Source organism: Oncorhynchus mykiss, chromosome 27 (genome assembly GCF_013265735.2).
Source record: "Oncorhynchus mykiss isolate Arlee chromosome 27, USDA_OmykA_1.1, whole genome shotgun sequence".
Taxonomy (NCBI): domain Eukaryota; kingdom Metazoa; phylum Chordata; class Actinopteri; order Salmoniformes; family Salmonidae; genus Oncorhynchus; species Oncorhynchus mykiss.
The window spans coordinates 10,267,501-10,485,000 of record NC_048591.1 but is presented as its reverse complement, the minus strand read 5'-3'; the positions used below and the strand labels follow the sequence as shown (position 1 = coordinate 10,485,000).

At 44.7% G+C, this 217,500-nt stretch overlaps 12 protein-coding genes across 22 annotated transcripts in view; 3 read left to right on the top strand and 9 right to left on the bottom strand.

The window, feature by feature from the left end:
* The first annotated feature begins 22,858 nt into the window (after nt 1-22,858).
* LOC110507531 (XIAP-associated factor 1) lies at nt 22,859-25,478 on the top strand. 2 transcript variants are annotated; one of them, XM_036964739.1, is made up of 7 exons: nt 22,859-23,028; nt 23,435-23,570; nt 23,687-23,743; nt 23,919-24,132; nt 24,294-24,364; nt 24,627-24,730; nt 24,893-25,478. In XM_036964739.1, exons 1-6 carry the CDS (start codon nt 22,985-22,987, stop codon nt 24,708-24,710), a joined length of 606 nt encoding a protein of 201 aa, XP_036820634.1. In that variant the 5' UTR covers nt 22,859-22,984; the 3' UTR covers nt 24,711-24,730; nt 24,893-25,478. The 2 variants fall into 2 exon arrangements, with proteins under 2 accessions (XP_036820634.1, XP_021443247.1); XM_021587572.2 differs by having other exon boundaries at nt 24,539-24,730.
* A 107-nt stretch (nt 25,479-25,585) lies between these two features.
* LOC110507532 (F-box only protein 39-like) lies at nt 25,586-27,326 on the top strand. The gene has a single exon (XM_036964738.1). It carries the CDS (start codon nt 25,697-25,699, stop codon nt 26,972-26,974), a length of 1,278 nt encoding a protein of 425 aa, XP_036820633.1. The 5' UTR covers nt 25,586-25,696; the 3' UTR covers nt 26,975-27,326.
* A 1,299-nt stretch (nt 27,327-28,625) lies between these two features.
* LOC110507527 (tektin-1) lies at nt 28,626-33,075 on the bottom strand. The gene is made up of 8 exons (XM_021587570.2): nt 32,976-33,075; nt 32,466-32,678; nt 32,120-32,285; nt 31,072-31,200; nt 30,845-30,991; nt 30,136-30,361; nt 29,349-29,545; nt 28,626-28,959 (listed from the first exon to the last, which is right to left on the bottom strand). Exons 2-8 carry the CDS (start codon nt 32,653-32,655, stop codon nt 28,800-28,802), a joined length of 1,215 nt encoding a protein of 404 aa, XP_021443245.2. The 5' UTR covers nt 32,656-32,678; nt 32,976-33,075; the 3' UTR covers nt 28,626-28,799.
* Nucleotides 33,076-33,145: 70 nt separating this feature from the next.
* On the top strand, nt 33,146-35,316 carry LOC110507526 (centrosomal protein of 55 kDa-like). The gene has a single exon (XM_036964736.1). The coding sequence runs from the start codon at nt 33,208-33,210 to the stop codon at nt 34,609-34,611; it is 1,404 nt and encodes a 467-aa protein (XP_036820631.1). The 5' UTR covers nt 33,146-33,207; the 3' UTR covers nt 34,612-35,316.
* A 70-nt stretch (nt 35,317-35,386) lies between these two features.
* On the bottom strand, nt 35,387-47,852 carry LOC110507525 (inositol polyphosphate 5-phosphatase K). 2 transcript variants are annotated; one of them, XM_021587569.2, is made up of 13 exons: nt 47,692-47,852; nt 47,263-47,368; nt 44,934-45,038; nt 44,625-44,733; nt 44,216-44,332; nt 43,884-44,059; nt 43,584-43,695; nt 43,146-43,255; nt 39,585-39,822; nt 37,617-37,754; nt 37,435-37,518; nt 37,254-37,358; nt 35,387-37,063 (listed from the first exon to the last, which is right to left on the bottom strand). In XM_021587569.2, exons 2-13 carry the CDS (start codon nt 47,355-47,357, stop codon nt 36,983-36,985), a joined length of 1,470 nt encoding a protein of 489 aa, XP_021443244.2. In that variant the 5' UTR covers nt 47,358-47,368; nt 47,692-47,852; the 3' UTR covers nt 35,387-36,982. The 2 variants fall into 2 exon arrangements, with proteins under 2 accessions (XP_021443244.2, XP_036820630.1); XM_036964735.1 differs by lacking the exons at nt 47,263-47,368; nt 47,692-47,852 and adding an exon at nt 45,814-47,230.
* Nucleotides 47,853-49,480: 1,628 nt separating this feature from the next.
* Nucleotides 49,481-64,103, bottom strand: LOC110507528 (phosphatidylinositol transfer protein alpha isoform). The gene is made up of 12 exons (XM_021587571.2): nt 63,937-64,103; nt 62,624-62,654; nt 59,496-59,641; nt 58,216-58,307; nt 56,718-56,725; nt 55,269-55,343; nt 54,674-54,757; nt 52,820-52,897; nt 52,124-52,234; nt 51,650-51,772; nt 51,423-51,481; nt 49,481-50,177 (listed from the first exon to the last, which is right to left on the bottom strand). Exons 1-11 carry the CDS (start codon nt 63,951-63,953, stop codon nt 51,434-51,436), a joined length of 813 nt encoding a protein of 270 aa, XP_021443246.1. The 5' UTR covers nt 63,954-64,103; the 3' UTR covers nt 49,481-50,177; nt 51,423-51,433.
* A 3,586-nt stretch (nt 64,104-67,689) lies between these two features.
* LOC110507524 (large neutral amino acids transporter small subunit 4) lies at nt 67,690-93,761 on the bottom strand. 2 transcript variants are annotated; one of them, XM_021587566.2, is made up of 15 exons: nt 93,596-93,761; nt 91,374-91,590; nt 84,426-84,666; nt 84,018-84,073; nt 83,833-83,909; nt 77,102-77,194; nt 76,770-76,903; nt 75,975-76,177; nt 73,921-74,064; nt 73,630-73,647; nt 73,279-73,405; nt 72,960-73,092; nt 72,475-72,548; nt 72,267-72,390; nt 67,690-72,001 (listed from the first exon to the last, which is right to left on the bottom strand). In XM_021587566.2, exons 2-15 carry the CDS (start codon nt 91,531-91,533, stop codon nt 71,840-71,842), a joined length of 1,746 nt encoding a protein of 581 aa, XP_021443241.1. In that variant the 5' UTR covers nt 91,534-91,590; nt 93,596-93,761; the 3' UTR covers nt 67,690-71,839. The 2 variants fall into 2 exon arrangements, with proteins under 2 accessions (XP_021443241.1, XP_021443242.1); XM_021587567.2 differs by lacking the exon at nt 73,630-73,647 and having other exon boundaries at nt 93,596-93,759.
* Nucleotides 93,762-94,049: 288 nt separating this feature from the next.
* LOC110507523 (NLR family CARD domain-containing protein 3) lies at nt 94,050-100,194 on the bottom strand. The gene is made up of 8 exons (XM_021587565.2): nt 99,511-100,194; nt 96,915-99,114; nt 96,307-96,747; nt 96,082-96,168; nt 95,810-95,893; nt 95,627-95,710; nt 95,280-95,363; nt 94,050-95,029 (listed from the first exon to the last, which is right to left on the bottom strand). Exons 2-8 carry the CDS (start codon nt 98,873-98,875, stop codon nt 94,936-94,938), a joined length of 2,835 nt encoding a protein of 944 aa, XP_021443240.2. The 5' UTR covers nt 98,876-99,114; nt 99,511-100,194; the 3' UTR covers nt 94,050-94,935.
* Nucleotides 100,195-100,327: 133 nt separating this feature from the next.
* On the bottom strand, nt 100,328-179,176 carry LOC110507521 (unconventional myosin-Ic). 5 transcript variants are annotated; one of them, XM_036964721.1, is made up of 32 exons: nt 178,664-179,176; nt 135,701-135,856; nt 135,327-135,442; nt 128,152-128,350; nt 126,963-127,043; nt 126,501-126,680; nt 125,652-125,750; nt 122,881-122,994; nt 122,560-122,631; nt 122,308-122,427; nt 121,761-121,834; nt 121,466-121,571; nt 120,571-120,651; nt 119,713-119,804; nt 117,939-118,033; nt 117,671-117,717; nt 117,372-117,452; nt 115,211-115,316; nt 112,435-112,552; nt 112,016-112,129; nt 111,603-111,679; nt 111,395-111,463; nt 110,970-111,054; nt 110,140-110,299; nt 109,417-109,500; nt 109,167-109,260; nt 108,998-109,053; nt 104,176-104,311; nt 103,901-103,971; nt 103,566-103,663; nt 103,138-103,237; nt 100,328-102,761 (listed from the first exon to the last, which is right to left on the bottom strand). In XM_036964721.1, exons 1-32 carry the CDS (start codon nt 178,754-178,756, stop codon nt 102,735-102,737), a joined length of 3,201 nt encoding a protein of 1,066 aa, XP_036820616.1. In that variant the 5' UTR covers nt 178,757-179,176; the 3' UTR covers nt 100,328-102,734. The 5 variants fall into 5 exon arrangements, with proteins under 5 accessions (XP_036820616.1, XP_036820615.1, XP_036820619.1 ...); XM_036964720.1 differs by having other exon boundaries at nt 103,080-103,237; nt 178,664-179,175; XM_036964724.1 differs by lacking the exon at nt 178,664-179,176 and adding an exon at nt 174,687-175,175 and having other exon boundaries at nt 103,080-103,237.
* Nucleotides 179,177-185,145: 5,969 nt separating this feature from the next.
* On the bottom strand, nt 185,146-191,022 carry LOC100136196 (14-3-3E1 protein). 4 transcript variants are annotated; one of them, XM_021586894.2, is made up of 7 exons: nt 190,707-191,022; nt 189,211-189,410; nt 188,841-188,947; nt 188,107-188,313; nt 187,841-187,977; nt 187,326-187,373; nt 185,146-186,187 (listed from the first exon to the last, which is right to left on the bottom strand). In XM_021586894.2, the coding sequence occupies exons 1-6, from the start codon at nt 190,768-190,770 to the stop codon at nt 187,366-187,368; spliced, it is 723 nt and encodes a 240-aa protein (XP_021442569.1). In that variant the 5' UTR covers nt 190,771-191,022; the 3' UTR covers nt 185,146-186,187; nt 187,326-187,365.
* Nucleotides 191,023-191,281: 259 nt separating this feature from the next.
* Nucleotides 191,282-197,808, bottom strand: LOC110507520 (adapter molecule crk). Its single transcript, XM_021587563.2, has 3 exons — nt 197,261-197,808; nt 196,318-196,886; nt 191,282-194,245 (listed from the first exon to the last, which is right to left on the bottom strand). Exons 1-3 carry the CDS (start codon nt 197,478-197,480, stop codon nt 194,108-194,110), a joined length of 927 nt encoding a protein of 308 aa, XP_021443238.1. The 5' UTR covers nt 197,481-197,808; the 3' UTR covers nt 191,282-194,107.
* Nucleotides 197,809-202,786: 4,978 nt separating this feature from the next.
* Nucleotides 202,787-217,500, bottom strand: part of LOC110507067 (leucine-rich repeat-containing protein 75A-like) — a 30,326-nt gene continuing 15,612 nt past the window's right edge. Inside the window, exons 3-4 of the mRNA XM_036964737.1 lie at nt 216,653-216,765; nt 202,787-207,321 (exon numbers count right to left, since the gene is read on the bottom strand). Coding sequence (XP_036820632.1) covers nt 206,493-207,321; nt 216,653-216,765 — 942 coding nt within the window. The 3' untranslated portion in view covers nt 202,787-206,492. The remainder of the gene's footprint in view (nt 207,322-216,652; nt 216,766-217,500) is intronic.

Below are 217,500 nucleotides of genomic sequence, written 5' to 3'. Positions count from 1 at the left end.
GGGTGGGTAGTCTTTGTTCTTTTTTCTTTGTTGTATTTCTGTGTTCGGCCTGGTATGGTTCTCAATCAGTGGCAGCTGGTGATCGTTGTCTCTGATTGAGAATCATACTTAGGTAGCCTGTTTTTCCCATTTTAGTTGTGGGTGATTGTTTTTTTGTGTGTCTTCACCAGACAGGACTGTTTCGTTGTCGTTTCGTTCTTTCACTTTGTTGTTTTGTTATTCAGTGTTCAGTTGATTTATTAAATATTGACATGGACACATACCACGCTGCGAATTGGTCCGATCTGGTCTACTCCTCGTCAGAGGAGGACGAATTACGTTACACAACTAGTCTTCATGGTGCCGCTTGCTTGGTGGTGCCCCTTGCTTAGTGGTGTTGCAGACTCTGGGGCCTTTCAGAACAGGTGCATATATACTTGGATCATGTGACAGATAATGTGACACTTAGATTGCACACAGGTGGACTTTATTTAACTAATTATGTGACTTCTGAAGGTAATTGGTTGCAATAGATGTTATTTAGGGGCTTCATAGTAAAGGGAATGAAAACACAGTTCAAGTCAGAAGTTTACATACACTTACGTTGAAGTCATTAAAACTTGTTTTTCAACCACTCCACAAATTTCTTGTTAACAAACTATAGTTTTGGCAAGTCGGTTAGGACATCTACTTTGTGCGTGACACAAGTAATTTTTCCAACAATTGTTTACAGACAGATTATTTCACTTATAATTCACTGTATCACAATTCCAGTGGGTCAGAAGTTTACATACACTAAGTTGACTGTGCCTTTAAACAGCTTGGAAAATTCCAGAAAATTATGTCATGGCTTTATAAGCTTCTGATAGGCTAATTGACATCCTTTGAGTCAATTGGAGGTGTACCTGTGGATGTATTTCAAGGCCTACCTTCAAACTCAGTGCCTCGTTGCTTGACATAATGGGAAAACCAAAAGAAATCAGCCCAGACCTCAGAAAAAATTGTAGACCTCCACATGTCTGGTTCATCCTTGGGAGAATTTTCCAAACCCCTGAAGGTACCACGTTCATCTGTACAAACCATCGTACGCAAGTATAAACACCATGGGACAACGCAGCCGTCACACCGCTCAGGAAGGAGACGCGTTCTGTCTCCTAGAGATGAACGTACTTTGGTGTGAAAAGTGCAAATCAATCCCAGAACAACAGCAAAGGACCTTGTGAAAATGCTGGAGGAAACAGGTACAAAAGTATCTATATCCACAGTAAAACGAGTTCTATATCGACATAACCTGAAAGGCCACTCAGCAAGGAAGAAGCCACTGCTCCAAAACCGCCAGAAAAAAGCCAGACTACGGTTTGCAACTGCACATGGGGACAAAGATTGGACTTTTTGGAGAAATGTCCTCTGGTCTGATGAAACAAAAATAGAACTGTTTGGCCATAATGACCATCGTTATGTTTGGAGGAAAGAGGGGGAGGCTTGCAAGCCAAAGAACACCATCCCAACCGTGAAGCACGCGGGTGGCAGCATCATGTTGTGGGGGGTGCCTTGCTGCAGGAGGGACTGGTGCACTTCACAAAATAGATGGCATCATGAGGCAGGAAAACTATGTGGATATATTGAAGCAACATCTCAAGACATCAGCTTGGTCGCAAATGGGTCTTCCAAATGGACAATGACCCCAAGCATACTTCCAAAGTTGTGGCAAAATAGCTCAAGGTCAGCAAAGTCAAGGTATTGGAGTGGCCATCACAAAGCCCTGACCTCAATCCTATAGAAAATGTTTGGGCAGAACTGTAAAAGCGTGTGCGAGCAAGGAGGCCTACAAATCTGACTCGGTTACACCAGCTCTGTCAGGAGTAATGGGACAAAATTCACCCAACTTATTGTGGGAAGCTTGTGGAAGGCTACCCGAGTTTGACCCAAGTTAAACATTTTAGAGGCAATGCTACCAAATACTAATTGAGTGTAAACTTCTGACCCACTGGGAATGTGATGAAAGAAATAAAAGCTGAAATAAATCATTCTCTCTGCTATTATTCTGACATTTCACTTTCTTAAAATAAAGTGGTGATCCTAACTGACCTAAGACAGGGAATTTTTTATAGGATTAATGTCAGGAACTGTGAAAAACTGAGTTTAAATGTATTTGGCTAAGGTGTATGTAAACCTCTGACTTCAACTGTATGCATGCACCACTTTTCCGTATTTTTTTATTTTTTTAATAATCTTTTGAAACAAGCTATTTCTTCAATTTCACTTCACCAATTTGGACTATTTTGTGTATGTCCATTACATGAAATCCAAATAAAAATCTATTTAAATTGCAGATTGTAATGCAACAAAATAGGAAAAACGCCAAAGGGGATGAATACTTTTGCAAGGCACTGTACATATTAAAGAAGGAGAATGGCTTTATATAAAGCCTTGTCCCACATCTGTTTGTGCTACCTTGTCAACTCAAAGACCATAGGAGTTGGCAAGGCAGCACAGACAGATCTGAGACCAGGCTTGGCTGTAAAGGCCAACATCATGTTTCAAAGATTCATCTGCTGTCATTTATAGAAACATGATGACTGCTCAGAAACAGCCAGCACTTTACCAAACATCTAAATGAATCTGTGGAGCGTAGTCCGTATCTACGTCAGTGAAGGCTGGTGGGATGAGCTATAGGAGGACGGGCTATTTTCTAAAGGCTGAAATGGAATGGAGGGAACAGTATCAAACACATCAAACATATGGAAACCACATGTTTGACTCCTATCCATTAATTCCAATCCAGCCATTACAATGAGCCCATCCTCCTATAGCTCCTGCCACCATCCTCCACTGATCTACATATCACCTCCCGTAGCTGGAGGCCGGCTGGCAGAGATCTGAGAGGCAGCAGTGCACCTGAGAAGATCCCATTATAGTTCTATTTCCAGCTGTCACCAAGAGGATGGCGAGAAATAAACCAAGACGTTGCAGAACATGACAATGGGAGATGTGCATCTATCACACACATCCTCTCTTTAGCTGCACGACTGGGTGTATATATTAGACAGGGGTAGCTCAATCTGTTCCATCTTGCACTTGATGTACCAGAATGTGGCTCGTGTTGTTCATTTCCATTTCCAGAGATGAAGCTGTGCAAATTGAACCGTCAATCAGCCACTTCATTCATAAGGGCTGGCTTTCAGAAGCTTGTGCGTGTGTCTTGGTGAACACACTCCCTCAGAAGCTTCCATTGACACAGAGGGAATAATCATACACACTGATGAACACACACACACACACATCTGCATAATGTAACATCCGCAAAATGCCTTTACCCACACACTCACAAAAACACACACTCACAAAAACACACACACACCCACATAGAAGTAAATACCTCTGCACGGGCAGCGCCTGAGATATGACTGGCAGCTAAGCAGAACCACATTCTATCTCTCTCTCTCTCACACAGCAGCCAGGCTGCAGCTGGCAGTGCTCTCACACTTACAAACACACAGCAACAGTTTAACACGGTCTCTCACACTCAGTCATGCCACCTCCCACTGTCTTCTTGTCACAGCAGTCAGAGAAAACAAAACAGGAATAGAGCGCATATGACATGACCTCTATAGTACTGTCCTCCTCAAGGTTCAAGCCTACCTTGACTCGCCCACGGATCCCTTGCATGCTGTAGAGAACATGTCTTAGCGAGTGGCTGGTCCAACATTAGCGAGTGGAATGGCAGAGCATGAGAGGACAGGGGAGATTGACCGGGTGTGTGAGTGAGAGAGAGAGAGAGAGAGAGAGAGAGAGAGAGAGAGAGTGTGAGAGAGAGAGAGAGAGAGAGAGAGAGAGAGAGAGTGGGAGTGAGAGAGAGAGAGAGAGAGAGAGAGAGAGAGAGAGAGAGAGAGAGAGAGCAAATAGGAGGAGGGTGTAGTAAGAAAGTGGATTTGGGTAATTGAGAAGATGAGCGAGAGAGAGAGACACACACACACACAAGAGGAGCGTGTGTGTCAGAATGCAGGATGCGTGGGAAGATGTTGTTGCCATGGTGAGGGATACGCCTAAGCTCTTCGCTGGTTGGGTGATGACCTAGAGGAGAGGAGAAAGGACGGGTTAAAGTCAATAGCGTGACACTGTTTTGAGGTCTTCAGTACCTTCACCTTAGTCACAGGTCAGTGCAGACACTCACACACCTCCAGCATTGATGTCAGCATTGTTGTCAGCGACACCAACAACAACAAAAGACACACACTGTTATATCCACACCCTTCCACATACACACGCAAGCACATACACAGACACACACATCCAGGAACAAATATATACGCAGGTACATGTGCATACGTGCACTCAGGCACGTTTGGCGCACACACAAACGGGGGAACCAATGAAAATCAGCTATTTCAACAAAGCTGCCTCCTGCCTGCCTTAGTCTGCCCAAAGAGCAGACCAGCCACAGCAGTGTCCCATCAATACTCTAAGCAGCGTTCACACATATCAGCCACTCTAAACTATTTGCTATTGATTTTCCCTGTGGCGTTCTAAGAGCTCTCTGGCAATAACAGAGCATGAACCCTGATAAGGTGTGTGTGTGTGTGTGTGTGTGTGTGTGTGTGTGTGTGTGTGTGTGTGTGTGTGTGTGTGTGTGTGTGTGTGTGTGTGTGTGTGTGTGTGTGTGTGTGTGCGCGTGTGCGCGTGTGTGCGTGGGTGCGTGTGTGTGCGTGTGCGTGTGTGCGTGTGCGTGTGCGTGTGTGCGTGGGTGTGTTACACAGTGAGCGGAGAAAAGCCTACGGGACATGCTCAAATCAAATCTTCTCCCCAAACACACGTCTCACACCCACACAGTCAGTCCACTTGTCTGTTTGTTTAATGCTGTGTTGTTTCGGTTGATCTTCTTTCCTCTCTAATCTCCGGGCAGTTTAGTGTTGGGGAGAGCCTTTGTGAGTTCTAATTGGTGCGGGTTCTGGGGTTGCCTTGGAAACCTTTTTTGAGAGGGTTCTCTGGAGGTCCACCAAAGGTTTGGTTATTGTATAACACAACGCCCGAACAAAAGCAAGCAACACAAACATCATGTACGACATTACACTCAAGGTTTCAAAGTGGAGAGACATTTAAATGAAGCAAGCTTTGAAACGGACAATAGAGAGCAGCACTGCGTTGTCACAGCCATGATGATGTAACTAATGGCCTGTAGTGTACAATGTTTTTGGTTCATCATTGGTTTGGAATGAAACACGAGTCTTATCCATCCCAATGAGAGATACTATGGTCAGTACAACAACCTCAACTACGTGACTGGCTGGAGCTGATTTGAAATATCTACAATTCAAATGATATGACTGGACTAATGATTTCTTGTTGAAAACTTTCCAAAATGCTGAAGCATTATGCCTATTATGCATATGCCATTGTCTATCAGCAATGAAGGGCGAAACGATATACAGTATGTCACAGCTGCATATAGGCTATATCATAAATGTAAGTACAAGTCAAATTAGATTCATCAAGGTTGAACTCGGTGCTTTTAAGGTTATGTCAATTATGGTAGAATCATACAAGAGCTCCTGTGTGCAAAGTCCTGTTCTTTAACCTTTACTAAGGGTCATGTTTTATTAGTGAAGATGAGAGGGAGATCAGAGGTGGCTGTAAGACAGGAATACTGCTGTCTATAAAACAGGCACATTGAATTGGAAAGCGGGTAGAGGACATGAATTCACCAGAAATTATGATCACTCATCTTGAAGAGACAATCCATCCCCTCCCGGATAAAGATCCCTGCTGCCTTCATTTGTTTTGTGTGTTGTTTTTTTTTTTTTGTTTTTTTGAAAGCAATAGCGCCCCATGTGTGCACTGCCGCTAATACCGTATACCTCAGTTTGGTACAGGAACGGTATGAAGGTATGAAAATATGGATACCGTCCTACCCTAGAGTAGAGCCCTACCGTTTCTCTGTAAATCTGAGAGTAGAGTAGAGTAGAGCCCCACCCTTTCTCTGTGACTGTGAGAGTAGAGTAGAGTAGAGGCCTACCCTTTCTCTGTGACTGTGAGGGTAGAGTAGAGTAGAGGCCTACCCTTTCTCTGTGACTGTGAGGGTAGAGTAGAGTAGAGGCCTAACCTTTCTCTGTGACTGTGAGGTTAGAGTAGAGACTAACCCTTTCTCTGTGACTGTGAGGGTAGAGTAGAGCCCTACCCTTTCTCTGTGACTGTGAGGGTAGAGTAGAGTAGAGACTTACCCTTTCTCTGTGACTGTGAGGGTAGAGTAGAGTAGAGGCCTAACCTTTCACTGTGAGGGTAGAGCAGAGTAGAGGCCTACCCTTTCTCTGTGACTGTGAGGGTAGAGCCCTACACTGTGCCCTACACTTTGTCACGCCCTGACCTTAGATATCTCTGATTTTCTATATATTTTGGTTAGGTCAGGGTTTGACTAGGGTGTGTACTCTAGTTTTTGTATGTCTAGGGTTTTTGTATGTCTAGGGGTTTTTGTATTTCTATGTTGGCCTGATATGGTTCCCAATCAGAGACAGCTGTTCATCGTTGTCTCTGATTGGGGATCATATTTAGGCACCCATTTCCCCTTTGTGTTTCGTGGGATCTTGACTATGTTTAGTTGCCTGTCTGCACTAAGTTGTATAGCTTCACGGTTCGTTTGTTGGTTTTGTTGTTTTTGTTAAGTGTTTCATTCATTAAAAGAGAATATACGCATACCACGCTGCGCCTTGATCCGATCCTTACAACGAACGTGACACCCTTTCTCTGTGACTGTGAGGTTAGAGTAGAGTAGAGCCCTACCCTTTCTCTGTGACTGTGAGGGTAGAGTAGAGACTTACCTTTTCTCTGCGACAGTGGGGGTAGAGTAGAGTAGAGCCCTACCCTTTCTCTGTGACTGTGAGGGTAGATAAGAGCCATACCCTTTCTCTGTGACTGTGAGGGTAGAGTAGAGCCCTACCCTTTCTCTGTGACTGTAAGGGTGGAGTAGAGCCCTATCCTTTCTCTGTGACTGTAAGGGTAGAGTAGAGGCCTACCCTTTCTCTGTGACTGTGAGGGTAGAGTAGAGACTTACCCTTTCTCTGTGACTGTGAGGGTAGAGTAGAGCCCTATCCTTTCTCTGTGACTGTAAGGGTAGAGTAGAGGCCTACCCTTTCTCTGTGACTGTGAGGTTAGAGTAGAGACTAACCCTTTCTCTGTGACTGTGAGGGTAGAGTAGAGTAGAGACTTACCCTTTCTCTGTGACTGTGAGGGTAGAGTAGAGCCCTACCCTTTCTCTGTGACTGTGAGGGTAGAGTAGAGTAGAGCCCTAACCTTTCTCTGTGACTGTGAGGGTAGAGTAGAGTAGAGCCATAACCTTTCTCTGTGACTGTGAGGGTAGATAAGAGCCATACCCTTTCTCTGTGACTGTGAGGGTAGAGTAGAGCCCTATCCTTTATCTGTGACTGTAAGGGTAGAGTAGAGGCCTACCCTTTCTCTGTGACTGTGAGGGTAGAGTAGAGTAGAGCCCTACCCTTTCTCTGTGACTGTGAGGGTAGAGTAGAGTAGAGCCCTACCCTTTCTCTGTGACTGTGAGGGTAGAGTAGAGCTCTAGCCAGTATCCTGATCGCTGACTTCAGCCAACAGTTGATTACTGAGGCTGAAGTAGGAAATGAACCAGCCAGCCACACATTACTTCACCTATGGCGTCTGTCTAAAATGTCAAATGTAAAAAATATCAAATGTAAACGTCTGAAGAATATAAATAAGAAAACTAATAGCATAATCAGTATTACCCTGGGCTGAAACATGACACACTCAACTGCATCCCAAATGGCACCCTATTCCCTATTTAGTCCACTACTGTTGACCAGGACACAGAGGGCTCCGGTCTGAAGTAGTGTACTTTAAAGGGAATAGGTTTCCATTTGGGACGCAGCCCCCCTCTCTATTTCTGTTGGGAGATATTCTGAGACGTACTGTCAGTTCACAGGCTTTCCATCTCACTGACATGTGCACCTCTCTGTCTGGGGTCAATCCCCCTAATGACATAACCACGTTTACTAGACAGGCAAATGGGGGCATGGACATCAATACTGTCATAGTGTCATACATCAATAGAATACTGAACAGCTCTCTCTCTCTCTCACACACACCAATGCACGCGCGCACACACACACACACAACAGGCACACACACATCCGCATTCACACACGCAGGTCCACACGTGTGTACACACTCAAAGGTCTCGAACAGTGAAAATCATGTTTTTCATCAAATTGGATGATATCCCAGAATTCCATCCCTAAGCCCCCTACACTGAGTCTGAGTACTGCCAGCATAAAGAAACGTTGTCCACAAAAGGTGTTGCGGTGTGTGTATAGTATTTGTAATTTACCCTGAAAATCAGATTTTGCCATTCCAGTGTGTGGGTTGTTGTCTTACAGTTGATATCGCTTGTGTCATTGGAGCTAATCACTTTCCATTCTCATTTTGTTTTTATCATCAAGCAGTAATGATAGACATCTACTCTGTCTGCAGACATCTACTCTGTCTGCACAGCTTCCCAGGCAACCACCACAGCAGGAATGCTGTGATAAACAAATCTGCTTTCCTAAAGACAGACCCAACATACTGTAAGTCATAGTTATTCATTTCAAATCTGCATCAACTGAGCATTTAAGGCACACAAACTTATCCAAATAAAGACATAGAAAAGTTGGACCAAAAAAAGCGCACAACCAAATACTGCATATTTCAAATTGAATGCTACAAAAATATCAGAGAACACATTGTAGAATGAGTAGATCGCTACATCAATGAATTGATAGCATCCTAATGAAATAAAAGGAAATTCAATTCACTACCCACTTAAACATTTCCCTTTTCAGAAACACTACAGGCTGCATAGAAAGGCTTCTAGATCTCCTCTTCAACGAAGTCACCCTTGATCCAGGGCTGTATGTGGGGAACCTGTGTGAGCCGTCCATCCCAGGACCCCTGTCTGCCCAGTGTGAGAGGCCTGACAAGGAGGAGGCCATAGCTGGATTTGTCTCCCGCTTCAGTCTTTGGGGATGACCAAAGTGGTTGACTGAAGCCTGCTTGATTGAAGCAGGGTACATGGGTCCCCCCTCTTCTCCCGCTTCCCTCCTTATCAATCTCTGTAGTTGGTTGACTTTCCTAAAGCCTAACGCCTCAATCACATTGAGGATCATCTGGATATGTGTGCAACAAAAGTTCAACATTCACCTTCTTCTACCATTTCTGTCAAGCCGTCTATGCAGGCAGTTTTGCACATGCGTTAGATAAATCCAACGTATGCACCACACCGAACGCATTGCAATTGACTCTGCAACGCAGCGCTGCAAGGCAAACGCAGCCATTTCCATTAGAAATGAATGGACTTCTGGTGTGTCAAAACGCAATGACGCTGTCAGCGTGATCAAGGCGCAACATGCAACAATTTCTAAGATTTTACTGAGTTACAGTTCATATGAGGAAATCAGTCAATTCAAATAAATTAATTAGGCCCTAATCTATGGATTTCACATGACTGGGAATTCAGATATGCATCTGCTGGTCACAGATACCTTTAAAAAAAAAAGTAGGGGCGTGGATCAGAAAACTAGTCAGTATCTGGTGTGACCATTTGCCTCTTACAGCGCGACACATCGCCTTCACATAAAGTTGATCAGACTGTTGATTGTGGTCTGTAGAATGTTGTCACACTCCTCTTCAATGGCTGTGCCAAGTTGCTGAATATTGGCGGGAACTGCAACACGCTGTCGAATACGTCAATCCAGAGCATCCCAAACATGCTCAATGGGTGACATGTCTGGTGAGTATGCAGGCCATGGAGGAACTGGGACAGCTTCCAGGAATTGTGTATAGATTCTTTCGGAATGGGGCCATGCATTATCATGCTGAAACATGAGGCGATGGCAGCGGAATAATGGCACGACAATGGGCCTCAGGATCTCGTCATGATATCTCTGTGCATACAAATTGCCGATGATAAAATGCAATTGTGTCCGTTGTTCGTAGCTTAAGCCTGCCCATACCATAACCCCACCATGGGGCACTCTGTTCACAACGTTGACATCAGCAAATCGCCCACACGACGCCATACACTTGGTCTGCGGTTGTGAGGCCGGTTGGACGTACTGCCAATTTCTCTAAAATTCTAAATTCATGGAGTCAGCATGCCAATTGTACGCTCCCTCAAAACTTGAGACATATGTGGCATTGTGTTATGTGACAAAACTGCACATTTTAGAGTGGCCTTTGTGTGATGAGTGGCACCTGTATAAAGATTGTGCTGTTTAATCAGCTTCTTGATATGCCACACCTGTCAGGTGGATGGGATTATCTTGGCAAAGGAGAAATGCTCACCAACAGGGATGTAAACACATTTCTTCACAAAGTTTGAGGGAAATAAGCTTTTTGTGCTTATGGAACATTTCTAGGATCTTTTATTTCAGCTTATTTCAACACTTTACATGTTGCATTTATATTTTGGTTCAGTGTAGTTGTGGTTCATTGTGTATTGCTGCTGTTGGTCTGATATCCAACACATGATCGTCTCTGTTGACCATGAGAGCCTTTTGCAGAGAAAATGTGGTCCATTGTTTACCTTGTCATCAATGGCATGTGGCCCACTGTTTACCTTTTTACCTGGCAATGACCACAGGTTTCAAAGAGCTGTCAGTCAAGGCGAGCTTGTTATGTTTAATAAATAAACACTTAATAAACACTGAAATCCGAACTGGTTCTCTAGCAAATTAGTAAGAATGTCTCACCCTGTCACGTTCTGACCTCTATTTCCGTTGTTTTGTATTTATTTAGTATGGTCAGGGCGTGAGTTGGGTGGGCAGTCTATGTTTGTTTTTCTATGTTTTGGGGCAGTTCTATGTTTTCGGCCTAGTATGGTTCTCAATCAGAGGCAGGTGTCATTAGTTGTCTCTGATTGAGAATCATACTTAGGTAGCCTGGGTTGCACTGTTTGTTTGTGGGTGATTGTCTATGTTAGTGGCTTGTTTCAGCACAGGTCTCATTTTGTAGCTTCACGGTCGAATTTGGTTTATTGTTTTTGTTACTCTCTTGTATAGTGTTCAGTCTTTCGTTATTAAAGATTTACCATGGACACTTACCACGCCGCATATTGGTCCTCTGATCCTTTTCGCCTCTCCTCTTCAGACGAAGAGGAGGACGACCGTGACACACCCTATGTTCAAGAAAGGCCTTTTCCCCTTTATTCAGATTATAACCTCTCACTTTCAGTTATTTGAACAGGAAATCATCTCCCAAATATCGATATTTTTAAAAAAAGCCATAGAAAGTTGGTTGTAATTTCAATTTAATCCACCAGAAAAGACCAAACAAATAATACAACAAATATTATGGTTAAACTCAAATATACAAATTGATTAAAAAAACATGATTAAAAAAAAAGTATAATCTTCGTAAATTATATCATAAATACCACTGGTGGAGTTATGCCACACGTGCAGCTAACAAAAACATATGGAAATGTCTGCTCTACCCAAAATTGCAACCAACTAATTGCAGCATTACTGCAAAAATGAAAGAGGAAAGTGGAAGGGAGAAAAGTAAGGAACTTGTCTGTCGGCCCTGCATTAAAGACCATAATTGGTTAAAGAAAATTGTGATCGATAAAAAGGTATACCAGTTTCATTTAAGGACCATAAACATTGACAGCTGTGCCATATAGATCGCAAAACAGTTGGGAAGAGATTTTTGACGTACCGATTCCATGGCACATGGTTTATGAACTGATACGCAAAACGACGACAGATTCAAAACTTCAAATTTTTCATTTTAAATTATTATACATAATTCTTGCAACCAACAGAATGTTATTTATATGGCGGTTACTACCTTCCCAGCTCTGCAGATTTTGCTGCGAAGATGCAGAATCATTAGATCATTTGTTTTGGTACTGTCCATGTAGATTGTTTTTGGTCACATGTCCAGGAATGGCTGAAGAATTGCAATATTTACCTGGAGCTAACCCTGCAGATAGCACGAATGGAGACGGTGGAAATGCCGCAGCAACGAAGGGTCCAGGACGTCTTCCACCAGCACCCAGCATCTCTCCTCCGGACGTACCCCTCCCACTCCACGAGGTACTGAAGGCCCCTTACCCGATGCCTCGATTCCAGGATAGCTCGAACAGCATACGCCGGGGCCCCCTCGATGTCCAGAGGGGGTGGAAGAACCTCCCGCACCTCAGCTTCCTGGAGTGGGCCAGCCACCACCGGCCTGTGGAGAGACACATGGAACGAGGGGTTAATACGATAATCTGGGGGAAGCTGTAACCTGTAACATACCTTGTTCAGTCTCCTCAGGACTTTAAATGGCCCCACAAACCGCGGACCCAGCTTCCGGCAGGGAAGGCGGAAGGGCAGGATTCAGGTCGAGAGCCAGACCCGTACCCCCGGTGCGAACACCAGAGCCTCGCTGCGGTGGCGGTCAGCGCCCTCTTTTTGCCGCCTCGCGGCCCGTTGTAGGTGCACATGGACGGCGTCCCAGGTCTCCTCCTCCTTCTCTTGAACCATTCGTCCACTGCAGGAGCTTCGATCTGGCTCTGATGCCACGGTGCCAGAACCGGCTGATACCCCAGTACGTACTGGAAAGGAGAGAGGTTAGTGGAGGAGTGGCGGAGTGAGTTTTGGGCCATCTCTGCCCAGAGGATGAACGCCGCCCATTCCCCGGCCGGTCCTGGCAATATGACCACAGAAACCTACCCACATCCTGGTTGACTCTCTCCACCTGCTCGTTACTCTCGGGGTGAAAACCTGAGGTGAGGCTGACCGGGACCCCCAGACGCTCCATGAACGCTCTCCAGACCCTGGACGTGAACTGGGGACCATGATCAGAGACTATGTCCTCAGGCACCCCGTAGTGCCGGAAGACATGAGTGAACAGGGCGTCCGCAGTCTGTAGGAGAGGGTGAAAGCAAAACGGGTAAAGAACATAGACCACCTTGCCTGGCAAGGGTTTAGTCTCCTCGCCGCCCGGATGTACTCCAGATTGCGGTGGTCAGTCCAGATGAGAAAAGGGTGTTTAGCCCCCTCAAGCCAATGTCTCCACACCTTCAGAGCCTTGACAACAGCCAACAGCTCCTGACCCTGTGGGGGACCCACATCATAGTTTCGCTCCGCCGGGCTGAGCTTCTTCGAAAAGAAGGCACAGGGGCGAAGCTTTGGTTGCGTGCCCGAGTGCTGAGAGAGCAAGGCTTCGATCCCAGCCTCGGATGCGTCCATCTCAACTATGAACGCCAAAGAGGGATCCGGATGAGCCAGCACGTGAGCCGAGGTAAACAGAGCCTTCAGGTGACCAAAAGACCTGTCCGCCTCAGCCGACCACTGCAGCCGCACCGGTCCTCACTTCAGCAGTGAGGTAATGGGAGCTGGTACCTGACCAAACTCTCGGATAAAGCGCCGGTAGTAGTTGGCAAACCCCAGAAACCGCTGCACTTCCTTTACCGTGGTGGGAGTCGGTCAATTATGCATGGCTGAAATGCGGTCACTGTCCATCTCTACCCCTGAAGTGGAAATGCGGTACTCTAAGAAGGAGATGGACTGTTGGAAGAACATACATTTCTCAGCCTTGACATACAGGTCATGCTCCAATAGTCGACCAAGCACCTTGCACACCAGGGACACATGCTCGGCGCGTTTAGCGGAGTATATCAGAATGTCATCAATATACACCACTACACCCTGCTCGTGCAGGTCCCGGAAAATCTCGTCAACAAAGGCCTGGAAGACTGATGGAGCATTCATCAACCTGTACGGCATGACGAGGTACTCTTAGTGCCCTGAGGTGATACTAAATGCCGTCTTCCACTCGTCCCCCACCCGGATACGCACCAGGTTGTAAGCGCTCCTGAGATCCAACTTTGTGAAGAAGCGCGTCCCGTGCATTGACTCGATCGCACTGGCGATGAGAGACAGCGGATAGCTACACCTCACAGTGATCTGATTTATCTCTCGATAGTCAATACACGGGTGCAGACCCCCATCCTTCTTCTTCACAAAAAATAAACTCGAGGAGGCAGGTGAAGTGGAGGGCCGAATGGAAACATATGTTGTAGGTGGAAAGACAGGCCCAACACCACCAGTGCAGTCACTGGCCTGGCCCTCCGGTCCGTGGGAACATATCTAACTGGACATCTGCAGTGAACACTCTTACATCCAAAGCAAGGGGATCAAGCACATCAGAACAGCCTACTACTACGCCCAGGCCAACTGGGGAGGGGGGGGGGGGGGTTCAATCAAACCCTGGAAAATGTACTGAGGGATCACCTAGCTCAGGGTTGCACCTTCACTGCGTCCTTGTCGCAAACTCTGCTGCACTACAGAGCTGCTCACCACTCCACCACCAGAGTCTCTCCTGCCAAGCTGATGTTAGGACGTGAACTAGAGCTGCCCCTACACACTCCGTCTCTATTGGCAACCCGACAGCCTCGACAGTCAAAGCAGCAGTGCAAAGCTAACAGAGTAAAAGTCAGGAGCGCTACAACCAAAGAAAGAGAGCATGGCTTCCAGCTGGACCTCCAGAGTGGCGCGAAGGTCTAAGGCACTGCATCGCAGTGCTACCTGCGTCACTACAGATCCTGGTTCAATCCGAGGCTGTGTCGCAGCCAGCCACGACCAGGCGACCAATGACGCGGCACACAATTGGCCCAGCGTCGTCCGGGTTAGAGCAGGGTTTGGCTAGCCGGGTTGTCCTTGTCTGCTCTGGAGACTCCTGTGCAGGGCCGGGCACAATGCACGCTGACATGGTCGCCCGGAGTACAGTGTTTTCTCCGACACATTGGTGTGGCTGGCTTCCGGGTTAAGCAAGCCTTGTGTCAAGAAGCAGTGCGGCTTGGCAGGGTCATGTTTCGGAGGACGCACCGCTCTCGACCTTTGCCTCTCCCGAGTCCATACGGGAGTTGCAGCAATGAGACAACACTGTAACTACCAATTGGATATCACAAAATTGGGGAGAAAAAGGGGTAAAACCATCAGCTGGGCCCAGCAACATTTCAACTGGTTGACGGCTCTCGCTGGCATGCCAGCCGAATGAGGAAGGTGCCACCTCCTGCATGTCCTCACTCTGCCATTGATGCCCCCTTGAGTGGTTCACTGCTGGTTTCACACACTCCCTTGGCCTCAACTGAAAGGGGAAAGGGGGATAGAGAGCTGCCTTAATTGACATCCACATCTCTGGCGCTGGGGAACAGTGGGCCAACTGCCTTGCTCAGGAGCAGAACGACGTTGTCAGCTCTGGGATTCGAACCAGCAACCTTTCGGTTACTGGCCCAACTCTCTCTCCCCTCTTTCCCCTGGTCCCAATGGGATTTGACTTGCGCTCCCGAGGGAGTAGGATGGGACGGCGGACCTGTCCATGCGGCTGGAAAACATGCTGACCTCCCGCGGACGTGCGGATTGGGATCTGTCAGTTCCATCACCCAGCACCTCGCTCCGACGCCCATGGAGCTGGGAGGTGCTGCACTTAGGGCGACCGGAGGAGGGGCCATTCCCTGCACCATCTGTGGCCGCAGAGGGCACCCTGCTGGTTGGTGCTGGAGGGGTCCCTCAGGGAGTCGAGGCAGCAGGCAGGGCACTGTCGTGTCACCCCAGGTGAGTCGGCACCAGGCTCACCCATAGCCCCCTGTTGCTCACATGTATGTGTTTGTTTCATTTCCTGAGTTTCCCCCGCATTCCCAGCATAAGGCACTAGTAGATTCAGGCGCGGCTGGGAATTTTATTGATTGTTCATTTGCTCATAGTTTAGGGATCCTTGTTCCTGTGGATATGCCTTTCCCTGTGCACTCCCTAGATAGTCGACCATTAGGGTCAGGGCTCCACTTGACATGGTTACGCAGGAGGGTCATGAGGAGAGAATCAGTCTCTTCCCTATTGATTCTCCTGTGTTTCCCGTGGTGCTGGGCTTATCCTGGTTGGCCTTTCATGACCCCACTATTTCCTGGCAACAGAGGGCTCTCAAGGGGTGGTCACGAGAGTGCTCAGGGAGGTGTGTAAGGGGTTTCCATCGGTGCGTCTACGGTGGAAAGTCCAGACCATGTCTCCACCGTACACATCCCCTCAGAATATGCCGATTTGGCTCTCGCCTTCTGTAAGAAGAGGGCGACTAAATTACTACCTCATTGACGGGGAGATTGTGCGATACATCTCCTGGTAGACGCAGCACTTCCCAGGAGTCACGTGTATCCTCTGTCCCAGGAGGAGACAGGTGAAGTGGTCAGCAGTTCTTTGAGAGAATGGACAACCTGTGCATCGTTGGGTGTCCAGGCCCAGTACACCTCCTTCTTCAACAGCCGACGCAGAGGGGAGGTGATGGCCGAGTACTGGGGCAGGAAGCGCACTGATAATCAGTTAGTGTGTAGGGCCTGGCTATCCCTAAAAAGGGCCATGCATGCACAGTAAAACAACACAGCCTCACATTTCAAATTACACCTGGTAAGTAGAAAAGTAGTTAATTTCCATGTAATTGTGTTGTCATGTGTTGCTGCCTTGCTATGTTGTTGTCTTAGGTCTCTCTGTATGTAGTGTTGTGTTGTCTCTCTTGTCTTGATGTGTGTTTTGTCCTATATATATATATATATGTGTGTGGGGTACAGAGATGACAACACTATTATTGCACACAGAGTGAGTGTATTTCATTAGATGTGATTTATGTCCCTAATTATGTTTTTCGAGCATGCACTGATTGCATCTTTTATTTCATTTACCCACCTTGGCAGAGTACTGTTATAAAAAATAATAATAATAATAATTTAAAAAATATTGATATATATTTTTTATTATTATTATATATATATTTTTTAATAACGGCCCCATATCCTCATTAGGCCGTCATTGTAAAGAATTTGTTCTTAACTGACTTGCCTAGTTAAATAAAATAAATACAAATAAAGTGATGATGTCGACTAGCACCGCAATGGCACCCATAAATTAGGTTATTACCGTAATTGAGTCGCAACACGGTCACCAATGACGGGTTATTATAGACCATTTGGTGGCGCTCCTCTCACAGCTGCGGAGGAATGGAGAGAGGGAGGCATTGAGTCGATGCTTTCGGTTTCTATTTGTCATGAACAGACAAGTGAAACTCCGAGCTTGTTCACAACCTGTCTTTCTTATAGCTTTGTGAAATAAGCGACATTAAGCGACATTAACGGGTCCAAATTGCGCAAAAAGCTTCAAAATAAAAATCCTCCGTTTACTTGAACACAATATCACAAAGTTGAGTTAGTAGACTAACATTTTGCCTGTTTAGAGATGCTTTCTGTTTTTCTGTTCCTACCCTCCACTTTTCATGCTATTTAGGAGGTATTGAGGCTAATTGTTGAGTTATAGTGGTTATGTGTAAATAGGTACTCTGCCAAGGTGGGTAAATGAAATAAAAGATGCAATCAGTGCATGTTCAAAAACGTAATTAGGGACATAAATCACATCTAATGAAATACACATTAAGTTATAGGACTCACTCTGTGTGCAATAATAGTGTTCTCTGTCATCTCTGTACCCCACACTTATCTGCAAAGTCCCTCAGTCAAGCAGGGCATTTCATACACCGATTCAATCACAAAGACTAGGGAGGTTTCCCAATGTTTCGCAAAGAAGGGCACCTATTGGTCATTTAAAATGTAAAAATGCAGACATTGAATATTCCTTTGAACATGGTGAAGTTATTAATTACATTTTGGATGGTGTATCAATACACCCAGTCACTACAAGATACAGGAATCCTTCCTAACTCAGTTGCCAGATTGGAAGGAAAACGCTCAGGGATTTCACCATGAGGCCAATCGTGAAAAAAACAGTTACAGAGTTTAATGGCTGTTATAGGAGAAAATTCAGGATGGATCAACAACATTGTAGTTACTCCACAACACTAGCCTAATTGGCAGCGTGAAAAGAAGGAAGCCTGTACAGAATAAAATATATTTCAAAACATGCTTCCTGTTTTCAACAAGGCACTAAAGTAATACTGCAAAAAATGTGGCAAAGCAATTCACTTTTTGTCCTGAATCCAACATGTTATGTTTGGGGCAAATCCAATGCAACACTACTGAGTAACTACCACTCTCCATATTTTAAAGCGTAGTCCTTGCTGCATCATGTTATGAGTAAGCTTGTAATCGTTAAGGACCGGGGAGTTTTTCAGGATAAAGAAGAAACGGAATGGAGCTAAGCACAGGCAAAATCCTAGAGGAAAACCTGGTTCAGCCTGCTATCACTAGACACTGGGATATTAATTCACCTTTCAGCAGGACAATAACCTAAAACACAAGGCAAAATCTACACTGCAATTGCTTACCAAGAAGACAGTGAATGTTCCTGAGTGGCAGAGTTACAGTTTTGACTTAAATCTGTTGGAAAATCTATGGCAAGACCTGAAAATGGTCATCCAGCAATGATCAACAACCAATTCGACAGAGCTTGAATCGTTTTTAAAAGAATAATGGGCAAGTCTTGCACAATCCAGGTGTGGAGAGCTCTTAGAGACTTACCCAGTAAGACTGACAGCTGTAATTGCTGCCAAAGGTGCTTCTATAAAGTATTGACTCAGGGGGTTTCATTTTATTTTATTTTATTACAAATGTTATATTTTTTATTCCACTTTGACATCGCAGAGTATTTTGTTCAGATCGTTGACAAAAAAAGGCCAGATTCATTTTAATCCCACTTTCTAACACAACAAAACGCGGAGAAAGTCAACGGGTGTGAATACATTCTGAAAGTACTTCTTTCTGTCCCTAACACTAAAACCAAGACAGCAATCATATTTAAACAAAACAGATTTCTAAACCAAATAAAAACGCGTAAATTGTATCTGAAGACTAACTGAAATTTAAACTGAATTCCAAATAAAAATGGTCAAAATAATAGACATAAAAACAAATACAAAAACACAAAACTGTAATAACGGACGGGCCTTGAGAGGACAGACGGTGTAAGGAGTGGTGAATGTTGAAACAGCCTGTTCCAGTATGTTTGTGAGTGGTGAATGTTGAAACAGCCTGTTCCAGTATGTTTGTGAGTGGTGAATGTTGAAACAGCCTGTTCCAGTATGTTTGTGAGTGGTGAATGTTGAAACAGCCTGTTCCAGTATGTTTGTGAGTGGTGAATGTTGAAACAGCCTGTTCCAGTATGTTTGTGAGCGGTGAATGTTGAAACAGCCTGTTCCAGTATGTTTGTGAGTGGTGAATGTTGAAACAGCCTGTTCCAGTATGTTTGTGAGTGGTGAATGTTGAAACAGCCTGTTCCAGTATGTTTGTGAGTGGTGAATGTTGAAACAGCCTGTTCCAGTATGTTTGTGAGCGGTGAATGTTGAAACAGCCTGTTCCAGTATGTTTGTGAGTGGTGAATGTTGAAACAGCGTGTTCCAGTATGTTTGTGAACGGTGAATGTTGAAACAGCATGTTCCAGTATGTTTGTGAGCAGTGGATGTCAGTGAACATAGTATCTCTGTGTTGTGAATGTGTGTTTCTCACCATGCAGACGATGGGCTCCAGCAGCTTGTCGCTCGTCACGTCCATCCAGGTCAATTCTAGGGACGGCAAGCACGGGGTCAGAAGGTAATCCACCGTCAACTGACTGTTGGTACAGGATGGCCCTCGCACCTATAGTACCATCACAAGCAACAACAAAAAACGATCATAAATCTCCTCAAAAGTAGAGATAAAGAAACACCCAAAGTGTGGTATGCAAGAGTCGACTGCAATAGACTTACTATATCATGTGTATAAATGACCTTTTTGAAGTGTGTGGCTGACTGCACTTTCCTGACAGGCTGCATGAGGGCATTTCGTACAATGATGCTAATGTCGGCCCCAGAGTAGCCTTCTGTCTCCTTGGCGAGAGTACGCAGGTCTGCGTCACTCAGGCTGGGGGGTGGTGTTGCCCAGGTGCAGCCGGAACATCTGGGACCTGGCGGGCTCCTCTGGGAGAGAGATGTGCAGTAGATACGTTTCTCAAACCTGACGGTGACACAATGCACCGATGAGAATGGTTGATAATTATTTTATTATTATTTTTTTTTTTGCTTGAACAGTACAACACAAAACATTTCCCATTTAATAGCAATTGTTCTACAAGCATTTCAAGAAAAATGTAGCAGTTAGTCCTGACAAACTTAAAATCTAACGGTCTGGTTAGTTTTATGAAGGTGAATGACAAACCACACACAAACACACACACCCTACCTGCACACAGGTAGCTCCGCCCCTCACGGGAGACTTCCTTATGAGGAGGGCGAAGGAGCAGCTTTCACTGCTCTGGTAGCAGACACTGAACACATCTAGAGAAAGAGGAAGGGGTTAACCCTCAACACTTCTCAGCCCAAAATGCTGCAGCACATAATTATCTGTAGTATGTATTATCCTGTTACTTTTCTTTAGCAAAGATAAAGGCTAACCTACCTTTGGCCAGTTTATCAAACTCCTTCATGGGAAGCCTGGTCTCGGTCTCGATCTTTTGACAGCACCATCAGGACCTTACAGCATGCCAGACCACTAAGGACAGACTCTCCTGCCTGAGAGAGAGAGGAGGAGGGCGAGAGAGACAGACAGAGTGACTGAAGAGAAGCTGAGAGAGAGAAGGGAGAGTGAGGAAGAGATGGGGGAGTGTGAGAGAGAGAGAGAGAGAGCGAGAGAGAGAGAGAGAAATCAATAATTTAGGCTCTTGAATTGCATCACTGTTAGATGTGCAGTATTTTTGTATGAGGATAAAGCACCTAAACACAGGATTTTGAGTGAGCGTGTTGTTTATCATTCCGACCATCTCCCAGAAGTAGAGAGCCATCTCGCTGAGGTTCTGCAGCACAGCCCAGACAAACTGGGAGTCCCAGGGAAAGAGACAGCGCTGCCTCCTGTACAGACACTCCCCTAGAAACAACTTATTCACCTGGGAGGGAGGGAAAGAGGGGGAAGAGGGAGAGAGAGAGATGGATAGACAGAGCACAGGAGGTTGGTGGCACCTTAATTGGGGAGGACGGGCTCGTGGTAATGGCTGGAGCGGAATCAGCGGAATGGTATCAAAGACGTCAAACACCTGGTTTCCAGGTGCTTGATGCCATTCCATTTGCAAGTTCTAGTCATTATTATGAGCCGTTCTCCCCTCAGCAGCCTCCTGTGAGGAGTTTGGTTAGTTTGGTTAGCATAGCCGTCACAGTTACATTCTATGGCCAGTAATGCAGTGGTCTCACCGTAGCAGCATTGGTAATTATATTATATTATAACTCTATTGGTGGAGTTTACTCTCACTGGACTTTGTCATTGATAACAGATGCGTTTGTAATGTACAACAGTGCTGTGAGGGGACACTCCTACAAACACTGGTTGTGTCCTATTCCCTATATAGTATATAGTGTTTTATAACTGGTTAGTGCGTGTGGTGTTTGTTGCCTTCATGACAACATGTCATGTGGGTGTCATTGAAAAAGTACGTGTCCCACAATACAAAACATGACCTTATCTGTTGTAACAGTGACATGTCTGGACAAGACTATAAACTTGAAAGATAATTCAACCATGTCTGTTTGATTGAGCTGTTGTGTTGTGTAATTTGTCATCCTCCGTATCTCCAACAAAGAGGTCAATTCCTCCAGCAGCTTTAGAATAGAATTGAATAAATATAATAATATACTCTATCCTATGATCATCGTTCGTCTCCAACAAAGAGGTCGATTCCTCCAGCAGCTATGATCTTCTCCAAGAAGGAATCACACTCCTCTATGAGGTTGGCAGCGTAATCATCCAGAATATGGGTGGATCCAGATTTGATGTCAATGTGCTTAAAGAAATTATTCCAGATGAAGAAATGGTAGCTCTCTGGGTGATTCCTAGGAATACCTGCATAGTTTGTTGAGAATGTACATTTTTGCCAGCGGGGATGGTAGATTTTGGCCGTAGATCTCCATGGTATTAACCTGGATGTTATTAGGAGAGGTTCAGCGGATACTAAAGTAACAGCTTGTATAGTTTAAATGGTACACTAGAAATTAGATGTGAAGACCTTTAATGGAAAAAAAATGTTGCTATCAAGTGACAGTGGATTTCTGCTGAAAAATGTTTCTTATGAGATCAATCTCTTTGGCATTAACCTGGATGTTATTAGGAGAAGTTCTGAGGATACTAAAACACCCCCTTTGTAATGGTGACAAAGGGCTTTATTACAGAGAAACACTCCTCTGTTTCATCAGCTGTCTTGGTGGCTGGTCTCAGACAATTCTGCAGGTAAAGTAGCAGGATGTGGAGGTTCTGGGCTGGTGTGGTTACACGTGGTCTGCGGATGTGAGGCCGGTTGGACATACTGCCAAATTCTCTAAAATGACATTTAGACTTACACTTAGGCTTATGGTAGAGAAATGAACATTCAATTCTCTGGCAACAGCTCTGGTGGACATTCCTGCAGTCAGCATGTCAATTGCACGCACCTTCAAAACTTGAGACATCTGTGGCATTGTGTTGTGTGACAAAACTTCACATTTTAGAGTGGCCATTTATTGTCCCCGGCACAAGGTGAACCTGTGTAATGATAATGCAGTTTTTAATCAGCTTCTTGATATGCCACACTTGTCAGGTGGATGGATTATCTTGGCAAATGAGAAATGCTAACTAACAGGGATCTGAACAAATTTGTGCACAAAATTAGAGTAATAAGCTTTTCGTGATCTTTCCAGGGATCTTTTATTTCAGCTCATGAAAGATGGGACCAACACTTAACATGTTGAAAAAAATCTAGTTTCTATTTTCAATTTACGTAACTTTAAACAATATTTGCTGTGTGATTTTAAATCTGAAAAACGTAATGTAACAGCCAAGTAAAATTTCTCCAGGTTGACTTTTATTTAGTAAATTAGCCCTATGATCACACCTCAATGTCGCTAGTTTCACAATGCTATGTTCTAAGTCTCCTGAGACGGGTTGCACCAGTTGAGCGTAAAACAATTGGTTTTAAATGCATGGTCGGGCGTAGCTACTGGTTTTGGAATCAGAATTTACACCTTTTACGCGATGGCAGACAAGGAAGAGGACACAACCCGTGTCTGTGACCAGTGGTGAGATAATTAAAACATTTTAATATGTAAAACGTTCAAAAGAAAGCATCAAAGTAACAGTGGATATTCTTCAGCATGAATTGGTAGAATATATGCGTTAGTTTGTTGAGAGAGACCGTTCACTTCATAATAAGATACATTGTCAATAATATTCACTGGGCTGCCACAATTTCAGCTTTACAAGAGGCATTTCTGTCAATACATGGAATCCTAGTCTAGAATCTTTGAAAGGGAATGTGCAAGTTGTCGAAAATATAAATAATCAAGTAAAGTACAGATACCCCAAAAAACGACTTAAGTACTACTTTCAAGTATTTTTACTTAAGTTCTTTAAACCCCTGCCCACTCAGGTCAGTGGTCTTGTCGTGCCTCTAACACTTCTCCTGTGCTCGTGTTCAACTGTCAGTCACAAGGAGGTGGCTGTGTCCAACTTTGCCTTGCACGAGTCCCACTGCCAGCGGTTCCTGTGCCTGTGTCCAGACTGTGATGAGCCGGTTCCCAGACAGCTATTGGAGCAGCATCATCAGGACCAGCACACCCAGGTAAACCACTCTGCTGTAATGAAACCAGGATCACTTCCAAATACTTGAGTCGATGTTGAGAGATAAAGGGCCCAATTGTATACGTCCGATATATTGTCGTTTCGTCACTCTCACAGGTGAAATGCACCAAGTGCAACAAAAAGGTGGAGCGTTGCCAGCTACTGGACCATGAGGTGAGACTGCTCCACGGTCACCTGCATTGCCACACACACACACACATCATGACGATGCCGTTTCAGTGAATGGATTGGAATGAGTTCCTCTGCATGATCATCATAATCAAGCTGTAATTGATACAGGTGTATAATAACGATTGTTATAAAGAATGAATCACCCCCCCCCTCTCAGTCGGACGAGTGTAAGGCAAGGCTGCAGTGCTGTGAGTTCTGCCAGCTGGAGCTGCCGCTGTCGGCCATGGCGGAGCACAGCGTGGCGTGTGGCAGTCGCACCGAGCGCTGCTCCGACTGCGGACGCTACGTCACTCTGAGGGACCAGCCGGAGCATGCCCAGATCTGCCCTGACCTCTATGTTCCCGATAACCCCTCCCCACCATCCTCCAACGGTGAGGCTACCCCCACACTTCAGTTTAAGTTGATTTGCCATATGTAATATTCAACCCATTGGAAAATGGAAATCGTAATCACTATCCAGTCAGATGAGTTTGATATGATGGTGTTCCATGTTATGTTATATTCAAACTAATGTGGTGTTTTCTGGATGCAGGCAGGCGAACAGCAGTGGTTTGCAGGAGCTGTATGAGGTCTTTCCCATTGGAGGAGATGGCAGAACATCAGGTATGTTCTTATTCAACAGCATGAACCCAAGTTATCATCATCAGATCATTCCTCCTTGTTTTACCACCTATATTAAGCCTACTTCTGGGACAAACAAGTAATCTCAATGCAGATTCTCCATGGAAAGAGCTTTGTGTTTAAATGACTTGTTCAAATCTCTTCCCCAACTGCTAGCTGTGGTGTGTCCACACATCAGAGGAGGCTGAACAGGAACAGCCCAGTCCTCGTTTGACCAATTCTATGAAGTCTGCATTGTTCTCAGCCCAAGGCAGGAGGCAAGAGGGGAGAGAGGGGGATATTGACCAGATCAGCACCTGTCCCCACTGTCACCTGGCTCTCCCCGTAGTCACACTACGATGGCATGAGGTACAGCGCTGTCCCAAAAACACAGTAGCCTTCTGGGATTGGGGCAATTCCATTTCAATTCAGTCTCCAACCCTGGAATTGACCCAAACCCTGGTCCCCTTTTTAATCATTTGGAGTGATGAAAAAGAGACAAACTAACTGGGTCTTTTGTTTCTCTTTCAGATTAAATGTCAAATCCATGTCAACTTGAAATGAGAAACATGCTCAGAACTTGTGAAGGAACACTCCATGGTGAATTGGTGTAGTGGTTGACAAATTATTAATAACACAATGGACAAGGTTAGTCGTGATTTATTTGAGCAAATCGCAAGTTATTTTTTGCCCGAAAATGTGTATTTCAGAGGCAGTTGAGTTATTTCTGGTGACTGGACGGGTTGGGGGTAACGGTAAGAGATTAGGACTTATTAAATTAGTCAGGATTCTTCTCTACAAGAGGATAAGAGTCCTATTCTATGATTGTTGTATAATACATTGTTTACAACTGAAATGCAGTATGTTCTGAAAATGGGAATGTTTTCTCCGTCATTGAACTCATCAAAAGTTTTACATTTTAATATTTGTTTACTAATGTACATAACTGATTTACAATCAAATGTTTTGCTGTACACACACTTAAGGATATTATATTTTTTGTTAATAATGGATCCAAATACTGTGAGCCGTCCGGTTTTATCTTCTCCTATTGTGATGTCACAAGGTGTCTCTTTGGTTTCATGGTGACAACAATAAAAGCTGTGAAGGTTCCAGAGCTTCAGTTTTGGTGTCTCGTCATTTCCAGGTGACAACTGGGACACATTGATGGCCACCCAACGGACACGTGTCAATGTGTCCTCTGCTTCTCTGTAGTCCAAGTGAACCCCAGAGTCACATAGAATACATTTCAGACTACAGGGAGAACTATTTATTTACATTTGGTGGATGAATACTGAGAGACGTGAGTGGTTGGGCAAAACTTCTTCCTTGTAAATGAATTACCCAGAGGATCCAGAGGAACAGCTCTCGGAGGATGAAAACGAAGAAGAAGAGGAGAGGGAGGATGAAGGAATAGAGATAATGGATGAGGAGGAGGAGGAGGAAGAAGGCGAGGTGGAGGAAAATGAGGAGCCTAAACTGGGCTGGGCTAACCTCCCGGACGTGTGTCTGCGGCAGGTGTTCTGGTGGCTGCGTGACCGTGACCGTGTCAAGGCGGCCCTGGTGTGTCTCCACTGGCACCACGTCATGCGCTCGCCCTCTCTCTGGAGGGTTCGAACCTTCAACTTCTCCGGCCGCATCTCCAGGACCCGCCGCTCGGAGCTGGAGACGGCTGTGTGTTACGCCAAGACCTACGGCGCTTACCTGGAGGATCTGGAGATCCGCTTCTCCCACCCCCTCAACTCTCTGGTGTCCCGGCGCTTCCAGCAGACGCTGAGGACCTTCCTCGCCGCGCTGCGTAAAACCAGAGGCGGACTACGCCGCCTAACTGTCAACCACATGGAGCTGGACCGCGCCGCCTGGTGCCGCAGCGTACGCAAGGCGCTGGTGCGCAGCCTCACCTTCTACCTGCGCCGCGAGAGCTCCCGCCTGGGCTACTTGAGCCTGCGAGGGGCCCGCCTCAACCTGCCCCAGGGCCTGGAGGTGCTGGAGGCCGTGGCTGCATCTCAGCAGCACATCCACCTGGGCCGCCGGCCCGGCATCACCCACCTCAACCTGGAGGACTTCTTCTCACAGCCGCTGGCCGTCTTCATCAGCCCCGCCTTCCCCCAGGTCATGAACCGCTTCCAGGGCCTCTGCACCCTGACCCTCAACTACAGCTGCCTGTCGGACGAGCTTCTGGCGGCCCTGTCCGCGGCGTGTAGGAGCCTGGACGGGGGAGGCTCCCTGCAGACGTTCACCATACGATGCCATATCCACGAGCCCCACATCCAGGTGGTCTGGGGGGATGCCTGGTCCCATCTGGCTCAGCGTTGTCCCGACCTCCGTGTGCATATCACAGTGGAGCGAATCCTCGACATGGACAAGCTGGGGAGGATTCTGCTCAGAGAGATCCCGCTGCGCTCGCTCAGTCTCACCAGTTGCTACTTCAGTGAACAGGACTGGAGTGTCAAGCCTGCCCTTACCAACCTAGTGCCCTACTACAGGAGCTGTTTACAGGTGACGATTGGTTTCTCTACCCGGCAATACACAGTAGCAGTCAGCTATGGAGCGATGATGGCACCATTTAGGCTACTGGTTGGTGTGGCGAATAAGTTAGCACAGTATGTGTAGTGTATCAAGTGTTTTTTCATGTACCTACATTGTCTTTTTATATCCATGCAGTTCAGACAGACTAAGCCTAGTCCTGGACTAAGGGAATCTCCACTGAGAATGTGTTTTAGTTCTGGACTAAGAGAATGTGTTTTAGTCCATCTCCATTGAGAATGTGTTTTAGTCCTGGACTAAGGGAATCTCATTTGAGAATGTGTTTTAGTCCTGGACTAAGAGAATCTCCATTGAGAATGTGTTTTAGTCCTGGACTAAGAGAATCTCCATTGAGAATGTGTTTTAGTCCTGGACTAAGGGAATCTCCAGTGAGAATGCGTTTTAGTCCTGGACTAAGAGAATCTCCATTGAGAATGTGTTTTAGTCCTGACTAAGATAATCTCCATTGAGAATGTGTTTTAGTCCTGGACTAAGAGAATCTCCATTGAGAATGTGTTTTAGTCCTGGACTAAGATAATCTCCATTGAGAATGTGTTTTAGTCCGGGACTAAGAGAATCTCCATTGAGAATGTGTTTTAGTCCAGGACAAGGCTTAATCTATGTCAGGGAAACCATCCCCAAGGACTGCATTCAATCGGTATTGCAGAAGTATCGTGGAAAATTTACATTTTAAAGCTAATGTTGCCGCGTTTTTGGAGACTGCGTTCGGTGGCGCTCATACTTTAACAAGAAACATGACTCCATTCTTGAAGTGTCGTGAATCTCTCTCCACCCCATTCCGTGGGTTAGAAACTGACCCTGGACCTGAACAACAGCCACGAGTCTGTGGACGAGGAGCTGCTGGAGGTGGTGCTGCTGTGCAGCCAGCTGGTCTACATGAAGGTCTGGGCATTCCTGGACATCAGCTTCCTGGACCGGCTGCTGCAGAAACGCCTGGAAAAGAAGATCATCCTAAGGACCATCAAGGTGAGCCAGAGCTCTGGGAGCTAAGCCAAGGCCATTTAGGCCTACCGACCTGCGTACCAATCTGTGTCCTGGCATTGAAGCGATTTACTGACACAAGCTCCACACACTAGCCTGCTGTGTTCTCCTGCCCAGTGAACAGGGATATTGCAGGCATTTTAAAGTGTGTTTGGGTCATAAATGAAACAGCCTTCAGCTGGGCAGTCATCTTTGTCAGTTCTTAAAGGGGCAGGTCCCATTTTCCTTCCTTTACTACTGATGACACTTAATGTGCTGTACCTTGCTATAGCAACGTGCATTACTGTATTATGTGAGCAATATACTGTCTGGTTTATAAGCTGCTTGTGTTTGTGTCCCAGGTGCGGATCTACATCAACAAATATGATACTCAGGACGAGGATGAGCAGCTGGAGGAGGTGTACTCTCGCTACAGACAACTCATCAACTCAGAGCTCCACTACTTTGCCATCTCCTACCCCATGCTCTGACTCCTGCCTGACAGACACGTGGGCCCATAAAGACAGCATTTTTTTGTTATATTAGCACCAGTTAAAGGAAGAGGAGGAAGGAACTACAATTTGATGCACAATCATGATGGGTCTGGCAAATACACACACTCTCTTACACACACACACACACACACACCGCCATCGCTGTAAATAAACACACACTCCACAACTCTGATCCTGCTTTTCTTCAAACCCAAATATTGTATTAAAATTGATGCAAACAATACAAGCACTCCAACTTTCCATCACAATGTATACCTCATATTTTATTTATCAGTCAAATGTAAAATGCTGGCCTGGGTATGTCAGCATAATCTAAAGAGCCCCGCTGTGGCCATGGTCTAGGCTTGTCCCAGATCTGTTGATGCAAGACAGCACAAAGAGATCAGGGACCAGGCTTGTCATGGTGGGAGTGGTATTCAGAAGCTGTGGATGGAGATGGGCTGGCGGAGCTGGGTGCAGATGACCTCGTCGATGTAGAGGGAGTGGGACTTGACCTGGATCTCCTCTTCCAGGATCAGCTGGGAGCGGGTCAGGGCCAGCAGCTCCATCTCCGACTGGGCCTGGGCCTCTCGCAGTCTGGCGGGGGTCACAGGGTTGACACAGGACAATGGGAGACTACTACAACTCATGGCAAATAGGCAAAACATTCAATATGTCATTCACATAATACGCTCGGAACAGTCTCTTAACCAGAGATGCTGTATCTACTAAACAAAAAGACTTGAAATGAAAGCTGTGATATCCTGTTTGTGTAACAAAACCATGAGTGTAGAGAATCACTGATCACTGGGTTGTGTCAGGATAACTAATCTTATACTTCGTACAGAGCTAAAACATGACTGTAAAGTATTACAAAATAGCTTGACTTGTAGTTGAAGTGAAAATAGTGGCCAGAAATCCTAGATAGGTTAGAAGAGATCAGTAGGAAGAGTTACAGTAGACAGGAAAGTGGAGTGCATCGTCACCTCTTGATGTGTGCAGTGAGCTCCTGGACCTCGGAGAGCAGGCGGACCTGGGCCGGGTCATGGCAGAGCTCGATGCTGGGTCTCTGGCTGCGAGCGGACAGCCGTGTCTGGGCCACCTTCAGGGGACCTGCTTTGTCGTCGATGGCCACGCGCAGGGCCTCCAGGTTGCACTCCTGGCTGGCCACCTCTGACAGAACCTTTTAAGGGGGAAAGGAGGGAAATCATTCCAGAAACGAATCATAGGGGGAATCATTCCAGTAACTAATCATAGAGGGAATCATTCCAGTAACTAATCATAGGGGGAATCATTCCAGTAACTAATCATAGGGGGAATCATTCTAGTAACTAATCATAGGGGGAATCATTCCAGTAACTAATCATAGGGGGAATCATTCCAGTAACTAATCATAGGGGGAATCATTCTAGTAACTAATCATAGGGGGAATCATTCCAGTAACTAATCATAGGGGGAATCATTCTAGTAACTAATCATAGGGGGAATCATTCCAGTAACTAATCCCAGGATGACATGTAACTGAGTGGTTAAGAGCGTTTGGCCAGTAACTGAAAGGACGCAGGTTCAAAACCTTGAGCTGACTAGGTTTAAAAATCTGCCGACGTGCCCTTGAGCAAGACGTGTAACCCTAATTGCGCCTGTACGTTGTTCAGGATAAGACCGTCTGCTAAATGACTGTAATTTAAAATGTGTGGGAATTGCTTCAGTAACTAATCATAGGGGGGGGGGGGGTTAAGCATATAAAGTACGTTTTTTCACATTCCTGCTTACCTTTACCAAGTGGTCCTCTAGTTGTCCTTTGGCTGCCTTGGTCTCCTGGACCTGCAGCCGGAGGGCAGTGCCCATAGCGTTGTGCTGCCTGCGCATGTCAGCAGCCGTCTGCTCCAGAAGGCTGTCCACCAGAGCCCTCAGCGACAGGGAGTTGTTCTTCTCGCGCTCTGCTTTGAGGATGTTGATGTTGGAGAAGGTCTCCCACTCCTCTGGTGTCACAGTGGCACTAGGATTGGAGGGATTAAATGTTGAATGTTTTTTGTTCAGCGTGTCATGAAAGGACGGCAGGTTAACCCGGCTGTACCTCAACCGGCCGTGATTGGGAGTCCCATAGGGAGGCGCACAATTGGCCCAGCGTCGTTAGGGTTTGGCCGGTGTAGGCCGTCATTGTAAATATGAATTTGTTCTTAACCGACTTGCCTAGTTAAATAAAGGTAAAATAAAAAATAAAAACCGGTAGAAAAGGTTTAGATAAGTAGGGTGGTTAGAGGAGGTATTACACTGACCTCTGCTGGCTGAAGGGAATAATGCTTCTAATGGACCTACTGTATGCAGAATGCCCCAACTATCCATTCTATTTCTATCTGTAGAATTAGGACTTTTGCTGCAGGTGAGACTGCATTCCTGGTGAAGATTAAGGGATGATCTTTTGTTTCATTGTATTTCCTACTGCCCCACATTGCACAAACACAAAGTGTCAGCGTTTTACCCTGGTGCTGCGAGCAATGTCTGACTTGTTGCGTTGTCAATATTCGGGGAGGCGCTTGTGAGGATGGAGCAGAAACCATCAATCTGCTCTGCTTGGAACTTGTCCCGTAGGTCCTTCTCGAGGTAGTACTTTGCAGAGCGGTTCAGTCTGGAGCCAGAACAGAAAAAGAAGGAGATAATGAGACTTGATCGTGTGTGTGTGATGAACCACTTCCTCCCCTCACGCACCTGATCTGTTCATTGGTCTGCTCCAAGGTGCGGTTCAGCAGGGATGCCACTCCCTCGATCACCTCCCTCTCCTTCATCAGTTCCCGCTCCACGTCGTCATGTACCAGGTCAATGGAAACACGCCTCTGCCTGAAACACACATGGAGACAGATGGTTACTTAAGGCAAAAATCAAAAGTAGGGTATAACGCGAATGTCTAGGGAAAGGGGGATACCTAGTCAGTTGTACAACTGAATGCATTGAACTGAAATGTGTCTTCCGCATATAACCCAACCCCTCTGAATTAGAGAGGTGCGGGGGGCAGCCATAATCAACATCCACGTCATCGGCGCCCGGGGAACAGTGGGTTAACTGCCTTGCTCAGGGGCAAAAAGACAGGTTTTTACCTTGTCAGCTCAGGGATTCGATCCAGCAACCTTTCGGTTACTGTCCCAACACTCCTACCCACCAAGCTACCGAAGGTTTGTGAATTCAAATCTCATCATGGATAACTTTGGCACTTTCGCTAATAATCAACTTTTCAACTACTTACAACTTTTTAGCTACTTTGCAACTACTTAGCATGTTTGCTAACCCTTTTAGCGAACCCTTTCCCTAACCAATCTCCTAAACTTAACCCCAACCCCTAACCTAAACCTAAAGTTAGCCACCTAGCCAGAATTTGTAACATATCATACATTTTTTTTTAAATGTAACACTGTACGTTTAGCAAATTCATTACATTTTGTACATTTTACAAATTGGTAACATATAATGAATTGTAATTCGTAACATATCAAACAAAATGGGTGATGCACATCCACAAATGAATACATACCATATGAAACGTAACATATCATACTAAATGGAATCCCTAGAATTTACATACAGCATAATACGAAATGCTCTGATACCAGGTTGCACGGCGACTGAAGGATCTCCTTCTTATTTATCTGTTGGTCTTAGTCTGGTGACTCTAGGTCCCTGTTGGAACATTGAGCAGACTCCTTCCCACCTATTTGTGTATCACTGCATTTTCCAACTGACTGATTGGGAGTTTACTCCTCACCGTTCAGTCAGGCACTGCAGGGCAACTCTGAGGGGCTCGGCACAGCTCTCCAAGGCTCTCTCCACCCGGCTTTTATAGGATATCAGCACCTCAATCTCCTGGACAACCTCCTCCAACTTCTTGTCCAGCTCTGTCCTCCAGAACTTGATGTCATGGATTCTCTGCTCTGAACACAGAGATAGGATGGTTAGAATGGTGTGTGGTTGGGTATTATCAGAGGTTGTCATGTAATGTATGTGTCATTACAAAGTGGAACAGACAAACCATTCGTTTGCAGGGATGGATCAACCACTACTTTGACAGAAACAGATTATGTTATCACCTCTTCTAATTGATGTCATCTTACCCAGTCTCTTGTTGGCATCCTGTTGCATGCGTTTGGCTGCCATGCCACTCTCCTCTATCAGCCTCTTACTCTCAGCCGTGAGTCGCTCAGAGCGTGAACGCTCAGCCTCCGCATTCCCATAATGTATTTGGTTTGCAAGCCTCCATTCTGGTGGCAGGAACTTGGGCGGAGGGTCCATCAACCTAGACATTTCTCCACTGCAATTATTTCAGTCTGGAAGGGGGAAACAATAATCTTTCCTTTCAATAAAGAAACAACATCACAAATGTCACTCAATAAGGCAGATTAATAAGTCAGATCATGTTTTACCAAAACTAGTAATTAGCCTGGCAAATTACCAACTAAATAGCAATTAGCTACAGTAGCTAACTAGGATGGGCATTTATTTTATTTGACTCGCTAGCTAGCTAGCAAGTTGTCATATAAACTTGAGCAAACTAGCTAACAAACATGGCTTGCAAAATGTCAGTAAAATATAATTAGCGAGCTGAATCTCTCTTCTTACCATACCTTTACTGTGCGGTGTGAAAAAAGTTGCAACAATGTTGCCCGTCTTGTCCGCAATGAATTAACGCAAGGACAGGTTGTAAACAAACGGTTGCCAGGTCAACGCAGTACGTCGTAATCTGGGCGGAGCTATCAACCGCGGGAAATGTAAAAGGCCAGCGGAGGGATCAGATTTGGATTCTAACAACATCTGTGTGATGCCATTTGCTAGCTACCGTTAGCTAGCTTAGCAACGATGTCATCCAGCAACAAAAACAAGGACAACTTCGTCGACAAGACAGGTGGAAGGCTGTGTTGCTCCAAAAATTATATGGAGATCAGTAAACTCAGAAAGGAGAATGCATATCTCAGGAAGTCATTGGATGAGCTGTCTCCTCAGAAAGGAGAACAATCAGATTCTGGAAATAACAAGCTTTTATTAGAGAAAATCCTGTCACTGGAGACTCTACGGGAGAAGAACGCTCAGCAGCTGCTGGCCAGAGACCAGGAAATCTGCTCTCTTTGGCAGCAGGCCCATGCGGCAGAAGGTGAGACAGTGGCCGGTCTGCAGGCCCAGATAGACCACTATGTCAGGGAGGCCGACCAGAGAAAAAAACTCTTCCAGTCACTCCAAGCCGAGACAGAGGACGTTAAGAACAAGCTGGTGTCCGTGTCTGCTAAGTGCCAGGAGCTGGATAGTAGACCTGGCGCTAAGCAGCAGAGCTGCCCATCAGATGGACAGGTGCTCACCACCAGTACTGCAATGAGCCACGACCACCTCACAGATGCCCTGGAAAAGAACCAGCAGTGGCTGGCCTACGACCAGCAGAGAGAGGCGTATGTGAAGGTGGTGTTGGCCCGGGTGTTTGGGCTGGAACAGCAGCTGAACCAGGCCAAGCAGGCCCTCGCACAGCAACATAAAGACGCCCACTCAGAAGAGAGGTCAGTGCAGATACAGAAGCACTATGAGAAATTGTTACTGACGACCAAGAGGGAGCTGGAAACTCAGAGAGAGCAGGTCAACACAGCCCAGAGACAACTGTCTGAGCTGCAGTGTAGGTATGAGGAGAAGCAGAGAGAGGTGGGAGAGGTGAGGCAGCAGTTCCAGGCAGAGAGGCTGAGTATCTGGCAGAGTGTCCAGAAGGAGAAGCGTCGCTCTGGGGACAGAGAGGGCCATCTGTGGGATGACATGGAAGAGCTCCAGGCTAGACTAGAGGAAAAGGAGACCAGGTCTGCTGAGCTCCTAGTACAGGTGAATCTACTGCAGAAATCCCTACTGAGCCTGCATGAGGAGCAGAAACGCGTCACAATTCTGGAACAGCAGATCCAGGTGTCTGCCAAAGACCTGGAGGATGAGAAGCGAGACTGTCAGTATTTACAACAACAGCTCCACAAGGTGTTGAAGGAGTTACGCAAGGCAAAGGACCACGTTGCCAAACTCGAGTCAGAGAAGGGGCAGAGGGAGTTGTCCCGCCTGTACGAGGCCAGCGCTCACTGGAGACCCCCAGCACCCCTGAAGCGCTCCAAAGAGAGCGTCACCTCCCACTCTCAGGTCCCCAAGCTGCTAGACGAGAGCTTCTTAGAGTGCCCCAGCTGCCGAGCCCAGTACCCCACCAGGCACCACCGAGAGCTGCTGGCCCACCTCGAGCACTGTCTGTAAACACTGTCTGGGCTGTACAGGGCTGGAAGCATAGAAGTAGGCCTAGATCTATCCAATCGATTTAGAATCTAGTCTTATTTTTATGGCTGGGAGTACCCGCCCCAATAAGGAAGTCTGGAATAGGCTCGGGGGGACATTTTCCCATTCTAAAACGCACTAAACTTCCCTTTTCAAAATGTTATAGCTGGTGCAAACGCCAGCTGCAATGCCATGGTTACTTTGTGCACTGCGTCTGTGTGTTGAGCAGAGTCAAATGTAATTCCTCCATGTATACTTTAATGTAGCTTGGTCCTGGATTGCTACTGGATCAGATTGGCGATCAAACTGGAAATAGCGCTTACTGTATACTGTAAGGAACGCTGCTTCAAGCCAATGAGTGTATTTTATAAAGCCCTTTATAACTGTTAAACTTGTTTACTCACTCAACCTTTGAATTTTTTGGACATGTTTGTCTCTCTTTGACTAAAGTGTAAATCAGTTTCCTGGTTTAAAATACTTTAGATCATTTTGATGTTCAGAGACTGTTGGGCATTGTTGTTCCTAATGTCCATTATTATTATCCTTCTATAAATCTTCTAAATACCCGTTAATAAAAAAAAAAAAAAGCTTTCTTGTTCTAGAAATGTATAGTTCTTGTTTCCAACTAAGATGATAGTTTGTAAATGAAGCAAAATCCTATTACAATAAAATAAAAAGAGGTTACATTGTATCAAAGAAGGTCTAGAAATGACTGACTGTATTTCTCTTCGAGACTCGTGATAAATGACAGGCCTCATCATCATTTAGATGTTTTACTTCATTTAAGCCTTAAATGGGTTACAGTATAACATTTGTATTCATTCATTTACCACATTTGTTACTGAGAAAATAGAGCACTCCTGATTTTCAATATACTGAACAATCTTTACAAGTAAATGTACAAGCGTTTAAAGACATTAATAAAATACATTTGAACAGACCTCGCTTATGCTGAAATTGGTCGCAGAAAAGTACAAGTTGTACAGATGAAATGTTGATGTGTACAGTACAAACAAGACGAGACCTGCATGTTTTAAGAATAAGAACACTGATTATTCATACATTTCAAATGCAGCAATAAATAATCAAATAGGAATGACATAGTTTTGTACCAAAGTATCCGGGGAACAGTTATCTACAGGTTGTTAACATTGAGGCACTTGTTGAATCCACTTTTTCTTAAATAACTTTTCATCCCCAATCACACTGCCTAGAACCAAAATTACTTTAATAATATGCATAAACCAGTAACCTTTACGCACATCTATAAAAAGGGCATATGGTCATGAATATGAACAAGATCAAATTGTGCAATATACATTGAACACCATAAACCATTGGACAGTGACCATTGTTTTGTATTTTTGGTTCTGTACTCTAGCACTTTGAGTTTGAAAGGATACCATGACAACGAGGCTGAAGTGCAGACTGTCAGCTTTAATTTGAGGGTATTTTCATACATATCGGATGAACCGTTTAGAAATTATAGAAGCTTTAATACATAGTCCCCCCCATTTTCAGGCATCAAAAACATTGGACAGTTTAACATAATGTAGAATAAAGTAATCATTAATATATGGTCGCATATCCTTTGCATGCATTAAAGCTGACAGTCTGCACTTCACCCTCATTGTATCCTTTCAAACTCAAAGTGCTAGAGTACAGAACCAAAATAACAAAAAAATGGTCACTGTCCAATGAATTATGGCGCTCACTGTATTTCTCAAACATCTCCTCTATTAAAAACTGCATTGAAATGGAATAGCATAGCACAAAGAGTTTTTGTTAACAGACGACTAAGTTTGCAAGGGGAAAATAAAAATATATGAAGCATTATTTTAAAAATAATTATGAGATAATCATGCATTTATGATATCATTAGATGATTGGTCAAATGTTCAAAACAGCCACGACTTTGATGTCAATGTTCAACTTTTGTACAAGCTACCTGGAACATCAGACAATGTCCAATGTGTTCTGTATGAATCCAAAGAGACAAACACCAACAACAACAAAAAAATACACTGAACAAAACTAAGACTGAACCTTTCTTAAAGCGACACTGCCAATATCTCTCTGCGGCTGATTTTAAAAAGTGGGATCAACATCTGAACAGAACAGAAATAAACACACAGGTTACTGTTGCCACCACAACTGGCAGTGGCGAACAAGACAGCTAAACAGTACGATTCATTAAATTCAAAGTGCACTAGCCTATCATTTCTAAGTAACATTCCATGACTCCAGCAGCACCGCAGCTTGCAGACAGGCAACCAAAGGTCAAAAGGGCAGGTGTGTAACAGCATAGACGGACAGACAGTGTTCGAGGGCATGTCTGGTCCACTCACAGGTCCTAACTGGCTGTGGCCTTGTCAAGGCCGTTGATGTTCTCCGGCGCGAGACCTTCCTCAACGGCCACTTTGGACTCTTGTACCTAAAACCAGACGGAGAAATTTATAAATCCAAACTTCAAAATGGAGAATCTCCAAGCTTTTTAGTCCAGGACATGGCTGAACCTGTATCCTGAAAACTGTCCCAAAATGTATGTGAATGTATAAGAGCATGTATGTATATTATCCATGTCTGGACTGTCCCTTGGTGGCTTACAGTAAACCTGCACTTACCTTAAAGGGTGAGCTAATGCCCACAATGCATTGGAGCGTACTGCAGTAGTAACAGAGCACACACTCCCCTCCCAGCACCGGAATCTCATCCTTGCTCACATAGACCTGGATAAACACAGAAACATAGTCAAGCATCACCGTGTCATAAAACACAAGAGACGCGTGCGCGCAGTCATATTACCTGGGTGAGCTCGTCATTAAACGAGACCTCATCATCCTTCACCCAGGTGTAGGTAATGTAGTCCGAAACACTCCTGAATCCCACCTGTAAACACACAAACACACACCTGTAAAAACTACATGGATGACGATACAGTACGACTACGGTTGAAAAGAACATCGGAGGGTTAGGTCGACACTGACCTTGTAGAGGCCGATCCAGTCCCAGGCGCTCGAAGGGAAGGGCTGGAGGGGGCTGTAGATCACCATGGCGTCAAAGTCGGCGCTCCATTCACCCTCGGCACACACGCGCACCAACGGCGTCTCGTACATCTTCCTCAACTACAGTGTGGGGATAGACAGGAGGGAACGGCAGAACAAACAGAGGGAAGAGGTGGTCAGGATTGGCTAGAGGGTGAAGGAGCATAAAGCAGTATACAGTAGGGTAAAAATGTATTTAGTCAGCCACCAATTGTGCAAGTTCTCCCACTTAAAAACATGAGGCCTGTAATTTTCATCATAGGTACACTTCAACTATGATAGACAAAATGAGAAAAAAAATCCAGAAAATCACATTGTAGGATTTTTTATGAATTAATTAGCAAATTATGGTGGAAAATAAGTATTTGGTCAATAACAAAAGTTTCTCAATATTTTGTTATATGCACCCTTTGTTGGCAATGACAGAGGTCAAATGTTTTCTGTAAGTCTTCACAAGGTTTTCACACACCGTTGCTGGTATTTTGGCCCATGCATATCTCCTCTAGAGCTGTGATGTTTTGGGGCTGTTGCTGGGCAACACGAACTTTCAACTCCCTCCAAAGATTTTCTATGGGGTTGAGATCTGGAGACTGGTTAGGCCACCCCAGGACCTTGAAATGCTTCTTACGAAGCCACTCCTTTGTTGCCTGGGCAGTGTGTTTGGGATCATTGTCATGCTGAAAGACCCAGCCACGTTTCATCTTCAATGCCCTTGCTGATGGAAGGAGGTTTTCACTCAAAATCTCACGATACATGGCCCCATTCATTCTTTCCTTTACACGGATCAGTCGTCCTGGTCCCTTTGCAGACAAACAGCCCCAAAGCATGATGTTTCCACCCCCATGCTTCACAGTAGGTATGGTGTTCTTTTGATGCAACTCAGCATTCTTTGTCCTCCAAACACGACGAGTTGAGTTTTTACCAAAAAGTTATATTTTGGTTTCATCTGACCATATGACATTCTCCCAATCTTCTTCTGGATCATCCAATTGCTCTCTAGCAAACTTCAGATGGGCCTGGACATGTGCTGGCTTAAGCACGTCTGGCACTGCAGGATTTGAGTCCCTGGCGGCATAGTGTGTTACTGATGGTAGGCTTTGTTACTTTGGTCCCAGCTCTCTGCAGGTCATTCACTAGGTCCCCCCGTGTGGTTCTGGAATTTGTGGTTTCCATTTCCTAATAATTGCTCCCACAGTTGATTTCTTCAAACCAAGCTGCTTACCTATTGCAGATTCAGTCTTCCCAGCCTGGTGCAGGTCTACAATTTTGTTTCTGGTGTCCTTTGACAGCTCTTTGGTCTTGGCCATAGTGGAGTTTGGAGTGTGACTGTTTGAGGTTGTGGACAGGTGTATTTTATACTGATAACAAATTCAAACAGGTGCCATTAATACAGGTAACGAGTGGAGGACAGAGGAGCCTCTTAAAGAAGATGTTACAGGTCTGTGAGAGCCAGAAATCTTCCTTGTTTGTAGGTGACCAAATGCTTATTTTCCACCATAATTTGCAAATAAATTCATAAAAAATCCTACAATGTGATTTTCTGGAATTTTTTTCTCATTTTGTATGTCATAGTTGAAGTGTACCAATGATGAAAATTACAGGCCTCTCATCTTTTTAAGTGGGAGAACTTGCACAATTGGTGGCTGACTAGATACTTTTTTGCCCCACTGTATTTGCATCATACCGTTTCACTATCAAGAGTCATATTGGAAAAGCAGTCCAGGGCCCTTATTCAAAAAGCACCTCAGAGTAGGAGTGCTGACCTTGGGTCAGTAAGTGTTGCCTCTTAGATCATAATGAACAACATTATATGGACAGGAAGGAACTGGTTTTAGATCAGCACTGCTACTCTTAAGACTCTGTTCATACGGTCTCAGATGTGGGAATGGGAAATGCCGCTGCCTCAGTCACCTCCAAGGTAAAGATGCCGATCACAGGCTTGTGGTCGCTGACGCCGTACTCCATGTTGCTGGTGTACGAATCCTGCTTGAGTTTCAGAGGGAACTCTTCCTCCTCCTCCTGCTGCTTGGTGTTCTTCTCATCCAGACCAGAGTCCCTGTCCTCGTCCTTCTCCTCCTCTGGGGGTGACTCTTTAGGCTTCACCCTCCACAGGATCCGGTCTGTCCAAGCCGGCTTACGCATCTTACCACTGGGCAGACAGACAGACGGGCGGACGAGAGAAGAGACAGGGATTTAGTGAGAGAATTTGTAAAGCGAGAAAGAGAATGATTGTCAGAATTGGAGAGATGTAGAGAAACAGGAAAACGGACAAGCGAAGAGATTTAGTGAGAGACGATCAAGGAGGCAGATGTAGAGAAACAGGAAAACGGACAAGCGAAGAGATTTAGTGAGAGACGATCAAGGAGGCAGATGTAGAGAAACAGGAAAACGGACAAGCGAAGAGATTTAGTGAGAGACGATCAAGGAGGCAGATGTAGAGAAACAGGAAAACGGACAAGCGAAGAGATTTAGTGAGAGACGATCAAGGAGGCAGATGTAGAGAAACAGGAAAACGGACAAGCGAAGAGATTTAGTGAGAGACGATCAAGGAGGCAGATGTAGAGAAACAGAAAGTAAAATCAGTAGATCACTTAGAATGCATGCCCAATACATTTATTAATTCTAGTAGTATGCTAGTGTGGACATTGGAACAAAGCCTGTGTATGAGAGAATGACATGAGAGTGTTAAGAGATGGAGAGAGTATGACAAGTAATCTCATAAGGTAGCCGGATTTCTGTAGCGTTTTACCCATCTCAGTGTCACTTCAGTCTGCTCGACATGATGGATCAGATTCCACAGTGCTTTGTATCCTTTCACATCCCCTCATTAGTCGTCTCTCACGGCTGTATTAGTTCGCCACCCCGTCTCACTGGGTGACTCATGCAGTGAGTGCCCTCTCAGTTGTACTGATTCGTGCACAGTGGTGGAGGCTGTATGTAATGACGCTGACACACAAACACGCGCGTACGCCCCCACCCCCCACACAAACACGTGCGCACACATGAATGCATACAGCGACAGTGCATTCGGGAAAGTATTCAGACCCTTATCACTTTTTACAAATGTTCTTATGTTACAGCCTTATTCTAAATAAGATGAAATCATTTTATCATCAATAACAAGAGACATTTTTGCAAATGTATTACAAATAAAAAAGAGAAAAGTCTTATTTACATAAGTATTCAGACCCTTTGCTATGAGACTCGAAATTGAGCTCAGGTGCATCCTGTTTCCATTGATCATCCTTGAGATGTATCTACAACTTGATTACCTGTGGTAAATTCAATTGATTGGACATGATTTGGAAAGGCACACACCTGTCTACATAAGGTCTCACAGTTGACAGTGCATGTCAGAGCAAAAACCAAGCTATGAGGTCGAAGGAATTTCCCGTAGAGCTCCGAGACAGGATTGTGTCGAAGCACAGATCTGGGGAAAGGTACCAAAACATGTCTGCTGCATTGAAAGTCCCCAAGAACACAGCAGCCTCCATCATTCTTAAATGGACGACGTTTGGAACCACCAATACTCTTCCTAGAGCTGGCCGCTTGGCCAATCTGAGCAATCGGGGGAGAAGGGCCTTGTTCAGGGAAGTGACCAAGAACCCGATGGTCACTCTTGACACAGCTCCAGAGTTCCTCTGTGGAGATGGGAGAACCTTCCAGAAGGAAAACCATCTCTGCAGCACTCCACCAATCAGGCCTTTATGGCAGAGTGGCCAGACGGAAGCCACTCCTCAGTAAAAGCCACATGACAGACTGCTTGGAGTTTGCCAAAAGGCACCTAAGGACTCTCAGACCATGAGAAACAAGATTCTCTGGCCTGAATGCCAAGCGTGACGTCTGGAGGAAACCAGACACTACTCATCACCTGGCTAATATCATCCCTACGGTGAAGCATGGTGGCGGCAGCAGCATCATGCTGTGGGGATGTTTTTCAGCTGCAGGGACTGGGAGACTCGTCAGGGTCGAAGGAAAGATGAACGGAACAAAGTACAGAGAGATCTTTGATGAAAACCTGCTCCAAAGCACTCAGGACCTCAGACTGCAGCGAAGGTTCACCTTCCAACAGGACAATGACCCTAAGCACACAGCCAAGACAACGCATGAGTGGCTTTGAGACAAGTCTTTGAATGTCCTTGAGTGGCTCAGCCAGAGCCCGGACTTGAACCCAATCTAACATCTCTGGAGAGACATGAAAATAGCTGTGCAGCGATGCTCCACATCCAACCTGACAGAGATTGAGAGGATCTGCAGAGAAGACCGGGAGAAACGCCCCAAATACAGGTGTGCCAAGCTTATAGCGTCATACCCAAGAAGACTCAAGGCTGTAATCGCTGCCAAAGGTGCTTTAACACAGTACTGAGTAATGTGTCTGAATACTTATGTAAAATGTGATATTTCCATGATTTATTTATTTTTTTATACATTTGCAACAAATTCTAAAAAACTGTTTTTGCTTTGTCATTATGGGGTATTGTCTGTAGATTGAGGAGAGAAAAAAACAACAACATTTAACCAATTATAGAGTGAGGCTGTAACGTAACAAAATGTGGAAAAAGTGAATGCTTTCTGAACACACTGTATACAGTGATTCGTTAGAAGTCCATAGTGACAAATCCAAGCAGCAGGACAGGAGGTTGTGCTGTATATAGCTAGTAACCATGCTTGTTAGAACCTGACAGCTGCTTACGCCCACACAGAGGCAATGGTACAGTCGGCTAGCAAAGCTTCTCTCTCTCTCTCTCTCTCAGAAAGAGATGGTATTGTGGGGGTTAAATTAATTATCCTTAACAAATCCAGAATACTATGTCCACTGAGCATGGCAGCCATGGCACTGATACGTATCAATGGGATTTTCAAGCGGCTTCATATGAAGATAACAGCGACTGATATACCGCAGGTACTGTTAGAGGAAACTGTGTTAGCTGCAGACAACTATAGTATATATATATATATATATATATATATATATATATATATATATATATATATATATATATATATATATATATATATATATATATATATATATATATATATATATATATATATCTATCACATAGCATTCACATCAGCAGAAAAAACACAACAACAACAAACAAGACAGCAAGGTCTGCTGTCCTGTAGGCACCATTCTCTGGTGGGAGAGAGAGGCATTTAGACTTCCCATAGCATAAATCTATCCATCACCGTCTTACAACAGTTCTAGTGGGCTTATTGTGCAGGAGCAGAATACTGCTGAAGGAGGATTCGGGTGGTATTAAGAGAGGGGTGTTGTGAGCAGCTTACTGAACACCAAACCATGCCTGGCGGGACCCGTGAAATCAAAAGAGAGCAGAGGGTTTGAATAATAGTGTGTTGTGAGGAGAGCGGGGAGTCAGCTCAGTAAGAGCAGGCGGAAAAGACGACGCAAAGGAGGGAAATCTGAAAGAAAACAACGGTGAATCCTTTATAGGGGCGAAGAGTTACCTGCTGTCATAGCGGTCAGAGAACCTGTCGAATTTGTACGTCGGTTGAAAGTCCAGAGGTCCCTCGTCAAACTCCTGCAGGACAGCCTCCTTCTTCTTCATCATGGTCAGCTGATGCAACAACACAGAATGACAAGACAAGCATCACATTTGACATCCTCAGGCGATACGACGGCAGCATCCCAAATTGCATCCCATTCCCATAAGAGCGCACTTCTTTCGGATCAGAGCCCTAAGGGCCCTGGTCAAAAGTAGTGCACGTATAAAGTGAACAAACAGGGTGCCGCCTGGGACACATCCTATGTCTTACATGCAGGAAAACAAAGACAACAGCACATGTGTTAAATGAAAAGCCACTGTCCGTTTTCTACTCCAGTCAAATGTAGGTATAGTATTCTCCAAGACAGAGCAAAACAAATGCATCTCCCATGAGTCTGACCTGGTCTTTGCTCCACAGCAAGTTCAACTTATGGCTCGTGATGCAGTTGCGCAAAAAATGCATGCCGTGATCTTGGATGCGGAAGTTCAAATCCCCAAACCAAAAGACCAGCCTGAGAGAGAGAGAGAGAAAGAGTGAGAGGCCACTGTGAACGTTCAACACAGAGAGAGCACAGTAGTACTTAAAATCCTATCACAAGCAGATGCCAGGCTCTTCCACTTATAAAACACTGAGGCAGCAACAGTGTGAATAGAGAAAAATGCCCACTCAATTGACAACGTGCGTTTAATGTATACCGACTTGTGGTCGAGGACGTGGGGGGCCTTTTTGGGGCCGAAGGTCTGCGTGTCCAGGATGTACTCGAACTCGTCGACGCGCTGCGAGGCGTACTGCATGTGTGCCGCCAGGTGACAGTTGAGGAAGCAGAGCATGTGGCCGTAGAAAGACAGGCGGATGGACACACCACCTTTATTCCCCTGTTGGGCGCAAGGTCAATCGATCAAACGTACGAATAACACCCTTCTTCTGCGAGGCTCACACACATAATGCCTTATAAGTGCATTTATAATGCCTTGTAACACTCGCTATAAGGTGCCATAACAAGTAATAACATCCACTGAGCCTGACCTTACCCAGTAGCCGAAGATGCCTGTGCGCGTGTAGGTGTCGTGGATGTCTCTAATGAATGGAACGTGGGCCAGTTTGGAGAAGAACAGCAGCAGGAGGCCCTGCATTCGGATGGAGGACACCTGCAAGCACAACAAGACTGTCATCTAAACCTGGGCAATTCAGGGTCTTTATGTAACCGGGAAAAAGACTAATGGCAGACTCAAAGGGTGGAAGTGGAGAGACACATAATATGCTAATTATATCGCTTTGAAAGACAAAGAGGTGAAAATAAACTGAGGACAAATTATGTTGAGAGCACATTTGTCTGTTGATTCAGACTAAGGCTGGTGGCATAAAACTAGTTCAAACCGGTCTATGGTGCTGGAGTGGTATTGTTAAGTGTTATGAAGCCATATTGTCCTACTGTTGTACCTTCAGGTAGCCTCGTGGTGCCAGGCTGGACATGAAGAGATGGCTCCAGGAGTCCTCAACGACCATGTCTATGATGAACCTGTGAGGAGCAGCGTACACCTCCTGGAGACTACGAGACACACACACAGTTTATAACTATTGTTGCCAGTAACATTAATATCATGCAAATAAACCTACTGATGCATTTTCTCCATGCCACTGAATAAACCTGGTCGACTTTACACAGGAAAAAACAGATTTTCCTGTCATGCCATTGTACTGTCTGTCTCAATCAATATCCAATCAGCATGCCGTAGCTCCGTAACTCACCCAATCACGTAGAGGTCTGGGGTCTTTGGGGAGTTCAGGTGAAGCAAGGAGCTGATGTCATCTGGAGGATCAGCTGTAGCGACATTCCACGTGACCATGTGAAGCCTGGAGGGAGTGAGAGAGAGAGAAAGAAAGAAAGAAAGGAGTGAGAGAGTAAAGAGGGGGCGATGGAAAGCAAGAGAGAGGTAGAGAGGGAGTGAGAGAGAGAGAGAGAACAGCAGATCATGATTCACTTGCACAGCAGTTTTCTCTGAAAATCATTAGCGCAAAAGACTGACAAATTGGACTGCAACTTTCAGAAGCTTATTTAGTTACACAACAACATCATGTTTAGCCAGTCTTGAATGGACCGTGGTGGTTGATAAAGCCTAGTCACATCTCTCTAACCATAGTCTACATCAATTCAAAAAGAACACTTCTCAACAAAGAACAAAGCCCATCCATTTCCATGTCCTCAGCACAGAACTAAACAGAACACAGACGTACGATCTCTATGGTCCTAACATCATTAGCCGTTCTGTTAACAAAAGGACATTTAGGGTTATCAAACCAAAAGATAAGCATGCCAAAGATTACGATCCAGAACGGAAGAGACGGCACACACTGCCTGCTCTGAGCTCAAGAGGGTGATCAACCAAAGGTCCAAGGCCTAAAATCAAGACATGAAAAATGTTTCTAACTTCTCTATCAACGAAGACCCTCTGTATTCAGATAAAAGACAGACAACATTGGAATAAAATGGAGAAATCATTGCTGGGCATTTTAGTCAAGAAGATTTAAAACAACTCTGATGTTAAACAAACAGAGAAAGAGGAAGTCAAGTCGAAATAAGGCCAAAGAGTCAGAAAAGAGGAACTCTGCAAAGCCTATAAATGTCCACCTGAAGTTGTCTTTCTTGGTCCGGTTGGCCCTTTTACCACAGACGAGGAAGGCGTTGTCCAAGCTGCGTACCACCTGCTCTTGGAGCTGGGGCGAGGGGTCCAGGTCGTCCACGCAGGTCATGAGCTGGGCGAGGCGCTGGCGCAGCAGCAAGCGGCTGCCCGAGGACTGGGTGGCAGAGCTGGCTATGCTGTCCGAGCGGACGCGCCCTATGGGCGAACCGAACACCCGGCGGATCTCATCCATTGTGGGTGAGCTTCTGGAAGGAACCTCGGTGTCGGGAAGAAAGGAGGAAAATATGGAGGTGGTCACAGATGCAATGATGAGTTCAGAAAGGCAGGTGGTTCTCCCTTGTTCACAAGGGGAATGTTTCACTGGAGATCAATAGTTTTTCCTTTAAATGGAGATTTGGATACTTGAATATTTGTAGAGATCCTAGGCAGTGTCTTCTACAGTGGTCCAACTGCAGATTTATGTCCTTGACAATTCTTTCTTGTTCCAAGATCCATCAATGGGAGACCCTCATCATTGCACTTTCCCGTGGCATCCTGTGTGAGTCTGAATTTGATATGAAAGACCATACAGAACTCCTGATGTCGCAAAAGCACAGAAATGGCTACAGTATAACAGGTTGAAGAAGAATAGGATAGACCAGTTAAGACAGATCTGACGACTAATGTATACTTTTGGAGGAGCAATGATGCCTTTCATAAAATCCAGCCTCTGGAAGTGAATAAGGGACCTGAGAATATTTGTGGAGGGTCTGAAGTAGACTGAGAAGGATTACGGGTTAAGCAGGATCAAGAAGGGGCCACGTGAGACCCACTATGTGAAAACGACCCCTTAATGCTAGAAAATGCAACTTAGTCTGTAATCATTTGCTAAACACCAGTCCACAATGAGGAAACTTCTAGCAAGGCTTAGAAGAGAAACACAAAGTGCCAGTGGTGGTAGTAGACCTTGGGCCCAAATCATCTGCTTAACTGAACTTTCCTTCGATTTGGAAAGAGTGGCATGGATTATTTCTCTAATATGTGTGGGAATGCAATGCATTGGGAAACCTAATCAGAACAATACTCCCAATATTATGCTCTCAGCTTTGTATTGGGTGCTGGCACTGGTAGACAATGTGAAGTTGCACTGTGTTCTGTCTGGGGGAATACAGACCTAATAAGGAAATAGTATGCCTGTGTGCATGCATTCCAATTACATTTCTGAATAGCCTGCAAAGATATGATGTAGCCAACAATCCAACCATGTGCAGTTCTTTGTCAGTTCAAATGCTATGCTGCCTGCACCACCACCACCGCATTGCTGAAAAGGATACTGGGTGGGTAGTGTCCATTGACCGTAAACAAATGAAATGTGCAGTGTCTCCTTATGGGCAAAACATCTTCGCTAATAAAAGTTGTTAGCTAGAGCTCCTATGACCACAAGGAGACATTCAAACCTGAAAGTGTCCTCGTTGCAAGAGTTCTTCTCCATGCTGACTGAGTTCTTGACTTGTGACTGGGTGTCTTCTCTGGTACCGTCATCATTCTCCATAATCTCACCAGCTGCAAAATCATGGAATCATGATAACGGTACAAACACTAATTTAAACGCATGATATGAACACACAGCAATATGTTGTTTGAATTTTTCTTCTTCTAAGTATTGAATGTCAAGACAGGAATGTTAGGAATGTTTTTACACATTAGATGAGAAGTTAGCTATGCCAGTAGGTAGCTAGCAATTAGCTTCGTTCCTTTAAATTAGCTAGCTAACGTTAGCTAGCTATTTGATCTGTGTTAATGATTACCACAGATTAAAATATAGTACAGATAATACTAAATAGTACAATATAGTACACATAATAAATGTACAATGTTCTTACTACCTGGCAATGCCTGTTGTTTTGTTGTAGCCTACTCTATTTCTGATTACAGAAATTCTCCACGAAAAATTACAATTTGGGTGTGAGATTACCCAAAACACTTTGTTTACGTTTTGCACATGCGCTTCCTCAAAGAAGATCGCCAAGTGACCGCGCTTCTTCTTCTACGGTATTACGGCAGTCCACAAACAAGCATTAGAGAAGAATGCCGCCACCTACTGTATGGTCGGTAAACTATATAAAAACAACATCAATTATAGGCCGGTGAAAAAACCAACATCTTATAAAATAAAAACCTCCCAATCTTCATTTACATTCATATTCGAGTCACATCCCTACACAGGCTCAGGGGCCTGTGAGGGCGTAACATCCTTTGACAGGATTTCATGCAAAGCCTCTGCTGTAGGCTCACCGAATTCCAATAAACATTCTGCTGCACTCACAATAATTCAAATTGTCTCTGATTTCATCTTTGTTTGTGCTGTGTAGTTTATGACCATTGCAATAAATGCTATCAAGCAAGCTTCTTCTATTCTATGGACACACAGGAAATCTGAATAAGACCAGTTCCTGTGACTCTCACCAATGCCACCTCGCCCTATGCATCCCACCATACTCCTCGTGACTTCAAACGGATCCCCCAGGTAACACTGATCCAAAACTCCTACTATAAACAAATCTTGGGATATCTTTGTTTCCATCACAACTTTACTTATTTTGTTTCCTTTCTTTTTCATGACTCTAGCCCACTCCTTATCACTCAAATTTACCTGACCCGCCATCAGTTTTGAACAGAGCATCCATTTCCGTCATCTTCCCTACAATACATATCCTCAATGAGGGAAGATAAGTGAGGTCAGGTCAGTGGGACCATTCTAGCCAATGAGGGCACAACAGGCACAATAAAGTTGTTTTTCTCAAAGTTTTTCACTGTCTTTTTACTGTTTTTTTTATTTCTTTACATAACTATTGTTCACCTAATACCTATTTTTTACTTAAAAATTGCACTGTTGGTTAGGGCCTGTAAGTAAGCATTTCACTGTTGTATTCGGCGCAATTGACAAATAAACGAGATTTGATTTGAATGCCACCTGCAACCACTTATCTCAGTCAATTTTAACAGCCTAAACGTTGAAACTTCTATTCGTTCAAATAAGTCTCACGTAATTCAACACTTTCTCATAGACCTCCATACAAAAAAAAGAGATTAACTCAGATTTAGGGCGGAGTAAATCCTCTGGCTTCGCCTCTTCCTCAACTCGGTCAGTGCTCTCATTGCTCTCTGTCACAAGTTACTTTAAAAGAAATCACTCCACTCTCCATCTTTCAATTAAAAAAACCTACAATTTTGAATGTTATCAACATAGGTATATTTTCCCCCTTTCAACCTTCTATAGTTGTACTTGACTTACACAGGATGACAGGATCGAGCCTTCTCATCCGGCAGCCTGCTTCTGTTCAGTCAGTCTAACTGAGGTCTAAACTAGTGTCTCTGCTTCTGTTCAGTCAGTCTAACTGTGGTCTAAATTAATGTCTGTAGATCTACATAAACCTTGTGGGAAAATAAATGGGATTAAAATGTGTTAGTTAGGAAACTGCTGATGTGAGTTCCATTTTGAAAAACCATAGGAACAATGGGTTAAGAGATTCACTTATCTTGATCTTTTAAACAATTTCTGTGCAATATGGTGAAATTCTTTGACTTAAAGGATGTGAAGAAAAATCAAGCATGTCATAAAAATGGGAACACCGCTCTTGCACAATTGAAATGAATACAATCACAGAATGCAAAGAGTATAAATATATTGTTTTTAATATTGAATAATATAGGTCGTATAGAACAACTACATGTCACTCCATACATTAAAGCACAAAAGTGTTACACAATCCAACAGAGAAAATGACCTGTAATAAATACAGAAAAATACAGTACAGGATATGTTTTTTTGAAACTCAGATCTCTATTCAAGAAGAGACCAGGTACATTGTTCCATATTCCTTGCCCCAAAAGTCCCTAAGCCCAAAGCCATAACACTACAACAGGATTTCAGCCTGCTGATGCAGGTTGTCCGGTTGGCCTCGGGCAAGAAACATTTACTGTAACCAAGAGGGGAATACAGAGACAAGAGACAACGTGTTTTGAAAGACAGGAGGAGAAACCAACAAATTCATCTTTGTCCACAAAACACATGGAGGACTTAAGACAATAGAAAATACTATCAATACAACTCTAAAACAAAATTCCCATAAAAATAAAATAATAATTGACAAATGACCTAATTAGTTAGGAATGGGATGGCCCTCTGGGGCTGCTGGGGCCTGTGGACCTCTGGGCTGCTGGGGGCCTCTCCATGATTTGCCTGGACAGTATAGGAGGACCTTAGAGGACTGGGACAGAGATGAAGAGAGCCTTGGGTCAAGTCTGCATACAGCCATATAATTCCCAAGGACTGGGGCAGGGCAGAGATGCTGGTGTCTCAGTAACAGATCTGAAAAAGTGGAAGGAGAGAAAGATTTGTCAGACTTGATTATAGTCTTCTATCAAATGCAAATTCTGTAAGATGGACACATCTTGTTTCCTTGCACACAATAAGAGGACATATTGCTTGAGGGTATAGAGCAGGGATTGACTAGATTCAGGCGCGGGCCAATTTTTTTCTTGAGCGGGTGGTCAGGGGGCAGAAAGAAAAAAGAACTGTGCCACAAGCCTGCCAAGAGGCGCAAGCGGTCTAAGGCACTGCAGTGCTTGAGGCATCACAACAGATCCGGGTTTGATCCCGGGCTGTGTCGCAGCCAGCCAGGACCGGGAGACCCATGAGGCAACGCACAATTGGCCTAGCGTCGTCCGGGTAAGGTGAGGGTTTGGCCAGCCGGGATTTCCTTTTCCCATGGCACTCTAGCTACTCCTGTGGCGGGCCGGGCGCATGCACGCTGAGTTGTACTCCGTTTCCTCCGACACATTTGTGCGGCCGGCTTCCGGGTTAAGCAAGCAGTATTTCAAGAAGCAGTGCTGCTTGGCAGGGTCGTGTTTCGGAGGATGCATGGCTCTCGACCTTTGCCTCTTCAGAGTACATATGGGAGTTACAGTGATGGGACAGGACTGTAAACTACCAATTGGATATAATGAAACTGGGGAGAAAAAAGGGGTAAAAAGTAACAACAAAAAAAACAACTGCACCGCAAGAAACCCGAAAAAAATATTTTTGACTAAAATAATAATTTCAAACATTGCATACATTTGTATGCAACCACAGAAAGTATCTCTATTACGCGTGGGAACACTTTGGAACACATTTCCAAAATCAAAATCGCTTGGAGCTGATTTGCTGTTGTTTTTACAGTCTTATGTAGAACAATAAAATAAAACATGATAAAACATTTGAAAACGTTTTTTCTAGCTCAGAAAACTTGGGGGGGGGGGGGGGGGCAAATAAAATCAAAAGAGGGCCACATTTGGGGAACCCTGATATAGAGTATGAGTAGAGTAGAGTATGAGATGGGAGCGACTACACTGTGACACTGATAACACGGTAGCTGAGTCATGTGGGGTAAGGTGCAGGCTCCTCGTTTCATGGGTCTTGTTCATTAGGTACCAAACGGAAGAAAATAAACTTATACAGGGAGGGACGACATGGACTTGTCCAATAAGAAACGCTCATTATTGTTTCCGGATGCAAATCGCTTTAAAGCGACCGTGAACACGGCTACTGACGAGCAGACAGAGCGGTACTCACGGGTCACAGCCTCAGTCCTCTGAAGCAGAACTCCCTTTGACTGGATCCTTCACCCTCATCTGAAAGACACACACACAAAGACACACACGTCAATAAGTAGGATATCTAGGACAACAACAAAGCATTTAGCAAATTTCCGTAAGCTAATGACAAAACCGATAAGACAGTAGTCCATCTCATTCGGAGTTAATTAATGCCAAAGACCAAACAAATGTACAGTACATTACCTCATCCAGCTCTTTTTGGGTCTCCTCTTCGATACGTCGAATGTCCTCCATTGTCAGTCCAATCCATTTATCAATCAAACAGAACAGTTGTCTGTGGAACTTTGTAAACAATCGCTTCTCTTGCTGGAAATCAAAGAGGGGAATATTTTTTTTTTTAAGAATTACAAGAAACAAATACTATTAATATCAGCATTTATGATGTGCAACTTGGAGTAACATTTCTATGGCAAATCACTGTCTGGCCACTAGAGGACAGAAAACACTTTGTCTTTACTGTAAACTAGACTTTAGTCACACCCCTAGAGACCGCACAGCTTCGGATATATTATTTCTCAGCCAAACGCGTTTACTAGTTTCTTCTTCACGGTTTCAGAGTCATTTTTCTTTGCATGTACAGTGGGTGATATGAAGGCCCCATAACAGAATATGATGCAAACACTGGAATAATTGACAAGTCTCTTTCTCTTACTGCACCTTCTGAATGAAGTTCTCAATTTTGTTCTGGACCCCCCACCATTTGAAGTTGACTGTGACTAACTTATAGGCGCACATGTGAGGAGAGTTTGTGTTGCTGGGAAGCTCTTTCTGCAGAGGTAAAGACAAAGTTATTACACCCTCAGGCAGAGGCAGAATAGTTCATGACACACATACCGATGGAGCTTCAGAACCAGAATGGAAACAGCCAGAGCCATACAGTATAGTAAGAGGGCCACGGCCAGATTTTAGAACAGGCCATGTTGGCCGCCTTTATTTACGAAATTTGGGTGATATAACAATACAAGAGCACCTCCGACAATTCCCTATGAAATTACCCGTTGTAAACAAACAAAACAGATCAGTGAATTTTACTGATGTTTTTACCGATTAGCATTGGGGAAATGTGTATCCAAGTTGGTACTGTGTTGTGGTGTCAACAAATTGTATATCTGCTTTCACTGTACATCTTCATAGGTTTGGAAAACTATCAGAAATAAACAGCACAATGCGGAAGCATCAATTAACACTTAGCAGCTACTTTGGAGGTGAAATTGTCTCTATCGGAATGTTCAGACAAACACAGCACTGGCCCAACTCTCTAAATATACTGTATGACTCTTGATACAGCTCCTTGTGAAATTAGCTGATGTGAAAAATATGACAAGAATGTTGCAATATTGGTTTGGGTAGTACCTTCCAGTTAGGCCCCAGGGGGCCCCTGCCTGTTTTCTCTGATTTGAATATGGCAGGATCTTCTTCTGGTTTATAGTCCTGTGTGGAGCAGAGTGAGCAAATGCGTAAGATGCAAAGATGACAGTGTTTTATTTCATTCTGTTCAGGTAACTGGGTCATATTCATTAGGGCACACCGTTGCAAAACGTAGTAGAACATTTTGTAAATAAAAACAAATGTTAAGAATTACTACAACAACAAAAATTGTGGCAAAGTTCAAACTTGCCACAAAATGTTGCCAGAAGTTTGCAAATGTTTGCCACTAGTGCTGAATCAGCGGGAAACATTTGTCAACAATAATATTTATTGCCAATAGTGGCAAACAGTTCGCCAGAGGTTTTTTCTGGCAAACATTTCGCTCAAGATTGTATTTGAATCTGTGGCAAACCCATAAACATGAAGAGAAAACCTGTGGCAACAATATTTATTGTTGCCATTTCTGTTAAACATTGAGTTCCAAGACGAGAAACCGTTGATGACGACCAGAAACATTTGTTGAAACATTTGTTGAAAAATGGATACCAAGCTATCTAGCTACCTACCAAAGTTGTCTGGTGAGTGTCTTATTACTTGCTAATAAACTCTTAAATAGTTTAAGCTAATTGATGCCTGGTAAGCAATGTCATGTTTTATGGGATAAAGTGAAACATTTTGTTGCTAGCTAGCTAGATCAGATTCAATCTGTCAGCGTCACTGACTGGCTAGCTAGCGATGATAGCGTTCATATTTTTCACAATTGATGTGATAGCTAGCTAGCTAGCTAACTTTTTACGTGAATACGTTTCTGTCTCTTAGCTAATACCAATAATATGCATGTCAATATGCTAGTTTCACTGTTCAATAGCATGTTAGCTACCACAACAGCTAAGGTAGCAACACGAGCTGACTTGACATCAAAGCAAAACTTCACTTTTAGAGATGGATTACTTTAATCTGCTTGAAAATCTATGGCAAGACCTGACAATGGTTGTCTAGCAATGATAAACAACCAAATTTGGCAGAGCTTGAAGAATTTTGAAAATAATAAAACGATTGGAAAATGTTGCACAATCCAGGTGTGGAAAGCTCTTTGAGATTTACCCAGAAAGACACAGCTGTAATCGCAGCCAAATGTGATTCTAACATGTATTGACTCAGGGGGTTGAATACTTTTCTAATCAAGATATACAACATTTTACAAATGTTAGAATTATTTTTCCACTTTGACATTACAGAGTATTTTGTGTAGATCGTTGACAAAAATCAATTTTAATCCCACTTTGTAACAAAATGTGGAAAAAGTCAAGCCGTGTGAATACTGTCTGAAGGCACTGTAGTGCATTTAGTATGTTTAGTTCTCTGTGAGAAGCAAGTTCATTTTAATGTGTATGTGATTTGGTTTATGTAGATACAACATTTCAATGTTGTGAATACACAAAGTAATCAAAAACCTAATCTAATTTGCATATTCATAATCAGTTTGAAGCAATTTTGCGGGCAAATAGTAGAAAGTTCACCACAAGTTTCCCGGAATTGTTTGCCAGAAGTTCACAAGTTGCCTCAAAATTTGTCGCAACAGTTGGCCACAAAACTAATTTCATTTGAAAATATGAGCTGTCCGCAAATTTGCCAGAAGCCTGCTTTCTCGGTAAGGGAATTTCTATTGGACTAGTTCAGGTAGTCCCTCCCTGTTTCAGTCCCTTTTTTCCCCCTCAATTTACTGCCTTGAGTACAACCCTGATCCGTCTGGGTTTAGAAAAGTAAGAGAGTTTAAAGCATGCTTATTACTAATAATAAGTTGCTAGTACATTCTCACGGATCCATCACTGCTCTCACCTTGGCATCCACTTGGGTTTTGTCAGCGATGTCAATGTAGACTACTTCAGTCTTCTTCCATTGCTCTGGGTCTAGTCCGTGTACCTATGCAGGGAATTATTTATAGTAAGTTACCAACTTCAAGAGCGAAGAATGCCTCTCTAGTAGTCACTACATAGACCAGGTATAACATGCAGGGTTGTGGACCAATTTAAATCCACTCGTTTCAGGAAATGAACTGAAATTGCAATTCTAAATCCAATTTCAAAGGGAAATTGAATTGAAATAGAATTGACCCCAACCCCGATAACAGAGCACTTTGATACATTGTGTAAATGTTGATTCAGTGTCATACCCAACAAAGCAGGTCTGAGAACAGCAACAACAAAGATGCACAAGAGAAGGGTTTCTGTGTCCTTTCACAAAGTGAGTGGATGGACACAGATGACGTCAGTGGAATTAAATGTGTCTGACATGACGTCAATGGAAGAGTCGGACAGATACAGTAAAAGGGGAAATGGTCGAATTAAAGGACGAATTAACTGAATTAGATGTGCTGGAGGTCCATGGCTGACATGGTACGCATTCAGACTCATGACATTAGCTGCTCACTCACATTGTCCTGATCCCCCATGTCGGGCTTGTGCCACGTCTCAATTTTAATCAGAAAATTGTCCTTCATGTATTCATTCTGTGGGAGGAAGGAGGAGCAATACATAAGAACAAGATCAGTCTCAAGTGAGCAACGCATACTGGGTTCAAACACGATTTGAAATCATGTCAAATACTTGATCTGTGCTCGATTGAGCACGCCCGGCTTAATCAATCAATAGAATAGTCCCTAACCTGTAAACCCCACCCATCTGGTAATCTATGTAGGCTAAAGCAAACGTTCAAATGATTTGAAAGATTTCAAACCCAGGTCTCAAACAGAGTCTGTAATATATGGACTGTTAGTGATTACAACTTAAGGGATACATTAGATAAGAGCAGTGGTACAAGTAACAACAGCTGAAAGAGTCACATAAGCACACACAACAGTGGTGGGAAAAGTACCCAATTGTCATACTTGAGTAAAAGTAAAGATACCTTAATAGTAAATGACTCCAATAAAAGTGAGTCACTCACTAAAATACTACTTGAGTAAAAGTCTAAAAGTACTTGGTTTTAAATATACTTAAGTATCAAAAGTAAATGTAATCGCTAAAACATACTTAATAATCAAAGGTGAAAGTATAAATCAAATTCCTTATATTAAGCCAACCAGGCAGCAACATTTCCTTTTTTTCTTTCTTTTTATTGGACTGGACCATTTTCCTGTCCTGCTAAGCATTCCAAATGTAACGAATCACCACCCTCCTAACCTAGAAGTTAGTTACACAGATGACAACCAAATTCACTTTGACTGAAGGACATTAGCTTCTTTAAATGTTTTCCTGTGCTGCTGGCATCACCGAATTACTGAATTAACATGACAAAATGACCTTTATGTTTTGTGTCATGGAAGATGTATGGAGTAAAAAGTACATTATTTTCTTTAGGAATGTAGTGAAGTAAAAGATGTCAAAAATATAAATAGTAAAGTACAGACACCCCCAAAAAACGACTTAAGTAGTACTTAAAAGTATTTTTACTTAAGTACTTAACACCACTGACACACACGGACGCTGGCGAAACCAGTGTCAGTCTTTCTTTTCGTTAATGATTTAATTAGGCAAGTCAGTTCAGAACAAATTCTTATTTACAATGATGGCCTACACCGCCCAAACCTGGACAACGCTGGGCCAATTGTGCGCCGCCCTATGGGACTCCCAATTACGGTTGTGATACAGCCTGGATTCGAACCGGTGTGTCTGTAGTAACGCCTCAAGCACTGAGATGCAGTGCCTTAGACCGCTGCGTCACTCGGGAGCCCCAAGTGTTAAGTCAGCCCCATCCGCTTCTCTTCTTTCCTTTTGACAGGCAAGGTTACCAGCTCCTCTTTCACCATGTTTACAGCTGAATAGTGTGCAAGTAAACAGCAACATACTGTATGTGTAAATGTATAGAAGAAAACAGTACTCACTGTAATAACTGCAATAGGGGAAGGGATGGACATGAGGAGACAGAGAGTAAACAATGTTTAGGGGAACAGATGCTTTCAAAATAATATCTCAATGGTTGCACATTTGCTTGAAACTCCCTGCCAACCAAACTGATAAGACGTATGTATGTATGCATGTATGTATGTATGTATGTATGTATGTATGTATGTATGTATGTATACACACACATATATATAGACAGACAGACATAGACAAACAGGACAACAGTTGTCCTGTTGGAAGGTGAGCCTTTGCCCCAGTCTGTGGTCCTAAGCACTTTGGAGCAGGTTTTCACCAAAGATCTCTCTGTACTTTGCTCCGTTCATCTTTTCCTCCATCCTTACTAGTCTCCCAGTCCCTGCCGCTGAAAACATTCCCACAGCATGATGCTGCCACCAAGCTTTACCGTAGGGATGGTGCCAGGTTTCCTCTAGATGTGACGCTTGGCATTCAGGCCAAAAAGTTCAATCTTGGTTTCATCAGACCAGAGAATCTTGTATCTCATGGTCTCGGGGTCCTTTAGGTACCTTTTGGCAAACTCCCAAGTGAGCTGTCATGTGGCTTTTACTGAGGAGTGGCTTCTGTCTGGCCACTCTTCCATAAAGGCCTGATTGGTGGAGTGCTGCAGAGATGGTTGTCCTTCTGGAAGGTACTCCCATCTCCACAGAGGAACTCTGCAGCTGTGTCAAGAGTGACCATCGGGTTCTTGGTCACTTCCCTGACCAAGGCCCTTCTCCCCTAATTGCTCAGTTTGTCCGGGCGGCCAGCTCTAGGAAGAGTCTTGATGTTTCCAAACATCTTCCATTTAAGAAGGCCACTGTGTTCTTGGGGACCTTCAAACGCTGCAGAATTTGTTTTGGTACCCTTCCCCAGATCTGTGCTTCGACACAATCCTCTCTCGGCCCTCCACGGACAATTCCTTCGACCTCATAGCTTGGTTTTTGCTCTGACATGCACTGTCAACTGTGAGACCTTATATAGACAGGCGTGTGCCTTTCCAAATCATGTCTAATCAATTGAATTTATCACAGGTGGATTCCAATCAAGTTGTAGAAACATCTCAAGGATGATCAATGGAAACAGGATGCACTTGAGCTCAATTTCAGGTCTCATAGCAAAAGGTCTGAATACTTATGTAAATAAGGGGGAGGGTTATGCATATATAAAAACCTGTTTTTGTTTTATGATTATAGGGTACTGTGTGTGAGTTGATGAGGAAAAAAATAAAATTTAATCAATTAAAGAATAAGGCTGTAACGTAACAAAATGTGGAAAAAGTCAAAGGGTCTGAATACTTTCCGAAGGCACTGTACACTATTAATACCCTGGCTATGAATGTCTGGCTATAGGTTCAGACATTACAAAGATTCCAATAGCATGTCCTCACAGTGCTGGCTGCTAGCATGTATGGCCGAGTTAATTATTCAACATCTTCTATCTCTACAGAAGGAGTAGGTAAACAAAGGGCAGGGGACTTACCCGTCCGACAGTAGGGGTAAGCATTCCAGGCCTTCTCGTGGATGTTAAGAGCAGTTGATGGTGCCAGAATGCGCACATAGTTTGGCACTTTACTGCAGAGAGAAAGGAAGATATTATTATGGGGTCGATCCATATGAATTCAATCACTTTTTGACCACATCCATCGCACCCAAATGAACACACCTATTTGAACAAAACTCTCCACATGCTTGCCCATGGTAGAAGTGGTGAGAAAGTGATTTTTTTGGCCCTAAATGCAAAAACATTCAGGAGATAGACGTGCTCAAAGTTCACCCTATTTGTATAGCCCACCCTACCATGAGGGATCTGTATCTTCAACACTACCGGTGAACAGTGGGTTAACTGCCATGTTCAGGGGCAGAATGACAGCTTTTTACCTTGTCAGCTCGGGGATTCGATCCAGCAACCTTTCGGTTACTGGCCCAACGCTCTAACCACTAGGCTCCATCCACCTGACAGGTGTGGCATATCAAGAAGCTGACTAAACAGCATGATCATTACACAGGTGCACCTTGTGCTGGGGACAATAAAAGGACACTTTCAAATGTGAAGTTGTGTCACACAACACAATGCCACAGGTGTCAAGTTGAGGGATCATGCAATTGGCACGCTGACTGCAGGAATGTCCGCCAGAGCTGTTGCCAGAGAATTAAATATTAATTTCTCTACCATAAGCTACCTCCAACATCGTTTTAGAGAATTTGGCAGTACGTCCAACAGGCCACACAACCGCAGACCATATGTAAACACAGCAGCCCAGGACCTCCCACATCCGGCTTCTTCACCTGTGGGATCGTCTGATGGGGTGGGGGTGGGGGAAACTCATTCTGATTGGCTGGGCCTGGTTCCGCAGTGGGAGCCCATGGCTGCACCAATGCCCAGGCATGTGAAATCCATAGATTAGGGCCTAATGAATTCATTTAAATTGACAAATTTCCTTATATGAACTATAACTCAGTAATATATTTGAAATTGTTGCATGTTGCATTTATATTTTTGTTCAGTATAATTTGAAAGCTTAAAAAAAAAAATGTAATGATGATTTTTATGTACTGTATAAAGGGGCAATCTGCAATTGAAATAAAATGACCACCACACCAATTTTTCAGAAACTGAGGGATGGAGCTGGAGAAATGTAACCACTCAAATTCATAGTTTTAACCATGTGGGTGGTGTGGGTGGGTGGTTGCGAGTAGGTGGGTAGATGGATGGATGAATGGGTGGGTGGGTAGATGGATGAATGGGTGGACCAATCGTACCTGTGCAGGTGATATATCTTGTGGGTGTACTGGCCCTTCTCTCCGTCCTTCTCATAGGGTTCATTCTTCAGCACCTCCACCCCTTCTCCTCCACCCGTCTCATTCTTACTGGTCTCAGCCACAGAGTACAGCTGACCCACTTGGTACTGTGGAGAGGAAGACAGAGGAGTGAGCTACAGTTACACAGACTAAATCATCCCCATTGTTCACACGTTGCATTAACAGACAGCTGCAACCACTTCAGTGGGCACAAATGTGAGGGAAATTCATTCAGGAACAAGGGGGATTGTATTAACTCAGTTCCCCACATTCACATCCCTGACCATTCACGTCTCAGAGCACCTGGACAGGGACAGTTTTCTGTTTCCACCGCCGGACGTTCCTTGAGCATTTAGCCCAGACAGACACCGACTTCAGCATAACAGTTTAACAGCATAACAGGACTATCAGCAAACATAAGGAACATCCTGTAATAGCCTTCAGATGACAGTCTCTCTGCCAACAACTCCCACATTGGCTGCTCGCCAGTGATGTGAGGATGTTGAGCTCTGTCGAAGACATTTGGCAGGTTGATTACAGTCTCCAACTCTGCTGTCCCAGCCTAGGCAGCACACCCCATCCATCCACCAGCACAGGCCTTGAGTCACTCAGCAGCAGTCGATGACGTGGAACGAGACCATTGGCTGCTGTGTGCAGCGTGACTACAATAACGTTGTGCTGGAACGTGGCCACTGTGTGTCAGGGAGCTAGTGACTCACAGGGAACTGGTGACTCACTTGCTACACATGAACACTACTCAGCAACCAACAGCAAATTGAAAATTAAAATCACAGACTAGCCTTCCAATTACAGGGCATTAGTGCGCCCGTGGTGGGGTTTTAAGTGCAGTGTGTATGGTTGGTAGTTCGTACCGGGCTGATTTGATGAGATGCTTTCAACAGGTGAAACAGCTCTGTTTGGAAGAAGAGGCGGGTATGAAATCACATCCTCTACCAAATAGAGTTATTTTGGTGGCTCCATCTCATGCGCAAGTGGGTGGTTAGGAATGTGACAACACGTGTAAAACCAGTGTTTCATCTATTGTCCCCCTAAGTGTGTGTGACTCATCTGGCCATCTTCCTCTGGCTGGCCAAGGAAGTTTTAAAGGTACGGCCTATTTTATACAGAGAAATTGGCATAGTATGCAATTTAACCAATCACAGCCCCCCTTTTACTTGTATCATTGCACATCCTGCAAATCATCAGCTGAGTCCAACCATTTTGAATCCATTTTTATAAGTAAAAGTAGCAGAGACCCCACTCTGCAACTTTGATATGCATCTAGAGTATATTGTGTTCAACAATATATTTAAACATTTGCCAAATCCATAAAGGTTTATTTTCAATAATGATGTTTAGATTCTTCAATATACCTACTTAATATTCCTACATTTATGTAAGAAATCTGTTATTTAAATCAAAATACTATTCATATTACAAAGCAAGCAGTAAAGCTTTATATGACACCACCTTTGGTTTTGTAGCACCTACAGATGAAACATTATGGAGTATTAAAGGAGGCCTGGGTATGGCCAAAATATCACAAATATTCCAACTTCAATGAATTATGCATAAAGATACAATTGTCAAATATATTTCAACAATCCTTCCTCCAAAAGGACCCTTCTATGGATACAATTGTGAAAATCCCCAAAACATGGCATTCTGAACTAAATTTCATGATGAATGTATGTAAGGTCATGAATGGAATATAGAGTTATGATCCTTGATACGTGATATTAATTGGGGAATTAATTAGCACGTTTTCTGTAGAACATTGGTCTTTTAGAAACTACAACTCCCTATTAGGTCGCACAGTTCGGGCATGATCTGATTTATCTCAAGAGAAACTGCAGCGCTATGTGCGCATTGAGCTCACAGACAAAAAAAAGTGAACGAAATGGAATTCAAATAATTGAACCGTCGTCAGTCAATTTGTTGTTTAAAAACCAAAAAAAAGAAACATTTCGGTTAATCGAAAGATTAATATTCCTTGCTGTCATACCTGCTTACAGGGGTAAGGAAATCAAAGTAATTTTGTAATTTGGGTGAACTATCCCTTTAACAAGTTCTTCAAACGTTTTCCACCTAATAGCAGGAACAGCACCATCTAGTGGTCAGACCTGGTAATACCAGGATGTAGGATGGGCCATAAACCTAACAACTTAAATGACACATTTCTCTGAACAGGGGGGGAAAAAACATCAACAAATTCACTGAGAATACATTACATAGGACGAAGAAACAATACTCAGAGCTGCAGCTCCATACTACTTGTCAGACATTGAGAACTGATACTGGGATGGGATTGGTGTGGGGTCTGTTAACCATTTCTCTGGATTCCTCATGGTTTGCTCATTGTTAGAAAAAAGTTTGGTCCAAATCGGATGTCAGGTACTATATTTATTGAATATTATATGAATTAAATTGGCCCATTTGGGTGCAATAAATTAGCTTAATTTCTCAGAGATTATACTATATTTCAACAAAATAATGGTTGCAGGACTGCTAATCCTATCCGTTTCGAATTACAGAAATGATTTCAGAACAAATCGGAGATGGTGGGTGTTCTGGCTTGCTGAAATGACATGGAACGACCCACAACTAATGACTTCAACTGCAAAGCTTCAGTCAGAATACGGTGCTCTGTTATAATTAACATGGCTAATAGTTTCTGACAATGTCTGACCTGAATGTGTGTGGCTGGCTAACCACTGCAACCAATATGCTGCCAATGTAAGCATAATGGAAACCATGCCAACTGCCCGCACACACACGCCCCATACACACACACACATGCCCCCCACACACACATCATCATAAAAAGGCATGTACAAACAGGAACTTCAAGGATAGAGGAACATACTGCAGATAAACTGCCCTGATTCCTCAAGAGCATAGGCATGCTAGATAATGGGTTAGCCCCAGGAATGTTCCACTGGTGTATACGGCACATTTATAGGGCTAGCTAATGGTTGAGCTCAATTTGACGGTCGCATCAGAAAACGAGAATGTAGCTTAACCAGCTCGATTTGTGACATGAAGCAAGAGTTTAAGACACAAAGAAATGACACTCAGTCAGTACTTACTTCTTCCACAGATATGGGGAGGACGACTCGACTAGAAGAGAGAGAGAGAGAGCGCAACATCACAACACATTTAAACACCAACTACACCTGCAGCTCATGACTAATGTCATTGCTCATTTAACTTATCACTTGATTTATTAGTTCGACTGACAATTCTCTGACATTAACTTCTAATACTAAGCTAATCAAAACAAGTTTAGCCTAATAGAGCTGGGACGATAAACCAAAAATGAATCGATACCGACCATACTGGATCACTTATCGCAGGCATTTTGCTGATATCAATCATTACAATAAGTAGGCTGTACTAGAGAAATGTGAAGTTTGAAATAAAATAAGTTTGCTAATATGGGTGACTGTTAATGGGACAAGAGATGGTTACAACCATCAAACTAGTAGCGGTAGTTTAAATGATCATAAAATGTGGTGCACATGAATGTTCTATTTTTCATTATTGCCTCAAGACAGGCAATTTGTCGCGTTATGGCTTTTTGACCATATTGGCCAGCTCTACCTACCAACTATAAACATTGCAACATGCTACTGACGCTAGCTGTAATATTGTCATGGAGGAAATTGAAGCCAGGTGTAGATCTCTACTGTCAGAAAACAATTAGGTTTGTCCCGATCCTCTGTCCGTATACAATAGGCAATAACCACCACTTGTTCCCAGTCTAAGCAGCCCTGAATATTTCATTATAACATATATGGGTGTAATGGGAGCCCAGACAGGCACCATACTAATTATACGGTATTGATACAGGCAGGTTTGGGGCATCAGGATGACACGTTGATATGGCAGTTGTTGACTCTAGTAACCAATGAGTTAGATGACATGGCATGCAAGTGTATACTTGGCATACGAGTGTATAAAGGCACACCCTTCTATGTGTTTTAGTAGGCCTGATGATGCATGGGAGGATTATAATTCAAGTTATAGTTACAATGTTAAAGTGGCACTTTGTAAATTAAGCTCATTGACAATACATTTCCAATTTGGCCAATGTGTTAATGAATATTTTACTTGATGAATTCATTCAATGAGTATGTCCATACAGGGAGGACACAGGCAACAAGCAGTCAATAGCCCTCTCCATTGACAAACTTGACAGCTTGCACGTGTTTTTCGGATTCCCAAATAGTAAGTAGGCAATAGTAGACTAACAGAGGAAAACACTATAAACGAATAGAGCAGGATAACTGTCACGCAAGGAATTTTGCCAATGTTTGCCTGTGTATGACAGCGCATCCATCGTTCTCCTGCGCAACACGTTTTGACTAAACAGCATATATTTTCAATTTTTTTTACTTACAATTCTTTAATGAGCATTTTTGCAGTGTTGTCCGTGGATATGCAGCATTCAGATTCCTAGTTTACTGGTAAAAACTCCAAATCGGCCCCTGTATGTTTGACCCGCTGCGCCCCACGGTCTCCGCGGTTTTGCGCTCCTATTTTTCTTTAATTCACTTCCTGACAGACGCCGAAAGGGGCGCGGCGTCCTGGTGGCGACCACACCTCCAGTCAGTAACCCAGTAACCACCCTTATGCTAAACAAAACATACAAACTTGATACAGGCACACTATTTATTGTCCATTGTTTGCGCTGATCACACACACATTCTTATTTCTAATGACAGAGGTGAGATTATATTTTCTTATGCCTGGATTGTACCACATGCCACATAGAGGCATGCACTGTAGATAGCCTACTTATGGAAAACTTTCGGCTCTTCACCTGAAATCTACCTAGGTCCAATGTTGTTGTTTTTTAAAAGTAAAGTACATTGGTTTGTAAGTTGTTTCACCTGTCACAGTGGTTCAGTTTCACTGAGACCAAATGTTATTCCAGTTCTCCTGGTTTCACTCTTCATTCAGGTTTATTGGCTGTGACAGTTGGTGGAGGGTGAACCCAGTAACACCCTGTGTTTTCTTGTGTTGGTCTGTTGGAACAGGTTAGTAGCAACCCCAGCAAGTCAAACTAGTGGCTCAGCCTTCAATAAGCCCGAGCAAGACTAGAGCAACACAAAGAATCCATCCATTCCAGACCTACCTTAATCCACTATCAAGGTCAGGTCAGGAGCAACATGAAACTGTGGATGCTACTATTGTCAACCACCTATGCTAACGTCATCTCACTGTAAGTCAGAGGAGGCTGGTGGGGGGAGCTATAGGAGGACGGGCTCATTGTAATGTCTGGAATGGAATTAAACACCTCAAACATATGGAAACCACATTTGACTCCATTCCATTTATCCCTTTTCAACAATTCCAATGAGCCTGTCTTCCTATAGCTCCTCCCACCAGTCTTCACTGCTCTACTTGTGTTAAACACTCCCATTACCGTAATGATTTTAGGTGAGAGTTGAAAACATGCATTGTTACAGAATTATGCTTTTCACGTGAAGGTTAATGTTTACTTGAATTACCCCACAGCAATTAATCCCCAGTGATCAAGCAATTTTCAAAACTGCCTAACTGTTTTTTTGTTCTTTTTTTAGGTATCACTTCAAGTGTCCTGCACCAGAAACATCCAGTTCTCACTCCAACTCTCTTAGTAGGTGTGTTAACGACACCCAAGACTAAATCGTTTGAATTGGGCGTCTGAGATTGGGTGTCGTATTAAACTGTAATATCCTGTCCTCTGGTGGAGACTCGAGACTCAGCAGCATTACTTTATAATGAAACACCTCCTTTATCAGTAAAAGCCCTTTTTCTTTTGGGAAATTTGCCAGCCCTTACAGACATGATTAATGTAATCATGTCAGCCCTTACAGACATGATTAATGTAATCATGTCAGCCCTTACAGACATGATTAATGTAATCATGTCAGCCCTTACAGACATGATTCATGTAATCATGTCAGCCCTTACAGACATGATTAATGTAATGTTGCCAGCCCTTACAGACATGATTAATGTAATGTTGCCAGCCATTACAGACATGATTAATGTAATGTTGCCAGCCATTACAGACATGATTAATGTAATCATGTCAGCCCTTACAGACATGATTAATGTAATCATGTCAGCCCTTACAGACATGATTAATGTAATCATGTCAGCCCTTACAGACATGATTAATGTAATGTTGCCAGCCCTTACAGACATGATTAATGTAATGTTGCCAGCCCTTACAGACATGATTAATGTAATGTTGCCAGCCCTTACAGACATGATTAATGTAATCATGTCAGCCCTTACAGACATGATTAATGTAATGTTGCCAGCCCTTACAGACATGATTAATGTAATGTTGCCAGCCCTTACAGACATGATTAATGTAATGTTGCCAGCCCTTACAGACATGATTAATGTAATGTTGCCAGCCCTTACAGACATGATTAATGTAATCATGTCAGCCCTTACAGACATGATTAATGTAATGTTGCCAGCCCTTACAGACATGATTAATGTAATGTTGCCAGCCCTTACAGACATGAATAATGTAATCATGTCAGCCCTTACAGACATGATTAATGTAATGTTGCCAGCCCTTACAGACATGATTAATGTAATCATGTCAGCCCTTACAGACATGATTAATGTAATCATGTCAGCCCTTACAGACATGATTAATGTAATGTTGCCAGCCCTTACAGACATGATTAATGTAATGTTGCCAGCCCTTACAGACATGATTAATGTAATGTTGCCAGCCCTTACAGACATGATTAATGTAATGTTGCCAGCCCTTACAGACATGATTAATGTAATGTTGCCAGCCCTTACAGACATGATTAATGTAATGTTGCCAGCCCTTACAGACATGATTAATGTAATCATGTAATCCCTTACAGACATGATTCATGTAATGTTGCCAGCCCTTACAGACATGATTAATGTAATGTTGTCAGCCATTACAGACATGATTCATGTAATGTTGCCAGCCCTTACAGACATGATTAATGTAATGTTGCCAGCCATTACAGACATGATTAATGTAATGTTGCCAGCCATTACAGACATGATTAATGTAATGTTGCCAGCCCTTACTGACATGATTAATGTAACTCATCCTAGAATCACAAACTTTTACAGATGCACATTCGAGAGCATCCTGTCGGGCTGTATCACCGCCTGGTACGGCAACTGCTCCGCCCACAACTGCGAGGCTCTCCAGAGGGTGGTGCGGTCTGCACAACGCATCACCGGGAGAAAACTACCTGCCCTCCAGGACACCTACAGCACCCGATGTCACAGGAAGGCCAAAAAGATCAAAGACAACAACCACCCGAGCCATTGCCTGTTCACCCCGCTATCATCCAGAAGGCGAGGTCAGTACAGGTGCATCAAAGCAGGGACCGAGAGAGTGAAAAACAGCTTCTATCTCAAGGCCATCAGACTGTTAAACAGCCATCACTAACATAGAGTGGCTGCTGCCAACATACAGACTCAAATATCTTGCCACTTTAATAAATGTAATAAATGTATTTCATAAAGGTATCACTAGTCACTTTAAATAACAGCACTTTGATCATGTCTACATATCCTACATTACTCATCTCATATGTATATACTGTATTCTACACCATCTACTGCATCTTGCCTATGCCACAAGGCCATCGCTCATCCATATGTACATATTCTTATTCATCCCTTTACATCTGTGTGTATAAGGTAGTCATTGTGAATTTGTTCGATTACTTGTTAGATATTGCTGCACTGTCGGGAACTAGAAGCACAAGCATTTCGCTGCACTCGCATTAACATCTGCTAACCATGTGTATTTGACCAATAACATTTGATGTGATGATTTGATTTGATCCTGACCACAAAAAAATGTGGCTAAAATGAAATCCACAATAGCCTAACCCTGAGAAGTGGGATTTCCCCCTAGGATGGTTGGATTTAGGAGAGGTGGCATCTGCAGGCTTCCTCCACTTAAAGCAGACCATCTGTTTTCTTCTGTCCATTATATTGCACACAGCTGTAACGTGGGATATGTCATTCATAATATAGGTTATTTAACACATTTTGCATTAATAGTGATTGACAATCCACCACACTTTGAGGAAACGTGCAAAAACGTCAAACAAGGTCAAATAAATACAAAGTGGACACTTTATTTTTTACAAATTAATCTGTTTCTGTTTATTTTTTTCATATATTGATTCTTTTCTCATTTAGACAATGACTCAAAATGTCAATAACAATGGCTATAATGTGATAGAAGACAACAAAAAATGAGATCCAATATACAGCATATAGACATTAAATACGTATTGAAACAAACACCCAAAAGGAGAATGTAAAACAACAAAATAAACATTTGAGTAAAAAAAAACAAGGTACAAGTCAGGGAAAAGCATTGGTGTTTCAGCTGAAGCTCCCGTTCAATGTCTAAAAGTGACACACAAACCATTAAAACCTTCTAGACTGCTCGTCTTTCGTCGTCAGAGAATAGAACAGCCAATCAATCACACTTTACATCCAAGGGAAGGGGATAGTAGTAAAAGTATGTCACATCTAGAAAGAACTACGGTGATGGCATTCTGAGTAGAATGGACAGTTTTAAGGTATGGCAGTGTAAAAAGTGCTGATTCTCCCATACTGAGGGAATGAAGATCATCCCAACCCCACATTCATTGTGCTGGAGTACAGTATAGCATCATTATCAGAATCCACCTGCAATCTCTAGTCATATGTTCAAGACACAAGAAGCAGTCTATCCAGGGCTATACATGAATTCTCCACCAGTCTTTCCTCCTTTCGCAAAATAAATTCATGTAAACGACAAGTAGAGTGATGTTCAATGTAAGGATGTTGAGGACGCCTAGACCCGTTTCTCTATCAGTGTGTGTGTGTGTGTGTGTGTGTGTGTGTGTGTGTGTGTGTAGATCCTTGAAACCAAGAGACCCAAACAGACAGGCCCACAGAGCAGTCAGTAGCAAGGAGCCATTCTACATTGCGGGACAGGGACCTACTGGATGGTGCATACAAGAGGAGAGACTAAGACCACTAAGTAACTTTGACAGAATATAAAAATAACAATTTCTTGCAGTTCCAATGTCATTTCTCGATGATTTTTTTTTTAAACGACTGGGAATACATTCTATGCTAACATGCAGAACTAGCAAGTGGTGCACGGTCTATGTTATATTTCAGTGCAGGCCATTCAGAATAATAGCATTGAGATCCTGGTAAGAGGACTAAGGTGCATATGTGCCATTCAGTTCTCACTTATTTCATTGACGAAGCTTTTGGGGATTCTAGCATTGTCTCTCAGTTCCATCGCCAGTATGTGAAGGATCTCTTGGGTGGGTGGTTTGTGTTTGGGTGAGACTGCAGTGGAGAAACAGGTCTGTCAGTGCAACAGTTCAGGACAGTGGTTTTGAACATGGATGGATCAACGTGACGGGTCATGATGAGAGAGAGGCGGGGGCACCAACCTGCCGTACCCACATCTCAAATCATCTACACATAGAGAGGCAATCTGCTGGTTACATGGCTGTCTTTGGAAGTGCTTCTGTGAGTGACTGAGGAAAAGCAGGTGACCCGTCCAGTCTAAACACTGCGTCTGCGGACGTAGAGCTACGTCAACCCAGTTGTCGCGCTCTCTCTCCGGTGTCTGTTAGCCGCAACAGATCATTCAAGAACATAAAGTCCTATCATGACCTGCCTGCCACGCCCACCTGGGTCCCACGATCACACCGTTCACAACAGCTGCAAGAATGTGGATTTAGAAACAGATATCATATTCAAGCGTCTCTCTGTCTCCCTATCTGATTCGAAAAGTGAATCATGGTTCAAGTTGGAATTCAATAATTCAAGTAATTTGTCGCTACAAAGTGAGGCTTTGTAGGTGAGACCCATAGCTGGATTGATAGATAGATTAACTAGTCTATGTTCCTGTCATTGATAAGCACCTTTTGTAATAAACATTGCATTATATCAATCCACATTCTTGCATTGTGTGTGTGTGTGTGGTTGGACAACAGTGTTTGTTCATAGGGTTATGTGTTGCCGGGAAAAGTAGAGGATTGCTCAGCAACTCAGAGAAGTACTTATTGCTACAGCAAATCAGAATTGAAATGCATCAATGTAATTCAGGTAGTGTAGAACAGTGCCAGGTATAAGCCCATAGCAACCGCAGTTCACCTTAAACCACACATCTCCTCTCTATCTAAAACCGTATCTCGTCAAACCATTTGTTCTAAATCACATTTGTCTTGAAACAGAACAAAAGTTTGAAGGGTATGTCAGTATCATATTGCAGGTAAAATACAGTCGATAAAACTATTACTTTTTGAAAAACAGATCTCCTGACACAAAACAAAATCTGTTCATCGCCAATGAAAAGAATACGCACAAAGTCAATAAGAAGTTCATTCTGCACTACAAAGAGGACTGCCAACACAAGACCAGTCAGTGTATCCGGTGAGAGGGATATAGGCCCATGCATTGGAGCTTGATAACCAAGCCTACACTCTTAGAAAACAAATTATTATCATTCTAGAACCTAAAAGGGTTATTCGACTGTCCAAAAGGGTTCTACCTGGAACCAAAAAGGGTTCTCTTATGGGGACAGCCGAAGAAGCCTTTTGGAACCCTTTTTTCTAAGAGTGTAGCTGCACCCTATGTTGTTGTGGCATATTATAACTGGTAAGAGGTTTGTTTCAACCTGTGCCATGCTTTTCCCTAGAAGTAAAACGCTGGCCTGCATACTGCACACTGGAAACCCATTGGCCGAATCACTTACTCACAATGGGCTGAAAGCACAGCTATCGACTCAGGCTTTAATCTAGAGTGCTGATGTTACAACAAAAACAGGCCTTTGCTTTCTTGTCTCCCTAGAGCTGTTGGAACAGTCTTAAAACGACAGCTTCTCTGTGGCTTTAACCCTCCTCTGTTGTCGTCAACAACAAAACTAGAAGGCTGAGTCACAAGGTTTGGTCTTTGAGACACTGGAAGGAACACTCACTAGATGAGAAGATTACGTCGACTAGCTTCTGAAGGTTGCATGAGGCTCCATTCTTACCCATTCATTTACAATGATGACTATCCCCAACATTACGGCAACGTTACAGAACCTAATGGGAACGTTATGGCGGTATGAACTCTTAGCACCATTTAGAGTACTGAAACGTCTATACAACCTGTTTCGCTTATACTTCTAGTTCAAACCACTAGCGGCGATAGAGAGGCATTGACGTGTAACAACCACGGAGAAAAATACCGACCTATCGCCAATAACGCTCCCATAACGCTCTAATAACGCTCCAATAACGTCCTAATCATAAAACCAGTTCTCAGGGTGTGAAGTGGAGGACCTCCAGTGCAGTATGAGACTAACTTGGATCAGAATTAGAAAGTGAGGCGATGGCATCATTGAAAACACATGTAAAAACACTGGTGGTGGGATATTGTAATAGTGAGGAGGACATCCTCTTATCTGGTTCAAGTCACAACATTCAGCACTGGAGGTCTTTGACATGGCGTCGAACGCTTGCGGTTCTTTTTGCTGGGCGACACGGAGAACCAGTGCCCTCCTTTTTGCACTGGCAGGCAGGCAAGAGTGAGCATGGCATCGTTGACAAAATTGAAATAAAAAACAACAACAACAGAGCACTGAAACAAAGAGGAGCCTGGAAGGGAGGAGAACGCCGTGAAGATCCTCCTCCCTCGTCTCTCCTTTCTCCTCAGCTTACAGACCAGCGCTTGTCCTTTCCCATTCCAGTTGTGAGAAGATGAACCATGTCCGTTTAGTGGCGTGTCCCTGGAAAATGAACCGTGCGTGTGTGTGTGTGTGTGTTGAAGAGGTTTCACAACACGTGTGTTGTTGCGTTTCTTTCACAGTGTACATCGTCGATGATGTGTTGGGGAGTGTAAAAGTGTGTGTGTGCGTGTGTGTTTATCATAGTAGTTCTCTGAAATTTGTGATCATATACTGTATGTGTGTGTGTGTGTGTGTGTGTGTCATGTGTATATGTGTTCGTATGTGTGTCTGTGTCTGAGGGGGGAATGTAAGGGACTTGAAGTGTGTGTGTGTGTGTGTGTGTGTGTGTGTGTGTGTGTGTGTGTGTGTGTGTGTGAGAGAGAGAGAGAGTATCGTCTGAGTGCAAGTGCAGACGGTTAGAGGGACCGGAGTTGGTGGGTGAGGTTGCGATTCATCATACAGTTCAGTCACACCTGTGACCTCTCCCCTCCTCACTATCTCCGTTGCTCCTTCTCTTTGTTGAAAAAAATAATAAATCTCCGTCCGTCAGTCTGTCTCTCTAGACAAAGGCCTCGGGCGTGCTGCCGTTGTTGATCTGGACGTAGATCTTGGGGTCCTCCTCGCGCTCCTGCTTCTGGCGTTGGAGCTGGCGGCTGTAGCAGAGCAGGTAGAGAGGCAGGCAGAAGCCCAGCACCGTCAGCCCCAGCAGGCCCACGTTGACCTGCACACAACCACACACAGGAAGTGACATCATCAGTCAGAAGAAAGGAGCGAACGGCTCTGCTGTTTTCACATTGGACAGCAGTGTGTGCTATGACATGTACTCTGGGCAGATTACTTTAGAACAAGGTGGCTTGTATACAGTAGCCTTTGCGGCATTATGCTCATAGCACATGAGTGTACTTGGGTCTTCTGCATTAGTGAGCAATAGGTGTCCTGTAGTTTGTGTAAGCTCTGGGAAGGGTGAAAGGTCGTTGCTCTCTTACCCATAGGGGGTCTCCCTTCAGGGGGCCCATCATGGCCATGAAGAGGGGCTGCTGCAGCAGGGCAAACAGGGCGCTGATGAGGGACTGCATGCCTGTCAGACTGCCAAACTGAGACGACGGGTACCTAAGGAGGACAACCAGCATGAGGCACTTGTGTGGAGGGGACTGTGCGCACGCACACACACACACACACTCCGGAGACACTTACACAGCAGCATACAACCCTCCAACCGCAGAGTGGATGAATCCTCTCACAATGGTGTGCAGAATAAACGATAGAATCTGAGGGCAGAGAAGAAAGGAGAAAGAGAAATAGTTCAACATGATGTGTTCTAGAATCTACAGGCCCAGGGCATACATGGTGCCCTGTTCCTCCATCCTAAAATGGAGTCCATGTTTAATAAATAATGGCTGGACAGAGATGTTCCCAGAACTGTGTTGGAAATAACTTGCATAACTTGTAATGACACTTCTGTCCGCCAGGGGACACTGTTGCATTAAATAACGGCTCAGCTGCAACAAGATGTGAGTCACTCGCCCTCTTTCTTTCTCTGCACCAAGATCACTCCCTATGGGTCTCGGTGGGCTTTACCAAAACACTGGGATGCACGCAGTGAAATGTGCGCTTCTCCACCGCCACTACAGGAAAAAGAGAGAGAGAGACGGAGGAGAGGAAACAGAGGGACGAGTTACCTGGAGAGGGAGGCTGGGGACGAGGCAGGTGACCCCGAAGCCTATCAGTAGCAGGTTGGTGAAGATGAAGGCCCGGGTGGCGTTGGTAATCTTCTGGATCTGTCTGTCCCGACGCTTGGGCTGGGTGAGATCTCTATCAGAGGGGACATCACATGTTACACACAGACTTATACAGGTTATACAGATGACAGTCTTGTGGATACGGTCTTGTGGATGCTAGGGGAGTATGTGGGAGGCAGGGGAATGCTCTTTTGGAGTGTGTGTGCCTGAGTGAGCGTGTGCGTGCGAGCGTGGGCGCGTTCGAGCGTGCGAAACTCACCTTGTGCCCGGCTTCACGTTCTCATCCTCACACTCTTTGAGCTTCCAGTCCATAATGTACCCGATCACCGGAGCGGTCATCAGACACAGCAGCTGCAGCACTCCGAAAATGGAGGTGTACACACTCACTGTGAACGGCAGGAGAGACAGAGAAGTGTTATTCCCCAGGACTATTGCCTCCAAAGCTTACACGCCGTCAAAATAGCATGGTGTTTACAGCAAAATGGACAGGGTTGCAGATTAGGTTATGATTCATGGGGTAGGCCAGAGTCTTGAGTCAAAGTGAATCTGTGTCAGAGGCAGAGAGGGGAATAGATGGGCTGTGCTCATCTAATCTAGCCTGAAGTCTTACCTACTTCCATCTTCTCCTCTGCAGACGCAGTAAGAAGTCAGTGTGACAGGAAGAGGAAGAGAGACAGACCAAGAAGAATTAGCCGAAGCAATTCAGAGATAGAAATAAGGGCAATGTGAAACAACTCCAGGGTGGGCGAGATTACAAAGGAGGTTACAAGAATGACAAAAGAGCAGTTAGGTGACAAGTCGTGAGGTAAACTACTATACCAACACTACAAAGGACCGATATCTTTTCATGTCCGTGTTCCAGGCACATTTTCAAGACGCACACGCTCGCGCACACACGCACCTGTGCTGAAGTCTCTGTCGGACAGCGACTCCAGGATGTTGTTCATGGCTCCCATGTAGAAGATGAGTCTCAGCTGGGTGACACACATGGTGATCAGGCTGAGCATGAAGATAGGACTCAGGATACTCTTCATGAAGGACTGGGCTGTGGACACACAGGAGGAGAGACAGATCAACAACAGCAACAGAACACGGAGGGGGACACACAGGACTGTAACGTTTAGCATCAGATTGGAGTGAGGTTTCACTGTGTGTACTGTACAGGATGGGCCTTCTTTTCATTTCCTCCACATGCTGTGACGGAAAACTACCAGGGCAAGCTGCTTCACCTCAGAATCAACATGGAGGTAGGGAAATAGGGAAGCTCGGAGTCTAAATAGTCCACGGGTCCCTGGGGTGGCAAGGTAACATGTGGGGGCCCGCGCTGTAAGCAAAGGGGCCCGGGGCCATGGTCCGTTAATCATCTACTGACTCTCACAGCTGTAAAAGCTGCGGCAGGGCAGTGGAAAAGTCTTAATGGTCACGCCACAGATGTGTCCAGCGTTTATTGCCCAGTGCTGCAGGTATCTCCTATGCTCTGGAGACGGGACCATAGGTGACATACCGGCTGGACAAGGGGCTTTAGAGGCTGGTACATGAGAGCAGGTGGTTCTAAGTCTGTCTCCGCCTATAACACTGGGTCTCCCCTGTGTCCTGGACCCATAACATGTGCTATTCACAATGTGTTTCAGAGTAGGATGTGGGATCAGTTTGGACAGTGGGATCAGTTTGGACAGACAGACAGACAGACAGACAGACAGACAGGGAGGGAGGGAGGGAGGGAGGGAGGGAGGGAGAGAGGGAGAGCGACAGAGAGGGAGAGAGACAGTGAGAGAGGGAGAGAAAGGGAGAGGAGCCCCTTGAAAACCTCCTGATACGTGGAACTTGTCCAGCAGGGTTACAGAACCGCTGGCATCCATCCTGTGTGTATAATGACCCCCCCCCCCCCCCCCCCCAGAACCCTTACTGACTGCTACCTGCCCTCTGGCCCGCCCCACCACCGCCACTTGAGCAGCACTTCTTGGAATGCGGTCCGAATCGATTGCACGGTCCGTTTGGTACCAAAGAGAGCCTGCAGAGAACCACAGGGCGCCCCGCTGGGAGTTTGTGACCCGAGGGCCGAGCCCGAGGGGGAGAGGGGGCACAACAGGGTGTGGAGGGGGCACGTGGCTGATTTGAGGGTGTTTTGGAGGTTTGTGGCTAATTGCACTGTACAAATCTGGGTTAAGGCAAAGTTCACAGCCAGCTGCACGTTTGCAGGATTTAATTTGGGAGAGGGAGGATGGCCTTGGTGACCTCAGAGCCAATGACAGCTCTCCCTCAGACAAGCCGGCAGCTGGGACCTAAACACTGGCTGGTGGGTGAGCCCACTCTGAAACATCAACATTGCACCGTTGTAGTTAGAGCCCGTATTTACAAAGAGTTATAGAGTATGGAATAGAATCCATCATAGAGGGACAGTCAACCATATTCTAGATCTGGGCCTGTGTCTAGGATCAATTTAGCCTATTATATCAAAAAAAATATGATTATATGAAAAAGTGGGGGATCTGACCCTAGATCAGTACAAGCTACAGGCCCAGATCTAGCATATGGTCGACTGTTTACCTCTGTTTACCCATAAAGCAGGGCTACAATGATCCATTGTATTGTATCTATTGTTCTCCTATCTAAATTCGACACCATGGCTGGAGCAGGGTGTTGTGTTGGACAGTTTTTGTGGGTCTTTTGACATCAGACAGGTTTCTGGCAGACATGTCCTTTGTTGTGTCCAAATGATGTGTAACAATGAAACTGGCACGCTGGCTTTTGGCCTCATGGAGTATGGATTTGTGGAGGTACAGAGCTTGAAACCCATTATGGCAAATCCATTTTGAGAATGAACCCCATCACACTCACAATGTGCACAGAAAATGCACAGTCATTATTTATTTTCCTACTCTCCATCTGAAAGACATCAAATGCATCATGTCCTCTGGTCTGGGATGAACAGATGTGGCCTGGCCAGACACTTACATTCCTCCTGGGACTTGCACTGGACCTCCAGGTCAACGGTGGAGAGACACAGCTTGTTGCCCTCCTGTTGGGCCAGCTCCGTGGGGTTTTGCTTCATGCTGTTCCCCACGCTGAGTCGTCTCCCCACCGTGGTCACCTGGCGGTAGAACTGCTTTCCAGTGATCTTATGGTCAAAGCCCAGCCAGCTGAACTTGATCTTCACACTGAGGGAGACAGAGAGACAGAGAGAGAGGGAGAAAGGGAGCAGGGGAAGAGGCCAAAACAGAGGAAAGGATGAGACTAAATCCAGCTGTATGAGAGCAAAGCCAGTTGAGCTCCTCACCTCATTAGCTTTCCTGTACACAGGGCCTCAAGCCCTCGCCATGCTGCAGAGGAACGTGTGCTGGGGGATGTAGTGTACTGAGCTCCAAGGAGAATGGAGACTCTATGGAAGGCCTTAATATTCCTACTCCAGCTTAAGTAGATGAACCTCAAGTCCTAGTATTATCCCCTAAACCTGTTATTGTTGGCTAATATTAGGTTAGAACTAATGCTATACTAACTAATAGTATAAGTTATATCACATAATTAATGATTTAAGTAGCAAATACTAGTAATACTAAACTAACATTAGGTTACAGGAATGACTGCTATTTATAGGTTACCAGGAATTAAAATATGCTGTAAAACTAATAATAACTAAGAAAGCTAACTCATTTTATGTTAAGGAGTGTGATGTTTTCAGGAGTGTGATGTTGAGGAGTGTGATGTTGAGGAGTGTGATGTTGAGGAGTGTGATGTTTAGGAGTGTCTTACGTGTAGTCCATATCCTCAGGTCCAGGGAAGGGCTCCAGGGGCCAGTTGAAGAAGCAGTTGATGAAGACAAGGCCAGCGCAGGCAGCCCACACCAGCAGGATGGTGATGAAGGTGGCTCCAAGGTCATAGATCACCTGACGAGAGAGGAAGCAGGGACCAACAACCACAACATTAGCCTCTGTGTCCGACCTTCACACTGCCGTGAGGGAATAGGGAAGTAGAGTCAAACAGGTAGCCCTGATAGATGAAAGCATAGTTAGCCTCGATAGCTAGCCTCCATAATGGTGTGCATGAGTACGTAGACTAGCTAAGTAGATGTGTGTGTAAGTTACCTTGATCCCAGGGAAGGTGACAGCGGAGGATGCATACGATCCAATCATGAGAGCGATGAAGGTGGAACGGAGGTCACCAAACATATTGGGAAGCTGAGGAGAGAACACAAGAAAGAGACGGGACATAAGATTAGGCCACACTTGAATCAGACCAATGCAGTCACGGGCATAAAGACTCTTGTGTAAAAACACATGAATAGCCATAGAGACGCTCAGTCACCGCCTGACATCACACTAGGGAATCGTAAATATGTTTTTGGGAGGTTGTTGACAGAGAATGAGTGATGTGGGCGGAGTCTTGGTGATGCTCTTCCCCCACACTATGTATGACAGAGTGAGAGAAAGTCCAGAGCAGCTTGCATATGTAGCCCTCTTCTTGAGCTTAAAGCACAGGCTGTTCCCAACTCAACTCCTAACTGTAAACAACTGTCCTTGAGAGGAGAAGGAGGGAGAGAGGGGGAGGGGAGGAAAGGAGGTAGAGGGAGAGAGAGTAAGAAAAATAACATTTTTAAAAAACAACATACTTCCACTGTGTGTGCACTTGAATCTCCCATGACAGAGTCGGGGAAGGGAAAGGGAGGGAGAACAAAAATGCCACTGATAAAAACACCAGCACAACAACTCCTGAACAGAGCTGTTTCATGGCATATTTATTGAACTGGGTCATAGTTCAACAGTTCTCCAAGAACTCCTCCGAAACCAATCTCTCCATCCGTCCATCCACCCTCACCACAGGTTCCCTGCTTGTCCGAGCCATGGAGGAAATATCTCACCTCGTGCCGTGGCCTCCCCAGATGGCATTACCCTTAACCACTAATTTGAACAAAGGTTAACGGCAGAATCAAAATGTCCCACATGACAACTACACTAACAATCACATTCCAGTCCTCCTGGAGAAGTGAAATGAGCTGGGACCATCTCTATTATGACACTTACAGTAGGAGTGAGTAAAGCTCTACTGCAACTCAGCACTGGTGCCTCATTGTCAGGACAAGAAGAGGTGTGTGTGTTCATGTGTGTGTGTGTGTATGTGTGTGTGTGTGTTTTACTATCTTTGTGGGGACCAGAAGTGGGGACATTTCTCCAGTCCCCAAAAGGAAGAAGGGTATTTTAGGCTTAGGTGTTAGGGTTAAAATTAGGGTTAGGTTTAGGGGTTTGGGGTTAGGGTAAGGGTTAGGGAAAATAGGATTTTGAATGGGAATCAATTGTTTGTTCTACACAAGGATAGTAAAACAAATGTGTGTGTGTGTGTGTGTATCTCCTTTCTCCTCAGCTCACAGACCAGCGCTTGTCCTTTCCCATTCCAGTTGTGAGAAGATGAACCATGTCCGTTTAGTGGCGTGTCCCTGGAAAATGAACCGTGTGTGTGTGCGTGTGTGTTGAAGAGGTTTCACAACACGTGTGTTGTTGCGTTTCTTTCACAGTGTACATAGTCGATGATGTGTTGGGGAGTGTAAAAGTGTGTGTGTGCGTGTGTGTTTATCATAGTAGTTCTCTGAAATTTGTGATCATATACTGTATGTGTGTTTGTGTGTGTGTGTGTGTGTGTGTGTGTGTGTCGAGTGCTTGTGTGTATGTGTTGGTATGTGTGTCTGTGTCTGAGGGGGGAATGTAAGGGACTTGAAGAGTGTGTGTGTGTGTGTGTGTGTGTGTATCAGGCTGGCAGATAGAAGACAGAAACACTGGTCTTATGCAAGGCTACCTCTCCACCATCACTCCTAGCACCCTACCAACCTCCCACTTAGCACAGCTTCAATCAGCAGTGTTGGCTGTGGCATTGCCCTGGAATAAACTCATATGGAATATGCTGAATAATGTGCTTGAGCGTCATCAGGGATGTGACTTCCATTGCTCTGCTCTCCTCAGTTCCCCTATCTATCTGTCACCACCAGACCATCAGTGTGTCATCAGACTATCACATGACTTTCAATGACCTCACTGAGTCAGTTACGGACAGACAGACAGACAGACAGACCAAAACCGTTATTAACCTATGTCCCAGTCACCCTTTGTCTGTCTGTTCTGCTAATATCGTTGTATACCAGGTTTGGATGTAATGGAACGAGTTCACCTGCCTTTGATCAAATTAAGGACATGCAGGGGGAAAGGGGAAAAGAATGAATTGTCAACAGAAGGTAGAGTCTAAAACATCAACAGCATCGGAAGCTCCAAAACAGCTCCCAGCTTAAATGCTGCAATGACTGTAGTTGCCTCATTAGTTTTAGTGGTCTGAAGTCAGTTTGACTGTGAGTTACTGCGGTGGTTCCCAAAACAAACCACCACAGACAGGTTTCTCGTTCACGAGCAGAAATCAAACCACATAATTATGTCGTATAACTATGACATAATAAGAAGGATATCCAACTGTCAATGTAATGAAGGAGGTAGATGTACAGCTTGTGAGAACAGGCAGGTTCAGGTTGGGAAACAGGATCTGTGTCACTTAGTGAAAAAGTCCAGGGGGCGCTACGTTGTAGAACATTCAGATATAAATACTTTATAGGATGTAGAATAAGGAAATCACGTCAGCACTAATAATGACATTTCTCTCTGCAACGTTGAACAATGTTTTCCTACTGGCCCTGGCCCTGATAGCGGTGCAGCCATGACTTTGTCTCCCTAATCTACCTGGCCACAGTACAGTGCTCCAATTTCGGAACACTTCCCGAATTCTACTCCATCAGGCATGACTAAATACTGTGTCTAGAGGCAGAAACGACAAAACCCAGGGCTGGTTAATGATTGGCCAGCTCTTTTCTCTCTAGGCCAATCTCAGTTAACCTGAGACATTACCTGTTCCTGTTTCATGAGTACTGTCTCTGGCTTGCATCCCAAATGGTACCTTGTTCCCTACATAGTGTACTACTTTTGACCAAGTCCCTATGGACCCTGGTCAAAAGTAGTGCACAGTATAGGGAATGGGGTGCCATTTGGGGCACATACCCATCTCTGTTAGCTATGCTAGTGCCAGGAAGAAAAGGCAGGGTCAATACAAATGGTGGACTGTCTGCATTCACCTACCAATCTCTATTTGGCTCCATTTTGGGATCTGAACAGTCATGGAGTTAAGTATGTTTGTAGAGTGTTGGACTATGAACAGTGTCTAACTCTATAGGATGTACTGGAAGCTAAACAAGGTTGCTATGTACTTCCATTCTTTTACTTTTACATGTGTGTATTGTTGTGAATTGTTAGATACTACAGCACTGTTGGAGCTAGGAACACAAGCATTTCGCTACACCCGCAATAACATCTGCTAAATATGTGTATGTCACTAATAGAATTTGATTTGTTGTGTGTGTGTGTGTGTGTGTGGTGGTGGTGGGGGGGGGGGGGGGGTGGGAATCAACAACATGATGGGCAATCCATTAGTCTTTAACCGATACAGGCTGATGACTGTGGCTCTATACACTGTGTTTGTGCCCTGAGCAGATAACAAAATGTCTGCAATACACTTTCAGACACTCACAGCGGTGAAACTCGGCTACGTGCTAGCAGATATCACTTGAGGAAAATTGAGAAAATCCCTATCTGAAATGCTGAGTGATGTTTGCAGACAGTATAGATTGCCTGTGGTAAGCAGTTTTCCTCTAAAGCCATTTAAGGACGCAAGTCCTATCCTATTCTTATCTAAGTAAATACTACACATTCTACACTTTGCATATCAAACTGTTGCTTACAAGGGGAGGTGCATGAGCGTCTCAAATATGTGCACTGCAGTTCTACTTGGAAAACAAACCCTAGCCAGAAAACAACCCCTTGCGTCTGGGTTCATCTGATTATTTTGTGTGACGGCAGCAATGATTGTTATCTTTAGTGCAGCAGACGGAGAAAAAGTGGGAGAGAAAAGAGGAGAGTGGAAGAGTGGAATAACTAAAAGCCTCTGAGGCACAAAGGCCAGAGAGAACAGACAAGGAGGAAATGGACGGAAGGGGGGGAAACAGAGAAGTGAAAGAGAGAAGAGGGGCTGCTGTTGCGTAAAAGCTGTAGTGCTTACTGGGCTGGTTCTCAGAAGCCAAAGGGAACCAGTACAAACCGGTCCAATCCTGACAGGACAGACCTCCATCATAAAATGAGTCAACATGCTGTGTCCCTGACGACCACACGCAGACAACACCGGCCTGAATATCTCCATCTCTGTGCCATCACTCTACCACTCTCTCTCTCCTTCCCTCTTTCTCTCTCTGTCGTCAACACTTTGTTTTGCAGTACTGGCCTTGTTGTGAATCCCTATCCACTCCTACTGGACGTTAAACCTAAAGCTGAGTGTACAGTGAAAGCAAAAACAACAGCATGTGCAGCAGTTGACTGCCTCTACGATCCATCCATGTCCTTTAATAAGGAAGTCGACATGACCCTGCGATCAGTCCTCCACAGTCGAATAGTGTCATCAAGCGCCAGTTAGCAAGTCAACCTCTGATGCTAGGACATTTTACAGGCAGGGGGGTGTCGGTGGCCGTGGTGGCGATCCCTGTCTGAGTAGCGAAGAGCTATTGTTAGTCTAGCCTGGTCCAAGATCTGTTTGTGCTTTCCTGGCAGGAGAACGACATATGCAAATGTGGGACTAGCACAAACAGATCTGGGTCCACCTCAGCTTCGGCATTCATCTCTCTACCCCTTCCATCATTCTCTTTCCAAGTGCCAGGAAGCAGTAAATAATCATCTAGGTAAATCGAGCCAGACTGAAACTTAATTCCCCCCAAGGACCTAATGACACAAATCCCGGAGAGGGATTGGGCCCAATGAAGAGGTCCTAAAATAGAAAGGATTAGAGTTTCATGCAAAACATGACTCAGAGATAATAGAATCATCTTAACACGTGCCGCAATGTACAAGAGGAGGAGCGCTGCGTGTGTATGCATGTGCGTGTATGCGTGGGAAGAGTGCGGAGAGAGGGCCTGGGGGGGTTGGGGTCTGGTTGAAAGAGAGAGAGATGGATAGAGGAAGGTTAGGAGAGATATCTGCAGTGGTGATTGCTAATACTATGGCTGACTGAGGGAGAGACTGAGTTCAAAGCTATTAAAGAGAAGAGGGAGGGACGGAGAAGAGAGAGGGAGAGAGACAGACAGCCTGCTGCTGGTAACCGGAGAAGGGGGCAGACAGAGATCGACTAGGCACTTTACTGATAGAAAACAGAGGTGTGCAGAGGAGAGCTCTCGTTTACCGCCTTGGGTTCTCCTCCACTTGTTTACTGCAGCTGTACTGCCTGGGACACAGAGTGCTGAGTGTGCAATCATAGGGAGAGGGAGGGAGGGAGGGAAGGAGGGGGCAAGCTGCCAAATCACCACCCTTTCAGCAAATTAGAAGAACCAGTAAGAAGAGAACACATAGAAACAAAGAAAAAAGGTGATGGAGTAGGGGCATAGCGGTGCATACCTTTCCTTTCGAGTAAGCCTACAATCCAGATGACTTTGAAACACAGAATAAATCTAAACATAATCATATCAACTGTCTGTGGGGGACAAACTCAATGAGTTCAGACTGATTGAATGAGATACAATGTATCCATTTAGTCTTTTGTGGGAAAAAAAGGGTATATTTGAATATTTTTTTTTTAAATGTAAAAAATATTCTGTGAAAACCTTTGACCCCCACACCCGGGAGGAGGAGAAGAAAGTTCAGAAGAATAAAGGTCCCGCTGTACAAGAACAACATGAACCCAGACCAGCAGTGTAAAACACACTGTTAGTCAGAGCAAGGAATTACCGCAGTGAGGTTACTGCAACAGAACAGCTGAAACAACGCCAGAGGCCAGTTCTTTGGCACTCACACAAGCATGTACACACACACACACACACACACACACGAGGGAACTAAACAGCCATAGCAGGACAGGCTGAGACATGCTGGTGTGGGGAATGAATGAAACCAGATAAAATTAAAACAACACCTACAGTATGGGAGTGGGAGTGGGGGGGCAGAAGAAATCAGCTGGGCAGCTTCTGGGTGTAGTGGTAGTGTGTGAGTGTGCCAGCCAGACAGACAAACAGACAGAGCCCCTCTGAACCCCTGCAGTGGGGGGTAGTGGGGAGGCCAGGGACAGGAAACTGCCAGGGAGGGGTTGAACGAACCCCAGCAGGGCTAAGTGTTACAGCCTTCCTACTTCCTGTTTGTCAGCTCAGCATACCGTGTCTCTTTTCTCTCAAAATTCTTGTGCGTGTGTCATTGTCTGTGTTTTATCTACGCAGATAAACAATGAAACAATGAAATCATGTTATCTGTAAACACCATTGTGTCAGTGAAAACCCGGCCGGTCCTAAGGCAAGATCAATCAGAACATTTAGTCTAGCTGCCTGTGAACCCTGGCGGTCTGCGCCACCCAATCAAAGGGCTGCGTCCCTGTCAGGATCATGAATAAGTAATGAGGAGGTGTCTTTTTTAGGCTCTCAGCTGGACCAGAGCACGGTTGAATAATTGATTTCTAACGCAGGGTCTTTCTCTCTCCTTTTCCTTTTGCACGTGGCCTCCCTGTGATGCAGCACTTTCTCCATGCGGATGACACCCCCATGGGAGGGTGTACGACATGTCCCGCCCACCCACCCTTCTCTCTTCTTCGCTCCCCTCTACACGTCTCTCTCCTCACTCCTCTTTCTGCTCCCCTGTCTCCCTACTCCACCCTGCACCCTAGCGGCCCCCTCCCCCCTCTGCCACTGTTCCCCACCTCTCTCTGCTCACTCCCCTCGCTCCCCTCCCCAGCCTCACCCTGCAGTACAGGAGAAGACACCACTTACCGTGAGGGAAGTAAAGGTCATGCACATTCCTCCGAACCCGTTCAGTGCCAGAGCAAAGAATATGAGGATGGACAGATCTGGACAGGGAGAACACATGTGTTAAGGAGACGGGATGGAACAGACACACATACTGTACTACAATAGAACGTTGAGTAAATAAAGAAAGAATGAAGAAATATACATACTCTTGGGGTCGCTCGATCCATAAGCGATCAGGATGCATGAGAAGGCAAAGCAGGTACTGAAATAACAGAACAGGTTGAATATGAGGAAGGCTTTTCATACAAAGACACACACCCAAGTCAGAAACAGAACATAAAAATATATGCAGCAGGAAGTTGCGGCCACTAAAAAGTACTCAACCCTGTACAGAGGTTTTTGTGACAATCTCAATAAAAACATTTTAGAGTGCCGTGTTTGCGGCAATTATTCTGCCAATACGGGCGCCATCCCACTTCTGACACCAATATAGCGAATTTGGGGTCCAGCCCCTGCCGGGACTCAAACCTGGGTATCGAGACTGTTACCCCAACACATTAGCTTAAATTATAGTGGCCGCAACTGTACATACCACCTCGTCTCTGTTCTCTTACCTGCCGAGCAGCCGGAGCTTGCGGGGGCCATACTTGTCCATGACAATGCCCAGGGGCAGGGTGATGGCACTGAGGAGGAAAGAGCCCACGGTGAAGGCCAAGTTCAGCATCTCATCCTGGTCCTTACAGATGGGCCAGCCGTTCATCTGGAGGTACTCCTCCTCCACCACGGGGCTCTGGGTGATCCCCTCCGCATCCCCAGCCTGGACTGGCTCAGACTGGTTCTGACTGGTGCTGTTACCTGGAGGCACAAGATAACTTTATGGAACCTTCAAATTCAACTTCATGATCCCAGAGGGAAATAGATTTAGCATGGTACATAGAAGACATCAAAACATACATTTAAAAAGGGATTCCTGGTGTTTCGGTAGAGAAATTAAACATTATCCGACCATCAAGACGGGATTGGAAAAAACAGTGATGCTAATTTGACCAGAAGACCCACAGACGAAACAAACACTCTAAGGTTCCTTCCAAAACGTTACATTCTAGCTTGATTAGATAGAATGTGCCAATTGGGAGAACGTTATGGACCATCTGAATGATGAAAACATTCTGAGAGTGCAGATAGAATATAGGTTTGTTTGGAGTTGGATTGCAACATTTCTTGCGTTAGTGTTCTAAGAGACGTCCTCCCTCACTTGAGACCATTGATTTCAGAGGAAATATCTTGAAAAGTCATCCACCTCATATGCATGCCTAGATTTGTGTTTAATTTGTGTCTCGTGTGTCTCTTCCTGAAACAGTGTGAGCCACGGACAGGCCAGGGAGACAGAAAAAGCTCGGTGAAAGATACTGTAACAAACTGTTGGGATCAACAAGCTGCAAAAATAGCTGGGAGACACTGGGTCTACTCTGAACCCCCATGCAATGCAGCTCCATGGCAAACCAACCACCTTAGCACCCCCAAACGTTCCCAGAGTGAATCCCCAAGAGGATAGAGACAGAGCGCGCCAATCATCAGTCGTTTATGTCCATCTTTCATACTTCATAGCACTGTTTGTTAAAAGGACCGGAGACCAGTGACTTGGTTATGAGGCTTGTTACTGTTGTTGTTGAGGAGAGAGAGAGAACTGTAGACAATACCCTAGTCTCCATGAGTTTAACTCAGACAAAACAGATAAAACAAAAGACTATGATGACAGCCTTGACAGTGGCAAGTCTCGTAAAAAAATATATGTTTAGTGGCCTAGGGGAGCTAGTAAGGCATTGAGTAAGGGCCTGGGGGAGGATAGGACGCAAGACAAACTGTTATTGTTTTCAGTGATTTTCAGGTGATGTGACTTTGGACAACCTTCCAAAAACCTTTGGTAACAAGATGTTTTTCAAGCAGTCTTGATAAGCAGGTTGTTGTTTTCTTGAGGGTGAGGCTGCGAGTAGACATGGCTGTCTTATATAATATGTAGGTTAAAGGTCATGGTAGATGGCAGTTAACACATAGGTTAGCAGAAGGCCAACGGCAGCTGGGCCTGCCTGGCTGGGGGGGCTCTTACTGCTGAGTAATCCAGACAATGTGAGCCTGTACTGCTGCTGAGTAAATAAGGGAAGCGCCCTGAGCGACGCACAGCACAAACACTATGTTAGCGCAACAATGGCCTTAAACCGCCTTCAAACAAAACACTGTTCCCTTCTCTGTTCTGAGGGTTTACATCGTGATTCTAATGACTCGCAAAGCATCCAGTTTCATTGAAATCGTATGGCACAAAAATGATTGTGACGTTATTGCTCTGATACTACAGTTCACCTAGCCTAAAATATTTGAATAAAACTTTTCCCAGCTAGGGCCTGCAGCTATCTTCCTTGTAATTTAGTCTGAATAAGAACATTCAAACTCTAAGGCCATGCTCTAACAAGATTATTACATTACCAACATAATAAGAACATAATGTGATATGTGTCATCTTTAACCTGATAATCCATCAAGGGGAAATGGATGTGTTTCTTACTCATGTCAAAAAAACAAACATTGCTTTGTGTAATAATCAACTCATCAATCTTCAACTAATCTATCATTCGATCTGCCCATAGATGCTGTGTCAATCTCAATGCGTCTGACCCGATCACTTGTAAATGACTGACAGAATCAAGTGGACTAGCCTTGTTGCTAGAAAATGGTTGCCATCAGCGTAGAATGTCTGCATTTCCTCACATTGACTCATCAGAGGAAGCCAGAGATAACCAACTGACAGTATTTTTCATCATCAGCATTTAAAGCTCTATCTATTTCAAAGCAGTGAGCAGACAGAAGATTCATCAACTCCAGATAATGTCCTCTCTGTCCTCCCTAACACCGCAAACATCCCACTGTTACTGAGCGCTAATAACGCTAAGACAACACTGATTCAAATAGTTGGCTAATAACAGCTGGAAGGAAGCTAGCCTGGTGCCAGATTTAAAAAAGGAAACAAATATGTTTTAATGTCACATACACCGGATAGGTGCAGTGAAATGTGTTGTTTTACAGGGTCAGCCATAGTAGTACGGCACCCCTGGAGCAAATTCGTTTTTTTTATTTCACCTTTATTTAACCAGGTAGGCTAGTTGAGAACAAGTTCTCATTTACAACTGTGACCTGGCCAAGATAAAGCAGAGCAGTGCGACACAAACAACAACACAGAGTTACACATGGAATAAACAAACATACAGTCCATAACACAATAGAAAATAAGTCTATATGCAGTGTGTTCAAATTAGGTAAGATTAGGGAGGTAAGGCAATAAATAGGCTATAGTGGTGAAATAATTACAATTTAGCAATTAAACACTGGAGTGATACATGTGCAGAAGATGAATGTGCAAGTAGAGATACTGGGGTGCAAAGGAGCAAAAAATTAAATAATAACAGTATGGGGATGAGGTAGTTGGATGGGCTATTTACAGATGGGTTATGTACAGGTGCAGTGATCTTTGAGCTGCTCTGACAGCTGGTGCATAAAGTTAGTGAGTGCGATATGAGTCTCAAACTTCAGTAATTTTTGCAATTCGTGCCAGTCATTGGCAGCAGAGAACTGGAAGGAAAGGCGGCCAAAGGAAGAATTGGCTTTGGGGGTGACCAGTGAAATATACCTGCTGGAGCGCGTGCTACGGGTGGGTGCTGCTATGGTGACCAGTGAGCTGAAATAAGGCGGGGCTTTACCTAGCAAAGACTTATAGATGACCTGGAGCCAGTGGGTTTGGCGACGAATATGAAGCGAGGGCCAGCCAACGAGAGCATACAGGTCGCAGTGGTGGGTAGTATATGGGGCTTTGGTGACATAACAGATGGCACTGTGATAGACTGCATCCAATTTGCTGAGTAGAGTGTTGGAGGCTAATTTGTAAATGACATCGCCGAAGTCAAGGATCGGTAGTATAGTCAGTTTTACGAGGGTATGTTTGGCAGCATGAGTTAAGGATGCTTTGTTTGCGAAATAGGAAGCCCGATTCTAGATTTAATTTTGGATTGGAGATGCTTAATGTGAGTCTGGAAGGAGAGTTTACAGTCTAACCAGACACCTAGGTATTTGTAGATGTCCACATATTCTAAGTCAGAACCGTCCAGAGTAGTGATGCTGGACGGGCAGGTAGGTGCTGGAACTGATCGGTTGAAGAGCATGCTTTTAGTTTTACTTGCATTTAAGAAAAGTTGGAGGTCACGGAAGGAGAGTTGTATGGCATTGAAGCTCGTCTGGAGGTTAGTTAACACAGTGTCCAAAGAAGGGCCAAAAGTATACAGAATGGTGTCGTCTGCGTAGAGGTGGATCAGAGAATCACCAGCAGCAAGAGCGACATCATTGATGTATAAAGAGAAAAGAGTTGACCCAAGAATTGAACCGTGTGGCACTGTTGAGTATGCCGATAAAAATGTGGTGATTGACAGAGTCGAAAGCCTTGGCCAGATCTGTGAATACAGCTGCACAGTATTCTCTCTTATCGATGGAGGTTATGATATCGTTTAGGACCTTGACCATACATGATGAGGAAAGAGTTATGACAAATGTGCTTTTCCAAGTTCCATTACAGAAATATAAAGTTGTTCTATTCTGTTCTATTGTACTGACTGGTATGCTTATTGGTACACTTAAAACCTAACGGGGTATTTGGTGGTAGGTGTATTATTACTGACACTGGATGCTTCATACAAAGAATAAAAACAAGAGGCTTGATATTTCCTGTGCAATATGTTCTGTCCACGTTGTCAGTGAACCATTCCTTAGCTAAACTGAGTGGAAACCGAGCTAAGTCAACAGTACACACCTTACAGTGTTAAACTAACAGACTCTACCAAGATAAATGAAATGGGGGCATGGTGACAGGCTAGTTCATGTGACGAAACACACGAGCTGCCGGAGAGAGAGAGAGATGAAGGGAACGGGAGTCAACAGTGTTGTATGTAGGAGGAATGCGAGCCTCACGCTTCACAGTGTCGGCCTAACCACACACTTGTATGTTAGCAGACCGAAACAGAAGCAGCCCATTGTCCAATCTCAGATCCTTTAAATGGAACCAACGATATGGGGACTGAGGTCACCATGACACCAAACACAAAGGACTCTCAGCAATCTGTTTAACAGATGCCCTTTGAACACATTCATATTTTAAAACATAAGAGAAGAAAAGGATGAAAGAGTGTCGAGACTGACCTGATTTGCATAAACGAAAAGGCCTATTCACATGTTAAATGCTGCCTGGCAAACAGAAAGCACTGTGGCAGGTGATCAGAGGACTCTTGAGTCAATCACAGGCCATGATCTATCAATATTATCATGTCATCTAGTCCATCACAGGCCATGTTTTAATGATATTAGGTTACGACCTACCTAATGATGATGTGCTTTATTTGTCTTGTCATCGCAAGGTCTCAGTAATGACACATATTTCTCTCTCTCCCTCTGTCTCTCCCTCCCTCTCCCTCTCCCTCATGCCCACTTCCGGCCCACTGCCTCCCTAAGTGTCTGTGTGTTTGAAAGATGAAAGGAGGACAGATGAGTCATAGAATATGAGAACAGAGCGAGAGAGAGAGAGAGAGAGAGAGACAAAAAGAGAGAGAGAGAGACAAAAAGAGACAAAAAGAGAGAGAGCGAGAGCGGAGAAAGATCCAAGTCACCGGTTCGCTGTAGCATTTGGATGCAAATAAACCAACAAAACAAAAGATACCCTTATGAGCACACAGAAATGTACCTGGTACTTTCACCCCAGATCCCGCCCCCACCACCCCCTGGTTTCATCCATCATCTCTGGGATGTGCATGATTTAGTGGAACCATCAAATCCCCACAGAGAGAGAGCGAGAGAGAGAGCGAGAGCGAGAGAGAGCTCTGAACCATAGCTGCATTAGAGGCTTGTTAAACAGGCTGACCACTATCGACGTGTTCTTTTTTCTCAAAGCTCAACATTGGCGGGGATGAAAACAACGCAATAGTCTTGGCCAATGATCTAGTAAAACCCCCTCACACACTTTCAACACTAGCCAGGTGCATTTTTCTTTGAAGGCCATTCACTCTCCTTTATGGCAACATCATCAATAAAACTGTACAACAGCCCCAAATTAGGTAATCATCTGCAGCAGTTATTCTGAACCTGTACTCATAAAGCATTTCAGAGTAGAATAGCTGATCTAGGATCAGGTCTCCCCCGTCTATGTAATCTTATTCATGATCTAAAAGGAGAAACTGATCCTATATCAAATCAAACTTTATTTGTCACATGCGCCGAATACAACAAGTGTAGACTTTACCGTGAAGTGCTTACTTACAAGCCCTTAACCAACACTTGGGTGACTGAAGTCTCTGGCAATTTTATGGGCTTTTATTATATAGGTCCTGGATGGCAGGAAGCTTTGCCCCAGTGATGTACTGGGCCGTTCGCACTACCTTCTGTGGCGCCTTACGGTCAGATGCCGAGCAGTCGCCATACCAGGCGGTGATGCAACTGGTCAGGATGCTCTCGATGGTGCAGCTGTAGAACCTTTTGAGGCTCTGGGGACCATTGCCAAATATTTTCAGTCTCCTGAGGGGGAAAAGGTTTTGTTGTGCCCTCTTCACGACTGTTTTGGTATGTTTGGACCGTGACAGTTTCTTGGTGATGTGAACACCAAGGAACTTGAAACTCTCGACACGCTCCACTACAGCCCCGTCGATGTTAATGAGTTCATGGGCCCCCCTTTTCTTTTCAGCACTCCTGCTCTGTGACTCTTTGTGAATGTGGCCCTGGTTTCGTTTGCATTGACCCTCATGGGGGAACTGATCATGTCAAATGTAAGTGGAAACTCGTACAATTCGTCTGCTCAATGTGATTGGATTAGAAACCCCCATCACTTCATCCCACCCTCGCCCACAGAATATCCATTCTATCACACCATTCTATTGTAACCCCCAATGAAAGAATTTGTGGCATTGTTCTAAAGAGCACTATTGAAGTGCTGGATCGTTCCAACCAACGTGACTGAATTAAAACTATGAAGACACATAAAGTCACCTTTGTCTCACAGTAGTGAAATAGAAACACCTTTTGTTGCTGAATTAAATAAGTAGAATACGTAGGATTGCTTAAAACACACTTAATATTTGTCAGACCTTCCAAGCCCAAGTGATATACATTCACGTGTCTCACTTACTGAGTGAGACAGCAATAGTTGACATAGAAAAAATATGTCATAAAAACAAATGTTGCTAAATGTCACACAATATAAACCAAGCATTCACTGAGGGAAAAAAAAACTTGCATCATTTTCATATGTACAATACTTGTGTAATAACATAGGTATAACACATATAATAATGGTATTCCTTTTGGGGGTTTCTTATTCATTGTAATAAAAACAGTCCACAACATAAAATATATTTGATCACCTTGAATAGTGTTATACAACCATTTGTCTTCATTTCCCAACCCCTTATATTGAAAAAAATAGGATATATAAACACAGAGCATTATGGGTATTGTAGTGCAATCATGCTACACAGCCTTACCAGGTTCTCTGCAGAGGTAGGAGTAGAAGCCTTCAGACTTGAGCATGATGAGCAGGGAGCCCCAGCCCAGCAGCACAGCAGAGAACAGCAGGTTCTCTATGACCGCAGTCACAGCCATCCACCAGCGCCTGGAGAAGGCTGTGGCCAGGGAGGGTGCCATCTTCACAGGTAGAAGAGGGGCACAACAGGGCACGTAGAACAATGGAGGGCTGGTTGCCTGGAAGATAAGGTTGATACATGGTAAGGGCCAGGCCTAAGAGTGTGAAGAGTCACATTTGGTAGTTGTTTGACATCCGTACTATACTAAACTGTGTATGAGTTGTTGAGGGACACTTCAGAGGTAGCCTATACATAAGGGGGATATACCTACACAAGGATGCAAAACATGAATTTCCATTGCAAATAACAGTACATTATGCTAATTATGGTATGTGTACAGTAGAAGACGAAGCTATCCTTCTTTAAGTTACTGGGCATCCCTTGTCTTTGTCCTTGTAGGATAATCATTTTTCACTATTACAAAACAGCTGAGCTCATACAGGAGTATGCCTGGACCACAAAACCCCTCCTACTAATGTACCAAAACCCCGCCCTGGCTCCCTCTGATTGGCAGGTAGTTTTCTGGACCTCTACCATTGGCTGCATATTAACAATGCTACCAAGAATGACTCCACGTGAGGGCAAGTTCCAGCCGGTTCGAACCAGTGCGGCGCGAGATTCTCAGCGACGACATCTCCTTTTTTGTTCCCATCGCCATCTTCATCCGAAATAAATACATGCATCTGGGCTAATCATGTATCGTTATATATAGAGGATAATTTTCCTCCACTATGCCCATGTTATCACGAAATGTAGCGTAAAATGTGTTTCTATTTATTTCAAATTCATTCACAAATAATTGTATGACCAGCGATGAACTACACACCTTTTATTAATTAACACAAACCCACGCTGGCCAATTAACTATTAGACATGCATGGCATTTTATATTAGTCTGAGGTCGTATTATTTTCTCCTGATTTCACTGTCATTTTATTTTCACTACATAGTTGCTTATAAATGTTAGTTATTTTATCGATATGTGTGAAGGTCAGGTCCTCAGTACTATGGACAAAGTGTATAAAGCCTACATTTTCATTCGCCTTGTCCTTATGAGACCCTTAAACAATAACAGTATGGTGCGGGAAATGAGCAGCTCTATAAACTGGTCTGAACTGGACTGAAATCATCAGCGGTCTCAATGCGCCTCAGCCTCCTCCTGCACACCCCCACCCCATCTCGTTCGCATGAAGCTCAGCTGTTCAGTATCGTAAACACAGCACGCCGAGCATAGGAATAGTCTCACCGTACGCACCAAAACTGCAATTAGCCTACAGCTTCCATGCAGTTCCAAAAATCTAAATGTACTTTTATTGGTGCTGTTTTGGTAGCAACGACATTGAATGGTTTCACTATCAACATGCAGAACATGTTCCCGCAATGGTAATGTTATTACTAAAAAGCGGAATACATATGGACGCACAAGTAAGACAGCGTTACCTAATATGGCTGTACTTCGTTGCAAAGCGCAAATTTCTCTATGGACATTAAAAATATATATTTTTTTACTATTATATTCTATTATTCCATTCTAAACCCTTAAACTCAATCTGCAGAGAAGCAAATAAAATGATAACGTGACACTGTGAAAAAAGTCGTCATTTAAGTACATTTTATAAGTCAACTGCATGCTGTTATTTCCCTGTAATAATTGTAACATTTGGAGACGGTGTATAGGCTACTCAAGCAAAACACCATAAACAAAAACATAATTGGGATGATCACCCCCTCTAAAATCATGTTGACTACACATCATGTAACAGTAAAGTCGCTCCAGGGGAAACTAACACCACTGCAATCAACAATAAACACATCTTGTGAAAACATTAAATTCATTGTGTAATTGACTCGTACTTTCCTTGATAGCCTATACACACACTGTCATCTTAAGTTTCCATTGAAACATTGTTGCATGTTTTGCCTCGGATAATCAGTCTACATCATTTCAGGGTCGGCTACGAAGATATAACAGCATAAAAACAATGTTGCTTTTCTGCACACTCAGTGTAACATAGCTTATATATTTTTTTCCGTGATCAATTTTCAATAAAAGCAAAGTAGAGAATTTATAGGTTCTTCCCCTTAGAATAACAGTAGAGCATCCCTACAGTGCGGTATCATACCTGAGTGTCTGGAACCACGAACAAGGTCGCCTGCCTCTCCGCTCTGTCTTTGTCTTCAAATCTATAGTTGTTATTCTCAAAAAAACTAAATAACAGCTATATACTGTAGACTATACTCAATCTTTTGTTTCTTTGCATCCACATCTCTCTTCAACGCAGATTCCTGCTTTTATTTTCGCACCGAAAGCTGCACAAACAAGCCTGGGTCTCCATTGGCCAGGTCCTGAGCTAGAGACGAGCGCAAACCAATCAGAGAGCGCTTAAATGATTAAATTAAATAATTAATTGGTGACAACAGCCAGCTAATGTTTTGACACAAAAGACAGGGTGGGGTGGGGGGTTATCGTAAATACGATTAACTTAAATAGGGGGGGGGGTTATGACAAATAAGATTAACTTAAATAAGGACCGGTGCACTCATTGTTTTATTTTCAATTACATTTTGTACATTGCCTAGTCTATTTATAGATCAAACAAAAACAGCAGACTTGTTTAATGCTTTAATTTTTTGGGGGACAAACTTTTCCAAAGTGCATAACAATGGTAATATGAGTTTCTAACTTCACAGGTGAGAAAGTCTATAATTAGATGTGTAGTATTGGTGGCACTGTACCTCATTAAATAAAATCAAAGAGTGGGCATCAGAAAAACCGTATTGACATTATTCGTCAGGTAACTTGACATATTGGGAAACAAAGGATAATGACATGTCCCCATGGACCAGACTAGGAAGGATGCAAACAAAAAGACTGCAGAAAAGTGTATGTTGAGGGGGACATCGTGTGGTAGAATAAAGAAATACTCTCAACTTCGTTTTTTTACCCTCAACTTCATACATTTCAATATGAGTTTTAGGTAGTTAAATTTAGTTGTGAACCAACAAATTATTGTTAACCATTAATGCCCAACTTTGTTAGAGAGGAAACATGATAATCTCATTTGCACATAGTAGACTATGACCCTAGCCTTCCAGGAGGGAATGTGTATGCAGCTATATTGCTCTCTGCTGGCCATCCATGGAATAGTTGTTTAAATGTTTAAGCTCTTTACCTGGAGGCGTTTCTGACACATAAGAATGCGAACTATTGAAAAAAAACGTGTAGACCTATTGCAGACGATTTCATTGACATATGGCTACATTCATCGACCTACTAAAACCTGACAACCAAATGTAAACTCTTAGTTGTCTGAACAAAAATAAGAATGAAATACTAATAACATCTCTCATACCATGTACATGGTGCAAATGTACCATACCACACAAATTATAAACAACCACACCATCCACCAATGATAAAGTACTTGGAGTCTATCATCAGCAACAGGAAAGGCAGATGAAATCAGACGCACACTTTGATGTCCAGATGAGATGTGCTCCTGGCGAACTCCTTCAGCTTCCTGACTCCCTCCTTCGATAACTTGTTGTCAAACATCCTGAGCAAAGAGACAAAGTCACAATGAAATGTCAACATATGTAAAAGACTATCTTGTTCAAATAGCAGGAAATTGAGCAGATAACAGTATCAATGCTGAGTAAGCTAAACTACAACTGCTAAAGGTTGCAGACGCATACCTCCAGATTAGAATTGGAATGACTCAATGTTTTATAAGAAATGTATTCATTACAGCATATACAGTACATGGTGTGTGTGTGTGTGTGTGTGTGTGTGTGTGTGTTGCTCACCAGAGATGTTCCAGAGTGGTATTCTCAGTCAGTGCTTCCATGAGGAGTTCTGCTCCCTTATCAGTAATCTGGTTGTCACGGAGCCTGAGGAACACAAAAACAAGTCTATTGCTAATATTGTTTTACTTGACTAAAAGCCTATGGTCGAGGGTCAATCCAAGACAGATTAACAACCTTGGTACAGCAATAGTGCGCATCTCTGTTTGTTTGAATCAAGCCCTTATTCTTGTAAATACCTCGTGTGAACTGACATGAGAATATGAGAGAACTTGACCACAGATGTGTAACTAGGCTGTTTTTAACCGCAAAGTATGACATCTTTCATAGCAGTGCTTTCTCATCTTCACCTGATATCTTTAAGTGTATGATTGGTCCGCAGTAGATCCGCCAGACAGCCCGCTCCCACATCGCCAATGTGATTGATGGCCATCCTTAAACCATGGAATGATGGCAGACAATGTGAGAAACTGCTTTATAATGAGTTTTATTGACTACCTGTAGCCTATCCGAGCATTGATATCCTGTGTTACCTGAGGTCGACCACTGTGTGGTTGTCTTTCAGTCCTTCTGTAAGCACCTTGAGTCCCTTACAACCCAGTCTTGTCCCCACCACCCTGGAACCAGAACAATTACACAGGGTCGTGTTCATTAGGGCATGCCATGGAAAATGTTTTAAACCGCTTTGCGGTTTATTAGGAAAATTAGCCTTTTTTTATTGTACCATGTAGTCCTTCCAAGGTGGTGATCATTTATCCCATCCAACTATTCTCTCTGCATCAATTAGCCCTTATACTGTACTCACCACAGTCTCTCGACACGGCAGTCTGGGCTCTGCAGGGCACAGGCTAACACAACTGCCCCCTCTGGACCCAGTGGATTCTGCGCTAGCCTTTATGAGGAAAGAATTCACAGGGTTTTCATTCTCATGTATCAAGAAACAAATACAGTTGAAGAAAAAAAAAAAACTAACTTCCTCTTTGTGTTTGGAACAAGGCTGATTTAAGGTGTTACACATGACTTAGCCCACCTGAGGGTGCTGAACAGAGGGAGTACAGGCAGCAGTCTGCGCAGGCCGTCTGCGTCCAGCCCCTGGGCCTCCAGATTCAGATCCTGCAGGTCTGGGGTCAGCTGCAGCAGGAAGGCCAGCTCGCTCCAGTCCCTCTTGGCTGGGCCAGACTGGTCTGGGTCCTGTTGTTGGGCCAGGACCTGCAGCCAGCCTTGTAGACGCTGGGCCAGGCCTGGGTCCTGGGCCTCGTACAGGCAGTGACACACGTTGACCTGCCTCTCTGGACTCAGTCTGCCACATTGGAGCTGGGAGTGGAGCAGGCTCAGGAGAAAGGGAGGGGTGGGAGGAGGAGGAGAGGGTACGGGCAGAGAGGAGGAGGGCGATGGGAGTATTTGTGATCTGCCTCGGAATAGTCCATCCAGGATGACACGGGTTTGAGGTACCAATAAGCCAGATACAAATCTACCCAAGGAGATGAATCCAAAATAATGTACAATTAATGGAGGGAGAAAAATAAGTTAACAAAGAGATATTTTCTGAATTGTTAACATGGGATGAAGTGAATTAGAAAACACAACACTACAACACTACTTCTGCCTATATATATATGTACACATTATTTTACCTACCTGCAGAAGAGGTCCATGTGACCAGACTGATGGTGTCCACCCCAGGAGAAAGCCTTCTTGACATATCTGCGCAGGAGCCGTCTGGGCCTCAGCAGCTTATTAGCAGTGGAGGTTAACACTTTGTACAGGGCGACTGGAAAAAGGGCTACACCAACGGCTGACTTGAGCCCTGAGAACGGATCTGAGCCGGAGAGGGCCTGCAGGACATAGTACAGAGCTGCCAGGAACTCCTGTACACTAGTATGGATGAAGTGGAAGCTCCTCTGGCAGGTGAGCGAGGCCCGGTCCTCTCGGAGGATCTCCACCAGGAAGGTCTTGGACAGCCCACTGCAGTCCAGGGAGAAAGAGCTCAGATCAGCCTGGTCGAAGAGGAAGCGTCGCTCCAGCAGGCCCTTGAAGGCCAGGGCTCCCAGGTCTCTCAGCATGGGCCGCATCTCCTGTAGGACCTGCGGGGCCTCCTGGAGACACTGCGGGCTGCAGCCTTCCTGACTGTGGCCCTCCCCGTGGAACACCAGGATGGACTTGAGAAAGCAACAGTAGATCTCTGTGATGGTGATGGGCTTGACATGGCCGCTCATTAACATCACCCTGGGAACAGTGGAGGAGAAAGTGGAGGGGGTTGGAGTGGCTTCTTCAGCCTTGTTGTTGGAGGTGGAAGTATCACTGGAGCCTGCTGGCATTGTCCTAGCTGTATTGGGCAGAGTGGTGGTGGTGACTTGGCTAAGGCAGCAGGGGGCTCTATCACGCAGGGCAGTGGAGACGATCCAGCAGAAGGCTGGTATACGACACATGAGCTGGAGGGGCTGGTAGGAGGAAACGTAGCCCCACATGGCAGAGGCCACCAGGGGAGAGTTGCAGCTCTGCTCAAAGTAGTGCCTCTGCTGGTCTTTAGAGAAGCCCAGGATGCTGTAGAGCTGGGTCACCAGCAGGGGAGGGACCTTGGAGACGGCATGGGGCCGCGATGTGACCAGGATGGAGATACCGGGGAGGAGGTGACCCTTGATCAAGTTCACCACCATCTCCCCCATGCCCAGCTTCCGCTCTGGGTCCGAGCACTTGGGGCTCCGCTCAAATTCCAGGGGGAAGCCGAACTCATCGAGCCCGTCTAAGATGAGTAGGATCCGGCCAGGTTGGGAGTCAATGACCCAGGGCAGGACAGGTTTGAGGTGGCTGTAGTGCACCAGGAGAAGCTCCTGCAGGCTCTGAGGCTCACTGAGCAGATTGAGCTCTCTGAAGGAAAGGGACAGGACTATCTTCTGGGATCCAGAGTCCTTTGCCCATTCATGAGCCAGCCGTCTCACCACCGTGGTCTTTCCACTGCCGGCCACCCCCGAGAGCAGACTCACGTCCTCTCCTGGAACAGACAGCAGACTCTGGCAGACATCTTGAAAGGTACAGACCTGGTCCTGGCTCCGCAAGGCATCACCCACCATGGCTACCTCGTGCTGGTGGTACTGCAGGGGAACAGTGTAGCCCACGCACCTGGACAATGTGATATCTGTAAAGGAACAAGACTCATCACTACTGTCTGAACTACTACACCTAATAGTCCTGATACTAAGGTAATCAGTGGGACTGTGCTGCCTGCCTAATATGTCCTTGTGTTTCCTCAAGTGCTCCTGCATGTTGGTTGGACCAGAGTCACTGCTGCTGGGTCCAGAGCCCTCGGGTGGGATAGCTGCCACCATAGACTCAGACTCCGTGTTGGCTCTCTGTGACTGTAGAACATGAAAGAAGGCTCGACAGGCTTCTTCTCCACGCCCGTGTAGCACATCCAGCAGATTCCTCATGGAGTCCCTCACTCCCAGGCGACCCCCCCCTCTCACCAGGCTGAGGTCTTCCTCAGTAAGAGCCCCTACCTGGTAAAGAAGCTCCTGGAGGTGGGTGACATTTTGACTCCAGCTCTCCACCAGTTGCACACGGCGCTTCTGTAGTGCTATACTGCATGGCCCCACCGCCATTGTGGGGACTGGGGAGACTCACTCTTGCGGTGACTGGTTACACAGAATCTATTTGTCTATTGTCCACTTATTCAATAACACACAAGACTCACAAGCGAAGTGGTTTGAATATGGAAGTGGTTTTAAGAAGTGGGTGAAGATCTGCTTTCCCTTTCCTTTCCATAAATTGAGGCATTGTTTTCAGCATAGAATGGCACAATACAGGTCCACGGAGTCACAATTGTCATTTCAGCCATGGCCTGAAACAGGAAATATCATTAAGAAATTCAAATTATTAGGACTTCAAAACTTGATGTAAGCCTAAGAGGAATCATGTGACATTGTAGCTTAGGCTATAAAACAAACTTGTCAACTATAAATGTTCATGTATGTTATTCTATTTAAATTAAGTCAACGTAAATAGAAAAGAAATAGCATGCATATATTTCTTTATGTGATATTGGGCTTCCCAAAACAGAGCAAGATTCCATAATAACTTAACATGTGTAATGACATGATTATTACAAAAAAAGGCATGGCATCAGTGACATCAAGGTGTCACAAAGTGTAAAATGAATTTAAAATATATATATATATATATATACACAAATAAAGAGTAGAAACATAAATAGAATGATTACTAAAAAGCAACTTACCCCTCCCTTTTGAAAGTGAAACTAACAAGGAAAGACTTGAAAACTTTCCCAAATGATGAACCACTGGAAAAGCTAGCCTATAAGTGAACAGTGATTGACTGCCGATGCCACATTTTTAAATAACAGCTCAAAAATATTATTAAAGCCTGGTGTGTTGGTTTTTATACACCGATAGAGCAGAGAGACTATTCAAACTCAAGACCAGAAATTATGTCAAGTTCCTCATCACATCAGAGGATTGCATCACTTCGTACAGTCCCTTGAGATCAAAACCCCATTTCAACATGTTGCAAGATGGTACGTTTCAGATGTTCTGGCTTAGGACTATAAAGACTGCACAGTAAAAAAAAAATCAGACTAGGCCTAACTTTACTTGCATAATCTAGTTAGGGTACATTTCTGATGTGCCAGAAAAGGCTGGATATTCTGTCCAGAGTTTGGATTCAATCAAAACACTGAAATCCCGTTTAGGGTTCTATCAAATACACTTAAAGGGATAGTTCACCCAAATTAGAAAACATTAGTTTCCGAACCCTGTAAGAAATCCCGGGACAAGGTATGACAGCAAGCCATGCTTTGGTTGTGGACCTGGTCACTGTTTTAAAACAAAACACTTTTTAGCATGAGGCACAATCCAATGCCAGTAACTGGTACCCAGCTATATCAGTATATCAGCTAAACTAACTCATGGATTGATTGTCCATTGGCTGCTTACATGGTAAAGGAAACCAATATGTTATTTTGTCATTTGGGTGAACTATCCCATTTAAAATGCACCAAATTATCAAGGAAGTAAGTTTGTAATGAAGGACCCAGACAGAATCAATAAGTTTATTTTGACATTTTAGTATTTTCTTTAGTGCGTTGGTCTAATTCTACATGATTGTGCATACAGTAACTCAGGACTAAACATATGTATTGTAAATTATTAAACATAGGGAGACAGGCTTTACAGAAAATCTATGACATTTTAAAGGAGGAATCAGATTTGAGGTGTATATATATATATATATACTTTTTTTTACTCTGGAATAAGTGACATCGTCAAGGAGGTATTTGTCACTGAATTTCATACAAAATTGGTTGTATTCCTATTAAACTCAAGGCACATTAACTAATTTTGAACAAGACAAAATGCATGTTACACTTTTACAAAGCCTCACTTGGCTCAAATGTCGTATTAGTGCACAGAACAATAGTCTGGTTCCAGATCTGTTTGTGCTGTCTGGCATTGGAATTGGCAAGCGAGCACAAACAGATCTGGGACCAGGCGAAGCAAACACATCTCCAACCAGGAAAATAACACTTTAATTGACATATAAATCATTCAACAGACATTGCATCCACTATTGCTTCTTTGTCTAATGTCAGTGCAGTAACACACCTTTATTTAGGCATATTGCACCTGTCTTACCGTTCATTCATTGGGTTGTCAGCTGTACACAGTTCAGAGGCTGGGTCATAGAGGGAGGAGGAGGGGAGGGGCACTCAAGAGGCAATGCAAAGAAGCAGCAGCACAGGAATGTGAAGAGCGAAAAACGCAGCTCAGAAAGTCACAGCTGGGGAGAGGTGCGTAGATTCAATCTATGAACGGTGGTGTCACTCACGTGGGTCATACCAATAGACCTCTGGTTTGTTACAAAGATTGATAAGTGTTCCTAAGGATGTTACCATTGATTTGTGTGCTTTCTGTGAAGAACACCCTTGGTTATGAGTATATCCTACGATGTCAGTATTAAACACCACGGAAATAGTTAACTGCACTTGAATGCTGTGCATAGGGCCTCATCGCTCTTGCAGATCTGGGTTTGGAAGTGCCAATCAAAACAATAACAGCATGTCCCCATCACAAAGCTAGCACAAACATCCTCATCAGGAAAAGATTGGTAAATGTGTTAAAATAAGTAATGAGTGTTGTTCTGACTACTACTATATCCTGGTGAGCTGCTACACATAACCAGAGTACGGATATGGCAGCCTGGGAACTTGACACAATGGAAAGCAAATGGATCATAGCATGTTTCCAAAAAGCTTTTACTCTACAGGTTTAACTTGGGAGTGAAATGGGTGTGTGTGTGTGTGTGTGTGTACAGCATGCTTTTGTCTTTCTCTGAAGTATTTTTCCACAGGTCATCCTGAGGGAAAACGAGACATATCGGTCTCTAACAACAGTGGACTCAATGTCATCCCCAAAGTGTCATTGTTTAATTGGTGTATCGGCATAAATAATCCATTAACAATAACTTAGTAAAGGAGAAAGGCACAATCGTTGGGAGCAAACAAGCGATAAATGGAAAGACAAAACCGTTTTCTATTCTCCCCCCCCCCCCATTTTCATTCTCACGCCTTTTTCCTAATTTCTCTCTCACTTTCTTTATCTCTTATATATTGTAAAGACCATTCACTATGGTGTTTCCATTATAAATCTAATTTCAACATTCTGCTTACCAAAATGCTTTGGTTTACGCTTTCATTTGGGCTAAATGATATCTACATCAAAGAATGATTCAGTGATCTATGGCACAGCACAGACCAAATTCTGACCACATTCTGGACAGTATGCTCTGGGTCAAAGGTCACACACCCACATGACTTCTCTGTTGATATCCTTCGATTTCAAAAACCCCAAGAGTATTGCGTCCGAGTCGAAAACAAGTTTGAAAGAACAACTATTCTTATGAACTTCTCTACCAAACTCCCTGCTCCTCGATAGTTTATAACAAACCTAACCTACATACCATCAGCCATGTACTGCATCTCCACTTTTAACAAAAGCCTCTGCCCCAAACAGTTAAAAGAGTAGTATCAGAGAGGGTGTAAAGTCTACACTGCTGAACAGAGAAAATATTGTGAAAAAATAATGACAGAAAGAAAAAGCAAAGGAGACCCAATACACCCTCATTGATTGCTTGGTCATGTTCCCAAATTAAGCAAGACAGGCATAAGTAGTGCAGGAAAAAAAATGCACCAAAACATTGTTATTCCTTGGCTTCATATATAAAATCATGATATTCAAATAACAAGTATTATTCCCAAAAATATATAAACATAAATATCAATTAGTTTCACTGGACTTTTTCTTAATTGGAAGCACATGCCGTTCGTGTAGCGAGAGCTGGCATTTGATTGGCTTAGGCAGAGCCTGGTCTGCGGTTGAGATTGGTGAATAGGAGCATATTCCAGGAAGGACTTCCTTGGCGTGGTCAGATGATCAGTCATTGCTATCATCTTGAGTTCAGTCGAGGGGCAGTCTAAAACAGTTCAGGGAAGACAGAGGTAACCATTACAAAGAAGTTATCTTAACCAATCAATCAATGATTGTTTCAAGTTATCTTCACAATGTAAACATGCAGAACAAAATGGTCTCTACCCGAGATACACCTACAATGAAAATCAATGTACAGTTTTCACAGTTAACAAAACAATCATGTCCTACACTATGCTGTAGACTTCACACAACAACCACCAGCTTAAAAAGTAAAGTACAATTAGCTTATATAAATACGAGTGCAGGAGAATTAATCAATCAACACCGACTCCAATCATGCAGTATTGATGTTCCAACCTACTGTATTAGTCCTGTAGGGGAGGACTGATGCTTTATATCCCTCCGTTATTCCGACTCACCACTGAGAGGTGGCCATTCTTCGCCTTGGCAACCAGCAGCTCAGAGCCAGAGGTGAAGTCTATGATCCCTTCTCTACCTTGGCCCATCGTGAAAGTTATACTGGGAGAGAGAGAGAGAGAGAGATGAGGTGCAGTTAATTTACAGCCACCCCCCAAAAAACCCCGATATCAAATGAAACTAATCAGATTGCATGGTGATGTATCACTGGTGTCTATGAATTCAGGTCCTGACAACTGATGGCAGTGCTCCCTGATGGCAGTGCTCCCTGTGAGCCCCTTTGCGTCAAGAGCGTGTTACATATTTATAAAGTCTGAACTGTAAATGTTAGGAACGTACAGCTATTTCTCAATGAAAGCTGACACTCCGCTGATTAACACGGTATACGGCTTATCTAGTTCCGGGTATCTGTGTCAGGGCAACAACTCACCTTCCCTGGTTGATGTTGATGCTGTTGACCTTGTCAGCACAGATGGCCACTTTGGTCAGGGTCTCGATGATGTGGTCACTCTGCAGCACCACATCTCCCTACAGACCAGAGGAGACAGGAGAGGAGTTACAGAGCTACATCTTCACTACTAGCCGGGTCCCAGGTCGATTTGTGTTTGGCGTGACAATGTCAATATGTGTTGGCAAGACCGCACAAACAGATCTGGGATCAGGCTACTTCACCTAACAGGCATTGGTTAAGTATGTCATAACCCGTGTGTAATGGGGTTATGACCATGTTATGACTGCGTAAGATGGAGCTGAGGTCAGCCTCACCTTCTGTTTCTTGTCTTCAGTGGGCACATGCAGTACGAAGACGCCATCACTGAGAGAGCTGACTGAAATGCCTGAGGACAAGACAGACAGACAGGGAAGAGAAATGGTCAATGGGAGAACTATGAGCATCACTCAGACCAACTCAGTATGGCCTCTGTAAGGACCCCAGAAAACAACTCCATTTCAATTCATTCAATTTAAGTAAGCAAAAACATCAATTGAAATGCCATTGACACCCCAACCCATCCTCTCCCCCGAACCCTGTGACCCCTGACCTTTGAGGGCGGCGTAGTCGATGCGCTGCTTGAGCTTGGCCTCCTCCACGATGACAGCACTGTTGGAGGTGAGCAGCAGCTGCCTTGGTCGCGCCTTGTAACCCTTCCTGTCGTACTTGGTCACTGGGACTGCATACTGAGGAGAGGGAAGGGGACATTATTAGTCTTGTAACCCTTCCTGTCGTACTTGGTCACTGGGACTGCATACTGAGGAGAGGGAAGGGGACATTATTAGTCTTGTAACCCTTCCTGTCGTACTTGGTCACTGGGACTGCATACTGAGGAGAGGGAAGGGGACATTATTAGTCTTGTAACCCTTCCTGTCGTACTTGGTCACTGGGACTGCATACTGAGGAGAGGGAAGGGGACATTATTAGTCTTGTAACCCTTCCTGTCGTACTTGGTCACTGGGACTGCATACTGAGGAGAGGGAAGGGGACATTATTAGTCTTGTAACCCTTCCTGTCGTACTTGGTCACTGGGACTGCATACTGAGGAGAGGGAAGGGGACATTATTAGTCTTGTAACCCTTCCTGTCGTACTTGGTCACTGGGACTTCATACTGAGGAGAGGGAAGGGGACATTATTAGCCTTGTAACCCTTCCTGTCGTACTTGGTCACTGGGACTGCATACTGAGGAGAGGGAAGGGGACATTATTAGTCTTGTAACCCTTCCTGTCGTACTTGGTCACTGGGACTGCATACTGAGGAGTGGGAAGGGGACATTATTAGTCTTGTAACCCTTCCTGTCGTACTTGGTCACTGGGACTGCATACTGAGGAGTGGGAAGGGGACATTATTAGTCTTGTAACCCTTCCTGTCGTACTTGGTCACTGGGACTGCATACTGAGGAGAGGGAAGGGGACATTATTAGTCTTGTAACCCTTCCTGTCGTACTTGGTCACTGGGACTGCATACTGAGGAGTGGGAAGGGGACATTATTAGCCTTGTAACCCTTCCTGTTGTACTTGGTCACTGGGACTGCATACTGAGGAGAGGGAAGGGGACATTATTAGTCTTGTAACCCTTCCTGTCGTACTTGGTCACTGGGACTGCATACTGAGGAGTGGGAAGGGGACATTATTAGTCTTGTAACCCTTCCTGTCGTACTTGGTCACTGGGACTGCATACTGAGGAGTGGGAAGGGGACATTATTAGTCTTGTAACCCTTCCTGTCGTACTTGGTCTCTGGGACTGCATACTGAGGAGTGGGAAGGGGACATTATTAGTCTTGTAACCCTTCCTGTCGTACTTGGTCTCTGGGACTGCATACTGAGGAGTGGGAGGGGGGACATTATTAGTCTTGTAACCCTTCCTGTCGTACTTGGTCACTGGGACTGCATACTGAGGAGAGGGAAGGGGACATTATTAGCCTTGTAACCCTTCCTGTCGTACTTGGTCACTGGGACTGCATACTGAGGAGAGGGAAGGGGACATTATTAGTCTTGTAACCCTTCCTGTCGTACTTGGTCACTGGGACTGCATACTGAGGAGAGGGAAGGGGACATTATTAGCCTTGTAACCCTTCCTGTCGTACTTGGTCACTGGGACTGCATACTGAGGAGAGGGAAGGGGACATTATTAGTCTTGTAACCCTTCCTGTCGTACTTGGTCACTGGGACTGCATACTGAGGAGAGGGAAGGGGACATTATTAGTCTTGTAACCCTTCCTGTCGTACTTGGTCACTGGGACTGCATACTGAGGAGTGGGAAGGGGACATTATTAGCCTTGTAACCCTTCCTGTCGTACTTGGTCACTGGGACTGCATACTGAGGAGAGGGAAGGGGACATTATTAGTATTGTAACCCTTCCTGTCGTACTTGGTCACTGGGACTGCATACTGAGGAGTGGGAAGGGGACATTATTAGCCTTGTAACCCTTCCTGTCGTACTTGGTCACTGGGACTGCATACTGAGGAGTGGGAGGGGGGACATTATTAGTCTTGTAACCCTTCCTGTCGTACTTGGTCACTGGGACTGCATACTGAGGAGAGGGAAGGGGACATTATTAGTCTTGTAACCCTTCCTGTCGTACTTGGTCACTGGGACTGCATACTGAGGAGAGGGAAGGGGACATTATTAGCCTTGTAACCCTTCCTGTCGTACTTGGTCACTGGGACTGCATACTGAGGAGAGGGAAGGGGACATTATTAGTCTTGTAACCCTTCCTGTCGTACTTGGTCACTGGGACTGCATACTGAGGAGAGGGAAGGGGACATTATTAGTCTTGTAACCCTTCCTGTCGTACTTGGTCACTGGGACTGCATACTGAGGAGTGGGAAGGGGACATTATTAGCCTTGTAACCGTTCCTGTCGTACTTGGTCACTGGGACTGCATACTGAGGAGAGGGAAGGGGACATTATTAGTCTTGTAACCCTTCCTGTCGTACTTGGTCTCTGGGACTGCATACTGAGGAGAGGGAAGGGGACATTATTAGTCTTGTAACCCTTCCTGTCGTACTTGGTCTCTGGGACTGCATACTGAGGAGTGGGAAGGGGACATTATTAGCCTTGTAACCCTTCCTGTCGTACTTGGTCACTGGGACTGCATACTGAGGAGAGGGAAGGGGACATTATTAGTCTTGTAACCCTTCCTGTCGTACTTGGTCTCTGGGACTGCATACTGAGGAGTGGGAAGGGGACATTATTAGCCTTGTAACCCTTCCTGTCGTACTTGGTCACTGGGACTGCATACTGAGGAGTGGGAAGGGGACATTATTAGCCTTGTAACCCTTCCTGTCGTACTTGGTCACTGGGACTGCATACTGAGGAGTGGGAAGGGGACATTATTAGCCTTGTAACCCTTCCTGTCGTACTTGGTCACTGGGACTGCATACTGAGGAGTGGGAAGGGGACATTATTAGCCTTGTAACCCTTCCTGTCGTACTTGGTCACTGGGACTGCATACTGAGGAGTGGGAAGGGGACATTATTAGCCTTGTAACCCTTCCTGTCGTACTTGGTCACTGGGACTGCATACTGAGGAGTGGGAAGGGGACATTATTAGCCTTGTAACCCTTCCTGTCGTACTTGGTCACTGGGACTGCATACTGAGGAGTGGGAAGGGGACATTATTAGTCTTGTAATCCTTCCTGTCGTACTTGGTCACTGGGACTGCATACTGAGGAGTGGGAAGGGGACATTATTAGCCTTGTAACCCTTCCTGTCGTACTTGGTCACTGGGACTGCATACTGAGGAGTGGGAAGGGGACATTATTAGCCTTGTAACCCTTCCTGTCGTACTTGGTCACTGGGACTGCATACTGAGGAGTGGGAAGGGGACATTATTAGTCTTGTAACCCTTCCTGTTGTACTTGGTCACTGGGACTGCATACTGAGGAGTGGGAAGGGGACATTATTAGCCTTGTAACCCTTCCTGTCGTACTTGGTCACTGGGACTGCATACTGAGGAGTGGGAAGGGGACATTATTAGCCTTGTAACCCTTCCTGTCGTACTTGGTCTCTGGGACTGCATACTGAGGAGTGGGAAGGGGACATTATTAGCCTTGTAACCCTTCCTGTCGTACTTGGTCACTGGGACTGCATACTGAGGAGTGGGAAGGGGACATTATTAGCCTTGTAACCCTTCCTGTCGTACTTGGTCACTGGGACTGCATACTGAGGAGTGGGAAGGGGACATTATTAGTCTTGTAACCCTTCCTGTCGTACTTGGTCACTGGGACTGCATACTGAGGAGTGGGAAGGGGACATTATTAGTGGGGCTTGTAACCCTTCCTGTTGTACTTGGTCACTGGGACTGCATACTGAGGAGTGGGAAGGGGACATTATTAGTCTTGTAACCCTTCCTGTCGTACTTGGTCACTGGGACTGCATACTGAGGAGTGTGAAGGGGACATTATTAGTCTTGTAACCCTTCCTGTCGTACTTGGTCACTGGGACTGCATACTGAGGAGTGTGAAGAGGACATTATTAGCCTTGTAACCCTTCCTGTCGTACTTGGTCACTGGGACTGCATACTGAGGAGTGGGAAGGGGACATTATTAGCCTTGTAACCCTTCCTGTCGTACTTGGTCTCTGGGACTGCATACTGAGGAGAGGGAAGGGGACATTATTAGTCTTGTAACCCTTCCTGTCGTACTTGGTCTCTGGGACTGCATACTGAGGAGAGGGAAGGGGACATTATTAGTCTTGTAACCCTTCCTGTCGTACTTGGTCACTGGGACTGCATACTGAGGAGTGTGAAGAGGACATTATTAGCCTTGTAACCCTTCCTGTCGTACTTGGTCACTGGGACTGCATACTGAGGAGTGGGAAGGGGACATTATTAGCCTTGTAACCCTTCCTGTCGTACTTGGTCACTGGGACTGCATACTGAGGAGTGTGAAGAGGACATTATTAGCCTTGTAACCCTTCCTGTCGTACTTGGTCACTGGGACTGCATACTGAGGAGTGGGAAGGGGACATTATTAGCCTTGTAACCCTTCCTGTCGTACTTGGTCACTGGGACTGCATACTGAGGAGTGGGAAGGGGACATTATTAGCCTTGTAACCCTTCCTGTCGTACTTGGTCACTGGGACTGCATACTGAGGAGTGGGAAGAGGACATTATTAGTGGGGCTTGTAATATATCTTGAAGGATGTTGTATTTTATTGGACAGAGGAAAGACAGTGGGGAAGATACACAGAAGGTGGATTCAAACATTTGAACTGTAGGCTACGGCACTAAATAGGCTAGACATGATCAGAGTTCAGAATCAATAACACATGAATATACTGTACTGACTATATATATTAAGACAAATATCCAATTGTACATAAATCCCAATTGAATGGCCAGATGAACACGCTAGTACTGCACTGACCTTCATCTTCTCACTGCCAAGTGACTGCAACACCTTGGGGTTAATCTCCTCTCCATCTGAGGAGAGAGAGGCACAGGAAGAATGTTAGGTGTGTGTGTATAATGTGTGTGCACGTGAGTGCATGCGCGTGTGTGTGTGTGTGTGTGTCTGTGTTAATCAAGGCACTTACTGAGTCTTGTGCCCACAAAGAGCTTTGGGACACTTTGGGGATAGTTGTCCTTCTTGTTCTTGAAGATCTCACTGGCCACCATTTTCTGCTCCAACTTCATTGACAGAGAGAGAACGGACAAACAGTTTGGTAGAAAAGTTATATTGGTAGGAGGAGAAGACCACTCCACATTGACAGTCTTTAAAGTTCTGAACTCTGAATACATGTGAAAGATATCAGATGTACTACTATACTATCATATCCTGTTAACCTGGTGTTTCCACTCTGGGTTGATCCTCTTGCAGTAGCCCCACACCATGTTCTGCATGTACAGTTTACGGAGCCGTTCCGACGCCTATGGGACGGAGAAGGACTTGTCACGTACCATTTTAACTACTCAAACACGTCATCAAGGAAAAATGCCTTAATTCAGACAATTTCAATGTCGGCCACAACAGTGGTTCCCAAACGGTTGGGCGCGAGGGGTCAGCGGGGATGTGGGCGGGGCGCGCGAGGCCCCCCCCCAAAATAAAATATGTATATTAGTCCTGCTTTCAACTTACTCTCGAAAGTTGTAAAGTGCAATTTAGAAACTGGGTTGTGCACCATCTGTTTTCCTCTTGTCATGTCATTGCAGACCTTAGAGAGCTATTTATAACTTGTAAGTAATATCCAGATCAACTAGCCCATGTTAGCTAGCGTGTTTTAGCTAGGTTTTCTTAGCCCGTGGATTTTGTTGTAATGTTTGAGTCAGTCAAATATCCCATGAATATACATTAGACATGGCAAAATGTATAGAATGGCAAGAAATCACCATTAAACCTGCAAAATGTTCTCTCCACCAACAAGAGGAGTGTGAACAGTTTGTGTCATGAAGACTGCTTGTCCCCAGAGAAAGACGTGGCACGTGCAAGGGGGACGCGGGACGTTCCCCAAAGCAGGAAGTAGGGCCTGAGTGCAACTTTACACAGTGTCTCGTGTAAAGTTGCGTTACCTCGATGAGGGCGGTCGGGGGCGTGGGCCAGCTCTTGTCCAGGACCGTCTTGGGGAGGTTCCTGCGCAGCTTCATCAGGAAGGAGTAGCGCACATAATCCAGGAAGTACTCATTCTCAGGACAACGCTCATTATGGCGGTAGATGAAGCCCTTGATGAACCTGAGCGAGAGAGAGGCAGAGCGAGAGAGAGAGAGCTTTGTAAACACTCCTGCACACATGAATCAACAAATGGATAAGAACTTCTATACATCCACACACAACACTGCAAATACCATAGGTGTCCAAAACATCAGTGGATATTGTCTAGGTAAATGCTTTCCACAAGTTTCTCCATATGAATAGAACCCGTATATAACTTCAGTAGTCCAAGGGAACCCATTGAGCCGAAAGCAGTGAAAATGACTCAAGTAAAAGTCACCCAGTAAAATACTACTTGAGTAAAAGTCTAGTTCAACTCAGACATCATTTACAAACAAAGCATGTGTGTTTAGTGAGTCTACCAGATCAGAGGCAGTAGGGATGACCAGGGACAATCTTCCTGTCCTGCTAAGCATTCAAAATTTAACGAGTACTTTTGGGTGTCCGGGAAAATGAAAGGAGTAAAAAGTACATTATTTTCTTCAGGAATGAAGCTTAGTATAAGTAAAACTTGTCAAAAATATAAAGAGTCAAGTAGAGTACAGACACCCCAAAAAAACAACTTCAGTACTTAAAAGTATTTTTTACTTAAGTACTTTACACCACTGACAATAAGGGCAATCTAATGAATATTCATGAACCTTCTCTCACCATCCTAGTTAAATAAATCTTATGTCCAGAAGAGCCTCACCTGCGGATGGTGTTGGCGGCCTCCCTTCTACGCCGTGCCCTCCTACAGGCCAGGATGCCCTTCCACCACGCCTGGACCACCACCGCTGGAAAGGGACACACAATTTACCAACCTACTTATTATTTAACAAAGTTCATCCAGATCCATTGGAAGAGAGAATCGAGACCTAGGCCCGTATGTATCAAGTGTCTCAGAGAAGCAGTGCTGATTCTGTTAAAAGCAATCTTATTCCCTGCGATCGAAAAAAACAACCGCAAAACTGATCCGAAGTCAGCGCTCCTACTCTGAGACGCTTAATACAACATCCGTCGTCCAACTGAACAAGACGAGCGTAATCGAATAGACACGCACGGTGAATATAGAGGAAGTATATGCTTGATGACACATGGGTCTATAGACGAACGGTAGAAGAGAAGCCCTCCTACCTGATGATCTGAGTTTGCGGTATTTGGTCTTCTGGCTGTAGCCCTTCCAGGATGCCTGCAGTTTGTTGGCTGAAGAGAGAGAGACAAAAGATGTTCAGAGTGTTCAGATACTCTACTTACTGTATCGTCGCAGAGAGACGACAGTCCAGACAGACAGCAGGTGATGGGTGTCAAGTAAGACCATGTGATACGTGACTCTCTCGCTCACCAAGGCTGTGTTTCCTCGTTTCTAGCGCGTCCTCCGTGGCGAACAGAGTCTTTGGAAAACGGATGAAGATTTTGGATCTGGAAAGAAAACGGAGCTCCACTAAGCTGGCAGTGTGCCTTTATACAACACACAGGGGCAGTCTGAGCGTGTTCAGCACCATGGGGGGGATTTAGTTCAGCCCTGACGAAATAATTGACTTTGGTCACTTAAGCCTTTCCCAGAGAGTAGACACAGTTATGGGATTAGATCAGCACTAAGTGGGCACTGAAGTCGTTAGGGAGATGGGATGTAGATAAACAAATGGGAGATGCATGTACTGTAGTTCACTAGAATTAACACGTGTGTGTGTGTGTGTGTGTGTGTGTGTGTGTTTGCGTACCGCCTTGACTGTTGTCACCGGATAAGGGTCTCACCTGCCCAGCTTGTACTCCTCAGGTTTGTAACCCAGGTGTTTGACCAGTGTGGAGACTCCGTCTGCCAGCTTGCCCTGCCAGCTAGGCCAGGTCTCCGGGCACAGGGACTTATACCTGCCAGGGACGGACAAAACAACACACAGAGACACTGGTATATTATATGAAAAATATTACATTTAGGTTATATCACTAACTGAACAGTTGTGGAGATTAGTCACTTGCAGGTGTACTGATTTTCTAACATAAGTCATGAATCTGCCATTGAATAAACCTATAATGTCAGAGAACGACATTCAAGCCTGATAGAGGCAGGACCAGCTCCGAGCCAGGCAGGACCAGCTCCGAGCCAGGCAGGACCAGCTCCGAGCCAGGCAGGACCAGCTCCGAGCCAGGCAGGACCAGCTCCGAGCCATAATCACCTCTGGAGGAAGGTCTCATAGTGGCGGCGGTAGGCAAAGCCAGCTCTCCTCACGCGGAGGTTCTCCATCAGACCTAGGTACTTCACCTGATGCCTGATGAGAACCTCGTCGAACCGTCCTGAGAGAGAGAGAGGTGAGAAACCACATTAGCCTGAGTTACAGTAGTACATGGTGAGATTGGTGAGAACTGGTGAGATTGCAATACATTGTTATTGTCGTTTTCCGTTGTTTGTTTGTTGAATGGTTTGTTGTTACAGTTGTTAGCATACTGGAGCAGTAGCGCGTGATGCTTATGCAAATAAAAGAAATAAAACACAATTCATCCGACTTATTCCCAGAAAAGTAGACAATGGACAAAAAGGAAGGTGGGAGTGAGGAGAAAAACAGACAGGAGGCCATCTATTGACAAAGGGTCGATATACTGACAAACACAGTGTGAAGAACAGTGCTGCCATTGATGTCACTGAACACAATCAAAACGCATGGTCAGATTTAAGAATCGTAGACACAAGACAGACAAGATGTTAGGAAAAAAATGATATAGAACCGACACAGAAAGCCGTTAACGCTGCTATCACACTCAGGTTAAGAGGACATTTCACAGTTTTAAAGCTCATTTCCTGCAATTCGATACATTTTGACATTGGACTGAGAGAAGAACTGCAGTTTCAAAGCTACATTTCCTGCCATGGCCTTTTCTGTGTTCTTATGCTATCTGAATTACAGTTGAAGTCGGAGGTTTACATACACTTAGGTTGAAGTCATTAAAAGTCGTTTTTCAAACAATCCACAAATTATTTGTTAACAACCTATAGTTTTGGCAAGTCGGTTAGGACATCTACTTTGTGCATGACAGAAGTAACTTTTCCAACAATTGTTTACAGACAGATTATTTCACTTATAATCACTGTAACACAATTCCAGTGGGTCAGAAGTTTACATACACTAAGTTGACTGTGTCTTTAAACAGCTTGGAAGATTCCAGAAAATGATGTCATGGCTTTAGAAGCTTCTGATAGTCTAATTGACATAATTTGAGTCAATTGGAGGTGTACCTGTGGATGTATTTCAAGGCCTACCTTCAAACTCAGTGCCTCTTTGCTTGACATCATGGGAAAATCAAAAGAAATCAGCCAAGACCTCAGAAAAATAATTGTAGACCTCCACAAGTCTAGTTCATCCTTGGGAGCAATTTCCAAACGCCTGAAGGTACCACGTTCATCTGTACAAACAATAGTATGCAAGTATAAACACCACACAGCCATCATACCTCTCAGGAAGGACGTGTCTCCTAGAGATGAATGTACTTTGGTGCGAAAAGTGCATATCAATCCCAGAACAACAGCAAAGGACCTTGTGAAGATACTGGAGGAAACAGGTACAAAATTATCTATATCCACAGTAAAACAGGTCCTCTATCGACATAACCTGAAATGCCGCTCAGCAAGGAAGAAGCCACTGCTCCAAAACTGTCATAAAAAAGCCAGACTACAGTTTGCAACTGCACATGGGGACAAAGTTCGTACTTTTTGGAGAAATGTCCTCTGGTCTGATGAAACAAAAATAGACTAAACAAAAATGTTTGGCCATAATGACCATCCATCCGTATGTTTGGAGGAAAGAGGGGGTGGCTTGCAAGCCGAAGAACACCATCCCAACCGTGAAGCACAGGGGGTGGTAGCATCATGTTGTTGGGGTTCGTTGCTGCAGGAGGGACTGGTGCACTTCACAAAATAGATGGCATCATGAGGTAGGAAAATTATGTGGATATATTGAAGCAATCTCAAGACATCAGTCAGGAAGTTAAAGCTTGGTCGCAAATGGGTCTTCCAAATGGACAATGACCCCAAGACTTCCAGAGTTGTGGCTTAAGGACAACAAAGTCAAGGTATTGGAGTGTCCGTCACAAAGCCCTGACCACAATCATATAGAAAATTTGTGGGCAGAACAGAAAAAGTGTGTGCGAGCAAGGAGGCCTACAAACCTGACTCAGTTACACCAGCTCTGCTAGGAGGAATTTATTGTGGGAAGCTTGTGGAAGGCTATCCGAAACATTTGACCACAATTTAAAAAGGCAATGCTACCAAATAATCATTGGTTGTATGTAAACTTCTGACCCACTGGGAATGTGATGAAAGAAATCATTCTCTCTACTATTATTCTGAATATTCACATTCTTGAAATAAATTGGTGATCCTAACTGACCGAAGGCAGGGAATTTAAAAACTGACTTCAAATGTAGTTGGCTAAGGTGTATGTAAACTTCCAACTTCAACTGTACTTAAAAATAATAAAATCAACATTTTTAGAATTTTTGATTCTCCGACTGTCTAGTTGATTGTTAGTTCTCAGAGATGATCTTATTTAAAAAAAAATATATGGCTACATCATTTTCTACATACTTTATATCTGGTTTTAGTTGTTTAAGTTGAAGCATTTTACATGCCGAAAAAAGGGGGAAAAATCATTATATTAAATGTTTCAATATGTTGTTCGACAGCAAACGAAAATGAGCTTTTTTGATTGGTGGTGGTAGTACCTTTTTATTTGACCTTTATTTAACTAGGCAAGTCAGTTAAGAACAAATTATTATTTTCAATGACAGCCTAGGAACTGCCTGCCTGCCTGTTCAGGGGCAGAATGACAGATTTGTGCCTTGTCAGCTCGGGGGTTTGAACTTGCAACCTTCCGGTTACTAGTGCAACGCCCTAACCACTAGGCTACCCTGCCACCTCGTTGACAGCACGGTATGAGCAAGGCATCAGTTCCATCCTACCTGCTTGCTTGGCATCGTTGGGCTTGATGCAGCGCACGTACGACGGCTCCTTGGACATCAGGATCTCCATTAACTTGGCCAGGCTGGTCTTGAACTGGGTCGCTGCCTGGAGGCAGAGACAGAGGGAGAGAAGAAAGAGTGAGCACCGAGCGAGGGATGTAGAGGAGCAGGGAGGACGGCTGCTGGCCAGACTGAGGCAGAGACCGGACAGAACACTGGTCCCAGTGTGCAGGTCACATTGCCCCAGGCAGTGACAGGGTTTGGGGGCAGGGCCAGCGAGAGAGAGAGAGAGAGAGAGAGAGAATGCGTCGTCAACAATGCACACAAACAGTCAACGGAGTCGACACCCTCGAGGGGAGGGCAACCGAGTGTCAGGGCATTCCTGAGTGTGTGAGCGGGGAGCAGAGATACCCCTGTCACTCACTCGACCCTTCAGTGTGGAGGGAGGAAGATCCACAGAGCATAAACAAGTGGCTGTTTGTAAGTGTGTATGAGACAGGACATGTATACAGTGGGGCAAAAAAGTATTTAGTCAGCCACCAATTGTGCAAGTTCTCCCACTTAAAAAGATGAGGCCTGTAATTTTCATCATAGGTACACTTCAACTATGACAGACAAAATGAGAAAAAAAATTCCAGAAAATCACATTGTAGGATTTTGAATGAATTTATTTGCAAATTATGGTGGAAAATAAGCATTTGGTCACCTACAAACAAGCAAGATTACTGGCTCTCACAGACCTGTAACTTCTTCTTTAAGACCTGTATTAATGGCACCTGTTTGAACTTGTTATCAGTATAAAAAAGACACCTGTCCACAACCTCAAACAGTCACACTCCAAACTCCACTATGGCCAAGACCAAAGAGCTGTCAAAGGACACCAGAAACAAAATTGTATACCTGCACCAAGCTAGGAAGACTGAATCTGCAATAGGTAAGCAGCTTGGTTTGAAGAAATCAACTGTGGGAGCAATTATTAGGAAATGGAATACAAGACCACTGATAATCTCCCTCGATCTGGGGTTCCACACAAGATCTCAGCCCGTGGGGTCAAAATGATCACAAGAACGGTGAGGAAAAATCCCAGAACCACACGGGGGGACCTAGTGAATGACCTGCAGAGAGCTGGGACCAAAGTAACAAAGCCTACCATCAGTAACACACTATGCCGCCAGGGACTCAAATCCTGCAGTGCCAGACGTGTCCCCCTGCTTAAGCCAGTGCATGTCCAGGCCCGTCTGAAGTTTGCTAGAGAGCATTTGGATGATCCAGAAGAAGATTGGGAGAATGTCATATGGTCAGATGAAACCAAATTAGAACTTATTGGTAAAAACTCAACTCATCGTGTTTGGAGGACAAAGAATGCTGAGTTGCATCCAAAGAACACCATACCTACTGTGAAGCATGGGGGTGGAAACATCATGCTTTGGGGCTGTTTTTCTGCAAAGGGACCAGGACGACTGATCCATGTAAAGGAAAGAATGAATGGGGCCATGTATTGTGAGATTTTGAGTGAAAACCTCCTTCCATCAGCAAGGGCATTGAAGATGAAACGTGGCTGGGTCTTTCAGCATGACAATGATCCCAAACACACCGCCTGGGCAACGAAGGAGTGGCTTCATAAGAAGCATTTCAAGGTCCTGGAGTGGCCTAGCCAGTCTCCAGATCTCAACCCCATAGAAAATCTTTGGAGGGAGTTGAAAGTCTGTGTTGCCCAGCAACAGCCCCAAAACATCACTGCTCTAGAGGAGATCTGCATGGAGGAATGGGCCAAAAAACCAGCAACAGTGTGTGAAAACCTTGTGAAGACTTACAGAAAACGTTTGACCTCTGTCATTGCCAACAAAGGGTATATAACAAAGTATTGAGATAAACTTTTGTTATTGACCAAATACTTATTTTCCACCATAATTTGCAAATAAATTCATTAAAAATCCTACAATGTGATTTTCTGGATTTTTTTTCTCTCATTTTGTCTGTCATAGTTGAAGTGTACCTATGATGAAAATTACAGGCCTCTCTCATCTTTTTAAGTGGGAGAACTTGCACAATTGGTGGCTGACTAAATACTTTTTTGCCCCACTGTATATGGGTCTGTGTATCGGTATACATTGTGTGACCTTTGCCCTCTGAGTGGTACTATAGGGACGGCTGTTCTCACCGTCTCAGGTCTCCTACTGTCCTTCAGCTCCGCCCGGTCAAAGCACTGGGTCAGAATCTTATTATCAGACATACACATGACCTGTGGATGGACAACACATAGAGAATGAGTACAACTCACTACGACTAGAACTACCACACTGCTCTTCAAACTCACACACACACACACGAAGAGAGACCGATAGACAGAGTCTACCACAGTGACACAACATAATCTTAGAGTCTAGTCTAGTTTCCAATTATATCATCCATCTCTTATCTAAATCATTTCCCCATTGTCCTGAACTCTCTCTCTCTCACCTCTTTCAAGTTCCTGAAGAGGAGGTCATTGTTCTTGTCCAGAAAGCCTAAAGGAGGGAAGAGAGATAGTAAGAGAACATGCACTCCCAATATGGTTTGGGGATGAATGTAATTACACACACAGTAAACAGACCACTACAAGAAGTACAGGAGCTTCCCAGGACAAACGTAAAGACCTGAGCACAGGACATCCTTCCTCTCCCTCTGATCATCTTACTCTCGCGTCCTGCTGCTCCATTCACACACACACACACACACACACACACACCGTTGACGTTGTAGTTGACCTCGCCAGCGTAGTGCAGCAGTCTGAACTCCTCTCGGCCCATCACCTTCCGGGTCTTTCCATCGGTCAGCTTGTGACTACGAGGATCACACAAACATTAAGTGACAAATTATTAGGGCACACCATAGCAAAACATTATGCAATGGAAAACCAAAACAAGCTTTTCTTATTGAACACGTTCAGGTAAACCCTCCCTGTTTGTCTGTTTTCTTCCATTTGGTACCTAACAAACACAATTTAAACTCAGCAAAAAAAAGAAACGTCCCCTTTTCAGGACCCTGTCTTTCAAAGGTCATTCATAGATCTTCATTGTAAAGGGTTTAAACACTGATTCCTATGCTTGTTCAATGAACCATAAACAATTAATGAACATGCACCTGTGGAACGGTCATTAAGACACTAACAGCTTACAGACGGTAGGCAATTAAGGTCACAGTTATGAAAACTTAGGACACTAAAGAGGCCTTTCTACTGACTCTGAAAAACACCAAAATAAAGATGCTCAGGGTCCCTGCTCATCTGCGTGAACGTGACTTAGGCATGCTGCAAGGAGGCATGAGGACTGCAGATGTGGCCAAGGCAATAAATTGCAATGTCCGTGCTGTGAGACGCCTAAGACAGCGCTACAGGGAGACAGGACGGAAAGCTGATCATCCTCGCAGTGGCAGACCACGTGTGACAACACCTGCACAGGATCGGTACATCCGAACATCACACCTGCCAGACAGGTACAGGATGGCAACTGCTCGAGTTACATCAGGAACGCACAATCCCTGCATCAGTGCTCAGACTGTCCGCAATAGGCTGAGTTAGGCTGGAATGAGGGCTTGTGTAGGCCTGTTGTAAGGCAGGTCCTCACCAGACATCACCGGCAACAACGTCTCCTATGGACACAAACCCACCGTCGCGTTTATCATCAAAGGAATGAGCGTTACACCGAGGACTGTACTCTGTCGCGGGATGGATTTGGAGGTGGAGTGTCCGTCATGGTCTGGGGCAGTGTGTGAGCTTGTTGCCATTGCAGGCAATCTCAATGATGTGTGTTACAGGGAAGACATCCTCCTCCCTCATGTGGTGCCCTTCCTGCAGGCTTATCCTGACATGACTCTCCAGCATGACAATGCCACCAGCCATACTGCTCGTTCTGTGCGTGATTTCCAAAGCATTCCCCCCAGAAATGTCCGGGACCTTGCAGGTGCCTTGGTGGAAGAGTGGGGTAACATCTCACAGAACTGGAAAATCTGGTGCAGTCCATGAGGAGGAGATGCACTGCAGTACTTAATGCAGCTGGTGGCCACACCAGATACTGACTGTTACTTATGATTTTGACCCTCCCCCCCTTTGTTCAGGGACACATTATTCCATTTCTGTTAGTCACATGTGTGGAACTTGTTCAGTTTATGTCTCAGTTGTTGAATCTTGCTATGTTCATACAAATATGTCCACATGTTAAGTTTGCTGAAAGTAAACGCAGTTGACAGCTTAAAAGGAAAACTCCATTGGTTTCATTAGTAAATTGTTGACATAGTCCCAAAATGTTTTGCTTGTCACCAATCAAGTCTTCAAGATTCTACATTCAACAGAGAAATTATTCCCTTATGATGCAGGGATGACTTCTGTATTTTGAAAGTTGGGTGGAGTTTTCCATGCATTTTGTTCCATGAGCATTTTTTACAGCCAGGTCTCACGACAACTTCTGTTGCTAGGATAGCAGAGGGAGGTTTGGGTGTGTGCGTTTGTATGTGCCTAGACTCACGTCGTCAAGTGGGCGTGGCCTCCCACAGTATTCTCCAACTTCTCCAGGAAGGTGATGTCACTGGCGTCACCTGGCCTCAGGCACTCCTCATCCTGACAGACACACAGAGAGACACAGACACAGACACACAGAGAGACACAGACACAGAGAGAGAGAGAGACACACAGAGAGAGAGAGAGACACACAGAGAGAGAGAGAGACACGAGACACACAGAGAGAGAGAGACACACACAGAGAGAGAGAGACACACACAGAGAGAGAGAGAGACACACACAGAGAGAGAGAGAGACACACACAGAGAGAGAGAGAGACACACACAGAGAGAGAGAGAGACACAGACAGAGACACGGACAGAGACACGGACAGAGACACGGACAGAGACACGGACAGAGACACGGACAGAGACACGGACAGAGACACGGACAGAGACACGGACAGAGACACGGACAGAGACACGGACAGAGACACGGACAGAGACACGGACAGAGACACGGACAGAGGGACGGACAGAGACACGGACAGAGGGACGGACAGAGGGACGGACAGAGGGACGGACAGAGGGACGGACAGAGGGACGGACAGAGGGACGGACAGAGGGACGGACAGACAGAGACAGAGGGACGGACAGAGACAGAGGGACGGACAGACAGAGACAGAGGGACGGACAGACAGAGAGACAGAGACAGAGGGACAGACAGAGGGGAGAGCGAGAAAGAATGAAAGCGAAAAAATACATTAGATGGACAGTTGACTGTGACAGTAGGATATACCAGATGGAGAGGGGCCCAAGAGAGAGAAAGGTGAAAAGGTCAACTTGAAAAGCTCAGGGTTAAATTAAAGACTGAAACAGATTCTCACCAGAATGGAGATGATGCCTTTGAACTTCTCCTCCACCAGATCACAGATGATCTTGTTGTTGAAGTACTGCACAGGCTCCCACTGTGAGACAGCAAGGAACACAACGGCATCTAAAAATCGCTTGTTTAGAAGACGGAACAGTCCTACATGTTAACGGTTGTAAAAGAAAACATTCACAGAATGCTGAGAATCCGGGACAAGAACATTCTGAACCCACACTTTATGCACATTGTCAATCAAACCTTTATTGATGGTTGCTGCCGCACACACACACACACACACACACACACACACACACACACACAGTTTACCGCCACATTATTACCACAAACACCACAGAACACAGCCCACGTTGTACAACAACGTCCCCTTTGACGGGTGTCTAACTGGACACGAATCTCTCTCCCACGGCCCTCTGCACTCCTCTCCCTCATGGGCCCGTATTCACAAGGCGGCTCAGAGTAAGAGTGCTGACGTATGATCAGGTTCACCCTTTTCATATAAATCTCAGTCATTACGATCTACAAGCCAAAACTGATCCTAGATCAGCAGCACTCCTGTTCTGAGATTCTTCGCCAATATGGGCCCTGAATCGTAGTGGAGCGGGGCCACCAATCACCGTGTCGACAGTCACGCAGAGCCGACGGGGAGAAGGTAGAAGGAGAGGACCGGACAGAGAAGAAAGAGAGAGGTGGGGAGAATGAAAAGAGGGAGAAGTGGGAAGAGAGAGCGAGAAGAAAAGCTAGAGAAATGGAGGAGAGCAGTAGAGGGAGGGTAAGGTCCCTCCAAGATGGATAGAAGCATCGGGGCAGAGGGCTGAGAGGGGAGGCAGAGTGACGAGGGGATGGAGAAGGAGAAGATGGACTGACAAAACAAAGAGAGAGAGCAGTCTCACCGTGATCCCCTCGGCTTCGTACTCATCCTGCTCGGACTTGAGGGTGAGCTCGATGAAGAGCTGCTGCAGCTTCTCGTTGCAGTAGTTAATGCAGAACTGCTCAAAACTGCAACACACACACACGATTACAGATGATCTTTTCACGTGACAATGATATTCAAACGCAAAGTTGACATTAATATACACCGAATCGTAATGCCGAATCGTAATGACAGTAAATGGTAAGCGCTGCCAAAGATGCACAGGATTATGGGAAAATTAGTTATATATATATATATATATATTCCTCTGGTACCTGTTGTGCTGGAAGACTTCAAAACCATAGATATCCAGGAGACCAATGACAGAAGCATTCTTATACGTCTCGTCCTAGAAGACAAAGAAAGGTTAACTCCTCACAACAGCCTCCGTGAAGAAGCATTCATAAACTGTTTCTAAACCGTGTACAGCCAACAGACTAAGTGTAAATGAGCAGTTAGTTATTTGTTAACACATATACACACCTAACGAAGCACCGTGTAACAATGAACTCACAGCAGACATGGTCCAGACGCCCGACGGCGACACCATCTCACAGCTCAAACATGCAATAACCTAACCCCTATCAGACAACCGTCTGCACAGAAACGCATTGCTGTCAAACGAACAATACTGCTCTGTCCAACATGTAGTATTACAACACATCCACAAGGGGGAGTCCTACTACCACTGTGGTGTAAACGGCCAGCTGAGGTCAAAAGCGCAGGCTGACAGGAGGGGCAGAAGAATGGGGTAGATATAGGGATCATCGGTAAGCGGAGCGTTAACGGGGTGTTAAGTTAGTTAGGGGTGTGTGGTGTTACCTTGTAAGCCAGGGAGACGTTAATCTTGTTGACGAGCCAGGTGAAGGTGCGGCCGTACACGGCCTTAGACAGGGCGTCCCGGGCCGACGACGCCTGCTCCAGGTTCAGAGGGCTCTTCAGCTGGAGGACAACACACACACAGAGAAGAATGGAAACAGTTATTCTACAATTCTTCACTTGCCGAGGTACCGAGGGACTGTTATATGTTGAATATAGAACGTGGGAACGTTCTCATAGAAGGTTCCAGCCTACCTCTTCCCCTTTGGCGATGATCTTTTTGTGTGTTAGCGCTTCTTTCAGGACCAAACCATCCACTCCTAGTAACTGCAAGGTCGACAGCCAAAACTTGAACACACCTCCAAACTCATTCTTTCAACACCAGTATCAATGTTATTTATCCTACTGAGCCAATGAACGGTGATACTATCGAGTTAAGACAGTAATGTGTTACGAGTATCGACAGGGTACATGAGTATCGACAGGGTACATGAGTATCGACAGGGTACATGACTGACAGTGCAGCAGGAGTAGTGTCCCCATGGGTACACTGTGGTCAGGAGGAAGAGGTCATACCCTCGCCAGGTATTTGATCTGTGTGTCTGTAGTGATGTAGGCATTGCCGCTGTCCTCTCCTCCATACTGAATGTTCCCCAAGTGAAGGACGCTGGCAATAATGTTTAACAGCTCCTACACACAGAGAGAGCGAGACAGAGAGACAGAGAGAGAGAGAGAGAGCGAGAGAGAGAAAAAAGCCATGTGAACATTAGACATAAGATTATACACATTTTATTGTGATGTTCTGAAGACAAAGTTATCTTGATGACTGCAAGTATTAGATTAGGTTATCTTGGACTTGACGAGTTATAAAATATAATTCAACTGACCATCCTCCCCCCACATGCGTGCATATACAACATATAGTGAAGTTCGCCTCTTTCATTGTGTGTGGTGTAAAGTACTTAAGTAAAATACTTTGAAATACTACTCAAGTAGATGTTTGTGGTATCTGTAATTTACAATTTATATTTTTGACAACTTTTACTTCAATACATTCCTAAAGAAAATATTGTACCTTTTAACTCCATACATTTTCCCTGACACCCAAAAGTACTCGTTACATTTTGAATGCTTAGCAGAACAGAATTGGAAAATGGTCCAATTCACACACTTATCAAGTTAACATCCCTGGTCATCCCTGTTGATAGTTACATATATTAAAAACCAAATACTTTTACTACAGTAGTCTTTTACTGGGTGACTTACTTTCACTTGAGTCATTTTCCATTACTTTTTCCCCACCACTGAGTCCTGTATACTATATACACTGCTCAAAAAAATAAAGGGAACACTAAAATAACACATCCTAGATCTGAATGAATGAAATATTCTTATTAAATACTTTTTTCTTTACATAGTTGAATGTGCTGACAACAAAATCACAAAAATGATCAATGGAAATCAAATTCATCAACCCATGGAGGCCTGGATTTGGAGTCACACTCAAAATTAAAGTGGAAAACCACACTACAGGCTGATCCAACTTTGATGTAATGTCCAAGTCAAAATGAGATCAAAATGAGTCAAAATGAGGCTCAGTAGTGTGTGTGGCCTCCACGTGCCTGTATGACCTCCCTACAACGCCTGGGCATGCTCCTGATGAGGTGGTGGATGGTCTCCTGAGGGATCTCCTCCCAGACCTGGACTAAAGCATCCGCCAACTCCTGGACAGTCTGTTGGTGGATGGAGCGAGACATGATGTCCCAGATGTGCTCAATTGGATTCAGGTCTGGGGAACGGGCGGGCCAGTCCATAGCATCAATGCCTTCCTCTTGCAGGAACTGCTGACACTCCAGCCACGTGAGGTCTAGCATTGTCTTGCATTAGGAGGAACCCAGGGCCAACCGCACCAGCATATGGTCTCACAAGGGGTCTGAGGATCTCATCTCGGTACCTAATGGCAGTCAGGCTACCTCTGGCGAGCACATGGAGGGCTGTGCGGCCCCCCAAAGAAATGCCACACCATGACTGACCCACCGCCAAACTGGTCATGCTGGAGAATGTTGCAGGCAGCAGAATGTTCTCCACGGCGTCTCCAGACTGTCACATGTGCTCAGTGTGAACCTGCTTTCATCTGTGAAGAGCACAGGGCGCCAGTGGCGAATTTGCCAATCTTGGTGTTCACTGGCAAATGCCAAACGTCCTGCACGGTGTTGTGCTGTGGACGTCGGGCCCTTATACCACCCTCATGGAGTCTGTTTCTGACCGTTTGAGCAGACACATGCACATTTGTTGCCTGCTGGAGGTAATTTTGCAGGGCTCTAGCAGTGCTCCTCCTGCTCCTCTCTGCACAAAGGCGGAGGTAGCGGTCCTGCTGCTGGGTTGTTGCCCTCCTACGTTCTGATGTACTGGCCTGTCTCCTGGTAGCGCCTCCATGCTCTGGACACTACGCTGACAGACACAGCAAGCCTTCTTGCCACAGCTCGCATTGATGTGCCATCCTGGCTGAGCTGCACTACCTGAGCCACTTATGTGGGTTGTAGACTCCGTCTCATGCTACCACTAGAGTGAAAGCACCGCCAGCATTCAAAAGTGACCAAAACATCAGCCAGGAAGCATAGGAACTGAGAAGTGGTCTATGGTCACCACCTGCAGAACCACTCCTTTATTGGGGGTGTCTTGGTAATTGCTTATAATTTCCACCTGTTGTCTATTCCATTTGCACAACAGCATGTGAAATGTATTGTCAATCAGTGTTGCTTCCTAAGTGGACAGTTTGATTTCACAGAAGTGTGATTGACTTGGAGTTACATTGTGTTGTTTAAGTGTTCCCTTTATTTTTTTGAGCAGTGTATCACCTGCTCTCTCCCTCTTCCCTCACTGAACAGATAAATAATGAGCTCTGGCCCAAAGCCCAGACCACAGTCATGAAAATGCTAAAAAACATCCACACAAATCAGCCCTCTCATCACACACACACAGTCAACACACGCACATATAAGATAAGACCACTTTATTGGTCAATATAGACAGTCACACAACCTGACTATATACACAAGACTGCAGCAAAAGGGGAATACAGCATGTTACTGCACAACCACAATAACAAAACAGAGGGTGGTACCCAAAGCATAGACGGGATTGGTCAAGCGGGATTGGTCAGGCGGGATTGGTCAGGCGGGATTGGTCAGGCGGGATTGGTCAGGCGGGATTGGTCAGGCGGGATTGGTCAGACAGTCAAAAATGGAATAAGTGTTCAGTAGTAGTATTTAAGGTGATCACCAACACACCGACCTAAGCGGCTAACATCATGTCTGTGTGTCTGTGTTGTAAGAGCAGGTTCTTACCTCCACCTCGTCCTCGCTGAAGCCGATGACAGACAGGGCTTTCCTCACCACCTTCCAGTCGCTGCGGTCGTTGATGGAGCTCACCTTGGGACAGTTCCCCTGAGAAACCCACACAGACAAAACACGGTTGAAGCCAAAACACCACAATTCTACATTGCAAGTAAAATCGTTCCTCAACAAAGCAGCCGACGCCTAAATCCGTGTTAGTAGTAAAACAGTAAGGTGTTAAGTTAAAAACATCTACCAAGCTGCTCCACGAAGACACGTTCAGACGTTTCTGAAAGATCGGCAGGTTCATGTTTTACATGCTTCCTCGCTACAGGCCGTATGCGTACTAAATTGTAGATCCAGCAAACACAGACACTCATCTACGCAGGCGTGTGCACGCCGCATACTGAACGCCCACACATTCATTGGCTGACTAAATAAAGTGTCTGTGCGTGTGTTTGCAGAAATATTGTAGGTCTCAGCAGGGGAGTGAGGAGGGATAGACAACTCCTTCACCTGAGAGCATCTCTATAGCAGCACTAATAACACACTGGGTCCATTAAGCAGGTCTCCCACTGGGCCACAGCCAGCACACACTAGAGAACATGAGCGAGTGTGAGAGAGAGCGGGTGTGAGAGAGAGAGAGCGAGAGTGTGAGAGAGAGAGCAAGAGTGAGAGAGAGTGAGAGAGAGAGAGAGCAGACACATCTCTTCCGTCGGGATACATCTCAAATCACACACGATTGCGTAACTTTTGACCTGAACCCCAAACAGCTCGACACATGCTCCGGTCAGAAGTTGGAGACGAGGAGAGTGTCCCATTCCAGACCCAACCATAGAGTGAAACTCTGCTGTGTCCCACCTTGACGAGGTACTGGTACTGCTGGGGGTTCCTCTCCAGGCCCAGGCGCCGCAGCAGGTCCTCCTCACCCCCCTCAATCAGCTGGTAGAAGATGTGGAAGTTCCTCTCGCCGTGGTTCTGGTGCACCACCCGTGACTTCTCCAGCAGGTAGTTGAGGATGTGGCCCCCTACCGGTGCACCCTGCCGCCGGGAGAGAGGGAACCGGGGAACGAGGGAGGAGGAGAGGGGGGTGAGGCAGGGATACTGAGACAGACACAGAGCCACATGCAGGTGTAGAAGGTCCCCAGGACAGTACAGTAACGTAGGAGTGGGAAAATAAACATATTGTACAAGTTAATATGGAAGGACTGGCAGTGTTTATGTACTGGTTTCCCCCTTACAGGAACATACTCGGTCATTGGTGTGTGTGTGTGTGTGTGTGTGTGTGTGTGTGTGTGTGTGTGTGTGTGACCACTCACTCACCTTGAAGTCAAACTGGATGTCCATGTATTTACCGAAGCGGCTGGAGTTGTCGTTGCGTAACGTTTTGGCGTTTCCAAAAGCCTGGGGTAACACATTGGGATGAAGAGGTAGACAGAGAGGAGGGAGAGACAGGAGACAGAGGAGGAGCGAAAAGGGGAGGTAAACAGGAGAGAGGACGGAAAAGGGGGATACAGGAGGGAGACCGAAGAGGAGCGAAAAGGGGAGGTAAACAGGAGAGAGGACGGAGAAGGGGGATACAGGAGGGAGTCCGAAGAGGAGCGAAAAGGGGAGGTAAACAGGAGAGAGGACGGAGAAGGGGGATACAGGAGGGAGACCGAAGAGGAGCGAAAAGGGGAGGTAAACAGGAGAGAGGACGGAGAAGGGGGATACAGGAGGGAGACCGAAGAGGAGCGAAAAGGGGAGGTAAACATGAGAGAGGACGGAGAAGGGGGATACAGGAGGGAGACCGAAGAGGAGCGAAAAGGGGAGGTAAACAGGAGAGAGGACGGAGAAGGGGGATACAGGAGGGAGACCGAAGAGGAGCGAAAAGGGGAGGTAAACAGGAGAGAGGACGGAGAAGGGGGATACAGGAGGGAGACCGAAGAGGAGCGAAAAGGGGAGGTAAACAGGAGAGAGGACGGAGAAGGGGGATACAGGAGGGAGACCGAAGAGGAGCGAAAAGGGGAGGTAAACATGAGAGAGGACGGAGAAGGGGGATACAGGAGGGATACCGAAGAGGAGCGAAAAGGGGAGGTAAACAGGAGAGAGGACGGAGAAGGGGGATACAGGAGGGAGACCGAAGAGGAGCGAAAAGGGGAGGTAAACAGGAGAGAGGACGGAGAAGGGGGATACAGGAGTGGGGAGGGTAGACAGATGTGTTAAAGTGGTGTCAGAGGGTCAGGAGGTGTGCTGGGCTGTGACTGAGACACGGGGCTAGATTACAGGGCAGTCGGTCGGTCTGTCTGGACCGCTCTGCTCCTAACACATCTGCGCCCCATCTGTCTGGACTCCACTAGTCTACAGCCCATCCAGCCCAACACACCACAGCTCAATACAGTACACTAAATGAGTAGAGAGCCTGCTCACACTCCAGGACAGGCCACACACACACAAATATGATGTCTTGTTTTAGACTGGACCAAGCCAGACACATGCAGTGGATGACATGGTATTCCCCCCCAGTGTTGACCTCTAGGACAGGGTTGGACTGCAGCAGGCGGTCCTTGACCGTCTCCACCTGGTCGCTGGCGGGACAGGTCACGGCGTAGTACTGCAGGATCTTCTTTGAGGCCTCCGTCTTGCCGGCACCGCTCTCCCCAGAGATGAGGATGCACTGGTCCCTACGCTCCGTCCGCATGGACCGGTAAGAGTTGTCAGACACCGCGTAGCTGGAAGAGGAGAGACAGACAGACAGAGACAGACAGACAGACAGACAGACAGAGACAGACAGACAGACAGACAGAGAGAGCATGAGTCAGTGAAGTACTGTAGTGGAGTGGGATAGCTAGCAAACAGAGGCACTTTGTCATCGCATCCTCCTGAACCTTCAATTTAGAGTAGAGGGGATACAGTAGAGGGGATACAGTACAGTAGAGTAGATACAGTAGAGTAGAGGATACAGTAGAGGGGATACAGTAGAGTAGAGGATACAGTAGAGTAGAGTAGATACAGTAGAGTAGAGTAGATACAGTAGAGTAGAGTAGATACAGTAGAGTATACAGTAGAGTAGATACAGTAGAGTAGAGGATACAGTAGAGTAGAGGATACAGTAGAGTAGAGGATACAGTAGAGTAGAGTAGGGGATACAGTAGAGTAGGGGATACAGTAGAGTAGAGGGGATACAGTAGAGTAGAGGGGATACAGTAGAGTAGAGAGGATACAGTAGAGTAGAGGGGATACAGTAGAGTAGAGGATACAGTAGAGTAGAGGATACAGTAGAGTAGAGGATACAGTAGAGTAGAGGATACAGTAGAGTAGAGGATATTGTAGGGGGATACAGTAGAGTAGAGGGGATACAGTAGGGGATAGTGGAGGGATACAGTAGGGGGACACAGTAGGGGGGATATAGTAGAGTGGAGGGAATACAGTAGAGGGGATACAGTAGAGTAGAGGGGATACAGTAGAGTAGAGTGGATACAGTAGGGTGGATACAGTAGAGTAGATACAGTAGAGTTGAGGGGATACAGTAGAGTAGAGGGGATACAGTAGAGTAGAGTGGATACAGTAGGGTGGATACAGTAGAGTTGAGGGGATACAGTAGAGTAGAGGGGATACAGTAGAGTAGAGTGGATACAGAGGAGTAGAGTGGATACAGTAGAGTGGATACAGTAGAGTGGATACAGTAGAGTGGATACAGTAGAGTGGATACAGTAGAGTGGATACAGTATAGTAGATACAGTAGAGTTGAGGGGATACAGTAGAGTGGAGGGAATACAGTAGAGGGGATACAGTAGAGTACAGGGGATACAGTAGAGTAGGGTGGATACAGTAGAGTAGATACAGTAGAGTTGAGGGGATACAGTAGAGTAGAGGGGATACAGTGGAGTAGAGTAGATACAGTAGAGTAGAGTAGATACAGTAGAGTAGAGTAGATACAGTAGAGTAGAGTAGATACAGTAGAGTAGAGGAGATACAGTAGAGTAGAGGGGATACAGTAGAGTAGAGGGGATACAGTAGAGTAGAGGGGATACAGTAGAGTAGAGGGGATACAGTAGAGTAGAGGGGATACAGTAGAGTAGAGGGGATACAGTAGAGTAGAGGGGATACAGTAGAGTAGAGGGGATACAGTAGAGTAGAGGGGATACAGTAGAGTAGAGGGGATACAGTAGAGTAGAGGGGATACAGTAGAGTAGAGAAGATACAGTAGAGTAGAGTAGATACAGTATAGTAGAGGATACAGTAGAGTAGAGGATACAGTAGAGTAGAGGATACAGTAGAGTAGAGGATACAGTAGAGTAGAGGATACAGTAGAGTAGAGGATACAGTAGAGTAGAGGGGATACATTAGAGTAGATACAGTAGAGTAGAGGATACAGTAGAGTAGAGTAGATACAGTAGAGTAGATACAGTAGAGTAGATACAGTAGAGTAGAGTAGATACAGTAGAGTAGAGGGGATACAGTAGAGTAGAGGGGATACAGTAGAGTAGAGGGGATACAGAGGAGTAGAGTGGATACAGTAGAGTAGAGGGGATACAGTAGAGTAGAGGGGATACAGTAGAGTAGAGGGGATACAGTAGAGTAGAGGGGATACAGTAGAGTAGAGGGGATACAGTAGAGTAGAGTGGATACAGTAGAGTAGAGAAGATACAGTAGAGTAGAGGGGATACAGTAGAGTAGATACAGTAGAGTAGAGGATACAGTAGAGTAGAGGATACAGTAGAGTAGAGGATACAGTAGAGTAGAGGATACAGTAGAGGGGATACAGTAGAGTAGAGGATACAGTAGAGTAGAGTAGATACAGTAGAGTAGAGACAGTAGAGTAGAGGGGATACAGTAGAGTAGAGGATACAGTAGAGTAGAGGATACAGTAGAGTAGAGGGGATACATTAGAGTAGATACAGTAGAGTAGAGGATACAGTAGAGTAGATACAGTAGAGTAGAGGGGATACAGTAGAGTAGAGGATACAGTAGAGTAGAGGATACAGTAGAGTAGAGGGGATACAGTAGAGTAGAGGGGATACAGTAGAGTAGAGGGGATACAGTAGAGTAGAGGAGATACAGTAGAGTAGAGGATACAGTAGAGTAGAGGATACAGTAGAGTAGAGGATACAGTAGAGTAGAGGGGATACAGTAGGGGGATACAGTAGAGTAGAGGGGATACAGTAGGGGATACAGTAGGGGGACACAGTAGGGGGACACCGTAGGGGGGATATAGTAGAGTAGAGGGGATACAGTAGAGTAGAGGGGATACAGTAGGGTGGATACAGTAGAGTAGATACAGTAGAGTTGAGGGGATACAGTAGAGTAGAGGGAATACAGTAGAGTAGAGTGGATACAGTAGAGTAGATACAGTAGAGTTGAGGGGATACAGTAGAGTTGAGGGGATACAGTAGAGTAGAGGGGATACAGTAGAGGGGATACAGAGGAGTAGAGTGGATACAGAGGAGTAGAGTGGATACAGTAGAGTAGAGTGGATACAGTAGAGTAGAGTGGATACAGTAGAGTAGAGTGGATACAGTAGAGTTGAGGGGATACAGTAGAGTGGAGGGAATACAGTAGAGGGGATACAGTAGAGTAGAGGGGATACAGTAGAGTAGAGGGGATACAGTAGGGTGGATACAGTAGAGTAGATACAGTAGAGTTGAGGGGATACAGTAGAGTAGAGTGGATACAGTAGAGTAGAGGGGATACAGTAGAGCAGAGGATACAGTAGAGTAGATGATACAGTAGAGTGGATACAGTAGAGTAGAGAGGATACAGTAGAGGATACAGTAGAGAGGATACAGTAGAGTAGATACAGTAGAGTAGAGTGGATACAGTAGAGTAGAGTGGATACAGTAGAGGGGATACAGTAGAGTAGATTCAGTAGAGTAGATACAGTAGAGTAGATACAGTAGAGGGGAGGGGATACAGTGGAGGATAGAGTAGAGCGGATACAGTAGAGTAGAGGATACAGTAGAGTAGAGGATACAGTAGAGTAGAGGGGATACATTAGAGTAGATACAGTAGAGTAGAGGATACAGTAGAGTAGATACAGTAGAGTAGAGGGGATACAGTAGAGTAGAGGATACAGTAGAGTAGAGGATACAGTAGAGTAGAGGGGATACAGTAGAGTAGAGGGGATACAGTAGAGTAGAGGGGATACAGTAGAGTAGAGGGGATACAGTAGAGTAGAGGGGATACAGTAGAGTAGATACAGTAGAGGGGAGGGGATACAGTGGAGGATAGAGTAGAGAGGATACAGTAGAGTAGATACAGTAGAGTAGAGTGGATACAGTAGAGTAGAGTGGATACAGTAGAGGGGATACAGTAGAGTAGATTCAGTAGAGTAGATACAGTAGAGTAGATACAGTAGAGGGGAGGGGATACAGTGGAGGATAGAGTAGAGCGGATACAGTAGAGTAGAGGGGATACAGTGGAGTAGATACAGTAGAGTAGAGGGGATACAGTAGAGGGGATACAGTAGAGTGGAGGGGATACATTAAAGTAGAGGGGATACAGTAGAGTAGAGGGGATACAGTAGAGTGGAGGGGATACAGTAGAGTGGAGGGGATACAGTAGAGTGGAGGGGATACAGTAGAGTGGAGTGGATACAGTAGAGTGGAGTGGATACAGTAGAGTAGAGTGGATACAGTAGAGTAGAGTGGATACAGTAGAGTAGAGTGGATACAGTAGAGTGGATACAGTAGAGTGGATACAGTAGAGGGGATACAGTAGAGTAGAGTCGATACAGTAGAGTAGATACAGTAGAGTAGAGGGGATACAGTAGAGTGGAGGGGATACAGTAGAGTGGAGGGGATACAGTAGAGTGGAGGGGATACAGTAGAGTGGAGGGGATACAGTAGAGTGGAGGGGATACAGTAGAGTAGAGGGGATACAGTAGAGGGGATACAGTAGAGTGGAGGATACAGTAGAGTTGAGGGGATACAGTAGAGTTGAGGGGATACAGTAGAGTGGATACAGTAGAGTGGAGGGGATACAGTAGAGTGGAGGGGATACAGTAGAGTGGAGAGGATACAGTAGAGTGGAGTGGATACAGTAGAGTAGAGTGGATTTAGAAGAGTTGAGTGGATACAGTAGAGTAGAGGGGATACAGTAGAGTAGAGGGGATACAGTAGAGTAGAGGGGATACAGTAGAGTAGAGGGGATACAGTAGAGGGGATACAGTAGAGTAGAGGGGATACAGTAGAGTAGAGGGGATACAGTAGAGTAGAGGGGATACAGTCGAGTGGAGTGGATACAGTAGAGTGGATACAGTAGAGTAGAGGGGATACAGTAGAGTGGAGGGGATACAGTAGAGTGGAGGGGATACAGTAGAGTAGATACAGTAGAGTAGAGGGGATACAGTAGAGGGGATACAGTAGAGTGGAGGGGATACAGTAGAGTAGAGGATACAGTAGAGTAGAGGATACAGTATAGTAGATACAGTAGAGTAGAGGGGATACAGTAGAGGGGATACAGTAGAGTAGAGGGGATACAGTAGAGTGGAGGGGATACAGTAGAGTAGAGGATACAGTAGAGTAGATACAGTAGAGTTGAGGGGATACAGTAGAGGGGATACAGTAGAGTAGAGGGGATACAGTAGAGTGGAGTGGATACAGTAGAGTAGAGGGGATACAGTAGAGTAGAGGGGATACAGTAGAGTAGAGGGGATACAGTAGAGTAGAGGGGATACAGTAGAGTAGAGGGGATACAGTAGAGTAGAGGGGATACAGTAGAGTAGATACAGTAGAGTAGAGGGGATACAGTAGAGGGGATACAGTAGAGTAGAGGGGATACAGTAGAGGGGATACAGTAGAGTAGAGGGGATACAGTAGAGTGGAGTGGATACAGTAGAGTAGAGGGGATACTGTAGAGTAGAGGGGATACAGTAGAGTAGATACAGTAGAGTAGATACAGTAGAGTAGAGGGGATACAGTAGAGGGGATACAGTAGAGGGGATACAGTAGAGTAGAGGGGATACAGTAGAGTGGATACAGTAGAGTAGAGTGGATACAGTAGAGTAGAGTGGATACAGTAGAGTGGATACAGTAGAGTAGATACAGTAGAGTAGAGGGGATACAGTAGAGTAGAGGGGATACCGTAGAGTGGAGGGGATACCGTAGAGTGGAGGGGATACAGTAGAGTGGAGGGGATACAGTAGAGTGGAGGGGATACAGTAGAGTGGAGGGGATACAGTAGAGTAGAGGGGATACAGTAGAGTAGAGGGGATACAGTAGAGTAGAGGGGATACAGTAGAGTAGACAGTGGAGTAGAGGGGATACAGTAGAGGGGATACAGTAGAGTAGAGGGGATACAGTAGAGTAGAGGGGATACAGTAGAGTAGAGGGGATACAGTAGAGGGGATACAGTAGAGTAGATACAGTGGAGTAGAGGGGATACAGTAGAGTAGATACAGTAGAGTAGAGGGGATACAGTAGAGTAGAGTGGATACAGTAGAGTAGAGTGGATACCGTAGAGTGGAGGGGATACCGTAGAGTGGAGGGGATACCGTAGAGTGGAGGGGATACCGTAGAGTGGAGGGGATACCGTAGAGTGGAGGGGATACAGTAGAGTGGAGGGGATACAGTAGAGTAGAGGGGATACAGTAGAGTAGAGGGGATACAGTAGAGTAGAGGGGATACAGTAGAGTAGAGGGGATACAGTAGAGTGGAGGGGATACAGTAGAGTAGAGGGGATACAGTAGAGTAGAGTGGAGGGGATACAGTAGAGTAGAGGGGATACAGTAGAGTAGAGGGGATACAGTAGAGTAGAGGGGATACAGTAGAGTAGATACAGTAGAGTAGATACAGTAGAGTAGAGGGGATACAGTAGAGTAGAGGGGATATTACTACACATTTCCACACAAATCCTCAACTGTTCATAATATAATTTCTTATTTTGTGTAGTTCTGTCTATCTCGTATATGGACAATTCCACAAAATTCTACACATTTTATACCAATTTGATACCTCTGATACCACCTACTACCACACCCCCCCCCCCCCAACCCAACCCACCTCCCTTCACCCCCCAACCCACCTCCCTCCTCCCAAAATCCCCCCCAACCCACCTTCTCCCTTCACCCCCCACAACCCACCTCCCTTCACAACCCACCTCCCAACCCAACCCACCTCCCTCCACCCCCCCAACCCATCTCCCTCCACCCCATCTCCCTCCCCCCAACATCCCCCACAACCCATCTCCCTTCACAACCCACAACCCACCTCCCTTCACCCCCCCCAACTCCCTTCACCCCCCCCAACCCACCTCCCTCCACACCCCCCCACCTCCTTCCACCCCATCTCCCTCCACCCCAACATCCCCCCAATCCACCTCCCTCTACCCCCCACAACCCACCTCCCTCCACCCCACCTCCCTTCAGCCCCCCCACCCCCACCCCACCTTTTCCCACTCAGACAGACAGAAAACATTTGGCTTCATGGTCGAGTAGCAGCGAAGGAGCAGCGAAGCTGGGAATGCCGAGCGCATGGCAGAATCTCCATAATACAGTCCATTGTTGGTCCGTGGTCAGAGAGTCAGAGGAACCGGCCAGGAATTAACCTCGTCGCCTAGCAACTCAAAACAAACAGGCCCGACGTAATGTATGCCGAGCAGACACTCAGAAACCCCCCCCCCGTTACATAACTGTTAGTCCACGACTCAGTCAACTGGGATGGGAGGAGAAGGGGGAAGATGGTGGGTTGGGATACCCGGGTTACTCACATGTGGGGAGAGACCTCGTAGAAGTTTATGCCTCGGTAGCGCTCCATGTGGTTCTTGGTGTAGATCTCCAGATCCTTGTAGGGGTTCACCGACACCAGGACTGAGCCGATGTATGTCTGAGAGAGAGACAAAGACACCCTGAACTCTCTCTTTAAGGTGACAACACAGTGGGGGAATGCTGGGATGCATCGACACAGTGTATTTGTATCTTCGGCAGGCACAAATTCATGAGGGCAGCAACATGTTACGCAACAGAATACAAAAACAAGCGTTGTTTATTGGACAAGTTCAGGTCTTCCTTCCCCTTTTGCGTTCGTTTGCTACCTAATGAATATGACCCGGGAGGCGAGTGTAATTGGGGTAGGTCGTCTTACATAGATGAGGTTCTCCTTGAAGCGCTTGCGGAGGTTCTCGATGAAGGCCGCCTCGCTGGTGTGGTTCTCCAGCAGGACAAAGTCCTGCACACCCACCCGGTCCCTGGCCGTCAGGGCACTCTCCATTGTGATCCGTACCCCGTCACTCCCCAACGTCTGGAGGGAGGAGAGAGAAGAGGAGCAGAGGGGAGGGTCAGCAATAGGAACCATGAATAGACAAAAATCGTTATAAAAATAAGGCAGGAGAGAGAAGAGGAAAAAAGAATACCAAAAGACAGAAGAAACATTCTAAGCAGACGCTCGTTAAGTTGGATCACCGTTGCGTGTGAATCTCTATGAATCTTTATGCCTGACAAGTAAGCGCTCATAACGACCCCAGAATCTAGCCCCAGCACCCCGGAATCTAGCTCCAGCACCCCGGAATCTAGCTCCAGCACCCCGGAATCTAGCTCCAGCACCCCGGAATCTAGCTCCAGCATGTACTTCAACACACACTATGACACAACGCTTCGCATAAAAAAAGGTACCCATTTCCATCAAAAACCACGACTAAAGAATATTTTGCACAAGAGCCCTCTCTCCCACATTCAATAACATACACAGGCAGACAATGATTGCAGGAACTGGAGTTTTGCAGTGTTCCACACCGAGGAGCTCTCCTTAGAAAACGATTCACTTTGTAATCTTGTGTAAAGCTAGAACTAGAAGCGAGGAGGAACAAAAAAGCTAGAATCCCCAATCTATAAAATAATATGTGCACTCAAACACTTAACTTACATCCTTCAGCTCATCAATGCGTTTGCCCAGGAACCTGTTTTCTACGATGGAGGCTTGAGTTTTACGTACCAGACCGCAAATGTTACCCAGATCCATAGCTCACTTATACAGTAGTCACTATCACTACACAGGACCACACAGATCTGTCACTACGCTCTGGACGCGTCAACAAGGCAGGGACGCACAGGTGATTATGCCAGCACACACACACGCTGACTGCACGCACGTTTATTGTTCATTGTCCATGTTCATTACCACACACACTGTACAGAGCAGCTGCATATGTTGTTGTTGTGTTATTGACACAGTAGGGCCCTGCCCAGGGGAAAGAGAGGTGCTCCTCCACCTAATTAAGGGCTGCAGTGGGTGAGGCAGCTGTTGACAATGTGGCTTGTATCACAGAGGAGAAAAACACAGAAAGAGAGCGAGAGAGCGAGATGAAGCAGACAGAATGTGAGAGTGTAGCTGAGGAGGAGAGGAGACTGGAGAGGAACGTGTGCCAGTGTGTGTGTGTGTGTGTGTGTGTGTGTTGCCAGGAAGTGATTCCATTCCTTATCCAGCATCATCACTGTACTCAACGTTCCAAAAACAACTCCCTGCTTCACACAGTACCCTACCCTGCTATACCTCTCTCCCTCTCCCCCTAAAGCAACAGTGAGTTATAACGAGAAATGGCAGGATAGTGAAGTAGTCGCAACAGTTATGTCCCAAATGGCACCCTACTCCCTATATTGTGCACTAATTTTGACCAGGTCCCTTAGGGCTCTGGTTAAAAGTAGTGCACTGTGTAGGGAGTAGGGTGCCAATTGTGCCGACCCCTGGTTGTTAAGAGCTCTACACAGTCTACGCAAGCGAGGTCAACGGAGGTTCCAAAACATTTGGCCGGACAAATGTACGTAAACTACGAAGAGAGCGACAGAAACGGACCTTCGCCGGCTCCGTTTGCGAAGACAGCGTAGAGCCCTTTAGACTTCAAACCTAATGAATTGCCTCTGCTTGAGGAGTCTCCACACACCAACACCTAATAGCACCAGTTAATGTACTTCAGCGTTGTGACTTAATGGCGGGCGAGTTGTTCCAGCTTCATGATTCCTACAGATGTCGGATCTTACTGTGATCACCCTGTTGTCGGGGAACCTTCCTGTAAATGCAGTATATTTGAGGTTTAAAAAGGCTTCTGAAGTTTGGAATTTCCACTCTGAAACTTCAGACTTGATTTTCCCTTACAAAACAAATGTATCAACCCTTAGAATTTTTTAAAATTAATTATAATCCACATTACCTGTTGCTGCAAGTTTATGTTCATGCTGTAGCAAACTGGCTCAAATGAAGATTCATGGGGTGATGACTCAAGCTTTCAGTCCAGCCTTTTTCACTCACTTCATTCACACTGTATCCCTCCGAGGGTCTTTAGGTAGTGGTCACCAGCTCCCCTCCATCTCCTTTCTCTCCTCCACCATCCCCCCTTCAAGTTGCAGGCCCGTATTCACAGTCTCAGAGTAGGAGGGCTGAGCTAGAATACTTAGAATGAAATACGATGATATGGAGAGGGGTGACCTGATCCTAGATCAGCACTTCGACTCTGAAAGGCTTTTGGAATACGGGCCCGGAGCCTTGGTGAGCTATCGTTTCACATGGCCTGGGGGAAAACAAAGAGCCTGCAGTTCCTGAGGAAAAAGTGATCCGTCTTGGGCTGGTGCTGCACTGAGAGAAGTTCTCTCCCAGGGTTCGTTGGGCTGGTTAGTGAGATTGGGCATCTCAATTGCGCCAACATCCAGGGGAAAGCCATAGAAATAGAATTACTAGAATGGACATCCCCATCTAAGTTAATGATGCCATGTGTGGACCATTCTACTGATTATATTTCTTTAGGGAAACATTTCAAGAAATGATGGAACAGTGCCAACATTCTTCTCTTTCTTTTTAACACAGAGAGGGAGTTCTCTCTCTGACAGGAAGAGGATGAGGAACCTCCTTTCTCCCAGGGCTCATTAGTGAGAAGCCTGTTATCTGGAAATCTAATCCAGGGATGAGCAACTTTGAGGGGGTGGGGGCCACAACAAATCTGAACTCATCATGAGGGGCCATAGTTGCTTGCGGGTCTGCATACCCACATCCTTGAAACTGACTAACAAAATCAATGGGGTGCACCCGACTGGTAATTCGACCACGATAACAAGTTCAGACAGGTTGCGGAAGTAGCCAGCTAAAATATTTTAGCTGACAAGGGCTAATTGATTGACTATCAGAAACTGACATAAGACAGGGGAAAGCCATAGAAATATAATTACGAGAACGGACATCCCTATCCAAGTTAATGACGTCACAATGGGTGGGTGGACCGTTCTATTGATTCTATTTCTATGGAGAAACCATTTCAAGAAAACAATGGAACAGCGCCAACATTCTTCTCAACACAGGGAGGGAGTTCTCTCTCTGACAGGGAGAGGATGAGGAACCCCCTTTTCTCCCGCGTCTGTTTCCCATTCGCTCAGCGTTCTCCCAACACCACCTCTCTCCATTACTTCATTGTTCCTCAATGGGACATTTAGAGTCGTTTTCCTGCCTCCCCACACTCTGCCCCTGCCCCCCCCCCCCCCCCCCCCCCCCACACACACACACACACACACACACACACACACACGTCCTCGTTGAACACACCAACACTCCTGCGCTACCAACTGTACATGCCGCTACCAGCATGCTGTCACCCTTTCCAGATCCTGTGGAGAAAACAAAAGGACCGAGGCCTACTGCGGTGTGCCCGCTCTGGCCCTCTAATCCGCTCTCCCACTCTCTCAACACTTCTCTCATTCCCCCTCTCCCACCTCTTTCTCATACCCTCCGCCACTTACCCTCCCCCTGTCTTTCACCCAGTAGATATTGTAGTTGATCAAAATTGTGTTTGTTTTCTGTGTAATCGGAGGGAAATATGAAAATCTAATATGGTCATATATTTGGCAGTTTAGGATGTGCAGCTCAGTTTCCACCTCATTTTGTGGGCAGTGTGCACATAGCCTGTCTTTTCTTGAGAGTCAGGTCCGCCTACGGCGACCTTTCTCAATAGCAAGGCTATGCTCACTGAGTCTGTACATAGTCAAAGCTTTCCTGGGTCAGGTATTCTGCCACTGTGTACTCTCTGTTTAGGGCGAAATAGCATTCTAGTTAGCTCAGGTTTTTGGTAATTGCTTGACACATTGGAAAGAATGATCTTTTTGTTATCTCATGATTTGGTTGGGTCTAATTGTGTTGCTGTCCTGGGGCTCTGTGGGGTCTGTTTGTGTTTGTGAACAGAGTCCCAGGACCAGCTTGCTTAGGGAACTCTTCTCCAGGTTCATCTCTCTGTAGGTGATGGCTTTGTTATGGAAGGTTTTGATGAATCGCTTCCTTTTAGGTGGTTGTAGAATTTAAAAAAACGTCTATTTTCTGGAATTTGATAATTAGCGGGTATCAGCCTAATTCTGCTCTGCATGCATGCATTATTTGGTGTTTCGCGTTGTACACAAGATATTTTTACAGAATTCTGCATGGAGAGTCAACTTGGTGTTCACTCTACCTGCTCTCACAGAGCAGTGAACAACCGAGTGTGGCTAAGGGGAATGAGTGGGTCTGATGCATAACCATAAAACAATGCTTTCCCTTTGCCTAGCCTTAGCGTTGCCCTTTGCCTAGCCTTAGCGTTGCCCTTTGCCTAGCCTTAGCGTTGCCCTTTGCCTAGCCTTAGCGTTGCCCTTTGCCTAGCCTTAGCGTTGCCCTTTGCCTAGCCTTAGCGTTGCCCTTTGCCTAGCCTTAGCGTTGCCCTTTGCCTAGCCTTAGCGTTGCCCTTTGGTTGCTTAAAAAAGGTCTATATTGTGATATACAGGATGAACCAAGCAGCTGAAAAGGGTTCATTGCTATTATCAGCATCTGTAAGTCTGACGTATAACAGACAAGAGATTTAAACATGAGCCATTGCAGTTACAGTGAGTGATGTGTAAGCAGTGTCGTAAAGTAAAAACACTTGATAGTACTAAAGTTTTTTTGGGCTATCGGTACTTTACTATTTATATATTTGACAACTTTTGCTTTGCTACATTCCTAAAGAAAATGTACTTGTACTCCACACATGTACTTTTACTCCACACATTTTCCCTGACTCCCAAAAGTACTCGTTCCATTTTGATCCATAATAAATACAAATGCTTTACAGGACAGGAAAATGGTCCAATTCACACACTTATCAAGAGAACATCCCTGGTCATCCCTACTGCTTCTGATCTGGTGGACTCATTAAACACGTTTCGTTTATAAATTGTGTTGCTGTGTTGGAGTGTGCCCCTGGCTATCCATTTGCTAAGGAATTTAAAATGTATTTATACTTTTACTTTTGATACTTAAGTAGATTTACTTTTACTCAAGTAGTATTTTACTGGGTAACTTTCACTTTAATAATTTTCTATTAAGGTATCATTACTTTTACTCAAGTTTGACAGTTGGGTACTTTTTCCACCACTGTGTGAAAGTGGTTATGGTGCTAGAAAGGGAATCAACTAAATGGTCCATAGCCATGGTATCCTGTTATATTATTACATATTATAAACTTTGTTTGAGCCCTGAATGCTGATTGGCTGACAGTCGTGGTACCTCAGACCGTTTACCAAGGGTATGACAAAACAGATTTGGACTGCTCTAATTAAGTTGATAACCAGTTTATAATAGCAATAAGGCACCTCTGGGTTTGTAATATACCACGGCTAAGGGCTGTATCCAGGCACCCCACATTGCACCGTCCACAAGAACAGCCCTTAGCCTGGTATATTGGCCATATACCACAGCCCCTCGTGCATTATTGCTTAATTATAATACAGGTGGTTCTAAACCTGAGTGCTGGTTGATTAAAACCACATTCCAGCAGGTGTCTATTCCACAAATTACCACTAGCTAAATATATGACTAAAATGCCTATTTACTCTGTTCAATCTGACTGCGTAATCCACTGTCTCATCAACCAAGCCAGGCAAATTGTAAACTTGATCTCCACTATAAAAAAATATCTAGACATTCTCACATTATTTTAGACTAACATTTAGTTTTCAACAGCAGAGATGTGTATTAGCCTTGCTGTTTGTCACTCGGACATTTGGAACATTGTTTCGATATTTAAATTCGATCTCCAGCTGTCCCATAATAATGAACGTCTAGGGGTCGGAAGTCGGGACGAGACAGACAGGCAGGGAGCGTTTCTCATTAAGTCGAAATCATGAATCACCTGGCATCATTTTTATGGATATATGAATATATGGCCATATACCACAGCCCCTCGTGCATTATTGCTTAATTATAATACAGGTTCAAACGAAACGAAGTGTAGCTAGTTTGCAGTCTGTACAGCTTTAGTTTTAAATGATTGTGTTAACCGTGTTGTTGGCTAGCTCCTCTGAACAACAGTGTTGTGGCGAGAGAAAGCACATTTTCAATGCCAGACTAAATCTCGCCTCAACTAATTTTTAAGGATGTATTCAAGTAAATGTCACTAGAAAACAGCTTAAACAAACGCAAATGCAGCTACTTTGCTGTTATTCTGTCTGCACTGTTTGACATGACAGTAAGTTAGCCGTAGTTGGCTAGCCAGTTGAGTCTATGGGGGCGCTATTTCATTATTGGATAAAAAAAAACGTGCCCGTTTTAAGCGCAATATTTTGTCACGAAAAGATGCTCGACTATGCATATAATTGACAGCTTTGGAAAGAAAACAGTCTAACGTTTCCAAAACTGCAAAGATATTATCTGTGAGTGCCACAGAACTCATGCTACAGGCGAAACCAAGATGAAACTTCAAAACAGGAAATGAGCAGAATTTCTGAAGCTCTGTTTTCCAATGTCTCCTTATATGGCTGTGAATGCACCAGGAACGAGCCTGCGTTTTCTGTCGTTTCTTCAAGATGTCTGCAGCATTGTGACGTATTTGTAGGCATATCATTGGAAGATTGGCCATAAGAGACTACATTTTCCAGGGGTCCGCCTGGTGTCCTTTGTCTAAAATGGTGCGTAATCTTCAGTTGCGGGCATTTTCTCCTGGGATTCAGGACAGAAAGCACACTTCCACGAACGATATATCATCGAATAGATATGTGAAAAACACCTTGAGGATTGGTTCTAAACAACGTTTGCCATGTTTCAGTCGATATTATGGAGTTAATTTGGAAAAAAGTTTGCCGTTTTGATGACTGGATTTTCGGGTTTTTTTGGTAGCCAAACGTGACGCACCAAACTGAGCGATTTCTCCTAAACAAATAATCTTTCAGGAAAAACTGAACATTTGCTATCTAACAGAGTCTCCTCATTGAAAACATCTGAAGTTCTTCAAAGGTAAATTATTTAATTTGAATGCTTTTCTGTTTTTTGTGAAAATGTTGCCTGCTGAATGCTAACGCTAATGCTAACGCTAAATGCTACGCTAGCTAGCTACTGTTACACAAATGATTGTTTTCCTATGGTTGAGAAGCATATTTTGACAATCTGAGATGACAGTGTTGTTAACAAAAGGCTAAGCTTGAGAGCTAGCATATTTATTTCATTTCATTTGCGATTTTCATGAATAGTTAACGTTGCGTTATGGTAATGAGCTTGAGGCTGTATTCACGATCCTGGATCCGGGATGGCTAAGTGCTAGAGGCTAGCTAGCAAGCAAGAGATAAGAACGTTGCCAACCAGTATGGCAATGGAACATTTAGAATGAACGACTGGGTCGAGTCCATAGATATAGAACAAAAGGACTGAACGACTGGGTCGCGTCCATAGATATAGAACATTTAGAATGAACGACTGGGTCGCGTCCATAGATATAGAACATTTAGAATGAACGACTGGGTCGAGTCCATAGATATAGAACAAAAGGACTGAACGACTGGGTCGCGTCCATAGATATAGAACATTTAGAATGAACGACTGGGTCGCGTCCATAGATATAGAACATTTAGAATGAACGACTGGGTCGCGTCCATAGATATAGAACATTTAGAATGAACGACTGGGTCGAGTCCATAGATATAGAACATTTAGAATGAACGACTGGGTCGAGTCCATAGATATAGAACAAAAGGAATGAACGACTGGGTCGCGTCCATAGATATAGAACAAAAGGAATGAACGACTGGGTCGCGTCCATAGATATAGAACAAAAGGAATGAACGACTGGGTCGCGTCCATTGATATAGAACAAAAGGAATGAACGACTGGGTCGCGTCCATAGATATAGAACAAAAGGAATGAACGACTGGGTCGCGTCCATAGATATAGAACAAAAGGAATGAACGACTGGGTCGCGTCCATAGATATAGAACAAAAGGAATGAACGACTGGGTCAAAATAAAGTAACAAAAATATGTAAATCATGATTTGAATATGTTGGTAACCCAATGTATAAAAGTGATCATGCCCTCGAAGCCGATGTTTGGAGGATATATTGGCACGGTTTGCCAACACCTGTGCCAATATATCCTCCAAACACCGGCTTCTCGGTCATTATCACCTAAATATAATTTCACGTTATCCTTTTCATAATGGAGGGGGTTGAGTAGTTAATACATGAATAAAGGCTTCTTTTTAAGGTCACTAATTGATCATATTTTCTCAGGTAAATTAACTATATAGAAGAGAAAGACTAATGCTGCATTTAGACGAGGGGCGTCAAAACCGTCAAAACCGTCAGCATAGTGGAACAAGAAAGCAAGATGGTAACCGTAAAAGCAAGCCATCAAGACTGTATGCGTTGCTATCGTGATTTCAGTAAACAAAAACAGTGCTACCGCAGACGGCCAACATTTGAATATTTTAACTCTGGCGGCAAGTTCCGTCCAGTAGCGGAAGTAGAGTTTTGTACATGGGGTGGCCAAGGCTACTTCAGGGGGTCCAAAGACCATGACAGAAAATGTGGCATCTAAGGAGCATGAATAAATCCTATGATTGCTGATTAGAGGTAGAAGTGATAATTCACTTAACCCGGAGTTCTTCAATGTGGCAGATAGTGACCCTTTTGGACCACACTTCACTAGAATTATTGAACATACTATGACTAGTCAGTGTCTCTACCTCAGAACTGCAGTTCAATTTCTCACACACACACACACACACACACACACACACACGGGTCACTGTTTCCATGAATATATAATCTGGGTCTATAAATGTTGAATATCCAAAATATTTTCAGAAAATAAAGCTCAAGCACCAAGGATATTGCAGTTTATTTACAACAACACAAAAGCACTGCAATTTGACATACCAGGTATCAAGCAGAATTGGACTTGAAAAATAAAAAATAATTTTGGTGCCCATCAATATTAAACTACAGTATCATATTTATGCTCATATATATTATGTTAACTAATAGCAAAGAAAAGTTTTGGAATTGTCCTAATCAAGACCAAATTAAATGTGTGACAAGATACCCTTTGGATTTATCATTTTAGAATGTCAGTGTATTAGCTAGTACACAGTGCAGGTTTTAATCATGACCAGACCGCCTAAGTGCCAAATTATCCTAGGTAGACTTAAACAGCATAATTCTGCAGTTCTGGTGAGAACTGCCAAAATGTTTCACACATCCATCCGTGTTGAGGGCGCGTACCCTCCTTGACTCAACCCTGAGAATTCAGAGGTGACTTAATCTGTCATCAACCACTGATTAAAACCCACCCTAGGACAACAGTTTTAAAGCTGAGGAGCTTATTTCACAAGAAGCACTAGTGACTGGTGTAACAATAGAAATCTTACAAAGTGGAAATAGCTCATGGAAGACCTCTTTATAAGGTTCTAGAAACACAACAATGTCAAGGAGAGGAGACGGTCTGTCCCTTCCCCTTTTCAAGAAGCCACTTGGTTTGATGAACCTCATGTTTTGAGGTCCTCTAAATCTGACTCAAAGGTCTGAGCAAAGGCAAACAGAGGCTCCTCATTCAAGAATGTTGTACTCTTTGGGTTGAGAGACTGGACCCCTTGCATTGTCTCGCAATTCTACATTGAAAAACACCTCTGCAGCTCAGCTGTGAGACTGTCAAGCACCTGATAAGATAGCTCATACCATCACTTTGGTTACTATTTTTTCTGTCCAACAGTGCTCATCAATCGAGTCGTGAAAACTTAAACTCGTTTTAGGCTGTCTTTTACACACTGTCCGTACACATATTTTGCAGTGCTCTGCAATCTCTTCAACCTCTTTCCATAGTTCTCCAAAGTAACCCTCACTTCTGTAGTCCTGTAATGTGTCTGTAAGGGCACCTACTAGGTCCACAGCCCTTGCTAGGTCAAGAGAGCTTGACTGGAGCATGTCAGAAATACATTTGGCATCACCAAGCACTTTACAAAAGGTAACCAAAATCCCTTTGAAATTTAAATCTCTCTGAGAAAGAAGGCCCCTTGCCTCCACTGATGCACCGTCATTGTCCCACAAGATAATTTCTGTAGTCCAGACCATGTTTTTCCAAGGCAATCGATTATCATTTTTGTGAGACCTGCTGCAAGCTCTCAGCTGACTGAAAAGGTGTAAAAATCTTTCGTGGATGGCCCCGTTGTATTAGTACCTCGCAAATAAAGTTATTTTTTCTTTAAATCTTTAGTGTCATTTTTACTTCTCTTATCATTTCACTTTGCACCATCTCAGCTAAGCCCTCAAGAACTTCCTTCTGGATTTGGTGGCTTGTGTACTTAACATTGCCACATGCATTCAACCTTTTTCTCTATGAGAGGGTCATGCTTTGCTATTTCTTCTAAGATTGTCAAAAAATGACCCTTGTTGTGAGAGTCAGACTCTCGATGACCTCTCTGCACTATATGTTGAGTGGCAGTTAATAGGAGCACATCTGCAATTGTTTTAATTTAAGTACAGCTTTCATCCCCAAAAAAATTCCGGTCCTCATTTATGACATCGAACATTGATGAGTTGCTGTCAATAACCCTTTGATGCTGAGTCCAAGCATACAGTGCCTTGCGAAAGTATTCGGCTCCCTTGAACTTTGCGACCTTTTGCCACATTTCAGGCTTCAAACATAAAGATATAAAACTGTATTTGTTTGTGAAGAATCAACAACAAGTGGGACACAACCATGAAGTGGAACAACATTTATTGGTTATTTCAAACTTTTTTAACAAATCAAAAACTGAAAAATTGGGCGTGCAAAATTATTCAGCCCCCTTAAGTTAATACTTTGTAGCGCCACCTTTTGCTGCGATTACAGCTGTAAGTCGCTTGGGGTATGTCTCTATCAGTTTTGCACATGGAGAGACTGACATTTTTTCCCATTCCTCCTTGCAAAACAGCTCGAGCTCAGTGAGGTTGGATAGAGAGCATTTGTGAACAGCAGTTTTCAGTTCTTTCCACAGATTCTCGATTGGATTCAGGTCTGGACTTTGACTTGGCCATTCTAACACCTGGATATGTTTATTTTTGAACCATTCCATTGTAGATTTTGCTTTATGTTTTGGATCATTGTCTTGTTGGAAGACAAATCTCCGTCCCAGTCTCAGGTCTTTTGCAGACTCCATCAGGTTTTCTTCCAGAATGGTCCTGTATTTGGCTCCATCCATCTTCCCATCAATTTTAACCATCTTCCCTGTCCCTGCTGAAGAAAAGCAGGCCCAAACCATGATGCTGCCACCACCATGTTTGACAGTGGGGATGGTGTGTTCAGCTGTGTTGCTTTTACGCCAAACATAACGTTTTGCATTGTTGCCAAAAAGTTCAATTTTGGTTTAATCTGACCAGAGCACCTTCTTCCACATGTTTGGTGTGTCTCCCAGGTGGCTTGTGGCAAACTTTAAACGACACTTTTTATGGATATCTTTAAGAAATGGCTTTCTTCTTGCCACTCTTCCATAAAGGCCCGATTTGCGCAATATACGACTGATTGTTGTCCTATGGACAGAGTCTCCCACCTCAGCTGTAGATCTCTGCAGTTCATCCAGAGTGATCATGGGCCTCTTGGCTGCATCTCTGATCAGTCTTCTCCTTGTATGAGCTGAAAGTTTAGAGGGACGGCCAGGTCTTGGTAGATTTGCAGTGGTCTGATACTCCTTCCATTTCAATATTATCGCTTGCACAGTGCTCCTTGGGATGTTTAAAGCTTGGGAAATCTTTTTGTATCCAAATCCGGCTTTAAACTTCTTCACAACAGTATCTCGGACCTGCCTGGTGTGTTCCTTGTTCTTCATGATGCTCTCTGCGCTTTTAACGGACCTCTGAGACTATCACAGTGCAGGTGCATTTATACGGAGACTTGATTACACACAGGTGGATTGTATTTATCATCATTAGTCATTTAGGTCAACATTGGATCATTCAGAGATCCTCACTGAACTTCTGGAGAGAGTTTGCTGCACTGAAAGTAAAAGGGGCTGAATAATTTTGCACGCCCAATTTTTCAGTTTTTGATTTGTTAAAAAAGTTTGAAATATCCAGTAAATCTCGTTCCACTTCATGATTGTGTCCCACTTGTTGTTGATTCTTCACAAAAAAAAGACAGTTTATATCTTTATGTTTGAAGCCTGAAATGTGGCAAAAGGTCGCAAAGTTCAAGGGAGCCGAATACTTTCGCAAGGCACTGTACATAGCATTGATATGATGCTCTGCCTTCAAATGGAACTAAAACCCAGAATCTTTAAACAGCACCTTTTCCCAGATACAAAAACCTGACTGTGATGTGAAGGCAGATTCAGCTGACCTGAGCAGAGAAAAAAAACCTACAGGTGTAGGTCTTGACTTAGAGAATATTCAAGCCATGAATTGTCCTTATACCAGGAGCTGTTGAAAGCCCCTTTCCTTGAACCATGCTGAGTTCTGGGAAATGTTTGAAAACACGGCTGTACAGGACCCTCTTCTCTGGATCTTGTGATGTCTGAAATACACGTTAAATAATGTGTCATATCTCTATCGAAATGTATAATTAAGGGATCCACAAGATTAGATACTAAAAGCTGCTAACTAAAATGTGTAGTTTAAAGTACAGGCCTGGCCTACCATTGTGTCCTTTAGGAACAGACTCCCTACTCTGCAGTAAGTAACTTAGCTAGCTATCATGTCTTAGCCCGTTTGCTATCGTAAAGGTGTTTCTGCATTTTGTGGTAATCTTTTGAGTAACGTTAACAGATTGATAATAACGGTTAGTTTTGAGTTCAAGTACAAAAATCTGAGTTAGTGGATTTCAAATTGCTGAATGTTAACTTGCTGAACCCTGACAGCTGTACCCTACTAGTTACCCCACATCAACTAAACATTCGTATACTCTAACTTACCACACTGTACTGTATATGCGTGTATTACTAACACAGATGTAAACAATGTTAGGCTAAATTGGGAACCGATCTCCCTTATCTGATTAACTGTCTGTTAAATGGAACTAAAGGTCTAACATTAACTTACACAGCGATTCAACTTCCGTAAAAGTTGTTCAGGAAACAAACATAAACCCTTAAACCTTAAAACTTGCATCAAATATGATGCATTCGCCAATCGCGAAGCTCGTGGAGCTGTGGAAATATTCCCTCTTCTTCTGTAGGTTATTCTTAGGTCTCTCGCAACCAACGTTAATATTCTCTCTTCCTAGTCCTCGATTTGAAAATGTCCCTGTCGAACGTCAAAGTAAATGCTTCTTTCAACAAGAGGTGAAATGAGATGTCAATCAGCATCAAACTGACAATAGCAAATTACATTTTGGGGTTGCATATCAGATGTCAGGGGTGTCCAGTGTCACCCCGGAGACCCCTCTGGCTCCGCCCCTGGTCCCGTCTATAGTGGCAGCCCGAACGGCATATACCGGCAGCCCGAACGGCATTTACCGGCAGCCCGAACGGCATTCACCGGCAGCCCGAACGGCATTTAGCATCGTTCTCTCATTGAAAACAATGACATTCCGTTTGCAGTCTACCTCGGCTCATCTAAAAGGCAGCATGACAAAAAATAGGGAGGGATTTATGTCTGTGGGAAAGTGAAGAACAGCGGCCATTCCCCAGTTCTGTCACAGCCAGCGTAACTAAAAACAAACATGGGTATAATCTGCTTCTACGGAGAGCACGGTTAGCCTCTCGAGTTTTTCCCTTTTGAAAAATGCTCCACTATGAATCAGTTGTCTGGCTCTCCTCTATCTTGTTATTAAAAAAAGGGAGTAACACAGAAGGAAAGAGAGCCAGCACAGATGGATGATTCAGGTTCACAGACATTATGGGATCATACACGCGACTACATCCTGGGACTCGCTACAGAACTGACAGGGGATAGCCGTCATGGGTCCTCTCTCTCTCTCGAGGTTGTAGGCTGACTGTGAAGCTCCTGGGTTTTCCATGGCCGCAAGTAGAGGTCACACGTGGCCATTTAGGAAGGAAGCTAAATGATTAAAACAGTCCAGATGTGTTTCAAAGCACAACAGGGTATGCTGAGCACTTTCACTTTTAAAGCGTCACCTTTGAGTATATAGAATTTTTTTGAACGGCTATTTGTGCGTTTATGGCGAGTTAGAATGGATAGCTTGTCATAAACGTTTATAAATGCGGATATTCACAGGAAGTGTTACTGTAGAAATATTTCACATGGAAACATACTGAGAACCTACTGAAGGCGAAATCAATCAGGGTTTACAATGGCAGACTTTGGATGAGCCGTTTCAAAAAAGAGGTCTAATGAAACCACTATTTTCCATGATTTGAATCAGTGGCCTACTTCAAGTTTCTAGTAACGTTTGATGGTGATTGACTGCCATGGAGTCCCCCCTCAATGCTTGAAAAAGAGGGACGGATGTGAAGCTCTGTCGGTCTGTCTCTCTCTGTGTCTGTGTGTACACATAACCGTTCAAAAGTACAGGGTCACTTAGAAATATCTTTTTTTTTTTAAGAAAATCAATTTTTTTGTCCATTAAAATACAATCAAATTGATTAGAAATACAGTGAACACATTGTTAATGTTGTAAATAACAATTGTAGCTGGAAACGGCAGATTTTTTTAATGGAATATCTACATAGGCGTACAGAGGCCCATTAGCAGCAACCATCACACGGTGTTCCAATGGCAGGTTGTGTTAGCAAATCAAAGTTTATCACAAAAAAAAGCTAATTGATCATTAGAAAACATTTTTGTAATTATGTTAGCACAACTGAAAACTGTAGTTCTGATTAAAGAAGCAATAAAACTGACCTTCTTTAGACTAGTTGAGTATCTGGAGCATCAGCATTTGTGGGTTCGATTACAGGCTCAAAATGGCCAGAAACAAATACCTTTCTTCTGAAACTCATCAGTCTATTCTTGTTCTGAGAAATGAAGGCTATTCCATGCGAGAAATTGCCCAGAAACTGAAGATTTCGTACAACGCTGTAGACTAGTCCCTTCACAGAACAGCGCAAACTGGCTCTAACCAGAATAGAAATAGGAGTGGGAGGCCCCTGGGCACAACTGAGCAAGAGGACAAGTACATTAGACTGTCTAGTTTGAGAAACAGATGCCTCACAAGTCCTCAACTGGCAGCTTCATGAAATAGTACCCACAAAACACCAGTCTCTAAGTCAACAGTGAAGAGGCGACTCCGGGATGCTGGCCTTCTAGGCAGAGTGGCAAAGAAAAAGCCATCTCTCAGACTGGCCAATAAAAATAAAAGATTAAGATGGGCAAAAGAACACAGACACTGGACAGAGTGTTATAATGAATGACATTTTACTAGGGTACATTCATATGAATCACAAAAATGAATTATTGGCTTTATTCTTGCATATAACTAATATAAGGGCATACGTGACACTCCAATATACATAAAAAAGCCTTTTAGAGAATTGTAATTGCGGTTTTATTTTTTTGCTACTTTGAAATCATTTAACGTCTTTGACCCACATACGTGTATAGGGGAAAGTGGACAGACTAGTGTGACTGCAATAGCTCTACATTAGCAGGTGAAAACATTTTCCATATCCCACTCATACGGGCAGCTGTGGTAGAAAACAATATCCCCCTTCAAAAGGACAAGGTATAAGTTTCATGTCCATCCCGAAACACAGACCCAACATAGGGCTAGAGCATTCCAAGAAGACCAGTCAACAGGTTCAAATCAATGGCTCGGTTCTCTTTCTTTCCGCCAAACTTTACCTTCACGCAAATTAGTCCTTTCCTCACTATAGCAAACCAGCCAATTAAAGAGAAGAAAAGCAACCGCACGGCCAATAAGAGCCAGGGGCGACTGCACATTCAGTCTCTCAGGGGACACTCGGTGTATTCTGTCATCAGTGTGTGTCTCTCTGTGTACCATCCCCTCACTGCAGTGTGCCACTAAAATAAACAGCATTTCCTCCCAATGAGATTCCAAATCAGGAGCTACTGACGGGGAGAGAGCGGGAGAAAATAGTAGAGTCATCTATTGCAGGCTCAAGTATTGTATACGCATATAGTACGAGTAGCTTTGATTGCAGTCTCAGAGAGTGCTGCTTTCATTGAGAGACTAGCAGGACCCAGGAATGACAGGTCATATTGCTGTTAGTCAAAATATTGTAGTCATTCCACCTAGTGTGGACAACTTCTAATGCACTCCTTACATGATGGGAGACAAAAAAATATATTTTCTTATTGGACAAGTTTAGGTAGTCCCTCCCAGTTTTCGGTCAGTTTTCTTCCATTTGGTGTCTAGTGAATGACTCTGTTCAAAAAGGGCTAGTCCATCGTCTTCCTCATTAGTGCAGTTAGCTGGAGGGCCACAGCAGCCTTGGTTCATACACACTAGCACTCCATTGATTACGTACCATGTCCCTGAAGTCATCAAAACACACAGGAAACTGTGCAAATCAGCAGATTTGGCCTATCAAAACACAGGCATACAACCAAGGGTTGAATTGGGATTTTGAATTAGGTGGTGGAAATACCACTCAAAATCAATGGTTTTCCATGGGAATTTTTTCAAGTGACCACACCCCTCAGAGGGGTTTTAAAGTAAGCTGAGGACAACATGCTGGTAGGAGCCAAACACATTGGGGCATGACCAAAAAATATATATTATTTGAAATTAAAATGACTGGTATACATACGTACATGGTGGAAACTTCCTAGCCTATGCCTTCACCAATCCAATGGTTTTAAATTTGTGGGTTGTAGTGAACAAGTGCACAATTCAGGAAGAAACAGATTGAGATGCACCCAGTCGTACCTCCCCAGACCCCTTCCCCCAGAGAGAGTCAGAGTCACATCCGTGTCCCCAGGCAGCAGCGGTGACAGTGACAGGAAGACATGCAGTAGGGTTGGGGAAGACTTGGAGCCCTGCCTCGGTGCTGTGACAGACTGACAGTAGCTTCATTAACATCATCCCTCTCACTCCCAGTCAGCGCCAAAGAATCCAGGCCCTGCCTCACAACACAGGCCTGCCATTACAACACTGTGGTGGAGCAAACACACCAACAAAAACAGATACCTCCACATAGATACCGCATAGAAGTGATAGAAGGGTGGTATTCATCACGGAACACTTGACACGGAAAAGGAGAACGAGAATTTCTTATTGGACATGTTTGGGTAGTCCCTCGCTGTTTCAGTCCGTTATCCTCTGTTTTGGTGCCTAATGAATACGACCCTGGATAGGAAGGGAATTTAGGAGATGAACTCATAGATGGATTATAAGTGGGCCAGTGTCAAGACTCAGGAGAAACTGGCTATGTGCTCAGGTTGGTGTCAGGTGAAACTGGTGCATCTTGGTCAAAACCCAGCTACAGTGAGGGAAAAAAGTATTTGATCCCCTGCTGATTTTGTACGTTTGCCCACTGACAAAGAAATGATCAGTCTATAATTTTAATGGTAGGTTTATTTGAACAGCGAGAGACAGAATAACCAAAAACAAATCCAGAAAAACGCATGTCAAAAATGGATTTGCATTTTAAATGAAGGAAATAAGTATTTGACCCCTGCTCAATTAATTAGAAACATTTCTGGCTCCCAGGTGTCTTTTATACAGGTAACGAGCTGAGATTAGGAGCACACTCTTAAAGGGAGTGCTCCTAATCTCAGCTTGTTACCTGTATAAAAGACACCTGTCCACAGAAGCAATCAATCAGATTCCAAACTCTCCACCATGGCCAAGACCAAAGAGCTCTCCAAGGATGTCAGGGAGAAGATTGTAGACCTACACAAGGCTGGAATGGGCTACAAGACCATCGCCAAGCAGCTTGGTGTGAAGGTGCCAACAGTTGATGTGATTATTCGCAAATGGAAGAAACACAAAAGAACTGTCAATCTCCCTCGGCCTGGGGCTCCATGCAAGATCTCACCTCATGATCATTGCAACTCCACGAGAACGGTGAGGAACCAGCCCAGAACTACACGGGAGGATCTTGTCAATGATCTCAAGGCAGCTGGGACCATAGTCACCAAGAAAACAATTGGTAACACACTACGCCGTGAAGGACTGAAATCCTGCAGCGCCCGCAAGGTCCCCCTGCTCAAGAAAGCACATAACATGCCCATCTGAAGTTTACCAATGAACATCTGAATGATTCAGAGGACAACTGGGTGAAAGTGTTGTGGGAGACCACAATGAGTCCAAAATGGAGCTCTTTGGCATCAACTCAACTCGTCATGTTTGGAGGAGGAGGAATGCTGCCTTTGACCCCAAGAACACTATCCCCACCCTCAAACATGGAGGTGGAAACATTATGCTTTGGGGTTGTTTTTCTGCTAAGGGGATAGGACAACTTCACCGCATCAAAGGGACGATGGACTGGGCCATGTACCGTCAAATATTGGGCGAGAACCTCCTTCCCTCAGCCAGGGCATTGAAAATGGGTCGTGGATGGGTATTCCAGCATGACAATGACCCAAAACACACGGCCAAGGCAACAAAGGAGTGGCTCAAGAAGAAGCACATGAAGGTTCTGGAGTGGCCGAGCCAGTCTCCAGACCTTAATCCCATAGTAAATATGTGGAGGGAGCTGAAGGTTCGAGTTGCCAAGCATCAGCCTCGAAACCTTAATGACTTGGAGAAGATCTGCAAAGAGGAGTGGGACAAAATACCTCCTGAGATGTGTGCAAACCTGGTGGCCAACTACAAGAACCATCTGACCTCTGATTGCCAACAAGGATTTTGCCACCAAGTACAAAGTCATGTTTTGCAGAGAGGTCAAATACATATTTCCCTCATTAAAATGCTAATCAATTTTTGGCATGCATTTTTCTGGATGTTTTTGTTGTTATTCTGTCTCTCACTGTTCAAATAAACCTACCATTTAAAATGATAGACTGATCATTTCTCTGTCATTGGGCAAACGTACAAAATCAGCAGGGGATCAAATGCTTTTTCCCCCTCACTGTACATTCCCCTCTCTCCTGTGTCCTTGCAGTTCAAGAGCACTGACTTTCAAAGCTGTGACGCAACTAATTCACACTAAGTACATTTTCTCAATAAAGTTTCTACAGGCGAAACCTCCACCGATCAGCTCCTTCTCCCCTTCACAGGGACAGATTTTCTGCCCTTGGACGCATGTCCTTAAGCACCAACACAAGTACACCATTTAAACTGAAGCACACACACCATGACACTTATACTGTTGTGTTGCTGAGTGCTGCCTTTGAGCAGAATGAGTGTGTGAGCGTGCAGTTATTTTCTTACCGTGGCTCTGTACTTCATCTCTCTCCTTCCTGTTTATTGGTCGGCTTTAACAATTGTTTATACTACCAGAATGTGAGTCGTCCACGTCAGAGCGATCGCACAACTTTTGTTTTTATAACTTCTCCGGAGCCATGTGTAGGAGCGACCCAACTGCCGTCACCTCTCCTCTTACTTATTTTCTCCCTCTCAGTTGGTCACTCTCTCGCTCTACCTTCTTCGCTCTCTTTCTCCCTCCCTCTTTCTACAAAGTAAGCAGTCTCTGTGTAGTGACACTTCTCTCTCATTCCCTCTCTCATTCCCTCTCTCCTCCAGCACAGGGCCCAACAATGGATTTACAGTGGAAGGTGAAACACTAGCTTTGAACTAGTTTTAGTTTCTCTCCGACTCCTCTGCTCTTAAAACAAGGCAGATGGGGCATTAAAAAAAATCCCACAAAAACATCTCCAAGCACACATCTGGACTCAACCACCCCTGGAGAGAGGGGAAAAAAAGAAGAAATGTGAGGGGCTATGGGAGAATATAGGACGACTTACACAGAGAGACAGGACCGGGTTTGGGAAGCCCTGGTGTAGAGAATCACTCCATCATCTAAACCGCTGTGAAATAAAAATGTTTCATAACCAAGCAAATGACATTTTTCAGCTGATGTACAAAAAGTAAAAGACGCGAAAAACAAAAGACCGGGACGCATAGAAATAGCGAACATAGAACAGATCTACCGCTTCTTAGACTTGCTTTCATTGAAAACGACATATAAAACACATTTCTATGTGAATTTGGTCAGGTCCCCGGAAAAAAAAGACATATTGCAGCTTTAAAAAGGGATAGTTAAGGAAACCTATGTACTGTTGCTTAACTAGAAAAAAGGTTATCAGTGTGGAACAACAAGATCAGTGTGGATTGCAGTCTCTTCTTGTCCATATACTGCTTTTAAAAGGAAACCATCTAGATTTATAATAACCCTTTAACAAGCTCTGATTAAAACACAAAAAAGGGCCAGTTGACATAAATTAAGCCTAGTCATGGACTAAAAATAATGCTCAATAGAGAATCTCCATTGAAAGAGTTTAATCCAGTAGTAGACTTAATCTGTGTCCAGAAGTCTGGCCCAAAGAGTGAAAATGAGGGCAAATAAACAGAAAACTTCAGAAATACCTAAATCGTGGCCGTGGTGGTGAGCTCCAGAGTTAAGGGGTATGATGGCTGTGTACCACAAAGGCCCAGGACATCCCAACTTTATGAGAATCATGAGCAGGAGTCAATGTTTCCTGTCTGTGGAGGTGGTGGTGCCTGGTGGTGGTGCCTGGTGGTGGTGCCTGGTGGCTGCAGCAGACAGCCAAGCCACATGTACCCTTTTCACACTATCGTTCTGACCCGAACCAAATGGAATAATATCTGGCTCAGATATCGTTTCATTTTCACATGGTCCTTTTCAGCACAGTTCTAGGTGATGCGGAACCAGGCCAGCTCAGTACAGCTTGGTGTAGCTCTGTTCAGTTCGGCTCAGTAATGTGAAAGCCAGATATTCCCTTTCTGTTTCAGTCCGTTTTCCTCCGTTTTATGCACCCAGGTGAGGATGTTGGGGGTTGGTGGCTCTCTTTCCTGCCCCAGGCCAGCCCCTAACACAGCTCAGGTAAAATAAACCTGGCCATGATTACCCTTGTTGTCTGCAGCCTTGCAGCCCCCCCCCCGCTTGCTGCTCCTGCTGACAGCGCTCTACAGCCCCCTCTATTGGACAAGCCTACTGCTCAGCTGGCAGTAGTAGCATGTGACAGAGGAACGAGACAGAAACTTCACCTCACCTTCAATGTTCAAAAACATAGTCTATAGTTGTGTGTAATCTCCAATAAACGCTGCAGAACTACGCTCAGGGATTGTAGTTCATACCCGTGTCTCTACCTCTCGCCACTGCCAACATAATCAGAGCCCCCGCCTGCAGGAATCTGAGTAATGTTTTCCAGACGGTGTGAGTTTCTCTCTCGGTCTGTCACGCTCTCTCTCGGTCGCTCGCGCACACACACACACCACACACACACACTCTCTCGCTCTCTTTCACTCTCTCCCACTCTCACATGGGCACCGCTGGGCATGAGAACAAACCGAGAATGAAGGAAAAAAAATAAAAAATGGACAGAGAACAAAACAACAAAAAGAAATCAGACAGATTTGCAGTGACTTTAGCATTGGTTACATCCATGTCAAGTGTATGTTGACAGAATGCTCAATGCTTCATTGGCATACATTGGGGCTGTACATTGTGCACAGTCATGCTGATGTAGCATATTTGTGCTGAACAGGGGGGGGGGGGGGGTATGCACCAGTATGCATCGGTCCTGGTGGTTAACTCTTTCCTCTCCCACATCTTTCAGTCAGGACCTCATGGCCTCTAGAGAGAGACCTGGGTTCAATTACTATTTGAAATTATTTCAAATACTTTAGCTGTACTTGATTGAGCTTGTCTGGCACCAATAGAAGTCCAAACCCCAACCACCTGGCGCCCCAGGCAGGTTAAAGCAAACACTCAAAACGAATTGAAAGATTTCAAATAGTATTTGAACCCAGGTCTGCTGTCTAGGACCAATTCAAATTCAGCCTTTATGGCCCGGCTGTAAATTGCACTGTTGTCAAGTGACTGTAAAAAGGGGATATAACCTTGGCAACGCAACAAACATGAACAACGTTATCAAGAGTCAGGAGACTATTTCTTCACATCTGTCTGATATTAAGGCTTATGTTGTATCCTCTTATCTTCCTTTCATTACACTACACCTTTTATTCTGTCCTTCAACATTCCTCCCTCACCCACCTACTGGATCAAGTCTGAAATTAAAAAAGACTTGATGAATTAAAGACTACGTGCACCAAGTGTGTCTGAAGTGATTACAACTTGGGACATTATGAAGTTTAAAACGGCAGCCAAGCACTGTGCCAGTCCGTCTCAGTTCGAACGGTGTTGCCAGAACCTGGGCAGGAGTGAATGCAGCAGAACCGACACATACTGCAGGACATACTGTACAGACACACATCTGGTGGGGAGGACGACAGAAGACGCACATGGTGACTAGGATCCAGCTCCTCCTTCATTGGTTCCCAGAGTGGAAACACTTCTTGTCCCTAACCACTGGTCACACCACTTTAGGGAAAACACACCAAACAGAACAGAATGCTGAGGGGAAAAACACTGATAGCACACCAAACAGAATGCTAAGGGTGAAACACTGATAGCACACCAAACAGAATGCTGAGGTGAAAACACTGATAGCACACCAAACAGAATGCTGAGGGTGAAACACTGATTGCACACCAAACAGAATGTTGAGGGGAAAACACTGATAGCACACCAAACAGAATGCTAAGGGTGAAACACTGATAGCACACCAAACAGAATGCTAAGGGTGAAACACTGATAGCACACCAAACAGAATGCTAAGGGTGAAACACTGATAGCACACCAAACAGAATGCTAAGGGTGAAACACTGATTGCACACCAAACAGAATGCTGAGGGGAAAACACTGATAGCACACCAAACAGAATGCTGAGGGGAAAACACTGATAGCACACCAAACAGAATGCTGAGGGGAAAACACTGATAGCACACCAAACAGAATGCTGAGGGTGAAACACTGATAGCACACCAAACAGAATGCTGAGGGTGAAACACTGATAGCACACCAAACAGAATGCTGAGGGTGAAACACTGATAGCACACCAAACAGAATGCTGAGGGTGAAACACTGATAGCACACCAAACAGAATGCTGAGGGGAAAACACTGATAGCACACCAAACAGAATGCTGAGGGGAAAAAAAACAGAACACTTATTTTCTTCCCCTCCCCTATTTATTTGTCACTTCCTCTCTCTCTCTCCCCTCATCTAGACCCACAATTACTTCCTCCCTCTCTCTGTAGCACTCGTTGCTGCTACAACAGGGACACACACAAACCCACAATTCCCATCGCCTCTCCCCGTTGTAGGGGCAAACCCATATCGCTAGTACGGGAGATAGCTCATTGCGCGACACAAATCTATGACAACCCTTAACTATTGCCGGTGACTCATCAGCTTAAATCAACATATGGTTGAAGGACAATATCATGGTGTTGTCTGGTACTGTATATACAGTAAACATGACCCCACCCCTCCGCTGAGCTAGAGCAGCTTAGTTTACAGAGTGAGTCATCAGGAGAAAAATTGCAGCTCTGTGAGAAACACACAGGCACACGTCCTTGCTTGCTTCATCCACCCACCATGTTCTATTCAGCTGGGCCCGGTGCCAACGCACTGCTACTGTCCACCATCCATTACCTTCACAGAACACTACTATTTCAACCCCACAAATTCTTAGCCCAGGAGACCGGCCCGAGTAGCTGCAGACAGTGGCCACGTTCCAGACCGACTAAAGGCAGACGAGCTGCATGAACCACAAATGAAGCTCTGATATGACATCTGGCAGGCTAGAATCCATTGTACAGGGCTGCCTGGAACGCAACCAGTGTCTTCTGTAGCCTCGGAATGATAAACAGGATGACGGGCCTCTTAAATTAAACATTCTAATTAGTCACATATGAAGAATTATAACACTAAACAAATATTTACGCCCTCAAGTAGTGTCATCTCCCTATCTTATCCCATTCTTATTATCTCTCTCTTCTCTCAGTCTCTGCAGCCATCTTCCCCCACAATGACAGTAACCAGACCGTCTGACTGTCAGCCTTCTATTCACTAGCCTTACCCTCCGTCTCATAGGTGTGCGAGTGTGGCATGCTTGTGTGTGACAACTTTAGCTTGTCTGTCGATCAGTTGAAAGAACAGGGAAAGGTGCAGGGAGGTCTATATTATAGATATATTATCATATAGATTAAAGAGGGACGGTAACCTTCAGTTTGTGAAAGAAGCCAATGTGAGGAGGCTTGACTGGGAGGGAAAGGGGGACAAAGGAGGAGAAGATGAAAGACCCCTATGATGTCAGGTCAGAAGAATGTAAGCCATGTGGGCAGGAAAGAGCCAGTCAAAAAGAGAGAGAGGAGAGAGAGAGAGAGACACTCAGTCTCAGAGTGTGGTCAAAGAGGATGCTAATGAGCTCATACTCTGCTGTAACATCACGCTGTCATAACGCCGTCTCTTTGGTGACAGTGTTATATTGACACAGGGCTGCTTCCCGTTCCATCGGACTCCCTTGCTGTGCCCCTCTTCCTCTCTGGGTTTTGTGAATCATTGTGGCAGCACCGGGTTGTGAGTGTGCTGTCGCCGTCGACTTTTCCATACACAGCTGTTTCCACAGTGAACAGGCTATTAGGCCTGACAGGGCCGAGGGACTATATTACAGAGCATCTGTCCCCATAACACATGCGAGTGAGTGAACTCCATTACATTCCTCTAGAATATAGAACTTGTAGGATTCAGAGGGTGTAATAGCCACACGTACAGGGTTGCAGGTGTGATTGCAGGGTGAAGTGAAAATCCAACAAGACTAGGTGAAATAAAATAATGAAAATGGTAATAAAAAATGACCCCATGACCATTGAAGTGGGGGGGGGGGGGGGGGGGGGGGGGACCAAGTGAAATAAAACATTTTTTTAATGTTAAAGTTATAATATACATTAACAACTCAAAGACGTGCATTACTGCAGGTCACACACACACACACACTAGAACAGGGAGACCAGAGGGGGCTGGTGAGAGGAGCTATAGGAGGACAGGCTCATTGCAATGGCTGGAATGGAAACATTGGAATGGTCCCAATCACATCTAACACATAGAAACAGCATTTGACTCCATTCCATACAGTCCATTCCACCCATTACAATGAGCCACAAGGCAGGACAATGAGATCACAAGGCAGGACCCATTGTGCAACAGAACAGACAAACATGATTATTTGTACAGTGGTGTGATGCTGCTCATCTGCAGGAAAGAATCGAGCATCCTTGTCCATCTTTGCTCTTGGCATCATGTACTGCAGACTGGGTGGCATCAGCAAGTATAACCACATTTACAATCTCTGGGCCATTTACAGCCCCTAGGTGTCTATCTACAGAGGATTGTACTGCCGCCAACAGTGTCAACATTTATCTGGTCACCAAGGAGAGTTAGACAAAGCAATATTACGGCTGTTTGCTTGCAAGGGTAACGGAAGCAAACAGGCCAAAATGGAGTGCTTTCTCCCCCTTTCACACACACACACACACACACACACACACACACACATCTGGCTGCCTCTCCTTCTCATCCAGAGACGCACGCTGCCACACACTCCTCTTTTCTGCCTGAGCCAGCACTTTGGGCTGCGCAGGCATTTCCTAAAGTGTCTCCAGTGTTCCATAAAGACGTTATCCCAGCCAGCCTAGCCCCCCCCCCCCCCCCCCATTACCCCAGCAGGAATGAGGAGGAGGAAGACACACACACACACGCAAGCAGAGTCTAGATCAATCAGTGGAGATTCCTCTGTGTGGACGAGGTGAATGGGGCAGTAGTCTAGCTCACAATAAGGCTACACCCTAGTCTGGGATCAGCTTTTTCTTACTATTCATCATTAGAGGCTCAACTACTAAACTGATCTTTAGGGACAAGTGATTCTTCACCACCTTTCCCCCATCATCTCAGTTGAGATGAGCCTGACCCGGGCCCTCAGGGCAACTGGTCCAGTGTGAAGACGTGTGAGGGACAGGGCTGTAGGGCAAATGGCAATTCCCCCAACAAAGGGAATACACACTGTTTCTCAGACACACACACACAGACAGAGAGATAAAGAACACAAGCCTTTGGAGTCAACAGGGGCGCGTGGAGACTTGCAGTAGGAGGAACTCCAAACATTTCTCTCATTCCCACCCCGTCAACCCCAACACCCCTTCTTCCCTCTCTTTCGTCCCAGTCTCAATATCTGGGAGACTGCCGTGCACACCACTGGCTGGCTCCATCCAGCAGGAACTCCTACTTGTACAGTACAAATAGGGCAGCTGCGCCTGTCCTCCCTCCTCCCTCTCTGGTCTCCTCCCCCAGGCTAGAGGGGCCCTCTCAGGCTTATTTATACCCACACAGCCTTATATGGGCAGCTCCCGCTGCAGGCAGCAGGCTGCGGGGTATAGAGTACAGTCTACAGAGGCTTCCCACTGAAGTCACATACTCTCCAGCCCTTATCCTCTCCTCTATTGAGATAGAAGACCAATACTGGCCACACAAACTTTCCTCCCTTCCTCCGGCAGCTCCGGTTAAAAGGTAGTGTGCTGTCGGCCGGCGGGACGGAGTCACTTCGTTTGGTTGACGTTAATCCTTTGCTTACCATCACAGACCCAGTGTAAACCGATTGAACCAGAAGCATTTGCACGAGTTGCCAGAATGTCGAACGCGGCCTTTCCCGTTCTCAGTATGGTTCCTGGAGGGCCGATTCCACATCAATAACAACTGCACTGCTGCCCGACACAAAAGGACAAAATAATGGATTCCGCATACTGCTGCCAAACATCCTCTATCCAATTCCCTCTAGTCCTCTCCATCTGTCCGACAGCGTATCAAATGATGGAGCCAGATCTCCCATCCCATATATCTGCCATTTCTCCTCACTGCTCTAACCGAAACATGGTTACAACATACCGCATTGACTCCCAACAGCAGACACAGTGCCTGACATGCAGCACACCCAGGCTCCGATTATCTTTTGGGGTGCTCAGCTGCTCATAGGAACATATAGGACAGCAGTTTATGGACAAGGGGACAGGAGCCTAACAGAGCAGGGCCCGTACTCATCCAGTGTCTGTGTAAGAGTGCCGACCTCGGATCAGGTCCTCTCATTCATTACGATTTGAAAGGAAAAACTGATTGTAGAGCAACACTCCTGCTCAGAGCTGCTTTGTGAATATGGTTCGATACGAGAGCGGCCATATTGTTCAAAGTAACGACAGACACCACACACACACACACACGTTCACCCATTGGCCGACACTAGATAAAGACTGTGCAGGAGTGAGAATAATAATGAAAGCCACCATACGATGGGAGTTTGTGCGGGGTTTGACGTTGCAATAAATTCAGCAGTCTAGGAATGATGAAACTCGAGGTTTGGCACTGGGCCTAACAGAGCACAGTGTAAGCATAAGCAAGCACAGACCTCTTTCCCAACGGAAGATCTGAACAGTCTGGGGACAAACACACTTCACGTTTCAACATCTCAGGAATCTTGTTCCTAACCACCCCCAGGGCAGAGTCAGGGGTTAGAGCTGCTTAGATGGAAAATACACAGACAACAGCTGAGGCAATGACACACACACAGTTATTTCTCCACACACACACACACCCCCGTGTCTGTGGCAGGTCATTGGGTATTATTACTACCCTCGAATGACCAGACAGCACTGTAATCATTAAAACACAATGGCACACAGACAGACGAGCGCCCTCCCCACCCTCTCATTCTACGCATCACATCCCCCTAATTACTGGATGCCCCCCCCCCCCCACACACAGAGGACCTGAACACACAGGGCTTAGCTCACAGCTCTCCCAAGGGACCAGTTGGGACAGCGTTATTAGAGGATCAGATGACTGCTGACAGGAGCTTATTGAGAGATGCAGTCCTATCGGCAGCAGCGTGCGGGTGGATCGCACTAAAAGGAACAGCATCATGCACTCAGCAGGCTATCCATCCAAGCACATAGTTGGACATAAACTTGGGTGCGGTATGAACGTACGTGTCCCATAGAGTGAGCTGAGACTCGTGTGTTTGCATGGGAGTTCCGTGCGGACAGAGACAGACACATAGGTCATTGGGGTGAGGGATTCTTCGAAACGACGCCAGGTGTCAACTCCACCTCTTATCAAGCACATCTCCTCGGCAGTGTTTGCATTCCTTCACTCGCTCCGACTTCTCCTCCCATACGGGCCGAGCTCTTATCATGCCCTGCTCCCACACATTGGTTGCAGCTGAATGAAAAGCAAAAACTGTTTGAGAGTGTGTGATATTACACTGGAATGGAGGTTTTGGAAAGTTTAGTTTGAACAGACACTTCAAGTCTAATTACATGTTTGAGAAGAGATTTTAAAAAAGGGGGTCTGTGTTGCTGACAGAGGAACTATGCAACATCCTTGTCTAATTCAGAGCCCTACATTTAAATGGAGCCGATCGGTGGTTAACTCATTGTGAGTTGTTTGGCTAATGGGTTTGCCAATCCAGAGGCTCTACTGTAATTGCATTGACATTCAGCAACGAATTAACTGACAGAGGAGACACTTGCTACTATTTTTTACTACTACCTCCCTCTACACTGCCACCGGTGGGTGGGTGGCTGGCGTTCAGATTGAAACATATGAGACAGAACAAACATGCTACACTGGTGGATCGCTCAATGCCACGGCCAGGCTGCAACCATGTCTCTCTGACATGTAGCAGATAGAATCGGGGCAGCTTTATTTGTGACCGCTATCTGCAACATTCCACAATGTTGTGTCCTGCTGAACGCAGCCCTGTTCCGATCCAGCCGCCCCGAATAGTTTTTTTCCCCTTTGACACACACTCTCCCTTCCTACCCTTCCTCTACCAAGCTGAGTCATTGACCGTACAGGGTTGGGACAACACAAGGACACACCTGGTTGGGATTGCTGTCAGCTTATGGCCCAGGCAGTCATGGAGTAGACCTGGGTAAAGGTTAACGTGCAGGGCTGGCAGGCTGGCCAATCAGGAAGGGGGGGCACAGTGCTGCTGGCCAAGGTCCCAGCACTGACAACCACTGAAAGGAACTAAGTTTATATATACACAGTCACTGTGTACAATCTTTAATGCTAACCTGGTCCCAGATCAGTTTGTGCGGTCTTGCCAAACGTGACATAACAACACAAACAATCTGGAACCAGGCTATATCCATGCCAGGTTAACTTCTCAGGGAGAACCACAATACACACAACAGGAAGGTGAACAAGTAGGGCTCTAGCTGGTACAAAGAGTGTGTGGGAACCAACACACACAGTGGGTCACAACAGGTGGGTGTGCCAGCAGAGAGCGAGCGAATGGGCCATTTACAGACAGACAGACAGAGTCTCAGGGTATGGGTGTGGTAAAGTCACATTCAATGGGTAAAGGAGGTATGGCCGGGACGATACCAGTACCGCGATACTTGTTAGTATCGTGGTAAGAAAAATAACTAAACGAAGGAGTTGCCTGCATCGTGTTTCCATTTTTTTGCCACGGACAACAAAAAATGTGAATCTGGTATCGTCACAGCCCTATAAAAAATAAAGGAGGTGCAGGTCGACAGAGATCGGCCCATATTGCTACAGGTTATCTACCACAGAAAGGGGCCATTTTTGTGTGAGCACATACCTCGTTCATCGGAGTGGATCGGGAGGGCTGGAATATAACGAGACACAAGTTAATGAAAAGCCGTTATAAAGTCTCATACATGCTTATAGCAAGGAATAAAGCATTGTACGTGCAGGCTTTAAGTAAAGTGTTACTGAAAGCAGTACTGAAACTACAGGAGTCTCCAGTAGAAGGCATTGCATCCAAGTGTTGCCAACTTGTTAGAGAAGGCGTGGTGGTTATCGTGATACAAGGATGCACGCACAAACCATCACTAAAATGCTTTTAAATTTGTACTTCAGTCAGCGAGGTCAAAGTTAACCATGAACAAAATGTTCATTCATAAAGGCTTTATAAAAACACCTATATCACAATAATACCACAATTCAAATCATGAATGCTATGGGCTTATTAAGTCAGATACCAGTTCCTGTGTTCACTTTAAAATGGAGCAGAAAAAGCAAAGGGAAGGATTAGCGATGGAAAGAGGATCTCTAAGCCCCACCCCTATTTCCTTTCCCACAGCCCTTCACTCTACCCCTGTCTGTCTGTCCTGACGGTGAAGGCCACGGGGAATGAGACAGAGGATTAACCAAATATCTCACACCATCAGGTTAATCAGTGTGAGTCACAGTGTGTGTGTGTGTGTGTGGCAAAACAGGGATTGACATCTAAAACATGCACAGTCAGCACAGTGCCTGGCCTTAAACAGGCAAACACGGACGAGTGACAGCAGTCAGATAACCTACTGGCCTACCTTAACATTGTCTAACTTTTCAGGCAACTGTGAAGGTCTTGAATTCTGAGACATCCTACCCTTGACTAGTCATGGTCACTAGGCACGAAACTGAAGAAAACTGACCGAAACAGGAAGGTACTACCTGAAACCGTATTAATAACAAAAGCCCATTTTTCATTTTCTGTTCCACATCATTTTGAAACGTTTTGTTACTGTGTGCCTTAAAATGAACACAACCCAGGTTTGCTTGAGCCAGTTGGGTTTCCCAGTCGGATAGTAGTTTGCTCCTGATAGGAAGCAGCAACGAGGGCAGGGCTCTCTAGTCGAAGGCCGGGACATTTCTGGTGGAAAAGCCACAGCTAGGAGACAAAACCTCAGATCGTCCAACCAGCTCAATTCATGACTCGCCGGTGTACATGCAGCACTCTACATTGACTCACTACCAGACACGCATTCTACCAGACTGACTCACTCCACACACACACCTCTCTACCCAATGCTTGACTTGGACTGAAATAGGTGCCGGTACTCCACGTTGCATGGTGCCTAAGAACATCCCTTAGCTGTGGTACTTTGACCATATACCACACCTTCTCGGGACTTATTGTTCAAGCAGGCTATGGATCCCAGATGCCATATCTTCCTCCACTTCTACCAGGTTGTGAAACACATCAGTTTTGCCTCACTATCTATCACAGTATTTGGTATGTTATTAGGATCCCCATTAGTGTCAATGTGTCAGTTATCAGGGCAGCTTGTCCCAGACATGCCCTCGCTCGCAGTCGCTTGGGTTTCAAACTCTGGTCACCAAGACCATGTTCAAAATAGTCACTGTCAGGGAGTGACATGTCACGCCTGTGAAACCATAGCAACTGAGAATGTACAGTACTTTTGCAAGCGGTCCCTAGGTCCACCAATTCACAAGGCCTGGATGAATGTTGTCAAGACCATACATTATTTGACCTAGCATGTTCCTATTTCTACATCATCTCCCTTCTCCTCTCAATCTTTGTTCATTAGTCTCTAGGACAAATCCAACCGTTCATCTGTTCCAACTAACAAGGTTACCCAATAAACTGCAGTGTTGGTGACAAGTGTTTAGTAGGGGTGTCGTCAGAGGTTGACAAAATAGTTTAGAGCAGTGGTTCCCAAACTTTTTAATAGTCCCGTACCCCTTCAAACATTCAACGTCCAGCTGCGTACCCCTTCTAACACCAGGGTCAGCGCACTCTCAAATGTTGTTTTTTTGCCATCATTGTTACCCTGCGTCACACACTACACGATATGTTTAATAAACAGAAGAATGAGTGTGAGTTTGTCACAACCCGGCTCATGGGAAGTGACCGAGAGCTCTTATAGAACCTCTTTATTTAACCATCTTACATACAAGACCTTATTTGTTCATCAAAGATTGTGAATAACTCACCACAGGTTAATGAGAAGGGTGTGCTTGAAAGGATGCACACAACTCTGCAATGTGGGCTTGTATTGGAGAGAGTCTCAGTCTTAAATTATTTCACACAGTCTGTGCCTGTATTTCGTTTTCATGCTAGTGAGGGCCGAGAATCCACTCTCACATAGATACGTGGTTGCAAAGGGCATGAGTGTATTAACAGTGCGCTTTTCCAAGGCAGGATAATCTGAGCGAAGCCCTATCCAGAAATCTGGCAGTGGCTTCTGATTAAATTATATTTTCACAGAACCCCTTGTTGCAATTTTTATGAAACTCTCTTGTTCAGATATCGTTAAGTGGACTGGAGGCAGGGCTGAATGAAAGGGATACCAAATCCAGTTTGTGTCATCCGTTTCGGGAAAGTACATGCGTAATTGCACACCCAACTCACTCAGGTGCTTCACTATATCACATTTGACATTGTCCGTAAGCTTGAGTTCATTTTCACACACAAAAAAAAAAAATCATACAATGATGGAAAGACCTGTGTGTTGTCCTTGTTAATGCAGACAGAGAAGAGCCAAACTTCTTAATCATAGCCTCAATTTTGTCCCGCACATTGAATATAGTTGCGGAGAGTCCCTGTAATCCTAGATTCAGATCATTCAGGCGAGAAAAACACATCACCCAGATGGGCCAGTCGTGTGAGAAACTCCTCATCATGCAACCGGTCAGACAAGTGAAAATTATGGTCAGTAAAGAAAACTTTAAGCTCGTCTCTCAATTCAAAAAAACATGTCAATACTTTGCCCCTTGATAAGCAGCGTACTTCTTCTGTATGTTGTAAAAGTGGTACATGGTCAGATACCAACATGAGCAGCAGCTACGTTTGGCTACATACGGACCGTTAGCGGAATTCCCGCAGAGAGTAACCGTTCATGTGATTGGATGTTCATTATTTGACCAGGCTACCTGTATTTGACATTGTGTTGTTATTTCTCTGAACTGTTTTTTTTTTTTTTTGGTTGGTTGTGAAACGAGGCTGCTCAGGCAAGAAAAAATGTTTAACCCCGCTGGAAGATATAAAGGGACGGTTTGAAATGTGAAGATTAAAAATATATATTTTAAAAACACACCACACACAACCGTTCAAAAGTTTTGGGTCACTTAGAAATGTCCCTGTTTTTCAAAGAAAAGCACATTTTTTGTCCATTAAAATAACATCAAAATTATCCGAAATACAGTGTAGACATTGTTAATGTTGTAAATGACTATTGAAGCTGGAAACGGCTGATTTTTTTATGGAATATCTACATAGGCGTACAGAGGCCCATTATCAGCAACCATCACTTCTGTGTTCAAATGGCACTTTGTGTTAGCGAATCCGAGTTCACCATTTAAAAAAAGGCTAATTGACCATTAGAAAACCCTTTTGCAATTATGTTAGCACAGCTGAAAACTGTTGTATTGCTTCTTCAATCAGAACAACTGGCCTTCTTTAGACCAGTTGAGTATCTGAAGCATCAGCATTTGTGGGTTCAATTACAGGCTCAAAATGGCCAGAAACAAAGACCTTTCTTCTGAAACTCGCCAGTCTATTTTTTGTTCTGAGAAATGAAGGCTAGTCCATGTGAGAAATTGCCAAGAAAATGAAGATCTTGTACAACGCTGTGTACTACTCCCTTCACAGAACAGCGCAAATTGGCTCTAACCAGAATAGAAAGAGGAGTGGGAGGCCCCGGTGCACAGCTGAGCAAGAGGACAAGTACATTAGAGTGTCTAGTTTGAGAAACAGATGCCTCACAATTCACCTTGCAGCTTCATTAAATAGTACCCGCAAAACACCAGTCTCAACTTCAACATTGAAGAGGCGACTCCAGGATGCTGGCCTTCTAAATCAAATCCAATCTTATTGGTCACATACACATGGTTGGCAGATGTTAATGCGAGTGTAGCGAAACGCTTGTGCTTCTAGTTCTGACTGTGCTGTAATATCTAACAATTTCACAACTACCTTATATACACACACACACAAGTGTAAAGGAATGAATAAGAATATGTACATATAAATATATGGATGAGCAATGGCCGTTCGGCATAGGCAAAATGCAGAAGATGGTATAGAGTACAGTATATACATATGAGATGAGTAATGTAGGGTATGTAAACATTATATAAAGTGTTGAGGATCAGCGGGGTGGAGATGTTTCCTACCCTCACCACCTGGGGGAGGCCCGTCAGAAAGTCCAGGACCCAGTTGCACAGGGCGGGGTCGAGACCCAGAGTCTCGAGCTAAATGACAAGTTTGGAGGGTACAATGGTGTTAAATGCTGGACAGCATTCTTCTATAGGTATTCCTCTTGTCCAGATGGGTTAGGGCAGTGTGCAGTGTGATTGCGATTGCATCGTCTGTGGACCTATTGGGGTGGTAAGCAAATTGGAGTGGGTCTAGGGTGTCAGGCAGGGTGGAGGTGATATGATCCTTGACTAGTCTCTCAAAGCCCTTCATGATGACACAAGTGAGTGCTATGGGGCGATAGCTAAGTTAACTAAGCTAAATGACTTTCTTGGGAACAGGAACAATGGCGGCCCTCTTGAAGCATGTGGGAACCACAGACTGGGATAGGGATTGATTGAATATGTCCGTAAACACACCAGCCAGCTGGTCTGTGCATGCGCTGAGGACGCGGCTAGGGATGCCGTCTGGGTCAGCAGCCTTACGAGGGTTAACACGTTTAAAATGTTTTACTGACGTTGGCCGCGGTGAAGGAGAGCCCGCAGGTGTCAGTGGCACTGTATTGTCCTCAAAGCGGTCAAAGAAGTTGTTTAGTTTGTCTGGGAGCAAGACGTCAGTGTCCGTGACGGGGCTGGTTTTCTTTTTGTAATCCGCGATTGTCTGTAGACCCTGCCACATATATCTTGTGTCTGAGCCGTTGAATTGCGGCTCTACTTTGTCTCTATACTGACGCTTAGCTTGTTTGATTGTCTTGCGGAGGACATAGCTACACTGTTTGTATTCGGTCATGATTCCGGTCGCCTTGCCATGATTAAAAAGCAGTGGTTCGAGCTTTCAGTTTTGTGCAAATGATGCCATCAATCCATAGTTTATGGTTGGGAAAGATTTTAATAGTCAACGTGGGTACAACGTCACAATGCACTTGCTAATAAACTCGCTCACCAAATCAGCGTATACATCAATGTTGTTGTCTGAGGCTATCCGGAACATATCCCAGTCCACGTGATCGAAGCAATCTTGAAGCTTGGAATCCGATTGGTTGGACCAGTGTTGAAGAGACCTGAGTACGGGCATTTCCTGTTTAAGTTTCTGTCTATAGGCTGGGAGCAACAAAATGGAGTCGTGTTCAGATTTGCTGAAAAGAGGACGAAGGAGTGCTTTGTACACGTCGCGGGAGTTAGAGTAGCAGTGAACCAGAACGCTGCCAGCCCGGGTCACGCATTCGATATGCTGATAAAATCTAGGAAGCCTTGATTTCAGATTAGCTTAGTTAAAATCCCCAGCTACAATAAATGCAGCCTCAGGATATGTGTTTTTCATTTTACATAGAGTCCAATGAAGTTATTTCAGGGAGGTCAAGGTGTCTGCTTGGGGGGGGGATATACACAGCTCTGATTATAATCTAAGTGAATTCTCTATGTAGATAATGTGGTCGGCTTTTGATTGTAAGGAATTCTAGGTCAGGTGAACAAAAGGACTTGTATGTTGTTATGATCATACCACAACTGGTTTATCATAAGGCATACACCCCCGCCCTTCTTCTTACCAGAGAGATGTTTGTTTCTGTCGGCGCCATGTGTGAAGAAACCGGGTGGCTGTACAGACTGATAACGTATCCCGAGTGAGCCATGTTTCCATGAAACAGAGAATCTCTGATGTCTCTCTGGAAGGCAACCCTTGCTCGAATTTCATCTACCTTGTTGTCAAGAGACTGGACATTGGTGAGTAATATACTCGGGAGCAGTGAGCGATGTGCCCGTCTACGGAGCCTGACCAGAAGACCACCCTGTCTGCCCCTTCTGCGGCGCGGTTGTTTTGGGTCGCCTACTGGAATCTGATCCATTGTCCTGGGTGGTGGTCCAAAGAGGATCCTAGGCAGGGTTCCTCTGTCCAGTGTCTGTTATTTTGCCCATCCTAATCTTTTATTTTTATTGGCCAGTCTGAGATATGGCTTTTTCTTTGCAACTCTGCCTTGGTGGCCAGGATCCCGGAATCGGGATGAATATAGATGTTCTTTTTAAATAATCAGTTTCGAGCTACAATAGTCATTTATAACATTAACAATGTCTACACTATATTTCTGATCAATTTGATGTTATTTTAATAGACAAATTTTGCTTTTCTTTCAAAAACAAGGATATTTCTAAATAACCTCAAACTTTTGAGGTGTAGTGTCTGTATGCATGCATGCATGCATGTATACACACACAAACACATTTGAAGTTGGAAGTTTACATACACTTAAGTTGGAGTCATTAAAACTCGTTTTTCAACCACTCCACAAATGTCTTGTTAACAAACCATAGTTTTGGCAAGTCGGTTAGGACATCTACTTTGTGCATGACACAAGTAACTTTTCCAACAATCCAACAACAAAAAAAGTGAGACCTCCAAAAGTCTGGTTCATCCTTGGGAGCAATTTCCAAACGCCCGAAGGTACCACATTCATCTGTACAAACAATAGTACGCAAGTATAAACACCACGCAGCCATCATACCGCTTAGGAAGGAGACACGTTCTGTCTCCTAGAGATGAACGTACTTTGGTGCGAAAAGTGAAAATCAATCCCAGAACAACAGCAAAGGACCTTGTGAAGATGCTGGAGGAAACAGGTACAAAAGTATCTATATCCACAGTAAAACGAGTCCTAAATCGACATAACTTGAAAGGCCACTCAGCAAGGAAGAAGCCACTGCTCCAAAACCCCCATAAAAAAGCCAGACTACGGTTTGCAACTGCACATGTGAACAAAGATCGTACTTTTTGGAGAAATGTCCTCTAGTCTGATGAAATAAAAATAGAACTGTGTGGCCATAATGACCATCGTTATGTTTGGAGGAAAAAGAGGACGCTTGCAAGCCGAAGAACACCATTCCACCCGTGAAGCACGAGGGTGGCAGCATCATGTGGGGGGTGCTTTGCTGCAGGAGGGACTGGTGCACTTCACAAAATAGATGGCATCATGAGGTAGGAAAATTATGTGGATATATTGAAGCAACATCTCAAGACATTAGTCAGGAAGTTAATGCTTGGTTGCAAATGGGTCTTCCAAATGGACAATGACCCCAAGCATACTTCCAAAGTTGTAGCAAAATGGCTTAAGGACAACAACGTCAAGGTATTGGAGTGGCCATCACAAAGCCCTGACCTCAATCCTATAGAAAATTTGTGGGCAGAACTGAAAAGGCATGTGCGAGGAAGGAGGCCTACAAACCTGACTCAGTTACACCAGCTCTGTCAGGAGGAATAGGCCAAAATTCAACCAACTTATTGTGGGCAGCTTGTGAAAGGCTACCTGAAACATTTGACCCAAGTAAAAAAAATGTAAAGGCAATGCTACCAAATACTAATTGAGTGTATGTAAACTTCTGACCCACTGGGAATGTGATGAAAGAAATAAAATCTGAAATAAATCACTATATTATTCTGACATTTCACATTCAAATAAAGTGGTTATCCTAATCCTTTTACTAGGATTAAATGTCAGGAATTGTGAAAAACTGAGTTTAAATGCATGTAAACTTCCGGCTTCAACTGTATGTATTTTTAAAAATGTGAATCACATTTTTATTTGACGTACCCCTGAGGGGTAGTTTGGGAATACCTGGTTTAGAGTAATCAGTCAGGCAGCCATGTTGGCCACGTTTGAGTAGTAAGCCCTGAGAGTTTCCTGTCAGAAATGGAAGAGGCCGAGGCAGGTGTATCCCATTAAGTCTCCTGGGGTAAGGCTATGCAGCATTGACAGCTGGCTCTATAAACAAGAGGGCCACAACAAGACAAGGTCTGCAGAGCAGCCCATGTCACCACCATTCTGTTCACACACACATACTGGGTGGTCACATGTAGCAGCAGATGACAAAGATGGGGAGGGCTTTAAATAACAAACAGAATGGCCCAATGGCAAAGCGATACATGCAAAAAGGATATTATGCAAACAACTTGGTGGGGTCAAGCAGTGGGTTATATTTGGCTCTGTGAATGCCACTCTTAAGCTTTGTGAGACAGAGCTGGGAGATGCCTAACTGTCTGTAGAGTGCAGACACCCGGGAAAAAGCTTAATCCCAAAATTATTCTGCCGTGGGCTAAAACTGGAATCCTTGTTGCGATGACTTATTGTTTGAGGGGGATCATAGCATCCCTCCGAGCTAGTCGAATGGAAAGTCTTGGTTACAGGTAAACAGCAGACAAAAAAAAAATCTCCAATAAGTTTTGTTGTGGGAAAACGTATTGACAACCCCATCGATTGGCTTTAGTGCTTGCCTAATTCAACAATTGATAAACAAAAACACTATTTTATTACTGTATCTACACATACAGCCACAAGATGCGAGTGGAGAGCCATGACAAATCTCAACCCTATACCCAGTTGGGGTTGGACACTCACAGTCTGCTTGACATAACCCCAGGTCACCCAAGAAGACGCACACACACACAGCTAGCTCACACAAGTCAGGTCAGGGCATGGATTGGCAGCTGTTCAGGTGGTCAAGTTGTTACATCATACATGTCATTGCTTCCCTGACTGACAGCCGCTCCTTATAGCCTCAGGATCCCATACATTGACAAATTAAAACATGTATGGTAGTAGTTGCCACCAGATAAGTGTCACTAAATAGGCTAACAACCTAACTGGACTAAGCTACCTGGTGGTGTGGGAGGAGGCCTATCTATTAAAACACAGTTTTAAACCACTATTTAAATGTTAGGCTACAACAGGTGTCTTCAGTTCAATTCGTTCACCTTGGTTAATCAGACAAACTCTAAAAGGTTAGTGATTGTTTTCACAGACTTGTTTGCACGTACGGCACTTGACTCCAACCCAGCGTGCGACTCGTCGCCGACTTGCTACATTGTCACAAATATGACGCACGCAAACTTCCTCCCGCTACAAAATAACTTTGTTAACAGCCTGTTTCGGAAACGGAGGAGAAACAAGGTACCTGAAGATATAACTTACCTACCTTCAATGAGTCGATGTCAATGGGACACAGTAGACTTCTTCGCCCTGATGTCTCGGTCACCAGTAGGCTACAAACAGACAGCAAACTGCTCTCTCTCGTTAGACCAGCGCAATAGTGAAAAGCCCAGATTCAACTGTCTCGATGTTGACCAGTCCTGTTAGCGGTTCCTCGTTACTGATCTCACAAGCAACTCCAATCTGCGGGGCTGTAATTCTACAGGGAAGGTTTCTTCTCTCAAATACAATAGGCTAACTCTGTCCACAGCCTTTGTCGCCTAGAATATCCACCACTATTCATCTATTTTAATTAAATGAACTTTTTTTTTTAAAGAATAACGATGTTTAGCAAATATACTTATATTACACAACAGTAATTTTAAGCTATAAAAAAAACCATGATGACATTATTCTGAGACACTCAGTATTTCAGTCCCCCGGTGAGTCGTGGAACAAATGTCAGTAATTTCCCCTCCCTCTTTCAAACACGCAACAGCGCTTATGCTGCATTCATAACCAATTGGGAAGGTGGTAATTACCTATTGTGTAGTCGTAAATAATGTTGATTGACTTCAACTGCTTTGAACTCGTAGAGAAACGCCGATTGGCTAATGATCAACAATGTGTATTAACCATAAATAAAAAAAACAGCTATCATGCTTGTAAAAGCAACGCGAATCCCAAATGCCCCTGAAGCCTTTGTATTTTTGTATAAATTTGTATACCCCTGTGTATAAAGTTTGTCTGTGTGATTTGGTATATTGTGTTATATTAGTTGTTAATAAAAAACATTTTGTAAACAAATTATAACGTTGAAATACCATATGAATAGATTACTGCATATATTTATAAAAAGCATTCACATGCTAGTTGGAACTCGGAAATTGTTCGGGTTATAGTTTTACACGTGCCGCGTTCAACTAGTTAGCAAGTCAGACATTTCGGAGTTTTCTAGTACCGACTAGCACTTGACTGCGACAATAGAAGAGTCCCTCTTGTAATTATGAGTTGGATGGAGGGTAGTTCAAGTGGATTTTTACCAGGCGTATATGTAAATACCACCTTCACACTTGGTTGTGAACGTATCATTGATACCAGGAAGTTCTCAAACCCCATCCCACAGATTTAAGGTGGGATATCGTTTGTTTTACCTCATGCTGTCACAACTTTATTTTAAAACTGTTTTGAACGGGTGTAACACTTAATAGGCTATATGGGGACTAGCATATGCAACGTTTGCATTTGATAGCCACGTGTGAACCTAACTGTGAGAACACACTTCCTTGCTTTGATTAGCCTATTCAATGTGTACCTTTAGGATTGTATGCCTATAGCTCCTACCCTACGAACAACAAGGGTTGAGTGTCTGTAAATATTGTTGTACTGGTGAGAATATGCAGTTGAAAATTAACCTGAACGAGAAAAGAAAAACCGCCTACGGCATTCAACTCACTTTCCCTTCGCTGACTTCGTAGGAGTGTTCTCCTACCCTCTACTGTCAAGAGACCTGTCACTACACTAGTCCGCGTACTGCCATGCGTTGCATGGTTCTTGAAAAGGGTATGGCCACATGCGCGTTTTTCATCAGATCTATTGCAGAGAACTCATCAATTTGCTATAAATGTCAATGTTATTCAAGTCTATTATACACAATCTACTGTCATAGTAGACTATAGGTCTGAGGCATGTACACTGTACCAAAAGTCCACTGTCAGCATTGCCTTATTATTGTCAGCATTTCTATTGGTGCATAATACACGCCTGACCGTTGCAGTTCAATTGCCTGCCTGTATGTGATAATGGACTGCAATAGCACCGCTGCCATCGATTCATTTCTATAGCCCACCTCCCCGCTCTCTCTCAATTTTTCAATTCAATTTCAATTTGAGGGCTTTCTTGGCATGGGAAACATATGTTTACATTGCCAAAGCAAGTGAAATAGATAATAAACAAAAGTGAAATAAACAATAAAAAATGAACAGTAAACATTGCACTCACAGAAGTTCCAAAAGAATAAAGACATTTCAAATGTCATATTATGTCTTTATACAGTGTTGTAACGATGTGCAAATAGTTAAAGTACAAAAAGGAAAATATATAAACATAAATATAGGTTGTATATACAATGTTGTTTGTTCTTCGCTGGTTGCCCTTTTCTTGTGGCAAAATGTCACAAATCCTGCTGCTGTGATGGCACACTGTGGTATTTCACCCAATAGATACGGGAGCTTATCAAAATTGGATTTGTTTTCAAAATCTTCATGGGTCTGTGTAATCTGAGGGAAATATGTCTCTCTCTCTCTCTCACACACACACACATACACCCCACCACCACCCACACACACTCTCTCTCTGACACACACACATGCACACTCTCTCTTAAAAAACACACCACCCAACTGTGCTATCTCTCCTCACTCTGCTTTAACTATGCTGGGAGGAAAGGTTGTATCCTGTTGACAAGGCCCTGTTCAATGGTAAGACAGACTGTACTCCAGGGAGTGTCTCTGTCTCTCGCCACAGAATCTGTGTGAAACTGGAAGATGGCATTGTTCCTTTCTCGATAAGGAATTAGAAAATAGTGCCTATGCCTACTTATTAACTCGCACGCTACACGTGCCTTCAGTTCACAAGTCCACATGTTCAATCACAAACACACCCAAAATCAGAGGCACGCGAGGGTGATGTGAATGTGACCGTGGCGGAATGTTGGGATGTATGGGAAATGCATGTGCTGTTCCGGAATGTCTCCATCTTTTCCTCACCTGCATTCCATATACCGTTCCCGTCATTTAGCCACTCCTGCTCGCTGAATTAACATAAGGCTCAAACTAAACGTATAAAGTTAACAGCGTCTCACTGGTTGTACATTATTGAATACAAATCTTTCTTAAGATCCAAGTTGGGTCGAATTTGTTTTGTGTTCAACATTCCATTAATCTGCACTGCTTTCTATGGCAGAGCCTGTTATTTCACCATGATGCTGTCTGATTTAAAGCCCCACACCCTGCATTCCTTAGGTTGTGTGAACTGGAGAACCAGTCCCACCCACTCTCATATTCACCAGGAACTTGTGCAACAGAGATGGGGGAAAAAAGTATTGGCAGAGAATAATGCTCTCCCCATTCCATAGAGAAACATGTAACCCTTCTTTAAATTGATCATACGTTATGTTAATATCATTATTGAAGTGGCAATCAACCATTCAGTTGGTTTGGACTGTCTTATGGTTTATAATTAGTTTACTCAAATAACGCCCTCTATCTTGAAATGAAGACAGTGCCTCTCCACCGTTCATTTTTGTCTTGTATACTTTTCTGAATCTGCATTTACATGGGATGAACTTTTCACACCTCTTCACACACTGAAAGTAGCCAGCACATTATAAGCCACATGTAACTTTTTTCCGCTTGGCGCTCTGCTGAACCAGTATAATCAACATCAATGGCCTAGCACTGTGTGGAAAAATCGAATGAGGATGATATTGATTGCACTCTGTCAAGCCAACTATTTGGCACAAACAAATTTACCGTACATTGTCAAGCCTCTTGGAGACTGCTGAGGGGAGGACGGCTCATAATAATGGCTGGAACGGAGCGACTGGAATGGCATCAAACCATGTGTTGGATTTCTTTGATACCATTCCACCTATTTCGCTCCAGCCATTACCACGGGCCTGTCCTCCCCAATAAAGGTGCCACCAACCTCCGGTGGTCAAGCGAAAAAACAGTGTGAGCGGCCAAGGTAAACAACTTTTTCCCTGTGCGCAGTGAACCTCTAAAATGATACATCAGCTCTACTTCCACACAGGCAGATCCTAGCCTGGTCCCAGACATGTTCGTGCTGTCTCGCCAAGGTTAGCAAAGTTAACAAGACAGCACGAACAGATCTTAGGACCAGGCGCGGCAAATCCTACTCAAGGATAGCTAGTTATTTCAAGTGTATGAGGAGTGAGCAGGTTGAATGGATGGACTCACCTTGGTGCAGCTGTGGCAGTAGCTCTCTCCATTCTTCCCAGGGGACAGGATGATCTCACCTGTAGGGATCAACTGGATCCTCAGCTCCATCATGGTCGCTCTCTCTCTCTCTCTCTTTCCTTCTCTCTTTCTCAATCCCTCTCTCTCTGTCTCTCTCTCTGTCCTCCGCCCACTTACTCGGTCCTTCTGACGGCGTGGCAATGACTTCACCCCTCGCACGTTTGTACAAATTCCTCCCCTTTAACGTCTGCGAGAGGAACGGGGCACTTTCTGTTACACTGTCAATAGAAAGAAGGAAAGGAAAACTAAAGTAGAAAAACAGATATTTTACTGGCAGCACATAGTCATTTACATGTGTGCTTATTTTCTCAGTTATCTAACGAGGCCAAGACAGTCAAAGCACAAGGATGTTTCCTGCGTCTGTTCAGAGTGCTCTAGTGCGAATTGTCCCGGAGCAGGCAAAGGATATGTGTAGATAGTTAGTGTCAGGCTCTCTTTCCACAGCCGGCCCAGCAGTATAATTGATGTCTATGCACACCAGATCGCTGTGGCGCAGTGCACTCTGGGTTAGCCCGGGTATCAGGGTTTCCTCCTGGACCCATGCATCCTGTCTCGGGACGTTCTCAACATTCACAGGGTAAACACCGGAGGAACCCACTCTGCTTCCCCACATTTCCCCTGGATATACAACTGGGAGGCACGCGTACACACCACATGCCTCCCCCACCTCTCCAAAAAGAAATAAGGGACTTGTGTTTCTAGTGTCTTCGGTTTCCTCTCCCCAAGGGGTGCACTAATTAATGAAGACAGGCAGAGGAGAGTAGGCCAGGGGGATCAGAGAGAGGCTGGAAGCAGCGACATTGTGACCATATCACTGTCTGCGGTGACAGAATGGTGTAAAAACACACACACAGATTGATGACCCCGTTGATCTTTGCTGTGACACTGACTGCCCTCAGTGCTCTGTGACCCCTCCCAAGGTTCCTGTTTGTTCCCTCGACCAGCATCCTCTCAGCATCCTCTCAGAATCACACCCTTTAAAAGCTGCCCTCCCTGGACCACTGACATCTTGGCAACTCAGCCATGCCACCACAAAATATGAATTATCAACACTGATATGGATGGAACAGCAACGATAGACTGTGTTTTGCTGAGTCTGGAGTTACAGCATGGTTTTGGGTGTATGATTGGGGAAGGAATAATGGCTCTATATTACTGTATGTTTTGGGTCATCAATATGGTCAGTCAGTGGTGGGATTTGTGGTGAGGGTGACTGAGAATATGTATAGAAACTGATTGTGGTTGTGTTGAGTAGTGTTTTGGAGAACGTGTTTGCGCTCTAGTGGGCAGTCTCTTCTGTAACTTCTACGTTACTGTTCCTTCTTATCCTCAATCACAGTGTTCCCTAGATGTGTGTGCTCATTTCAGCCTTGTGTACGGCCTTGTGAACATGCAGCTATGTGTGTGAGAGCACGGCTATTTGTACATGTGGTGGTCGTGGGCCATTGGTGTGTGCCTTCCTATAGTGTCTGGGGGGCTGCTGAGAGGGGAAGTGACAGTGACACACATCCTTTGACCCGCGCTCAAGGTATTCCTGATTGCTGGGCATCAACAGGAAACAGTGGCGTTGACGCAGCAAGTCCTCAGGCTGGGCTCAGCCTAGCAGACTGTTGTGGACGGGAAGAGAGAGAGAGAACACACACAGACGTCCCTGAAACATACTGGGAAGAACAAGAACTGTTACAGAAGGCAACCATGAATGCCCTCTCAAGCCTTTATATATGTTGTAGTTTGTTTAAAGGGTGATCGTGGGGCGGCAGGGTAGCCTAGTGGTTAGAGCGTTGGACTAGTAACCGGAAGGTTGCGAGTTCAAACCCCCGAGCTGACAAGGTACAAATCTGTCGTTCTGCCCCTGAACAGGCAGTTAACCCACCCACCAGGCCGTCATTGAAAATAAGAATTTGTTCTTAACTGACTTGCCTGGTTAAATAAAGGTAAAATAAAAATAAAAAAATAAAATCGTTAATAGTGTACTTTTGGGAGATGTTTTTCAAGGGTATAGTTTGTTGTTTATGCTGATCACCGATCAGATATTATATGTTTCCAATTAAACAATCCAGAAGATGGTTATTAATTAACAGAAGACAGGTTCAAGGTCCTTTGGCCGAAGGTTTATAAACACACTTCCTCTTTCTTTTTTTTCTCAATGCTGTCCATCCCTTAACACACAAGGTGAAGGAGGCCCATCTCTCTCTGTCTCTCTGTCTCTCTCTCTATGCTGGTCTAAACTGTTTTTCATGTCCTATCTGCTCACACTGGAAGGGTGATATGAGGTGTGTTTGTGTGTGTGTGTCAGAACCTGCAGCTGGTGTTACGGTAGTGTGTGTCAAGGTGAGCCAGGCGCAGTGGGAGAACTACACAAGGGGCCAGTGTTCCTGAACTAGGCGCGGACACAACTTGTCACTTACAGAGAAGTCTGTAAGGAAGTAGAGAGGGAATTGCATCCTGTTTGTGTGAGAGAGAGAGAGAGTTATGGGACAATCTCTGAGTAAAGGGCACGTGGCCATGGCGACGAGAAAGGGCAGGGAGTGGTAGGGCAGCGGTTCAAGAACATACTGTGTACTGAAGTTAACAAACTGGGATAGGCTAGTGCTATATCACAGTGTTGACTGGAAATAGCCATGTCTACTTTTATCCCTAAAAAAGGAAATCCCTAATATTTCCATGCCGTTTGTTCCTTCAGTCTGCTCAAAAGCAGTTATCAACCTCGACAACACAGGATTCAGCAGCGCCGTTTCCACAGGAAAGCACAGGACGCCGAATAGGCTACCACTCAAACACCAGCCCAAAGAACTGTCCTTACACTACAGCACAGACTTCACTCTTATTTCCCCAGAAATGTTCTGATTGTATTTGTCCAAAAGATTAATAAAATATTAATTTTAATTAGATTACACAGTATTTTTTAAATTATCTTTCTTACATTTCCCCTACAGTAGGTTATATTTGCCATAAAAACTTTGAGCCGATTTGAGCGAATCTTTTTTTATCTAGCTCTAGCAATTGCTGCCCTCTTGTGGTTTCAGATAAAAACACAGCTTTAGTCACACGATGAGTCTTACAATGAATGTTGGAATTAATGATGGTGTCATGGTAAATCTATTGTGCACACAAATCTGAAGCCTCCACTGAAGTTAGAAGAAGGAAATCACACCCCGCCAGTTGAGACCAGAACCCACCAATGTATAGCTCAAGAAGACTACAAGCAACTATAGGCCTAAGCCGAGCAGTTAGTAGCTAGGTGACTAGTCTCCATACACACTAGGTAAGCAACACACAGAAGAAAAAACAGTGTTTCTAATGAGAAGGACTGAAGTATGAATGCTGAGAAAATCAATAAAAAAAACTTTTTGAAAAGGCATATTTTAGTTCTGCAGTATACCAGGTAATGATTCTATGAAAGAACAGTGTTCCCTTTTGGCCCAATGCATAAATGTTGCCAGCACTGAAGAGCCCGGTCTTTGAGTGTTCCTCTGCATCATGGAAGGCATATTGAAGAGAAGAAGTGCAGAAAGGTGAGTGAAGTACCTCTTAATCAGGCTCCATTCAAATGGCATTTTCTGTTTGCTCCATAGGACATTAGAGTGAATCAGTCGCGTATTGACCGTACACATCAGATACATAGACTGAGTGTACAAAACATTAGGAACACCTTCATAATATTGAGTTGCACCCTGTTTTACTCTCAGAACAGCCTCAATTTGTCCGGCATGGACTCTACAAGGTGTCGAAAGCCCACGCCGGCCCATGTTGACTCCAATGCTTCCCACAGTTGTGTCAAGTTGGTTGGATGTCCTTTGGGTGGTGGACCATTCATGATGCGCTTAAATCTTTTGTCTTGCCCATTCACCCTCTGAATGGCACACACATAATCCATGTCTCAATTGTCTCAAGGCTTAAACATCTTTCTTTAACCGGTCTCCTTCCCCTCATCTACACTGATTTAAGAAGTGACGTCATAACGTTTTGATAAACTCTGTGTACAACATGATTGGTGATAAAAATCCATCTCCTATTTGACATGTCAACTTATCATCTACAGCCGTCCTAGGTCTGCTGTAGGGGGAGTGGGGAAATGAAGAGAAAAACAGAGTGTGAGGAAAAGGACTGTCAGTCCATCGATATTTGACCCTCAGGTAAGGTTAGACCTATTCCTAGCTTGGGATCATCATAATTACAAAATATTTCCACAAGTGTCATATTTTCACAAATGTCTTACCTGTTTTCTATTTCTGACAACGTAATACACGCACAGTCAATGGATCAGCTTTGATCTCTTCTCTCAAATATCTAATGCAGTTTAACTTGAGTTTCAGTGGAAGCAGCCTCTGTATGTACACATCTTGTCCTCCAGGGGGTGCTAGAGAAGTTGCTCTGTGACCAGTGAGGCGGGAGAGGAGAGTCTGGACAGCATACGCACACAGTTGTATGAGCTGGAGAATGCTGTAAGACTGCCTTATTATACATTGAATACTCACTGAAGAGTTGGCACTGTCTTTAACACTATCTTTAACAATACTGACTCACATTCAACCAATAACAGAGCGGTAAACACCAACCAATGGAGGCAAGGGTGTGTCCATCCAAGACATATGTCGATTTGACCTGCCAATGAACTTCAGACAGCTGGAGAGTGGGTTGGATGGATGTGCCCGGGATCAATTCAGAATGTGAGATCTGTCATTCATTCATTTGGTGGAAGTGACAAGATTTTGGAGGTCATTCTCTTGTCTTTCTGTGTGTCCCAGCCAGGCCTCTCTCCACAGGGCTATCTCTGCAGGTTCTGTCGAGTGTGTAAGCGAAGAAGCAACCCCTACAGGAGACTCTTTGAGAAGTTTGATAAGGACAGGGATGGACTGCTTTCTCTCAAGGTAAATCCAAATCAAATTGCATCATGTAAGGTGGCTCCCCCACCGCAGCGGATGGCCCGAGAGGAGCCCTCACCAGCAGGCGCCGACCCAGCAGAAACAATAGTTAGACCGACTCGTTCATGGATGAAATGTGAGAATCTAAATCCGTTTAAAATGTATAATCCTGTTACAAAATACTATGTGCAAAACAGCATCTGTGGACAAATCTATATCGAATCACAATTTACAGACCACGTACAATGGGCTGTGTCTCTGTATTGCAGGAAATGGAACGTGGCATATGCGACCTGTACATGGCCGATGTCACCGCTGGGCAGCTCCAGCGGCCGGTGGTATTGATTGACGCAGATGCAAAATCACGCTTCGACTGTGTGTCATTCTGCGCATTCATGTGCCCTGTCTGAAAGATTATTTCACTCCACTTTAAATGTCAGTCAGTCTTGTGATTGACACACAACCAACTGTCAAATGACAAAATAAACACACCAGGTGCATTCATATGAATGAGATGAACTCGCTCACTTTCGCATAAAGAACAAACCATCAAGAAAAGACCAGCAAATATATATCCTTATATTCTTGAAGGTTACTACTATTAACACTGGGTTAAATCAACACTTGAAATATCAACTTAAAATTAGCACTGGTAATACATCTGGAGGAAAATGGTGAAAATGACCGTTTGGAAGAGGCAGACTTCAGCTCACTGATGGGAAAGCTCTTCTACTACAACATTTCACCTCCAACAACTAGACCGTTGTTAATGATTTCAAGACTTAACGTGTTCAAACAAACCTAGACCAGCACCTCAAAGGGAAGTTGCAGACTTGATGGGGCTTTCTTTATAGACACTGGCTGTTGAGACGAGGGCCCCTGTAACCTAATTGCAGACTTGATGGGGCTTTCTTTATAGACACTGGCTGTTGAGACAAGGGCCCCTGTAACCTAGTTGCAGACTTGATGGGGCTTTCTTTATAGACACTGGCTGTTGAGACGAGGGCCCCTGTAACCTAGTTGGGGTCTTACTGTCATCGGTCACCTGTCACCTGTCATCGGTGTCAATTTATAAAAGCGTTTAGTAGGATTATTTGTCCCCTTTCATTTGAATAAATGTGTCAAAGCCAACATTCTTGTAATGTAGGCCTACCTATTTCCCTGGTATACAAGTAAAGCACTGTTTATGTATATGACAAGCGCTAGCAAATCAATGCAATCCATCATTACAATTGTTTAAACTTAATCTTCAACAACAACAAAAAAACTCCCATTTAGGGATTTAGTGTAGGGGCCAACCAACCGTGAGCTCTGTGGTAGTGTTCGAAACCACCTCGTCCATCTCCAACCTTCCTCCGGTGCCATCTCAAATGACAGTGACTTCACGTGGCCTACCGAAAGCCAATGTGCACACATCCAACAGGCATCCATTTTGCGAGTCATTTCTAACCCATGTTTAAAACACCCAATTCCATGGCTTTACGCCGACCATAAACATTCAGTAAAAAAAAACTTGAGTAGCACGAACTCAATCGCTTGATGAAATCAACACCAGACTTTTAGGTATGTTTAATTTAGATTGTTTAATGTTAATTCCATGCTGTGTTTCAGTAAGAACAATACAGGTGCTCTATCTGTGGCTCCAGTCAGATATCCAGTAGTACAAATTAGCTTTAAGTTACACATAATGCAGCAAAAAGAAGAACATGAACAATGTAAAAGGAAAGAGGCAGAAAAACTATTCATTAACTCATCATGCAGGCTTGAAATCATCTACTCAGAACCCTGTCATTTTGCAACAGAAGCCAATCGAGAGCCGTTTCCTCACTAAAACACCACAATGCTCCCTTGGATTTTTAAAACCGCTACCAGCCACCATCTGAAATCAGCAAGTACGCACAATACAGTATTTTAGCACAAAGTACAATCCAAAACGTCACAATAGAATCACTATGGTGTAAAAGTTAAGCATTTTTTGCTCCACGTGGATATCAAGAATTTTGCCGACTTCCTCTGAAAAACTAAAGTTAAGAAGAGCACTTTGTTTAGACTTGCCCTTCGAAGGTTTAACGATTTGCATCTCTTTCACTAACACAGAAATATTACAGCTCCCACAACTAATAGACATATCAGTAATAAAAGTTCATTTCTGTAATTACATTAAGAAAAAAAATTCTCAAAATACATCCAGCAACTGATAAAATATTGAGGAAAGAGCAAAAACAAAAACAATACAATAATGAAGATAAATCAGAAATGCTTGTACCAAGAAAAATAAAATTATCCAGGGACTCTGTCTTTCCAAAATTGTATGTCGTCTCAATTAAGTGGTATTTATATTTAAATTGAATTAAAAAGGGCAACAAAAAAAAAATGTTAATGAAGAGAACTGATTATCTCTAAGACCCTGGGGGTCAGAGCTGCAGAGAGCCGCTGTCACTTGGGCGTGGTGGCTCCTGTTGGGACTGTTTTTTGTTTTTTTCATTTTGGGGGAGGGGAGTGTGTGGAGGCGGGAGGGGTCTCAAGTTGGCTGTGAGGTCTTACTGGGGCTCGTCCTCCACATCTTGCAGCGCCTCTTTGTTCTGTTGTTCTTCACCTGCTTGAAAACAAGAGAAAACGGACGGTGAGGGCTGGGCTTTCACGTTATTTACAAGAGACAACCCTCAGTCTAGGTGATCAAAATCAGTGTCCAAACAGAGATGCTGTGGAAGTATTGCATTACTCCTGTGACAGTTTTAACCTAGTCTCCAAAGTTGCAGGTGGACAAGCCAAAATGAGCCCAGTGGTGGTTTCATTCAGTGTGCCACATGTCACATCTTCGCACATGCAGTGAAACTTCAACCACTAACTATGACCTCGTAGAGCATATCAAAACGCACTCGTGTGGGGCTTCAAATAAAACAGGACATATCAGAGTAACTAAAAAGCTTTCGAATTAAAAGTCATGTTTGGGCAACGCTTGACGACAACCTGATAGATTGCTTCCGTTTATAATTGAGAAGCAAGTTTTATTTGTGAATTTCTCCTTAGCCATCTAGCTAATGCAGTAACATACAATATTTAAATCCCTCTTGATAAATCTGCCCAAGACTCTATACCCAAGTACTATATTCCCAACATTAGCCACTATATTGTACTGGCGTTCCGTTCCTAGTGAGACAACTGTCTATTTGTGTCATGCTACAGGACGCCAGGCAGACAGAATGACACAGCGATTACGGGACTGGATGTAGATAAATGTCACCCAGTCAAAGACAGACATACAGCCGCTCAACAACTGGTGCCATGCTGTTAGTCCTCCAGTCTCCACGATACACGGCTCACACGATAGCTACGGAGATCAGGCACCATCCATCAAAAGACCAGGCAGGCGACGACAGAGCGCCAGACTCTACACACAAACCAATGTGCTAACTTGGTGAGACACCTTGCAGCCCCACGGAGAAAGATCGTCACCTTGTACCCACAGAGCTGTCCTACAGAACCCAATAATCTGTCAGCTGTCCGAGACACGTGGAAATCAGCACGTGAAAAAAGACAATTGCTCCAAATAAATGCATTGCTGATACACCAGTGATTGTTTTTAATCACCACGTAGAAGGAAAATTCATGACGCAGTGTGTGAACATACAACTTTCCCCGTGACAAACTGATGATGGGTGAGTGGCGTTGCTGTGAGTTAGTAGTGAAGGGGGACAGAACACAAACGGGTCAAACCAGATGCAGAAAACACTTACAAAGTACAGATTATGGGAAATAAACAGCTGTTTTGTTCCGTTAGGATTCTACACAAACGGAAGGAGAGAGATGAGAGATGAGTCCGACATTATGATGAAGGTTGAAGAAGCTTCAACTCTAGGGGGGGGGGGGGGGGGGAACCACTAAGCAATGCGGAAGGAACTGCAAGGTGAGAGGCACAAGGTTGGGTTAGAGACTGACGGAGAACGGAGACGTTAGCGTAATGATCCACGTCAGCAGCTCTGAAAAGAGCCGAATAACCAACAGCACACAACTCAACAACATTGAGGGCTACACTCTTGTGGTAGGATAGCATCCGTATACAAACATATTGTAATGGACTAGCTTTGTTTTTGTGTTAAATGGCAACGGCTAAGTGCTGTAATATTGTAAACATACCTCAGACTGGAGGAATTGAGCATGCTCTCAAACCATTTCCCCCCTTCGTAATATGACCAACTTCCTCCGTGCATTCTAAAAAGTCTGAGTGAGGGGGCCTCTCACTCACGCTTACCATCTCCCTGCATGTCTGAAGTCCATAGTGTCAGGTTGTCGCGTAACAACTGCATGATTAGTGTGGAGTCCTTGTAGCTTTCTTCGCTCAGCGTGTCCAGCTCTGCGATGGCGTCATCGAACGCAGCCTTCGCCAACCTGCAGTCCAAACACGAGCATTATGTCACACTTGTATCAAGAGAATAGGTCACCGTATTGAATCCACATTTAGAAAATGAGATATTTGAAGTAAGAAGCCTATCAAGGGAGAGCCGCGGAGGTACTTGCCTGCAGGCGCGGTCGGGCGAGTTGAGGATTTCATAGTAAAATACGGAGAAGTTAAGAGCAAGGCCTAGGCGAATGGGGTGTGTAGGTGGCAGTTCAATCATGGCGATGTCGCTCGCAGCTTTGTAGGCGACCAAACTGTTCTCGGCAGCCTCCTTCCTGTCGTTCCCGGTGGCAAACTCAGCCAGATACCTGTGGTAATCGCCTTTCCTGAGGGAAGAGCAAGGCGGAGAGGTATCAGTGGGCCACCGTGGTGTAAAAGATGAGCAACAAATGGATGGAGGAAAAATGTCAGACAAGCCGGAATTCCTGATTTAGCAGGAGGAAGCACAAACCCTGCTCTATGCTTTATTCTAGAGCCATTAAGAGTTTTTCAGATGGGACGTTACCGGGGGTCCTGACTGTGGTCACTAAAGATCCCATGGCACTTAAGAGTAGGGGTGTTAACCCCGGTGTCCTGGCTAAATTCTTAATCTGGCCTTTATACCATCGAGGCCACCTAATCATGCCCGGTTTACAATTGGCTCATTCACCCTCCCTCCTCTCCCCTGTAACCATTCCCTAGGTCATTGCTGTAAATGACAATGTGTTCTCAGTCAACTTACTGGGTAAAATAAGGGTTAAATAAAATAAATACAAATAGTTGTGGAATACTATTCTAATAGGGTCTTTAAAAAAACACCAAGAACCATCTACCAAGCATCTATTCCCAAACAAGTGAAGAGGCTCGTTCGTACATTTTGTAGTAGAAGACCTTGGACTCTCCCGTGTTGGCAGCTGGAATAAGGTGCTTGTCCAGCACATCCAAAATGTCATTACAGATTGACTTCAGCTCGTTCTCAACCTGCAGGAGAAAATGACTCAATGAATAACCAGCCACTGGCACAATGTTAGGCACAACAAGCAACACTCAACAATACACAAATGGTATCATTCAGGTGAATTAGCCTAAATAATTTTTTATCATTCACAATTTTCTCCAGTAGAAACGCTACCATATTGATTTAAGAGTGCTGCAGGTCAAATGCTTCTCCCATCGTGTCAGATCTCTCTCGCACCAGTTCTACACGAATGCACTCAGTGACTCAGACTTCTGGGCTTACTCACTGTTTGCCTGTATTCCCGGATCATTTTCAATTTGTCTTCTCCACCCTTGTTTTCTTCCCTTTGTTCAATACTGCTGATTATCCTCCATGATGCTCTCCTCGCCCCAATGACATTTTTGTAGGCCACTGATAGTAGGTTTCGCTCCTCGACTGTTAGTTCCACATCCAACCCGGCCACTCTTTTCATGGACTCCACCATTTCTGTGGGGAGCAGAGAGGAAGTCGTAAGTAATTGGGGCTGAAAGATCATAAACAAAATAAAACCACGGGACAAAGTTTGATGACTTCAGAGTTTTTTTTCCCTTCCCTTTTATGAAGTTACAGATTTTAATTTCTCAACTTAACAATACAATCCCAATCATACAAAGTCCTATTTACAAGCATCTCTGGGCCTGTATTCACAGAGTCTCAGAGTAGATCTATGATACATTTTGCCTAATCGATCATAATGAATGTGAATAAGGACAGGTGATACATGATTCTAGGTCAGTTTGCCTACTCTGATGTGCCAAATAAATACAGGTTCTTGATCATAAGATCTTGGAAGGTAGTGTCTGCTGCAACATTTAGGCTTAATTCAGCCATGCCGAGGCATTCATTCTACAAGACTACATCTATACCCAATCAATGTATACCCAGTGACATGGTACATAACCATACCTTTCAGAAACAGATAGTTACATCAGTGTCAAGAATGAGAGCAGCATGTCTGTGAATAATCGCATTTAATTTGAGGGTGAAGTAAAGTAGCTAAACTGGTTTTACTTCGGGGCAAATCAAAGCTGCATGTGGCCAGCCAGACAGACATGACCATGCCCTGTAATAACACATCTAAAAACAGCTTCTGCTTCATGCCAATTGACAGGCACGTTAGCTAGCTTGCTAACGTAGCTACCTACGTCAAAAATTGCTTATCATTGGGGTAGGTTTTGTTTCGGGTGAGTCTTCGATACGTCACACCCAGATAGCAGGCTATGGCTAACGTTGGACCACGATAAGTTTAGTAAACTAGGGTAGGGTATTTGGCAGGCCAACAGGTTTACATATTTCGATTGCTATCTAGTACTGTAGTGTATGTTTACATTGGCTGACATCATTGTTTGGGAAAAGTAATCCCCACGTAGCTAGCACATATAAACGTTAGTTGGCTAACGCGTTAACTAACTACCACCCCACTTGCTTGCTAACGTTAGCAACCTAGCTCTCGCACCATCAATAATCCGCCATTTTGTATTCTCTTTAAATGAATCATATATTTAAACAAATCTGGTTAAGTGGCTATCGTATTGGCTAATTAACGTTAGCTACACAGCTAGCTAGTTAAGCTAATGCGATAGCTCACGTTAGCGCACTGACTTCACCGTCGAGGCCCCCCCGCAAGAGGGAGGATGAGTGAGTGCAAGTGGTAGCTACTAGCTAGCTAACGTTAGCTAACTGGTGAAAAAAAAACCCAGGAACGAACATGTCCCTCCATCGAATAATACAATTGTCTCTTACCGTCATATCTCTCAGCCTGTTCGGCGAGTTTTGCCTGATATACTAACTCATCCCGATCGCCCATTTTGTTCCGAGTGTCGAATAGTCTAGTTTAACTGACAAATTGCTATAAAGGCTCGACAGTAGCTGCTACTAGGTCAATCTGTCGGCGGTTCCTGGAAAATCAACGGATAGATCAGTGGCGTTTCCACCCCACCGGTTGTACTGGAGTAAAAAAAAATGGCGAAAATCTACATCCGGGAACCTTCCACACCACACACGCATTACCTCCATTGAGGATCACCCCTTGCTCAGAAAAAACCCTCCCATTTTTACACGGCTTGGCAACCAGTGACTCCAGACATTTACATTTCCACCCACAGTACCATTATCATGATGAGCATGATCACGCCAAAATCCGCGGCCCTTGCAGAGCAAGATTATTAGCGTGCTATAACGCTATTAGCGCGCACCACCGCTAACTAGCTAGCCATTTCACGTCGGTTACATAGGACAAGTGAGACAAATTATGAATGAAAAAAGGCATTGCAGTTTGATCTCACATTTATGACAATCCACAAGATTGATAGGGTACAGTATTTTCATTTGCCAATCCTTTGACTTTATTTACTATGTATATCTTAACACATTACATGCTACAGAAAATAAATGGCAATTTCAATTGTCTTGAAAGAATATAGTGTTATAATACAATGGCACATTTTGATATCACCACAATTTCCATTTGCGGTTGCCAACCAAGCCCCATTATGAAAGGTAATGACTTCCACAGGGTTACAAAAATACAATACTTTAAAATATTTGTAGGCCTGATTGACAAAACAAAATCATAAAAATAAGAGCAGATTACATAAACGGGCATGCATTGAGAGAATGAATGAAAAAGCAGACATGATTTAACAGATGTTAATACTGGAGTAACTGATTACAAAGAAACTAACTGTAATCAGTTACATTACCAGCTAAAATATTGTAACCAGATTAGTTACTTTAGAAAAACTTGTTGATTACTTGTAAATTCAGAAAGGATGTTTGCGAGAAAAAAAAATACATTGCCACCTTTGTTTTCTCAATGACATTCAATTTCGCATTGAAAAAGGTGCAAGTTTAGATTTGTTATACCTGACCGGGTCTGACCACAGGTCAGAGACCACTATGACACCCCAAATGTTTGATGGTTCCTTTTCATCTTCTTTTAATGCTTATGAAGGGGAAAGTAATCAGATTGTTACTGAGTTTGGGTAATCCAAAAGTTATTACTGATTACAATTTTGAACAGGTAACTAGTAACTGATTACATTTAGAAAGTAACCTACCCAACCGTGCCCTTAAACATAGATTGTGGCATAAATTGGCTATAAAACAGTTTGTCAGTCGGTCCGAAAGCTACAATTATAGAGAGAAATGGTACAGGTTTGAGGACAATGGAAAAACCCCTGTGGTTTCAGGACAATCCAATTGTCAAAAGGTTATAGATTCTATTCCTCTGGATTTTGCAGCATCTAATACCCAGAACCTACATCTGAGTATAGCAGACGGTGTATTTTGGATGAGGTACTACATAATTGGAGTTTAACTCATATAACCATACTCAAGTCTTCACACCCTGACAATGCATGCATTTGGATTTTTCACAGCTGCATCATAAATTTTGGGCTAAATTACCTTAGGTTAGATATATATAAAAAATGTAAAAAGCCAGCACAAGTTCTGCCACAGACAATGAACACAGCAGAAAAGGCAAGAATAGCAATTGGAAAGGGAGGGGCCTGAACTGGCAAGCAATTGTAAAAATGATTGACTAAAGTGCATTCTGAAAATATTTCACCTCCAGCATCCTCAACACAGACAACACTATTGATCAACATGGGCTAAAGCTCGGAGGCAGACAAGCACTTCGGTTCACCCAGCACCTCTCTGCCTAATGCTGTTGCAGTGCACCCTAGTGGCCAGTTCTACTGAAGACGAGGTAAACCATTTCTCAAGTCACCTTTGCCTTAATCTATGGGAAACCACTCTAGGAGGTGGCGTTATCCAAGTGAATTTCAGGGGCACATTCAGTGGGGCGCAAAGCGTAAGAATGGTCTGTATGATGCTGTGCCAGGGAGCAAACTTAGCCAGTATCCTACATGATAGGAATGGAAAGATCATCGTCATGTGTCAACAGGTGGACTTAACTGTGATCTCTTATCAACAGAGGACACCTATTCAAAGTTGACAGTCTAAGTAGTGTGGTGGTTTGTGGATGCATGCAAATGAAAGTGTGTTTTTCTCACTCTATTACACTAATGAATACAGACAGACATCAATGCTCAAAATATAGTGGATGACAGGAATCTAGAACGGAAAAGTGAGAACTCAGTGTCAATGCAGTGCCTTGACCTTGTAACCAACGTGTACAGGAGAACAAGTACTACCATAATCAGTATAGAATCTAAAAGCTTCCAAGGAGAAAGACAATTCATGTTACCATTGAGCTTAAGTCATTTTAACCGTCTATCCTTGGCTATGGTATTATATGATATGGCAGAACGTTTCCACGACCCTGGCAGATCATACAAAAGGCATCTCCAATATTTAGAACAAGTTAACAGCCGTGGGTGGGAAAGAGCGACGTCTCAGTGATTCAGAGTAGGAGTGGAGCAGACAAAGGCTTGTCAAAGAGCACAGACAAGCAAGGCAAGACAGACACAAACAAGTACGACAGAGAGGGTCAGCGCCTGACAATACCGCAAGCTCACAACATAGCCGACACATTTGACGAGATCTCCGCAATAGTGGTGGACTGGCAATCTTACTTCTCAGAAAAACGAGGCCAAAAAAACAACAAAAAAAAACAGGATTTTAGCATGTAATGGTTCTCAATAATTTCATAACGATATGTTATTTTTTTCCCTTACAAAAAGACTACTAGTTACTTGGTCGTGGATTTGTAGTGAGGATGATAGTTTTGTGTACAGTGTAGTGTCATTCTAACGGCTCTCTTCGACAGCCAGAGAAAAGTGTTTCTCCATGGATCTCTGTGTGTACGATTCCAGCCCAAGAGAGCATTTCGACCACACACTCCAAATCTTCCTCTTTGTATTACACAGCCGCTGTCCTCATCCCATCAGACAAGGCCTGAGTCTTTCTTCTTTAGAAGGGGAATGTGTGTGTGTTTTGATAGAGCTGGCCATGGTGCTGAAGTGGTATAAATAATGGTGGTGTGTGAGACGAAGACACAGAGTAATGATGATCTAACAGGGCCAACTGAGGAAGAGGAAGTGGTGTGTGTGTCTGAGTGTGGAGGCTGCTGATTGGCACAGGGCCGATGGTGGCATGTGAGGGAGTGAGTGTCTGTGTGTGTGTGTGTAAGGGCAGGGTGAGGGATGGGAGGAGCCCAAGGAGCCCAGTGTCCACTCTCAGCTCACGTCGTCCTCGGGGTTATTATGGTCCAGCAGCTTAACATGTGTGAAGGGGAAGTGGCCTCGTTTGCCCTTGCACTCGCCCTCCCACTGGCCGTTCACATTGATCTTTGTCACCTTCACCATGTCGCCCACCTGCAGGAAGAGAAGGACTCGTCAAACAGACAGACCGGGGTCATGTTAATCAGGGCACGCTACGGAAAACATTTCAAAACACTTTTCAACGGAACACAAAAATGTGCGTTGCTTACTGGACAAGTCCAGGGAGACGCTCCCCGTTTCAGTCCGTTTGGTGCCCAATGAACACGGTGTTCACCCTGTAATGAACTTGTTGCAGTAGTTGCAGCTTGATAGCCACTTGTGAAACTTTGTCTATGTATCGCAGCGGTTAATTTGGCCTCGCAAAAACACAAACCGTGGGCGCAACTAAACACAAACCAGTATTCCAGAGGTTCATTTGTTGGTTCACCCTGTAGGCCTCTTCATTACAGTTGGACAATCCTTCTAAATAGAGTGAGGTTCTCTCATCGACTAAGAGGTGACCAGGAAGTATGTGCAGGGGCTAATCATTAAACCTATATACCTCCTGAGTCATACCACTGGCAAACACCTTTATAGAGGGTAAATATCCTGTTTGTTATCATTGGAGCGCTGTGCTGACTGATTCTTGGGTGGATAGAAAATATAACCTGCCTGGGACCCAAAAGTGTATAACATTTAGCCAACATTTTCACACAAGTCTGACATTACTTTCCCGTCCTTGTAAGTAGCCTAACACAGAGGACAAACAGACTCCTTCCACCTTGTAGCTGATTCCATCAAGACAGAAAGGCCAGAAAGTGAACATTGCGTATCTGTTTCAATGTTACTGTTCCTTCTCTCCCGTCTTCCCTCTCTCCAAGCAGGTTAGAAGGAGAGAGGAGGGGGGGGGGGGGGCTGGGCCTAAGACCGCTGGCTTGTCGCCCAGAGGCCGCTCTGGCTCAGAATAATGTCCTCATGAAAGGAAATATTCCTCTACACAAAGTATTTCCTTCCCACAACGACCTCCTCTTTGGAAGCCCTCTTTCCCCTTCCGGACAGTTAGTTAAGACAGGGAGGGAGGGAGCCTCTGGCAGCATTCTCTAATGAGCTTTAGAGCAGTTGGCCATTGAGTTCAGACTGACTGACCACCACCCTGTATGCACTGGGTCATATTCATTAGGGCAAAACGTTTTGCTTCTAGGACAAGATCAGGAAAGTCCCTCCCCATTTCAGTCCATTATGTGTTTGGTGACTAATGGACACGACCCAAACTACCTTCTTTAACAAGCCTAGCGGCTGGGACACAGAGGCATGCAACTGGTTAGGAAGCTGAGTAGGAAGTCACAGACAACAAGTCACAGAGGCCACATACCAACTCCTTCATTCCTTCCAGCAGTGAGCGGAAAAGTAAGACACAACTTGGAATGACCCACTGGGAAGGAACCTAGGGGCAACTTGGAATGACCCACTGGGAAGGAACCTAGGGGCAACTTGGAATGACCCACTGGGAAGGAACCTAGGGGTAACTTGGAATGACCCACTGCGAAGGAACCTAGGGGTAACTTGGAATGACCCACTGGGAAGGAACCTAGCGGTAACTTGGAATGACCCACTGGGAAGGAACCTAGCGGTAACTTGGAATGACCCACTGGGAAGGAACCTAGGGGTAACTTGGAATGACCCACTGGGAAGGAACCTAGGGGTAACTTGGAATGACCCACTGGGAAGGAACCTAGGGGTAACTTGGAATGACCCACTGGGAAGGAACCTAGCGGTAACTTGGAATGACCCACTGGGAGGAACCTAGGGTCTTCTCCAGATTATGACTTTACAACAGATGAAACCAGTCCCAGTAGCGAGGATGACCAATTAGACACTGATATTGGCATTACAAATATAACAGTACAGACAACCATTCAGAAATGTCATTAATTCAATATCATTCTAAAATAATAGTTTTTTTTAAAGCATAAAAAAAAGTGTTTTGATTCTCTGGCCTCAATCTTGACATAATGCCAAAGAAAATATATGTTGTACAAGACCAGTCATTATTAGCTTCATTGCACTGAAGGCTGAGGACAAAGGAAAATCCATGACAAAATGAGGAGGATCAAAGAATCTGAGAGAGGGATGATGAATAAAGGGAAAGGAGATGAGAGAATGAGAGAGCACAGCGAGGTAGGTACCTCTAAGGCAAGGGCGGTCTTGTCATAGGCATTGGGCACCCTCTTCTGGATGGCCCTGGCAAAGACGGGTCCGTTCTGCAGGTTGGGCAGAGGTGTGGGCTGGGCATACTGGCTCGGGTCTAGCAGAGGAGGGCCCTGAACACTTGAGCCGTCTACCGAGCCCACCCCACCTGGACCCCCTGTTCCAAGGCCCCCCGAGGTGGGAGAGGCCGGTCGGTACTTCTCCACGTAGGGCACAGGGATCATCCCGGCACGCCCCTCTAAATTCTTGGCGTTCCACCACTGCTCCTCAGGCTTCTCCAGGACCCGCAGGATGTCGCCCTTTTTGAAAGGCAGATCTTCATCATCGTTGCCTGGGAAGTCGAAGAGGGCACGGACCATCTCATCTTCCTGCCGCTGCGGCGGGCCTCCAGCACCTGCGTTGACGCTGACCAAGGGAGAGTGTTTTGCCTTGTTGATGGGCTCTATCAGAGTGGTGGTGTCCAGGTAGTGGATCTTGTAGAACTCCAGCAGGGAGTGGAGGGCGTCAAACTCCTGGTCCCCTATGCGAAACCGTGGAGGCGCCTGGCCTGGGAGAGGAGGGTGGGGAAAGAGGGATGAGTAGAAAAGAAGGAAAGAACAACCGAAACCATTTCACTAGCCAAAGGTATTAGGCTTTATTAACTGTCGTGTGAATTACCACATTTCTGGCCCATTAAAAAGGCAGCGAACTATATATTTGACGTTTGGTTGAACCAAAATGTCACTGTTTGGTTGATTCACTTGTAGGAAGTTAATCTTACATTATTTTCCAAATAAAAGCCAAATGAACGTGGAGTGGCTTGCTGGATGAATCTTTATTGGGTTGCATGCGTTATAGTGCATCTGGTTGCATTGAAGTCATACAAGAACGTATACCCTGAAGGTTCCTTTATTCTGCAGCCCCAAACCATGTCTCTCTTACCTGAGCCAGACTGCCGGTTGTTGCTGATGCTGTTGATTATGTAATGCGAGACTTTGGAATTCTCTGAAACGGACAGGACGTAGTCGCCAGGGCTTGTAATTGAGTCTCTCACCAAAAACACTCCGTGTCTCTGTCCTTGTAAAAGTGAAACTGCCTCCTGTCTACTTAATCTTCCCCAGTACCAACTTGCACGATCCTCTGCGTCAAAATTTCCGGACATGACTCCCACTCCAAAGCCGAGGCTTCACGGGCCTTCCCTTTGAATCCCCTTATCCACAACCAGCATTCAACTCATACAAAAACTTTAGCGCGTAGAACACATTTGGAAAATAGGCGACATCCGCAACTTGCCTATGCCCATCAAGTTAAAATCCAAAAGCCGGTCCTCGTACAAAACGTGTCTGATCACCCAATTAAAATATGTCGATTACAACTTACCCAACCCAGTTGTAAAACAATACGATTTTGATCAAATCTTGTAACTTGTCACAAGTAACTTCAAAAAATGAAATGGCGGATCCGGGGAAACAAAACCGACCCCATTAGCCGGATATGACGTTTTTATGCATTACGTAGAAACGTGTCAGAAGGGTGTCCATGTTGATAAGGTCAAACATGACTTTATTTATGATAGGATATGAGATAATAATAATAATAATAACAGTACACATTGCATATATTAATCCAACCCATGGATTATCTAAATTGTGGTCTATTTGATTGCCGGTCATTGTAAATAAGAATTTGTTCTTAACTGACTTGCCCAGTAAAATAAAGGTTAATTAAATTTAAAAAATAAAAAACGGAATGTGGGCAGCACATATAACACACAAATAGTAAAACAATATCATACAAACAACAGTCAAAATACACATAATGCACAATCAGTAAAACAGTCAGCAATAGGCAGCATTTAAGAGGCAGGGGGAAACATGCAGTTATCAGTGAAAGCTGCAATGTGTAACTTTTTGGGCGACCCGACCAAATTCACATAGAAATGTGAGTTATAGATCTGTCATTCAAATTGAAAACAAGTCTAAGAGGCAGTATGCTTGATGTGCTTAAGTTTAATTTTTGCATCTTTTACTTTTGATATTGTACACCAGTTTCAAATGGCTGGAAATACATTATTTTGACTATGGAAAATATATTTCACAGCGGTTTAGATGGTACAATGATTCTCTACACTATACTTTGTTGTTTTGTCACATTAACTGAAATTAGGCAATCTATTAGAATTTGTTTTTAAAAGTACCAATGGACACAAAACAGCTAAGTTTCAGATTTTTTATAAGGAAGGTCCAGTCTCTAGCAGCGGAGAATTGAAAATCAGTTTCACCAAAGATACTGAGTGACTTGAGGATTGCCAGGTTTATGTAATTGCTGGATCTCAGGGTGCTGTTGGTGGTGGGGAGTCTTAGTAGTGAGCTGAGATAAAGGGGGTCTTGCTGAGAAGGGATTTGTATATGAATATGAGCCTGTGGGTTTGACGTCATACGTGTAGGCATGGCCAGTCAATGGATTAGTATGTCACAGTTATTGGTTTTGTGAAAACGGCCATCTTCCGTTAGGTGTTCGAGCACATTCTACCTGTGTTTTTTTTTTGCCAGTCAGCTCAGCCCCCATTCAGAAGGTCCTACACGTATTTGAGTTCTTATTGGTCAAGGTCATGCCAAGTATTATTATGTTAGCCTATCAGCAGCCTAGATTCCCGTGACATTCAGTGCAAGACCCCAGCATGGACAGGGCAGAAACTTGCTTTTCCTATCCAGACGAGCACTACGTTTTCCCTCCTGCTACTCGTCCGCCTGCATGAGGCCTTTTGCTGTTCTGATGATTTATTGTTCGTGCAGCTAAACAGCCATAAACTGTCAGTTTCAATAGTGGTCAGACCTGTGTGTGTGTGGATACTTTCTGTCCATTAAAACCCCTTAAACTGGAATTCCTTGTTGTTCTAACCTGACAGTTTGTAGTGGTTACTACCGGCCTAAAACCAGCACTTACGTTTTTCCTCCTATTTGAGTGGTCCTTTGATTCTACAATCTACCCATATTTTTCAGGTTTGGATCACTAGTGACACAGCGTATGGCAGAGTGATAAAGTAAGTCCAGTTTAAAGGAGGGCGGACTTTGGGGCCATCCTGTAGATGACATCGCCATAATCCAGCATGGGGAGTAGTGTCAATCAAACCAGCGTCTGTTTAGTGTGTGAATGAGGATTTGTTCCGGATTTGACCTTTGCTTGAGAATTATTGGTGTGAGTGGAATTACAGTGCCGTGTCCAGCCAGATACCCATGGATTTGTATGAGCTGAGAGATTCCAGGGCAGACCCATCTAGTGAGGTTAATTGGCTCTAAAACGTCTCAATCACCAAGGTAATGGGCTTGTTTGAGTGGTAAGGCAGAAGCAATCGGCTGCAGATGAAATTCGAGGAGTGAAGTCATGGGGGGTGCTTCTGTGACAGCCGAACGACGGACACTGACGTGGCTTGCCAACAGTAAGGCTCAATGTAACACGGCAGGGTTGCCATTGTTTATAAACGTTTTTCTTTGTAATCTCCAACCTCCCATATCACACACACACACACACAATGTAGCCTAAATACAGTATATGTCTGAACATTGTACTATCAATTGGTGAGAGAGAGCCTCAAATATCACAAATGAATTTGTACATATCCACTGTGAACATGAGCGCTCAAAGTTTGTTCTTGTTTCGGTCCCGTCTTTGCTCACGTCCTCGTGGGTCAAACAAAAACACACAAATGATTGGTTGACAATAGAGCCTTCCACAAGCCAGGTGATGGCTAGGTTGGTAAAGCATGGCACTTGCAATGCCAGGGTTGTTGTGGGTTCAATTCTCACGGGGACCAGTACGAAAACGTACGCTCTCTCTACCGTAAGTCACTGGATAAGAGCGTCTGCTAAATGACTGAAATGTCATGGCTGCAAGTTGCAGCTGGGGATGAGCAAATGCAGGAGACTGAAGTTGAAATTTCATGGCCTTTGATCACATGGAAAGTGCAATTCGGACAGGTTTTCATCCCCATAATGCATCACACTTTGAAATTCGTTGGTCACCGACTCGACAAAAGTGATCCTCTCTAATGAGCCCATAAAGAACTGGAGACTGTGTCCAAGATGTCCGACCTTTGTTGGCATTTACCGATTCATGGACCATCTATATTTGTCTACTAGCACTCAGTGAGCACAGGAAGCAGCTTGAGCAGCGACGACGTCATCACGAAATCCAGAAACATAGAAGACATTGGATTAATGTAAAATGTCAATGGCCGTGTTTGAGAGCATCAAAACCATGATGCATCATGGGTAAATTGTGACCAACTGATTAACAAATAATAATGTGTCGTTATTTATGATGCAAGGATATTCATAGATCAATCAGTTGATGGCACTTTCGAACAAGGCCTCTATCTTCGGCTGAAAGTGATGAAAAAAACAATGGCATAGGCAACAATTATCTGAATAATTCAATGGAAGTTTTGTGAACAAAGATGATGACTAAAGTGTCTTATTAGGAATTTTCAAATCCGACTTCTTTATGTGGCCATCTATGGAAATTGTCTTTCTGGGCCGGGGCGTCAGTTAAACTGCAGTACCGAAGCAAGGCTGTAGGAGCAGTCGAAACCTTCTTGACCAGAACTCTGGCCCCCTTGGTCTCAATTGACTTTTCACTTAAAAGGTGGCTGAACGTCCTGATATGGCTTGGTCATAAAAAAAAATGCAGCAGCCATGGTGTAGAAGCAAGAGTTGCCTTGGGGAGGGGGTTAATGTGGATGTCTCTTTTGTGTTTGTTCGCACTTGGCAAGCAGTCTTTGGTTTGTTCATTCACTCTGCCAAAACAGTACACAGTTAGTCACCCTTCTCGATAACTTGAAACAGTCTAACCAGGTCCTGTGTCTTGAACTTCTTTCGCCAATTAGCTTCAACCAGCTGGTGTGCGACTGTGGCAAAATTAGTTTGACATTGGATAGAGGGGGTAATTATGGAACGTCAATAAATTACAATAAATGTAAATGGGACAATATTTTCATGTTGCACATATTTTAGTTGTCTCATTAAATGCTTTCAATATTTGTACATGAATTTCTACAATTTATAGTTGGTTTAAGGTTTTTAAGTCATTGAAATTTACAGGTATTGACAATGTAGATTGTGTAATTTACTGATGGTCTCTGTCCCCCATAGTGATATCATCAAATGTCAAACCAAATTGACCATGGGCATTACAATCAGGTCCCATGCAGAGCTAGAATAAATGAGTTTCTGACTCATATCGATGCCACAGTCGCTCTGTTTTCAGTTTGATGATGTTTCCAAAAGTGACCACCAGATGTCAATCTAATACCAGGGACCCAAAAGTTTAAAAAAATGTGTTTTCAATGTCATTTTCTGGGCATCACACCACATGTATCATTATCAATATTGGATCTGGTGTAGTTCAGTTGGAGTAATTTGCTTCCTAGCAAGTGGCACTCACACATTTCCCTTGAAGTACCCACTTTAAGGGGTGGCAGGGAAGCCAAGTGGTTAGAGCGTTGGACTAGTAACCGGAAGGTTTGAAGTTCAAACCCCCGAGCTGACAAGGTACAAATCTGTCGTTCTGCTCCTGAACAGGCAGTTAACCCACTGTTAACCCACTAGGCCGTCGTTGAAAATAAGAATTTGTTCTTAACTGACTTGCCTAGTTAAATAAAGGTCAAAATAAAAAAGTTCATATATATATTCTTCCCTCCATTAAGAAGGCATTTGGGGTTTTCCCAAATAAATATCTGGGGTTCTCCTGAATTTGTATATCTGAACAGATGAGAAGGAAACTAGCTACGGTTATTGATTGCCTCAGAAAACCCTGACTGTGTCACATCCTCTGGACTGATAGTGCAGAAAATCACAGAACAACTGGTCTGGTCAGCAGAGCAGCACTTGCCAACTAAAAACTGTACTAAAAAGTGTTTGCTCATTGTCTGTGTGAGTGGGAAAGACAGACCGCTCTATTTATCCAAGAAATAGCACTGAAACAAAATATACGTGAAGTTATTCTGGTAAAAGTGCTTTGGAGGAAATTTGGAGCTGAAGTCCAGGGCAACATTCCTAAATATTTTCAGGCAGAGAATTCGGGATTATTTACTGCAGCATTTTCTTCAGAATCGGTTACAATACAATGAGACCAAGAAGCGGGGAAAGACTGATATTATAATAAAGAAAACGTGCAGAAAAAGAAGGAGTAGGTATGTTTTCCAGAACACAGTATTTATTGTTTTTATTTCATGGCAAGACAGCAAGTCACTTGATTTTCATTTCATGGCAATACACAGAACATCCCTTTCCAACTCATCACCCAAACTGTGTGTGTGAGTGTGTGTGTGTGTGTGTTTGAGAGAGAGCAAAGTTGCATACAGACATGCTTTTAGAATCGTATAACCCTTTTCCCTTTCAGAGAGAGAGAAAGAGAGAGAGAGAAAGAGAGAGAGAGAGAAAGAAAGAGAGAGAGAGAAAAAGAGAGAGAGCGAGCGAGAGAGAGAGAGAGAAAGAGAGAGAGAGAGAGAGAGCGAGTGAGCGAGAGAGAGAGAGAAAAAGAGAGAGCGATCGAGAGAGAGAGAATCATTGAACTGTGGATGATCCTTATGAATACACGATATACTCAATATCATAATAGCAGAATTCAAGTACACATAAAATCCTTTAATTCCAGTACACAACATTTGTTTATTTGTATTTTTAACTGTTTAGTTTGCTCCATTAACTCAGGCACATTTAGCTTATTTTGTTTTCATATTCCACTAATAATCATCCACTGGTTTGGGAGGGGAAATTGCAGCGCTGTGGGCAGTGACGAGAGAGGCTCCAGAGATGCCCAAACATTCAAGTATACAAAGAAACAAACTGCATTGTCACATCTTCTCAATATGACAGATATGGACTGAGTTCCAATGAAACATCCTCCAGTAGAGTCTTTCCTCCCAAAACCAGCCATCGAGACACAAGAGACTGCACCCAGACAGACAAAGCACTCTCACAGAGAAATCCATCAGAGACACACAGTGGGACACCTCCGGACGAAGAAAGACTTGAATGAACAAGACATGTCTCAGATAGGAGTAGACCTGAGAACAGAATACACGCTTCAGGAAGTGCTTGCGAGGCAACAGTGTGCAATGGTGGATCGAGTTCTGGACATGAGACCCTGGAAATGGTGGTTCTAATTGGTCTGTTAAGATACAGTATATCCACAGTCTTCTCATTTGAATACAGTATAACAGACACACTGTCAGCACAAACATCTATCTTTTTTTTTGGGGGGGGGGATGATAATAGTGTTGAGGAATTACACTTCTGAGAACTGACGTTGAACCTCTGGACCCTATTGCAATCCCCTCAACTGACACATAACCCCATGTCACTGTCCTTAAAGGCATCAGGTACCTCATATACACAATTAACAAAGAAGATGAAGCGCATAATCCTAATTCTTAAAGCGTTTGATTAGACCGTTGTTACAAATGGGAAAACATGTGCCGTGCGAGAGCTACATAGTTACTGAGAATGAGGGCGTGTTCTATAGCTGTAGCCCAGAGACAGTCCCTGTAACATGGCATTGTTGTAACCACACAACAAAATACTATTAAACATTTTGATACGAAGGTGATAAGTGATATGTTCACTCTACATGACTGGCAGGGATAAAGGGAAAAAGCGAGGCTACTAAAGATGGGTTGTCATTCAGCACTTTGCTCTGAACTACATAATATCCTGATTGAATTATTCTATTCACTACAACTGTCACCGTATCTCCTGTCACCATATGTCCTGTCACCGTATCTCCTGTTACAGTAGCTCCTGTCACCATATTTCCTGACACCATATCTCCTGTTACAGTAGCTCCTGTCACCATATCTCCTGACACCATATCTCCTGTTACAGTAGCTCCTGTCACCATATCTCCTGTTACAGTAGCTCCTGTCCTGTCACCATATCTCCTGTTACAGTAGCTCCTGTCCTGTCACCATATCTCCTGTTACAGTAGCTCTTGTCACCATATCTCCTGTTACAGTAGCTCCTGCCACCATATCTCCTGTTACAGTAGCTCCTGTCCTGTCACCATATCTCCTGTTACAGTAGCTCCTGTCACCATATCTCCTGTCACCGTATCTCCTGTTACAGTAGCTCCTGCCACCATATCTCCTGTTACAGTAGCTCCTGTCCTGTCACCATATCTCCTGTTACAGTAGCTCCTGTCACCATATCTCCTGTCACCGTATCTCCTGTTACAGTAGCTCCTGTCACCATATCTCCTGTCACCATATCTCCTGTTACAGTAGCTCCTGTCACCATATCTCCTGTCACCATATCTCCTGTTACAGTAGCTCCTGTCACCATATCTCCTGTCACTGTATCTCCTGTCACCGTATCTCCTGTCACCATATCTCCTGTTACAGTATCTCCTGTCACCATATCTCCTGTCACCATATCTCCTGTTACAGTAGCTCCTGTCACCATATCTCCTGTCACCATATCTCCTGTTACAGTAGCTCCTGTCACCATATCTCATGTCACCATATCTCCTGTTACAGTAGCTCCTGTAACAGTAGCTCCTGTCACCATATCTCCTGTCACCATATCTCCTGTCACCATATCTCCGGTCACCATATCTCCTGTTACAGTAGCTCCTGTCACCATATCTCCTGTCACCATATCTCCTGTCACCATATCTCCTGTTACAGTAGCTCCTGTCACCATATCTCCTGTTACCGTAGCTCCTGTCACCGTATCTCCTGTTACAGTAGCTCCTGTCACAGTAGCGTAGCTCCTGTCACCGTAGCTCCTGTCACCGTAGCGTAGCTCCTGTCACCGTAGCGTAGCTCCTGTCACCGTATCTCCTGTTACAGTAGCTCCTGTCACCATATCTCCTGTCACCGTAGCTCCTGTCACCGTAGCTCCTGTCACCGTAGCTCCTGTCACCGTATGTCCTGTGACCATATCTCCTGTTACCGTAGCTCCTGTCACCATATCTCCTGTTACCATATCTCCTGTTACAGTAGCTCCTGTTACAGTAGCTCCTGTCACCGTATCTCCTGTTACCGTAGCTCCTGTCACCATATCTCCTGTCACCATATCTCCTGTTACAGTAGCTCCTGTCACCATATCTCCTGTCACCATATCTCCTGTCACCATATCTCCTGTCACCGTAGCTCCTGTCACCGTAGCTCCTGTCACCGTAGCTCCTGTCACCGTAGCTCCTGTTACCGTAGCTCCTGTCACAATATCTCCTGTCACCGTATCTCCTGTTACCGTAGCTCCTGTCACCATATCTCCTGTTACCGTAGCTCCTGTTACCGTAGCTCATGTCACCGTAGCTCCTGTTACCGTAGCTCCTGTCACAATATCTCCTGTCACAATATCTCCTGTCACAATATCTCCTGTCACCGTTTTCCTTTCATATTCAAAAAAATCAACACACTGGAGCATGCATATGCATAAAAAAATAATGGGTAGTTAGGATTGGTGAAGAGAGCGCTGGTCAGAGAGATACACAGACAGACATACTGTAGTATCAGAGAGAAAGATGTAATCTTGTTCACACACCAAAGCAGTCCGTGTCTACCACTCTTCTTCTGCCTTTCTACCTACCCGTCTGTCTGTCCGTCCATCCATCAGTCGTCTGTCTGTCTCTCTCTCTGACATACACAGTCTCTCCACCAAGAGGGGAACAAGTGACAGGCACATAGGCATTCATCCATCTATAGGACAGGATGAGCAGGGAGTAAAACCTGAATGAAACATCTCATACGTGCCAGATATGACATAGCCACATGTACATTAGAAAAGGTCAATATTTTCTACATTTGATATATAATATGTCTATTACTCTTTACTACAGAGGATTGTAATCCTAATTCATAATGAAACAACAATAAGAGTTATCACAAACCTCCTCCTCTTTCAACCTGGATTGTCATCTCCCTAAACTGTACATCGGTGGACGAACAGTCCACCCAGATCAGTTGGTTATTCCGGATCCATTCCAGTAGGTTGAGATGACAGAGTCCCTCCCCCAGATGTCCAACCCAGAAAACAAGTTCCGGTTACCAATGCGTTCCAATGACGTTATCTAACGTTATAGCAACGTTCACTGTTTGCTGGTACTGCTCTCTTCTCCTTCTAGACAAAACGTGGGAGGGGAAGTTCCAAGCAGAGTGGACCGGGGTTCTTGCTCAGGTCAGGTGGTCTAAGTGATCAGTCCCCTCCTCTCCATCCATCCTCTCCTCAACCGCTCCTGAGGAATGCTGTGATTGGCTGGAGCACGACAAGTGGGAGGACTCACTCTGTGTGTCTTCCTCCTCGAGCTCCGCCCTCTCCACCATCTTCCTAATTCCCTGTCCCCGTGTCTCCTCCTTCCTCTTTCCCTCCCTCCTCTGCTCCTCCATTGTCCACATGCTGTCCTCTATCTCATTCTCCTTCCCCTGCACCTCCAGGTCAAAGTCCAACAACTCTTCCATCATCTCCTCAATCTCCGTCTCTCCCTCCACCTCCGACCTCAGTTCATCCATGCTCACTGTCCTGTTGGTGTCATCCCTGTCATCGTCATCATCCCCCATCCTCCCCTCGGGCTCGCTGGCCTGGCTCTCACCAAACTCCAGGATGGTGGGCAGGTTGCCCTGCTTGGGGCAGCGCTTCCTCAGACTCACCAGGAAAGGTTGGGGCAGGGAGAAGATGTCCACGTTGTTGCCCAGGTCGATCCACGTGACACTGGGGAAGCTGGCCGGGTCCTTCAGGCTGTCCGTCAGCTCCTTGAGGACGGCACGGGTCAGCCGGTTGCCGTTGAGGGCCAGGGTCTCCAGGCGGGGCAGGGCGGCCAGCGTGGGCAGGAGGAGGAGGAAGGCATCGTCGGTGAGCTCGGTGAAGCCCAGCTCCAGGCTGCAGATGATGGGCGCGTGGCGCTGCAGGTAGGCACACAGGCGCTCCATGTCACGCACCGTCAGGGGGATGCCCGAAAGGTCCAGCGTCCCGTTAGGGGGAGGGGTTGACAGCATGACCTTGAGACTGGGGGGGGGGAAGAAGTCATCAGTTACAAGTCAGGATGCGTGTGTTAACCAGTTATCTCCAATCCAAAATATGTATGCAAATGGTATTTTTCCCTTGCACGAAACACGGCAAAGGTCCATATAGTCGATAAAACAATAAGGGTGACGCATTAAGCTTTCAATGAGAGCCACATCCCCCAGACAGGAAGGGTATTACACAACTACACCATTATAAGAGCCTGTGATGAGACAAGGACAGCGATGACAGACAGCAGGAGCCCCAGGCGTAGCGACAGGTAGCTAGACCAATTACATTACTATCTGTAATACTGTTGTTGTCACCATTTCCTGACACTTCATGCGCTGAGGGGCAGAGAGGTGAGAAATGGGTTCACCCGCTTACATGGAAAGGTTTGCACAGAGATAATTAGAGAAGGAGAGTTGGGGAGAGTGACAGAGAGGGAGAGAGAGGTTTTAGTTTCTACATAATTATCAGTCTGCCAGTCTGTGTTGCGTTTCCGTATCTGTCCATATGATCCACACAAACAAATGCGATGAGCGTGAACGGGGAGATTTTCTGCCGACCTCATCGAACCAAACAAGTGGATCTACGTGGCAGAGCTAGAGTGTTCACGCGTTTTGGCATAAGCTTGTGTCTTAATACTGTGGGTGACACCCAGGTGTGGAGTGTCTTTGAATTTGGTCACTATGAGTCACATAATAACTTAATGATTCCAGCGATGTGAGTTCGGATGACTTCGGAGGAGATACACAACGGTCTTTTTGCCGTCAGTCAAAACACAGTAAACAACTCAGCGGCCTTGTGATTAGAGGGTCGAGAGGTCAATGCCCAGCCAAGTCATACCAAACACTGTAAAAATGGGACCTGATGCATCTCTGCTTGGCACTCAGCATTAGAGAGACGGATTGAGGGTAAGGCTCTGCGATAGACTAGCGCACTGCCCAGGGGGGGGGTGTACTTGCACATCAAGCTGCCTCATGCTATAGAAACAGGACATAGGCTCCCACTCCTACGAGCTGTTCTGGGTTTCCCAAGGCTACTTACTTTACAACAAGCAGTAAAACGCTGACTGGAAATGAGGTAATGTTGTTTGCTCAGAACAGTATCTGTGTAGTATGGTGGGTCGGATGTGTAAACAAACACTCGAACCCTAACAACGACCACAGAGTCAAATGAGAGCTAAGAAGAAAGTGGGGAAAGACACAAAGAAAGAAGCGTGTCTGGATAATCCCAGACCTCAGGGGGTAGAAGACGACAAACAAATGTTCCAAAGTAAAAATGTTAGACATGCACTCACAGCACATGGTGAAAAGGAGCACAGCAGGAGTCTCGTGCTTGGCAGTGAAGGAACTCAGCAGAATGAAGGCCTGCTCTGCATTTTATCCCAATAAAAGGACAAGTGAGATCAGACTTGAATGCCTTCCAGGTACAAATGGAAACAATACAAACGCATTTGAGGCACAATGAGGTCCGGACCCCAATTATTACTCAAGAACTCCCCCCCGCCAAAATGTACCGTAACAATAGTAAATCTCCCTCCCAATTGCTGTGTAGTGCCAGGATGTGAGCCAAAGCAGAGACTCATTTACTAGTTGGTCCAGGCATAGAATTACTAGAAGGGGACTTATCACTGAACGTTGACTTGAAAGTGAATGTCCATTATAATTATAATTCTATGGGTCAAGCACTCTGCTCTAATCCGTCAACATTGAGACATGGTGCAGTCTCACATATGCTGCTAAATCATTCCAGATTTGGTTTTGTTATTAATAACTTTCTTTTTTTTAAGTTTCAGAACTTCTCTCTAGCTAATGACTTTTTATGGGAATTGGGTCAAAGCAAACAAATGGAATCACTAGAACGGGAAAATCCTTCAGACGGTGTACAATTGATAGTACAGTCACATGGCTGACGGCCCACCAAAACACGGAATGTTGACTTAAATATCCATTCTAGTAATTCTTGGTCTTTGGGTCGAAGTCAATGATGCCTGGGTTATGACCTCATGATGAATCCCTGGCTCCCTCTCAGGATTCCCCCTGTGACTTCTCCCCTGATAGTTTTAACTAACAAATCTAAAAAGCAGAGCAGAACATAAACAAAAACAGAGGAAACGTCATACACGACATCAATCCCACACTTTCAGATTGGCTTCCAACCAGAATCCCACGGTTTAGACGAGACAAACGCTGAGCCGAGTTCTGTCCCTCTCAGAGACAGGAGTCAGGACCTTAGGGGCATAGATACTACATACCACATGGGGACCGATCTAGAGTAGATTGGCTAACAACATACATTAAAGCTAAGTTACACCCATTTGATAGGCAGTTTTATGTTAAAAGGATGTTTGGGGTGTGCAAAAGAACGACAGTACTATAGGTTTTCCTCTTCTACTGAGTGTTATGATTAGCATGCTAACTGCTAGCTGTGATTAGCATGCTAACTGCTAGCTGTGATTAGCATGCTAACTGCTAGCTGTGAATAGCATGCTAACTGTTAGCTGTGATTAGCATGCTAGCTGCTAGCTGTGAATAGCATGCAGAAAGCTAGCTGTGTTGGAACAGAGGCTCTTTGATGAGGCTCATTAAGGGGGACACCAGTGACTTGGCTGTGAGGTCATCATCATGCAGTACCATCGATGCGGGTGAGACAAATATCAAGCCAAGGCCCTGCATACAAATATTCTAGAAGAAATTAAACCTAAACAATAGCTATGAAATGTCCATGAGGCCACAATAATTAGACTTTATATGATAAAAAAAGAATAGACATTTGGCAGATACTCTTATCCAGAACGACTTACAGTAATAATCGCATACATTTTCATACTGGTCCACTGTGGGAATCAAACCCACAACCCTGGCGTTGCAAGCACCCCACTATACCAATTAAGCCACACAAGACGTTTTACATTAATTGAGTTCCTAATGTAAAACACAGTGAATCTGTTCAACCCCAATAACAAATAAATGATATCACATCCATGTGTGTTAATGATAACAGAGTAAATCAAAACAGTTGTATCAAACTGTTTACCTTGCAATGAAACTGGAGACAAAGTGAACGCTTCTAAAGAATTTAGAAGTGAACATGGCTTCAGTTTTCCCTGTATTTAATGAACAATATCCAAAATGATGACATATCTAAACAGACAAGCACATTTGAGGTTCAACAAGGTTCCTTGCCCTGGCCATCCCTTTTCTGATAGAGGCCTTAACCTTCTCACCTCCTAGTCACCTCTCCTCTCATCTAATCACTGGTGTCCCTGATATGTTTTCCTTCCATCCCTCTACTATTCCTCCCTCTCATCTCTTCTTCTATTATATTTGATTCTATTCCATCCCCCCTCTCTCTCTTTCTTTCTCCCTCTCATCAATTATCACCAACACAGCAGGTGTGCACACAGTGAATGTCAGTAGCAACTCTTATCTCGCCTCCTCTTTCCTGTGAGAGAGGTGAGAGAGAGCAGACTCTCCCCTCTTCTCTTTCCTCCTCTATGTGCTCACTGTGAAAGAGCAAGTTGACTTAATTTATGCATCATAGGCGGCATTCCGATTCTAGCACCCTTCTCCCGAAGTGTCCACTTGTTCAACCCTCTAGGTGCATTTAAAAGCATTGGATTGGTGTGCGAATGGCTGGCGGGAGCGTGCCCCATATTCCAAACGAGTCCATTTGTGAACTCAGCCACAAGTCAGTGCAATGAGACACTGTTGAGTGCCCGGAAGGAAGAAGATCCTCTGAATAGGAAGCTTGCTTCACTGTCTCCCCTCAAGGATAGACAATAGATGTCATCTCGTCAATCAAGTCATCCGCCTTGCCCTCTCTCTCTCTAATCTGGCTCCTCTCAAGTGAAGTATGTGTGGCAGTAGAAGTCTCAGTCATAACGGAATGGTCTCTGAAATCAGTTCAATGTTAAAACAACCTTTCACAATGTTACGGGTACGGGTTATAGTTAAACGTCATCCACGGCGAGAGCAATGTATCATTTTACACATCGGTGACTGAACGGTTGGGGACCGTGCCTTACATGATCAAAAATATCTGAATAAAGGTTGCTTTAGCATTGCTATCATGTCCCCCATCTACAGCATATCTCTCCTTTGCAAATCCAGTGAGCACAGATTAGATATGAAAGCATAGGTCTAACCCTCCCAGTCTATCCAGAGTCGTAGGTGTGTAAAAGATAGATCTGATACTGATAGCACAAGAGCACACATGCAAATGAGAGGAGCCGACGAGCAACAGCCTCTAGGCAATGGTAGCTGGTCTGAAGAGGAAATGGGATTAATAAGGACATAGTGCCAAGCAGTTTAAGTCAGAAGAGAGAGAGAGAGAGAGAGAGAGAGGGGGGGGGGGGGGGAGAGAGGAGAGAGACAGAAAGAGAGAGAGAGAGCGAGAGAGAGAGGGGGGGGGAGGGAGAGGGAGAGGAGAGAGACAGAAAGAGAGAGAGAGAGAGGGGGAGAGGTAGAGGAGAGAGACAGAGAGAGAGACAGGAGAGAGACAGAGAGAGAGAGAGGAGGGGGAGAGGGAGAGGAGAGAGGAGAGAGAGAGAGAGAGACAAAGCCACATACAAATTGAGAGAATGAATATTAATGGTGCAACCTCTTTTGCATATCATAACCATTATAATGGGACCCCGTCTTTTCGCTCGAATTGTGCATACTGGTCAAATGAGAAGAGAATAGATTTAGGGAGAAAGGGAGAAAGGCCGTGAACAAGGACTAACGGATGAGGAGCGAAAGAGAGCAGTCTGAGACTTGGGAGACACACTGAAAGCTCCTGGTGTCAGGCCTGTCCAGGTTGTTATTGATTAGTATTGTGCAGGGTTCCCAAAATGGTGCCCCCCCCCCCCCCTTTGGAAATCTGTTCCAAAGTAGTCCCAAGTATAATAGAGAGATACAGCATGTGTGATTGCAAGGTTGGAAGTGATTATGTTTTAGTCAAATGTTATATCTGTTGGGCTTCTTGCTGTCAATTTGCAGTAAACAAATTACTTGTAATTATGTTCCAGTCCCTTAACCATCCATCCGCTCAAGAAAAAGAAATCGTCCCGCGGCTGAATCTAGTTGATGATCCCTCTGCAGACCCACTCTAAAATCCCTGTCAAGTGGAGCTTCATACAAATCTCTGACCCTTGGTGACCTGGTGACACCATTGTTCAGTGACATAACGCAACCCTCGTGACAGCAGTGCCATTGCACTATAATGAGTGTGGTATTAGGTGTCAGCTCGTCCATTGACAGTAAAGATGTCACTTTTCCCCTGTTTGTGTGTGTGTGTGTGTGTGTGTCACCTTGTCCTGGTCATCTGTCTCTATGGGAGACGGGCAGAGCTACGGTTGTCTCCCATGACTGCCCCATTCACTTCATTATCTCAGTCACCACATTCAACTCTACTTCTCAGATCATTACAGCTGCCACTCATTGTTTTGTGTAGGCCTGACACGCACACACACACACGCACGCACGCACACACGCACACACACACGCACACACACACACACACACACGTCCTAACTTGACAGTTGTTTACTTGGTGGACACCAAGCATCTGTTCTCTCTTGGCTTCCAGCGGTCATCACTGTCAGTTCACACCGTCTTGCTGCAGGGACCAGCGCTGTTAGTTGAGTTGGCTGTAGAGTAGATCCTCACTCCAATGCATAGACTGCATAAAAGCCTTTCATTTCTAAAGAACGTTATCAGACAACCGCTAGTATATATTTTTTTGAATCATCTTTTCTTAAGGACATTATAGTCATTTAGGAGACGCTCTCATCCAGACAGACTTACAGGAGTGAGTGCGTACATTTTGTACTTATGCGTACTGGTCCCCCATGGGAATCAAACCCACAACCCTGGCGTTGCAAGCGCCATGCTCTACCAACTGAGTCTCACAGGACCTTCATTTAATGTCTTAAGGATCCGCCCCTTTTTTTCAATTTTCGGGCTAAAATGACATACCCAAATCTAACTGCCTGTAGCTCAGGACCTGAAGCAAGGATATGCATGTTCTTGATACCATTTGAAAGGAAACACTTTGAAGTTTGTGGAAATGTGAAATGAATGTTGGAGAATAACACATTAGATCAGGTAAAATATAATACAAAGGAAAAAACCATGCCTTTTTTGTATTTTTTTGTACCATCATCTTTGAAATGCAAGAGAAAAGGCCATAATGTATTATTCCAGCCCAGGCGCAATATAGATTTTGGCCCCTAGATGGCAGCAACGTATGTGCAACTTTTTAGACTGATCCAATGAACCATTGCATTTATGTTCAACACTTTGTATCAAGACTGCCCAAATGTGCCTAATTAGTTTATTAATACCTTTTCATGTTCAAAACTGTGCACTCTCCTCAAAAAATAGCATGGTATTATTTCACTGTAATAGCTACTGTAAATTGGACAGTGCAGTTAGATTAACAATAATTTAAGCTTTCTGCCCATATCAGACATGTCCTGGGAAATGTTCTTGTTACTTACAACCTCATGCTAATCACACTAGCCTATGTTAGCTCAACAGTCCTGTGGGGGACCCACCGATCCTGTAGAGGTTTTAAGGTTGGTAACGTACACGCACAACCACAACTTGTTTCTATAAATAATAGTCGTCTTTCAACATTTCATACCTTGACAATCCTTATCCGTTCCAGGACAAATTCTATTCCATGTTTAAGGCCGATTCAGCCACTGGCCCAACTACAAAACCATCCTCAACATTCATCAAGCCAGCGGTTCAGCATCTAACTAGGGAAAGTTCACTCATTAGGTGTCCCAGTACTTTGTTTAACCAAGACAAACAGTCAAGCAGTTTCCCCTGGAAGCAGCAGTGTGTGTGTGTGTGTGTTTATGTGTACGGTGCTTGCGTGTGTGTGTTCATGTCTATACATGTGTGTGGCCATATGTGTGTGTCCTTGCGTGTGCGCGGTGCGTGCTGGGGTCATGACCAATCCAGAGCTGAGGCAGAGTGGATGAGACAGCAGAGGAGGAGGAGGAGATGAGCCCTCTCCTCCAGTGCTCCTGTCTCCCATGCTAATTAGCTAGCGGCTAATGAAACCCATGGCAAAAGGCATTAAGGGCCCCGACTCCTCCACCACAGAGACAGAGGCACGGAGACAGGGTCACGGAGACAGGGTCACGGAGACAGGGTCACAGAGACAGGGTCACAGAGACAGGGTCACAGAGACAGGGTCACAGAGACAGAGGCACGGAGACCGGATTCACTGAGATAAAGCTCAAATGATCCACAGAACACATTATATGCAGACCTGGGTTCAAATACTATTTGCAGTCATTTCAAATACTTTAGCTAGGCTCGCTCTGAGTTTGCCTTGCACAAGAGAGCCAATGAATAGTCCCAACAGTCCCAAAAGCCCGCCCCCTGTCACTCTAGGCGGACTCAAGCAAACAGTTAAAGTATTTGAAAGATTTCAAATAGTATTTGAGAAAAGGTCTGATTATATGCAGAGCACTCCGTGTCCGTGAGCGTTAGTCAGTGAGATGGAGGTATTGAAGAGGTTTCCTCTAGCTACCTCTGTAATTACGGATGGAATGGTGGAGTCAATGAGGACCCGGCAGGCATTAACATGCACAGTGTTACTCTACAACAGGACCCAGGCACTTACTTCAGACTATGTGACAAAGACGGAGTTTTCATAACTAGCAAACCGTGTCCCAATAACCTTCTCAAAACCTTTTCAAATGACATACTGATTGGGTGACACTGAACTGGCCTTCGTTTTCTACGCAGCGCAGCTGTGTATCCATTCCATAACGAACGACGTCAGACTCGGTCTGACAAACAGCAACACTGACAAACAGAATGCATCTCTCCTGAAAGACAGACACACAGACACCGTTCTGAGGGAGGACACCCATGAGGTTAGGTCACAGAAACAGGGTGTTGATCACATTAGCACTGTACATGGCTCTCAAAAGTCCAGTGTGATTACCATAGAAGTATAATTACCAGAACAGTCATCATTTGAATTATATGGTAATCCCACTGGACTGTCAGAGACATTTAAATATAATTATATTTCTATGGTCAGAGCCGTGTACAGAGCTAATGTGATTAGAACCCTGCTCTGTGGGCTACCGCGTAGGCGTAGTATAGTCCCTTCTAGGAATCCTATTTCTATGGTGATTACACTGTGGAACATAGCAGGTGATAAGAGAGACTGGAGACAGAGAGTTGGGGAACATGTGGGCTGTTAATCCCTCTGCTCCCCAGAGTGTGTGTGTGTGTGTGTGTGGCCCTGCGGGAACAGGCTCGAGCTAGAACTCTGAGGATATAAACACATCACCGCTGGGCTCCTTGTAATAACCACCTCCAGGGTCAAAGGACCCATTACACACTATATGGAAACAGACTCGCACACACACCAACTCACACACACAGCAGCACGCCAGCATGCATACAGCAGCTCACAAACCCACGCAGACACTACTTCCCCAGTTGCATGCGGTGCAGCAGCGGAGTGGTGTAGTGCACAGCCCTGAGAGCTGGAAGATCTGCAGCACTGACGTGGAGCGTGCCGCACACACACCCATCTGTAGGAGCTGTCATTCACTGACTCACTTAGCTGAGTAAATATGACTCCCGTTCATCAATGTCGTATCGGGTAGAGCAGTTAGAGCTAGGGGCAGAGTGAAGGCTGCTGGGAATAGATGATGTATCAAAAGATGAGATAAGGTCTGTGTGTACAGGCCGGGTTTCTGCACAGCACTTTGTGACATTGGCTGATGTAAAAAGGGCTTTAGAAATACATTTGACTGAATTTGATTGAATTTGATTGATACACAGAATTGTTCTAGATTATATTTATATAGAAACACACGCACAGTCACACAGTCGGATACACACGCACGCGAAAGTAAAGGCACACACAAATAGGATGTCTTGTTTTAGTTGAGTTAGACTGGACTAAGCCAAAACACACACACCAGATGACGTGGCATTTTCGTGACTTCCTCTGCATCGACCAATGAGGGAGGAACAGGGAAATCAGAGAGGATGCTAGGAGAAACGATGATTCAGTCTGATCCTTCGGCCCAAGATGCCACGTCAAGCCTTTTATTTGTACAAAGTAATCACATTCACTAACGAAAAATAGGCCTCTCCGTGCAAGTCTGACGTTTGTGCATGTAGGCAAAAGAGTGCGCCAGTCCACTGATCCAGAATTACATTAGGAAATGAGACACTTACATTTGAGAAAATTCCGTACAATGGTCATAGCTTTTTCTGTGTGTGTATGCTGCCTTTGACCAAACTTTCTCTCTAGTTCTATTGACCCCACACACACAATGTGTCCCCTGTCTCCTCACCATGCCAGCGGCTTCCTCTTCAGTATGCCCTGCCGTCTCCACTGTGAGTGTGGGCTCAGGTGATAGGTCAGCTGGCGACACACCTTCTCCATGGCACCCAGAGAATCCTCCCCCTGACACACACACAGAGACGGAGAGACAGAGAGAGAGAGAGACATAGAGAGAGAGAGACAGAGAGAGACAGAGAGACAGAGAGACAGAGACAGAGACAGAGACAGAGAGAGAGAGAGAGAGAGAGAGAGAGAGACAGAGACAGAGACAGAGACAGAGACAGAGACAGAGAGACAGAGAGAGAGAGAGAGAGAGACAGAGACAGAGAGAGAGAGAGAGAGACAGGGAGAGACAGGGAGACAGAGAGAGAGAGAGACAGGGAGAGACAGAGAGAAGGGAAGTGAAAGGGAAAGAGAGAAAAACAGACAGAATAGGTTAACATTGGCTGACAGAGGACCAGCGGAGATGAGTCGTAGCAAACAAACACTTCTTCCTTTGTCTGTGGTGACCGGAGAGGAGCTGAGGGACTGAACTAAACACTCTCTCTCCCTCACCCACTCCTTGCTGGGGAGGGAATACACATCCATATTAAAACAGACAGAGTAGGTTAACATTGGCTAACATAAATTCATATTGTGAGTCAAGGTGCAACACCGTGGTCCTCTATGCACCTGTTTCAATCTTCAGAAACACTAGGTATTGATGGCAGGTTTTCAGAACGACAACACCAGCAAACACATCCACTAACATACCGTATATCGTGACATATAAAACAGCGGCTCAGAAAATACATCTACGGAGAACACGGGATGCTCTTACCATGGCCGTCAGAAGAAAGAAGTGAAGGGTGGCATGGG

Bases quoted from the DNA above. Each gene is read 5' to 3' on its own strand.
- LOC110507524 (XM_021587566.2), bottom strand. From the start codon at position 91,533: ATGGCACCCTCCCTGGCCACAGCCTTCTCCAGGCGCTGGTGGATGGCT. The intron at 84,074-84,425 runs GTAAGAGAACAG...CTGTTATTTCAG, and splicing joins AAGCTCCGGCTGCTCGGCAG to TACCTGCTTTGCCTTCTCAT. The intron at 83,910-84,017 runs GTATGTATATTT...CTCCCTGTCCAG, and splicing joins TGGATCGAGCGACCCCAAGA to ATCTGTCCATCCTCATATTC.
- LOC110507532 (XM_036964738.1), top strand. From the start codon at position 25,697: ATGAATTACCCAGAGGATCCAGAGGAACAGCTCTCGGAGGATGAAAAC.
- LOC100136196 (XM_021586893.2), bottom strand. From the start codon at position 190,770: ATGGGCGATCGGGATGAGTTAGTATATCAGGCAAAACTCGCCGAACAG. The intron at 188,948-189,210 runs GTGAGTAAGCCC...TTTCTCCTGCAG, and splicing joins TCCGGGAATACAGGCAAACA to GTTGAGAACGAGCTGAAGTC. The intron at 186,185-187,840 runs GTAAGCGTGAGT...GTTTTCAAGCAG, and splicing joins TTCAGACATGCAGGGAGATG to GTGAAGAACAACAGAACAAA.
- LOC110507520 (XM_021587563.2), bottom strand. From the start codon at position 197,480: ATGTCCGGAAATTTTGACGCAGAGGATCGTGCAAGTTGGTACTGGGGA. The intron at 196,887-197,260 runs GTAAGAGAGACA...CTCCTCTCCCAG, and splicing joins CAACCGGCAGTCTGGCTCAG to GCCAGGCGCCTCCACGGTTT. The intron at 194,246-196,317 runs GTACCTACCTCG...CTCTTCCTGCAG, and splicing joins AGACCGCCCTTGCCTTAGAG to GTGGGCGACATGGTGAAGGT.
- LOC110507527 (XM_021587570.2), bottom strand. From the start codon at position 32,655: ATGTCTAGGTTGATGGACCCTCCGCCCAAGTTCCTGCCACCAGAATGG. The intron at 30,362-30,844 runs GTAAAACGCTGA...CTCCAATCCTAG, and splicing joins ACATTGCTCGCAGCACCAGG to TGCCACTGTGACACCAGAGG. The intron at 29,546-30,135 runs GTAAGCAGGAAT...CCCCCTTAAAAG, and splicing joins TAGAGGACCACTTGGTAAAG to GTTCTGTCAGAGGTGGCCAG.
- LOC110507531 (XM_021587572.2), top strand. From the start codon at position 22,985: ATGGCAGACAAGGAAGAGGACACAACCCGTGTCTGTGACCAGTG. The intron at 23,571-23,686 runs GTAAACCACTCT...TCACTCTCACAG, and splicing joins ATCAGGACCAGCACACCCAG to GTGAAATGCACCAAGTGCAA. The intron at 24,133-24,293 runs GTGAGGCTACCC...TTCTGGATGCAG, and splicing joins CTCCCCACCATCCTCCAACG to GCAGGCGAACAGCAGTGGTT.
- LOC110507523 (XM_021587565.2), bottom strand. From the start codon at position 98,875: ATGGCGGTGGGGCCATGCAGTATAGCACTACAGAAGCGCCGTGTGCAA. The intron at 96,169-96,306 runs GTGGGCTAAGTC...TTCCTCATAAAG, and splicing joins CCTCTGTTCAGCACCCTCAG to GCTAGCGCAGAATCCACTGG. The intron at 95,711-95,809 runs GTAACACAGGAT...CCATGGTTTAAG, and splicing joins CACACAGTGGTCGACCTCAG to GATGGCCATCAATCACATTG.
- LOC110507525 (XM_036964735.1), bottom strand. From the start codon at position 46,058: ATGGATGAGATCCGCCGGGTGTTCGGTTCGCCCATAGGGCGCGTCCGC. The intron at 44,734-44,933 runs GTGAGTTACGGA...TGTGTCTCGTAG, and splicing joins CCAGACCTCTACGTGATTGG to TCTCCAGGAGGTGTACGCTG. The intron at 43,256-43,583 runs GTCAGACTCATG...TTGTTGCATCAG, and splicing joins TGCTGTGGAGCAAAGACCAG to CTGACCATGATGAAGAAGAA.
- LOC110507526 (XM_036964736.1), top strand. From the start codon at position 33,208: ATGTCATCCAGCAACAAAAACAAGGACAACTTCGTCGACAAGACAGGT.
- LOC110507521 (XM_036964721.1), bottom strand. From the start codon at position 178,756: ATGATGGAGCTGAGGATCCAGTTGATCCCTACAGGTGAGATCATCCTG. The intron at 111,680-112,015 runs GTGAGACCCTTA...TTTTCTTTCCAG, and splicing joins GAGGAGTACAAGCTGGGCAG to ATCCAAAATCTTCATCCGTT. The intron at 110,300-110,969 runs GTGAGGCTCTTC...TCTCTCGCTCAG, and splicing joins GCCGCCAACACCATCCGCAG to GTTCATCAAGGGCTTCATCT.
- LOC110507528 (XM_021587571.2), bottom strand. The intron at 54,758-55,268 runs GTGAGTGAGCAG...TTCCCTGCATAG, and splicing joins ACATGGGGGATCAGGACAAT to GTACACGGACTAGACCCAGA. The intron at 52,898-54,673 runs GTGAGAGCAGTG...TGCTCCACACAG, and splicing joins AAACCCAAGTGGATGCCAAG to GACTATAAACCAGAAGAAGA.